Source organism: Spermophilus citellus (assembly GCF_964194105.1).
Source record: "Spermophilus citellus genome assembly, chromosome: 11".
Lineage (NCBI taxonomy): Eukaryota > Metazoa > Chordata > Mammalia > Rodentia > Sciuridae > Spermophilus > Spermophilus citellus.
The window spans coordinates 113314398-113602755 of NC_138192.1; the positions used below are offsets into that span (position 1 = coordinate 113314398).

The 288358-nt window shown below is 33.5% G+C and overlaps 1 protein-coding gene across 3 annotated transcripts; it reads left to right on the top strand.

Annotated features, from left to right (window-relative positions):
* The first annotated feature begins 34154 nt into the window (after positions 1-34154).
* SPAG16 (sperm associated antigen 16) lies at positions 34155-198397 on the top strand. Of its 3 annotated transcripts, none has more exons than XM_081261962.1 (10): positions 34155-34356; positions 46083-46129; positions 56255-56350; positions 65803-65921; positions 73051-73188; positions 85873-85980; positions 93772-93889; positions 99491-99560; positions 111246-111355; positions 197890-198397. In XM_081261962.1, the coding sequence occupies exons 1-10, from the start codon at positions 34230-34232 to the stop codon at positions 198019-198021; spliced, it is 1065 nt and encodes a 354-aa protein (XP_081118088.1). In that variant the 5' UTR covers positions 34155-34229; the 3' UTR covers positions 198022-198397. The 3 variants fall into 3 exon arrangements, with proteins under 3 accessions (XP_081118088.1, XP_081118087.1, XP_081118089.1); XM_081261961.1 differs by lacking the exon at positions 197890-198397 and adding an exon at positions 128975-131158; XM_081261963.1 differs by lacking the exons at positions 85873-85980; positions 93772-93889; positions 99491-99560; positions 111246-111355; positions 197890-198397 and adding an exon at positions 75036-75088.
* Positions 198398-288358: the final 89961 nt, after the last annotated feature.

Sequence of the window (288358 nt, forward strand, 5' to 3'; positions counted from 1 at the left end):
AACAATAGCCTTAGTAAGCCTGTGTGCTCCTTAGGTCAGATGGCATATTTTAAAAAGTATTCTTTGACTGAAGCCTATTTTCTTCTAGGTCTAATTAATTTTTGTCACTGTCTACGTCTAGGAGGCCTTCACCACTTATATAACAAATGCAATTAATCTGTGTTCCTCTTAATTAGAATGCCATGTGTGTGGTACTCAGGAACTTTAAACTTTCTCTCCTATAGGATAGTTATTATATAAAGTACATTAAGGGATTCACAATTATCATTTAAAGCTCATTATTAGCAATGCTTAGCAGCAATATGGTAAAGTTATAAAGACATCATGTGTTTCTTTTACTATCTTGCTTTGCACAGTTGCCTCCAAAAACAAATTCTCCAAATTTAACAAGAAAATTTTAATTGCTAATTAGATTTAGAAAACAGTCTGGAAGCTAATGAAAAAAATAAATTTAGGAAGAGGGGGCTATTAGTCCAAAATTATCCATGAAGTCTTTACTGCTACCATTTACGGTACATTTTCAATTTATTTTATTTTGGTTTTTGTAATGTTTGTAAAACTGCTTTAGGTAATATATAAGTGCATATAAAAGTAACTTGTGGGAAAAAGCACGGAATGAACTTTTCTGTGTGAAAAGAGTCTCTTCATCTTCTTAAATATTTTAAAGAAATATCAAATCATTATCCGATTTCAGTCAGTGTTGGACAGGAAACCTTCTTGTCAACCTGAAATGGTGTTACTGTGCTTGGGCAGTAGATGTCACTATTGTCATTTTCTAACAATGTGCTGAGTCAGAGCTGAGTGAGCTCACAAGATGCAAACATTTTTTTCAATTAAGGCAAAAAAAGATTGCCATCCAAGAATCAATCTGGAAAAGCATTATTAATTTGAAATGATGTCAAGCTTTCTTCTTTTCCTACCCTCTTGTTTAAAAGAAGCAAACATTCCTTCTGCCTTTACTATAAACTGTATCCTTTGAGTAGCCTAAAGTCCTTTTATGTCTAATGATTTTCTTTTAAATGATTTCAGTGCATTTGCTGGTGCAACAGAACAAAGTCTTACATAAATAATGCTATGGAAAAATCTCTCTCTTCATGATCTGGAGAATACTCTTCATTCATTGATAGTTTTCATACCTCTTCAGGAGCACTGCATGTGGCACAGGGCTGATCCTGATGGGGAAGAGCCAACTCAATTTCCATTGGGAAGATTTCTTCTATTTACATTTTCATACAAATTGTTGAAATTACCTCCCATCAGCTCTTTTGTCAAACCCAAATCCATTTAGTGCTAATTTTCATCCTAAAACAAACAAAACAACACTAGCAACAACAACCAAAACTTAGTTCACTGCTTTTCCCTGCAATGAATGTGTGGTTTCTATTGTCCAGCTTAATACTGAATCAGCCATTAGTCACTAATGGATTAGTAGCTTGAAAAGGTGAATACTATTGACAGGCACAAATGGGTTTGCAAGCATTTCTCTAAAACTTCTTGCTAATGTTCCTTTTACAGGAGCAGTGAAGCATGTCAATCCCTTCTCGTAATTTTTTATTTTGGTCCAATCAGAAAGATCGGGTTTACCATCTGTGATTTTCATTGGGGAGCAGGGGAGAGGATCTAGTTTGCCTTCTTAGCATTTTCATAGTTGATTGAGAGTGTGAATTAATGTATTGATAAAAGAGGGATTTGGAAGCAACTCAAGGGAGATTATCTGCTTTTGTTTTATTGGCCATTATGCTTCTCTCCATCTCAGAAATTGACAGATGTCTATTACATTCAGTCCTGGGTATATGTATGCAATTTTCTTCAATATTCATGGGATCTCTTTCATTTGCTTTTGTTTTCTTATATTTCTTATATATAAAACGAACGTAATGACTCCCCTTTTCATTTTATCTCATATACTACTAAAGTCAAGAAAAAGCTGAACTTTAAATATGTGATTTGGCAATTTCATATTTAAATAGAAATGGTATAAATAAATGTGAAACATGAGTTTTCTTTGGGGGCGGGGCAGGGGGCCAGGGATTGAACTCAGGGACACTCGCCCACTGAGTCATATCCTTAGCCCTGTTTTGTATTTTCTTTAGAGACAGGATCTCACTGACTTGCTTAGTACCTCACTTTGGCTGAGACTGGTTTTGAACACAGGATCCTCCTGTCTTAGCCTCCTGAGCCCTGGGATCACAGGTGTGTACCACCTCGCCTAGCAACGTGATGCACATTTTATAAGAAGATTCAAAAAGATCCAACATTGCATTTTATTTAGATGCCTAGCATCATTTGATTATACTACCCAACAAGTATTGCTGAATCAGGACCAAATTACTGCTATTCTTTGTATTTACAACTGGTATTAGAAGCCAAATAGCCTGCAGCGGCTCCTGAATGATTCAGCCTTATTGATAATTAAAGTTACTGAGACAAAATTATCTCTAATTTCTATTTCAAATTGGTCCAAGTCAATCAGGTTCAAGGCTTTGACCTCCCTATTTTCACAGGAATCTGTATAAGGCTTGGCCTTCGAACTCCGTAGATATTGTAGGTCCTCTACTGTCAAACCGGAAAAGTACACTCGTATTCTCTTGAGTCAAAGAATGTTCTTATCCCTCTTTTTGCTCCATGGTGTTTTATACAGGCTAGTATGTTGCTCAATAAAGTACTTGTTAAAACTTTAACTAGGACAGTCGGCTCTCTGCTAAGCCTGACAATTTGCTCTTCAAAGCTTAATCTGTCAGGAGATACCCACCATTCTATGTTTTAAGCAGGGTATTGATTCTTTCTTCTTTCCTCTCTAAGGAGCAAGAAGTTCCCTAAAAACATTAGCTTCTTCCACTCGGTTCATATGTCTTTCTTTTAAAAATACCTGGAGATTCCTGTTACTGGGTTAGATTTATTTTTGAATTTGAGACTTCATCAAGATAATGCAGAAATTAGTTAAGAAATATAGGAAAAATATATGTAAGTGTATGATTTACAGAAGTTATATATTGATGTGTGTAATCATGTAACTAAACTTACAAATTGTCATCTAATTATGAGTAGACAATTTTAGTATTTCTGAGGTTTCTTTTAGGCACTTGAGGTTTGAAGTGCTGTGGTTTAGACATGTTTAGAGTGTCTTCCCCAAGGGTTCATGTATTGAGGACTTAGTCCCCAGTGTGGTGATGTGGGAGGTGGTGAGACATTTAAGACATGGGGCCTAGTGCAAGGTAATTAAGTAGACTGGCCCCTACCCTCTCGCTTGCTTCCTGTCTCACCATGTGATACTATCAGCTGTGATACATGACCCATGCATAAGGGTAATGGGTGAGGCTCACTAGAGGCTAAATTAAAGTGGCTGCCTGATTTTGGACTTTCAGTCTCCATTTAGTATGAGCTAAATAAAGTTCTTTTCTTTACAAGGTATCCAGCTTCTTGGATTCCATTATAGTAACTGAAAACAAACTAACACAAACTCAGTTAAATTCAGGATTTCATCTTTCTTTCTTTCTGCCTAAATTTGACCTAAATCATCAGGCTATGGGAAGGTTGCTGGGGCTGCTTCAGATTGTCCAACCCTATCTTGCAGCTCATGCAACTGTCTCTACTGTCCTGCTCCATGGTGTCAGACACTGAAGGAAACTACTGCTTCTAGGAGTTCCACATTCATGGGCCATTTTTTCTTCTTGGATCACCAAGAAAAAGCTGGATTTTAAATATGTGATTTGGCAATTTCATATTTAAATAGAAATGGTATAAATAAATGTGAAACATGGATTTTCTTTGGGGGGGGCAGACCTCATTCAGAGGTCTTCTTGCTCTCTGCATTTCCTTGCTCTTTACTACCCACTTGATCTAAAAGAGAACCAGAATCAATATTTTTGAGACCAGGGAGCCATTTTCTCACTTTGACACATTTGGTTTCTTCCTTTACCCACCTTGGAAGCACTTATCTGTTCTGAAAAGCAAAGCAAAGCAAAGCAAAATAACTACCTTCCTCAGCAGGAATTCTTCTAAATACTTTATACCAAGGCTGACTTTTTGAAACTTAAAAGTTAAGAATTTTCTCTAGGTTTTTTTTTTTTTTTCCATTGACATCTCTCCTAGCAGTGTTGGCCTTTAGGGGTAAATGTGGTATGGGAGTCTCATACCAGGCCAGTTCTAACACAGTGTAATGAGTATAAGGAAGAGGCACTAGGCACTTTAAAAAATCTTTAAAATGCTGCAAAGAATATTTATCTCCTTTTTACAGGTGAGAAAGTTGAGACTTAGAAAGCAACAGCACGTTACACGGCATAGTGGCAGTGTGAATTCAATGCTACTTGTCAATCTTCTCTCCTAAGATATTAATGAAAATTGTAGGTGTGAATGTCAAGAAAATAGATTTCCTAATTCTTGCCTGATTGTCTCTTGACAGTTCTATACTATTAGTTGGTACAATCTGGAATGGTCGGCATCTCATTTTGGTTCGCAGGAATCCATATAAGAATGTCTATTTCCTTTTATTAACATTGATATAATTTCATCTTCTCTCTGGCATTCTGAGTATAGACAATTTTAGTATTTCTGAGGTTTCTTTTAGGCATTTGAGGTTTGAAGTGGCTGTGGTTTAGATATGGTTGGAATGTGTTCCCCAAGGGTTCACTTGGCACTATTGATGTTTTGGATCAGATAATTATTTGTCATGGAGGGCCGTCTTGTTTATTTGAGTGACATCCCTGACCTCTGCCACCTCGGTGCCAGGCATAGTCTCTACAGTCATGCCAACTAAATATGTCTCTAGACATTGCCAAATGTGTGCTGGGAGGCAAAATTGCCCACCCTACATTTTAAAGCTATTACATAGCCTTCTTGTCTGTAACTTTACTTCTCCAATATGATTTCTACTCTTACTTGAGAATTCAGTTTTGTTGATCTGGAAGTTTATATCATTTTGGGATCCTTATTTAAGGGAAATATAGAATTCTGAAGATAAAATTAAGCAAAATTTTATTTTGAACAATAAAAATAAATGCCAATGAAACACAATTTTGCAAAGCTGACAAACACAAATATCAGAAAAAAAATGGAAAAATGTCAATATTTTTATTAATTAGCTCTTCATAACGCTCATTTTGGCCTGTATTTCTGGCTGCCTATTCTTTGATAACCTCATTTCATGATGAGTTTTTCACATTTTTTTTATAAAGGAAATAATTAATTGAGGTTTTCTCTATCATGTTAAATTAACATTTGTTTTCTACTACTAATATTTCAGAAAAGTTTATTTCAGCCTCAAGACTTGTTACGCTGTGATTTAATGTGTTACAATGAATAAAATGTGATTTTACACACAGACATCATGGCTTTTAGGTTGATGTCCTTCACAGGAACTCCAATTAATCATATTTCATATGATTCTCATTAAAAAAGAGAGATAAAATGTGGAAGATGTTTATAATAGCAAATATTGCATTACCAAGTTTATTCTGACTGGAGAACACTTCAGGTTTGACTTGCCAATCTCAAGAATGAAATCCTTTGCTCATAATTTTATCGGTTTGGTTATTGGAAGAGACTTTCTGGATTTGCACAGTTCAAAATATTTTCTTCCTCCATTCCACACATTTTTTCAGTTCTCATTGTCAGGGGCTTATTCATATAGAAATACAACTTCTGCCATTTCACAGAGCTGTCACAATCCTAGGTAAGTCTGTAAAAAGATCCAGTGATCAAAGTACACCAAAAATACCTGTGATCACTTTAGTTTCCCTTTATTCAGGATGAAAATTCTATGGGAGAGCAAAAGAGTGGAAAGAGACAGATATCTTTGTTGATAGTAGTTAGAACATCTTATTTTTTGCAAAATTCACATTTACCCAAGTGTGAATACATTCCTAGGTTTTCCCCCAGGACCTTGGAATAAATATACAATCGAAGGGCCCTGGAACATTATTTTAAGATAAACACATTTAACCAGAGATGCTGCTACAGGAGAAGATGATGAAGGAGGAAGGAAGATCAAGGCAAAAGACTTACATAGGGTCACAATAAATATGGATTTATATTTTCCAAAAAAATGAAAGGGAAATTTCCTAGCAATTGTCAGTGTAGAAGTTGTACCTTACACCTTAAAAAAAAAGTATTTTGTAGGAGCTGGGGTTGTGGCTCAGTGGTAGAATGCTTGCCTAGCAAGTGTGAGGCACTGGGTTCAATCTCAGCACATAAAAATAAATAAATAAATAAAATATTGTGTTCACCTGCAATTAAAAAATATATATTAAAAAGGTATTTTGTAACACATATGGCACACAGGGTACATTCCAACTGGAATAAGAACACCCATGAATAATTTTCCTTGTTTTAGGATTTCATATAAATGAAATCATCTAGTATGTACAATTTTCTCTCTTTTTCTATTTTCTCAGAATTTTGCTCTTTCCTAAGTAGTATTCATAAAATGTTGAGCCATGAGTTGGTTATCTGTCAATAGACAATTGATTACTTTCAATTCTTAAGTGTTACAAATAAAACACCATGAACATTTATATGCAAGTCCTTTAAGTGGCTGAATCTTCTCATTTAACCTGAGTTAATACTTATTTAAATGGGTCATAGGGCAAGCATATGTTTAAGGGAATATCACAGATAAATTATTTAATTTTTCTATACCTCTATTTCCTAATCTATAATATGGAGATATTAGCACTTAGTTTATTGGATAAAATGAGTCTAGACAAAGCACAGGATTTAGTGTGATATCTGGTATAATAAGCGTTTAATAAATGAATAATGAGAAGAGTTATTAGATAAGGACATTATCTAGGACAGATGAAGACTGAGGCTTCAGTCCTGGTGGAATTGGTTAATTTCTGGATGCAAAAGAAGAAGCAAGTTGTTTGTGGCCAAAAGTCAAAGTTCTAATTCAAGCACAGTCCACAGCCAGCTATACCACCCCGAATGTGCCTAATCTGATCTAATCCCAGCACTGCCACTTTGGTACCGGGTGTCCTTAGAAGAGTGCTTAGCCTCACTGTGCAATTTCCTCATCTGTAAAGCTTGAGGAAACCCTTAATTTCAAGAGTTGCTATTATTAGCAGTCCCACTATGATTTCCATACCATATTCATCTTTTAAAGAATTTTTTTTTTATGTTGGTAAGGCATGTTGCTCAAATAGATTTTCTGTAGCCTGATATTAAAAAAAATAGGGTGAAGTGCATTTGGTAATTGACTTGCATAGTGAAACTATTTCATGACTGTGGGGGACTGTCTTCCTTTGTCTCTCTTTGCCTTTATGCTAGAGAATACTTTCCCTCAGAACAGATAATTTTCCTGGTCTCTCTCTCAAAGCATTCTTTCAAGAAAATTTTTTTTCATAACCTAGTTGGTGTTTATGGGAATAAATTGAGGGAGATCTTTTTAGCTTTAGCTGCTCTGTAAGATTTATATGTAATTTAGGAGTTTGTAGTGAGGTTCCTGACAGCTGGGGGAGGACATGGAATTGTAATGGCACACTCAGACATGAAATAGTTCAGAGCTATGATGCATCTAGGGTTTTTATAGCTGAATTGCTGTAGAACATAAAATACCAAAAGCTCCAATTCTGCCTCACCTGGTAATGACATTGCCTGAACATAGGTTGTTATGGTATTGGAAGGAATTGGATTGACAGGGAACCAAGAAGCTACTATGATACAAAAAAAAAAAAAAAAAAAAAAGATCTTGCTTATATAAGCTTCCATAGAAAATTGTTTCTTTCACCAAGAATAGAGATATTGCATAAACTAGGCCTTGGCGCAGTCTGGGCTGGGCACAGGATCAAGAGCCACTCACAGCTTTGTAGATTCAAACAGCAATTCTTTATTCCCGAACTCACACTGGCCTCTCCACACACGTTCTGGGGCAATCCCAGTTCTGGCGCACAATTCACGTCCCAAAATACTTTCCAATTCCACGAGAACTCAACAGGAACTTAAGGATCCGGTGTGCCTGAGGCAGCAGGATACGCCCTATTCCCCGGCAGGGTACACCTTAAACCTGGAACTTCCCTAAACCCAAGGAGTAGATACTCCCTAAAACCTGATCAGCTCTAAACCCGGATCTGCCCTGGTTCTTGAGCAAGGTCACCTTACTAAAGCATACAGCGAATGTCCTCTAAGCAACATGGGGTACGCTGGCAAGGAAATTTTGATGCGTCATTCCTACTTGGCAATGACCCTCAGCAAGGCCTGGGAGTTTTTTGGGGATTGTGAAGTCATTAAAAATATTCTTAGTTTCTGCAAATCAGAATGTCTCTATAGTCAATTATTACTTTAGGTACAAGAAGTAGATGTGGGCCTGATTATAGCAATAGCATATATCTGTCACTGAATATTTACATAAAGCAATTTCAAATATATTAAGTTCATAAAATGTTCTAGATGTAACTAAACATAGTTTCAATAATATGATTTAGAAATCTAGTTGCTGATGACATATCAAGTTACTTTGGAGGATATTTTCCCCCAAAGAGTAAATAACAATTATATACATTTAAGGTGTACAGCATGGTATATTTTATTTATATATATATATATATATATATATATATATATATATATATGTAAACACACATACATTGTGAAATAATTACCATAATCAATCTAATTAACATATCATCACCCCACATGGTTACTTTTTGTGTTAAAAAAAACTTAGAACTAATTTTCTTTGCAAATTTTAATGTATACTCTTATTAACTGTAATCACCATGCTGTATATCAGTTTTCCAGAATTTATCCACCTTATAACTGAAAGTTTGATCGACATCTTTTCATTTTTCTTACCTCTTGAATCCTGGTAACCACCCTACTGTATGTTTCTATGAGGTTGAGATTTTTAGGTTCAGCATTTAAGACAAATCATTCAGTATTTGTCTTTTTGTATCTGGCTTATTTTACTTAGCATAATTTTCTCTAAGTTTATCTGTAGTATGTCAAATGGCAGAATTTAATTCTTTTTAGTTTTAATTATATTCTATTATATATTGATATTATTACATATATTACTCACACATTGGTGGACATTATGAATAATGCTGCAATGAAGATGGAAATGTAAGATATCTCTTTGAGTTACTGATGTTATTTCCTTTGGATATGCACTTGGAAATGAGAATGCTGTGTCATGTGATAGCTCTACTTTTAATTTTCTGCAGTATGTCTGCACTACTGTACATTGTGGCTGCACCATTTTGCATTCCCACCAGTGGTGTGTGCATAACATTTCAATTTTCCACATCTGTGCCAAAAATAGCCATAGTAACAGGTATGAGGGGATGTATCATTATTAGTATTATTGAAAGTTTATAGAAATATTTTGTGATATTTTAAAAAATAACAGGTACTATAGAGTTAATATCAAGAGGGTAAAAACAGTCATGATATGCTATACATCTTTGTTTTTACATTTAATGTTAGTAATTTTTACAAGTGTATGGTAGAACACTCTGGAAGAGTGTAGAAATGTTAATTTTTTATAGAGCTATTAACTTCTGTCAAACTTTTTAGAATTAAAATTTAGCATCAAAATAGTTACTTTTCTAATATCAGATTGAGTCTCAGTGATATTGTTTATTCTTCCATGTATTCTTATCCTTTTATTCATCACACAGTGTTGGTAAATTACTGGCATTGTCATTCAAGTGAAAGAAACAGCTCTATCTAGGACTCATGAGTTGCGCTAGCTCTGTGTCTTACCTGCAGGTAAGACTGTGGACTTGATGATTTGACACTCTCACTCTTTCAGGGTTTACATTTGGCTGAATGACCAATACCATTTCAGGATTATCTCCTTGAAAAATCACAAACTATGGGCCAGGGTTGTGGCTCAGTGGTAGAGTGCTTGCCAAGCATTTGTGAGGCACTGGGTTCAATCCTGGCACCACAAAAAAATAAAAATAAACAAAATAAAGGTATTGTGTCCATCTATAACTAAAAAATATTAAAACCAATAACAAACTATAACTATGTATTGATAATTTGGCTTGAATTACTAATTTGTTTACTGTGGAATTTTAAACACTTATTTTGTATTTTATAATTCATCCTGTACTCATTAGTTTTGTTATGGTAGATATAAAAGGACATAGTGAATTCTCGTAGGAGCAAAAGAACATTGTAGTTTTGGAAATAGCAATTGAAAGCTTGGAAATAAATAAGGAAGAACATAACTTGAACAGTGATAGTTCTTTGGGGGATACTTGAATAAGTAAGGGGTATTGGAGCTGCTTTATCTCACGGTTATAAAATTTGTAAGATTCCTTTTGATTCATTATAAATTGATAGATTTATCAAGTGCATTTAATTGCTTTAACATAGAAGAAATCTCATGGGAAATCAGAATTTCAGTATTCTCTTTTTTCCTTGACTGGCCTAATGCCAACATTTTTATTAGATTCTAATGCTAACAGACCATCATCTGATCTGTGGAAATGATAGAATGAATGATGTGAGGAGAAACTAGCGCGGCTAGTCATATTTGAGTACTTTTCTCTGCCTGCAAAGAGGCTTTCTAATTTGGTAAACCATATTACACTGGACCATTTTCCCATATGTCTAAAGCTAGTTGAAGGCTAAATTTAAGAGGGTTTCTTTCAAAGGATTTAGTAGATCGGATTACTGGGCCCAATTCTTCTGTCTTTGACAGGGCCTCATGCCAAGGAGAGTTTTGTTTTCATTTTATACCTTCATTTTGGGTAGAATTTTGGACTTGATTTTAAAGTTTTACTTTGGTCAATGGAGCTTTTAGAAGACACAACATGTGAAAAGGCCTGAAATAAGCTTGAGTGGTTGATTCAGCCTCTCATCATTCTCTTGCATTTTGCCAAAGAAGAACATGCTTTGTGTAGCCTGTTTTCTAAGGAGGATGGATTTAGCCCAGAGTTCTAAGTCAAGGTCAGCTGAGCCAACTAGATCAGCTGACTTCAAATGTTTCACATTCCCATACATAAAAAATAAAATTTTATTGTTGTCTATCCTGAATTTTGGAAGGATCTGTATAGTCACATTTTTTTTTTATAAAATTGCTGACTGACAAAAGGTTCAAGATGTTGTGATTACTTAGAGATTCAGTTTTATTTTGCTTATGAAAAGTATGAGACACTAACTGATTAAGTGGTTTTCCTTAGGTCAAACCAAACCTCAGAAAATATCTGAGATTACCTCTGTCAACATTATCTTGATCCAGGACATTTTAAATCAGGATCCAAACCAATAAACATTTTGGCTGTTTGCTTCAAAAACGTTTTTGCAAAGCAATTTTTCTGGGTAAACTGTTTGTTCATCTGGGCAAATATCTATCTAGTCAGAACATCAATTTGCTTATCTGAACAAATAACTCACCCATTACTGCGTTAATTATTTTATCAAGACTTATTTTAAGGTTTTCGTCTTTCTAATGCTAAAGTATTAGGACATTCACTTTGCTAATTCTGACTAGTTCCCTATTGAAAGAACTGTCTAAAGCCGCTTGAGCACAGACTAATATTCTCTGAATATCCTCTAACATCTACCATGGATAAATTACTAAGATCATTAAGAAGAGATTCTATCTTGCTGAAGTAAATTTAATGCATTCAGCTTTGCTTGATTGACAGCTATTTTGGTGGTCTTGGTGTAAAGTTTGACAGTTGACATCTGTTATGGTTTAGTATGAGGTATTCCCCAAAAGCTCATGTGTAAGACAATGCAAGAAAGTTTGGAGGTGAAATGATTGAGTTATGAGAGTCCTAACCTAAATAGTGCATTAATCCATTTGAATGGATGAACTGGGTGATAACTATAGGCAGGTCGAATGTGACTGGAAGAGATAGTTCACTGGGGGCTTGCTCTGGTGAGCAGAGCTTTCTGTATCAGTTTCCTGATTGCCAGGGCCTGGGCTGCTTCTTTCCATGATGCTCTTCTGCCCTGGTGTTCTGCCTTACCCAGGGCCCCAGAGCAATGGAGTCAACCATCTATGAACTGAGACCCCAGAAATTGCAGGCACTGAATAAAGTTTTCCTCCTCTAAAACTGTTCTTGTCAGGTGTTTGGTCACAGCAGTGAAAAACCTGACTAAAACAGCATTCATTAGAATTATTCTTTTGAGCATTAAATTCATATATCAGTAGAAATAGTAAAAAAGAAAAAAAACTAACACAAATCTAGATAAGAGTTTATCGGCTTCCAGTTCTCTTTGTTGAGTCATGAACTTACACATTGATCTAGGAACCAGGCTGCCATGTACAAAGGAAAGGGGTCATGAAAATCATCTTCAAAGCTTCTAGGTCTAAAACTCTATGATTCTAAGATTCTGACACATTAATAACAGAATATTTTAAAATTTATTTTTGATCTCTCTTAATGAGAAATGCACAAATTATAATAATTTAAATATGATTATTTTAATATTACCTCTTTTTATTGATGATAATTGCCTTTAAAAACACTGGTATAATTTATTCTTTAAATTACCGGCTCTTTAGAGTATATAAATTGGTTTGCATTAAGAGTCTAATTCTAAATGTATTATTATTTTTTTTAATGTTAATTGTATTCTCTCCAGATGATAGCATTTCACTCATTTAGAATTTCCTGGCAAGCAAAACTGACTATTTTGAGGAAAAATCCTCCCTACTGTTAGGAGTTAAGCAAAAACTCTTTCTCCAAAGAAATACTACTTAGCTTACTGATACCTTATTTCATTTGGTCTTCTTTCAGAAGATATTCATCAATATTTTGCATACAATTTTAACATGTCCTTTGCAGATAAAAATAAATAAAATAAACTCTAGAATGATTCAGTTACACTGGTAAATGTAGATGTAAGCCAGAGCAGGTATGTACAACTGAAGAAGCCACGAAATTATTGAAAGCAGATATATGACCATAAAACATTAAACTCTAGAAATATCTAAATAGACCACATAGGCTTATATACCTTCAATTCATGGGTAGTGGAAAAGCAGACATTCAAATTAATGATGTTCTATAATCTGGACAAAGCCTTAGAATCTCAGCAGAATTCTTTATTTGTCAATTCAGAGAAATGTATAATACATTTTAGAAACTTTCACTTAGCAAAATTTTGCTTTTTATTATTTAGAGGTAAAACAATGTAAGCCTGTAAAATCTGATTATCCAAATTATTAAATTATTCAAGGAGTTATGGATAGCTTGGTTTCCACAATCTGTAGCTTTTTGAAGTTTCCTGATTTCCTTTATCAAATACAATCAGTTATTCAAGATTTTATTATATATATTTAATATTTTAAAAACAACCACTACTTACACAATAACATGAATTAAATTTTGCCTTTTATTTTCTGTCCCACCTTTCTTTTATTTCTACCTTCCTCTTTCCTTTCAAAATTTGTTATTTCAAATATATCAGATGATCTTATACTTGATTCACTGAGCAAAGGTCAATCTAAGTAGGAAAATGTTACAGTTTTGATTTAATCTATTTTTGGTGTGGAAGTAAATTCAATCAAAGGATTTTATTTCTCCTAAGTCAAAAAGTTTCATATCTTATAAATAACATATAGATTGATTACACCTTATGCTCCTATTGTAGCAATTTCAGATCCTTAGCAGAAAATCATCTGGTTTCTTTGGAGGGAGGTCACATTAGAAAGTCACTTTGAAGTCAGGTGTTGCTTTGTTTAAATACTTATAGCCACTTAACTGCAATATCTTCTGTATGTGAAATAACTGGTTGTTCAAACAACGTGAAAGAAGCTTTTAGATAGAAAGAGCTCAAACTTTATATGGCTTTATATTCTGCTTTAGATACTAGGTATCCTCCAAAAGCTCCTGTGTGAGACAATGCAGGAATATTCGGTGGTAATGTGATAGGTTATGAGAGCTGTAACCTAATCATTGGATTAATCCATTTGATGGATGGATAATTTCAAAGGGCTATTGTACTGGGTGGTGACTATAGGCAGGCAGGGTGTGACTGGAGGAAGTAGGTCACTGGGGGATGCACCTTTGGGGTTTAAATTTTGTTCCTGATGAGTGGAGCACTTTCTGCTTTCTGGCTGTTATGAACTGAGCAGCTTTCCTCCCCCACATTCTTCCACCATGATGTTCTGCTTCACCTCAGGCCCAGAGTGATGAAGTCCACCATCCATGGATGGATGCGATCTCCAAAACTGTAAGCTTGAAAAAATTTTTTTTAAAATTATATATATATATATATATATATATATATATATATATATATATATAGTTATAGATGAACACACAGTATCTTTACTTATTTTTATGTGGTGCTGAGGGTCGAGCCCAGTGTCTCACGCATGTGAGGCAAGCGCTTTACCACTGAGCAACTGCCCCAGCCCTTGAAATAAATTTTACACCTCCAAACTGTTCAGGTATTTTGGTCACAGAAATGACAAAATGAACTAAAATACTTCATTAGAACCAGGAGATGGATATAGAAATGGATGAAAAGAAAATGTAAAGAAAAAACACCCTCAAACAGATGATAGATGATATGAATGAGGCAGAAATAAGTTCAAACTTACAAATGGAAATTTCCCAGAACAATAATGATGGCTGTATCAACAAGAAAAAGTGTGGATATGTTTCTGACATAATGATAATTTATTTCTTGATTGGTTTATTTCAGTTAACAAAGATTTGGACAATTGGTTGATTATTTGGATTTACTGTGATTATTAAATATTTTCCAGCAGGCTGAATAATAACATTACTGCCTTATAAGCATCATTACAGTAGCCATATGGAATTTATAATATGTAATATATTAGTCTTAGAGCAAATAAATGAAACAACCTTATAACTTCTGTGAAACCAACCATTTTTTCCTATCATTGGGTGGTATCCTATTGTACCCTTTTCTTCACTTAAGTATATTTTGTTCTTTTTCTACCAAATATTATTTGTGCTTCCTCATTTATTTAAATATCAAATTGAAATGCAGGAGGTGTAATACTCTTTTTAGAAGCTGACTTTGAGAAAGAGAAATGGATACTTCCTGTGGTCTTAAATTCAAGACCAGTGAGTTAACTGCAACATTATAGCCCATATTTCTAAATTAATGATTAGATAATGAAGTGTTTACAAATATGAAGGTATGATGAAATCCAGGTTAAATTTGGTGAATTTGATAATTCTCTGTCAATTTCACTGAATTTGGAGATACTATTTGAGAGATTGTGGGATTCACCTCCCTGGATGATCTTCTGTTATTAGACAATTTCCTTACCAAGCTTCCAACTCTGTTGGTAAAGAAATATCTTTAAAATAGAAGAAATGTTTTCTATTTTTAAATGGATCCAAATAGAAATCTAGGAATGATTTTAGTAAAATTTATTTTGCAGACAACTAGAATGTATTTTGGAAGTTGCTGACTTTAGGCTTCCTGTTCTTGCTTACTTAATTTCTTAAAAAGGTAAGAGAAGCTCTAGGGCAACAGAAAACCAAGAGGAGTGTTTTGGGGGAAACTGCTCAGCTTTATCATTATGCAAGTTTCTGAAATACCGCAGCTCTGCTAAGCCCTCAGAAACTACTCAATTTTAGATGAGTCTATAAAAACAACTAATAATATGTGAAAATTTTGAGCTCTTACAACTTTCCAAAAACTTTGCTATAACACCATATGAATTATTTTATGATCCCATTTTATGAATGAGTAATTGAAGCCCACGACAGTGATGTACCTTACTAATGTCAACTTGCTGGTAAATGATTGCTCCAGAGCTTGCAGAACTTATGACTGTAGTCACCAATATTCTCTTCCTGTCCTTGGGTTTTCCCTCAATTTCATATGTGTTGTAACTTCAACAATCATCAGATGCCAGTTCACAAAGTTGTTTCTAGAGCTTCACCTGCCTTTGCTCCATTCGCTTGCTAGGTGATGATGACAATGATGAAGCATAGGTGTCTTTGAGAGGCAATATGTGTCTATGATACTTATATTTTAAAATCAGTGGTATTACTAGATAAACCCGATGTCTTAGACCATTTTCTTTTGCTGTTACAGAAGACACAGACTGGGTAAAATATGAATAATGGAAGTATTTTTGACACATGGTTCTGGAGTCTGGGGAGTCCAAGAACATGGAGCCAGCATCTCCTTCAATAACAGCATCGATCTATTCACGTGGGTACAGCCTTCAAGACCTCATCATCTTAAAGGTCCACCACTTAATACTGCCATGATGGCGATTCAATCTCAACATGAGTTTTGTCGGGTACACTCAATCAAGGTATCCTAATTATTTATATGTAAGGTTTTTTTCTTTTCTTTACTAACCTTAAGAGTTGTTATCATTTTACTTGAAGTGGTTGTAAATCTCACCTGTGTAAAATCCATTCAACTATTCCAAATACACTTGGGTGCATCATTTCAGTTTCTTTTGCTCAGGTTCCCGGTTATTTAGGAAATGTCATATCAAGCTGTTGAAATGCTTTCTGATTTTTGACTTTGGGGAGATGGAAGATTTGAGACTATAGAGACTCTCAGGGCAGTATAAATAGTAGCCATTTTGAAGGTGGAATTAATGTCATCGATCACTTTGGAACAATGCTGTTTGTTTCCTACTGGGTGGTAATTAATGTCACTGCATAATTATCTTCTGGGAAAACTTTTCCGATTAGGAAATGAAAAATGGACTGGAGTCAGGTATAGTGGAATATGCCTGTAATTCCAGCTATTCACGAGGTTGAGGTAGGAATAACCCAAGTTTGAGGCCAACTTGAGCAACTTAACAAGACCCTGTCTTAAAATAAAAAATAAATAGGGCTGGAGAAGTAGCTCCATGGTAAAGTACCCCTGGATTAATTGCCCAGTACCAAGGGGAAAATAGGACTGGATTATTTAGAGATCAAAGTTTGTTAACTAGTTATTATGCACCTATTAGTAAACCCTCAAACTATTAAATGACTGGCCAGAAACAATTACAATATTTATTAATCATTAGAAGAAAGCACTATGCCAAACATCTCTTTATAAATACTGTTTTTGCATCCTTTATACACACTCAAATCCTGAGAATACCTGCTGAAAATTCAGTAGGAAAAATATGGTAGACTAGTGATTCTCAAACTTTAGTGTCCTTCAGAATCATCTGGAAAATTTGTAAAAGCACAGATTATCGGGCCAAACTTGAGAGATTCTGGTTCAGTAAAATTCATGCTGGATCCCAGAATGTACATTTCTAACAATTTCCCAGTTGATATTGCAACTTGCCCAACTGCAAGTCTGAACACTACCCTTAGAGAGCGACTTGAAAGAAGGATGATTGTTTTTTCAAATGTGCTCTGTGTGCAGCCAGAGGAATGAGAAGTTGTGCTCCATGTGTCAAAATGCATTCTACTGTCCTGTATAACTAATCAGAACAAATTTAAAAAGATAAAAAAGTGTGCTCTGTGTAGGTGTATGCTATCATGTATTATAGAATCTGCTTTTCCTCTTTTAATAGTTTGAATCTTTTTCCTCCTCATTTGTCTTCATTTTATTCTTAATTCAAATTCAGCCTCTCCCTTTTATTTTGGTGATGTTTTTTTGATTTTATGACTGCTGTAAGCTAGTGGAAGAGTAATTCTTTCCTGAATAATGTTTCAAATTAGGACCATTTATTGAATTTTAAGCTTCCTTATGTACAAAATCATTGCTGTTCATCTTTGAATACCATTCCCCTCCTTTCACCTGTAAGTAGAACTGAACATTGTAGGTAGGAGAAATCAATAAATATGTATTGAATTAAATACTTCACATTTTGACACGATGTTTTTTTACTAAGGAGTGAAAAAGTTCCATAAAAAGTTTGAAATAGTCTGAAATTTAAACATAAGGAAGAGGGGAAGAAAAGGAGAAAGGGAAGAATAGAAGACTAATGGGGTCTCCAAGAAGAAAAGGTAGTATAAAAAGATCAAATTTGAATCACTTAGAATCTTAATTTATTAAAACCTTTATTTGTACCATGTTTCTTTGTTATTTATTTGGTGTTTTATGGTTTTATATCAAGCAGAAGCAATCAATGCAGAAATATCGATCAGACATGAGTTAGAACACAATAAAAAACTAAAGAGGACACTAGTTAAATCTAATCACTATTAAGTCAAATAAAATGAAATAGTAAAAAACGTTTCTCAGGACAAATTATGATTTTTCATAATAACTAGAAATTACACATGAAATATATTTTCAATTGAGAGAAACCTTGTATAACTTTTGTAAAGTGTATGCAGTAAATGATCATCATTATTGTTACATGTTTGAGATTGAAACACTTCATAATAGTAAAAATATAAAGTCTTTTTGAATGATATAAAACAAGATTGAACAACTTGAAAGTCTTACTATATTTTGGAATAGAAAGACAATATTGTTAGGAAATCAACTATAACAAACTAACATATATAATTGATGTTTCAAATTGGAACCATTTATTGAATTTTATTTGATTCTAAAGTGTATATTTGGGGGATGGGACATTTATAAAGCAATATGAATATTCATTACCTGCAATAAAGCTAAGAAAATGGAAAAAACGACCAAGAAAAGGAACTTAACATTTCACACATCAGAATATCAAAATTTGAAAACCACTAAACATAAATCAATACGGCATTGATATAGAGTATTTTGCCAAACACAATATTATATAAAAATCCTCTTCAGGCTGGGTGCAGTGATGCATCCCTGTAATCAAATGTGAAGTATTTAATTCAATACATTTTTATTGATTTATTCTACCTACAATGTTCATTTCTACTTACAGGTGGCTTGGGAGGCTGAGACAGGAGGATTGTGAGTTTAAACCCAGCCTCAGTGAAAAAGTGAGGTGCTAAGTTACTCAGTGAGACCCTGTGTTCAAGTAAAATACAAAATAGGGCTGGGGATGTGGCTCAGTGGTTGAGTGCCCCTAAGTTCAGTATCTGTTACAAAAAAAATCCTCTTCAATATAATTGCAAATTTCTTATTATTTTTATTTTTCACATTTAAGTTTTAACTCATCTGGAGCTCAGTTTTGTGTGAGATAAACAGAGTCCATTTTTTTTCATATAGCTAACCAATAATACTAGAATCTTTTAAAAAGTAATTTCTTCTTTCTTACTGAATATATCATAATTTTGTACAATAAATTTTAACTGAACATTTATATGCAAGTCCTTGTGTGGCTGAATCTTCTCATTTCACCTGAGTTACTACTTAAATTGGCTCATAGGACAAGCATGCATTTAAGGGAATATCATGGGTAAATTACTTAATTTTTCTATACCTCCATTTCCTAATCTGTAATATGGAAAATAAGCACCTTGCAATTATATTGAAGAGGGTGTTTATATAATCTTGTGTTTGGCAAAATACTCTTCTTTTTTTTTTTTTTTTTGGTAGTGAAGATTGAACTCAGGGATGTTTTACCACTAGGTCACAACCCAAGCCCTTTTAATTTTTTAATTTTGAGACAGGGTATCACTAAGTTACTTAGAGAGGCCTCAAACTTGTGATCCTCCTGTTTTGGCTTCCCAGGTTGCTGAGATTACAGGCATGAGCCATCAATCCCAGCTTTGGCAAATTATTCCTAATCAAGGTTGTAAAACTAGAAGTCACAAAAGATAATATAACATGATTGAGTATAGAAAATGGAAACTATTTCATTTCAAAATATGTTATAAATAAATAGCAATAAAATAAATAGCAATAGCAAGATGATAAATGTGAAAAAATATTTGTAAGATTATTGATATGGAAAATCCCAATATCAATATTTAAGAAATTGACCAAAATTGAAAATAGGAAAAGGACAAACAACCTTTTAAAATAATTCAAATTGAAATGCTTCTAAACATTAAAAATACAATATATAGTTCACTATGTACTGAGGAATAAAAATTGAAGTAATATTAAGATTTCATTTTGGGCTGGGGATGTGGCTCAAGCGGTAGCGCGCTCCCCTGGCATGCGTGCGGCCCGGGTTCAATCCTCAGCACCACATACCAACAAGGATGTTGTGTCCGCCGAGAACTAAAAAATAAAATATTAAAAAAAAATCAATCTCTCTCTCTCTCTCTCTCTCTCTCTCTCTCTCTCTAAAAAAAAAAGATTTCATTTTGCCTCTAGCAGTCAAAAATTATAGAGAAAGTGATACAACTATACATTGTGGATACATTGTAGACATTAATGGAAAGTTTTATAGTTTAAAAAATTCATTCTGGCAATAGCTACTGAAATTAAAAGTGAACATGTCCTTTGATCCAACTTTTTCACAATTCCACAGATTTTATACAATTGAAATCAAAGCACTGTTAATTAAAGTTATACATGCTTGAATTTTATTGCAGTAGTGCTTAGGGTGGCCTTATATGGGGAAGGTGAAATATTTTCTATTTTATGTACATCAAAGAATAAAATCCAGCTGCTAAAAATAAATTTATTAATACATATTGACTAGGATGATTTTCTATAAGGTATTTTTCGGTAAGAAATCGAGAGAAGATAAATGTGTCATTCATTTTGGTAAAACATAAATAACAATAAAAGCTATATGTATTTATAATTGTATTTAAATATGCATTTAGATGGAACTCTAGAACAAGGCAAGAGCCCAGCCATTTTTGAGCAAGCAGAACACATTGTAGTATGCAGCAAAGGAATCAGGCCTCCTCCCGCAGGGAGCAAGGAGTTATGCATGTGTGGTACAGTTGTGATCCCCTTGACATACTTTGTTATATTTGTGATGAGAAAACTTCCAAGTATCAAGAAACTGATAAGCCTTGTAGCCAGGCACACTCACTGAAAGAAAGAAATAACACTTAGGGGCCATGGTGAGCTGTAAATTAGCATCAGGAAAAATATAGAACATGTGTAATACTTTTGACATGAGTATCCACAGAAGGACGAAGTAGATGTAGGGGGAAGCATAAAAAGATGAGGAAAAATGAGCAAATGAAATGAGAAAGATTGCATTTAGTAGGCACAGAGATGACCACATACATGTGCATTTATGTATTTATTTATATTATAGTTTTAATTAAAAGTATAAGTTACAAGCAGTTTATATTTTAAATGTTAAGACCCCTAACATCAGGCCATTTAACCCCTGTTTAAATTTCTCTGTGGCTTCCTGATAATTTTAGGATGAGGTCCATATTCCTAAATATGGCAGCAATAATTTTCATGTGCAATTCCTGCTTGACTCCTCATTCTGACCTTTAGTGGCATCTGCAGTTTCATGCCAGACACACTGCTTATAGTGACTGTGCCAAAGATCAGGAAACCAAGAAAGTCACGTGATCCCTTCATTGATATGTTAATCTTCAGTGATATAAAAGTTGATTTAGAAATGTGACGTTGAGAAGAGATATATGTCTCTCCTTGTTAAAATTCTGGAGTTTATTATTGCTCCAACGAGTGGTACAAAAAGAGCTCTGCAGAATATGTAAATGATTTAGGCATTTGTGTCCAGAAAGTTGGTCAATCACAACTTAAGTATTACCTTTTTAAATGTGATGACTGTTACTTTGAAATACACCCATGAATAATAACAGTCAGAAAATAATAAGACCTGCTTTTCTAGAACTTCAGAATGCTCTCCAAACTGTTACTTGCTTTACATTTAATTTTTTAACATTTAAAAGCAATAATTATAAAATTTTAAATGTTCAACACCTTAATATATGTGAAGGACAAGATTCTATACAATTATCAACAAAGAATTGACATAAGGAATTCTAGAGACAGAAAATGGGAGAAAGGAACATTTCCCAGGAACTAAGTAGTGCATTCCTGACCCTTCCAATCTGGTTAGTTTGGGTTAGGAAGAAGGAAAGCTGATCCTTCTCATTGTTAGCTTTGGTGGGGTGCCATATTTTGAAGAAAAGCCAGAATAGGCTTCAAATATTTTTTAAAATAAAGTAAAACATATCCACACCAAGGAATACTGTATAGCTACTGAAAACAATGTGCCATTTCTCTCTATACTGACATGGATTAATGTCTAAAATAATGTTAAGGAAAAATAGACAAGCTTATGCAAGCACATTATTTTTCCATATACAGTTGGTAGCCTACTGTATGCATTTTGTAGCAGAGTGTCTTTGAAAAAGAAATACCAGAAATAGGAAACCATTTTCATTTATTTATTTATTTTCACATTGAAAAGAATATATTGGGAGGGAAGAAAACTGAATCACTACTCTCTAATCCTTATATTTGTTGGTTGATGTGATAGAACATCCTGACCCTGAATAAACAGGTTAACTACAAGGGATGGACTTTGACTAGTGTATGAGGGGACATACAGTAAGAGGCGGATCTATCTCAGGAGTATGTGAGAGGTGGGGAGACTGGACTTGCCACCAGACTGGATCAGAGACCACTTGAATGTCCCAACGTGAAGACTTCATGTGAGTCAGCACTGCTTGAATGAAGAGATTGTAAATGCTATCTATTCTCTCTGCACCTGAATTTCCTCATGTCTCCCTCAGTAATTGCTTCAAAGGGTTGTCGTGGGTTCAAATGAAATGTTGCTGATAAAGTACTCAGTAAGTGATAGCTACCATTTTCCTTATTCTCAGCATTAGAAAAACAACAAAAATCATGAAATCACTTTGAGTTAAGACTTTATCTTGTGCCCAGCTCACCCCTCCAAGGAACAGATGTCTTCATATAGGTGGTATCACCAAAGCCTAAGGGTACAGGAGTGTTTGGTGTACTGGTAGAAAGTTAGCTGGATGATTTTCACGGTTGCAAAGTCATGTGGAAAAACAGATTTTCAGAAAATTTTTTTCAGATTACTTTTCATTTTCAGTAACCCCAAACAGGAGTTTTTTCTACAACTGAATCTTTCTTAGAAGATAGAACATTGATTTCTCTCTAAATTCAAATTGACAATTCAGTAGTCATTGGACTTTCTGGGATGTGTATTAAATCTCTTGACCATGCAGCAATAATTTTCAACTTCTTTTGGCTCTGGGAACAATGGTGCCTTCTTAAATGTTATCTAGTTGCTAATATCAGTCTTCTGAATATTTTAAATTCTATTTCTTTTTTAATGTTTCAAATGTTTCTTTGTAAAAACAAACAAAAAAGGATTCCAAGACATTGACTATTAAATTGTGAAGGTGGAAAAAAAATGGTAATGAATGAGCAGATTTGCATAAGTAAACTTTGTCTGATATTGGAGTTATTAAAGAATTCAAAAATATATTCTGCTGGAAATGCAAGAGTATTGCTAGGGAATATTGATGTCCGTTTTCATGGTTTGCTGTTAATGTAGGCAAATCAGAGCCTTCATGATTGTCAGCATAGCTGTACCATCCTGGCCTGAGGAGCCCTTTCTCTTGTTTGTCTTGAGCAACTGTCATCTCTGAAGCCTCTGTGATGTTCTTGTATGTCTCTAGAAGAAGGATAATAAAAATCTTAGAAATGCATTCTTGTGTTCAATTAATTTATAAAATAATTGATGAGAATTTATCAAATACGCTAATGAACACATTATTATTAACTAAATTCTAGACTTTATTCAGGTGTCCTTCATTTTACTTACTGACGGTTGGAGAAGGGTATTGTTTAACCCAAGAGAAGTAATTTAGATTCAAAATAGGGTTTAAAGCAAGTACCCATACTGAAACAAATAATTGGATTATCATAAAAAGACAACATGCTCTCAGCATAATAATTATAATCTAAAATCTTTTGTTTTTCACATATGGAATGAGGATTTTTCCTTGTTACCAACTAGTTTATCCATTATTCTCATTTTCTCTGAGTTTGTGACTTTTGTGGCCCTGTGCCTGTGCCTGGACAAACTTATGGGCCACTGGTTTTGATAAATCCTTTGAGATACAACTCCCTATGCCAACAGTCCCAGGAACCTACTAACCTAGATACAACGTACTAACTGGCCTAACTACTACCAGACCTGCTTTCCCAACAAGGAAAAGGAATGGAACTAAAAATAATTATCTTTTAAAAATGGAAATATTCAAACTCTACTTCCGATCATTGCAAAAGGATTGAACACCGTATTATAAATCTTAGAGGAAAAGTTTTTCCCCCTTCCTCCCTCCTTTTCTCCCTCTTCCCTTTCCCCCTCCCACCCTCCCTCTTTCCCTCCAGACTTCTTCCTCCCTGCCTTCCTTCCTGTGTCCCCCAGCAATCTTTCTGTTTATGTTTTCTGGTGGTGTGGACAATTGTGGGCTTGCTAATCAATGTTATAGTCAATGTTGCTTAGGCATGAGGTGTGACAATTACCGATCAGGAGAATCTGCAATGCCTGGAAGAAGGCTTCATCTGACAAGGCTATCTTGGAAAGTGCTGAGCACACTCCAGCCTATTAAGCAGTGGAACGCCCCTAGACAGTCTTCACTGCTTGAAATGGTGACTGGATGTGTGTTCACTGCCAGAATTGTCAAGATGCTTTCCCAGAATTCCTTTTCTATCTACACCATTTCCCAACTCCTACCTCCAATCTGCCACTGCTCTCTGAAAAATTTCTCTCTCCTTCCCAACGCTGGCATTGTTGCTCTCTACTTTTTATCTCCCTCACCCAAATCTATAGATTTTGAAGTACCTAATTAGTGGACAATATAGAGGAGAGTTTCCCTGGATTCCTAAAAATACCCCACTCCATTCTCTCCTCTATGAAAGCAAACTAGATTTCTTCCTTATATGTGGGGTGAAAAGCACTTTCAGGTATAAATGCACAAGGGTACATCAAATCAGACTTTTTGTATGGTAATAATGCTGAACATGAGATCTACCCTCTCAACATATTTTAAGTGCTGTTGAGTGCCAAATACTGCTTGGCATCATTCTGACCAAAATACCTGACAAAAACAAGTTAGAGGAGGAAAAGTTTATTTTGGCTCATGGTTTTAGAGATTTTGTCCAGGGTAAGCTGATTTCACTGTTCAGGGCTCAAGGAGAGGAAGAGCTTGATAGTGGAAGGAGGGAAACTTCTTTGCTCATAGCAGCCAGGAATCAGAGAGTGAGGGGTCTGCAGAGAAAATCCAAGGCTCCCACCTCTTCTAGTCAGTTCCACCTCCCTACAGTTATCACCCAGTTAGTGTGGTGAGCCGTTTCTGCGGACTGTGGTCGCCATTACAAGATGGCGCTGGCTCCGCTGTGGTCTGTAACAAACAACTCCTTATTTGGGAGAGTTAGCGCATGGTTTTTTAACACCCTATGAGAAAGCTCCACGTGGCAGCTTCGCATTGGGGCTTGAGATGCTTTATTAAGGCTGGGAGAGGCACCCGAGAAGGAAGAAGAAGAAATATCAAGGACCTGAATAAACGGCTGAAAGAAGATTCCTGTTGTTGCGTCTTCCTTGCGGGCAAGGGGGTCGCGACAAGTTAGTGCATTCAAACTAGGGTAGACTGATTAGGTTATAGCTCTCACAATCCAGTCATTTCACTTCCAAACATTCTTATATAACACAGGAGCTTTTGATACTTTGTTTTCAAATCACAGCATAAAGAGTATATAAATATCTAGTTTTCCTTATTATTAATATCTTATTAATATGGTACATTTGCCTCACCTCATAAACAAATATGGACACATTATTATTAACTAAATTCTACACTTTATTCAGGTGTCCTTCATTTTTACTTACTGTCCATTTGTTTGGGTTCTGAGAATCCATATTACATTTTGTTGTTGTGCCTTTTTAAGTGCTTCTTTGCTCATAACATTTCTTACACTTTTCTTTGTTTTTAATTATGCTGTTATTTTTGAAGATTATTGATAAGCTGTGTTGGGGAGTGTCTCAATTGAGATTTATCTAATATTAGTTGTCTTCTTTTCTGCTATTTAGTCAACTAATATTTATTGAGTACCTCCTATTTTTCAGGTCCAAAACATGTCTGTCACCTGGTGGAATTCTCAAAGGCATCCTTTTAGATAGTAGTGTTTTTTTTTTTTTAATTTTATTTAACTATGTCAGGAAGCACACCATCCATTGTTCAAATTTGTGTTGTTACCACAAAGGTTTTGCTTTTATACTTATTTTTGTAAATTCATGTTATAGAAGCATTATATTTTATTTATATCACCATCACTTCTCTTTCTGAAGAGAACAGCTTTATCTATCTAAGGCCATCATCACATATCTATATTTTTGCTTATATATTTGAGTAAAATATACATAAGTGGGAATTGTAATAAAGGATCAATGTATTGGCTTATTACAATTGGAATTGTAATAAAGGGTCAATGTATTGTTTGGATTTAAAAAAAATGCTAAGTGCATACTTTAAAAGCTACACCTAATAAATAAATACAAACCATTGGTGAAGGCGATCCCCCACTCACTGTCTTGACAGGGTCACAGTGAGAAAAAGTGTTGGCAAAGCCGCTCTCCCACTGTCTTGACAGGGTCACAGTGAGGATGAATGCTGGCAAAGCCACACTGGTTGGTGGGTAACCGAAACCATGAGACCCTTTTTTATGTAATTGGGACTTTGCATTTTCATGCTTATGTTTCTCACAGGAGGCATGAGTATGTTAAATGCCAAACAATTAAATTTCAGATGGCTAGAACAGAACAGGTAGTTCATGCCTTGGAAGCTGTTTTGCTACCCACCCCTCAGCATATCAAGGACAAAATAAAAGGCTATTCTTCTATCTTAGTACATTGTGGACAAACCTAATAACAGACAACAATCATCCTCTGAAAAACAAACTCTTTGAGAACTAGTACACCTTGACTGAGAAACAAACTCTTTGAGAACTAGCGTACCTTGACTGAGAAACAAATTCTTTGAGAACTAGTGTACCTTGACTGAGAAACAAAAGAAACTCTCTGAGAAAGCAGCTCAACCAGTTTTATGAGAATAAACTTAGGAATTAATTAAAATAGCTTTATAAGACACAGTTTTAGAATAATGTTAAAAATATTATTTAGATTCTTAAGTTTAGAAATTATTAAGTCTTTAGTTATATAGGTTTCTGATATGCTTTAAGGATGATTCATAAACTTTAGGACATTTTAAATATAAGATTTAAAGGGACTTTTTTAGATGGGAATTTTAGATTAAAAATAAAGTGCAAGTGTACTTTAGGTTAATGATTAATTAGGAGACTTAGAGTCTGGTTACGTAGTTTGACATTAGTTAATAAGGAAATAACATCTTGGGAAAAATAGTAAATCTTGGGAAAATCTGAAGGATGTAAATTGGTGACATGTTTTATTGATGAATCTGTACTTTGATGATTGTATGGCTGGGGGTCATATCCTGGAAGAATGTAGATCGGTGTGCTCTCAATCATGGTTAAGGAAATGTCATGTCTTGGCAAAGTTTTAAGTTATATAATCAATGACGTATTGTGAATCTATAATGATGAAAAAAATTGTAATAAAAAGGGGACCCAGAGAAAAGCTGCTTTAGCTCTCTCTCTGAAGATTGCTCAAAGGGAACGACTCCTGTCTCATCATTTCGCCGACGCCACTCCTCCTTCGGGACTCCCTGGACCCCGCCGGGCTGGCCCCCGGCAAACCATTATTTCTAAAATATATATATTTAAAATTAACCTCATTAAATTTTTGCTTTATAACTTTAAAAATAGAAATGTAGGAAACTTAAATGACTATGTATTAAGATTGTCAGCTATAAATAAGGTACTGAAGTATATATTCTTTCGAGTTTAAAGTACCTCTCCTAAGAGCTGAGTTCAACTGAAATAAAATTATAATAGTAAGATTTCCTTTTTTTTTAAAGAGAGAGTGGGGGAGAGAGAGAGAGAGAGATAATTATAAATTTTTTTTTGTTTAAAGAGAGAGTGAGAGAGGAGAGAGAGAGAGAAGAGAATTTTTAATATTTATTTTTTAGTTCTCGGCGGACGGACACAACATCTTTGTTGGTATGTGGTGCTGAGGGTCGAACCCGGGCCGCACGCATGCCAGGCGAGCGCGCTACCGCTTGAGCCACATCCCCATCCCCATAATTATTTTTTTTTAATATTTATTTTTTAGTTCTCAGCGGACAAAACATCTTTGTATGTGGTGCTGAGGCTCAAACCCGGGCCGCACGCATGCCAGGCGAGCGCGCTACCGCTTGAGCCACATCCCCAGCCCGTAAGATTTCCTTTTATCTTACAGATACCAAACTATTTTCAAAATGTCAAAAAGAATTTAATAAATATCGATAATCTAATAGTTAACATCAAATTCTACATAATTTCTATTACATAAGTAGACATTATCTTATAGAAAATCTTTTCTAATGAAAGTATTTTAATAAATAGAAAGGGAAGAAACTACAAAGAAACAGACTATTAGAGACCTACTAAGGGCCTTATTTTACAGATTAGGGACTGAGCCTCAATCTTGATAAGTACCTTGGTGAAATTATATACCACTGGTAGAACCCATGCTGATATATTCTGAGATGTTTTGACCATATCATTGTTCTTTCATTTTATGATGGACTCTTATTATTTATTCACTGCATTTTAATTTTGGAGACTATTAGTAATATAACTATTTTCCTCTTCATTCCAGCAGCTCTCTAGTTTTTCTTATTAATGAACATTTAAAGAACAGGATGCAGTTCATAATATTAGAGCACTTGCATAGTTTCATTTAGATGAGAAGAGTAGGTAGAAAAGAGCAAACTTTACATGAAATTTGGTTTATCTGGAAAAATGATGTATAAAATTATGACTTTAAAACCTCTTTGCATCATTGTAAATTCATATATTGTGAAATAGTTTTTTAAAATCTTGACATTTTAGTCAGATAGCTAGTTTTCATGTTTTAACTGGATTATAAGGGTTTCTGAAGACAAATTATCTTTGAATATAGCTTAGAGATGTTTTGCCAAAGGTACTGTTTGTTTATGTCTTGTCTGGAGTTTGTAGAACTTCTGCTTCACTGTCTACATCCTTATATGAGGAATCTTTTTTTTTAATACCTTTATTTTTATGTGGTGCTGAGGATCGAACCCTGGGCCTCACACATGTTAGGCAAGCGCTCTACCGCTGAGCCACAATCCCAGTTCCTGTATGAGGAACCTTTAATGTCTGTCTTTCATTTCCATTGATTCTTTTGTGATAGGTAAAACAGATGTAACTACAGGTTTAGAATTCTCTGTGGGTACAAAGATGGTCATAAAAGATTCTTTATTTTGTATTTAAATCTTCAACTGTTTGATTAATTTTGCTGAATAAGAACGGATTTTCCTGGGCTGGATTAATTTCCATGGAATTGTTTCTAAAGTGTGGATTAGCAAGATGATTGGTAGTTATTTCAAGTATTTCTTGGGTTTTCAAAAACTGCTGAATCCCTTTTGAATTTGAAGTTGCCAAAGTAAAAGCTGTATAATTTTGATTCTCAAAAGATGCATGATATCCTACTACACTTAAACATTGGTTTTAATTGATATTTACAGAGTAGATTCTAATTTTTCCATGTTTTGCTCAACTAGATTAAGAGTTAATATTTTATTTTGTATGCTTCCTGGCTTTAGAACTGGTGGCTTCATCATGGCAGAAGAATCAAGCAATTTTGAATGTTCAGAAGCACAATTGTGGTTTCTTTGTCTCATTTGATGCTAGGGACTCTTCTAACATGGCTTTTCTCATCTTCTAATTTTTTTCTTCTGAGATTTTTTTTGAAGGGTCTTTACCCTGACAGTCTTCAGGCAAGAAAAATATTGTTGAAATTGGCTTTATTTTAGATGATGAATACCCCATCCCATGTCAGAAGAGTCAGGAGTAAATAGTTACTACACAGGAACTGGTATTTGCTAGGAACCCAATTATTCCCTTTCATATTCTTTAACCACTTTTCAAATCTTTCTTTGCTATGTAGAGGAAATCAGTTCAGCTTCCAGTCTTTGTTGTGGGTCTTATAGTAAACCATTGTGCAATAGCTAGGCATCTCCCAGATAAAGACCATGGATGATCTGACCTTCCAGGGATCCTGGTGGGCACTCCTGGCGAAAGTGGGGCAGTAAGCAAGTGCAGGCAGGAGCGGAGCCATCAGGTCTTCACTGGGATCTTCCAAGCTTAAAGCCCTTGTTTAATGTTTTTTTTTTTTTATGATTATCTGGAGTTATGTGTTCAGGGGAGTAAGACCGCAGAAGTGAAATACCATTTTCATCGTACCATATGAATGGTATGTACTGCGAACACAACTTATCACTGTTGACACTAGTCTTGATCAACAGGTTGAGGTAGTGGTTTTCAGCTTTCTCTTCTGTGACACTGGGATCCCCACCTACCAGACCAGTCCCACATTCCATACTATGCTTTTTGGAAGGGACTCATTATAAGTAGCCCACACCACAGGAATGGCCGTTATGCTCCACCTCCTGGAATAGCGTCGTCTATATAAATTATTTATAATTATTCTTCACAGAAATGTAGTCCATTCTTACCCATTTATTTGCCAATCATTTATATCAGTGTGGATTCATAGATATTTTGTATTGTGAACTATACTCCAATACTGTTGTATTAATTTTGTTGCTCAAATTGTCCTAGCTTTGTCCATTAGGAGCTCTTTCAGTTGGTTGTTCTGTCCATTTTATATATCCTCATCACTGTGAAATTTTTAGCAGGAGAGAATATTTTTACTTTTGCACTGTAAGACTCTCCAATGTCATCTTGTATATTTCTGGTTTAGTCCTATATTCAGATGTTTCTCTAAGAGGCCCTCATTCCTTTTATTGGAGAATATTAGAAACTAATGTTGGGATGTTAGGTGTGCTCATTTTTATAGGGATGTGTTGCTTCTGGGCTTTCCCAGATGGATGAGCAAGGGAATATAGGTGTGTGTATTAGGATTCAAATGATTTTCTCTTTCTTTTACCTAGTCCTTCCCTGTTGATGCAATTTTTAGAAACTTTCTTCATACTTGCAAGGTGGCTATAGCAAACTCTGAACTTAAACCAGAGGGAGACAATAGGAGTCTATTTTCCAGAATCCCCAACAAATTTCTACTAGATGGAATTTGACATATTTTTTAAAAAACAGGCCAACTCCAGAAAACTTCACTGAGAAATGAATTGGGAATTCCATTTTAGAAATAAGATGTACTTTTTAGGTAAGTCTGTATCATGAACTTTTCATCAGAGACACTGGATTGACACTCTTTGAACCAAATGGGCAAAGAATATGGGATAAAGGAGTTTTAAATGGATGGTAGTGTAAAAGGAAAAATATGTACTGTATGCTTCAAATTTTGATAATTTAATACCATAATTATTACTCCTTCTATGAATTCAGGAATTTTAAAAGTGGCTACCACTTACTGTGAACTTTTGGAAAAAAATAAGACAGCTTCTTTTATAAAAGATACATCAGTAAATGGTTTGGGCTCTATTATAGCAAATGAATGCCTATAACTTCTCAAAATTGAATACTACTTTAGTATATATTTGCATATGTGTATTCTTTGCTTTGAAAGTATAAATGCAGGTAGTACATCCATTGTCAGATTCTTTTCTGGTTTTGCTTTTAAAAATAATTTCACTTTTGCATAAATGGAGCATTTAGACTCGGAGGATGCCGCAGTCTGGCTGGGCACAAATCAAGTGGCTCGTGGCTCGTGGCTCGTGATTTGTGCCCAGCCAGACTGCAGCAAGAGGAGATAAAATTTGTCCTTTGTGATGCTTCATTTTTACTGTCTCCATTGGTTTCCTTATTTACCTCTTTCAAGAACAGACTTAAAAAGAAAGTAGACAGGTTGCTGTTCATTCATCAAAATGTTAAGGCACTTTATCCCCCCACCCCACCATTTAAGGAAGTTTGTAAAATATACTAAAAAGGAAAGACTATAGGATAAAAATGAATTATAATTCAAACCACTACCATGATCTACATTTTTCTATTGTCCATTAATAAGGCCTTTACATCCCTTTCTAAATAAAGCAGCAATTAGCAGAATGGGAATTCTAGCATAAAATCTTTTTGTTTAAAGTTCATTCCTTACAAGGACATACTACTTCTAAAATAATAGGGATTACTGATTCTGTTTTCATTTGTTAAGATTTACAAAATAAAATGTTAAAGTTTCTTTTAATTAAAATCTTTAAAAGCATTGATGGTTAGGTCTCTAAAGTGTGTTGCAGATTGTAGTTTTGCCACAGATACCACAGATATTTGCCACAGATATTATCACGATTTTGTAACCTTTAAATTTGCAATCCATTATATGGACATAAACAGATTGGTAACTCAATTAGTTATTTGGAATTTTTAGAGAAATAAACTCACAGGTTTACTTTTTTTGGAAGGTAGTTAGTGATACTTCTTAGAGTTACAAAACTTACTTAAGCCCTTTTGACAAGAATCTTTCCTACTTCTTCTCTGCCTTATGCAGTGGATACCAGTCATATTTTTTATGACTATATTAAACTATTTCCCTTTTAAAAATACTAAATATTTCTAAATTATTTATATTTTATCTCAAAACTGCTCATATAAATTCCTTACAAATATAATATCCAGTTTGGGCTTGGCATATTCACTCAATATTTTTAGCAGTTTTTTTCCCCAATTACTTATTAAATTTAACGTATACCAGATATGTTAAATGTTTTTCACTTATTTCAGGTACTCTATATTTAGTAAGCTAGTTATTTAAACCCACCGTTTTAGAGAATAGGAAACTAAGGCTTAGAGAGCTTAAGTTAATAAGGTAACACAGGAGGGCTAGTATACAAGTCTATCTGTAGAAGAAGACATACTACATTTAAGAATCAAGAAAAAGGAGCTGATATAACAGACAAAATAAGTAAAAGTAAACATTAATTGTTCTGAGAGACCCTTCTTTGTGGTTCTCAGGTTTCTACATGTATTGCTGGGTGTGCCAAAATCTCAAGGCCCAGACCACTCCTTACCCAGGTCATTTTTCAGGGCTGGATTTACAGGAAAAACCCTTGAGAGATGAGGTAATGCCTCACTTTGAAACAAAGAGCAGACTTTCTATAAAAGCAGTGAATTTCCCAGTTTCAAAAAACTTCTCCTACATTTTCAGCTCCCTGTAATTGTTCCTTGCATTTAATGAACACTCAGGATATGTTGATATGAGAACTCAATGACAAAGAGTAGGTTAGGTAAAGAATAAATACTTTGCAACTCTCTACCTATCATGTGCAGTTGTGACTCTTGTTTATTCTAAAAACAAAACAAAGCAAAAATCAATTAGATGTAATAGAAATAACTGCTATCTCTTAGTGTTACTATGTATAGTAAATTCTTAATGTTTTATGTTGTTTTTATCCTAACAACAACACATTGAGGTGGGTAATATTATCACCATTTTGTAAATGAGGAAACTGAAGCCTAGAAGCATTAAGTAGTGTATAGGACAGTATCCAAGGTTTCACCGGGACTAAGTGGTGGAACCAGGTTCTGATTGCAGCCTCTTTGGCTCCAACATCAAGGTTCTCAAATCACCTCCTTAGAAAGCTCCCACTACTTTTGGTAATAAATGAGAGCTTTATAGAGTCATTGTTTAACATTGATATTAAGAAATGTAGAATAAAAAAGAATCTGCAGAGGAAAAGGTCTTAAAAAAGCTTCTGATATATACACAGTAAAAATTAAGACTCTGTCAGTAATAGAACTGCACGTGATTGGGCAAAGAGCATCTATTATACTTTCTGTAGGGCCATGCATGTAGCTTTGTCTTATCAAAACCAATCAAATACTACCCTAAGTCCCATGGTTTGAAACCAAACTGAAAAATGGATGTCTAGATAAACGCATTAAAGAATGAAGAAAGGAATTGACTAAGGCCATCACCCTCATTCTTGATTGCTGAGCGTCTGAGTACCTTCTGGTAGTTCTCCTGGGTCAACTTCTCAATTATGATTTCTAAAACTTTATTTTTTCTTCCAGGCATTGAGTATATTGAACTCTACATACATCTAAAATTCGGACACTGATAATGGGCACATAAGAGCCAAGAGAAAGGCAATTTAGGGAAGAAAACGAAGTGAGAAGGAAATGATAGGGTCAAAGCGAAAGGAAACCCAGCTGTCTCAGTCAGAAGATGTAATCCAAGCCCACAGTTTCTAGCTTCTCATCCACTCCTGCAGCGGCTCGCCGAGTTCCCTGGTAACTAGGCAACGGCATTACCCTAGTAACTGGGGAAGCGCACCAGCGTGGTCAGCTTTCCAGTGCCCGGGACTGGCCCCGGGGAGTGCTGGGATCTCGCGAGAGCTGCGTGGGGCTGTCGGAAATCGTTCTCGCTCACAGTTGCCCTTAGGGACGACAGTGGGGCGGCCCGCCAGGGGCGGAGGCCGGGAGCAGGGCCGATGGCTGCTCAAGCAGGCGCGCCCGACTCCGCTCTGCGGGACCTGGAAGAAGCTTTGGGCCTGGGTTTGACGGCAGACGGGGATGTGGGGGATGCGGTGGCCGCCGAGGGCGCCTACTACTTGGAGCGTATCCTTCCCGTGTAGGCGTGGCCCTCAGCGCTCGGCTGTGGGGACGCGTGTTGAGGGTGAGGGGGGGTCTGTGGAGGCTGGGGTAACCCAGCAGGCCCAGAGGTTGTGGGACCTCAAGGTGGAGTCTTGGTACCGCGGTCCCCTAATAGCCCATTCACTGTATTTCTCCCTTTAGGAATGTTCCTCTTAGAAGAAGAGTTAGGAGACCTTCCAGGACCTCCAACTTAGCAACCACTCCATACATGTCGGATAGAGGGTTGCCTTTTATGTTAAAGTGTCTCAACCCACCTTTCACTTAATGGGTTTCCTGAGTAAATCCTCAAGCTTTTAGATAACTGTCACAATAAGTTAACTTGGGAAATGCCAAGAGAGTAGGGAAAGACTTCTGTCCTTGGGCTCTAATGAGCGGAAGCTCAGATTCTCTCACCCATGATCCTGTAGGTGGTCCGGTTGTCTGTGCTTAAATGATTTATCTCAGTAGCATCACCTTTCTGAATTCTTTAAATTTTGGCTAAATAATAACTACAACAACAACAACAACAATAGCTATTTTCCTGTGCGACCAAAATTGAATAACCATATATGGATAATTAGGTTCATTGTTTATTTTTAAGCCTTTAAGATTTCCCTTCCTCTAGGTGTATAGGTTAATGGAACTGGATAGATTTGGAGGGTTTGTGGGAAAAATATATCTAACGTCTTTCTTTGGGCAAATAAGAGAGAAATGGGTATATAGTTTACTCCTAAAGATATCAAACGCCAAAATCCCCTCCCCACTTTTTTGTCCAACTATCCCCCTGCTTTTAATTCAAGATGTTAGAGATCCAACAAATTTTTTTTTTTTTTTTTTTTTGTGGACTTTGGCAGGCCGATTAACCTGTCCTGACTCAGTCTCAGTACAAATCTATGCTTTTAAGAAGCCATAAAGAATTTAGTGGGACGATTACAGAAAATATGTCATATTTTATTGGATGTAAAAATGATATCTACAGGAATATAAGTTTAAATGTTTTGAAATCTGTTGGAATGAAAGATGTGTGATTTAATGTCACAAAAAATGTTTTCATAGCCCTAACAGTCTGTTTTTTTTCCAGTAATACTCCTTTCAAATTAAAAATGGTTCAGATTATTCTTTCTGAGCTTACCTATGTCAAGTATAGTTTTCCAATATCCTTAACTAGCAAACAACCACCAAGCATCTTGTCATATTTGTCTGCAGCAAAATAATTTTTATGAATATTTAGTTCTTAACATGAGAATACCACAATAAGATAAAATTTTTGCAGATACCTTTGTAAAATAGATGATAGGATTCCAATGTAATGAAATGATAGGATTCCAACAGTGAAAATCCGATTTACTTAATTTGCAGGGAGATCACTGAGTCACAGCTGCCAACATGTAGCAGTTTGCATACCTTGTCTTCTTCAAATAATCACATTAACACATAAATATAAGTAACTCAAACTTCAGAATTCTATTATCCAATTTGTGAATTGTCTGGCTCATTTGCTTTTCTTCCATCTCTCTGGTTGACTGATTACTATTTTGTGTTTGAATCAGAAGTCAGTCAGGGGATAGCAAAGTTAAACATTTAAGCAGTCAGTTTTGCTCTATTCAATGTTCGGGAAGAGGTTTAGTCATGGGAGAGGCTTTAACTTTTAGTTAAAATGAAATTTGAAGATTACTTGTGAATGCCAATTATCCTAGTATCCCTGGGCTCTCTTCACATGCATAATTAAGAGTTGACTGTGTAATGTTATTTGACATTGTTTCTTAAGGCAATTATGATAGTTACCGAAGTGAGACTTTCCTGGGTTTAAAGACTTTAGCTCTCAGGTAATTTAATTGAGCTACTTCAGTGGATAAATAAAATTATAATATATTCAGATGAGTCAGAAATATGATGTCCTCCACTTTGCACATATACTTAATTATTTAACCTACTGCATTTGGCCCTGGCCTTCCCTTATTTATGATTGAGCAGATGCTCCTAATATAGACAGTGAACAATCAATATTTAGTAAGGAAATTAATACAGCCCTTTTCTTTAATCTCCTAGCTTTATCAATGCCTCCTATTTCTTTTCTGAAGAGCTTCACAATATCATTGCTCTTATGTTTTAAATAAAACTTCAATAAGTTCATATACAAACATAAGCAACATAGTTCTCAGCTATCATTAAAGCTTTAAGAAATCCAGTTATGAAGTACACGAATCCTCTGTAGAACTCTGTAAATTGTGAAAATATCTGCAGCCCTATAAATAGGAATGTAGAGGACTGAGTAGGTGTCTCCAGAACTTGGAAAGAAGGTTGGTTGTCTTTTGTGAATGAGTACTCTATTACAAACCAACGTTAAGTTGCCTGAGTATTTTAAAAATTGTTTTTTTTTTAGTTGTAGATGGTCAAAATATCTGTATTTTATTTACTTATGTTTATGTGGTGCTGAGAATTGAATCCAGTGCCCCACACATGCTAGGTAAGTGCTATGCCACTGAGCTACAACTCCATCCCCTGGATTATAGGAGTGTCTAGGGGTTGGCTGCTTGTTAAGTTTTGACTGTGGCCATTTGGGAGTGCCCAATTCCAATTGGCAGAGGCAAGCTAGAATGAATTTTTACTAAGAAAGCTAAAGGTTAATTGGTTTTCTTGTTACTTGTCAAAGAAAGACCTTGTTAATTAAGGAAGAGTAATGGAATGCATAGATCTTAGAAATAGTGGAGCCCTCGAAGTATTTGTTACCTGTCTCCCTTTATGCATGCTCCTCCCCTAATTACCTTTTGCTTATTTCATCCTTCTATACCTACTAAGAATTTGTTTTCTTAGACTATGAATATAGTTTGCTGGCCACTGAAAAGGTTTCCTCCATTCCCATCAGCAATATCTCAAGTGAGGTTAAGCCAGTCTTTTGAGGCTAATCATCTATGGATGGAGTCCCAAAGTCACCTGTTTCTGAAATTGCAAAATTAAAGATTTCAGATCCTGAAGTAGGAGATAGCCCTAGACTGGGCTGTGTTATCTCCCATATAGGATGCATATTTGTCTTAAGTGAAATATTTAGTCTTTCACTGAAATAGTAATGTTCACTGATAACTTTAATTAGGCTTTTTGTCATTTTTGCTTTTTATTATTATTGTTTTTGGCATTTATTTTTGCAGAAACAAGCATAACTGTAATTAAGTAAAGGAAACTAGAAACCTGAATGTTTCCCTCCCTTCCTTTATTATACCCTTAGATGAATTGTTCCCTTCCTCATTTTCTTTTATTGTAAAATGAAACTTCTCCAAAATGTTTATATTACTAAGTTGAAAGACATTTGTAAATTAATCATTATGTACTCAGTGTATTTACTATTACCATTTGAAAACCTACTTTGTCCATGAGTGGTTAGATATTATAATATATGTACCCTACATATATTCAAATAAGAATAGACAATTGGAATGTAGAAATAGACCAAGAGCCGTGTTACTAAATCCAGGTTGTTTAATTTTACAAGTGTGAAAGTTGTATATCGGGAGCGGTGGCTCATTCCTGTAATCCCAGTGCTCTGGAGGCTGAGGCAGGAGGAGCACATGTTCAGAGCTAGCCTCAGCAATTTGGCAAGGCCCTGAGCAATTTAGTGAGATCCTGTTTCAAGATTAAAAAGCAAACAAACTGGGCTGGGTATGTGGCCCAGTGGTTAAGTGCTCCTGGGTTCAATTCCCCGCAAAAAACAAAACAAAACAAAACAAAAAACAAAAACAAAAACAAAACAAAAAAAAAACCAACAAAACAAAACCCCCAAAACCCAAAAATGTTTAGGCTATTCAGATGGAAGAAACTGTGTTTTGTTCTATGTCCTGTAATCTAGGGAAACTTAGTATGCACATGAATCAGCCATGGATCATTAAATGAAGATTCCAATATAGTAAAACCAGGTGAGGACTGAAATTCTGCAGTGCTAACAAGCTCCCAGGTGATGCTGGTGTTGCTTTTCTAAGGATTATAATTGCAGTAGCAAGCCTGTAGACAAATATCTTGATCTTTACCTTTTACATTTTCAGATACGAGTATAGTATGTAGAGCTTATTTATTTGGATATTTTTATTTAGAAGTTGGAAAGACATCATCACCCACTATGAGATGTATGAGTCTTCTATGTGGAAAAACATGAAAAACATATTTTCTGGCTTCTAAGGTGTGTGATAACTATCTAGGACAGGAATGGCCACTATGTTTTTACTCTTTTCAATCTATTCACTTGGTAGTGACTCCTTGATATGAGGCATTATAAGAATTCTTAGACCTCAGGAGGACTTGGTGGTAAGGACTACTAGGAGCAGAAAAACAATGGGGGAAGGTGATAGCACGGTTATTTGCCATCTTTGATCTGTATTATTCAGCTACCTTTATACTGGCATTGCTAAGAAAGGGAAGATGACTGTGATGTTTGCTATTTATAATACCTTTATAATTGAGCAAGTAAAATGTTGATTATGGACAGTCCAGGTTAGATTTCAGATTACTTCTGTGTACATTGGGTCTGAGGTGATGGCCAAGATTACAAAGCAATTTTTGTCTACAGTAGCTTTGGGAAATCATGTAAAATATAATTAACTATTTTTCACTGTATTTCTTTATAAAGATGCTGCTGCTGACCTTGGTCAGCTCCTGTAAATGAGGCAACAGAAGAGACTGGCATATGAGGAACTTTGTATGTTGCTCACATCTAAAAACTGTTAGTTTCTGATTCTGGTCCATTTGCAGAACTTTCTTTGTTATTCCTTCTAACCAACTCTGACCACAAGTTCTGCTCCATTGATCCAGCAGAAATGCTTCTTTGAGGTAGTCTCAAAGTTGTGCCTTCTATAGTACCATGGTTGGTGTTGGTTGACCTGGCAATTTCAGTGTAGGTGTTATGTGGGTCTATTTTCTGTAGGACCTTCAATGTCAGGATCTGTTGTAGATTCTGCTAGTGCAGAAACTTTTAGTTCATCTATAGTGACCGAATACTCTGGAACTGATTTGTATTAGACAAAATCACGAGTCCTCCTAAATTCCTTCCAGAACAAGTGGAGATGGGATGAAGTGGGAGCCTCAATTTATGTCTAGACTGTGACTTTAGGATATAGAAGTAGGTGGTGTTGTGGACTGTGGCTTCAGAGAAAATAGTCATAGGAAGTACCCTGAGCAAGACCAGTCAAGGTCAAACAGTCAGATCTGAGGACAATAAATAAGGTGGTAAAAATTGAATTTTGGAACTGGAGTTCAGCTGTGTTCTTTGAAGGAATACCAGGAAGAAGTGAGTTTTGTAAGGGTTCAGAGCCTGCTTGGCATTTTGAAACTGATCATGAGCCAGAATGCTAGCTTATTATTTCAGTGGAAAAATGACAGCATGAGAACTGTGATCAACTTAATTGTATGGATATTTTCTGGAGTTCAGGATCACCTACAAGATTAAATTACAGATGAGAAAGTTGCTCAGCAAAAGTAGGACCAGATTAAAGGGTTTTGTCTTTTAGACAATTCTTGATGAATTGCCCTTTTCCACTCTGGCAAGATTGCTGTTCAAAGAAGTGCTTTACAAACTTTTTTACACATGGTGCTCTAGCAGACCTTACTTCACTGTCTTTAAGGCTGTCCTAAGGCCCAAGGGGATCAATATCTGTACAATATAGCGTTTTCTTTATGAGAACTCAAGAGTGTAATTTCTCTGAGGCATTGATACCAGAAAGTGTTGTACATCTGCTGAGAAACTCATATGTTTTCATTGGGTGAATACTGTATTGATATCTGATTATAGTCCCATCTTTACCTTGACTGATGGGAGTCTTGGAGTCAAATCTGTGGCTTAGCATGAGACCCATGACATATGCTACATATTTTCTTTTTATCTTATTTCTACTGTTTCCTTTCTCTCTTAAGTTCCACATTCATTTTTTAAATATTTGTTATGACATGCAGATTTGTAAACTGCCACTTTATAATTAATTTGTGTTTGTCCCTATGTTGCTAGCTAGCCACATAGACAGATGCATACAAACATGCATGCCAAAGCACATTTATTTCTTCAATAACACTGCAATATGACATTTAAACTGAATTGCTTCTGAGATGATTTTCTGTACAAATCATATTGTGGGCACTTACAAATATCAATCAAAGAGGATACATGTTCCTGTTTTGGTAGTTTTGTCCTTTGCTTGACTTTTTTGTCTCATTAATCTTTTGGCCTTGATTAAATTAATCTTTGGGTCTTTGGGTCTTTTATTCTTCTCGCTCCTCTGGGGTCTTCAAATTGAGCTGTTTAAGTGAATTTGATTTAACTCTTGGTTACATGCTAGAGAGTTCGGAAAAAATATGTGATGTGTGCTCATTACCTGGGATATTGATAAAAAATTGCACATTGCTATTTTGTCATTGTAGAGACAATGTAGTATAGTAGAAAATCCATGATGTTTATGTTAAAAAAAAAACTTGTTTCTGTCATTCTTAGCTATGTGATCTTGGGCACATCTCTTGATTTCCCAGATTCAGTCTCTTAATTTTTAGTTTAGAGATGGCAATATCTGTTTCATTTTATCTCATAAGTTTATGTCAAAATTAATATGGTTATGGTCCATGTGAAAATAAATTGGGAGTTATGCTTCATAAAATGTTACTTATTTTCCTAATAATATTTTTTTGAGTGTGAGGAAACAATATATTATTAGTGATTTAAAGCCATTGTATAGAGTATTTGCTGGTTAGGAGTTACAGATGTCTGGAATTTCTGGTGCTGTAAAGATAAATCCCTTTTCTCCTCTCTATACAACTATGTTCAGCAACCTATGATGTGGCACCTCTTCCTCATAAAATCTAGTCTGTGGTTGACTTATTTACAATTTTAGTCTGTTCAGGTGATTTTGGAATATTTACTTTTTCAGTTTCGTATAGTATGAATATGAAGGATGGTATTGCTTTTCTGGAGACTGTTAAAAAGGAATGCTTTCAAAGTCACTTTCTAGTAGCTCTCAGAAGGGGACACACTTTTCCATAATAAAGCGACTAACTTCCTCTAGCTGAAGTTCAGAAAATTTTATCACTTTAAGTAAATTATATCAGAAAAAAAATGTAGAACTGGAGGGAAATTTAGGATATCTTTTATTTACCTATTCATCCTAAACTTAACCTATGGGAGAAGTGGAGCAGGGAGACTAATGAAATTTCTCCACAGATATTCATATCTTTCCAGAGTAAGGAAAATAGTAATAGCAAATAGTTGTATAGCATCTGCTATAAACTTGGCACCATTCTAAATGCTTTCCATATATTATCTCTTTTAAATCTCTTAAAACTCTGTAAGGCAATATGGTAGCTAGCCAGCCTCTAAAATGATGCTCAGTAATCTCTATCTCTTGGTATTCTTGCTTTCGTATAGTCCTCCCATAGTGAATAGGGTTGACCTGTGTAACTGATAGGATATTGAAAAAAATGATGAGGAGTGATTGTTGTAAAAGATATTGTGACTTCCACCTCTTGAACTGCTGGTTCTGAGGGTAGCTAGCCACTGATCTTGAAGATGTTCAAGAAGCCTGTTGAGAAATCCATATGGAGAAGAACTTAGGCCTTCAGCCAACAATTACTATAATTTCAGTGAGTAATTCTTGGGAATGGATACTGCTGAATTAGCTTAGCCTTCATATGACTGCCACCTGCTGTCATCTTGACTGTGAAAGACTCCTAAATCAAACTGTTCTAGCTAAGTGGCTCACAAATTATCGATGCACAGAAACTCTTGAGTTAATAAATGTTGTTGTTCCCTTTAAAAAGTTTTATTAAAATGTGATTGACAAAATTTATATATTCAAGGTGTACAGTGTAGTACTTTGATGCACATTATCTTATGCATTGTGAAGTGATTACCACAATCAAGGTAGTTAATGTTTTTATGTCATATAGTTATTTTTTTTAACTTTTTGGTGAAAATACTTAAAATCTATTTTCTTCACAAATTTCAAGTATACAACACATTTTCATTAACTATAGTCACCAGGCTGTACATTAGGTCTTCAGAACTTATTGTTTTTACAACTGTAAGTTTCTGCTCTTTGACCAACATTTCCCATTTCTTCTACTGCCAAAAGACAGTAGAAATACTGTTTATTTTTGTGAGTTGGATTTTTTTTAGATTCTGCACTTAGGAGATATTATATGCAGCTTATTTTTCTGTCTGATTTATTTCACATAAAATAATTCCCCCTAGGTTCATCTACATTGGGAGAAATGACAGCATTTACTTTTTGATTTTCCAAGTCTTATATTTGAGGCAGTTTGTTTGTTATGCAGTAACTAATAACAAAGAGATTTTGGTACCTTGAGTGGGGTGCTAACATAAGAAATATTTTAAAGTAACAGAATATCTTTGGAACTGGGGATTAGCAGATATTAGAATTCCTTTAATTATATGTTAGTGAAAGCTAAAATACATTGAATGGATTGCTACTGGAAGCCTAGTGTTTTCTGTGGAGGCTGTTGGCAACAGATTATAGGAGAATGATGCAAATGCTACTGGAATAGATAACTTATATAACTAGGTACTTCAGTTCTTGTAGTACTTAATATGGATGGATTTAAGTTACAGGATACATACTATTTTAACTAGTTTTTTTTTTGACTCTGATTATTTTTTACTATACCATTGGGAGAGGCATTCACGTTTGATTGTAAGATACTATTTTATTTTTCGTGACAAATTATCTAGTATCTGAGGATTGGTCCTATTAGAACTAGCTTAAGTGTCTCCTATAAGTGGTAGTGATAGGGATAGGGCAGAGAGTATAGTGTGATTACTTATGATAGAGCTGAGAAAGGAATGCATTGAGAGGTTTAGAACTTTCTTAAAGATAATTGGAAAACCGAATATGTATACAGCCCAGAAAACCTGTGAAGAGTATTACAACACTGTGAAGAGGCAGTACAACACTGTGAAGCCTGAACTTTTAAAAAAAATTGTTCTTTTTAGATATTCAAGATACTAGAGTGTAGTTCGACATAATATACATACACGAAGTATAACTTCCAATTCTTGTGGTTTTACATGATGTGGAGTTACACTGCTCTTGTATTCATATATGAACATAGGAAAAGTTAATGTTTGATTCATTCTACTGTCTTTCCTATTTCCATCCCTTCTCCCTTCCCTTCATTCCTCATTGTCTAATCTAATGAACTTCTATTCTTCCCTGTCCCACAACTTACTGTGTATTAGCATCTGCATATCAAAGAGAACACTTGGCCTTGGTTTTATAGGATTGGTTTATTTTACTTAGTATGATAGTTACTAGTTCAGTCCATTTTCTGGTAAATACCATAATTTCATTCTTCTTTATGGCTGAGTAATATTCCATCATGTATTTATACCACATTTTCTTTGTCCATTTATCTCTTGAAGGGCACCTAGGTTGATATCATAGCTATTGTGAATTAAGCTGCTAAAAACATTGATGTGGCTGCATCATTGTAATAGTCTGATTTTAAGTCCTTTGGGTATAAACTGAGGAGTGGGATAACTGGGTCAAATGGTGATTCCATTCCAGGTTTTCTGAGCAATCTCCATACTGCCTTCCAGAGTAGTTGCACTAATTTGCAGTCCCACCAGCAATGTATGAGTGTACCTTTTCCCCCACATCCTCGCCAACATTTATTGTTATTTGTATTCTTGATAATTGACATTCTGACTGGAGTGAGTTTTAATTTGCATTTGCTTAGAGATGTTCAACATTTTTTCATATATTTGTTGACTATTTGTATTTCTTCTGTGAAGTATCTGTTCCATTCCTTTGCCCAGTTATTGATTGGGTTATTCATTTTGTTTGGTGTTAAATTTTCTGAGTCCTTTATATGTCTTGAAGAATAATGCTCTGAGCTGCAGGTGGCAAAGATTTTTTCCCATTCTGTTGGCTCTCTCTTCACATTCTTGATTTTTTCCTTTCCTTTAGTTTGATACCATCCCATTTATTCTTTTTTAAAAATGTTTTTAGCTGAGGATGGACACATATCTTTATTTTTTAAATTTTTTTAAATTTTTATGTGGTGCTGAGGATCAAACCCAGTGTATCACACATGCGAGGCAAGCACTGTACCACTGAGCTACAACACCAGCCCCTGCTTATTGATTTTTGATTTTACTTTTTGTGGTTTAGGAGTCTTGTTGAGGAATTTGGTTCCTAATTCCACATGATGGAGAGTTGGGCCTACTTTTTCTTCTAGTAGGTACAGGGTCTCTGATCCTTGATCCACTTTGAGTTGAGTTTTGTGCAGGGTGAGTAATTAGGGGTTTAATTTCATTTTGCTACATATGGATTTCCAGTTTTCCTAGCACTGTTTGTTGAAGAGGCTATGCTTTCTCCTATGTAATTATGGCAACCTTTGTCTAGTATGAGATAACTGTATATATGTGATTTTATCTCTGTGTCTTCATGTCTTTTTTGGTGCCAATATCATGCTGTTTTTGTTATTACAGCTCTATAATATAATTTAAGGTTTGATATTGTGATGTCTCCCAGTAAAGCCTGAATTTCTGAAGCTGATTCCCAACCCACTTGTGTCCTAGCTTTGAAACCTGGTTCTTCTGATTCCTGATTTATAAGATGGAGATAATAATAGTTCTAGCCTCATAGACAGGGTGAGGATAAAATGATTTAATACATGGAAAACTAGTAGAGGAGTACATGGATTATATTAAATACTGTGTAAATGTTATCTCTTCTTGTTACAAATAACAGAGATGTCATTCAGTCAAGTCTAGTTTCTAATAGACAATTTTTTATAACCAGCAGGGAAATGAAAAATAGGCTAATCTCATCTTTGATTTTTATAACCATTACTTTGAACTAAAGTGTTTAATTTACACCTTTTAAGCTTGACATACTATGCCAGTATAATAATTTAAAAAATGTAAATATACCAACCAAAACTAAAATCAAAGAATCACGACTGTTATATTATTTATTTTAATGTAAAGTATTATCTTAATGTTTGTTATTATGTTTGCAATTTTTTAAAGTCCTGTGGCAGTGCTCTCAGAATTATTTTCATTAGAATCTTTTCCATTGCTATTTAATTGCTTAAGCATTAATAAAATATGAATTTTGATTACTTTATAGTTTATATTTGCTTAAAATTTAGGGAATCTTTCACATAAACTAAATTTAACTAAAAAGTTGAATTATAGAAGAAAATTAGAGATTTAGGTAAATTTTATTGAGGAAAACATAGAAATATGTTTTTCACCTTTACTTAAATATTGGTGTTTATTTTGTTTATTTCAATTACAATATTTTAATCAAAATAAAGTGCTACATTGTGAATAATTGATTCAGGAGCTGTGGAAAATTTAGTTTGGTTAAAGATAATTTTAAAAATTTACTATTTTTTAAATATCTCTTTCTAATTTATATTGTCTTATTATACCTGGATATTCTTGTAAAATTTTTGGATATAAGCAGGAAATCATGAGATAGTAGTTAGATATAAATTCAGTTTTTAATGTATTTGGATTGTGTAAAAAATAAAAATACTCATTAAAATATTTTATATCTAAATTTATAAGCTGTATGGAGAAATTTTTTTAAAAAATTACATTTATTTATAAACTTCCTGATGAGGTAATTAGACCCAATATTGAATTTTAACTGAAATCAATTTTCATATAATAATATTCTATATATTTTGAGATTTAAACTTGACAAGATATTCAGAGGTTACCATAACTGAGGCATCTGAAGATGATTATGAATATGAAGAGGTAATTTTTACACTTTTAAGTATTTATTCCATAAATTGATTGCAGTCATTCTCATGAACTATTTTATTTTCTGAAACATATAATCTTTTTCCCTTAAAAGACACTGATTTTCTGGTATAGTGATGCCATCTGCTTTACTCTTCTTTCCTCAGTCTATACCCAAAGGACTTAAAAACAGCATACTACAGGGACACAAGCCACATCAATATTTATAGGAGCACAATTCGCAATAGCTAAGCTGTGGAGTCAACCTAATGCCCTCCAATAGGTGAATGGATTAAAAAATGTGATATATACACCCAATGGAATATTACTCAGCATTAAAAAAGAATAAAATCATGGGATTTGCAGGTAGATGGGTGGAATTGGAGAATATAATGCTAAATGAAGTTAGCCAATCCTAAAAAACCAAATGCTGAATGTTTTCTCTGGTTCAAGGATGCTGATTCATAATGTGGTGGTGGGGGACATGGGAGGATTAGATGAACTCTAGATAGGGCAAAGGGGAAAAGGGGAGGAAGGGGAAAGAGGGGGTATGAGGGTAGGAGAAATGGTGGAATGAGATGGACATCATTACCCTGTGTACATGTAAGAAGACATGAATGGTGTGACTCTACTTTGTGTACCACCAGAAATATGAAAAATTGTGCTCTGTATGTGTAATATGAATTGGAATGCATTCTGCTGTCATATATAACAAGATTAAAAAAAGAAAAAAATTTAGTTGATGTCAAAAAAAGAAATTAGTTATTAAACTGAAGCTACCTATTATCAGTTGGTTAAGAATAAGATGGGAAAATTTTAGTTAGACATTTAGTTTGGATAATATATCTGGCTCTTTTATGTTTTCTATTAATTATTCTTCAAATTCAGCTCCTTATCATTTGCCTTGTGGATCTGTGCTATAGACGGTCATCTCTGTCTAGAAAGCATTTCCCATCGTCTATTCTGTTACTGGCAGGAATTCCCGTATTCCCATTACCCAGCTGGAGCTCAGGACTCATGCCACCTTCCAGCTTAACTGTACTTCTGTAAAATATATTTCCTGTCCCAAACCTTTCCTTTAATTAAGTGTTCCCATGAGACCTATCATTACTTCTGAGACTCAGAGAATAAAGTAACTTTTAGATGGCAGAAGCTGTGAATGAAACTATGTGAAAGCAAGCCTGGCAATATGCGACCTGGAAAATCAATAGACAGGTCAAACAAAGGAGGCAGACCTTTGTCAAAATGGACATAATATGTACCATATGAAGTTACTGAATGTATTTAATACAAAGGGCTGAAAATTGTTTTCAGCACATAAGAAGGATGTGATTAGTGTTAGGTATCCTTAAATAATTATTATCCATTGCATTCTTCTAAGATTTTAATATTCAGTGAAATTTTTAAAATGATAAACTAGAGATTTACTGTTTCTAGTTGTTATGAAAAATATTGGAGAAAACCTGGGATTGGAAGAGTTTTGTGGCATTAAGATAATCTAACATTTTTTTTTTTTCAGAAGAACTGTTAGACTGTATTTGTCTTTATAGATAAAGGCAGTTGTCTGTAGGTAATATTGAATTTATTAGAAGTGACATTGAATGACCTTTTATAAGGAATAAAAGCTGCCTGTTATCTATTTTTCATACATCTTTAGGATGATATGATGTCTTTTATATATTTATTTCTTTGATGCTTTAGTTTGTGAAGAAGAATTATTTATGGAATGAAATACTGTAGTCTCTCCTTATCTGTGGTTTCAATTTCTGTGGTATTACTCATCATCAGTTGTGGTCCAAAAATATTAAATAGAAAATTCCAGAAAAGAGAGAGGAGGGGACTTCCGGGCAAGATGGCGGCTTGAATGCAGCGGGCAGCGGTGGAAAGCTTAGATGAGCCTTTCCACAGCTCCTGTAGCAGCATCTGCCCCAATTTCAGCTGAAGACTGAGGGTCCCCAGGGACTGGAAGAAATCACAGTGCCGGCTTGGAAAGAAGAAGAGGAGCCACAGCCGCCGCCACCGGCGGCCATACCGCTGCGCTCCCCTGAGCGCTGGTCCCTCCCCACCGCCCGGTAACAGGCCGCCGCGCCTCCGCGCTCCCACCACCGCCGCCACAGGCCCACCGGAGCCGGAGCCGGAGGGAGTGGAACGGCCCCGCACCCCGACCGCCGCCGCCGGCGCCTCGGACCGGGCCGCGCCAAAGCCACGTCCCGCCTCGCACGAGGAGGAGGGCGCGTGGCCGTTGTGGGACCTGGACCTGCCGGGACGCGGCGCCGAGTCCGCAGCGCCCGAGCCGAGCGGCCCCTGCCGCTCGAGCGCCCCCGAGGTCCCTGGGCCGCTGAGTGTGGTTTCGCCGCCGCCAGGCCCGCACCGCCGGAGCCCCGCGGAGCCGCTGCCTGGGACGGAGCCCAGGCCTGTGATTGAAAACATCAAGTCATGAGCCAAGGTGGAGGAAATCCATCACGACTTCAGCGCGAACAGTAAGGCTGCAGCCCCAGGTACACGGCTCTATCGGCCCCATCTCCTTCTCCTCGCCGCCTCTCCGCCTTGCTTCTCTCCAGCTGTCTCTCCCCCCAAGCTCAGTCTCTAAATCTAGATTTCAATTTCTTTCCCCCATCCCGCCCGCTCTCCCGCGTGTCTGGTACCCGGCCCCCGCGCCCCGAGGCGCCGCCTCCCCTCCCCCAACCCGCACCCCCTCTCCGGGGGTCCCGAAGGCCGCTGCCGCCGCCTCCCACAGAGCACCATAGAGCAGACTCTTCACCACGCGAATGAGCTGCCGAATTAAATGAAACAGCTGATAAGATGAGAGACAATTTAAAATCCAAGTGAACCGAGAACACGCACTGAGCCCTGATCCGCTGAATTCAAACGCCCGGTCACCTGCTTCCCGCAGACAAGCTGCCCGGCTCCTTCCGCCCCTTCTCCTTCTCCTCTCCGCCTCTCCGCCTTGCTTCTTTCTCCCCAGCTGTCTCCCCTCCCAAGCTCAGTCTCTAAATTTAGATCTCAATTTCTTTCCCCCACCCCACCCGCTCTCCTGCGTGTCTGGTACCCAGACCACGCGGCCCTGAGGCGCCGCCTCCCCTCCCCCAACCCGCACCCCCTCCCCGGGGGTCCCGAAGGCCGCCGCCGCCGCCGCAGCCGCATCCCGAGGAACACCATAGAGCAGAATCTGCACCGCGCGAATGAGCTGCCGAATTATATGAAACAGCTGATAAGATGAGTGACAATTTAAAATCCAAGTGATCCGAGAACACACACTGAGCTCTGACCCGCTGAATTCAAACTCCCGGTCACCTGCTTCCCGCAGACAAACAGCTATGACACTGCATTAATTCATCCGGCTGAAACAACTGGTCAGCCCTTCTCATCATACGAATGTAAATGCCTACCGAGCCTTCATAAGCAATGGCCACTGGTTTGAAACGGGGCTTGGGAGAGGAGGGCCCACACGTTGAATTGGTCGCCCGGCAAAGGGAAACGACGTCATCAGACTGCTGCAGAGGAGATAACTTAGTTGAAACAGGTGTGTGATCCCATAGCCTTACCTCTCCACACATCGGGAAACCCTTAGGGCCCCTCCCAGCTCTCCCGTGAGTGCTACAGCCAGCCCGAGGAAGTCAGGGGTGGTGCGGGTCCCGCGGAGCGGAACCACCACCCCCACCAGGGCTGACAGCTGAGGTTCCTTGCACCAGCTACCGGGGGCGTGGCTACTGGAGGGCAAGTAAAATACGCTGAGGATTCTCAGCCCCAAACTCTACAAGCTTAGGGTCTGAGGGAATGGCAAACTGGAAGAGTGTGCCCAGTCGTTCATGAAAACAGGGGTCCCGGGAGCAGCAGACTTGGCGTGTAGCCAGTATTGTGAGAGGGGGCCTGGCTAGAGAAAAAGTGGGAAGTGACTAGACACAAGAGGAGGCCCTAGACACTCAGGATTGGAGACTCGCCCAGTCTGGGAGGAGCTACTGCACAGTGATTGGTTCCCGCGTATTGACAGGAGTAACTTGACCTGGTGGGCACAGCGCCATCTCCTGGAAGAGAAGTTAATCAAACTCTAAGACTGCATCTATTAGGGTTTTTTTTTTTTTTTTTGATCTGGGTTTTTCTTTCATTTTCATTTTTTCTTTCTTGTTGTTTTACTAATTTTTTTTTCTTTCTTAAAATTTTTTTTTTTAATTTTTTTTTTCTACTAATTTTAATTTAAATTTTTTTTAAATTATTATTATTACTTTATTTTATTATTTTTTTTAAAATCTTTTTCTTTTTTAGTTCCTATTCTTTTACTTCTTTAGTCTTTTCATTTTTCTTATCCTCCCTTTTTTCTTGAATTCTACCTGCCTATTCTCATTCTCTTTAGAGACTTCTTCCCTTCCCTTCAAATACCTTTCCTCCCAAGCATCAAATTAATTTATAGGGTAAACAGTAACTCAACAGTCAAACAGAACAAGAAGCAACATGAGCAGCTTCAAAAAACAAGGAAGAAAAGGAGTACAAACAATGCAGGACAGCCTAAATATTCAGGAGGACCTAGAGTCATCAGATAAATGGTCATATAAAGAACTCAAGGAACACCTTAGACAGATGGAATGGAACCTTAAAGAAGATACAAGACAGCAAATTCAAGCAGCGAAAGAACACATTGAGAATGCATTTCACAAACAGATAAAAGAAGAAGTTAAGCATCTTTATCAGGAGATAGAGGTTATAAAAAATAATCAAACAATAATTCTAGAAATGAAGGAAACGATAAACCAAATGAAAAACTCAATTGAGAGTATCACTAACAGAGTGGAGCAGGTAGAAGCCAGAACGTCAGATAATGAAGACAAAATATACCATCTTGAAAAGAGTCTAGCCAACTCAGAAAGGCTGGTAAAAAATCACGAGAAAAACCTCCAAGAATTATGGGATAACATAAAGAAACCAAACTTACGAGTCATCGGGATAGAGGAGGGCACAGAGATTCAAACCAAGGGAATGAGAAACTTGCTGAATGAGATAATTACAGAAAACTTTCCAGAAATAAAAAAGGAAACAGATATACAAATTGAAGATGCATACAGGACACCGAGCACACAAAATCACAGTAGACCAACGCCAAGACACATTGTTATGAAGATATCCAATATACAGAACAAAGAGAAAATATTAAAAGCTACAAGAGAAAGGAGACAGATTACATTTAGGGGTAAACCAATACGGTTAACCACGGATTTTTCATCACAGACACTGAAAGCAAGAAGGTCATGGAACAATGTATTTCAAACACTGAAAGACAATGGATGCCAACCAAGAATTCTGTATCCAGCAAAATTAAGCTTTAGGTATGACAACGAAATAAAAATCTTTCATGATAAACAAAAGTTAAAAGAATTTGCAGCCAGAAAACCAGCATTGCAAAGCATTTTGAACAAAACACTACAAGAAGAAGAAATGAAAAAGAATAACCAAAACCATCAGTGGGAAGTGCCTCAGTAAAGACAGAGGGCAAGGGGAAAGACAATCATGGAGAAACAAACTAAATTTTTTTTTTTTTTTTAAAAAGGATAAACAATCAAACATGGATGGAAGTTCAAACCACATATCAATAGTAACTCTGAATGTTAATGGCTTAAACTCTCCAATAAAGCGACATAGGCTGGTATCATGGATTAAAAAAACAAATCCAACAATATGCTGCCTCCAGGAGACACATCTGATTGGAAATGACATACACAGGCTGAAGGTGAAAGGATGGGAAAAAATATACCATGCACACGCTCCTCGCAAGCAAGCAGGGGTGGCCATCCTCATATCCAATAAAATTGACTTCAAGACTAAGTTAATCAAAAGGGATAAAGAAAGTCATTATATACTGTTAAAAGGAACCATTCACCAACAAGACATAACAATTATCAATATTTACGCACCAAATAATGGTGCTGCGACATACATAAAACAAATTCTCCTCAAATTCAAGAATCAAATAGACCACAACACAATAATTATGGGAGACTTCAACACACCTCTCTCACCATTGGACAGATCCTCCAAACAAAAGTTAAATAAAGAAACTATAGAACTCAATACCACAATCAATAACCTAGACTTAACTGACTTATATAGAATATATCAACCATCATCAAATGGATATACTTTCTTCTCAGCAGCACATGGATCCTTCTCAAAAATAGACCATATATTATGCCATAGGGCAACCCTCAGTAAATATAAAGGGGTGGAGATAATACCATGCATTCTATCTGATCATAATGGAATGAAACTGGAAATCAATAACAAAAGAAGGAAGGAAAAATCCTACATCACATGGAAAATGAACAATATACTACTGAATGATCAATGGGTTACAGAAGACATAAAGGAGGAAATCAAAAAATTCTTGGAGATAAACGAAAATACAGACACAACATATCGGAATCTATGGGACACAATGAAAGCAGTTTTAAGAGGAAAGTTCATCGCCTGGTGGTCACTCCTCAAAAAAAGAAGAAACCAACAAATAAATGAGCTCACACTCCAACTCAAAGCCCTAGAAAAGGAGGAGCAAAACAACAGCAAATATAGCAGAAGGCAAGAAATAATTAAAATCAGAGCGGAAATTAATGAAATTGAAACAAAAGAAACTATTGAAAAAATTAACAAAACTAAAAGTTGGTTCTTCGAAAAAATAAATAAGATCGACAGACCTCTAGCCATGCTAACAAAGAGAAGAAGAGAGAGAACTCAAATTACTAACATACGGGATGAAAAAGGCAATATCACAACAGATGCTACAGAAATACAGAAGACAATTAGAAATTATTTTGAAAACCTATATTCCAATAAAATAGAGGATAGTGAAGACATCGATAAATTTCTTAAGTCATATGATTTGCCCAGACTGAGTCAGGAGGATACACACAATCTGAACAGACCAATATCAATGGATGAAATTGAAGAAGCCATCAAAAGACTACCATCCAAGAAAAGCCCAGGACCGGATGGGTATACAGCAGAGTTTTACAAAACCTTTAAAGAAGAATTAATACCAATACTTTTCAAGTTATTTCAGGAAATAGAAAAAGAGGGAGCTCTTCCAAATTCATTCTATGAGGCCAACATCACCCTGATCCCGAAACCAGACAAAGACACCTCAAAGAAAGAAAACTACAGACCAATATCTCTAATGAACCTAGATGCAAAAATCCTCAATAAAATTCTGGCGAATCGAATACAAAAACACATCAAAAAAATTGTGCACCATGATCAAGTAGGATTCATCCCTGGGATGCAAGGATGGTTCAACATACGAAAATCAATAAATGTTATTCACCACATCAATAGACTTAAAGATAAGAACCATATGATCATCTCGATAGATGCAGAGAAAGCATTCGACAAAGTACAGCATGCCTTTATGTTCAAAACATTAGAAAAACTAGGGATAACAGGAACTTACCTTGACATTGTAAAAGCTATCTACGCTAAGCCTCAGGCTAGCATCATTCTCAATGGACAAAAGTTGAAGGCATTCCCTCTAAAATCCGGAACAAGATAGGGATGCCCTCTATCTCCACTTCTATTCAATATAGTTCTCGAAACACTGGCCAGAGCAATTAGACAGACGAAAGAAATTAAAGGCATAAAAATTGGAAAAGAAGAACTTAAATTATCACTATTTGCAGATGACATGATTCTATACCTAGAAGACCCAAAAGGGTCTACAAAAAAACTACTAGAACTAATAAATGAATTCAGCAAAGTGGCAGGATATAAAATCAACACGCATAAATCAAAGGCATTTCTGTATATCAGCGACAAAACTTCTGAAATGGAAATGAGGAAAAACACTCCATTCACAATATCCGCAAAAAAAATAAAATACTTGGGAATCAACCTAACAAAAGAGGTGAAAGACCTATACAATGAAAACTACAGAACCCTAAAGAGAGAAATAGAAGAGGATCTTAGAAGATGGAAAAATATACCTTGTTCATGGATAGGCAGAACTAACATCATCAAAATGGCAATATTACCAAAAGTTCTCTATATGTTTAATGCAATGCCAATCAAAATACCAACGGCATTTCTTGTAGAAATAGATAAAGCAATCATGAAATTCATATGGAAAAATAAAAGACCCAGAATAGCAAAAGCAATTCTAAGCAGAAAGTGTGAATCAGGCGGTATAGCGATACCAGATTTCAAACTATATTACAGAGCAATAGTGACAAAAACAGCATGGTACTGGTACCAAAACAGGCGGGTGGACCAATGGTATAAAATAGAGGACACAGAGACTAATCCACAAAGTTACAACTATCTTATATTTGATAAAGGGGCTATAAGCATGCAATGGAGGAAGGATAGCATCTTCAACAAATGGTGTTGGGAAAACTGGAAATCCATATGCAACAAAATGAAACTGAATCCCTTTCTCTCGCCATGCACAAAAGTTAACTCAAAATGGATCAAGGAGCTTGATATCAAATCAGAAACTCTGCGTCTGATAGAAGATAAAGTTGGCTCCGATCTACAGATTGTGGGGTCGGGCCCCAAATTCCTTAATAGGACACCCATAGCACAAGAGTTAACAACTAGAATCAACAAATGGGACTTAATTAAACTTAAAAGTTTTTTCTCAGCAAAAGAAACAATAAGAGAGGTAAATAGGGAGCCTACATCCTGGGAACAAATTTTTACGCCTCACACTTCAGATAGAGCCCTAATATCCAGAGTATACAAAGAACTCAAAAAATTAGACAATAAGATAACAAATAACCCAATCAACAAATGGGCCAAGGACCTGAACAGACACTTCTCAGAGGAGGATATACAATCAATCAACAAGTACATGAAAAAATGCTCTCCATCTCTAGCAGTCAGAGAAATGCAAATCAAAACCACCCTAAGATACCATCTCACTCCAGTAAGATTGGCAGCCACTATGAAGTCAAACAACAACAAGTGCTGGCGAGGATGTGGAGAAAAGGGTACACTTGTACATTGCTGGTGGGACTGCAAATTGGTGCGGCCAATTTGGAAAGCAGTTTGGAGATTCCTGGGAAAGCTGGGAATGGAACCACCATTTGACCCTGCTATTGCCCTTCTCGGACTATTCCCTGAAGACCTCAAAAAAGCATGCTACAGGGATACTGCCACATCAATGTTCATAGCAGCACAATTCACAATAGCTAGACTGTGGAACCAACCCAGATGCCCTTCAATAGATGAATGGATAAAAAAAATGTGGCATCTATACACAATGGAGTACTATGCAGCAATAAAAAATGACAAAATCATAGAATTTTCAGGGAAATGGTTGGTACTAGAGCAGATTATGCTTAGTGAAGCTAGCCAAACCCTAAAAAACAAATACCAAATGTCTTCTTTGATATAATGAGAGCAACTAAGAACAGAGCAGTGAGGAAGAGTAGGAAGAAAAAATTAACATTAAACAGAGACTTGAGATGGGAGGGAAAGGGTGAGAAAAGGGAAATTGCATGGAAATGAAGGGAGACCCTCATTGCTAAACAAAATTACACATAAGAGGTTGTGAGGGGAATGGGAAAATAAACAAAGAGAGAAATGAATTACAGTAGATGGGATAGAGAGAGAAGTTGGGAGGGGAGGGGAGGGGGGATAGTAGGGGATAGGAAAGGTAGCAGAATACAACAATTACTATTAGGGAATTATGTAAAATTGTGGATGTGTAACCGACGTGATTCTGCTATCTGCATTTGGGGTAAAATTGGGGGTTCATAACCCACTTCAATCTAATGTATGAAATATCATATGTCAAGAGCTTTGTAATGTTATGAACAACCAATAAAAAAAAAATAAAAAATTAAAAAAAAAAAAGAAAAAAAAAAAAAAAGAAAATTCCAGAAATAAATATTTCATAAGTTTTAAATAACTTTTATTGTAGTATATTATTATAATATTTATTATTAGGTTTTTAAATTGCTCACTGTGCCTAATTTATTAATTAAACTTTATTACATATGTGTATGTATGGAACAAATATAGCACATATAAGGTTTGGTACAATCTGTGGTTTTGGTTATCTGTAGAATGTCTTAGGACATATTCTCTGTCAATAAGAGGGAGCTATTTTATGTCACTTTATATTTCTGCTCTCTTCCTATTTTCTTCCTTGTGATCTAGATACCAGATGACAATTTCAGTATTCCAGAAGGTGAAGAAGATCTGGCAAAAGCAATTCAGATAGTCCAAGAGCAGGCTACAGATACTCAAATTTTGGTGAGTATCAATATTGAATACTATTGTATCCTATAGTTTAGCATTAATACTTTTTATATGAAGTTTTAAAAATCATTTAAACTTTAAGTACTTTGTTATATGATGCCTATCACCTATGTTTTCTTCTTCCATTTCATTTTGTCATTGATCCTTACTTAAAGTAAGCAGTCTTATTTATTCTCATTTGGATTGTCGTCCTCCACATCATGACCCCTCTTCCATGACTGCAACAAGAGATACTTTCCTTCAGAACTCTGATTAATCTCATGGATATTAAACCAAAAAATTTCAACACTCATGTTCAGAATTTGGTATTATATGCATATTAATCCAGCTGGCTTTATAAACATTTGCATCTATTTTTCATGGAAATATTCAGCCTTTAGGGAATGCTTAATATGTTATAAGATTTTCTTGTAAGGTGTGCAAACTAATTTCATTAAGGAATATGATATAGGATGCTTTTTGATTTTAATAACAAAACACATAAGACTGATGACATAGCTATAAAATTAAAAAAACATTTAAAATTTATAATAATTTAATGATGCTACCAAAAATATTTTAAGAGCTTTATATTTTCATACAAATATTAATTAATTAAAAGTGATATTTTTGTTTAGTTGAAACTTTGACTTCTTCAGGGTAAGAAAATATGTGAGACGTTATACCATATTATATCCTATTTCAAATTTTCCATATTTGATAGATTTGCTTAATCTAGAATTAACCTCCTTTACTAATTATCTACTTAGTCAGATTGGGAAAATAAAAACTCATGAGGAAGATTTCATGAAGTCACAATTGATTTATACTGTTAAAAATGAGGGCTCCATCTCATAGTAAACTGCATTTTCTAATCTATCCTTTAGAAAAGTTCTTTCCAGGTAGCCACAAGTGAGGTCTTCTACTACACAGACTTTTTAGTCTGTTTAATTTCTCAATGCATTAATTAATAGGAATAGTTTTATTATTTATTTATTTATTATCTGTGGTTCTGGGGATTGAATCTAGAGGCGTTCTACCACAGAGTTACTTTCCCTGGCCATTTTTTTTTTTTTTAAATTTTGAGAGGGCCTTGAACTGGTGATCTTCCTGTCTCAGCCTCCCAAGTAGGAATTAGAGGTATGTGCTACTGAGTTATAGGAATAGTTTGAAGATAGGGCATTTTTGAATGAATTACAACTTTTAATCAATCATCTTACCTCTTGCTTTGCATCATTTATATAAAGACGGATTCTTAAAAATATTTTATGTACCACTCATTTGTATTGGTATTTGGGAAAGTAGATATGTCTAGTACAGTGCTTTGAACATAGTTGGCACTAAATAGTTGAGTTAGTGAATGAGTAAATAAATCAAAGAAAGAAATAGAAATCAAACTGTAAATTTGCTTCTTTGCATCTGTTATCATGCTCAAATGTGTTTGTAAATGCAAAGATAATCAAAGGAGGATAGTTGGGGAAGAAATATTGTAAATTGTAGTATCTTTCATATCTATTGAGCCTAATATCTATAATTATTCTTCCATCTATTTTCAGAAGCTTTTAAAAATCATAACCTTGCAGGAATTAACTTCTATGGATTTATAGAATTTAGTTATATTTCAACATGGTTTTGAGTTCTTTGGTTCTTTAGAGAAACAGTGCTATGTGGAAAATTCACAGAAGTTTCCCTTATGCTATTAAAATTAAATATGGATTCATTTTATCATAAATATATTTGTGATATTTTATAATTTATTTTTTATTTTAATCTCCAAAAAGTAGCTTTGACTTGTGGCTTGGGCTTTCTGTTTTAAAGAATATTTATTTCTTACAAAATCATTTTTCTTTCATTATCTTATTACATTGGTCATAAACAAGATATATTTTCTTATATGTTAGAGGATGCAGTAGGAATGAGATCTTTAAACATTTACATTAAAGATAACAAGTAAAATGTCATGGTACTATTAGAAAAGTTAAGTAGAAATACAGTAAATATTCTTATTAAGAAATTAATAGACTTAAAAAGTTGATATTTAAATAAGTTGTTATAATTTTTTAAAAAATTGGTGTATAGACTACAAGTTAGAGAATTGATGGTGTGCTTTATTTTAGAAGCATATTTTTAAAAAATTAATTTTATTTTTAACTGACAAAAACATAAAAAATTATGTGTATTAGTGGAATAATATGGTGTTTTGGAATCTGTACGCATGTAATGTTTAAATCTGGGTAGTCATACCTATCTCCTCAACATTATTTATTCTTGGTAAAACCTTAAGTCTTTCTTCTAGCTTTTTGAAATGTACAGTATATTATTGTTACCTGTAGTCACTATGTTACACAGTACTACACTAGAACTTCTTCTTCCTGTCTAATCATAGTTTAGTTATCTATTGATCAGTTTTTCCCTAAATTGTGTATTTGAAACACTGCCTGTTTTTTTAGTAGGTACCGTGGTCTGAATTCTGAATAAAATGTATTTTCATTATATTTGAAGTGATTCTTGAAAAAAATAATAGGAGATGTTATTAATTTAACATTTGGGTAGTTAAGTTATGCTACTTATTGTTTCTTAAAACTGAAGTCTTTTCCAAGTCTTAATATAAGTAAAGATGGGAATATATACATATGTAAGCACACATGCACGCATACATTTCTTTCTCTAAGTGTGTGCACATTCTTGAGATATATGCATGTAATTGTATGAAAAGAAAGTACTACTTCCATTTTAGCTGGGTTTCCCCATCTAAATTGTGAGCTTTTTATAAGTATGCTATCATCATTTTTTGGATAATTTTTTAGCCTCTTTGGTTCTTGGTTGTTTTGTTAATTTTTGAGGTTCAGTCTCAAAGGTCCTTTATATTGCTGCCATTTGATATTAATTTCCAAGTTTTATAAAATCAGAGTTTTAATCTTTAAAGATAATAGTAGGGTACTCAACTCATATAAATGTGAGATTTCCTGACAGGTTCTCTTTCCTCTTCCTCCTTTTCTCCTTTCTATTTCTCTTCCTCCTCTTCTTGCACCTTCTTCTCCTCTAAGAATTTAGGTAGACATTAAGCATTTCTATAGAACATTCAAGTATTTTTGGAGAAGGCTAATTGACGACTAACCCAGGCTATATTGTTGGTTAGCATATTTTTCAGTAGTTTTCAAAGTATTGTAGGAAGTATGTTTGAGGTCCCCAGAACCCTCTCAGAGTTTTTATTTTGTTCTCTATTTTCTAACCATCTGTCTGAGATTGGATTTTCTTCATATAGCTCAACTAAGACAACATACCACAACAGGTTAAATACTGAGAAAATGCTTTAATTTATAACAGTGCCACTTTTCTTAGTAATTATTTTCTGTTTTGGAAAATGTAGTTATTTTTTATAAAAATATGTTAATCTATGTTAGCATGTAAATCTTTTATTATAAATTAAATAAATATTTTAAAATTTAATTTATGATATGATAAGTCTTGATTGATATAATCTCATGTAAAAATAGTCTCTGGAGTATTTGGCAATTTTTAAGAGTAGAAAAGTGTTCTGGAGATTATAAAATTTAATAAGTTTTAATGAATTATATCCTAAGATATTTTTAGTATCCTTGGTAAGAAATATATTGGCTAACAAGAAAAGTAGTCTAGGATTAGTAAATTTAGATTCATTTTATTTAGACCTTGATCTCATGTGAGATTAGTGCAATTATTTCAAATTTTGCATATCATAGTGTTAATGAATTAAATACACAAAATAATTTTAATTATTTATAGGCTCAGTTGCTAAGTCATAATAAAAAGAACTATTTGTCATTAGTAAGTTTCCATTTTCTTGAGGTACACATTTAATTTCAATTTAAATAACCAGGCTCCTTGTGCTCAAAGCCTTACCTATAGACTAGCCAACCTGTTATATTTGGCTTAAAGTGAATTGAGGAATGAATGTGATGGAATTCCCAAATAAAATGAGTTTTATGTTTTAAGACCACTTGGATTTTTTACCCCCTTTGGCACTGGGGATTGGAACCCAGGGGTGTTTAGCCAAATCACAGCCCTTCTTATTTTTAATTTGAGACAGAGTAAGAATACCTGTATTTTAATATTATTTTCTTTTTTCACTGGTCAACATCAGTTTTCAGAGGAAACCACTGACTTTAGAAATAGTTCAAAGTAAGATAATTTTGGTATGTGTGAGTCAGTACTTCTGTGTAATTCTATCTGTCTTCATCTCTCATATTCTTCTCCTCATCTTCATCCCTCACTTAGTCTCTTGGACCTGTGTTTTGTCTTCTCTCAGGTGAGCTACTGCATGCAACTGTGCTTCCTTCTCTCCTGCTTAAATGATGTTTCCAAATGCAGATTTGAATTTATCTCTTAAAACTTAAATCCTCACTGTCACCACCCTTCTACCTGCCTTTGACTTTTTGATATGCTTGCTGTCTTTCCAATGTATCTTTGGTCCTTCTGCTGTTAAGATCTTGAGTACAAATGAATTGAACTGTCACACCTTGTCTTTGCCGCAGTTCTTTTTCTTGCCTTGAATTTCCATGTCTCTTTCTTTGCCAGTTGAACTTCCTTGTTTTCTATAAAGTCAACCCGAGTCTTCTTAAAAGTCCTCATTTACCTATCCAAGATAATTGAAGTACTTTTCTCCTTTATATATTGATTTATCTAGCAAATCACTATATCAATAGTGACATAACATAGAAAACTCTACTTAAAAAATGTCAACTTTAGAACTGTCATTGTGAAATGAAGGTACTTGGCCAGAGCCACTTTTATTTATCTTCAGATTTCTGAGTCCATAAGAGTAGAATATTTTTAGTAATTCAGCAATCTGTAAAGTGATGCACATTTTTGCTAGTCTGTGTTCATTGCTTTTTTGTGTGCTTTTTCTGGGGAGTTTTATTAATATCACAATTTAGCTACAAAGTCATAATGAGAGTTGTAAATAATGTATAATTGAGATAAAAGTGCTACTTAAATTATGTAAATATGCATATTGGTTGTGTGTATGATGTCTGTGTAAATTTATGAACAGGCCTTTGTAATCTAATCTTATTATAAATAGAAGAGTTCTATATTGTAATGCTTAGTTTTTACTCAAGCAGTCTTTCAATTCCTGAGACAGGACTGTGTTTTGTTGAATTCCTCACAACTTTCACAGTGTTTAGCACATGGGGAATGTTCACCAAATATATGTTGAGTAAATATTTTGTGTAAAAATACAAGAGACATTTATTATCACATTATAGCTTGGAGTGTGTGTGTATATTGTGTAAATACAGAAGGACTGTGGGTTAAGGTATAGGTATATCAGGATTAGAGGTGTTAAATAAGAACCATACTTGATTCTCATTAAAAGCCCTCATTTATGTATCCAAGATATTCGAAGTACTTTTCTCCTTTATATATTGATTTATCTAGCAAATATATTTATATTGCTAGTTAAATCAATATGTAATTATCTTGGATAAGTAAATGAGGGTTTTTAAGGAGACTCAACTATGATTCTTACTTAACACCTCTAATCCTGATATACATTTATATGTATAAGTAAGAACCACAGCAGGTGAGGTGGTTGTATTTCTGTTCCATGTGAGTGTTTCAGGGTATGTGTTTCAGATATGTTCAGGAAGAGATAGAAACTACCCATTACTTGATTTGTTTTATTTATACAGTGGCTTATGTGATATACTTGATTTATCTGATTTTATATGTCACTTACTGAAATATCTCCATTTTTCTAGGCTAGCTATCAAAAGATGTTCTGTCAATATGGTAAATGAAAATAAGAGCCATCAGATGTCTCCAGCAAGGAGTCAGCTGTCTCATGTACTGTGAAAGAGCCATAGACAGTGTGTAAACAAATGGACATAGTTGTGTTCTCTTAAACTTTATTCATGAGAACAGTTAGCTGACTCCTGATAGAAGTACTTACTTTCATTATAGAATATAGCTTCTTCAATCACACATTTCTTCCATAGTTTTTCTAAAAATAAATATACCAAAATTGTTATATTCAAAAGGTTCCTACATTATTATCCACCCGCTCCTCCTTTTTAAGTATATTATGTGCTATTGGAAGGGAAAGCTCACCTCCTTAGTGAAAGAATCCAATTACACTGTTGCCTCAGGGTCTTTGCTCTACCTGATACACATCTGAAACACAAGTCATTCTTTTTTGTCTAGATTTGTGCTAATATAGCACTGTATCCAGTGATGATCATAATACTGATAGCATTTGCAAAACAGACATGTTTGTATTTTTTTAAAAATCAGCTATATGCCATTCATGCCTGTGTTGGATCTTAAACAAAGTGAAGCATTTTATAAATGCTTGTTTGGAGATATATGGTAGACTTTTCACAAAGAAACAGATCTTAATTGAATCACCACATCATAATGACATATTTGGAATCAGGTGCAATCAAAGATCTAAAAGTGCATTTCAAGGTATTCTCAAGTAAAAAAAAAATCCATTCAACCTAATATGTTTGGTAGAAAAGTTAGGCAGGTTTATTGGCTATACAATATAGCAAGGATGAAAACTTCAGTTTAAAAATTCATAATTTGTCTACACTGGCTTTTCTTCTAGCTGATGAAATTTCAGGAACTTTCACTGAATGAAAGTCACAAATGCCTGAGAAGCCAGTAAAGTTACTGATTGGCTTGGAAATATTTACGTGTGTCCTAGGATAAGAAGACACATTTACAGGGCAGCTATTATGAAGACAAACAACAACAAGTGTTGGTGAGGATGTAGGGAAATAGATACACTGATATACTGATGGTGGGACTGCAAATTGGTACAGCCAATATGGAAAGTAGTAGGGAGATTTCTTGGAAAATTGGGAATGGAATCACCATTTGACCCAGCTATCCCTCTCCTCAGTCTGTATCCAAAGGACGTAAAAACAGCATACTATAGGGACACAGCCACATCAATGTTTATAGCAGCACAATTCAAAATAGCTAAACTGTGGAACCAACCAAGATGTCCTTCAATAGATGAATGGATTAAAAAATGTGATATATATATATATATCACATTTTTTTATATATATATATATATATATATATATATATAATGGAATATTTGCAGTAAAAGAGAATAAAATCATGGCATTTACAGGTAAATGGATGGAGTTAGAGAAGATAATGCTAAGTAAAGTTAGCCAATCCCCAAAAAACAAATGCCGAATATTTTCTCTGATATAAGGAGGCTGATTCATAGTGGGGTAGGGAGAGGGAGCATGGGAGATATAGACGAACTCTAGGTAGGGCAGCAGGGTTGGAGGGGAAGAGAGGGGGCATGGGGTTAGAAATGATGGTGGAATGGGATGGACATTATTATTCAAAGTACATGTATGAAGACACAGATTGGTGTGAATATACTTTGTGTACAACCAGAGATACAAAAAATTGTGCTCTATATGTGTAATAAGAATTGTAATGCTGTCACATATAAATAAAAAAAAATTAAAAAAATAATAAAAAAAGAAGACACATTTACAATGATGTTGCTGTACTGTCACCAGTATAATTTCTGCCAAATTTGTGGTCTTTCTATGAATGCATGAAGAAGAGATTTCTGAGTATCCACAATAACATAAGACAGCATGGGAGGTGGGAAAATTTCATAGTGAGTGTTCATCTCAGTGATATCAAACATAGAAGAAATATATCAAATCATAGAAGAACTTCAGAAAAGAGCAGTGCCACATAGAAAATGAATGTGAACATATTCTCTGAGAGCTATACTTTAAAACAACAGTCTTCATCATGTGCAAGACTTCAAAATAGACTTAATGATTATGAAAGTCTTCTAAATCCTATGGACTACATATGTGCAGTTGCCCATAATCTATCTTTGTAGTGTGTATTTTCATGATGAATTTTTTTTCTTTTTTTCCATTCCACTATTTTAAGTTAACATCATTATTATATTTTTAGTATTCACTGTCCTTTGTATTTCATCTTCATATGATTTATAGTATTGGACGTCAAAATTTTGTGAAGATTTTTAGATAACTAATTCATTTTACACAGTTTTTTTTTTGCAAGTTTGGCTTTGCAAAAGTGCATTAAAACATTATTGACTTTGTATATAAGCATTGCAAGTTTGTAAAAACCTTGAAACTTCCTCAGTAAATGAATTGATGTCCTTTTTTTATACATGTGCATTTGTGAAAAATGTTTCTTGAGATTGTAGCTTTTGTGTGACTACATATGTGTTTGTGTGACCCATCCTGGTTTTTGATTGATTTCATCAAAGATTGAGATTGTTCATGATGGTACTTCATATGATTACAGTTATAAAACTGTGTGCACATAATTACTAACTATAGTGGTATATATATCTTTTGCTTTTTAAAAATATGGTTTTAGTTGTTGATGGACCTTTATTTTATTTATTTGTTCATATGTGGTGCTGAGAATCAAAAGTGCCTCACACATGCCATGCAAGTGCTCTGCCACTGAGCCACAACCCCAGCCTGCCTTTTTTTTTTTTTTTTTAAAGATAGAGTGAGAGGTGTGAGAGAGAGAGAGAGAGAGAGAGAGAGAGAGAGAGAGAGAGAGAGAGAGAGAGAGAGAGAGAGAGAGAATTTTTAATATTTATTTTTTAGTTCTCGGCGGACACAACATCTTTGTTGGTATGTGGTGCTGAGGATCGAACCCGGGCCGCACGCATGCCAGGCGAGCGCGCTACCGCTTGAGCCACATCCCCAGCCCTGCCTTTTGTTTTTAACCTATTTTTTATGAATAAGTTTGTCTGTTTACATCAGTTATACCTGTACAACTGTACTTAGTATACCTGAATGTTTATGCTGATAAAAATGTTTGTTATTGTTGCCTATATTATTGTGTGAAGTGGCATTTGATGTGTTCTGTCATGATATTGTTTCTTAAATCATTTAAATAAGTAATATCTTTTTAAAGAGTTAAAAATTTTTTAGAATTATATTTTTGGGATTTTGGTCCTTCAGGATCTTATACCTTAGGAATTTTGATCATTCTGGATTTCAGTACTTGAGGTTTTTTTTTTTTTTTTGAGATTATGACTCAAACCTCATATTTCAGTGCAGTCTTCCTCCACCAAATAGGGAGTTACCAAATGCATGGTAGCTCCCTATTTCCGTGCATGTTCTTGCCTTAAGCTTGCCTCTCCCTATCTTTAAGCCTCTGCTTTCTACCCCTACCCTTGCCCCCAGCACTTAGTACTCTCTGCCATGTTGTATATGTTTTATTTAGTCATCCATATTCTGTCTTCATTCATATGACTGTCACATATGAGGGCAGACACTTGTTTGTTTTCATCAGTGCTTTAAGCCTAGGGATTAAAATAGTCCCTGGCATTTAATATTTAAGAAAAATTGTTAAAAAATGAATGAATGAATGAATGAAAACCTATTTGTACCACTAATCAGAGCATTTATGTTTACAGAATTAATAATTTTATATTTATATTTCAGGAGCAGAAAACAGTTCTTCCTTCAAGGCATGCAGTTCCTGAAGTAATAGAAGACTTTCTCTGCAATTTTCTGATCAAAATGGGAATGACCAGAACTCTTGATTGCTTTCAATCTGAATGGTAAACAATTTTGTGGGTAAATAGTTCTCTAGAAATGGTAATAGCATTTACTGTGTGTATGTTCAACTGCCTTAAAAGACTGTGAAGTGATGCAATTTACACAGATAGAAACCTTTCCTATCTTCACCTTTGAAACTACAACACACACTCATATAAACACGTAAGTGCACAGATACACAATCATGTATAGTTGCCAAGAAATTTTATTAAACATCTTTCTAAAATATTCAAATTTAATTATCTTTAAAAAATATTAAGAAAATTGAATATCTCCTGGAGTTAAATAACAAAAATATTTTTATGAAATATTTTCCTACTGTTTTTGTGTAATTTCTAATGGTGTTGTTTCCTACACTGACATTCTGTTAACAGTACTACATTGCTTGCTTTATGAATTGTTAAACACCTGCCTTTCCCATCTTATGTACCTGATTATTTTTGAATGTATAGTCTTTCCTTTAGAAGTTAGGGTCATTGTATTTTCAAATATTATCTAAAAATAAGATTTTTCTGTTATAATTGAAAATTTAAGTAACTTACTGATTATGAAAATCAGCTGGCATGCGGTTTTATTCCTTTGCTATAACAATAAGGTCACCAGGCATATTTTTGAATTCCTGGCATTCTTTAAAATAATACTATTAAATGACTGGATTTGAAATATTTTTTATTTTTAATAATCATTGTATGTTGTAGAAAGAGAGAAATAAAATATGTATATATAAGATATATACAGATTAATCTATACTGTTTTGGATTAAATCCTGATTTTTAAATGTTGAGGTAATTTGCAATTTTTACTAATCTGGTTGTGATATAATTCTAATTTTATGTTTTTTTTCCCATCTCATATACTGAGAACATGCATATAAGAATAATTGGTTTCATTGTTTAATCATATTGAATGTGAATAAATTTAATAAATACCAATTTTTATTAATACAATCTAAGAAAAAAATTGAGTTTGGTGGTAGAAAAATAATACTGCTTATTTTAAAACTGCAAATTGTGTGAATGATTTAAAAAATGTTCTGAAGAAATAATGATAGATATATTAGAAAATACATTTTTATAAATGTATGTCAGTGATTAATTTGCAAGTGATGAAATGAGAAATTAATATGATTCAATTACTTTTTTGTCTTCTAAGAATGTGTGTTAGGAAGCATGGTACTTAACTTGTTAGGCCAGTGTGAAGTGTGAAATGATTCCCTTAGAGAAATATCCATCCAAATAGACTTTTAGTAATTAGATAATTGTTATCATCCTTTAAAATTGATCGCTCTGAATTGATGAGATGACATTTTAGGAAACTATGTGATTACTGGGATGCAGTGTGATGTTGCAGTTAGAAGGTAACAATTATGTACTGTGTCTTTTTATAATATAGGTTTAGTAATATTATAGTTAAGATAATTTTAACCTTATCTCTAGCTTCTAGTTTAAATCCCTAGCTGCTATATCTGCAATGTATTGGATAATTATTTCACATGAAACATTTTCATTTTGATCAGAAACCTTTTCCTGTATTATGGGATATTTATGTATTATTTTCATCACTTTTCTTACCGTAAAAACCACTAGTATATATCTTTGCTTTGAATTCACTTGATCTTGCAAAAGGAAACCAAACAATGTTTTCTTGTTGTTAATTTGTGAAAAGCAAAAGAAAACAAAAAACTGGGCAGTAAACTTTGACTTATGTCTTTCAATTCTCAAGTAGTAAATCCTTTAAGTCCTGAGTCAGAAAACTAAGCCCCTTTGGCCAAACCTGGCCTGCCCTCCTGATTTCGTAAATAAAATTTTATTGGAATATAGCCATGATCTATCTTTTAGGTATTTGTCTGTGACTGTTTTCATGCAACAAAAGAAAAGGTAACTAGTCACAGCAGGGACTATGTAGCCTGCAAAGCAGTTTTTGCGATTTCTAAAATATTAAATTTCTGGCCCTTTTCAAAAAGAGTTTTCAATCCCTGCCTTTTATAATATATATGTGAATGTATTAGGAATTTGCTCTATGAATCACCAAAACATTTTCATTCTGGGGTTAGTCAATGCTATTTTTATGTCTATTTTAGGAATACTCTATGGAGAATGGTAATTTACCTTGGAGGAGGGCAAAATCAAAGAGCAGCATATGTCAGCCACCTCCCTTCCTAACTGGACTGTTCTCCTGGCTGTTAATGTGTTCAGTATTCATTCACTTTTAATGTACATTCTTGGCTCTTCTTTGCCTTTCCCTTTTATTAGCACACTTTCTCTGACTCTTTCTCTCTTTCCAGCGAATGCTTTGAAAACAGAGTTTTTAATTTAGTCTTTCTTTATTTTTTGATTAATATTTTCATCCTTGGTTCTTTCTAATTTGGCCTCTTTTCCAACCATTTCAGTGAAGGTAGGGTGTTAGTAAAAATTCTATCAAAGGTAATAGGATGATTATTTATAATATTTAATTACTAATTTAATTTACTTATTATAGAAGAGACTGTAAATTAAGAATACTTTTTTTTTTAGTTTATAAAGATATATGTTGCAGCTTTCAGCCAATAAAAATTGGCATAATATATAATTATCCAATTGTGGGCAGTATAGTTACAATTTTCTAGGGATAGTGAGGTAACAAAGGCAGAGCCTAGAATTAAAACTTCTGTTGAAAAAGCCCTTACATTCCCAGTATTATAGGAAGTATATGTGGTGTTTTGTATAGATTACTGACTCAGTAAATACTACACAACTACTTGTTCCGTCATCATTTAAATCTATCAATGTTTCTTCAGTTGATGAGTTGGCTTTTGGTTATGTGTCACTTAAGAACTAAACACAGGAATGTTCTGACTCTTCTGTCATGTTAACTTGTAATTGTATTGTAATATGCTAAATTTGAGCCCTGTAAATATATTTTCATATATTTATGTACTATGATATCAAGAAGGTAGCCTTGTAGGTGAATATTAAGTTTAAAATCTAGAGTAAAAATACTAGAGCATTCATTAAATGTGAAGGGTTTAAAATACTAAAAGATAAAGCCTTAGGCTTATCACTCAAAAATTTACTTTGTATCATTTTATTGATATAGTGTGTTCTTATGCATTATTTCACATTTCTCCCAACAATTATATGTAGCAGATAGCTACTAACATATCATCAATTTTATGGATGAGGAAATGGTAAACTCATTCATCACTAGGACATCTGCCTTAGTAAATGTCAGCAAGTGGCAAAGTCAACTCAAGCTAGATGCATCTTAGAGACTATTCTTCTAACCACAATGCTATATTGTAGAATTGTACAAGGGAGTCTTGAAAAAAAATGAGAAATATGCTTTCCAGTTTGACAAGAGACAAAAAATTTAAGAGATGTCTTGATTTTAGAGTTCAGATTTGTGCCTATTTTCCATGTTGGCCTGAAGAATCATAGTACTTGCATTGAACTTTTCAAATGAACTATATATGTTTCCTGTGAAGGGCCATCTCTCATGGAGTTGGCAATTCCAATATACTTAGTTTTAGCAGTAATTAAGAGATTTTTGCCTTTGTTGGTAAAATACTTTCCTAACTCTGAAAACAAGAGAAAAAATTCTCATTTGATGCTTCTGTTTAAATGACCTTTTCCCTATTTTTTATAACTTATGTTGTATCATAGGTTATATATCCCGCCTAGTCTGACACTGTTTATATCTTTGCTGGTATTTTATCATGCTGTCTGTCTTTTGTGGTGGTGATCTAAAACTCTTTGGTATGTACACAAATATTACAAAAACTCTAATTTCTCATGAAAATGCATACCTATTCTCCATTTACATATAATTTCAAGTAGTTTATAGACTTATGGTAAATACAAAGCAGATTAATGTAATTTTATTGGCAGTTTTGTTGGGAATAAATTTTGTTTTCTAATAGTTATAACAATCTTTTTCTACATGAATATTTTTTTCAGTCTTATTCTAATGATGAGAGAATAAGGAAGAAATAAAAGAGCCAGGGTATTTCTTTTTTTATTTTGATTTTTTCTAATTAGTTATACATGACAGCAGAATGCATTTCAATTCATTGTACACAAATAGAGCAGCACCTTTCATTTCTGTGGTTGTACACTATATAGAGTAATACCACTCCTGCATGTCCATCTCATTCCATCATCTTTCCTATCCCCATGCCTCATTCCCTCCCCTTACTCCCCTCTGCTCAATCCAAAATTCCTCTATTCTTCCCATGTTCCCCCCGTGCCCCGCCGACCCCCCATAATGGATCAGCATCCACATTTCAGAGAAAACTTTTGGCCTTTGTTTTTTTGGGATTGGCTTATTTTGCTTAGCATGATATTCTTCAGCTCCATCCATTTTCTTGCAAATGTCATAATTTTATTCTCTTTTAATGCTGAGTAATATTCCATTGTGTATATATATATACCTCAGTTTCTTTATCCATTCATCTACTGAAGGGTGTCTAGGTTGGTTCCACAGTTTAGCTATTGTGAATTGAGCTGTTATAAACATCCATGTGGCTGCATATGTAGTATGCCAAGGTTATTTCTTAAAAATAAAACTGCAGATGGTCATCATTATACAAAATACATGTATGAAGATGTGAATTAGGTGTCAACATACTTTATATACAAACAGATATGATAAATAGTGGTATAAAGGTGTATCAAGAATTGTATGCCAAAAAAATAAGAGAGCTCATGTATAATGGCATAATTTGGTGTGAACATACTTTATATACATAGTTACAAAAATTGTGCTGTGAATGGATAAATATGAATGTAATGCACTGCACTATTGTCATGTATGTAAGAAATAAATAAAAAATTGAATTGTAAAAAATAAAATAAAATAAAACTGTACATACATGCAAAACCAAAACAAAGCTAAAAATCTTAGGAGAATGTAGGATTTTTTTAGAATTGTATTTCTGGAGTTTGAGATTAAATTTTCCAACTACTTATAGTGACTTTGAAGTCTTAATTCTTCTTCTTTCATGCATGGAAGAAATTTTGTATGATGAATGACTTCTGAATGCCCTATGATAAATGTCATATGTTTGATTTTTGCTTCTCTTACCACATTTATTTTATTTACATGATATTTAATTTAGAGGGCAACTGTTAAATAGATTTTTGTCCTCACAGATATAATTTCATTAGTGAATTTTTTTATTTCTGCACTACATAAAAGCAAGATGCTAAAAACCAATTTTATGATTAGAAAAACTTTGTGGTCTAGTACTTCAGTCAACCTCTATGTCTTCTCTTTTGAGGTAAGTATAAATCACATTTCAAAAACAGATAAAATATTGAATTTATGACTAAATGGTTACCTATTTTTTTAATAAATTGTGGTAGATAGTACAATATATTGATATAACTATTTTAACCTTCAGTGTATTGCATAGGAGTCTTTTTGCAGGTATTTTATTATATGGGATAAATATCATAAAAATAGAGAACTACTTATTAAAATTTAATGTGAATTTATGGTTTGTAATATGAAAATACTAATTTAAAATATTTTTGTTACTTAGCTTACCTATAATAACCTTTGTGTAGGTATTGCTTTGTTAATACCTTTATTATGTAAATATTTTTCTGTGTTGTTTGTTTTTTTATTTAGCTTTATCGATTGTTGCATATATTGATTATAATTCTTTACAATCTATCAATAATTCTCTGATGTTTATTTTTAGTGTATTGAGGAAAAAGGAGAAAGAGTAGCACCTCCCCCTTTAACCACCTGCTGCTGTGTCTTCAGGCCTTCTTTCTTCTTACTGATGAAGGTTGTTGTCCGTGTCCTGCCCTGTTCTTATTAACTGTATTCTAGCTCCTCTCATCTACTCAGGGACATTATCCCTCCTGTATTTGTCTCTCTCTTTCTTATTATTTTTGTGCTTCTCTTCTGGGTCATTCCCATAAGCTTGTTGATGTGTAATAATATCTCATACGTTCTTAAAAAAAGAAAAATGAAGCACCTGAACTTTATTACATCCTCTTTGAAGTTCATCTTAATTTCCTAGTCAATACTTTAATGGCTTGTTTCCTTGAAAAAATTTGTTGCCACTTTTTTATTTCCCAACCCCTTTTATCCCAAAGCTTAGCTGAGTAAACGTTTTTTTCAGTGACTTTCAGTTTGCCAATTCCAGGTATTTGATTCTCAGTACTCTTTCAAACTCCTAACAGCATTGTCACCAGTGCTTGTTTCTTCCTTATTCAAACATTTCTCCACCTGACCCTTGCCTGCAGCTTTCTCATAATCTCGTATTACTTCACTGACCTCTCTTTCTTTTGAATTCTTGTGGTAGTTTTCAACTTTGAAATGATGGAGTGTTTTATGGGTCAGTCCTGGGACTTCATCATTTTTCTTGTTACATTCACTGTCTATCTAGTCTTTTCTAGTCTCATGAGTTTAAGTAGCATTTATATACTGATGGTTCTCATAATTAAATTGCCTATTTTGACATTTTCCCTGAACTCTTGACATGTATATCTAACTTTTATCTTCACTTGATTGGCTAGACATGTTACCTTTACCACAAATGGAAACAGTTCCTTGATTCCTCCAATCACCCATCCTTACTGCGTTTGTCCCCACTTAGTAAATGGCTGTGTGTTGCATAGACCGAAACCTTGAAGTCATTCTTGACTTCTCTCCTTTTCTAATATCTGACAACATTCAACAGAGAATCCTGCTAGCTCTACCTGGACAGAACTTCTTATAACCTCAGCTGGTATCCACTTTGTTCAGCTCACTATTCTGTCTATCCTGGACTATTGCTGCAGCCCACTAATTAGTCTCTGATTCAATGCATTCTCTTCTCCAGTCTGTTTCATCCAACTTACTCATCTATCTATAAAATAAATCTGATCGGTGTTACTTGTTTCAAATCCTTCCCATGGCTTCAATCTGATTCAGAGTAAAATCTCTTTCCTTATTATATACCATGATGGTATTAGTACCTAGCAATTCATTAATACTTTATTTTAACAATATATAATGAATGTTAACATTTTAATTTATAAATGTAATATGGAAACTAATTACCATAAAATTCACTGAGACTTAATTTTTTTAATTGCATGTGAGTTAAGGTAATTTAGTGGAGAGAAATGACAAAATCGTTTGTTTGATTTTTTCTAGGTATGAGTTAATACAGAAGGGGATAACTGAACTTAGAACTGTTGGGAGTGTTCCAGATGTCTACACTCAGATTATGCTTTTAGATAATGAGAACAAAAATTTGAAGAAAGACTTAAAGCACATCAAACAGGCAGCTGAGTATGTTATTTTTAAATGACTATTTTTTTCCTTTTCATTTTAGACTAAATAAAAATGAGTTGAATAGAGTTGATGTGTAATATATGAGAACTTTTATTCTGGAGAGCTGAAGTATATTTAAATTGTAGTTCTAAAAAATGTGAAAAGCTTTACTAGCAAATTAATTAAACCAGATGACCAGAATTCTCACAATTGAAATTCACTGACAGAGTAGAATGCAGAGTGTTGTGTAGGAGATGTTTAAATTTGCTATAAGTCACTTCCCTTTGTACTTGACAATCTTTTTATAGCTTGTAAAGTTTTCTTCCATGAAGATAAGTTAATTTCTGAAATAATAATGAAATTCTAAAAAACAGAGTGGAAGAAAGGAGTTAGTTTGTTCTTAGTAGAAGAATTTAGATATTTGAAAAATCCCCCAAAGGAATAATGTAAGCCATGGACTTAGGGATGGTAGATTATCAGATGTAACAAATATACCATTTTGTTGGGTGATGTTGAAAATGGGGTAGGCTATGCATGTGTAGGGATAGGAGGCATATGAGACATCTTAGGATCTTCTGATTAATTTTTATGTGAACCTAAAACTGCTTCAGAAATATTATATTGACATGAGTGAAATTGAGTAAATTGTATTTATATGTATAAATATGCTCTAATGAAACTCACCATTCTGTATGATCAAGATTGTTGCGTGAAGAAAAATGAGAGAGAGAAAAATGAGCTATCTGTAATCTTACTCACCTGGCCAACTATTGTTTCCATTTTATTTATTTATTTTTTTGGGGTACTGGATATTGAACTCAGGGCACTTGACCACTGAGCCACATCCCCAGCCCTATTTCGTATTTTCTTTTAGGGGAGGTTCTCACTGAGTTGCTTAGCCACCTTGCTTTTGCTGATGCTGGCTTTGAACTCTTCATCTACTGCCTAAACCTCCCAAGACACGGCCACTGTTTCCATTTTCTTAAACAGCTCTTTGAACTTTTCTCAGTGAATGTACATATATATGTAAATACATTTATGTATGTATGAATATATATATGTATGTGTGGGTAACTTTTAGATAAAGTTGTAATAATGCCTTATATTTTATAACTTTTCATTCAATAAAAATGATAAACATATTTTTATGAACACAGATTTTATTCTAAAAACTTTTAAAATTTTTCTGAAAGGAAATCTTTTTTTTTTTTTTTGGTAATATCCTGACATAAATTTATGTACAGAGGAGAAACTTATCAGAAGCCAAATTTTTCCACATTTTTTTCCTCCTAAAGTTAATGGAAGACAAGTAGTTTTGGGGAACAATAATAGATAGATAGTACTATTCTGGCAAAGAAATATGTGAATATGTTGACAGGGGAGAATTTACTCATGTGAGCCAATGTTATATGAAAAAAATCATTGCTTACATATGGAAGAAAGCTCATTATTCATTCATTCATTTGATTAAACATTTAAGATGAGGCTTTCTCTGTTCAAGAATCACATTTACGCTAAAACTACCTTATCATGACATATATTATAATTATATATTTTTAAGATATATAAAAAATATTTAATGAAAAGAAACATGACTGAATTGCAAAATAAAGTAAGCATTTAAAGTAAGCTTCTACTTTTAAAAAGTATTAGTACATGAAAAATAATTTCTATGATTATGTATTCAATTATTAGGAATGTATAGAAATGTTTTTGCCAGGTTTGTTTTTGCCCAGTATATATATTTCATATTATTTGTGGATGTGCTATGTTCAATTTTATATTTTATATAGTTTTGTATGAATGATTCACCAAAATATGTTTCTAGAACTATTATTCCCTCTATTGTTGGTTCCATATTTCAGAAGTGGTCTACTCTTTGCTTAGACATTACAGCGATTTTGAATAGGTACCTTGTGAGTATACTAGAAATTTTACAGAACATTTTCAACAGTGATGCCTGGCATACTGTTTTAATTCCTCATTTCTTTTGAATTATGGCTTGAGTTTGCTAGTTTTCTTTTGGAGAGATACAGACTCTTCATGTAGTGCGTTTTACCACTGTAGTATTAAATAATCATTGATTGCTGGATGTTTATTGAATACTGCATTTGAAAATAACAATCAAAATTATGTAAACTATCACTCATGCAAATTATTACTTTAATGTTAAAAGAAGCCATAATTAGAACAGTTGCCATTCAATTGACATTTTGCTTGTTTGCTAAAATATAAAATTATAATTTTTATTTCAGTGGTTCATGTTTATTCCTTAATTTTTATCTCATTCAGTATATTTAAAATCTTAACAAATTAGAAAATGAAAATATGTATTTGCTTTAATCTACCTGACATGGTAGATTTGAAGGAAAGCGGCTTGACTCTTAAAGATGTTTTATTGTTAATTTGTTGAGTGAATATTAAGCATGATAAAGTACATCTCAATACTTTTAGTGAAGTAACCTGATACATTCTCAGAAAATGTAGAATGAAATTTTGTAAAAAGTTTCCCAAACTATGTCTTACCATGCTACAAGCTTGCTCCAAATTATAATGTTTCAACACCCAGGATTTTCGATTTGACATATGAGCATATTTTTTCCAATAGCAGTTAGTGATAAATATGATTCTCTTGATGGAATTTGATCAATGTTTGCCATTTTAGGATTGGGCTGTTTCTTAAGATAATTTTATAAGTACAATATTTTAGAAATATTTAATATTTAAAATGCAAAAAGAGTTAGTTTACAGATATGTCATATATTATCCTAGATTGTACTGGTAGCATTTAATGAACTATTGAGAAAACTGAATAGAAATTCATAGCTATAAATTTAGTATGCATCTGAGAGAGAGAGTAACCGTAGAAAGAGTAATGAACATAACTACCTAGCTTCTAATATTCTGCCACTTATTGACTCAGTTTTCTTATTGTTAAACTGGGAATAATTATGGGTAACATTATTAAGTCCTAGAGAATGATGTGATAATTTAATGAGACAATCTATGTTAAAGAGCTGTGTGAAATTGCAAAGTGCTTTGAAATGTCACTTATTACTATCAATATCTCTAAAGGTTGTCATCCTAGATTTTAAAAAAATTATCACATCATTAATATTTTTGAAGTTCAGCAATAATGGAGCATGGAAGAAGAAATAAAAGAGGAAATATTTCATGCTAAAATATCATTTGAATTTCTGTAATTGATTTGAGGGATTGTCCATGGTATAAGTATTCTCAATTCCTGAGCAATAGTGTTTCCCCTTATACTTGCTACAAATAAAAATTTTTACCTAAAATACTAAATTTGGGAAATAATTGTTGAGAAATGTTTTTTACAGTTTATTTAAGGAGAAAATTATTACTAGAAAAGATTTATTGTTATAGCAAAGGCAAAAGGATATTACATTTTGGATACTGGTAAGTTATAAGTGATATGTGATACCCTTTCTTGCAAAAGGAGAGTATAACTTCAGTTTCTAATGAAACATGGACTAATTGTTTTCTTAAATGCAGAAATCTAGGAGTAAAGTGATCAGCCTCACATATGCAGAGAAATAGTGATTGGATGAAAACTAGAAAATATAATTAGAATTCTAATATCTTTCACAATTAAGGCAATACTTCATAAACTTTATTTGAAAATTGACATACTAAAAGATTCAGATTAGTCTGAGGTCCATAAGTAACTACTTAGAATTTTAATTAGAAACCTGTTTGCTTGATCTTGTTGCCTAATTTCATTTACATTTTATGTCTTTTTCTTATAAGGTAGACAATGTGCATAAACTGAGTTTGATAACTTCTGAAAGAGCCCGTGTACTTGTTCTTTAACTTCCTGTAGTATGGCTTTCATATCACCTTTTCTCACATGGCTTTCTTGAACACTGAAGTACTCTTTGCTGATGAATATAGAAGTCTCTTTTCCTTTTCTGTGTTCTATTTTTTATCCCTGTCTTCTCTCATCTTCTGTGGCAGCATGCTGTTCTGCCCCTCTTTCTACCTTTCAGTAGGCCTCTTTTACTTTTCTTGCCTCCACATTGTTTATACTCTGTTAGTCCTATAAGATAACCACTGACCAACCACATGTAGATATCAACAAACTTAACAATTACCAATGGTAATTGCTAGGAAGAAAAGTAACATAGGCAAAAGAGACAGAGGTCAGTGGGGGTGCTTTTCCATGTAGGGTGGTGGAGGAAGTCCTCTTAGATATCTGAAGAGACTATGGAAGAAGGCCATGTGTAAATTGGGGAGATGGAGTTCTGGTCATGGTAAATAAAGGGAAGTGTAAAGAATATGTAGTTTGGGATTGGGGTTGTGGCTCAGCGGTGGAGCACATGCCTAGCACGCGAGGCTCTGGTTTGATCCTCAACACCACATAAAGATAAATAAATAAAATAAAGGTATTGTGTCCAACTACAATTAAAAAAATAAATATTTTTTTAAAAGAATATGTGGTGGGGACAACATACTTTGCTAGAAGAGAGTTAGCATGGAGGCCATATTGGTTTCACCAAGTGGGTTAGTAATAGGTCCCTTTGATAGAACTTTGCTTTTTTTTTTTTTCTTTCTTTGAGTGGAATATGAAGCTAAGGAACGATTTTGAGTAGAATCATAATGTGAGCAGACTTCTGCATGGAAAATAGACTAGGTAGAAGGACATTATGGAAACAGGGAGAACAGTATATTTGGCATAACCTTATGGATTGACTTAACTGGTTAACTGCATAGTAATAATTAAATCAGGCAAGCTTAATATGGGACAATTAGGTTCTTTCAAGGACAACACTTGCTGACATTAATCTCTGCATTATTGCCCTCATGTAAACTTTGGTTCAGAACAGATGACTAATCAGGTATTATGTCTAGAATAACAAAACTACTTGATGTTTTGCCATTTATTAAAGAGAAGAATTTAATTATTATTCAGTTTCCTCATGTGTAAGTGGGTAGTATTTTCTACCTTTTGTGTAGTACAGTGTCTGTCACATAATGAGTACTCAATAACAGTTAAATCAGCATTCTGTGTTAGGGCACTTTTTCCTTTCATAACAATATAGTTTATGATTACATAGATAGACATTTTATTTACTTGTTCATTTTTTCTAGAGTCTTGTAAACTTGAGCTCAAAGATGGTGCTTGTTTTATCCATTATACTGTAACAAACATAATGCTTGGTATACAATATATATTGAGTGGATAAAATAGCATTACCATCATCATTATCTGCATTATCCTTGTAATTAGCCTTGGCAGCATAACACTGAATAAATAGCCAAATGTGGCCTTTCTTATAGAAGTAAAGTCAAAATTTATTTACATATATTAAATTTTAAATTCTCAAAAATATACACCAATGAAATAGAATAGAGATCCTAGAAATAAATCCATGCTTATATGGTGAACTGATTTCTGCAAGGGTACCAAGAATACACAATGGTTAAAGGACAGTCTGTTCAACAAGTGGTATTGGAAGAAGTGGATGTCTACATGCAAAAGAATGTATTCAAACCCTTGTCTTACACTCTACACAAAACAATCAACTTAAATGGATTAAAAGCTTAATTATAAGAACTGAACCATAAAACTTCTAGAAGAAAATAGAAAAGGTTTATGACACTGGTAATTGGCAATGATTTTGGGTATGATACCAAAAGCACAGGCGAAAAAAAAAAAATAAACAAAAAACAAAAAAACTCAAAATAAACAAATGGGACAACATCAAACTGAAAACCTTCTATGCAGCAAAGAAATGACAAAATGAAAAGGCAAACTTTAGAATGGGAGGAAATATTTGCAAATCATATAGCTTATAAGGAGTTCATTTACAAAATATATGAGAACTCAAAAAGCCTAATAATCCAATTGAAAAATAAATTAAGAACTTGAATAGACATTTCTCCAAAGATTTTATGTAACAAAAACCTGCTTGTTGCAGCCACTGTGGTCTCTATGCTAATCTGTCTCTTAGCAAACCAAGCTGTCCCCACCATATGTTCTTTTAAATTTTTTTACTTGTTCTTTTTAGTTACACATGACAGAAGAATATGTTTTGACATATAATGCATACATGGAGTACAACTTCCCATTCTTGTGGTTGTACATGATGTGGAATACCATATGTTCTTTATACTTCTCTTTACCCTTTCCAGAGTTCCATCTCCCCAAGTTTACACATGGCCTTTTCCCTCAGTCTCTTCAATGACCAACAGGGCATATGGAAAAAAAATGTTCAGTGTCACTAATCATCAGAGAAATGGGAATTGAAACCAAATGAGAAATTACCTCATATTTCTTAGGATGGTTATTGTCATAAAACAAATTCCCCAAATAAAAGTATTGGTAAGGATACAGAAGAGTTGGAATCTTACTGTTGATGGGAATGCAAACTGTGTAGTTACCAATGGAAAATGGTGTGGAAAATCCTCAAAAATGTAAAAATAGAACTACCTACATATTATCCAGAAATACCACTTATAGGCATTCATTCAAGAGAATGAAAATCAGTATCCATAAAGAGATTTTCACCCCCCAGTATCACTCTTCACAACAGCATATATGTGAAAATGACCTAAATGTGCATTGATAGATAAATGGGTAAGTACACATGGTATAATCATGCAATGGAATATTATTTAGCCTTTAAAAAGAAGAAAATTCTGTAATATGTGATAGTATAAATGAACTTTGAAAATATTATACTAATTTATATGAGCTAATCACAGAAAAATCCTGCATGATTCTACTTATATGCGGTTCCTAAAATAGTCAAATTCATAGAATCATAAAACAGAATGGTGGTTGCTAGGGGCTAAGGGTAATAGAGAATGTGTTTCTAATTAATGGTCATAAAGTTTCAGTCAAGCAAAATGAAGTATTTTCCACTTAAAAATTTATTAAAAGGGTGGATCTCATGTTGTGATCTTATTACAAAACTTAAAGAAAGTAAGCAATATATAATAATGCCTTTTTAAAAAATATTTTTTGTCATTTATTTACTTTAAAATGTGGAAATATTAGCTTTATAATTTTGACAAACTCAATTCCCACACATTTAAATAGTCTAGAAATTACTTTTGTGTCCCTTCACCATCATTTCTGGCCTATAAATTACTGATGTTTTCTACGTTGGTTTGGATTTGCATGTTTGAGAACTTCAGCAATGGAATCATAGAATGTTCTTTTGTGTGTTTGGCATCTTGTATTCAGCATAAAGTTTGTGCAATTAACCTATAACTTTTTCATGTATCAGTAGTTTGTTTCTTTTTATTAATGAGTAGTATTCTGCTGTATAATATATGTCACAATTTCCATAGGGCTGTTTCTGTTACTATGAATAAACCTTATATGAACATTTATGTACAAATCTTTCATGGAGATGTGTTTTCATTTCTTTTGAATTAAAACTTAGAATAGAATTTCTGGATCAATTATGGATGTCGACCTTGATCAATTGTGGATGTCGACCTTTGTAAGAAATTGCTAGTCCCTTTTCCAACAAGTTAGACTATCTTTCTTAGTAGCAATATATGAGAATTTCAATTACTCTACACAGTCACCAACATGGAGTTTTGTTAGTATTTTAATTTTTAGCTATTTTAATGATTGTGTATTATCATCTTGTGAATTTTCTTTATAACAAGTGCTATTGAACAATTTTTTGTGATTATTGACCATATGTGTGCTTTGCTTTTGATGTATTTAAGACTTTTGCTTATTTTTTATAGGTTTGTTTTTCTCACCATTTAATTATAAGAATTCTTTGTATCTTCAATATACATGTCCTTTGTCAGAAAATTGTGAATATTATCTCTCAGGCCATGGCTTGCTTCTTTATTTTCTAAATGCCTCCTTTTGATGGACAGATGTTTTAAATTTAGATGAAATTTAATTGTATCTATTTTATTACGTTGCTGTTAATATCCAGTCTAATATATACCTGCTTACCCTTAGGTTACAGAAGTATTCTTGTATACTTTCTTCTAAAACCTTTAAAGATTTAGAATTTTATTTCAGGCGATAATTTTTGTATATAGTGTGAGGTAAAGAATTTCTTCTGGCACTTTTGTTGAAAATCAGTTGACCTTATAATGGCTGAGTCTGTTTCTAGAGTATATTTTTCATTTATATATTTGCTTATCCTTATACCAACACCATACTCTTAAATATTTTAGTTTTAATTGAGTCTTAAAGTCAGGTATTGATAGTCTTCCACCTTTGTTCTTTTTCAATATAGTTTGGCTCATCTAGGTTCTTTGTATTTTCATAGAAACTTTAGAATTGCAAAAATTGTGCCCTATATGTGTAATAAGAATTGTAATGCTTTCCACTACTGTCGTGTAGTTAAAAAATAAAAAAATAAATAAAAAAGAGAAACTTTAGAATTGCTTTACAAGTTTCCATAGAAAGACCTGGTGAGGTTAGAATTGAGATTGAGTTGAATATATAACTTAATTTGGGGAGAGTCTGTGTCTGCATGTGTATGTGTACACATATATTGACAGGAGGAGGATCAATAGATTCCCAAGGTTTAGTGTTCCCTTTACATGGCATATCCATCCATTTATTAAAGTTACCTTTAATGTTGTGTATTAATAAAATAATAAATTTATGACTTTAACATTTAATTATTATCTATTTTTTCCTGTTGGATTGTGAACTCTATATAACAAAGACTGGGTCTTGTGTTCATTATATCCCCAGGGCCTATCACTATGCCTAGCACATAGTAGGCACTTAAGTGACTATGTGTTGATAGTATTTAGCTCTGTAGTTAAGCTTTTAATAAATTTAGAATAGTTAATTGATGGTTTTTGCTGACTTCATAACATTTTTATGAAGTAGGCAACATTTTCTTTTCATGACAGAAATTTAAGCAACATTCCATCAAGTTAAGTCTTGACTCATTTAATGTACTATCTTTCTTTTTTGGGCTCTTACATTAAGAACACGTAATGTGGATCAGAAGGGTCTATTGAGAGCCCTGAAGATTTGGCAAGAAATAATACTGACTGAGATTATTAACTAAAAAATGGAAAAGTAAGACTTTAAAAATAATGAAATATTGTGATTACCTTCTACCAGAAAATATAGGCAAGAAAAAAATTGAAATTAAATAGCAATTAACATTGAGAAAAAAAATAGGTTCTTTACTAAAAGACCCTGCTTTCACTTACAAAATTGACTTCTATACAAGGTCAAAGAATGCACAGCTTTTATGAAGATCCATTTAATTTAATGACTTTCAGAAACAAACACTGTGAAAATAAAGATAATAATGTAGCCCATAAAATTTCATGCTTTAGTGTTTAGGTAATTGCTTGTTAAATTAAGGTATTTTTTTTCGGGACATGGGTATACCCCTTTCTTTTTTATTAAGATTATAATAAGAGGTTTCCTCTAATTTGGCTGAATTCTATTTGGCTGTTCAACAGTTATTCCAAATATTAATTTTAATGGGTTAAATTAATTCATTTAAGGCCCATTGAAGATAATGAAATATTGTGGTATTTGTATAATTATTGTTTTAAGAAATTACTTTGTTTCAAGATTGCACATAAGGAAAAAAGGTAGCAAAGATGAAATATGTTGGTGCAATAAGAAAATTTTTGATTTATTTAGCCAAATGATAACAGAATAAATTTATTTTTAATTGATCATTCCAAAAGAATTAAACTATTCAGTTAATACAATGATTTCTCCAGGAATATTCATTTAAAAATTTTTAAGAGTATGCTTCTGAATCATATTCATATTATGTTGAATAACGGAATTTTATAGTAAGATAACAATATGTAGATCTTAATATTATATCCTTGAATTTTAGACTTTGACATGCTGGTTTCCTGGAATAGGGAGGTTAGATAGTCATCATATCATCTCCTTAAGACAAAGCATAACTGAATTATATACTTTATGAAATATAAATTCAAGTAGAATGTTTCACTGAATGACTTCATTGTATTTGAAATAGAATCTCAATGTTTGCTTCTGTGTTAATGAAAGTTTTTTTTTTTTTTAACACAAAGATGTTTTCCCATCTACTAATGTGGTGAAGAAATCCTATGTAGTTAAAATATTAGTTGCTTATGTGAATATTTACAATTATCCTTTAGCACAACTTTTATTTTCCTTTTATTAAGTAGTTGGGTAGCAGGAAGGTCATAATAGGAGAAGCATCACCATGAAATGAATTTAAATTGTTTTAAGGAGTAGACTTCATTTGTGCAGACAGAAAGCAAGTCCCTGAAAACCAATTTAATGGTCAGAAAAACTTTAAGGTCTAATACTTCAATCAATTCCTATGCTTTCCTTCCTGGGATGAGCACAAATAGGTTTCTAAATGTTGTATTAAAAAAGGGAGTTGATGCAATGCACGTTGTGGTTCTGGTTAAGAGATATAGAGCATTATTTTTTACAAGTATTTTTTAACCTATTGTGGGTTTATATTTTGGATAAAATAAATGAAATGTGTATTTATATAATTCATCAATCTATTGAAAATATTTTAGTGGACTTAAAGTAGATGTTCATTAAAGTTTAATTTACTTTTTAAAAAGATAGTGTTACTAATAATCATTAATCCTGATATTTTTAGTTCATTGGAGTAGATTTAACTAATTATTGCTATACCTCCTATTATAGGAATAATTATATCATTCTACTATACTAAACACTAGTGGTAATATGATGATGATTATGTGATCATGATTATGATGGTAACATTTATTGAATATTTAGTATACACAAAGCCATAAGCCATTTTACTGAATCATTCAGTTGAATATACATACAAGTCCATTGTACAGCTATTTTGTAAACACTATACATAAGTTATATAGCTTCCCAAGGTCACATTGCTATGAAGAATTTTCAATATTGTGTATGGAATTATTATACTGTATTACTCTAATGAAGTAACTGGACCTGTGAGCTGATTATTTATGGAGACATAATATTTGATTTTTAACAACTGTTCTAAAACAAATGTAGTATCATTTTTGAGATAAACTCTCATTCAAGTTGACACTGTAGAGCTAAGTTGTTTTCATATACCTATAAGAATATTCTTTAGAACACTTAAAATATGGGCTTGAAATCCGTGTTCTAGGATCTCATACATCATTCTTAATGCAGAGGTTTAAAACAACAACAACAACAACAGATTCATTGTTCTATTTTGAAAACAATTTATCTATTCTCTAAACCTTTTCCCCAGGAAAGACCAACCATTTCTTTTTTCCATTCCCTCTTACAATCTCCTGCTCTTTATTTACTGCTCTCTAATTCATGGAGGTGTCAGAGAATTTCTTTCTGGTTTAGTTCATCTTCACTTTTAGGGAGGCTTTATGTGACCTGAGCCACTTCCTCAGCATTCTTGACTCTTCTGGTCTCCTCAGTATTGTAGCTAAAGTCTTCCTTGTATCTGTAGTTGCTCTTAGTGGTAGTTTTATACCCTGCTTTAGGAGTAGGAGACCTCTACTTAGTATGGGGGAATGTGTGGGGTTTTTTAATTATTATTTTTGTAGTTATAGACATGGATAGCTTGCCTTTATGTTTTTATTTTGTATTTATTTATGGTGCTGGGGATTGAACCCAGGGCCTTGTGCATATGAGGCAAGCACTTTACCAACTGAGCTATATCCCCAGTCCTTATTTGTTTATTTTTATGTCTTGCTAAAATCAAACCCAGTCCTCACACATACTAGGTAAGCGCTCTGCCACTGAGCTACAGCGCTGCAGCTTCAGCCCCAGAGATATGTGTTTTGCCCTTTCCTCAGGGGCCTATGTGTTTTGTGCCTTTTCCCCAGCATCCACTGGTTATTGCCTGCATGACATCACCACATAAAGAAGCTCTCTTTGGTCTCCCTGCCTGCCCCTAACACTCAATGGAGGCCTACAGGAAAGAGTTTATAAGTGAGTTCAAATTTCCTAGCTATTTCAAATTGCCCTAACCCTCAGATGATATACTTGATACTTTAAACTTTCATCTGATTTCTGGTATTCTTTCTCCCTGTTGGCTATAGTTCATATTCATATCTTTTATGGAATTGGCTCACCTATATTTGGGTTTCATGATACTTGGTTGTTTTGTCACTTCAGCTCTCTGATAGGTTCAGAAAAATATTTTAATAAGCTCACCAATTATTTCTAATAATGGATCAACTGGTATATATTTCTTATGAGAATTAACTACAAATTAACAGAAGAAATTTTTTGTTTTTCAGAATTTATATGTTTTCTTTTTAGAAATAAATATAGTATATTCTCCTAATCCTCTATGTAGGAAGTTTAGAATTAAATTCCATGGAGTTTTTATTTTATTCATAATAATTTTGAATTACTTTTTAAACTTTGTATTTCAAATATGTACACTGAACAAATTCTCTTTAAAAGTAGGTGGAATTTTATTTGAATGTATCTGGCAGCAAACTGTTAATTTTAATTTAGTTAAATGTGAGTGAGTCATATTTTTGAAACTATAAGTTTCATCCTTTCATCCTCTACCCCCTTTCACATTATTACTTCCAATCAAAATATGTTGCATGTGATCATTCAGTGAGAATTATAGTGGACTCTTTATGGTTCAATTATCTCTTGAATTGCCCAAGGCTGAATTTGAACTGAAGACTTAACAGTTTTGCAGAAAGGAAGTAGGAATGATTTTTTAAATTATTATTATTATTAATGTTTTTCAGCAAGGCTAGAGAAGATCTGCTAAAAACTCAGAAAGAACGTGATTTTCATCGAATGCATCACAAGAGAATAGTCCAAGAAAAAAATAAATTAATTAATGACCTCAAAGGGTAAGCTGACCATATTTGTTGGCATATATATTAAAGTTATTAGTGTTAAGTAATTTGAATATGACAGAACCTTTTTGATAAAGTTATTCACTCAATATGTACTGAGCATATAGTATGTACCAAATACTATGTTATATATTTAAAACTCAAGAATGAATAAATTTAGGCCTTTGCTGTCAAGGACTCAAGGCCCCTCTGCAGTGTATGATGGTTGTGATGGTTGATACAGTTGTTGCTGAATCAACCAGGAGGGTAGTCATCTCAATGATACTAAAGTGTGAGAGGGATCAGGATGTATTTTCAGAGAAACTAAATAGTGAAGTGTAAGTAAGAGTAAATACAATGAGGGAGTGGAGGCAGTAGAGTGCTCTTGGTATATTCTGTGCAAAGGCAACAAGTCATGTAAGAGCATGCCATGCTTACCAAATTGTAAGCATAAAGAGCAAACTGTAGATGTGGCTTTGCAGGATAGGAGGATATCCTAAATGACCTTGAATTTATGATGACACTTTCAGAAATTATTCTGAAGACATTATTTAGATTTACTTTTCCACACAACCTACTTTCCTTTCCATAAGAAACTAAAAATGGACTTTATAGTCTTAAACTTCTCTTTTGCTTGCTCTAGGGCCAGGCTATCTAATAGAACTTTATGTGATGATGTAAGTATCTGTACCCCGGAATACAATTGCCAGCTAAGTCTTTATATTTAAAATATATCATACTTGTTAAACATCCAACTATGTTTAAGGGAAACTCTATTATAATTAATTGCATAAAATTATCAATTTAGATTCTACCTTTGTTCATATTTTATTACTTCAGGTGAATAAAAAATCCATATTACCTTTTGATACATCCATACTTGCTCTATACTCAGATGGCCTTTATTTCTTCATTTAATCATTAGGAATAATGTTTCCATTTTACCATCTGTTGAATCACTAGTGTGCTTTTCCTAAGTGCCTAGAACAAAACTTCAGTTATGCCGTAAGAGTCACATAAAAATATGAGTCATCAAAGTTAGTCACTTGTGATACATGGCTAAATTAGAATTTGAATTCTTTGTGTCATATTTTACCCGAATATTTCAATTGTATATCCATATTTCCTTTCATTTTCAATCATTAAAAGTGGAACTTTTTTTGGTAAATTGTTCAGCTAATTTGATAATAACTTTTACAGTATTTCCCATTTAACATGAATTTTTAAAAAATTCTTTTAGTTATACATGGCAGTAGAGTCAATTTTGATGTATTTATAAAAACATGGAATATATCTTATTCTAATTAGGATCCTAGTCTTATGGATATACATAATGTGGAGATAACACTGTGGTGTATTCATATATATACATAGGAAAATTATGTCAGATTCATTCCACTGTGTTTTCTGTTCCTATTCCCCATCCCTTCCCTTCATCCTTCTTTGTGTAATCCACTGAATTTCTATTCTCCCCCAATTCCTTGTTTTGTGTTGGCATCCACGTATCAGAGAGAACATTGAATCTTTGGGTTTTGGGGATTGGCTTGTTTCATTTAGCATGATAGTCACTAAATTCATCCATTTACTGGCAGATGTCATAAAGTAATTTTACTTTATGGCTTTATATTATAGTAATATTCCACTATGTAGATATACCACATTTTCTTTATCCTGTCAACTGTGGAAGGGCACTGAAGTTGGTTCACTATTGTCAATTGAACTGTGATTAACATTGATATAGCCATGTCACTGTAGTATGCTAATTTTTAACTCTTTTTGGTATATACTGAGAAGTGGTACAACTGGGTCAAATGGTGGTTCCATTCCAGATTTTTTGAGGAATCTTCATATTGCTTTCCAGAGTGGTGGCTTAAATTTGCAGTGCTACCAGCAAAGTATGAGTGTACCTTTTCCCCCACATCCTTGCCAACATTTATTGTTGCTTATATACTTGATAACTGCCATTCTGACTGGAGTGAGGTAATACCAGACCTTAGATTATACTACAGAATCATAGTAACAAAAACAGCATTGTATTGGAACCAAAACAAGCATGAAGAGCAGTGTAACAGAATAGAAGACACAGAGATAATCCCACATAAATATAGTTATCTCATACTAGACAAAGGCACCAAAAACATATACTGGTGAAAACATATCCTTTTCAAAAATGGTGCTTGGAAAACTGGAAATCCATATGTAGCAGAATGAAATTTAACCCCTATCAAACTGCACAAAACACAAAATGGATCAAAGACCTAGGCATTATACCAGAAATGCTCCATCTACTATAAGACTCCTAAAGCTCAAGAAGTAAAATCAAAAATCAATAAATTGGATGGTATAAAACTAAAAAGCTTTTTCACAGCAAAGGAAAAAAGAGGGTGAGAAGAGATCCTATAGAATGGGAGAAAATCTTTGCCACCTGTACCTTAGATAAGGCATTTATTTCTAGGATATAAAAAGAACTCAAAGCCTAACACCAAAAACCAACTAACCAACCAGCCAACCAAACAGAAACCCCCAAGCTAATCGATATATGGCCAAAGGGCTAAACAGACACTTCTCAAAAGAAGAAATATACACGTTCAATAAATACATGAAAATGTTCAACATCTCTAGCAATTTGAGAAATTCAAAATTCAAAATGAAACTACACCGAGATTTTATATGAATGTCTTATGATGTATGTATTTTGAGAATTATCATTATCAAATACAGAAATTGTAAATTAATTATGAAGTTCTATGGAACTTATAGAACAGACATACTAATTGGGCAGTTTCTCTGAATGTTGTTTGCATGTTATATGACAGTAGTGTTTTGTGTTGCTAATTTCTGAACAAAGTTTAGTCAAGGTCACATTTCATAAATGAGTTAGATGCCTGTTTGAGTCAGCTTTGCATTGCTGTGACTAAAAGGCCTGATAAGAACAAGTTAGAGTAGGAAAAGTGATTTTGGCTCATGGTTTAAAGGTTTAGTCTGGTTGGCCAATCCTATAGCTCTGGCCCTGAGGAGAATCAGAATATCATGGCAGAAGGGTGAGGTAGAGAAAAGCAACTCAGAACATGGCAATCAGGAAACAGAGCTCTGCTCACCAGGCACTAATTATAAACCCCAAAAGCACACCCCAGTCACCTACTTCTTCTAGCCACACCCTACCTGCCAATAGTTATACCTGCCTAGTAAATCCATATAAGTGAATTAATCAATCCACTGATTAAGTTAAAACTGTCATAACGTAATCATTTCACCTCTGAATATTCTTGCATTGTCTCACTTGTGAGTTTTTAGGGGACATCTTATATATAGGCCAAAACAATGCCAGAGTTAAATAAGGGGAGAGTTTGTCTTCAATATTTCTCACAAAGTATTTCTTTAACTGTCCATAAATTATAGCACACCTTTTTTTTTGGTATACAATTTTGTACCTGAATATGTGTTTATAAATGTATACTGTTTTGGAGGTATATAATAAAGTACATATATGCTAAGCACATAAAAACAAATGGAAAATGGAATTGTACATACTACATAAATTTTTTATTTTTGTTTCTCTCTTTTATGAGTATGGTTGATTTAGCACACATTAAATGTGTAATAACTACTTCAATATTTAAGTTGTATTACTATCACAAATGAAGTATGATTTGGAAATCAATGAGTTTTATAAATAATTTAATGAAAATTGTATTGAATAAAATGAAGGCTACCATTTTAATATTTCAATAGAAAAAATAATGATACCCAATATGCTTTGGGTCATATCAGAATAATTACTATAGAACTAACCTTCCAAACGGTCCTAGAGTACAAAACTTGACAAAATATAGGAGTCAGTTGTTTTTAAGATATTAGAAAATCAGCAAAGCAGTACTTGTGATGTCTAAGAAAAGGGAAACATATGAACTGAGCAGTGTGATCATCCCAATTTCTTCCTGAATGCATTTTGTAGACCACAGTGTGAGAAGATAGAATACAAGCAGACAGACCACAGTGTGAGAAGATAGAATACAAGCAGACACAGTGATCATTGCTGAGCTGAGGAAGCAGAGATCATAGTTCTTGATGGCAGAGGGAGCTGAAATTTTCAGACAATTATACACAAAAGGAAGGGTGTACATGAAAAGGAACTCAGGAAATATCTGTTATGGTTCTCTTTAGTTTTTGGCCAAAACACTAACTTGTAGAAATACAAGTGAAGAAAATCTGAAACCTGGCACATCAGCTCTGGGGAAGCTGTGAACAAAGTAGAGATTTCAGAGGCTGGACAGTGCTGGAAGATGCAATAGATGCAAGAGTTCTGAACAGTTATAACAGATCCTTAATAAATATTGAGAATATTCAGTAAGACCTGTAATAAGCCATGCCATAGAAATAGTTTTAGACCAGTCCTAGAAATGCAGTATTTTAGACTTGCCCTAAGAAAATTTTAAAAGTAATGTGACAAGCTCTGAAAGGCTCAAGCTCAATCCTTAGAGAGATTTTCAGGCAGATAAAGTTAATTTGCTTGAATTTTGTCATCTTTTAGAGAGTTTTTCAGGAAGATAAAGTTAATTTGTCTAAAGATGACAAAATTCAAACAAGTATGTGTATGTGCAACATAGAGTGAATAAATAGATAAATATATACCAATGTATCTCTGTATAGAAAAATAGAAGCAGAAAATCATGTTCTCTCAACAGTAAGAATTAGTACCAGAACCAGAGAGTACAGAAACAATAAAATTATCAGATAAGGACTCTAAAACAGCTGTTATGATATGCTTAGAGTTTTAAAGAAAATGATTATAATGTGTAAAGAGATGGGAAATTTCAACAGTGACATAAAACTATAAATGAAGAGCCATGTGGAAATTCTAGAACTGAAGGGCATAATATTAGCTATGAACAATTCATAAATAGTTTGTATTGGCAGATTGGACATTGTCAACAAAATGATGAGTGAACATAAAAACAGGAAAATAGAAAATAATGAAGCTGAAGCATAAAGGAAAAAAAGCTATATAGTAATTATCAAAGCATCAAAAAGAAGAAACTGAAAAAAGAACCTATGGGTCATTATCAAGTGGTCCATGATGTTTGTATTTGGAATCCTAGAAGAGGAGTTGGACTTTCTGATTCTACTGCTAACTTACTTCAGTTGCCAAGAATGAGTTCAAATTATTCACTCAGGAATGTTTAAATTGACCACTTGATGGATATTTGGACTAAATAAGCTAACTGTGAGCCATCCTTTAGCCAGGACTCCACTTAGTATCTTGTTTCTGTTGACTTCCATTCTAATAGAGGGATCATAATGTTCACTTTGGGTTTCTGGATATCAACAGAAACTTCCAACAGGTATAATCACTGAAGTAAATGGCCATAGACAATTTTGCAGAAGAACTGAGGCTATTATAAGGTGGAAAATTTCTTGAATGCTATGGAGTCCTTCTATACTGGCTACCAAGGCAGCTCAGGCATTTTACTTTGATGAGTGTTGGCTCCCACTTCTTGAAATTCCTAAGGTGTGTCCTAGCAGTTAATTTATCCCATTCCCTGGAGTTCTTACTATGTGGTTAAGTCAGTTTTCTAAAGAAAATGTTTCACAGTAAATGAATTATTGTTTGTCCAATCTTACATTCTAACCCTTTTTTCAAGTATCTCAAACCAATGTGAGTGTTCTGGTTCCTGTCAGTGTATGCTGACTAATTCTTGTAGCATTTTAGATACAGAGTCTCTATCTTCCCTTGTCACAGTATCAGCTTGGCATTCAGGAGAGAAGGTAGGGGCACTTCCAGAGGGATATCTATTAACCATGGGGAAGAGAGAAGCCTCTGTAGCATCTTGTACCACAGGTGAAGCATTCAGTTCATCCAGGAAAGGGGTGGGGGATACCTCTGTGAACCTATAGTGGCTGGGGAAAGGGACTAGAGAGTTAACATACTCAGGGAATCAATCCTGAGAACTAGGGAAAAAATGGGGACATTTTATTTTAAATGGGTCCATTCATCAGGAAAACATATTAAATATTCATGAATCTAATACATGGAGCAAAATCTGATACAATTGTAAGAAAAAAGTTATTTCTACATTTATAATTGGAGATTTTTAAGAGTCTTTATAATTATTAGAAAATATAGACAAATTCTCTAAGTTTATAGAGTAGCACCATCAATCAATTAAACATAATTAATATTTCTAGAATTCTGTTTTGAACTTTTCAGGTGTACATAGAATATTTACCAAAATATATATTGAGCAATAAATGAAGTCTCTTTAAATTTCAAAGGATTGAATTGCACAAAGAATATTTTCTGACAAAAACCAAATTAAATTATAAATCAACAACAAAATGGTATCTAGTAGTTTCCAAAATATTTAGAAATTAATTAATGCACTTCAAGGAATCCATGAATCCAGGAAGGAAATTAGAAAATAATTTGAACTTCAAATAACCCATGAGTCAAAAAAGGAAATTGGAAAATATTGTGAACTGAGTGATCAAAAATGCAACAGATAAAAATCTGTGGAATGCAGCAAAAGCAGCTTAAACCTGAAAGCTTTAAATGCCTGTATTAAAAAGGAGAAGTTTTATAATCAGTTATATAATCTTTTTATGTCTTAAAAGCTTTTAAAAAAGAGCAAATTACATAGGAAAAAAAATGAAATAAAAAATGGCTAAAATCAATAAAGTAGAAAATGGAGAAACTAAGACAAAACTGTAAAGTAAAATATTGATTATTTGAAAGTATGTTGAAATTATAAACCACAGATAGGCTGATTATTACAAAACTGTTGGCAAAGATTAGCCAGGACCATCACATATTCCTGTTGGAAGTATAAATTACAACTCAGCAATTCAACTCCTAGGTATTTATCTAAAAGAAATGGAGATCTGTGATCAAAAGTGTCTTGCATGACTTGGATAAAAATGTTCAGAGCAGCATTAGTTATGATATCCTAACCTCAGATTTTCATCATCAGAATAATATATCAGAGAATGTAATACAAGGAAGTATACTCACAATAAAAAAGGAATGAAGTATAGGTACTGATATATAAGACAACAAGAAATCTAAAAGACATTATGCTGAGTGAAAGAAGCATTTCCAAAGAGAACATATTCTAAGATACCAAATATATAAAGTCCAGAATTTTCTGAGATATTATAAATGTGGACTACATGAGTACACATAGTTCTCAAAACTCTTTGAACACTGACGATTTGTAAATTTTACCTCATGTCCATTATACTTCAATTACAAATATTAATATTTTGTGGTCATTTTCAAATAAGATAGATTTTAATGATTTTGTGTCACATGTTCAGTAGTATTAACTTACATATCAAAATACTTTTATACTTAACATTGTCTTGTTTTCAAGACCATCCTTTGTTTTGGTATGAATGATACTTTCTGTTTATTCATCCATTGTTTGTGGCCCTAATTTTGTGAAAATTATTTCCGAATTGATTAAAGGAACTCTAGTTTCTTAAATCTCAAAGAATTGAAGCAATCTGCTGAGTATATACTTAAATACAACAAAAGGTGCTAATAGGAAATAGAAAATTAGTAAAGGCAAATGTGGTATTTTCCTCTCCTCCCTTATCTCACTCCTCACCCCCAGGTTTTTGCATTGAAATGGCATGCTAAATAATACTTACTGTGCTTCTTGGCTCTAGTGTGTTGACCTTTATATAGTTAGTCATTTTTATTCCTCCTTCAAAAAATAAAAGAAAATCAGTTCAGATGTTAGATGGGAGTCATTTATTTAATTCTTTTACCCTTTAAGATGCAACAGTCCTGTTATTTTTTTATAGGTTGAAGTTACATTATGCATCCTATGAACCAACTATAAGGGTATTACATGAGAAGCACCATGCTTTACTGAAGGAGAAAATGCTGACCTCCTTGGAAAGAGACAGAGCTGTTGGACAGGTAAACAGACAATCAAAGCTACTTTGAAACAAGTTTTAATCATTATTTTAATCATTTTTTAAGTACAAGTAGAAACACTGATTTTGATTCTGAGGTAAATTTTAAAATTTTTTCACAAATTTTTATGTAAAAAATTCATTTGGAAATATTAAAAAAGTATTCTATCCATTTTAAAACCCATAATAATTATTATTAAATTAAATATTATTTAATTGTAACAAATTTACAGTAGATTATTAAGTTAGAAGAAATTACTTAGCTATTGTGGCTAGACTAATGGGTTCAAAGGCCACCTTTGACAATTATAAACATTGATCTTAGGCAAGAGACTCCTAGAGTTTAGATTTCATATATATAATATAGAGCCACAAAGCCCCATATTTTAAGGTTGTTGTGAAACATGTAAGATAATGAATATAAACTCCCTGTAATTTCCCCCAAATGAATATTTGAAACTCCTAGATCCTGATTTGATTTGTTTTTATTTTTTGCTTGATGAATGACACCCTTTTTAATTTTTCCTGAAGAGTTTTTACACAGGCTTAGGCCTAGGGAAGAGGTGGGAAATCTGTGGCAGAGTAATCAAGGAAAAGAAAACAAAATATTTATAAACCACATATTTATTTTGTATATATGTATATATAAAGTTTACTACAGAATATAAAACTGCAATTGTACTTAACATTGATTTTTTATTATCTGGAATTTTTGATTTTGCCCAAACTCAGAAAATACAGAAGCTTGTGTGATGATAATACAATTCCTTTAATAATTTTATTGTAAAGGGATGTTTTATTCAAGTTTGTCTTTTGAGTGGAATCTTTAGCTACTAAAATGCAAAACCTCATTTGTTTTGGTGCCCTTTCTGCTTGAATTTTAATCTTCTGTCTTTGAATGTTTAGATTGCATGATAAATAATATTGAATGAAATGAGTTTTATAATTATTTAAATTTTATGGCATTATATTCAAACCCTTAGAATTTAATCTCCTTGCTCCTTTTCATCTAAGCTGTAGCAAGTACCTGCACTACCACCAAGTTGTTTATTTCTACTTCTGCAACCTGTTCAGCTTTGATTCTTCCATTCATCTGCTCTGTGCTTAGAGCTGTTATTTCTGTGGAAGCATTCTTGATTTTCCTGTCTCTGAAATGAGCATGATTCCTGAAGTTACATTAAAGGCCATTTTGAGAGCATATTTAGAGTATAAAACAATCCCTGGGTTTCAGATCACTCCTCACTGGGTTAGTAAAAAAAGTTAAGGATTAGGAGTAGTGAGTTTGAATCTCAGTTTTGGGGTAAAGTGTGACTCTTCAGGTCATTTACATATAGTTTGTTTTCTCACATATTAACCAAAGGTAAATTATTTGCCTTATGATTTATATATATCTAAAATGAAAACATGTTTAAAAAGTTAAAATCACTCTGTGAGTCAAGGTTGAATTTTATATACTTCTGTTTGGTTGTATATTTATTAGCTGCAACTGTTTTATTTTGTCCTTGAACTCCCGGATACTCCTGAAGGCAAAGGAAAAGATAACCTGCCTGCTGAAGACTGTCTAGATCTTTCTAGGTTAAAACAGCTTCTGTAAGTTTATCCCCTAGTATGTAAATATTATAGTAACTGGTTGGTTGGCTGAGAGATAATTATCAGTATTAATTTTCTTCCTTCCGATGGCGGCGTCTTCTCATTCTCCCTATTATAAAGGGTACTTATGAATCTTATAGCATGGACTCTACATGCTATTCTTTGTCTTTACTTTCCTATGTAGTGTGACTTATTTGATCATATTCCTGATATTGAGGTGCATGGTTTTCAGTGGGTTGAGTGTAAACCCTGTATACCTTGTTAAACACATGGTCTCTGTCACAACATCTATGAGCTTCTTAACATCTGTAGTCTCATTTTCCTGAGTCTAATACTTTTTTTCTGGTCCAGTGCTTCAGATGTTAACATTTCTGTTTACCTCACAGAAGTATGCAGACGCTTCTGATTTCCCTATAATGCAGATACAAGCCATAAGCAATTTAGAAAGCAGTTAAGGTCTGTCTACATTGACACATCATTTTCAGTTAATTTTTTATACTACCTAGAGAGCACTATTTTTCTAGCACCGTGAAAATCATGAAGGACTTTTTAAGTGACTGTCATCATTCCTACACCATTTCCTGAGAAACTAGGAGCAAGTATACTCCCTATTTGGAGTATCCCCAGACTATGTAGTTTTATTTGAACTTTGTTCTTAGTAGGCCCACTTGGGTTTTTAACTTGAGAGGGAAACCCACACTCTTATGTCTGACCTTTTGCTCAGGCATAGACTTCCCCTTTATATGTTTTGGTTCTATTGGATGGGATGACTTTTCTGTCTTCTTCTATATTACAAGCCACCCTATATCCTCATTTGTCTCAGACAGTCCTCACACCTGTTTCCACAGGATAATTTTTAATGGCTTCCACTTCATCCTAAAAAAAACAAAAAATAAAAATAAAATCCCTATTTAGAAAATACTTACTAATGGAAAAAATTCTAAAGAGCTTATTTCTTGATATCTAAAATGGAATAGTTTGGATTTAGAAATAGCATTCCTCTCAACCACATCTGCTGTTCAAGATAGTAGATTCTGTACAATTTGAGAAAGTCAAGATTTAAATAGGAAATCCTGTTGCTGCCACTGTAGATTTCAGTATGGACATTACTGAAAATGGACATTCAGTGCTCTTTTAGAATTGTCTTATACATGTCAATGGAAATTGACCACAGCAGTCACCATCCTCAAGTTAAGTTCTGCACTGTACATGATTCCTCACATCAGTACATGTTTTTCAAAATCCAAAATGACTACACAAGATTGATGGTGCCTAAGTGCTATCTCCTTGGCACTGGAGGGAGATTCATTATTATCTGTGTGCTAGTTAGGGATAGGCTGTATAAACGTCTGATATCTATGGCAACAAGTGGAAGACTTGTAGTTTTAAATTCAGGTTACTAACTGGTGAGATGACTGTCATATCTCTCTGTACAACATTCTAATTGATATAATAATATATAATAATAATATAATAATTCTACAATAATAATAATTTATCCTCGGATCAATTAGTTGATTCTCCAAATTAGGGCAGAGAATGTAGTTGTAGTATATCTCTCCATGTGTGTCTTTGGAGAACAAGCCAAGGTTACCATTTAAAGAACTGAACCTGGGGGCTGTGGCTGTGGCTTAGCAGTAGAGCGCTCACCTAGCACTCGAGGCCCTGGGTTCGGTCCACACAACATATGAAAATAAAAAAATGAAATAAACGTTTTAAAAAAAGAACTGAACCTGTCTGGATACCTCTCATACAAAGAACAATTTATTACCAACCAATTTTTTTTTTCTGTTGGAGCATACTTATCAGGTGTGGGTGTACAGCCATAGGAACCTACAGTGTGTCATGATGTCACAGAATGAATTTATTAAAAATATTTGTAAAATGAAAATAAAAAAGAACCTCAAGAAAACAATGGGATTTGGCAAGAGATAAAGGAACTATGGTAGACAGAGATAGGTGGATCTCCATTCAAATTTGGTTTGGATATTAGGGCTAATAGTACCATCCACACAGCAAGGGAGTGAAAAATTTTATTACTTTCATAATTGAGTTGTCTCAGAGAGCAGCATATGCCCCTAAGCATTTCTGAAATGTATGAGTAAGATCAGGGAAAGGAGACTGGCTTATATTTTATTATGATTGGGATTTAGGGCAGGGTGAGCATTTTTATGTGGAGGGAGGGGCTTGCATAATTTAAATTTCCTGCCAGTGCCAAGGAAATTGCAACTAGGGGTTCTTATCAGCTTGCCCTGATGTGGGACATGAGGGAAAGAAAATTGAGTGAGATTCTTCTTTTTTAGGATCCTAAAGTTGTCACAATTTAAGCAACAATATAAATTATGTAGTATTGGATTATTACTCAAAGCATAAAATAAATATCTCTAATTCTACAATGGTATGAATAAATCATTGAATAAACAAGCGGGAGGAGAATAGATAAATCTTCCATACAGGAGAATATTACATAATATATGTAGATAATCCTTCCCTGAAGGAGATGGATCTGGACAACTTATCTATGAAGTACTGGCTGTACTTCACTACTTGCTTTCAAAAGTACAATAGATATAAGGGGAAAAGTAACTTTAGAGTGGAGAAACCTGGTAAACTACCTTAGCTGGGTGATCAAGGTTAATATAATAAGTTTTAAGTCATGTTGGCAGCATATACCTGTGATATGTTGTGCTTATAATGGCATTTCACCTCTGTTGTCTTCTTTGCCAAATCCTATAAGTATAGCTTAACTATGGGGTAAACATCAGACTACCCAAATTTAAGGCCATTCTGTAAAATATTACTTGATTACTATTTATAAGTATTCAAGGCCCTGGGCTGATGTTGTGGCGCAGTGGTAGAGCGCTTGCCTAGCGTGTGTGAGGCACTGGGTTTGATTCCCAACACTGTATATAAATAAATATATTAAAATAAAGTTTCATCTACAACTAATATATATATGTATATTTTTTAAATAAAAAATATATTTAAGGCCATTAAAATCAGGGAAAGTCTAAAGAACCACCCTGATCCAGAGAAAGCTAGAGAGATGTAAAAAGTGAATGTAATGTAATGGGTAGGCCCCTAGAACATAAAAATTAACAAAATCCAACAGAAAGGGACTTCAGCAGACATTAATACTGGTTTATTGTTTGTGATAAATGTACCATCGTAATGCATATTAACAGGGGAAATAGGCTGTAGGCATACAGGAACTCTTGGCCGTATATTAGCAACTATTCTGGAAATCCTATGCTATTTAAATAAGAAATTTATTTTTAAAATTTATAATCCATCTGATCTGTAAGAATTGATATTAATCTGTTACTTTTTTTTAATCACAGGCATTTTGTTAACACTAATCTATTGATTATAAATTATCTGCAATTTTTATTAATAAAGAAATATTGCTATTCAGTGATAGTAGAAAAATGTATTTCTGTGTATAATTAAACAGATGGTATTTTGTGTTTGCATAATCATGTACAATGAGGGATGATATAGCTTTTTAAGGCTGATTTTAAATTTAAATCTATTGTTTAGGCAAATGATATGTCACCCAGCTAACAAATGTTCTTAATTATAAGACATATTTAATAAAATGGAATATCTGTGGGTGGAAATGAACTAAGAGGTTTAGGTGCATAAACAGTCTTTTCATATTTTACTTTTCCAAATAATACTTAACCTCACAGTTTATAGATAGAAAATAAGTTATCATGAAGAAATATAAACCGAAGACAAACCTCTCTCAAAGTAGAGAGCTGAATTATGATAAAACTGTGTTGTAAAATAAATGTTTCAGTTTCTTATCCATGATAATTAATAATTGCCTGCAGAATTCAATATTGACTAAAAATTATTTTCCTTTTGTTAAAGTTCATGTTTGACATTTAAAATTATAGGCTTTTATTCAAGAGAAATAATATTTTTGATATTTTTCAATCATTTTATTTTACTTAGCCATTTAAAGTCATTTAGTACATAACCCTATATATTTGACTTTTTTTCTTTTTAGATTTCTGGACTTCAAGCAACACTGAAGAACATAGACGTAGGACATAATTTTCATATTCCTGAAATTAAAGGTAAAAGTAAAATATAATTCTAGCTTAATATTGGGGAAGATTTCTTAATCTTATCAGAGGTCAACATTCTAGAGATATTTAAAAGTGAGTAAGTGGGTAGATAATTATTTCACAAAGCAAAATTTTAATTAATCAATTAAGGAAATGCAGACATGATAATATATAGATATATTTTTGAGAACTGTGTGAGGCAGCCATCTTGGAAGAACTTCTGTTCTGATCATGATGGAGTACCAGGTACCAGACTAGCTTTGTCTTCATAAATAACTCCAAAAGTAAGCTATAGATGAGGCAACTATTAGCATCTGAAAAACAGACATCTCAGATTGCAGAAGGAAATGATCTACCTTCAATCATGACTCCATGCTTGAGGAAATTTCCAAGCCAAGCTTCTTGGAAATGGATGCCAAAAAGAAAACTGAAAAGGCAGATAACATTGTTCATAACTTTAGAATCTGTAGGAAAGTGCTTTAGAGAAGAGGGAACTCAAAAGAGTGGTCTCAGTAACTATAAGTCTGTAGCTGATGGTTGGGCTGCATGTATATAACAAGAGTACTTGAGACTTAACAGAGGGATAAAAGTCTACAGGACTAACAGACTAGAAATTCTGTAGGCCAGGCAGTGATGATAAACATTTCCAATTCCAACTATGCCTAGTTGGGGAGAACTCTTTCACACATTATTATAATACATTAATATTCAGTATCCTATACTGATGCTATAAAAGCAGAAACAAAGCTTACACATGAGTTTTAGAAGAGACAGAGTTTAAGTTTTGCTAAGTAAGAAGACCCGGGTACCTTAGGACTTTACATAAAACTACCCAAATAAACGACAAAATTAAGCCAAGAATATCAGAATATCAAAACAAACAAAAACAGAACTGCCTTATTGAACAAAAACTGTTAGGAATTCAATTCCTAAATGACTAAAATTGTATAAAAGAATATACATGGTGTCTTGAAGATTGAAGAACTTTGCATATTGGGTTTATTGTTGTAATCATTGATCTCTAATGATTCATTCATTCTTTTTCTAATAGTTTATAATTATATATAGTTATCCTTGACATTTTCATCAAAATATAGTGGTGGTTTCAGATAGCTCCTAGATGATATTAGCTCCTTGTATTTAATTCAATGTATAAAAGAACATATTGCATGTTTTTCTAGACTGATAATTTACAAATTACTTTGAAGATCAAGTTTGCAATTGTGTTTTGATCTGTGCTAATTTGAAATGACTTAGTAGAAAGGAATGAATTCTTATGCAACATGAAGAAATAGTTTTTTTTTTAGTTGCATATCCCAATTATCTGAACAAAATAAATACTTTAAAATCTATATTGAATAAATTTTTGCACTTTATAAACATACTCTCTAGTTTTAGATACTATAGTTGCAGTACCTTTTCCTAAGGTTCTGATCTCAGCATTTGATTGTGTGATCTCAAGACTCTTTCGGTGCTCCAGTTGCCTGAACTTGGGATATTACTTACCAAGGGGATTTATTTTTTTAAAGAGTTGGATTAATGATGGCTCTTCATAAATCTTGCCATCTTCCACATTTTTTTTGAGATGATAGGGATTAAAACCAGGACCTCAACTAAAGAAATTTTCTACCACTAACTACACCTTCAGCCCCACAACTATTAAATATATTATTAACCTATTTATCATGATTTTCATATTTTATTCCTTCTCTCTTCACTTGTTCATTTAAATTTAATTTTTCTCCTCCCCCCTCCTCCTCCTGTCCTCTTCCTCTTCTTCTTCCCCTCCTCCTGCTCATCCTCCTCCCTCTGTAATCCACTCATTTATTCATTTATTCATCAATTTATTTATTTGGGGAATAAATTTGTATGGCAGTTGAGATTCTTCAAATCGTATGTGTACACTCTGAGGTTAGAGGACAACAAATTGTCTTTTTCTCTGAACTTTAGCAAGAAGAGAAATTATTGTTATTTAATTAAAATGTGGGAAATAAGATAAAAATTGGATTGATTTGGAGCAGAGTTATCAAAGAATTTTCAATGTACTTTGTTTTTGGTCCATAAAGTGCCATGTTGATTATAGAAATTTTAGACAATGTTATATTTTTGTAAAAGCCACACATAATTATTACCACACAGAATTTTGTTACTTTAATACCTACCCTTCACACATGAAAGCGTTTTTAGTTTTGCGTTTATCTCTTGTATGGTAGATAGATTAATAAAAAATTCCTAGGTGACATTATAAAGTAATAAATTATTATTGATTAGATACTTAAACTGACAATTACGGATTATGTTTACTTTTATTGTTAGGTAACATATATCAAATATTTCTCAGGAACTTCCCAGAAAACACTTATTATTACATAATATGAGATAAAACTGAAGTTTTGTGAATTATGTATTTTTTAAAAAGTTTATGCTGGTTTTGATTATTATGCTTGTTATTTATATTAATTTAGTTTGCTATAGGTTGGTATTTGAATGTAATAATGCTTATTTCCAAAGCAGAATATGATATGTATAATGATATCTTTTTTTAATATTTATTTTTTAGTTGTAGTTGGACACAATATCTTTATTTTACTTATTTATTTTTATGTGGTGCTGAGGCTCGAACCCAGGGCCTCACATGCACTAGGCAAGTGCTATACCACTAAGCCACAACCCCAGCCCTAATGGTATCTTAATATATCATAATTTTTCATAGAAAATTATGAATTAAGAATGAATGACTAACTCGAAATTAGACATTTTTGGTAAAGTGAAAAGTTGTGAACGTTGACATCAGAGTTTTACAAATGAAATAAATATTCTTTGTAGTTAAGCAACGTACCCTTAATATAGTACTCCTATACATTTATATTATTATTATTTTTTTATTAGTTGCTCAAGACAGTACAATGATCTTGACATATCATACATTTGAATCCAATAGGGTATGAATTCTCATTTTTTGACGTGTACAGATTGCAGGATCACATTGGTTATACATCCATGTGTATAAATACAGCAATCCTAGTGTCAGTTGTATTCTGCTACCCTCCCCATCCTTCCCTCCCCTTCCCTCCCGTCACCTCTTTCTACCCATTCTACTGTGACATTTATCTCTCTCTCTCTTTTATTTTCTTCCCTTCCCCCTCACACCATCATACATGTATTTTGTGAAACCATGAGTGTCTCCTTCCATCTTCCATGCAATTCCCCTTCTCCCTCCCATTCCCTCCCACCTCTTTTCCTTGTTTTGTTGTAATCTTCTTCTCATGCTCTTCCTCCTTACTCTGTTTTGAGTCACCTCCCTTATATCAGAGAAGACATTCGGCATTTGTTTTTTAGGGATTGGCTAACTTCACTTAGCATAATCTGCTCTAGTGCCACCCATTTCCCTGCAAATGCCATGATTTTGTTATATTTTAGTGCTGAGTAATATTCCATTGTGTATAAATGCCACATTTTTTTTTATCCATTCATCTGTTGAAGGGCACCTAGGTTGGTTCCACAATCTAGCTATTGTGAATTGTATAGTCTGAGAAGGGGAATAGCTGGGTCAAATGGTGGTTCCATTCCCAGCTTTCTAAGGAATCTCCATACTGCCCTCCAAATTGGCTGCACCAATTTGCAGTCCCACCAGCAATGTACAAGTGTACCTTTTTCCCCACATCCTCACCAGCACTTGTTATTGTTTGACTTCCTAATGGCTGCCATTCTTATGAAATGGTACTTTAGAGTGGTTTTAATTTGCATTTCTCTGATTGCTAGAGATGGTGAGCATTTTCTCATGTACTTGTTGATTGATTGTATATCCTCCTCTGTCTGTTTAGATCTTTGGCCCATTTGATGATTGGGTTATTTGTTTTTTTGTTGTTTAACTTTTTGAGTTCTTTGTATACTCTGGAGATTAGTGCTCTATCTGAAGTGTGAGGGGTAAAAATTTGTTCCCAGGATGTAGGCTCCCTATTTAACTCTCTTATTATTTCTCTTGCTGAGAAATTTTTTTTTAGTTTGAATATGTCCCATTTGTTGATTCTTGATTTCAACTCTTGTGCTATAGGTGTCCTATTAAGGAATTTGGAGACGGATCCCACGAGATGGAGATTAGGGCCAACTTTTCTTCTGTTAGATGCAGAGTCTCTGGTTTGATTCCTAGCTCCTTGATCCATTTTGAGTTAACTTTTGTGCATGGTGAGAGAAAGGGATTCAATTTCATTTTGTTGCATATGGATTTCCAGTTCTTCCAGCACCATTTGTTGAAGATGCTATCCTTTCTCCATTGCATGCTTTTAGCACCTTTGTCTAATATAAGGTAGTTGGAATTTTGTGGGTTGGCCTCTGTGTCCTCTATTCTATACCATTGGTCTACCCACCTGTTTTGGTACCAGTACCATGCTGTTTTTGTTACTATTGCTCTGTAGTATAGTTTAAAATCTGGTATCGCTATACCACCTGTTTCACTCTTCCTGCTTAGAATTGCTTTAGCTATTCTGAGTCTTTTATTTCTCCAAGTGAATTTCATGATTGCTTTTTCTATTTCTGCAAGGAATGCCGTTGGGATTTTGATTGGCATTGCATTAAACCTATAGAGTACTTTTGGTAATATGGCCATTTTAATGATATTAATTCTGCCTATCCATGAAAAAGGTATATCTTTCCGTCTTCTAAGGTCTTCTTCTATTTCTCTCTTTAGGGTTCTGTAGTTTTTGTTGTAAAGGTATTTCACCTCTTTTGTTAGGTTGATTCCCAAGTATTTTATTTTTTTTGAGGATATTGTGAATGGGGTGGTTGTCCTGATTTACCTTTCAGAGGGTTTGTCACTGATATACAGGAATACCTTAGACTTATGAGTGTTGATTTTATATCCCGCCACTTTGCTGAATTCATTTACTAGTTCTAGAAGTTTTTTGGTAGAACCTTTTGGGTCCATTAGGTATAGGATCATGTCATTCACAAATAGTGCTAATTTCAGTTCTTCTTTTCCTATTTTTATGCTTTTAATTTCTATCGTCTGTTTTGTTGCTCTGGCCAGTGTTTCGGGAACTATTTTGAATAGGAGTGGTGAGAGAAGGCATCCCTCCCTGTCTTGTTCCAGATTTTAGAGGGAATGCCTTCAGTTTTTCTCTATTTAGAATGATGCTAGCCTGAGCTTTAGCATGTGATCTGCCCAGATTGAGTCAAGAGGATATACACAACTTAAACAGACCAATATCAATTGAGGAAATAGAAGAAGCCATCAAAAGACTACCAACCAAGAAAAGCCCAGGACCGGATGAATCACGAGCCACCACACAGCTTTGTAGATTCAAACAGCAAATCTTTATTCCCGAACTCACACCGGCCTCCACACACGTTCTGGGGCAATCCCAGTTCTGCTGCCACCCAATTCACCTACTCCACGAGGCTTTCTTTCCCAAAATGCTCTCTGAATCTCACGAGAACTCAGTGGGAGCTCAGGCAGCAGGAACGCCCTAATTCCAGCAGCAATAATCCTCAACATCGAACTTCCCTAAAATCCAAGGTCTTAAACTGGGAACGCCCTTAACCCAAGGACCGGGATACTTCCTCAAACCTGATCAGCTCTAAACCAGGATCCGCCTTGGTCTTTGAGCAAGGTCACCTTACATGCAATGTCAACAGCGAAATCATTAACATGGGGTACGCTAGTAAGGAAATTTTGATGCGTCATTTCTACTTGGTAATGGCCCTCAGCAGGTATACAGCAGAGTTTTACAAAACCTTTAAAGAAAAACTAATATCAATACTTTTCAAGCTTTTTCACGAAATAGAAAAAGAGGGAGTACTTCCAAATTCATTCTACGAGGCCAATATCACCCTGATTCCTAAACCAGATAAAGACACTTGAAAGAAAGAAAACTATAGACCAATATCTCTAATGAAAATAGATGCAAAAATCCTCAATAAAATTCTGGCAAAGCGGATGCAAAAACATATTAAAAAGATCGTGCACCATGATCAAATAAGATTCATCCCTGGGATGCAAGGCTGGTTCAATATAAGGAAATCAATAAATGTAATCCACCACATCAATAGTACTGCTATATTAAGAGAACATAGTACTCCTTTTTATACTCCACATATAGTAAAGCACAGAACTCTTTTATTTCACAAAGTTAAATTAACTGCTGCTTTTTTTTTCTTCTCTTTGTGTCTTTGAGCGTGTCTTCCAGAATCAATCTAACTTCAGCCATTTCAGCTGCAAAATGAACACAATTATAATTAGCCCATAATGGTCCGTGAGAATTATGTGATTTAATGAGCGTACTTACTTAGTACAATACCTTGCTCAGAGTAAGTCCTTGAGAGACATTAATTATCATCATCACCATAGCAACAACAACCCCTTCCCAGGAAAGCAGAATCTTCAATAATATTGGTAAATACGATTGCTCTATTTGCTGGGGGAAAAAAATGAAGATAAAGAGCTTGATGTAAAGGCCACTTCGTGGACGTGAAAACAAATAACTTGTAACAAATTCATATACGTAATGGTTGTTGCCTGTTTCGGGACCTTCATCAGAATTATGTAGGTCATCTGTTGAATTTGATAATCCAGCTAGCCCTACAACTATGCAAAAGGAAACTGGAAAAGAATGTTTAATATCAAATATACTTTCCCTGTGCTATTTTTTATTTTTATTTATTTTTTATTGGTTGTTCACAACATTACAAAGCTCTTGACATATTATATTTCATACATTAGATTGAAGTGGGTTATGAACCCCCAATTTTACCCCAAATGCAGATTGCAGAATCACATCGGTTACACATCCACAATTTTACATAATGCCCTATTAGTAATTGTTGTATTCTGCTACCTTTCCTATCCCCTACTATCCCCCCTCCCCTCCCCTCCCATCTTCTCTCTCTACCCCATCTACTGTAATTTATTTCTCTCCTTGTTTATTTTCCCATTCCCCTCACAACCTCTTATATGTAATTTTGTATAGCAATGAGGGTCTCCCTTCATTTCCATGCAATTTCCCTTTTCTCTCCCTTTCCCTCCCATCTCATGTCTCTGTTTAATGTTAATCTTTTCTTCCTGCTCTTCCTCCCTGCTCTGTTCATAGTTGCTCTCATTATATCAAAGAAGACATTTAGTATTTGTTTTTTAGGGATTGGCTAGCTTCACTAAGCATAATGTGCTCTAGTGCCATCCATTTCCCTGCAAATTCTATGATTTTGTCATTTTTTATTGCTGCATAGTACTCCATTGTGTATAGATGTCACATTTTTTTTTATCCATTCATCTATTGAAGGGCATCTGGGTTGGTTCCACAGTCTAGCTATTGTGAATTGTGCTGCTATGAACATCGATGTGGCAGTATCCCTGTAGCATGCTCTTTTAAGGTCTTCAGGGAATAGTCCGAGAAGGGCAATAGCAGGGTCAAATGGTGGTTCCATTCCCAGCTTTCCCAGGAATCTCCAAACTGCTTTCCAAATTGGCCGCACCAATTTGCAGTCCCACCAGCAATGTACAAGTGTACCCTTTTCTCCATATCCTTGCCAGCACTTGTTGTTGTTTGACTTCATAGTGGCTGCCAATCTTACTGGAGTGAGATGGTATCTTAGGGTGGTTTTGATTTGCATTTCTCTGACTGCTAGAGATGGTGAGCATTTTTTCATGTACTTGTTGATTGATTGTATATCCTCCTCTGAGAAGTGTCTGTTCAGGTCCTTGGCCCGTTTGTTGATCGGGTTATTTGTTATCTTATTGTCTAATTTTTTGAGTTCTTTGTATACTCTGGATATTAGGGCTCTATCTGAAGTGTGAGTAGTAAAAATTTGTTCCCAGGATGTAGGCTCCCGATTTACCTCTCTTATTGTTTCTCTTGCTGAGAAAAAACTTTTTAGTTTAAGTTAAGTCCCAATTGTTGATTCTTGTTATTAACTTTTGTGCTATGGGTGCCCTATTAAGGAATTTGGAGCCCGACCCCACAATATGTAGATCGGGGCCAACTTTTTCTTCTATCAGAAGCAGAGTCTCTGATTTGATATCAAGCTCCTTGATCCATTTTGAGTTAACTTTTGTGCATGGCAAGAGAAAGGGATTCAGTTTCATTTTGTTGCATATGGATTTCCAGTTTTCCCAACACCATTTGTTGAAGATGCTATCCTTCCTCTATTGCATGCTTTTAGCCCCTTTATCAAATATAAGATAGTTGTAACTTTGTGGATTAGTCTCTGTGTCCTCTATTCTATACCATTGGTCCACCCGCCTGTTTACCAGTACCATGCTGTTTTTGTCACTATTGCTCTGTAATATAGTTTGAAATCTGGTATCGCTATACTGCCTGATTCACACTTCCTGCTTAGAATTGCTTTTGCTATTCTGGGTCTTTTATTTTTCCATATGAATTTCATGAATGCTTTATCTATTTCTACAAGAAATGCCGTTGGGATTTTGATTGGCATTGCATTAAACCTATAGAGAACTTTTGGTAATATCGCCATTTTGATGATGTTAGTTCTGCCTATCCATGAACAGGGTATATTTTTCCATCTTCTAAGATCTTCTTCTACTTCTCTCTTTAGGGTTCTATAGTTTTCATTGTATAAATCTTTCACCTCTTTTGTTAGGTTGATTCCCAAGTATTTTATTTTTTTTGAGGATATTGTGAATGGAGTGTTTTTCCTCATTTCCGTTTCAGAAGTTTTGTCGCTGATATACAGAAATGCCTTTGATTTATGCGTGTTGATTTTATATCCTGCCACTTTGCTGAATTCATTTATCAGTTCTAGTAGTTTCTTTTTAGACCCTTTTGGGTCTTCTAGGTATAGAATCATGTCATCTGCAAATAGTGATAATTTAAGTTCTTCTTTTCCTATTTTTATGCCTTTAATTTCTTTCGTCTGTCTAATTGCTCTGGGCAGTGTTTCGAGAACTATATTGAATAGAAGTGGTGATAGAGGGCATCCCTGTCTTGTTCCAGATTTTAGAGGGAATGCCTTTAACTTTTGTCCATTCAGAATGATGCTAGTCTGAGGCTTAGCATAGATAGCTTTTACAATGTCAAGGTAAGTTCCTGTTATCCCTAATATTGACACTAAAACTAGGGTTAACTGCTGCTTTTTAACTTTAATGTTTTGTTGCTCTTGGAATTGCACGTGGACTATGTGGTTTAATTTAGAGATCCTATCTTTTCAAATATTTTCCCCTTTAACTCTTGACTTTTTCTGAATTCTAATTAGGTATATGCTTGGTTTCTGCATTTCACTTTACACCAGTCCTAATCTCTTAGATATTTTCTATTTATTCTTCTGGGTTAAATTATGAGTTATTTCTTCAAAAGCTTTTTACAATTAAATATTTATCTTTATATTTGTGTTTGGTCTATAAAGGAGTCAGGGATTTACAAAGGTAGGTACTTCCTAAATATTTGTTAAGTGAATTTTTCCATAATTTTCTGATATTTATTCAGGGTCCTCAGCAGGTTCAAAGAACGTTGTTTCAGTGTGTACATAAATAAAGGAGTGATTGAATGGGTGAATTTTCATACTGGAGTACAATAAATAAAATTTCTGTGCTTATTTATTTGGAGTTTGTTTTTATCTCTAAGGAGTTATATATTTCTTAAAATGTTGATTATATCTGCATAAAAATTATTTTATCTACATAAAATTACTCCACACTAGTCAGTACATTTGGCCTTGTCATTAGGAATTATAAAATGATAGGAAAAAAGATGCTATGATGAAGACATGGACTTTGCTTGGATAGAACTAAACATTAAGAAGTATTGTGTGGCATTTGAGAATTATATGACTTAAACATGAATATGGCACAAACTTTAATGTCTGAGCCTCTCATTTGTTGTAAAAATGTTTATATAAATAAATAATATTTATTTGATGGGAAATAGAGATCATGTTCATTCTTTCTACAGTTGGAAATAATTGAGAACATTATCTCTCTTCTGGTATAGTGTACTTTCTGCAATGTTTGTTCTTAAGTTTTGTTTGAAGTGTTAAATATTTTTATGAAATTTTATTAGAATAAACATTTTTCTAATTCTGTTTTGCTTGTGGAATAACAACATACATTCATAGGCCAAGCCCTTTTGGATTTTATACTTTCATGTGTTATCCTGATCAAATTTGTCTTTTTCTTGTTTTTTAATTTTCTTTTATGAAGTGATTCTTAGTAATGTCTTGTATACTACATGAAATTTTCTCAGATTCATGCAAGTGTCTGTTTGAATCCTGAGTTTCTCTTTTACTACTTTCTCCTTTCTTCCTTGTGTTTATTACTATATGAATTTCCCTTCAGGTATATAAAGGGAACAAAAGACAGTGACCTGCAGAGGAATATTGACACAATATTGCATGACATAATGTTTAGAACAGTGGCTGTTTCATAGTAAAAGATCAATTAAGCATGAATGCTAATTAAATTTTTAAGTATTATCAGTTGAAAAATTGGTCTTTGAAGAGGCAACTATAATAAAAGAGAATTAGAAGTGAAATTTTTCTCTTTATCTCAGCAAGGTGTAATTGCAGTCTTTATCTGAGACTTTGACTTCCAAGATACTGTGGAAGTATAACTTGTAGTAACATTGCCAGAGGACAGACAGTCTGGATACTCAAGACTTTCTAATTCTGTTGTGTAATGCTGGTTCATGGAACATTGTTTTTCTGTTATTTTGGAGGTAATTTGGAGGATCTTCTGCTTTATCTAAAGCTGGTACTAATAGGAAAAGTTATAACCAGAAAAAAATAAATGCCAGTTTTGTGCTCCCTTGCTTTTATAACCTCAAGATCTGTTAAAAGGGCCTAGACATTGAAATCATCCATGCATTTTTGTGTATGCAATCTTTTCTGTATTATGTATCTAGCGTTGTGATTTTTTTTTGACACCAATGATATTGAACCCAGGTATGCTTAATCACTGAGCAACATACCTAGCCCATTTTATTTTTTATTTTAAAATGATCTCACTAAGTTGTTTAAGGACTTGCTAAATTGCCAACGCTGGCTTTGAACTTGTTATTCTCCTGCCTCAGCCTCCCAGGCTGCTGGGATTAGAGGCATGCATCAATGTGCCCAGCTAGTGTTGTGATTTATGACATTGAGTAATTTCTTTTATTTATGTGCTAATGAATAAAACCTTATTAGTTATTTGAAATCAAGTTTTTATTTATAAATATAGGTATAAATTATGTGTACCTATATATGAATAGGGAAAGATATGAAAGAAAAGACGTTTCCCATCACAATCCCCCCCCCCCACACACACACACACACTTGGTTCTATAAGATTGCTGAAGTCCTGGATAGTTAGGTAATCAGAGCTACAACTAGAGTGAATAGTACCTTGTGTTTTTTTCTTGTCTGTTTCTCTCAACATCAAGAATCATAGATAATAAAATTTTATTATTATCCTTTTAAAAGTCTTGTATTTATTATATAATTCCACTTGGAAAATTTTATTTCTTTTTCTTTGCCTTGGCCTTTTCTCACTTTATTTATAAATACACAAAACCTCTAATGCCACCCTGCATTTTTGGGACCTGAATTTTGAAGACCCCACTTAAAGTATTTTGGTTGGTGTGACTGTAATTTGTTTAATACTTAATAAATATATGTATTAATAAGACTATGATTAACATTTGAAAATGATCATATTTTTTAAAAAAATAATTATTGCAAAAATTAAGATTAAATTTTATTATTTTGTAGTTGGTCACAGTATTGAAAAAGAAAATATGCCAGAAGGTCCTACTCAGAAAGGTCTTCGTAAAGCCAGGGAACAAAACAAATGTAAAACAAAGATGAAAGACAATGCAAAGGTATGATATTTATTCATGTTTATACATTAATTTATACTTAATTCTCACATATTTAGATCCATGCACTCATATAGCATCATTTTTTTTTAACTAGAAAAGAAACTTAGTGGTTATATATAATAATCCTCTGAGTTTATGGAGGGAAAATTGAAGTCCACAATTATTACTAGTAACTAGTTAATTTGGAGACACATGCTTTATTAGTGTTTTAGACACCTCAAAGCATCTCTGTGCCACACTCAATTTTCTGCTTAAAATTAATCCTATATAAAAAAAATAACTCCCAAAACATCTCTTATAGTTTCTCTTTTTTTATAGTAGAATTTCTAACTTTTCTCAGTTTTCTTTTCCTTTAGAATAACATGCAACAGAATCATGCCTCATTTAAGAATTTGTATGTATCTGGAGTATTTTTGCTTTGCAATTACACCAATAATTTAAATCTTGCATAATAATGATATTAAAATTATCTGGTCAATGAAATGAAATTTAAGAAGAAAGAAAATTACATAAGAAGTACAAGGGGTTTAGTTTCTTGTTATGAAAATTCTAGCTGAGATAATGAATTTTCTTATAAAGATGATTGTTGCCAGAGAGTTCTACATCTGGCATTTGTTGTAAAATGGAAATATTTATAATTCTAATGTTAGTAGTAGTAATTCAAGAAGAGATTTTTATAAACTCAAATTATAGCATTTACTTAGATAATATCAATAACTTTCCCTTTAAGGTTTACACTAGAATCAATTATTGTATAAATATTCAAGTAAAATAAACAAACAGTTATAGGTTATACTAAGTTCTTGACAAAATAATCTTTGGATGATATTCAAATTACTGTTTTACTCTTTATCTATCTTCACTATTAATTCATGGATTGTGGTATTAGAGATAGAGGCAAATAAGAGTTAAGAATTTTTGATGATGTTGTGATTGTCATCAAGAATGTTTCATCTTCTCTTGGTATAAGTATTCTTTCAGGTAGTGCATCATGCTTAGAAATGATGTGTTGATTTATTCATTAACTGCTTATGGCTTATAAAACCATAATAGTAAACGCAAGGTTGATTTTTTTTCAAGGTTGATTTTTTAATGTGATGAAAACTATGATAATATAGTAGGCACATTATACATTTATGCATAGTATTTCCTTTTTTGTTATTGAATTAAAACATTTAATGTAATACCTACAATTCAATAAAAGAAAATGAGGCCTTAATTAAGAGCCTAGGAATAGGATAAAGTGAAACCTTCTCATCCTCACTGAATAATCATTTTTATTAATATTTTTCTTATAATTTTCTTGCAGCTGTTATTATAATGTACCTGAGTTCAGTTTCCAGTTTATGTTTTATTCACTTTAGATGCTATTTATTGACTACCTTGTGGAAATAAAGAGACAGGTCACTTTACTGATTTGAGTTATATTAGTATATATAGTACCATCATAATTCTATTTTCTATGCTTTATCTGTAAATTAGTAGTATAAATTAATTGCACAAAACAACATTTAAATGCATTTTCTTTAAGTAAATATAATTTACTGTAGAATTAACTATCATGATTAAAACCACAGAGAAGGAAATGGAATATCCAAATTACATGAGCACAGAGACTGCTTTTTTAAATATAGCCACTTCCCTAGCTTACATTCAGTGGTCCTTGTTACTTATTTCTCACTTTGTCCTCTCTCATTATTTCTTTTCTTATAGTATAACTTCTCACTTTTGTTAGTCTTTCAAAGAAATAACACTGAAAGTCCCTTTTCTGATGAACACTATCAGCCTCTTCATACTCCCATACCAGCTCCTTTAAGGAATTTTTTTCCTTTAGTAGTACTTCCTGGTGGGTCACCTCTGTTTATTCCCATTAGTGATATATCTTCCTATATATATATTTTTTCCTTACTTGTCTTTTGTTCCTGTCAGTCCACCCTTTGTGATATTTTAAAATGAACTTCTGACCAATATTTCTCCTGCTATTGTATTCTAGTATCTGCATTTATGGTTAGAAGGGAAGTAGTTTTCCATTTGAGTAAGCTTTTTCCCTTGATGTCATAGAATGCAAATTAGGCACTGATCGATACTGTGCTTTCCAGATACAAAGAACAAACATCAGTGGGATTTCTTATTAGAGGCTTACACTGGGTTTTGGACTATGGCTCTCATACCCAAGCCTTGGAGGAATATCACTCACATGAGAGAGTTCTCTTACACTCACCTCATAAGCAAAGACATCCACAGACTAAGGTGGAAGGATGGCAAGGAAACATCACTCTCATGGATCGCTTAAGCAAGAGAGGGGTGTGTATCCTTGTATCAGATAAAGTGGACTTCAAGCCAAAGTGAATCAAAAGGGACAAAGTAGTACATTTCATACTGCTTAAGGGAATTATAAAACAATAAGCCATAACAATTGTAAATATTGATGCCCTAAACAATGGGATATCTACATATATCAAAGAGACCCTACTCAATTTCAACAGATAGACCACAACATAATAATACTGAATGACTTTAACATTCCTCTCTTACTATGAATAGATTGTCCAAACAAAAACTAAACAAACTATAGAACTAAATAATACAATTGATAATTTATAATTAACAGACATACATAGAATATTTCATCCATCAGTGATTGAATACCCTTTCTTCTCAGCAGCACTTGGATCCTTCTCTAAAATAGACCATATTTTATGTCACAAAGCAACTCTTAGGAAATATGAAAAAAATAGTGATACCACCCTGCATTCTATCAGATCATAAGAGAATGAAATTAGAAATCAACGATAAAATAAAAAATAGAAGCTACTTTAACACCTGGAGACTAAATAATATGCTATTGAATGACAAATAGATAGCAGAGGAAGTCAAGGATGAAATAAAAAAAAATACTTAGAGGTAAATGAGTATAGTGATACAACATATAAAAATCTCTGGGACACTATGAATGCAGTGCTAAGAGGAAAGTTCATTGCACTGTTTGTTCACTCAAAGAATAGAAAGATAATGAATAAATGACCTAATGTTAAATCTCAAGTCCTAGAAAAAGAAGAGCAAATCAACACCACCAGCAGAAGACAGGAAATAATTAAAATCAGAGGTGAAATTGACACAAAAGAAACAACTCAGGGCTAGGGATGTGGCTCAAGCGGTAACGCACTTGCCTGGCATGCTCAGGGCACTGGGTTCGATCCTCAGCACCACATAAAATAAAATAAAGATGTTGTGTCCACTGAAAACTGAAAAATAAATATTAAAAGATTCTCTCTCTCTCTCTCTCTTTCTATCTCTTTTTTTTAAAAAAAGAAACAACTAAAAAAATTGACAAAATAAAGAGTTGGTTCTTTGAGAAAATAAAGTTGATAAACCCTTAGCCATGCTAATGAAGAGAGAGAGAAAAAACTAATTACTAAAATTAGTGACAAAAAGGAAATAACATGACAGACACAATTGAAATGCAGAAGATAATCAGAAACTATTTTGATAATTTATACTTCAATAAAATAGAAAATTTTGAAGCCATCCACAGATTTCTAGAAACATATGACCTACCTAAACTGAATCAGGAGGACATGCACAATTTAATCAGATCAATTTCAAACAATTAAATAGAATACACCATCAAAAACTACTAATTAAGAAAAGCCCAGGAGCTGGTGAATTCTTAGCTGAATTCTACAAGACCTTCAAAGAAGAATTAATACCAATACATCTTAAGTTATTCCACAAATAGAAAAAGAGAGAACCCTTGCAAACTCATTCTGTGAAGCTAGTATCACTCTGATGCCCCAAACAAAGACACATCAAGAAAACATAACTAAAGAGCAATATTCCTGATGAACATAGATGCAAAAATCTTTAATATAATACTGGCTAATTGCATGAAAAAACATATTAAAAAGTTAGTGCACCATGATCAAGTTGGGTTCTTCCCAGGGATGCAAAATTGGGTTAATATATACAAATCAATACACTTAATTCATCACATCAGTAGACTTAAAGACAAGAATCATATGATTATCTCAATAGATACATTAAAAAGTACTTAACAAAATACAGTGCCTCTTCATGTTCAAAACACTAGAAAAACTAGAGATAATAGTAACATACCTTAACATTGTAACCACAGCTATATATGTAAACCCAAAGCCAACATCATTCTAAATGGAAAAAAAAGTGAAAGCATTCCCTCTAAGAACTGGAATTAGATGAGGATGCCCTCTTTCATCACTTCTATACAAAATTGTCCTTGAAACTCTAGCCAGAACAATTAGACAGAAGAAGAAAATTAAAGGGATATGAATAGGAAAATAAGAACTCAAAACTATCACTATTTACCAATGATATCATTCTATTATATTTATAAGATTCAAACAATTCCACCACAAAACTTCTAGAATGAATAAATGAATTCGACAAAGTAGCAGGATATAAAAATTAATACCCATAAAACAAATGTGCTCCTATACATCAGTGATGAATCCACTGAAAGAGAAATTAGAAAATTAAAAATATATATATTTGGGAGTCCATCTAACAAAAGAGGCAAAAAACCTCTACAATAAAAACTACAGAACACTAAAGAAAGAAATAGAAAAAGACATTTGAAGATGGAAAGATCTCCCATGCTCTTGGATAGGCAGAATTAACATCGTCAAAAAGCCATGCTACCACAAACTTTATACAGATTTAATGCCATCCCTATTAAAATCCCAATGACATTCTTCATAGAAAAAGCAACCATGAAATTTATTTGGAAAAATAAGATACAGAGAATAGCCAAAGTAATCCTTAGTGAGAAAAGTGAAGGTGGCATCACTATACCAGGCCTTATACTACAGAGCCATAGTAACACAACACACATAGACCAATGGTACAGAATAGAAGACATAGAGACAAACCCACATAAATACAGTTATCTTATACTTGACAAAGGTGCCAAAAACATATATTGGAGAAAAGATAGCCTCTTCAACAAATGGTATCGTGAAAACTGGGAATCCATGTAGCAAAATGAAACTAAACCCCTATCTTTCACCCTGCACAAAACTCAAAGTGGATCAAGGACTTAGACACTAGAACAGAGCCCCTGTGCTTAATAGAAAAAGTAGGTCCAAATCTCTACCATATAAGCTTAGGAACTGACTTTCTTAACAAGATTCTTACAGCATTAGAAGTAAAATCAATAATCAATAAATAGGATGGAATCAAACTAAAAAGCTTCTTCATAGCAATGAAAACAATAATGTAAAGAGACAGCCTACAGAATGGGAGGAAAATCTTTACCACATGTACATTAGATGGAGCATTAAAATTCAGGATATATAAAGAACTCAAAAAACTTAACACCAGGGCTGGGTTGTAGCTCAGTTGTAGAGTGCTTGTCTAGCGCATGTTGAGGCACTGGGTTCAATCCTCAGCACCACATAAAAATAAATAAATAAAGTAAAGGTGTTGTTTCTACAATAACGACAACAACAACCCAGAAACTTAAGTAACCCAATCCATAAATGGGCAAAGAACTGAACAGGCACTTCACAAAAGAAGAAATACAAATGATCAACAAATATATTTAAAAAATGCTCAAAATCTCTAGCAATTAGAGAAATGCACTCAGAACTATCCTGAGATTCCATCTCACTCATTCAAGAGTAGCAATTATCAAGAATAAAAACAACAATAAGTGTTGGTGAGGATATGGGGGAAAAGGTACACTCCGACATTGCTGGTGGGGCTGCAAATTGGTGCAATTGGAAAGCAGTAAGGAGATTGCTCAGAAGAGTTGGAATAGAACCACCATTTTGATGCCAGTTATCCCACTCCTCAGTTTATACCCAAAGGACTTGAGGACTGACTGTAGGTTCTTTGTTAGTGTGTGGGAGATTCACATGTCAGAAAAACTGGAGCAGAGCAGATGGAGAGGTTAAGCTGAATGAAATACTAACCTTGGCTCAGTAAATGCAGCAATTATGGAACTTTGGATTTGAAACAGTGTATTTTACTTATGCTGACTTTCCTTTTCTCCCCTCCCCTCATATCCTCCTGTACCTTTCCACATGGTAAGATGCCAAATATTACTAGTGATGAGAGGAAGGCTCTACCATTACTCCAGACTTTGCTTTTCAGTTGAGTTCCACCATATACATGCTTATCACCTCAATAGTTTGTTTACTTTATTTAGGGAACAGTTTTAGTCTATATACAAAAGTCTATATGCAAAGGAGGATACTATATGTATCCTTTGGGTAAAAGGGAGAAAAAGTAGATAAGGGAAATTATTTCTCTGCTTTTAAATTCTAAAGCAGTTATTTGGTGAATTTCTCTGATGTTTGACATCTTTAGGTAAAGTTAGGAAAATGTTAAGAACTTCAGTAGGAAAACAGAACTGCTTTAGGTCTTTTGTTCACAATGACTTAAAGGAGATGATAACAGAGATGATAGAAGAGTTAAGGTGTCAGAAGACACAGAGACAGTCTAGAGCTAGATAATAGCAGGACATTGCTACCATCTTATATTGGAAGCACAATGGGAAAATAAGAGTCCAAAAGTTGGGGCCATCTGATAGGAGTTAGATTGTTGAGAAAAGAGCTATCTAGTAGATGGAGCCATGGAGGACATATGACTGTAAGGAAAGACCTTCTAACACATATTAGGGGAGGGACAAGAAAAAAATATATATTTAAAATATATATATATTTTTAAAATATTCATAGCTGAGCAGTCTGTTTTCTGTCATGTTGCATAGCTACTATGCTTCTTCCTTCTTTCTAGTTCTCATTCAGTGTTTGCCTTTGCATAGTTAGCACCATGGCTTATTGGAATTGTTTACCTCTTGATTTGAATCTTCAATCTTGGAGAGTCTGAATATGTAGTGAGACTGCCATCTTATACTGTAACTTTCCTTTGACATTTACTATTTAATGTGGAAGTAATGAGATATATATCCCCATTTTTTTTTTTTTTTGCTGGGATCCAGAATGTCCTCTCTAAGACCATCATTTAGCAGTAACCCAAATATCCACATAGTAATTGAGAGCTGAACTGTTGCAGAGATCCCTGAATCCTAAATGGTAGACTTAACTTTCAATTTGATGGTTCCTATCCTATATGCCAAGGTGGAAGCATTCTTCCCTTTCAAATTAAGCCATCTAACAGAGTCCCGGGTTGTTGAGGATAGGAAGAAAAACCTCTACAGGCTGACTTTAAGATATAATAATGAGAAGAGCTCTTTCTATCTCTGTGAACCCTTGATTTTTTTGACTATCTAAGAATAACATTGGAGGTTATTGTTTTTAAACTAAAATCATCACTGAACTTTTGAAAAATGACTGCATTTTTCTATATGGCTGTTGCTTGGTGACAGTCTACCACTAATTCCACAGGTGTTAGATCATAACCACCATTTTTTAATGCTCAGGAAAGGGTATCCATTTAGACTCAGTTTCTGATTATTTCTGAAAGGTCTGAGGTACAACAGTTGCTATAGTAAATTCTCATTGTCCTTTGAGGAAGGCTTGGAGGAAAATTTATAGTCATCTTTATGTTTTTGAATCTACAAAAAAATATATATTTTGTCCAGTTAAAACACATCCCTAGTACTCTAAATTGGAAGTGGTCCAATATAACGAAACTGCCCCTAGATGACAAAGGTTCCTGATTTGCTTCTGTTGGCAAACTCGACATTCAGCATTGGATGCTAGCCAGGTGAACTTTGCATAAGGAAAGTTCTTCTTATTAAGCCTTTGCATAACTTCCATCTTAAGAAAGTGCCTATATAAGCCATTGAACACACAAGCAAGGAGAAAGAACAACATTCACAGGAAAGGGCACATTATCTACCTGACAATTGAAGACATTATCTGCAAGGTATGTCTTTTGATTAGTATACCAATGGGACCCAGATGTTCTCATACTTTTGCCCATTTTAAGAGATCCTACCACTGTTTTCCTAGATTTTATCTCAAAATTACTAGTGTTATTTTTCTATAAACCCCTAACCAATCAGCCAAAATGAGAGCCCCTGCCAAGAAATAAATATAGATCCATCTTACATGGCAAAGTAGATGGCCATATATAGTGTCCAAATTTCTATTTTCATGAAGGCTTTCCATCTACCACTTAAACTTAAGAATTTACCTTGATAGAATTATAGTGCACTGAATTTACTTGTTCATCTGGAAACCATGATAGAATTTTTTCTATTCTCTTAAAGAATGTCATAGTGAGGGAGATATAGCATTGAGCTGGGAACAGAAGTTTGGAAGTCTGAACCATCTATACAATGGAGTTTATTTGTGCTTTGTTGATGTGCTCAGGCTCAATTTCAATTATAATTCTTGCTATTTAAGGTGAATTATTGTTTGCATGTCTAGATTCATGCCTTTATGCTTCTGATACATGTTGAGCAATCCAGACCATGAAGTCACTTTGTATTAAAAGTTCACAATTTTGGGTTGGGTTTGTGGCTCAGCAGTTAGAGTGCTCGCGTAGCACATGTGAAGCATTGGATTCGATCCTCAGTACCACATATAAATAAATAAAATAAAGGTATTGTATTCACCTACAACTAAAAGAAATAAAAAATTAAAAAAATGTTCACAATTTCTGCCAGAACTCATGACCATAGTAGGAGCTAATTCCTAAGAGGAAAACAGTTAATAATAGTTATTAATAAGGATGAAAGTGACTTTTCTCCAGAAGTCTAAAATAATCAGTACTGTGGTTCTCCTATTGGGGCTTGTTATAGACCTCTACAGCATCCACATTTTCCATAGGCAGTTTGAGTACCAGTAGATCTGCTAGGTTGTAAGGCCCAAGAGGCAGTGTATCTTCTATTGCAAAGTTTTACTTAGTTCAGACATTGTTTAAACCATTGTTGGCAAGATGGAGGATAAAACGTACATTGTCTTCCCTTTTTTTTAGAAGCAATATTGCACATTCTCTAGGCCTCAGCCTTTCTTTCATGTTTATTTATTCTCTGGCACACGTGTCTAAGACATATAGGACACTTATCACTTTCTGCTCATCAGACCCATTTAAGGTGATTTTTCTGATGTAGTAGAACATAAAGATGATCAAGATCACTATATTTTAAAAGAGTAGGGGAGTTTATATTGCCTTGGGCAAAATATGTTAGTTTTATTGCTGACTTTGCTATGTAAAAGCAACTTTAAAAATTTACCGTTACTCTGGGAATTGAGAAGAAAGCATTTATGAAATCAGTAGCCTCATAATAAGTATTAGGGAGTGTTTTGATCTGCTCCAGTAAAGATACCACATAAGGCACAAACCCTATATCCCAGAAAAAATGTACCTCCTCACATAATACTTAGATCACAGAGTGCTTAGCACCTTGTTGACCCACCTTGGCTTAATTTCATGCTTAACTTATTCTTAGCTTTTCATAATGCAGTGCAAAATGAATTTAAGGGTCTAATTGGTTGGCAGAGATGTCTAAATTACAACTTTGTTTACTTTATAGATCTTAATTGGTTTGCATAAAGATCATATGAATCATCTTAAATCATGGTATGCACTCATGAGTGGATATGAAGTCTGAATAGGTTACCATGGAAGTAGTAGAAGATTCTTTTTACAAGTTTATGGGACCTTAAGTTTTCCTGACATTCTAAAACTGTCCCTATCCTTAAGCATATCTATAGATAGTAAAAAAATATGAGCCATGAATTATTGTCCTTCTGTTTGCACCAACTACCTCTTTTGTATATTTATCACGAAATCCAAAGTTTAGTAAACCTCTGTAAACATCTTGTTTATCTGTTCTGATGAACATAATGATTAATGAGGTTCTATGATATTTTTTGACAGCACAGATCACTTCTGACTATTTTATGGCTGTGGGTAGGAATGTTAACCTGAGAAGGAACATAAACATATATAATTGTTTACTGAATTGAATGAACACTGCTTCAAATCTTATTTTCTGATAGGATGAAAAAGAACACATTTGCCAAATTAATGGCTGCACACCATTTACTTGAGTACCTTTAATCTGCTGTTGCAGAGATGCCACATGAAGCAGAACAACTGCAGTTTAGGCTGCTGCTTGGTTAAGTTTGCAGTAGTCTACTGTTATCTTCCAGGATCTTTGTTTGTATAGAGATCTGATTGGGGTATTATCTGAGAATATCATGGGAACTACAATATTTACATCCTTTGTTTAATCTCTGCCACTTTCTACAAACCTCTCCAGTAAGCATGTTACTTATTATTATCTTGATTAGGAAAGGGAGTTGTTTTAAATGCTGCCATTTAGCATTCCCTTCTATAAAAACCCTTATCCTACAAGCCAAGAATAAATGTGGGAGATCTGCCAACTATTAAGTGAATACTTTCAAATTGTTCATTTGGAGATTGGGAAATGACTAGTAGATGTGTTCATGGATCCTATCTCATTGTGAGTCAGACTTAAAAAGTTCCCTATTTATAATCTGTTCCCTTTAAGTTCTGACCTCAGCAATAATGTAAAATCAGGGACATTATAACCCCGTGAGTTCCAAAATGTTAATACCATGCTAGTCACTGTGTCAGTAGTCTCACAATGTTTGAGTATTCTTTCTTTTCTAAAGTATAGTTTCCTGAGTAGATGGCCATTGGTATTTTTGGGGGAAGAATGTAAAAATCATTGTGTATAGTTACTGTCTCTTTGCAGGATCTTTATTCCTGGAGATCTGACTTCTCCTATAGTCAGTATGTTCAGTGGATGAAAATGGTCCAGGCATGGAAAATAGACAATAATTTGTGACTTTTTAATGAGGTGCCTGCCCTCAGCATCTTGATGTTTCATTCTTATTTTTTTTATGGTTGTATAGACTGAACAACATTATGCCTGTTGGTTTCCCATTGTTTTGGCCCCTAAAGATGTTAAATTTTACTGTCTCCCTAATTTTTTATGGTTAACACCATCCTCACAGCTGTTCTGACTTAACTGCTTTTTTCTAATATTATACCCACTTTGCTTTGCCTGACCACTACATTCAGAGGATCTTTCCATTGCTTTCAGGAAGTCTAGTTCATCAATGTCATCTCTTATTATCATCCTAGAGTGGAATCACCACTGAGATTCTCAGTGATGTTACTGCCCCTCTCACCAGTGCAATTCTTATTGTTTTACTAACTGTTATATCTTCTGGTCATCTGTGTACAGGGTTATATCATGGAGTTTTTCACTTTGCATAGTGTGTTCTCTTGTACATGCTCACTTTGAGTTTTTTGAGCCTCCTTCCATCATTTGTTATGGTTGACTTGTGTTTACACTTTATTTAATCTGTCATTTCTTTCCAACTTTCTAAGAACCATCCTCACTCAGATCATATTAACCAGGGTCCTTGTCTAGGGCATTAAATCCTATATCATAGGATTTTACTCTCATACTGATAAATTCTCCTATATCTGACATTATTTTCTAGTTCCCTGACTCATCATAATCTAATCCTACATATATGTCCTGCACTACAAATAAATGTTGCCTCATTCCTAAAGTTCCTTTAGGAGTAGTTCTTATAATGCCTTAACAGAGTAATTACACTTTAGGCAAGGTTTTATCATGACTTAAGTGGATTTTGATCTATTGGCCAGAAGAGAGGATGAGGAATATTTTGTAAGGATGTGTGTTGTCTTTCAAGGCAGAAGAATTTGAATTGTCTTTGGTCAAGGGAAGCATGCTAGTTTTAACATGGAGAGCAAGGCCACTTCTATGGGTCCAGGGAGTTCAGGGAAATCTGAAGATTTAAGATTTTCAAATGTATTATCTCATACTTCTCCATAGCATCTCCCTCTATTTTAGAGAAATAGAGATTTCTCCAAAGAAGGTATAAAAATGGCTAATAAGCACATGAAAAAATGTTTAATAGTATGGTAGTTCCTCAAAAAGTTGAAAATAGAATTAGTATTTACCATATGATTCAGCAATTACACTTCTGATTACTATCCCATAGTATGGAAAGGAGGATTTTAAAGATGTATTTATATACCCATGTTCATAAGCATGTCATTTACAATAGACAAAAAAAATGGCAAGAACATGGATATGAAGTACATGCTGTAGTACATAGCATGGGCATTATGTTAAGTGAAACAGGCCATTAACAGACAAATGCTGTCTGATTCCATTTTATTGATTTGTCAAATTTATGCTTTATGTAGTAAAATTTCTGGATACAGAGAGTAGAATGATGGTTGTCAGAGCTGGGTAAAATGGAAAATGAGGAGTTATTATTTAGTGAGTATAGATTTTCGGTTTTACAAGATGAAAACTGTTTGGGATGTGGATGAGGGTAATTTCACAATGTTATAAATGCCATTATAACCCCTGAACTACTCTATCCTTAACTTTGTTAAAAGCATAAATCTTATGTGATTTTAGTATAATAAAAAATTTGGAAAAAATAACATGTTTTCTTTGGATGGATAGAAACAGAGGATATGCTGAAGAGGGCATATAATTAAGGCATCAACTGATTCATAAACATTATAGTGTGTATAAAAATTTTTATGATATTTTATATCTTAATAATTCAAATGTAGCCAGTTAAAAAAATACCTGTTTCATTTCTGGATAGTTTCACATCATCTTAGTATTTAAATAAAATTTAAATGTTTTTTAGAAGAGCAGTTAAAAAGCTTTTACTGAAATTTTTAGATTACATGCTCAGGCAACAATGATTGAATTAGCCACAATTATTATACCTTATTATATCTTATTATAAGACAAAACTTTTCCTAAACCTTTAGAAATGGATTTAAATTTTCATTAATAACTTATAATTAGTAATTTTAGATGCATTAATTTAATCATTTATTTTATCATTAATAATACATGTTATACAAAAATTACTTTTTAAAACTTAGTTAATACCATAAATATAGCTATTAAAACAACAATTTTCTCATAAGCTATGGGTGAGTTTTCATTTTTTTCCATTTATCTTAATTCACTTAGATATTTAGAAATGATATATTTTGTTAAAGGAATATATTTTTAGCCTTCATTGAGTTCTTTCATAGTTTAACCTTGCATAAGTTAACTATCATAATCTGTTTGCCTTCAGAATAGCATCTACCAACATACTATATAGCATATACTTCAGTAGATGCTATTTTAAGAGTATGCATTATTCTGAAGTCTAATCTATAATTGAAATCCATATCTACCACTTATTTCTTGTACAAACATAGCACGTTATTTCATATTTTCATTTCTAAACACTAAGAATAATATATTCATCAAAGAGTTTTTGTCAGGAAATGAAATAATATATGTAAGATCTCTAACACAGTTCTTATTAGAGAATTTATACTTAGGTAATGATAGTGTTTCTATAGAAAAGGTTACAGGTTAAGATAAATGATCTTCATTTTTTATAACTTTATTTATTTATTCCTTTTTATGAGGTGCTGAGGATTGAACCCAGGGCTTTGCATGTGCGAGGCAAGTGCTCTACCACTGAGCCATAACCCCAGCCCCCCCATCTTTAATTTTTAATACTATTTTTCTCTTTTGTTTAAAGTACTATATGAATCTACTGACTATAATTCTTTTAAAGACTTCTGTATTTATTACTTTTTAACCATTTAGTCATTTCATTATGTAATGGCATGAATAATTTAGCAAAAGATTTACCTAATTGTAGGTATAGTTTTCCTAATTTAGTTAATATACAAATAGCAGTATGGAACTTAGAAATCGATGGTGGCTAATTTTTCTGTACTCTAACGTTTGCACATCCTCTGATATATATTTGAAAGTGCTTAAATGCTCATTAAAGGTACACAACTCTCGACTTCTTTGGGTGCTGTTCTCTGTTTTGATTCCTTTAATGAAAAAAAGAAATAGATTTTTTTGTTTGTTTTTTAATGGGTGTCTCATTATGTTGCCTAGGCTCATTTTGAACTTGAGGGTTCAAGTGATTCTCCTACTTCAGCTTTCTGAGGATCTAGAAGTACATGTGTGCACTACTATGCTCAGCTAACAAATGGAATCTTGTTTAATATATTTATTATGACATCTGCCAGTAGTAATTATATAAAATAGATTATAGTTTAAATATAATTGTATGAAAATGTAGAGAGAGGATTCCCATCAATTCTCATGTGATGGCATGTGTCCTTGTATTATGCCTCTCATAATGGTGGTCTTCTAGAGTTTTCAGCTGATACCTTGCATTTATTACATTGAATTTAGTTGCGTTTACCCCCATATTCTGGAATATTTCTATGCAGCTATTTTTATTTTTGCCTAAAGAATTTTTGTGACTCTGGCATCAATCTAGGATCTGATTGATATTTTCCAGTAATTTACAATATTGCATCAGAATGTTAACCATTCTAATTTTCATATATGTAGTTGATAAGAAAATAGTTTTGCATTTTTTCAGGGTTTTATAATGTAGAAGGTGTGAAGAAACCTATCATTGTGTGCCAAGGGAATTTTAATAATAATTTGAAAACATTGGTGATGTCTTCAACAGTTGAAGTAATTTACTTAAAAATCCCTCAGGAAATATATTAACAATGTCTTTATTCAAAGTATTGTGCCATGCTAAATGGATAAAAATTAAATCAATGTGTTTACTTCTGTTTTGAGTAGAAAATTAAAAAATATACTTACATTATTACACTAAATAAAAAGAAGTAAATGTGAATCAGAACAAAAGAGATGCTGATTATTCTTAGGTCTTAAACTCTACCATTTATTTTGAATTATATGTAAAACCACAAATAATTTAGAAAATATGGAAATGAATTTGTAGTGAAAAAATATGCTCAGGATTTACAACATTTTGAAAACTTCAATCAATATAGTATCCATATTTTAAAATACAATTTATGATACCACAGTTTAAAATAAATATATTTAATTAATGATTAATTGAGATATGTGTATTTGAATATAATGTATAAATGAAATACATATATGACAAAATAGATGACATGAAATGCAGTGTATGTAGTTTTCCGCTACTTTCTTTTTGACTTAGTGTTTTGTTTTTAAGGTTCTTCCACATTGCTATATGTGGCTATAGTACAATTTATAGCATTTCTTTCTATGTTTTGTTGTTAAAGAATGTTCAGATTGCTTCCAAAGTCTTGGTTTTTTTTTTTTACAGTGATATCATGGATATTATTCTATACATCTCCCTGGGAATCTATGGAAGTTTTTCTGTAGGGCATTAAATCTAGGAATGGGGATTGAGATTTTACTATATCGTGTCATATTCTTTTCAAACCAATTGGTCATATTTACAGACCTTCCCCAGAATTCCTTATTACTGTGCAATCTTGCCAACAATTGATATTTACCAGGGTTCTTGATTTTTTGCCAATCTAATGATTAAAGCACTACCTTATTAGATCTTAATTTTCATTTTTCTGATTACTGAATGTGACATGTGATTTTTTTATTATAGGCAATTCATGTATTAGCTTCTGTGAAATAATACTTCATAACTTTTGCCCATTTTTCTGTTAGATTGTTGGTCTTTAAAAAATATTTGAAATATGTGTTTGACATACAAATATATATTTTTTCATTAATTTCAAGAGATACATTTTTGAAATGTATCATTTAAAATGTATCTTTCTGGGGGTTGGGCCGAGGCTGTGGCTCAGCGGTAGAGGGTTCACCTAGCATGTGCAAGGCACTGGGTTCCATCTTCAGCACTGCATAAAAATAAGTAAAATAAAGGTATTGTGTCCAACTACAACTAAAAAAATAAAAAATAATGTATCTTTCAAAAGATACATTTCTTGATAAAAATGTCTTAATCAATTTTATGAATGCAGATTATCTTGTTCCAGATAGCGACTTATATTTTCTATTTATCTATGAGTTTTTTAATGATCGTAAATTCTTAATTTTAATGTAATCAACTTTATCAGTGCATCTTTTTATGTTAACATTTTTTGTTACTTGCTTAAGGAATTTTTTCAATCTATAATTTCTAAAAACAGACTTTGCTTATAAAAGCACCACAATATAATTATTTAAATTAAGAAGTTAACATTGATAACATTGCTTTTATTTAATTTACAGATTTTATTTAAATTTTATATTCCACTGTGCCTATATTTTTTAGAAAACTTAACCTTTTTATCTGTATATAGTTTTAGATTTATATGCACTTGTAAAATATAAATCAGTGAGAGATCTTCTGTACCCTTTTTCTATATTTCACCAACAATAATGTCTTGCAAAATGTAGTACACTATTATAACCAGGATGTTGACATGGATAAAATGAAAATATAGAATCATAAGGATTCTGGTATTGCCCATTTATAGCCCTTATTACCTTCCTCAATCTCCTATCCCCCAATTCCTAACCCTAGGCCACCACTAATCTGTTCTCTGTCTATATTTTTTTTCATTTCAAGATTTATATTTAAATGTAATAATACACTTTTTGACTTTTTGGACTTGACTTTTACCCTCTGCATACTTCATTTGTGATTCATCTAAACTGTTTTGTGGGTTAAAAGTTTGTTCAACATATTTTAATATGTTGTATTTTGGTTTTCATTTAGTTTTACATAGTTTTCTTTTCATTCCTTTTTAGTCTTCCTCTTTTTACTCTCTGTGACCCTCATAGGTGATTTTAATAAAGTGTGTTCAGCTTCTAAGTATTTAGAGATTTTCCTGTTTGATTCCTAGTTTGATTTCCACCATGAACAGAAAACATTACCTTTTGTTGGTAGGTTGGGGATAAAGCCTGAATCACCTTTTTTGTCTGTTGGGTAGGAAATGGTAACATGTCTTGTCATTATACTATTTCTTCAGTCCTGTCATGCATCACCAGTTATCCTACCTGTTTCAACTTGTCAGAGTTCCCCTTACATTGTCTCTTACATCATTGCTAGGGTTCATAGTTATACTTAGTAGGGAAGAGCAGGTGGAGAGATGATTTTACACCATCTTTTCTGGACAGGTCATTTGCTTTTCTATTTTAAACATTTAATTACCTTGAAATTAATTTGTAAATGTGGAATATGGTAGGAATCCAGTTTTACTTTTTTTCATTCAGATAATTGCTTGTCCTAGCATAGTTTATTATATGGTTCTTCTCCCTAGTGAAGAACCAGCTCCGTCATTTATTTAGTTCCCATGTATACATGAATTTGCTTCTGGACTTATCATTGGTGAGTTTATTCACTCCTCCTGCGGTAGTACACTTTTTAATGATTACAGTTTTTAATAAGTTTGAATGTATTTTATTTAAGTCAATTCCCTCAACCTTATATTTATTTTTAGAAGCATTTTAGCTATTCTTTTATATCTTTTTCTTTATAAATTTTAAAATAGGCTTTCCAAATTCCTTAAATATTATTTTTCTTGTGATTTTTTTGGAATGTCTTTGACTATAAATTAATGTGAAGATTCCAGCATCTTTATGATGTTGCATCTTTCCATGAATGAATGAATGAGCATGGTTTATTGCCCTGTGTATCTTGACTCTCTGTAGATGTCTTTCATTAACATTTTTATAATTTTCTCTATACATAGTGTTCATATTAAATGTAATTCTAAGGTCTTATAACTTTGTTATTGTAAATGTTATCTTAAAATAAAATAACCTGTTCCTCTCTTGGCTTTGAGGCCTCCTTCAACAGAATTCAAGAGGGAGCTTTTGAGCTCAGTGCAAGATCAACCCTCTGTCTAACTCCAGTTCTCCATCAGAAGGAGTGGAGAGGGAATACTCAAACTTGGAATAAGACTACACCTCTGCAGAACATCATTGGCAAGAGACAACAGAGTGCACCAACATTCAGAATAAGACCACCCACCTACAGGACATCTTGCCTCTGTCAGCGGGAGCCAAGTGGGAAGTTCTGAGCAACAGTCTTCTTGGCTTGTCGTCCTCCAATGCATCTTTCATCAACATCTACACTTTTATCCATGTTCTTCTTAGTATTCATAAGAAGCTCAATATTCCCAGTTCATCCTTTATTTTCAGAACTCTCATCTTCCCTAAGACACCTTGTATCACTTTTTCTGACCCAATCTCTCTTTCCTCTTTTCTGACTTCCCAGACTCTTTCTCTATACTCATTGGAACTCAAGATTGGTGAGCAGTGAAATGTTCCCTTTCCTTTTGTGCTAATGGAAATTTAGCTTTCCCTAAATTAGGTAGTTTTTCCTGTAGCCAGTGGGGTTCTAGTAAATGTTTAATGATCAGCTCTTTGAAAAAAGAAGAAGAAAAAGCCTGGATTTGTAATGTCTTCCAGTTTCTGTGCTATAAATACTCACACTGCAGATGTTCAAGCTATAATTTTATTTGAATGAATGAGAATTGGGAATTAATATTCACAGTCAGAGTTCTTGGGTCAGTATGAGCCAGCTCTAGTACATGAAGTCTTACAACACCACCAGAGCAAATTGTTCTACTATATACTCAATCATGTTATTGGACCTAGACAGAGGTCAGATAAATGATCTCTGCTTCTCATTGCTGCTTTCATTCCCTCTCCCTCCTTCTATCATGAACATGTATTTTCTCTGTTTTATCACTATCAAGGTATGACATGACTTTTACTACCTATATGTTAATGACTCCTTCATTTCTATCATTTACTGAGATCTCTTCTCTGAATTACATTTTTATATAATGGGTTGCCTACTTGGCGCGTGCAACTAGATATCAATTTCCTACTATAATTATTTCTCCTGTGATTTTTTTCAGTCTTAAATAATAGAAATTCTATCCTTTCATTTTGTTTTTTGGCCAAAAAATCTCTACAGTCATCCTTGAGTCATTTCTCTCTTTCTCTCATACCTCCCCATTCAATATGAAAGAAATGATTTTGGTTATATCTTTGAAAAAAGTCTATACTTTCATCTTTTCTTACTTCTAGCATTGTTGTTGTTTCTTTGTTCTGTTCTCATATATATCTTGGATTATTCCAATCCTTCTAACTACTCTCTACTTCTGTCTTTGTTTTCCTTTCGTGTCTTTTAAACACAGCAGCCAGAATGATCTTAAAACATGTTATCCATGACACTGCTGAAAAATTTCCAGTGGCTTCCTATCTTACTTAAAGTTACAGGTGAAGTTGTTATAACTTCTGAGACTATGCGGGTCTGGCCCCATTTAACTCTCGGCCCTTATCTCTTGCTCCTCTCCACCTTCTATTCATTTGCAGCCCACTAGCTTCCCATGTGTTTGTAGAACAACCTAGACATGCCCTTGTTTTGAGGCTCTTGCACTTGAGGTTTCTTCTGTCTGGATTGTCCTCCACTCAGATATCTGAGTGGCTCATCTCCTTACTTTCTTTTAAGGTTTCCTCAAATGTCACCTTTCAGAAGAGACCTTCTATAGTTGCCCAATATACATTTTAATGATTCATTTTATTCCCTGATACGTCCTGGGCCTGTTTTCTACTTTTCTCCCTGCATAACTTTGTTTACTATATCATACTTTTAACTCATTCAGTGTATTTTTTTCCCATTAGAATGTAAGCTTCATAAGAGCAGGGGTATTTATCTTTTTTATTCAGTGCTGTTTTCCTAGTACCAAAATTATGTCCGGCAAATATAAAATGATATTTGTATTTGAATTAATGCATAAATGAAAAACTATTCTATTTGTTTCTGCTGTATAGACCTGAATTTTCTTAATGTGGGTTGATATGACTTACAGTGATTTTGCTGAACTCTCTATTTCTATAGTTTATGTATAGTTTTTTTTTAAGGATTTTCCTCTTAAGTAATGTTATCATTTGTGAAAAATGGTAGCTGTGATTTTTCCTTTTCTAGTCTTAGAAAAATTTATTTGTGTTTCTTCTCTTTGGCGGACACAACATCTTTGTTGGTATGTGGTGCTGAGGATCGAACCCGGGCCGCACGCATGCCAGGCGAGCGCGCTACCGCTTGAGCCACATCCCCAGCCCTGTGTTTCTTCTCATTGTATCTTGTCTAGAACCTCCAGAAAGCAGTTAAACAGAAGTGGTTAGAGTAGGCATTTATATCCTGTTTAAAAATTTTAAGGGGATGCTTTGGATGATTCAACATAAGGAATATTTGTTGTTCTGGGTAGGTATTCTTTATTAAGGTTCAAAACATACCCTTCCCACTACATTTGCTAAGTTTTTGTTTTATCATAAGTGTGTTAGTTCTTTTTATCATAAAATAATGATACATTTTTATCATGATTAAATATTAAGATTTTCTTTTTACCATGATTATTAATTTTTTTCTTAGATAATTTTCTCCATTTTTTAAAATTTTTAATTTTTTTAGTGTAGATGAACACAATACCTTTATTTTATTTGTTTTTATTTTTGTATGGTGTTGGGGATCGAGCCCAGCGTCTCACGCGTGCTAGGCAAGCCCTCTTCCACTGAGCCACAACTTTGACCCTGTTCTCCATTAATATTTTGATATGGTAAATGACATTATGTATTTTCTAATTTAAACATTACCTATAAGTCCTAGGATAAAACTAACTTATTTCTTGTGTGTTGTTTGATTTATATACCACTGAATCTAGTTGACTATTTTTTATTAAGATGTTTCTGTTTATGAATGGAATTGGTCTTTAGTTTCCCTATAGTCACTGTCTTTTTATAATTGCGGTAAATTGAATAAAGTGGGAATATTCCCTCTTTCTTTCTTTTGAAGTGTTATTATACTGTTGAAGATCTGTTCCTAACACATACAGTAGAAATCTTCTGTATAACTAATTGACATTATTATGTACTTGCAGTAATATTTTGCATTATGGATTCTGCTTTCTTTCTAATAGAACTATAGAGCTTATTTCTTCTCAAATCAATTTTTGTAATCTGTAAGGTAATATGAACAGTTTTGAGTATTCAAATTAAGAGCTTAAAGGTATATGTCAGATTTTTATCATCTTAGATTTCCAATAGACATATAATTGTATTGTTTTTATTTGTTGATTTTCTTTTTTTGTCTCCTCTTTCAACGGTTCTTCTTCCCTCCTCATTTCTCAATAGTCTTCTTGGAGAGTTATGAAATTTATTGGCATGTGGGAAGATCTGACATTTTGAGTTTTATGATTTGTTACTATACTTAGTTTTTTCTTTCTTTGTGTTTTCATTATTGTGATTTCCTTCTGTTTACATTGTTTGTGTTCTTTCTTCTTCCAGCTTTTTATGTTGACTGACTGCATAGTTAATTAATTTTTGGCCTTTCTAAATATTTAATAGAACAGTTTTTCTCCTAAATACTGTTTTAAATGTATCACACAGTTGTTTATATATAGCATTTACATTTTTGTTCATTTTTAAGTACTTTATTATGATTTGGTCTTCATTCCATGTTTTATTTAAAGATATTTTCAAATGTACATATGCATAGGCTTTGAATTTTCTTATTTTTTGTGTGGTTATTGTATATTTGTAGTTGGTATAAATCATGGTCAGAATACATAGTCTATATGAAACCAATCCTTGAAATTTCTTTGGAATTACTGTGGTAGAGATTGCTAATTTTTTACTAAGATATATTTCCTTTATTCCTATAGTTTTCATGATATAATTGGGCATAATTAGTTGCTTATATTTCTCATCTTTGTTTTTACGCATAGATATGAGTGTGAAGCTAAATTATGCCAAAAGAGCATGCACTTAATTGGTGTGTACCTGTGGAATTGTTTTAGAAGAACTTACTCTTTACTTTCAAAGAAGGATAGTACTTTACTTCTCTGTCATTGATGCAGAGCTTGGCTATGTCACTTATTTAAGGCCATTGATAATTTTAAAAACCAGACATAATGGAACCTTGATATATGCTTGCATATTTAGGTTTGCTTTCTTTTGCTTTTGCCATAGAAAACAGTGTGAGTCAGTTTGCCTCTATCCTGATGAAAGATAGTAGGATCAATGACTGAGTTCAGTCCCTATTAGCTGACCTCTACAAATGCTTAAGCTAGATGAATGCTTTTTGTTTTATACCAATTAGAATTAATTGAATGATAAAAAGTTCAAACATTTTAAACCAGATCAAAACTTTACTTATTTACATATTTTTTGTCTGAAAATTGGTTCTGTTTTTCAACATAACAAAATTATAAAGGTAATTTATGATTTATGTGAAATTTATTTTTCTGTTTCAATAGCTCATGTTTGTCTTTTTTATCTAGCAACTATATTAACATAAGTAATTTTTATCATTTACCCTATGAAATATGATTCCTGTTTAGGTAGCATGTCTTTTATTATTTCTCAAAACTCCTACTTATTATTGCAGAACATATTGCCTTCCTACATGTAAAAAATTCATTCATTTTTGGGTTGCAATTGGTGTATATTATTCTCTTTTATTCTTTTTTGCATTTCTTAGGCTCTTTCAATTTTTTTATATAATTGTGCTTCTTTTTAAAATATTTCTGTGTTTTTCTTATTCTCTCTATATGTTGACTCTTTTTGAATCCATCTTTTGTGTTTTTATATATGAATCTATATATCTTAATTTTTAAAGGCTGCATTTATTTTTTAAAATGTTGATACTTGTTGATAGCTCTTTCTTGCTTACACATCACTTTGTGTATGCATTTTATTTCTTTCAACATTTCTATCAGTATGCTTCCCTACATTATGGGTAACTTAAAGTTTACTCTCCAGATTACATTTCTGAGTTTTGTACTTATCATCATAACAACACAGTTTTTGCTTGTGTTTAATGTTTATAGTTCATGTTCAGCTGTTTTCCTTTGTTTCTGTTTTTTTTTTTCTGTTGAGTGTAACAATACAATAAAGTCAACCTGTTTTACTTATGTTCTAGTTGTTTTTTTAGTGGCAAAATCTTTCAGTGTATGTAGTCTTACAGATTACTGGAACCAGTTGTTCTACACTTAATTTTAGTAATTAAGATTTTCATTTTAGGTTTCTTTTAGAATATTTTAAGTAAATAGTTATCTATATTTAATCCACAGAAATAAATAATAATATTAAAGTGCTTTATTTGGGAATCAAAATATTTTATATTCAACTCATAATCCCAATTTTTATTAGTTTTATTTGTTCTAGGTAGGATGAGAGAAAATAAATATTTAGTTTTGTCAGTATAAGGGCTTATTAGAGTTGAACTGATACCAGAATGATGACTGGATTTAGATTGAATGACAAGAAAAGGCATAAGATAAATTAAAATTATAAATACTCACAAGAGAGGTTGCCTTAAGTTCAGCTTCTTTTAACTGATAAAAGTAAAGGAGTAGTGGATTCGTATACCTACCATTTTCTCATCCTTTTCAATAGTGTTCTTTTTTCCAAAAAAAAAATTTTACTTTTTTAAAAAAATATTTATTTTTAGGTGGACACAATATATTTATTTTATTTTTATGTGATATTGAGGATCGAACCCAGCGCCCCATGCATGCCTGGCAAGCATGCTACCGCTTGAGTCACATCCCCAGACCCCCAAAAATATTTCTACTTTTTAATACCATTCAGATATTGGAGGCTTGGTCATAGAAACAAAGGCATAAAATCTGTATGCAGTTTCTTTATTCTTTCCTCTCATCAGAAATTTTTTAAATACATACCATATGGGAGGCTGTGGGATGAATGGGAGATAACCAAGGGACATGGAAGAATCCTGGTTTTGAGAATTTCACCTGTTAGAGCAAATGGATGTTTTACTCAGTTCTTTAGTCAGCTTTTTTGTTCTTTGAACAAAAGACCTGACAAGAACAATTTAGAAGAAAAGTTTATTTGGCAATCATGGTTTCAGTGGTCTCAGCTCATAGATAACTGGCCCTTGTTCTCTGGGCCTGATGTGGGGCATATTGCCATGGTGGAAGGGTGTGGTGGAGGAAAGCAGCTTAGAACACGGTGATCAGGAAACAAAGAGCTCTTGCTTTGCAGGGACAAAATATATATCCCAAAGGCACACCCCAGTGGCCTATCTCCTCTAGTTACCTTACCTCCTTCAGTTACCACCAAGTTAATCCCTATCAGGGGATTAATTTGCTGATTGGATCAAGACTTTCATAACCCAGTCTTTTCACCCTAAATCTTATATTTTCTCATACACAAGCTTTTGGGAGACACCTAACACCTAAACCATAACACTCAGAAAGAAAAGTTATCTATTTACTTAATTCTAAACTGCTAACTTTGGTACATTAGTGCATATATACTAATTGAGAATAAGATAGTATTACAATATTTTATTTAACAATATTTTATTTACAATATTTTATTTAATGTTATTGTTTTTATTTAGTAATTTATGAGGTAATCTCCTTAACCAAAATCATTGAAAGCATTGGATTTCAATTAACAAAATGTAAACATGTAATTCTCTATATTATGATGAAGAACATTCCCATATTACAGAGGAAAAATACTTAAGTTTAGAAATAATAGAATACAAAGGAGAGATTAAAAAATGAAAATTATAAAGAAATAATGGGTTTCCATATCAAAATGGGTAAGGAAATCAATTTAAAATATCATTATGAAATGTATTTTTTAATATCTTTAACATTAAATTTATAATAGTGGGTAAATTAACTGCATATGTATTATATTTAGCTCTTTCAGTCTATAATATGATATTCATGAATTTTCTTTGATAATGCTATTAATTAGTATGGTAAAAGACAATAATAATGATTTTAGTAAAGTATGAATTAATAATTGTGTTACAAGATATCCTTATTGTATTTTCTGAACATGAATATCTAGAAAAAAACTCTACTATATCAATAATTTTATAAATGTCATAAACTAAAGCTTGGTATCTATAAATTAGATATTATTTAAGCATTATTTTGGAGTATCAGGTTTATGAAATAGTCTCAAGTGTAGACAAAAAAAATCAGGAATAAAAAGTTTTCATCCTAGAAAGATAATTTTTATGTATATTTGTCTATATGCATATTTATTTACATACTAAGTAAAATTTTGAGCACTGATGCTATGAGCCAGGAATTGAGTACACTTTATATTTTTCCCCTTTTAAAATTATCCTATGAAATTTAAAAACTTTCTGTGTTAAGAAAACTACATAAACTATTCAAAACTTAATAATCTTTTGTATTTTAAATATGTTTTTTAAAGATTAATTTTAAATTAAGGTGTTTAAAGCAGCAAATTGGTGTACAATTAAGGATTCTGAGAGATTAGGTGATTTAACAAAGAATGGTTAAGTTGATCAGTAAAATGATAGGGAAAATTAATAAAAATCAACCCATATGCTTCCACACCTCATCTCCGAGTATTAGGAACCTCACCATGTCATCATATTTAGCTTGGACAGCGCAAGCACAGTTTTACTTTTTCATCTGATAGTGTTGAGTATCTGCTGTAACCTTTTTATCAGTTCTTTGGAATAGTTTATAGTACAGATTTGTGGAAGATTGATCAGATGTTCTGGGTCTGGAGAAATAGAGTAATAGATATAACTGACCTGTTTCTTTTTTAAAAAATCAGATTATCATTATTCTTCAGATACTTACAATCAAGTTTAACTCAGAATATAAAGGAATAAGTAGCTGTGCTTTCTGATTTTATTTATTCTCCTCAAAGAACCATGGGAATCCTGTGTTTTATAATTTATTTTATTCACTTTCTTCCAGTGTATAAATTAGGAAACATTAAATGAAAAGTGTATGTAGAGTTAGTCTTCAAAGAAAGATTTCTTAAGTGAACCATGTGTTTTAGTCGCTTTTTTGCTGTTGTGACCAAAGAGACATGTCAATAAGAATTAGAGGAGGAAAAGTTTATTTTGGGGCTCATGTTTTCAGCAGTCTCAATCCATAGATGGCTTACTCCATTGCTTAGGGCCTAAGATGAGACAGAACATCATTGTGGAAGGGTGTGGCAGAGGAAAACATGGCACCAGGAAGCAAAGAGAGGGGGGGAGAGAGAGAGAGAGAGAGAAAGGAGAGCACATGCATGCTTCATCAGAAACAAAATATATTTTCCAAAGTTGTGCCCCCACTGACCCACCTCCTCCAGCCAAACCCTATCCGCCTACAGTCACCATACATTTAATTCCTTTGGGTTTTAATGCACTATTTAGGTTAAGACTCTCATAACCCAATCATTTCACCTCTAAACTTTCTTGCATTGTCTTGCACATGAGCTTTTGGGGGACCCAATCAAATACAGTTGAGTTGATGCTGCATGATCTCTCAGACTGGGTCATAAAAAAGGATTGTAATTTCGGAAGTCTTTTTGGTCTCTTGAACACTCCGTGGTATAAATCAACCACCATATAACTGTTTGATGCCCCTTATACCACCATGCAGTGGATTCTCAGGACATTAAGAAAGCCACCTAGAGGCCTGGCTAACTATTCAGTATCTAATTCTATCTTAGATACTGGGCATGATTAACTAAACCTTCTTAGACATTGAGCCAGTCAAAGCCCCAGATGACTTTAGCCCCAAACACTTTCTAGTTGTAACTGCATGATACATACCATATGTTAAGCATCTACTTGAGGTCCAGCCAATCCCTAGAACCATAAGCAATAATAGAAGGTAGGAAGTTTTACAAGGTTTTGTTAATCTGTGAATATGCAATTAGTAGATCATATGTAAAATATTTCATTAGTATTTGAGAGAGAATTATTTGTATTCATTTAATATTTTGTCCTAAGTTAGAATTCTTTTATATGATCATTTCCAAGGGCAAGGCATTTACTGTTCATAAGGCAGTCTTTTACATTTTATGGAAAAAGATATTTGATTTTTAAAAAAATTTATGATTCTGCTCTCCTCCCTCCCTTAGAATTCTCTCCAGAGATGCAAAGAATGTGCCTATTACTGCTTTGTACTAAAACTTTAAATAGTTAAATATACATACCATTATATGTGCATCTCTCTGATTCTGGCTTTATCTCTCAGCTTTTACATAGTTCCTTCAATAGTTTTTAATACTCTCTGGGGCCACACAAGGACACTCAGAGTAAAGTTATAAATTAGTTATCACAGAGTCCTTTGTTATAGGATCTTAGAGTACTTTTTTTCTGTGATTGAAACTACATCATTATTGAAATTTTATTGTATGTGGCAGACAGCCTACATTAATTTAAAACCATTTAGATTTGGAAATTCCTTTATCTTATATTTCTCTGCCTTTTAAAAAAATTTTTTAGTTGTAGATGGACACAATATTTATTTGTTTATTATTACATGGTGCTGAGGATCTAACCCAGTGCCTCACACTTGCCAGGTGTGTGCTCTGCCACTGAGATACAACCCTAGCCTCTCTCTGCCTTTTTTTTAAAAAGTAATATAATAAACTTATTTGTGCCCTTAGGTGTTATACATTTTGACTGTTTTTATATTAGATGCAAACATAGTTAGAATTTTGGAGTTCAAAAAAGGTACATCACAAAAAATAAGATCTCAAGAAAAATATTAGCTTGCTTTTTAATTTTTTTTTTAAAAATTGTTCTATTTAGATAATAGATGACAGTAGAGTATATTTTGACATACATACAGGCAGTATAAGTTAGGATTCCATTTTTGTCATTGTACATGAGGTGGAATTACACTGGTCATGTATTCATATGTGAACATAGAAAAGTTATATCCAGTTTATTCTAGTGTCTTTCCTATTCCTATCCCTACTCCCTTCCCTAATCCAGTGAACTTTTCTTCTTTTCTCCCCCGCTCTCCCCTTATTGTGAGTTAGCAGCCACATATCAGAGAAAATATTTAGCCTCTGGTGTTCTGAGATTGGCTTATTTCACTTAGCATGGTAATCTCCAGTTCCGTCCATCCATTTACTGGCAAATGCCATAATTTCATTCTTCTTTATGGCTGAGTAATATTACATCATATATATATATATATATATATATATATATATATATATATATATATATATATAATATTTTCTTTATCCATTCATTTGTTGAAGGTAACCTAAGTTTGTTTTATTTAGCTTAGATATTGTGAATTGAGCTTCTAAAAACATTGAAATGACCACCTGATTGTAGTATGCTGATTTTTAAGTCCTTTGGTCTATATGGAGGAGTGGGATAACTGGGTTAAATGGTGATTTCATTCCACGTTTTCTCAAGAATCTCCATACTGATTTCCAGAATGGTTGTTCCAATTTGTGGTCCCACTAGCAATGTATGAGTGTACATTCTTGCTAATAAAATATTAGCTTTCTTTTAGTATTAATTATTTGGAAATAATTTGCACCTTTTAATAAAAAACAGTTCAGATTATTATCTAAAACTTTCATCATCTGTTTAAGATTAGTCCTTGAATTAACATGGCTTTTAAAAAAATAAATCTCAAGTCTTTATATATAAAACAGTATTTAAATTTTTAATTTTAATTTATGTCATCCAAATTTTAATTTATATTATTCTTAATTTAGATTATGACTTTTAGGTTTTCAATGTCTTGTTTTAAAACAAATATAAAAATGAAGTTTTTAGATTCATCCCCCACTGAGAACTATCACATGATTAATACAAAAGTGACAGTGTATCACAAAAGTGATAAATTGCCTATTCTTTTAATATATATCTAGTATAAAAATGTAGACACTGTGACTTCAGTAGGAAGCCTTAATATTTTGAAGTTTAATGCAAAATAATTAATAACCACTAAAACCCAAATTTGACCAGAATCATTCTAAATGACAAAGATGGACTTTAAGTTCTAACTTAATTCTTAATAATATATATAATATTAATAATATATAATGTTCTTAATCATATATTTTATATATATATATATATATATATATATATATATATATATATATATATATTATACACACACATAAGTAATTGATGTCACAGTTCCAGTCTTGTTAGAGTGTACTGTTATTTTTGATATAGTAAAAAGTATACTTCACTAACATTTTGGTAATAATTTCTGACTTAAAAGTGTTTATACCTTTGAAAACTTATCACATTTTTTAGGACCCTGTGTCTTTACTTGTAAAAGAAAATGTTTTGTTCTGTGTCTTTTTCTCTTTTAAGTGATTCATTTTTCTTATAGTTAAGAATCTTTATAGAAATTAAATTAACAAATTGTTTCGTTTGTTTTTATTTTGGGGGGGTACTAGGGACTGAGTCCAGGAACACTTTACCACAGAGCTACATCTCCAGCCCTATTTATTTATTTATGGAGACAGTGTCTCCCTAAGTTGCTGAAAGCTCACTAAATTGCTAAGGCTGCCCTTAAACTTGCAGTCCTCCTGTCTTGGCCTCCTGAGTCATTGGGATTATAGGTGTGTGCTATTGAGCCTGGCTAACAAATTATCTCTTAGTGTATATATTCATTAACTAATTAAGTCACCACAATTAATATTTAGATAACATCTACTATTATAGGATAGAAAATTAAGTAAGAAATTAGCATGCTAGCTAAGAAAATGACATTTAATGACTTGAAGATAGTTTTGGACTATCTTTTTCATCAATATTTGAAAGTAACACCACTGTATAGGTGGTTTTCTAGCACTAAATATTTTATTACATTTTATTAACACATTGTAATTATACATAAAATAATTATACATAATATAATACCCAGAAGACATGGGAAAAAGGTAAAAGTTTTGGAGAAATGCTCATTAGTTGAATTATGCCATGATGAAATTTGAGAGTAAGCTGCCCAGTTGATCATTATACTCATGAGACTGTAGTTCAGGAGAAACTCACCTCACAATCTTTGTGGTAGGAGGAAAATGGAGGGCCTTCTGGTTTTATGAGGAAGGAGGAGCTAGGGTAGGAACCTGTTTTCAATTAAGGCAGGAAAGTGAAACAGTACTTTGCAAAGGTGTTGAGTACACAGGGGAGTTGATTAGCCAGGATTCAGCAATGATCTAAGCACACAGTGAGGAGTGCTCACACAGTTGGAATGGCATGAAGATGTGATGGTGGGAGAGCACAGAGGCCAGAGGAGGCACATGTATTGTGTGGTAACCTGACAGGCAGGACCTCATGGGTAGGGGTTTTCTGGCCCAAGTTTAGCAACAAGAATCTGTAACAGAAGCCCCTGACTATCTAAAGGGGTTGGGAGAAACTTTATGTCATCTTAGGTAGAACATGCTTACAAAGTTCTAGTTTGTGGTAGAGGGCGGGGACTTCAGATGCAGTCTAAATCAATCTCTCTCTCTTTCTCTTTCTCTTTCACACACACACACACACACACACACACACACACAAACACACTCAAATTGTCGGTGAGTTTACAGGTGGCTATTTACACAGATTCTCAGAATGTATTAAGGTTCAAGGTTAAAGGTCCCATAGTCATAAGCTTAAGAGCCCAAAGTAGGTCAATGTAGGATTCACTATAAATCTAGATCAACTTAACTATAAACACTATCCCAGGGTATGTGGCCCCCACTCTTTTTGTGAGCACAGCATACTGTACTATACCTAATTTTTTAGATAGTATTATTTATTAACATTTTTCCCCTCATACAGTGCTTGGATAAATATTTGTACTTCCTCCCATTGGGCTCTGGCAGGCCTAGGTCTGTCTTGACTATATGGAGGGCTAAATATGAATGTTTTATTTTTTATGAGATGTTAATAAAAAAAATTATTATACTCAGAGTTATAGAGTCAGGAGGTGGAACATACTATGCCACATAAGAAGGATACTAGGGTAGTCCAGAGGCAGAAGACAGGTACAGGGAAAGGCCAAAAACATTTATTAAGGTTTTCATAGGAAAGGAAAGGGCAAGGTGAACAATATAGGATAAGCTAGTTTGAGTGATTTTGGAGGGCTTTGAACTCTAGGGGTTTAAACTCTACAGTACTGAGCTCTGGGATGATTAAGGCAGAGGACTTTTGCTTTGTGGGGTATATGGGCTGGGTAAAACTCTGGACTGGCTAGCTAACGTATCAATGTCATGATCCTGGCTATCTTTAAGAATTTGCAAGTACCAAGAATTTAGATGTCAAAATATTATAATATTCAGAAAACATTTTTAAAAATCCAATATAAGGGACAGTATTTGGAGCAAAGCCATACCCATTTGTGCAAATCAACTGGGAAATACCGCTTTGTGGGGATACAAAAATGAATTGAACATGTATGTTCTCCAAATGCTTTGTCTTTTAGGGAAGAGAACACATGCATATAAGAGAATGGATTACCTAGGTGACATAGGTGATGAGTTCCAAACAGATATGTTAGTATGGTGCTGTGAATGTTGAGAAGAGGAATGTATTCCCAGTATTTCTGCAGTCCATGCAAGATAATCTTTTTACATACCACTTTTCTTAAGTTTGTGGAATGGTAAGTCACTTTTGGTCCATGATGTCATGTCCTCAGCATTTCTGACTTTGAGTCAGAGCTGTTATCAATGAAATAGAAAAGTACAAGCCAGGGATTCTGATATCTGCTTAGTGATTTTTTATATCTCCACAGTATCTCATTTACAGAAGATGACATCATATATTTGAGAAATTAGTTTGTGCAATATATATTACATAGTGAAATAGACCTGTTTCATCGTTTTTGAACTATAGAGTTCCCAGTGTCATATAGTCATATACAAATATGGAATGCTTATAAATTTCTTTATGAAAATTATTTTCCTACTGATTTAGGTGTTAATTAATTTTGGTATATCATAACAGAGTTTCTCTCAGTATCTTATATTTTCAGTAGTACATTCTCATTGAAAAACATTCAGAAAATTGCAATGAATTAGTTAGTAACCTAAAATCCTATTACTTTGAGGTATTATTATAGTTTGAATAAAGTTTTTTTAAATTTACCTAGCATTATGCATGTTATAAATCCACAATTGTAAACACATGGTTATGTATACAGTTGCTTGTTTTGGTTTTGAAAAAATGGGACAATATTATATATAATTTGAAAATTTACTTTTTGCTTATATATAAATTGTTTCCAAATGAATAAAATTTACTTAATTCATCACTTAAATAGAAGATCTCTTACTTCCACTTTTCTTCCTATTTCTTTCTTTTTCAGAATGCCAAACTTTGAAATTTATTGTCTTCCAACTCTTAAGTGGTTAGAAATAATGAAAGAGACATGATATAAATGCAGTAAAATTTGTTATTATGTAACAATTTTTGGATAGTATATCTTTTGTACTGATACTTAATGCTTGATTTACCTGTTTTGGAGTGATACATTAATAAATCAAATGTGATATCCATGTTCAAGTTAAAATTTTTGTAATTTAGAGTTCTTAAAGTGCTCTCCTCTATTTCAACTTATCAAAATATTTACAGTAAATAATTCATTTGAGTGGGAGTTTTGACTCTTTACAGAAATTGCTTTATTATGAAGTGTAGTTTATATTATGAAATGAACATTCTTACAACATTTTTGAGGCTTATTGAGGGAAATGGCACAGTAATCTGCAGATTGTGCATATGTTTTATTTTTCTAAAATTAGATTATTTGGCAAAGCATAGTGATTCCATAGACTATTACTGAGCATAGATAAGAAGGAAGTAACTAACATTTTATTGGTTTATACTACGTGCTAGGAACTGCATTGCCTGCTTAACTTTCATTATCTCTTTTTAATTTTGCAAACAAACAACAATTTCTCTCTGTATTAGTGAGAGGATCCTCCAGAGAGACAGATCCAATAGGATATTGGTATAAATAGATTTGAAAGAAATTTTGTTTTTTTAGTCTCCAAATATAGAGAATTAGGTGTCTGACAACAGACCATTTATAAATTAGAGACCCTGGGTGCTGTCTTAGGATGCTAGTAACATAGCTTAGTTAAGTTCAGAGGCCCTCAAACTCAGAAGATGCAAGGAGGGCTCTGGCGTCTAAGGGCCAGATTGTATAGTGTTGATGTTTGAGAGCAAAATAATGTATACCAGCTCCAGTAGAGAAGAGAGACCAGTTCACTTTTCCTCTGTTTTTGTTCTGCCTAGGCCTATAGCCTGTTGGATAGTGCTTGTTATCATTTGGGTATGAATTGTCTCCCAAAAGCTCATGTGAGACAGTATAGGAATATTTAAGGTGAAATAATTAGATGACGAGAAGTTAACATAATAGTGGATTAATCCATTTAATGGATTAATAATTGGATTGGAATACTGGGTGTTAATTGTAGGCAGGTGGGGTGTGGCAGGAGGCAGTCGGTACCGTTGGGGATTATATTGTGTCCCTTTGGCTTCTTTCTCACTCTCTTTGCTTTCTGGCTGCTATGAGCTGAGTGGCTTTCCTCTACCATGCCCTCTGCCTATGATATTTAACCTTACTTATGGCCAGAGGAATGGAGTCCTCAGATCATTGACTGAGACTTCTGAACTGATGAGCCAAAGTAAACTTTTTCATTTGTAAGTTGTTCTTGTCAGGTATTTTGATCACAGAAATGAAGAGCTCACTAAAACAGTACTTGTTCCCCATTAAGTGTCTCTATTTCCCCACTGTGTGCACTCACCCACTGTGTGCACTCACACACATTGTCAGTCCCTCTGGAACACTATCAAAGACACAATCAAGATGATGCTTTACTGGTTCTCTAGATATTCCTAATCCAAATTGACACCTAAAATTAACCAGCACAAGCTACTTTATAAAAGAATGTAAGACAGTTGGAAATACAGAGGTTTCCCCTCATCTGTGGGTGACATATTCCAAGATTCACAGTGGATGCTTGAAATTGCAGGTAATATCAAATCTTCTATATGTGTGTATGTGTGTGTGTGTGTCTATGTGTGTGTGTGTATATATATATATATATATATATATATATAATGTTTTTTCTTATACATAAATACATTCATATGGTAAAGTTTAATTGTTAAATTAGAAATAATAAGGGATTAGTAATAATAAGGAATAATAAAATAGAACCATCAGTAACAATGTACTGTAATAACAGATGAATGTGTTCTCTGTCAAAATATCTGAGAACACATTCATCTGTTATTTTTTTTTGAAGTAGTGTGAGACAATACAATGATTAGAAGAAGTGAAGAGCTTGATGTAAGTACTATGTCATAGCATTAGGTTGCTGACTAAGGGTTACTTGGATACAAGGACTACAACATTAGGAGAGTCAATCTGTTAACTAAGATTGCTACTAAATGCAGGTAGTGCATACAGGGTGGATATACAAGACAAAGGAAAGATTTTCATCCTGGGGAGGACCACGTGGGATGGCACAAGATTTTATCATGTAACTTAGAAAGGCACACAATCTAAAACTTAGAATTTTTTTCTGGAATTTTTCATTTAATACTTTCAGACTGAATTTGATTATAACAAATGAAACTAAGGAAAGCAATGAGATGGCATTAAGCTAAAAAGCTTCTTCACAGCAAAGGAAACAATCAAGTGTATTAAGAGAGAATCTAGAGAAGGGGATGAATCTCACCTCAGATAGTGTTAATTTCTAGGATATACAAAGAACTCAAAAAGTTTGCCACCAAAAAAACAAATAACTCAATCAATAAATGGGCAAATGAACTGAACAGACCCTTCTCAAAGAAGAATTATAAATGGTCAACATATATGAAAAAATGTTTAACATCTCTACCAGTCAAAGAAAAGCAAATTTTTAAAACTACATTGAGATTTCATCTCACTTCAGTGAGAATGGCAATTATCAAGAATTCAAGAACAAAAAATGTTGGTGAGGATGTGTGGAAAAGGAAATGCTCATACATTGTTGGGGCTACAAATGGGTGTAGCCATTCTGGAGATTCCTCAAAAAAAAAAAAAAAACCTAGGAAAGGAACCACCATTTGACCCAGTTATGCCATTCTTTGGCATATAACCAAAGGATTTAAAACCAGCATACCATAGTGATTCAGCCACAACAATGTTTATAGCAGCTCAATTCACAGTAGCTAAGCTATGGAACCAACCTAGATAGCCATCAAAAGATGAATGGATAAAGAAAATGTAGTATATATACACAATATAATATCACTCAACCATACAGAGTATGACTTTATGACATTTTCCAGTAAATTGATGGATCTGGAGCTCTCATGCTAAATGAAATAAGCCAATCTCAAAAAAAAAAAAAAAAAAAAAAAAGGTCAAATGTTTTCACTGACATATGGAAGCTAACTCAAATAAGGGAGGGATGGCAGGAAGGAGTTGAATAGGTCAGTGGATTAGACAAAGCAGAATGAAGGTAAAGGAAGGGGAATTGGAATAGGTAAGACAGTAGAATGAATCTGACATAACTTTCCTACGTACATGTATGAATACACTACAGTGAATCTCACCATCATGTATATCCATAAGAATTGGGTTCTAATTAGAATAAGAGATATTCTCTCCTTGTATAATTATATAAAAATTGATTTTACTGTAATTTATAACTAAGAAGAATAAATACAAATTAAGAAAAAAGAAAGTTAAATTTTACAGAAGGTAGTACAATTGTCCTACTATATATGTACTCTTAGCTACCTCAGATTTTCTTTTGTGAGGCATCTATGTTTAAACTTCTGTGTTTGTGTTGCTTTCTTGTAGTTAAATTATATTACTTAATAATATTCCCATATTTTATTTCTCAGCTTATAAACTTTGATCTTATTTATTGACTTTCTTCTGTTGGTTGAAGATTTAGGGTTACTGTAATTTCAACCTTCTTGTCCCATTCTTGGTATAATTGTGTAGCTGTATCACTGTCTTTAGTTGCTTTGCTGGAAAAAAAATAATACATTTTCTGTATTTTAGGTACAGTTTGTTTCATAAGCTGGCTAAATGTCTCTTGTATGTAGCTTTTGTCAGTTCTTTCCATTTCTTTGCCCCTCATTTGCCCTGCTATTTTCTGAAATATTGACACCTGTGCTTTTATTTTTTAAGGTCAATAAGAATTGCATTCTAATATATAACCAGTAATTTAAATTTTATATCTTTCATGCTGTTTTAGTTAGCTTTATATCACTAAAACAAAATATATGAGCTAATCAACTTATAAAAAGAGAAGGCGTATTTTGGCTTATAATTTCAGAAGTTCCAGTCTATTACCAGTTGGCCCCCTTACTTTGTGACTATGTTGAGACAGCATGTCACAGTGGGGGGGTATGACAGAACAAAACTATTTGCCTCATTATCGAGAAGCAAAAAGAGAGATAGGAACAGGTCAGAGTCCTACAATCCATCTGGGGATACCCCCACCCCTGCCAGTGACTTAGTCTCCATCCCTAGGCTCCAACTGTTAAAGGTTCTGTTTCCTCTCAATAGCTCTACCCTGGAGACCAAGCTTTAAGATATGAAACTTTAGGGGTACTCAAGATCCAAACTATAGCATTGTCCATAGATAGTTTACAAAAATTAAACACTAGTAAAATTTTAATTACTATAATTATTGAAATTATTATTTGCTACAAAACTAAGTAGTGTTCTGTGAATACGTTCTTCTTCTAGTGCTGATCATAATTTAGAATGATACAACCCTTCATGGCTTAATTATAAAGAAGGTTTTTTTTTTCTTTTCCTTTTTTGTAGTACTGAGGGTTGAACCAGGGCATGTGAGGCAAGCACTTACCACTTAGCCACATCCCTAGCCCCTGAATGCCATAATTCCACATGTTGAAATCCCAAAAGATCAAAATCCTTAAAGTCTTGGGATCACAAAACTCACAATCCCCAAATATTAAAATCCCAAACTTTGAAATCCTGAAAGCCCGTATCCGAAATATTCCAAATTCCATAAAAGAAGAGACTGAAATAAAAGGAGAGCCAAATTCTGGGGAAATGATTGGCCTTGAGATATGACAACAAAAACTTCAGTTTCAAAATGTGTTGTTTAACTCTGTTGGAATGCCTTGCAGCTGATGAAATTTCAGGAACTCTCCATGAATGAAAGCCGGACATGTCTGAAGAAGCCAATGAAACTACTGATTCAAAAATAATTACATGCAGAGTAATACATGCAGCAGTTTTGCTGTTCAGTCACCAGTATTGTTTCTGCCAAATTTGTGCTCTGTATAAAAATGCATGCAAAGCGTATTTCCACATGCACAAGGCCACATAGAGGCATGGTGCAGAAAGTGGGAAAATTTAATAGGGAATGCTTATGTCAGTGTCTATCCAATCACAGAATTACAAAAAGGCTGTGCTGAGTAGGAAATTAATGTGAACATGTATACCTAGGAGAGCCATGGAAAGAGCACAGGAAAAGGAAAAGAAGTTAATCATCTTCATGCAGTCTTCAAATGTAATTAATGCTCATGAAAGTTAGCCAGCTGTTATGGACTATCTCAATGTGATTGTTCATACTCTTTCCCTAGAATATTCTTTTTCATATGTTATATTTTTTTTGTTTTTTTATTTTCTTTTGTTATTTTGCTTTTTAAGAAACAAGACAAAATTGAAAGTGTCACATTAGCTTTTACAAATCATAAATTCTAATACTGAAAGTATAAATTGTATACTTACACAATTCTCATTTGTTTTATTTATTTGTTATTGTTTCAACTCCATGAAAGTGCATTATCACAATGTTGACTTTGTATATGATCCTTGTGTGTTTGTGTATGAAAACATTAAAACTTCATCAATAAATGAAAAGTTGCTCCCTATGTACACTTGCATTTGTGAAAGATAAAATTATTAAAATCTCAGTTCTTTGGCTGACTGCATGTGTAGTGGTGACCCATTCCAATTTTCTTAATCAAAAGACGGATTGTCCTTCATGGTATTTCAGATGATTGCAGTTATAAAAGCTGGGGCACATAGTTACCCAGTATAGTGGTGTGTGTTTTTATACTTTGTTTTTGACTTATTTCTTCATGAATACAGAATGTCCAAGGATAATATTTTGTTTTTGCATCTCATGAATACTCAAAATCAAGCCAGATTTTAGTTTTTTGCATATTGTCACATGCTTTATTTTGGTACAGATTTTCCACTCAAATGTGTAATTACCTTTCTTATTTTCTGTAAGAAGTTAACTTTTTTCTCCTGTACTTCTGATACTTAAACATCTATCACCTGGAGTCTATTTTATTCTTTTGAAGTTTGTTATTTCCAGTGCTAGTGAGTTAGTTGCTTTGTATTTGGACGCTGACTTTCCTTTGTAGTTATTTATTTTTCTTTGCCTTTATATTTCTGTGTGTTCTCTTCCTTTACTCTGTACTCAAGTTTTCCCAGATTCTCAGTCATAACATATTATCTATTTAATGAAGTATACTCCTCTCTACTTCCACATTTCCTTGAAGGTCTTCCTTGGATACCTTCTGTCTTCATTGCTGTCGGGGAGTGGTCTCTGGGCCTGCTGCCAAACAGCATCATGACATTTCCACTTGCTGTTTTCCTGGATGTATATTTGTATATTTTGTTTCCCTTTATATTTTGTTAAATCCTGCTAATGTACTTTATTAAGTAGCTTCCTAAGATAATGTGCAATCCATACTCACCTGTATTTTGGCCAAGAATGAAATTCTAGAAAATGTTTTCTTGGGCTGGGGACATAGGGCAGTGATAGATTGCCTAGCATGCACAAAGCTCTGTGTTTGATCCCTAGCATTGCCCACCCCCCAAAATAAGTTTTCTCTAAGGACTTTGAATAAGTTACTTTGTTATGTTCTAGCTTCCAGGGATGCTACCAATTTGAAGCCAACTTAATTCTCTTTCCTTTTAGGATATTCTCTCTCTCTTTCTTATACCGGGGATTGAGTCCAGGACTGCTTAATGACTGAGTCACATCCTCAAAATGACAATGTTTTTTATTTATATTGATACAGGGTCTTACTAAGTTTCTTAGTTCCTCATTAAGTTGCTGAATCTGGCCTCAAACTTGTAATACTCATGCCTCAGCCTTTGAGTATCTGGGTTTATAAGTATGTTCTACCAAGCCTGGCAGATTCTTGTTTTTTTTTTTTTTTTTTTTGAGCTTGCTATGATAAATTTAATACTCTACAATTTGGTTTTGTAGAATCATGTGTCTCAGAAAAATATTGTATGTTTTTAACTAGTGTTCTTTCTGGAATCTTAGTTGTGTATGGATCCTCTGAATTAATCTGTGTTACACTTATACATTCTCCCATATTTCCCATTTTCATTTCTATTATAAATTTTGTTTTGAGAATTATACATTTGATTTCAAAGAGCTGTTTCTTGTTTTGTGATATTTTTCATGAACTCCTGTTCTTGTTTAATAGATCTTAGTGAGTACAATACATTCTTTCAGGATAACAATTAAGTTTTTTTTTTTTTTTTTTTTTGTATTTGGATCTTGGCACTGAACTTTTATCTGGAAATTTCTTTTATTTAAAAAAAAAGTTCTCTCCTATAATGCTACAAGAATACCACAAATGACTTCTGAATATTGATTTTATGTTTACTATAAAGAGAGGTTCAGGGGCTGGAGTTGTGGCTCAACGGTAGAGCACTTGCCTATCATGTGTGAGGCCCTGGGTTCGATCCTCAGCATCACATATAAATAAATAAAATAAAAGTATTTAAAAAAGAATGGTTCAATATTAAATATGAGTGGGATTTCTGCATAGATTAGTTGGTATGTCCTTTGGCAACCTTGGCATATAGTGGTTGGGTGGGTAGCAAATCACTGCTCTGGGGCATTTAAATGCCAGAATTTAGGGACTTTGCTAAGGGGCACTATTTTAATTGCTAACACTGATATTAAATGTTATTTGATTTATTTGTTACTTTTTCTCTGCATTTTGGTAAATTTCTTGAGAAATGAATATCCCCCTGCCCCAGGTTTAAATTCCTAGCTCCTAATTCCTGCTACTGCAGGAATAGTGTGTTGTAGGTGTAAGGGTACTGGCAAGGAGTGGGAGTAAAAATGTCACCTGCCTGTGTGGACCAGTGAACCCTCTGTTTCTAATCCTCCTCCTTTCTGCTGTCGTAAAACTTCCCTGCTTTTTCCTAGTTGTAGTCTTTGTGTGAATATGATGATCAAGTTAGTTGTCTTTGAGCTTTAACTTTCATGAAAATTCTGGCTGTGGTTCTCCCTCCTGTTTCCTCAGTCAATATTGTCCAGTCACTCTCTCTTATCTCTTGGCATCCTGTTTTGTTTTCTTTATCTTGCTAAGATTAAAGCTTTATGTTTTCTTTTATACTAAATATGTAAGCCATTTACCTTTTTATTTTCATTCTACTACCTCTTTCATCCTCAGTATTGAGCTTATACAGGAGGTTATCTTAGTAGCATTCGTTGGAGCCAAACGAAAATAAGGGATGAAGAGGAAATTACTTATAGGAAAGGATAATATTCTGAAATTTATAATATTTGTATTACAATTATGAACTGGTAAACACTCAAGAAATAATAAGATAAAATAATGATTAAAAGGGTTATGGCTTGGATGTGAGGTGTCCCCAAAAAGCACATGTGTGAGACAATGAAAGAAGATACACAGAAGAAATAATTAGGTTACAAGAACTTGAACCTAATCAGTGAATTAATCACCTGATGGGGGTTAATTGAGTGGTAACTGAAGGCAGGTGGGTTGTGGCTGGAGAAAGTGGAACATTGGGGATGTGGCTTTGGGGTATATATTTCGTATCTGGAAAGTGGAGAGTGTCTCTCGGCTTCCTGATCATCTTGTGAGCTCCTTCCCTCTGCTACACTTTTCTGCCATGATGTTCTGCCTCATCTTAAGCCCCAAGGAACAGAGCCTGCTGTCTGTGGATTGAGACCTCTGAAACTGTGAGACCCCAAAGGAATGGAAGGATTGTTCAGGTTAGATCATTTAGTCACAAGCAAAATAACTGACTAAAACAAATGGTGCGTGTTTTTGTGTTGGAGGCCGGCTGTGTATGAATTATGAATTTGTTTGAGCCATCACAAGGCAGGGGGTTGCTTTTCTGGGAATTCTTGGTGTGAATCCACTGGTTGCAGACTGTTTGGATTAAAGCTGATGCCCTGCCTGATGCCCTACCTATGCTCACAGCTTAGTTATAGCTCCTGGAGGAGGGTGTTACCTCCCTAGCCTCAAGCAATCTGTTTTTCCCATCTTTATCCTGTTTTTCTCAAGAAGACTGCCACACTGAAACTTTTTGATATATTTCCCCTTAAATAAAGGATGTGGGCCTTTCCCCCTTGTTCAGTCCGAGTTCCTTTCAGGGCTGGAAGACCCACCAGCCCCCTGCTTTTAAAACTATCTGCTGTCTATTGTCTTTTAATCTATTCCTTATTGATTATTTTCACACTTTTTATTTTCCCAGTTGATTCACACCTCCAAGCAAGAATTAGCACTTGAAGTGCTGCTAACCCTGACGTTTTTGAAAAGAAATATTATTTTTCTCTTAAAATAATTGTGCATTAAAAGCATGTGTTATTTTTTTTCTTTCATTCCCAAGCTAGGTCACATATCTTCTTTGCAAAGGACAATTCACATTATATGCAAGTTGCTTGCTTATTATTACATGGTCTATATTGTGGCTTGGCATATTAGATGATAGGTTTTGAATTGAAAGGGTGATTTACAATGAAATGTTAAATATAAAATATGAGGGCAATTTAATTAAATTGTTATGGGTTGGATAAAAGCTGATATGTAAGACAATGCAAGAATTGTCAGAGGTGAAATGATTAGATTAGGAGAGTCTTAACCTCAGTAGATTACACCAGTAATATGGATTAACTGGGTTGTAAATATAGGCCTTTAATGCACTACTGGAGGAAATAAGTCACAGTGGTTATGTCTCTGGGTCTTATATTTTGTCCTTGGTGAGCAGAACTTTCTCTTTTCTTCCTGTTGCTGTGTCCTGAGCTGCTTTTCTCTACCATACCTTCTGCCACATTGTTCTGCCTCATCTTGGACTAGTTAGTTATGGAGTTGGTTGACCATGGACTGAATCTCTGGAACCTTGAACTAAAACAAACTTTTCCTCCTGTAAATTGTTCTTGTTGGGTCTTTTGGTCACTGCAATGAAAGCCTTCCTAAAACAATAATGTAAGAGATCACTGTGAATAAGTCATGCTAAGAATACTTCCCCTTACAACTACTGCAGCAGCTTGGACTCTGTAGAACTCTCATGAGCTAAAAACATGCATTAAGGAAATCATTTCTGTGTAGTTTTCTCCCTGCTCATAAAGCAGATGAACAAATGACAGGTTGCATTTATGAGCCTCTATAGATAGGATTTGCTGAATTAACAATATCCAATTTTAACATGTTAAAATGAAGTAATATATTTTATCAGATATCAAAAATAATAAAATCAATATATATTGGTTTACATTTTTCATTTCATTTATGCTGTATCTCAGTTGCATTGTTGTGTAGCATGTAGCATGTCTTCCCCTGACATTTTAAATGCATGTCAAAGAAGAAGTGGTATATATTGCTTTCTTTTGCAGCTTAACTCTTAATGGGGAATAAACTCTGGATAAATGATGCATTTAATATGATGATGAAAGATAAGAGCAGTGATATGTGATGTTTGGAATAATCTATCACAAGACATTGTCAGAGCATCCCTTGAGAGTGTGTCCATACTTTTTATGTTGCATTTTTTTTCAGAGACTGATATTATCCATTTCTGAGATGATAAAAAGAAATCAGAAGAAAATAGGTTGTTGTGTGAAGCCAAAATGAATGCATTACCACTCAAAAATAGATTCTGGGTTCTATAGTAATTTGTTAGCCTTTTATTTTATTTTATTTTATTTTTTGAAAATTAACCATTCTTTTGTATTTATAAAAAAGGAAGCAATACCACTATTTATTTATAGTCCAAGGCAGAAATTCCAGTTTGCTTGATATATTGATAGAATAAATAGAAATGGTACCTACCAGATATCACAGAGTTGCTTCCTCTAATGTCCCCTGCCTCCATATATATAAGCATATCATTTTCTAGTTTGATCCCAAGATGGGAAATCCTGTTAAGCTGTGCATTTTATTCCTTGGTGTATGTTGACTTAATGGTTTCTTCATATCAAAACTTAGCTTTATAAGGACAATTTTTTTCTATTTTGGTTCAAGTCTGAGAGCTAACGTTTGCTTTTAGAGCCTCAGCTTCCTGAGTTGGATAGAACACCTCCAACAGCTGCCTCAGTCTTTAGTGACAACTCAGGTTTTCTCAGTACTTCCATCCCTGCTGCCACCCTCTTGTCTTCTATTTCAAGGCTATCTTCATCCTAGGCCTGCTCTCTGCAGGCTATTCCCTCACACACTAGAAGCTTGTCTCTCATGGACATATTTTCTGATAAGACTGGAAGCAGGTAGTGGTTTGGCTACGCAAGGTTGACTTTTATCTCATTTGGGGAGACAGAGCATTCTCTGGATTTGTGTTAAATGGAAGAAAATTATCTCATTTCATAATACATTTTGAGCTAGTACATTCTTATTACCTAAAATTTCAATGTTCCTCTAATGTGTGTATGTGTGTGTGTGTGTGTGTGTGTGTGTGTTGTTGTTGTTTTTGTTGTTAAGGGTAGAATCAAATATGCAGAAGAAAATTCCCTTTCACATGTCAGAATTTGGTTTAATTCTTTTGTATTGAACTCCAAATATTAGACATATAAATAGATGTTTTAGAAATATTTCAGTGCAGATTTGAGTTACATTAAAATTAATGATGCAGAATAGCAGGGTGGCAAAGATTAAAGGCTCTGCACAGATCAAGGGTGTCTGTACTCTCAGATGGTAGCATGGTCACATACTAGCTGTGTACTTTTTTGGCTCAGTTAGATTCTCTGTGCCTTAGTGGCTTCATCTGTAAAAGGGACTAAAAATATTGTGAATCTTAGTGATTTAAAACAGTTTCATCCCAATCATTAGCCATTATTAATCATATTATGATAATCATAACACTATTAAATATAGACACTTTGTATATGGTTTTTCATTTTGCTCCTTTTGACAATCCTGAAAGAGGAAATGTTATTCTCATGTTGTAGGTAAAGATACTACTCAAGAAGTTTATTAACTTGCACCAGATAAATCAATCAGTATGAGTCAAAACTAAGCTCAAATCTAAGACTTTTTCCAAAACTTTTGCTTCTCTCCTTTAAGACACAGTCTCCTTTATTTGCTGACTTTTGTTGTAATGAGGAGACTTAGTGATAACTAATATTATCAAAGATGTCTTATTTTTACAGAGCATTTTAACAGAGTACATTTCCTATATTTACAGCTGGGACTTACAAGTTATTCAATTTTATGATATGATGTGGTAATTGAATATTTTCTTGAAAAATTTAGTTTTCCTCTATACCTAGTATAGAGCTAGAGGGAAAGCAGGATGGGACAAAGGATTATTTTAGGAGAAAATTAGTTCAGTCAGGATAGTACAGGAGATTCCTTGAACCTTGAAGTCACAGTGTGAAAAAGGAAATTGGGAAAAAGAAACAGTTAGTGGGCAAGAAATATGAGAAGGGAAGTTCTCAAACACACTCATCTTCATAATCTAATTTAGGCCAAATCATTATCAGTAGAAACAGGAGACTAAATAACTTTCAATAATGAAGTAATTTATGTGCAAGAATATTTCATTTTATAAAAATTTGAATTTATATTTAATCATATTAATTTTTAACAACTGACTTTACAACCTAATATGACAAGATGCACACAATTGTACTTGGCATTAGCAGAGTTATATTAAAAATATATAATTAAAACATTCTTAATGAGTCATCTTCTCTTTATAGCTAATTTATTGGAAGAATTATCTTTTTAATTAATTGATTTTTTTTTTTTTGGTGATATGGTCTTGCTGTATATTTCCCAGGCTCACCTGGAACTTCTGGTCTCCAGTGATCCTCCTGCTTCAGCCTCCTTAGTAATGGGACTTCAGGCACATACCTCAGTGCCTATCAAGGTCATTTTAAAGAGAACTTCTTTGTTTTTCATTTCATATCCAATCCTTATCCTTGAAAATGTTAATTTCCTAATGTCTATATGACTTTAATGACGTGAAAAATTTATTTGCCATTAGTGCTGAATGATATTCTGTTTAATTAGTACTGGGACTCACTCTTGAGATGCTATATTCCTCAGACTATTTAAAAGATATATCTACTATTTGAGCTTTGAGAATATGAGATTTTAAGGGTCTTCTGTAGGGTTTTTTCTCAGGCACGTTATTCTCTGAGGCTCTGGGCTTGCAAATGAAAGCTCTGCTTGGTTCAGCATTGAACTCCCAAGTTGTATTCATTTCTTTGCTGAGGTCTTTGGGGAGATTTTATAGTTTGGAAGCCTTTAAAAAGAAGCAAAATTTGAAGCCTGTGAGGGGTATGTCTAGTATTTTGTCAAGAATAAAGAATATGCTTAAGGCAAGAACAGACATGAATGTGTAGCCATAAAATACTTATGCATATAAATATTGATGTGTAAAATTGTCACAGCAAAAGTTCTGTATCTCCATTTCTACTGTACTGTTAATATTCTAACACATTCTATTAACATTTTATACACTGTTATATTAACATTTTATAAATTTCCCAGTACATTAATTAATTCATGTTAAAAACTCAAAAACTTATTTCACATATTGATGTGGTATTTTAATGTTAAAAATGGTGGTATCTATTCTCTAATGAAAGGAAACAGGGCTCCTTGAGAAATGACTGATGATAAGAAGCCAGAGAACATATATGATTAGCCTGGAACATGTCATAGAGTCAGGAAGCATTTTCCCATACTCTTTCCAAAATATGTTATCATATCTGCCAATATGATAGGTGAAACAAATTCATATTCTTATTTTAATTAACATTTATTTGATTAGTGGTGAATTAAAAATTGTTATTTGTTAGCCATTTGCAGTTCTCAATGAAATTTTAATACATATTCTGTATTTGTTTTTTAACTATATGATTTATAAAAGTTTTTTATTGAATAAGGACACTAACTTCCATTCCTTCATGTACTTTGAAAATATTTTTGTCAGTTTTCTATTACGTTTTGAATCTGTTTACAGTAACTTTCATCAAAGAAGTTTTTAATTTTCTTTTAGTAAATTCATCACTTTATTTTATTGTCTGTTTTTTTATATTTTCACAACTTTTTTCCTACTAAAAGACTATTGAAATGATCACCAAAATTTTCTTCTAGAACTTTTATGGCTTTATGTCTTATATTTTGTATATATATATCTTTAATTTATCAGAAATTTATTTTAGTGTATTTGGTATGAAGTTACAATATAATTCTTTTTTTCTTATGGCTAACAAATGGTTCATTTTTTCCAATTTATATAGGTTTTATAAAATACACAATTTATAGAAACCAAAAATATTCTCAAAATTTGCATAATGTATTAGCACTAGTTAAAATAACAATATTTTTCTTCTTATTTTTGCTTCGATGCCTAAAAGATATATAGTATAAACTTTCTTATACTACCACCATCTCTATAAACCTTCTTCATCAACTACTCTTTAGGAGGTTAAATCTGGTGTGCATATTCTATTTAAAAGGCTACAATCCATTGGATCTTTTTTTTTGATACTTACTCCTTGTATGAATATCAAAACTTTTTTTATTCCTAAGTGAAGTTAAATACTGAGTTTCAGATGATTTTTACTGCATTTATAAATGCAAGGACAATGTTGCTAGTCCCTGGGATAATTACTATATTAAATTATAAGAGTATTTTCCATGGTATCTTAACTTTAGTTGTCAAAACTGAGTATCTTGTCGGTTTTATAATAATTGTTTAGAGTAGCTTGTTGCCACAAATGGATGTCATTAAAATGTCTATTTTAGGTTTAATCTCTTTTGCTGGATATAAAATTCTTCTAAGAAATAGTGCATCTTATGTTCTAGTGATTTTGAGGGAGTTAATACTGAATGTAGAATTAAAGTCTTGTTTCTCTTATGTATGTAATTAAATAAATCATCAAAAGCTGCTACTAAAAAACAGAAGGATAAGAAGAATTTAATGTTAATGGTTATTTCCTTCTATTATTTGGGACTTTTTTGTTTATATGGTATGGAATCTATTTTTTTTAATATTTATTGAGTCTAAAAGAATTATAGAATTGTATCTCATTATAGCAATTTTTGAGAACAGAAAATAAATCTTAATTCATTTGACTATACCAAATTATGTATTTTAATGTGCTTCATCAAATAAAAGACAAAATATGTATGTAGAGTCAAGGTTAGCAATCTTTAAGATGTGTTAAAGCTCTCATTATAATCTTAATGCTACTTCATAGCTATATAATTTTAGCTAACTTAACTCTTGTCTTTGGAATCATCTTACTCTTTACTTAGTTACATTCTCATTTCTAGATAAACATTTTATTCTTTAAATTCTCTGTCTTTTAATTTCCATTAACTTAGATGGGTGAGAACTAACGTAAGTCATTTTCAAATTTGCAGTCAGATGTAACTGAAAGTACATTCGGCCTGAGTGTCCATCTAAGGTCTGTTGTTTATATCTGTTTATATCAGTTATAGCTACTTGTTAAGTGAATCCTTCAATCACATTTTTCTACAGATGTTTCATTAGTGATGTTTAGTATGTGAATAGAAATAAATTATGCAACTGAAAGAAGTTCTATGTGATTTTCAAACAAGCAAGTTAGGAGAAATGTCATTGGCTAGTGCAGGCATTGGGTAGAGAGTGGTATGGCACAAAAGATCAGTTTACTTTCTTCTGAAAGCAGTTAAATTTTATTTTATTTATTTTTTATGGCAAGCAATGGAAATATTGGCCTTTATAAAAATATGTAATACTATAGATTTATATAAATCTATATAATTTAACACAAATAAAATTGCTTTTAATACATTTTATTGTTATATTGTTTTTCTCTTATCATGCCATTAAATTTGTTTTATCTTGTCAAGTAGCTTATGAATTAGTTAAGGATTAAAAAGTACTGGTTTTATTTTGTTACGTTTTGTATTTCATTTACTCACAACCTATAATGGTATATATTTAATAAATCTTGAAAATTGAATCTCATGACTCATTTTCATGATATTTAAAAGTATTTAGTTTATTTATTTATTTATTTTTGTTTGTTTTTTTGTTTTTTTGGTTTTTTTTATCAGTAATCCTATTCTTTTTTTATTGTTGTTCACAACATTACAAAGCTCTTGACATATCATATTTCATACATTAGAATCAAGTGGGTTATGAACTCCCATTTTTACCCCAAATACAGATTGCAGAATCACATCAGTTACACATCACATTTTTACATACTGCCATATTAGTGACTGTTGTATTCTGCTACCTTTCCTATCCTCTACTATCCCCCCTACCCTCCCCTCCCATCTTCTCTCTACCCCATCTACTGTAATTCATTTCCCTCCATGTTTGTTATCCCATTCCCCTCACAACCTCTTATATGTAATTTTGTATAACAATGAGAGTCTCCCTCCATTTCCATGCAATTTCCCTTTTTTTCTCCCTTTCCCTCCCACCTCATGTCTCTGTTTAATGTTAATCTTTTCTTCCTGCTCTTCCTCCCTGTTCTGTTCTTAGTTGCTCTCATTATATCAAAGAAGACATTTGGTATTTGTTTTTTAGGGATTGGCTAGCTTCACTAAGCATAATCTGCTCTAGTGCCATCCATTTCCCTGCACATTCCGTGATTTTGTCATTTTTTAGTGCTGCGTAATACTCCATGGTGTATAAATGCCACATTTTTTTTTATCCATTCATCTATTGAAGGGCATCTGGGTTGATTCCACAGTCTGGCAATTGTGAATTGTGCTGCTATGAACATCAATGTGGCAGTATCCCTGTAGTGTGCTCTTTTAAGGTCTTCAGGAAATAGTCCGAGAAGGGCAATAGCTGGGTCAAATGGTGGTTCCATTCCCAGCTTTCCCAGGAATCTCCGTACTGCTTACCAAATTGGCCGCACCCGTTTGCAGTCCCACCAGCAGTGTACAAGAGTACCCTTTTCCCCACAACCTCGCCAGCACTCATTGTTGTTTGACTTCATCATGGCTGCCAATCTTACTGGGGTGAGGTGGTATCTTAGGGTGGTTTTGATTTGCATTTCCTTGACTGCTAGAGATGGTGAGCATTTTTTCATGTACTTGTTGATTGATTGTATGTCCTCCTCTGTGAAGTGTTTGTTCATGTCCTTGGCCCATTTGTTGATTGGGTTATTTGTTTTCTTATTGTCTAATTTTTTGAGTTCTTTGTATACTCTGGATATTAGAGCTCTATCTGAAGTGTGAGGGGTAAAAATTTGTTCCCAGGATGTAGGCTCCCTATTTACCTCTCTTATTGTTTCTCTTGCTGAGAAAAAACTTTTCAGTTTAAGAAAGTCCCATTTGTTGATTCTTGTTATTAACTCTTGTGCTATGGGTGTCCTATTAAGGAATTTGGAGCCCGACCCCACAATATGTAGATCGGAGCCAACTTTTTCTTCTATCAGACGGAGAGTCTCTGATTTGATATCTAGCTCCTTGATCCACTTTGATTTGACTTTTGTGCATGGCGAGAGGAGGGGATTCAGTTTCATTTTGTTGCATATGGATATCCAGTTTTCCCAACACCATTTGTTGAAGATGTTATCATTTCTCCATTGCATGTTTTTAGCTCCTTTATCAAATATAAGATAGTTGTAGCTTTGTGGATTAGTCTCTGTGTTCTCTATTCTGTACCATTGGTCCACCTGCCTGTTTTGGTACCAGTACCATGCTGTTTTTGTCACTATTGCTCTGTAATATAGTTTGAAATCTGGTATCGCTATACTGCCTGATTCACACTTCCTGATTAGAATTGTTTTTGCTATTCTGGGTCTTTTATTTTTCCATATGAATTTCACAATTGCTTTATCTATTTCTACAAGAAATGCCATTGGGATTTTGATTGGCATTGCATTAAACCTATACAGAACTTTTGGTAATATCGCCATTTTGATGATGTTAGTTCTGCCTATCCATGAACAAGGTATATTTTTCCATCTTCTAAGATCCTCTTCTATTTCTCTCTTTAGGGTTCTGTAGTTTTCATTGTATAGGTCTTTCACCTCTTTTGTTAGGTTGATTCCCAAGTATTTTATTTTTTGGGGGGATATTGTGAATGGAGTGTTTTTCCTCATTTCCGTTTCAGAAGTTTTGTCGCTGATATACAGAAATGCCTTTGATTTATGTGTGTTGATTTTATATCCTGCCACTTTGCTGAATTCATTTATTAGTTCTAGTAGTTTTTTTGTAGACCCTTTTGGGTCTTCTAGGTATAGAATCATGTCATCTGCAAATAGTGATAATTTAAGTTCTTCTTTTCCTATTTTTATGCCTTTAATTTCTTTCGTATGTCTAATTGCCCTGGCCAGTGTTTCGAGCACTATATTGAATAGAAGTGGTGATAGCGGGCATCCCTGTCTTGTTCCAGATTTTAGAAGGAATGCCTTCAAATTTTCTCCATTCAGAATGATGCTAGCCTGAGACTTAGCATAGATAGCTTTTACAATGTCGAGGTAAGTTCCTGTTATCCCTAGTTTTTCTAATGTTTTGAACATAAGGGGGTGCTGTACTTTGTCAAATGCTTTTTCTACGTCTATCGAGATGATCATATGGTTCTTATCTTTAAGTCTATTGATGTGGTGAATAACATTTATTGATTTCCGTATATTGAACCATCCTTGCATCCCAGGGATGAATCCTACTTGATTATGGTGCACAATTTTTTTGATGTGCCTTTGTATCCGATTCGCCAGAATTTTATTGAGGATCTTTGCATCTAGGTTCATCAGAGATATTGGTCTGTAGTTTTTTTTTTCTTTGAGGTATCTTTGTCTGGTTTCAGAATCAGGGTGATGTTGGCCTCATAAAATGAATTTGGCAGAGCTCCCTCTTTTTCTATTTCCTGAAATAACTTAAAAAGTATTGGTATTAATTCTTCTTTAAAGGTTTTGTAAAACTCCGCTGTATACCCATCCGGTCCTAGGCTTTTCTTGGTTGGAAGTCTTTTGATTGCTTCTTCTATTTCATCTATTGATATTGGTCTGTTTAAGTTGTGTGTATCCTCCTGACTCAGTCTGGGCAAATCATATGACTTAAGGAATTTATCGATGTCTTCACTATCTTCTATTTTATTGGAATATAGGTTTTCAAAATAATTTCTCATTGTCTTCTGTATTTCTGAAGCATCTGTTGTAATATTGCCTTTTTCATCCCGTATGTTAGTAATTTGAGTTCTCTCTCTTCTTCTCTTCGTTAGCATGGCTAAAGGTCTGTCGATCTTATTTATTTTTTCGAAGAACCAACTTTTAGTTTTGTTAATTTTTTCAATAGTTTCTTTTGTTTCAATTTCACTGATTTCCGCTCTGATTTTAATTATTTCTTGCCTCTACTACATTTGCTGTTGTTTTGTTCTTCCTTTTCTAGGGCTTTGAGATGAAGTGTAAGCTCATTTATTTGTTGGTTTTTCCTTTTTTTGAGGAATGACCTCCAGGCGATGAATTTCCCTCTTAAAACTGCTTTCATTGTGTCCCATAGATTCCGATATGTTGTGTCTGTATTTTCATTTATCTCTAAGAATTTTTTGATTGCCTCCTTTATGTCTTCTGTAACCCATTGATCATTCAGTAACGTATTGTTCATTTTCCATGTGATGTAGGATTTTTCCTTCCTTCTTTTATCATTGATTTCCAGTTTCATTCCATTATGATCTGATAAAGTGCATGGTATTGTCTCCACCCCTTTATATTTACTGAGGGTTGCCCTATGGCATAATATATGGTCTATTTTTGAGAAGGATCCATGTGCTGCTGAGAAAAAAGTATATCCACTTGATGATGGTTGATATATTCTATATATGTTAGTTAAGTCTAGGTTATTGATTGTGATATTGAGGACAATAGTTTCTTTCTTCAACTTTTGTTTGGAGGATCTGTCCAATGGTAAGAGAGGTGTATTGAAGTCACCCATGATTATTGTGTTGTGGTCTATTTGATTCTTGAACTTGAGGAGAGTTTGTTTTATGAATGTTGCAGTGCCATTATTTGGTGCATAAATATTGATAATTGTTATGTCTTGTTGGTGAATGGTTCCTTTTAACAGTATATAATGTCCTTCCTTATCCCTTTTGATTAACTTAGTCTTGAAGTCGATTTTATTTGATATGAGAATGGCCACCCCTGCTTGCTTACGAGGACCGTGTGCGTGGTATATTTTTTCCCAACCTTTTACCTTGAGCCTGTGTATGTCTTTTCCAATCAGATGTGTCTCCTGGAGGCAGCATATTGTTGGATTTATTTTTTTAATCCATGTTACCAGCCTATGTCGCTTTATTGGAGAGTTTAAGCCATTAACCTTTAGAGTTACTATTGATATATGGTTGTACTTCCTGCCATGTTTGATTATTTATCTTTTTTTTTTCTAATTTAGTTTGTTTCTCCATGATTAGCTTTCTCCCCGTCCTCTGTCTTTACCGAGGCACTTCCCGCTGATGGTTTTGGTTATTGTTTTTCATTTCTTCCTTTTGTAGAGTTTTGCTCAAGACGCTTTGCAATGCTGGTTTTCTGGCTACAAATTCTTTTAGCTTTTGTTTATCATGAAAGATTTTTATTTTGTTGTCGTATCTGAAGCTTAGTTTTGCTGGATACAGAATTCTTGGTTGGCATCCATTGTCTTTCATTGTTTGAAATACGTTGTCTAGGATCTTCTTGCTTTGAGCCTCTGTGATGAAAAATCCGTTGTTAACCTTATTGGTTTACCCCTAAATGTAAGCTGCCTCTTTTCTCTTGTAGCTTTTAATATTTTCTCTTTGTTGTGTATATTGGATATCTTCATAACAATGTGTCTTGGCGTTGGTCTACTGTGATTTTGTGTGCTCGGTGTCCTGTATGCATCTAGAATTTGTATATCTGTTTCCTTTTTTATTTCTGGGAAGTTTTCTGTAATTATTTCATTCAGCAAGTTACTCATTCCCTTGGCATGAATCTCTGCGCCTTCCTCTATCCCGATGACTCGTAAGTTTGTTTTTTTTAAGTTATCCCAAATCTCTTGGATGTTTTTCTCGTGATTTTTTACCAGCCTCTCTTAGTTGGCTAGACTCTTTTCAAGATGATATATTTTGTTTTCATTATCTGACGTTCTGGCTTCTACTTGCTCCACTCTGTTAGTGATACTCTCGATTGAGTTTTTAATTTGGTTTATCGTTTCCTTCATTTCTAGAATTATTGTTTGATTTTTTTTCATAATCTCTATCTCCTGATAAAGATGCTTAACTTCTTCTTTTATCTGTTTATGTAATTCATTTTCAATGTGATCTTTAAGGTTCTTTTCCATCTGTCTAAGGTGTTCCTTGAGTTCTTTATATGGCCATTTTTCTGATGACTCCAGGTCCTCCTGAATATTTAGGCTGTCCTTCATTGTTTGTACTCCTTTTCTTCCTTGCTTTTTTATGCTCATGATACTTCTTGTTCTGTTTGACTGCTGAATTACTGTTTACTCTTATAAGTTTATTTGATGCTTGGGAGGTGAGGTATTAGAAGGGAAGGGAAGAAGTCACTAAAAGAGTGAGTGTAGGCAGGGAGAATTCAAGCAAGGGGGAATAAGAAAATTGAAAAGAAATGAAAAGACAAAAGAAAAGAAAGTGAAAAGAAAGAAAGAAAAAACGAAAAAATAAAAATTTAAAACCAGAAAAAACATTATAATGATAATAAACAAATGGAAATTAAAGTTTAAAAAATAATAGTAATAATAATAGAATAAAAAGAATTAAAAAAATTGAAACCATTAATAAGAAAGTTGAAGAACAACAACATCAACAACAAAAAGTGAAAATAAAATTTTAAAAAATACCAATAATAATCATTAAAAAATAATAATATTAATAATAAATGCAGTCATAGAGCTCAATTAACTTCTCTTCCAGTAGGTGGGAACTGGGCCAGGCTTCTCTTCTTGATGGGTGGGAACCAATCACTGTGCCTCAGCTCTTCTTCCCAGAGTGTGCGGGTCTCCAATCCTGAGTGCCTAGGGCCTTCTCTTGTGGTTCCTCAAGCCAGGCCCCGCTCACCTGTGACGCTCACCACAATACTGGCTACATGCCGGGTCTGCTGCTCCTGGGAGCCCTATTTCCATGGATGCCTGGGCACACCCTTTCTGTTTGCCTCCCTCAGACCCTAAGTTTGTAGGGCTTGGGGCTGAGGACCCCCAGCGAGTTTGTTTGCCCTCAGGTAGCAACTCCCCTGGTAGCTGGTGCAAGGGACCTCTGTTGTCAGCAGAGGGATACCCTGGGTCTGACTATCGTGCTCAGTTGGCTTTTACCTCTGTGAGTTCAGGTGGGCCAACTAGTTATTTCAGCGGGATCATTAGTGCTGAGTCACGAGAAGCAGGTGAACCAGAACTAGAATGCAGCCCAATCTGGGCTCGGTGTGTTCTGAGAGGGGCAGACTGTTCGCCCGGGATCCCCTTCAGCTCAACAGTGCCTAGTGGTCCTGAGCGAGCAATATTTTGACAGTTTACTTCTCCCTATGCTCGTGTAGCTGAAGGGGTTAGAGACTAGATCTCTCCGTGTCCGCCGCCATGTTGGATCACTTAGATTTTAAATTGTCACTCATCTTATCAGCTGTTCCATTTAACTCGGCAGCTCACTCGCATGGTGAAGAATCTGCTGTATGGTGCTCTGCGGGAAGCGGCGGCAGCGGCGGTGGCGGCCCAGCTGTGGCCGTCGGGACCCCCGGGGAGGGGATGCGGGCTGGGGGAGGGGAGGCAGCGCCTCGGGGCCCGCGCGGGCCGGGTACTGGACACGCGGGAGAGCGGGCGGGGTGGGGGAAAGAAATTGAGATCTAGATTTAGGGACTGAGCGTGGGAGGAGAGACGGCGGGTAGAAGCAAAGCGGAAAGGCGGAGAGGAGAAGGAGAAGGGGCCGAGGGAGCCGGGCAGCTCGGGCTGCAGCCTTACTGCTCGTGCTGAAGTCGTGATGGACTCACTCCACCTTGGCTGGAGTCGTGGTGGATTCACTCCACCTAGGCCCCTTTCTTGACACGGTGCTGAGTCTTTGTCGACAGATCTCCTTTAATGATCTTTACTTCATCTTTTAAGACGCGGCAACATACGCTGCGGGCGCGGTGGCGCGGAGCGGCTTACTCACTTCCCGCCGCCATCTTATCAATGTTTGTTTAATCAGTATTTAGTTTATTAAAAGCAAATTTTTATCTGAAATGATATTTATTTCCAATTACTGTATAATTCTTTTCCAAATATCAGGAAATTTCTTTATAGGAACCTTTGTATTAATTATCACTAGTAGTACCTCTGGACTAAATCTTTTTATGTTTCTTGATTTCCAATGTTTTTTCTTAGTGTTGTATATAATATAATGGAAAGAAATTACTATGAGAGCCCACTTAGTCATTAAATGTTGTGGTGAAAAGTATGACATTTAAAATCACATTGCCCATGCCTTGTCTCTTACTAACTTTGGGAACTTGGGAAATTAATTTCTCTGACCTTCAATGTTCTCATCTATAAAATCAGAATTATACTATCCCATTTAAAAATAACTTTTATGAGAGTTAAATAATAAAATGTTTGCAAAGCACTTGGTCCAGTACTCAGTATAAGGCAAGCCATTATGTTGTTATTACTAATGAAAACAATTCTACATTTAACTTGTTTCTTAAAAATGTTTTTGTTTATTAATTTTGTAAGATATACATTCTTACTTAAATTCAATTTATACTATTACACATCCTGTCAGTAGAAAGGTGACTTCAGTGCCCCCATATATGATCCCTTGATATTTCTGCCTCAGTGAACTTTACTTTGTATCCCAATCCCAACATCACGCCCTATTATTTAACATGCCCAGAGAAACTTAGGTACTTGAGTGAGCAACACACATAGTAAATCTTATCTGACTTCACCCTTGATATCAAACTGCTCTCCTATTTACATTATTCTTCCCACTGTTCCTCTTTATAGGAAGCAAAATGTATAGATAGTTTTCATTAGTTAAAACAATACATATTATGGGCCCCTCTGTCACTATTATATCAGGTTCTTTTGGTTTCTAGTGACATAAATCCATTTGAAACTAACAAGTCAAAACTCATATCAAAATAGCTTAGTTTTAGCTAAAAGATGGGAAATTATTAATTAATGTAACCGATAAGCCAAGTGCCAGTTATGGTTGAAGGATGGTTGAATCTGAGAGGATCAACCAATATTTTTTTCTTTGTTTCTAGTTATTTCTCTTTTTCTGTGTCTGTATCACTCTCTGCCTTTCAGATTACCTCTGTCTTTTGACTTTTTGCTGCTATTAAGTTTTATTTTTAGATCTGATGATTCTGCTTACATCACATACCTATCTTTGACATAGTCATAATGACCAGTAGTGGGGAGTGCTCTGATAGGCCACACTTGTTTCATGTGTCCAATCCAAGACCTGAGTATGTGAGGTTTATTTAAATCTGTGCTTGTCCAAATTTGGCCTATTACTTATTTTTGTAATGTTTTATTAGAATATAGATATACTTATTCATTTATGTATTGTCTTTTGATAACTTTTATACTAAAATGGCATAGTGGAGTAGTTATAACAGAGACTATATGGTTCATAAAAAAATATTTCCCCTTTGGTCTTTAAAGAAAATATTTGCTAACTTTTCTAGGTAGAATTCAAAAGATGATCCTCAAGGACTCAGATTTTTATGTAATCCCTTTTCCTTGATTATAGGCAAGTCCTGTGAATATGATGAGGTAATATTCCTTGGATTTTGTTTCTCTCTGTGGTAAAAGGATATTTGCAAGTACAATCAAAGTCCCTAATTAATTGCATTAATCAAAAGATGGACTATCCAGGGCATGCCTGTCTGAAATTAGATGAGTTCTTAAGAAAGAGTGTAAATTGGATGCAAAGGAAGTCAGAAGCACTTTCTCTTGTTAAGCTTGAAAGAAATAAAGTTGTTAACTTTCTTTGTAGGCCATGTGACAAAGGCCTGTGAGTTATCATAAGAAGCTAAGAATAATCCCCACCTTCACTGACTAGAAAATGACCTCAGTCATAATAATTGAGTATTCTGAGTTTCTTATTTTTGAAATAAATTTTATGATTGCCTTTTGTATTTCTATGAAGAACATCATTGGAATTTTAGTAGGATTATCTCAGGGAGATCCTTTAAATAAAATACAACAAAGGGCTGGGGATGTGGCTCAGTAGTTAAGTGTCCCTGGGTTATATCCCTGGGACAAAAAATAAAAGAACAAACAAAACTAGAAATATTTAATTAATACCTAGTAAATATATCTGGAAAGTAATATTCCCTATATTGTTGAACTATGTTGGTGGGACCATGCCCTATAAAGAGCTTATTATAGTTTACTTAACTTTAAAGGGAATTAATTTAAACTTGAGGCAAAATTGATCCAACAGATAATTATGTATATATATATATGTGTGTGTATATATATATATATATATATATATATATATATATATATATATACATATATATATATATATTTAAATATTTATTTTTTAGTTGTAATTGAACACAATATCTCGATTTTATTTATTTTTGTGGTGCTGAGGATTGAACCCAGGGCCTCTCACGTTCGAGGCGAGCGCTCTACCACTGAACCACAACCCCAGCCCCAATTATGTATATTTTTACTATTGTGTTTTGGTAATTCATAGTTAGTACACATTTCATTAAGTTTTCTTTTATTGCTTTTAGGCAACACATCCAATCATTTCTTTGGTCAAAGGGGAGAGAACCATAGGTAGATAATTTTCTACATCGTGGCATACTTTCATGAACATTGTGATATTATGTATGTAAGTTATGATATTTATCCCATTCCATGATAGAAATGATGCATTAATTATTTTTAATGAAAAGGAGCTTTAGTTTTAATAGAAATGGACATCAGTACTTCACCTTCTCTTCCCAGGTGATTTCTCCCATCCTCTCAGTTTCCATTCTCTTCTCTATAATTAATTCCCAATTTTACATCTTAAGTTTATGTATTTTCTTAGAAATACATATGTGTTTAGCCAACTGCTTAATCAAAACATTATTTTGTATATCTCAAGTGTGTCAACCTCAGCACATCCACATGGGAACCCATGTTATCTATCACATCTGCTTTGGAACCTCTTCGAATAGCTGTCATCACCATTCCCATGAAGTAAGCAGAAAATTCAAAACCATCTTGGTACTCCTCTATGTCTTTCCTTGTATATCCAATTCATCACAAATTTATAATTTTTTTCTTCTCTTTTTTCAAATCACCAGTATATCCTGTTTTCCATCTCTATTGCTATACACCTAGTCAAATCATCCTCATTGTGTTTCTGAGGGTATTACAATATTCTCCTGCTACATTTACTCAGTCAGGAAACACTGATCTTATAAAAATTCGGTTCTTTTTATATCACATATCCCAGTAACTTTCCATTGTTATTAAGATAAGGACAAAACTATTAGCATAGGAAAAACTAACAGTGGGAAACTCTAGCCACTGCCACTGCTTAATAAATTTTGCATTAAATTCCCTTGACTTTCAGGGTCCTTCTTTCAGGTGCCCTGGGATACCATGCCCTCTCCTGTAATGGAGCTTTTGCACATGCTCTATCAGAACTTAAATCCTGCTTTTAAAAGACAGGGTATTGTATCAACTAGACTAATAAAATTTGTTTTCCATATAAATATGTTGTTATTTTTAATTAATAGAACATGAATAAAATACAACATACAAAATATTAGGCTTTGAATTTTCTTCTGAATGGATCTTTTTGAATTAAAGATTTTGAAGGCTCACCAATTCCTATATATCTTTTAGATAAAAGCTAAAGTCTCATTAAATTTTCCCTGTTCATTCTAGTTCGTCTTCTTTTGTTATCCCATATTCCATAGAACCTAAACTTTATTTTTTTTTCTTCTTAGAACATGGCTTTCATCATTCTTGATTAATGTCTCTTTTCCCCATTGCCAGCTCGGAGAGAGCAGGAACTCTTGTTTTGCTTATTGCTATATCTTCACTTTCTCACATTGAATGGCTCATAGTAAGAAGTGATTTTTGAGTGGATGAATATAAAGAGTTACTAAGTAAGAGAGATGGTATTTGAAATCAGAGCTGATTCCAAAACTACTATTTTTCAGTGACCATATATTTTTAGCATATTATAAAAATAAATTACCATACTGACTGTGCAACACTTGTCTTGGATATATTCAAAAGCAAAATGAGAATCAGTTTAATGTTAATCAGTTTAATGTTTTCATGATTTATAATAGTAATGAAATGGGAAATTGTGGTGAAGGAGATGATGGAGATCATATGAAAGATTTTGGAGGATGGTGTGCTTGTAGAAGGCCATTGGGCATCTGTTTGTTGGGAGTATCTTTGAAAGGCCAGAAGTCAGAACAAAGCTCCTGATTACTGTGCCTGAAGACATCAGGCACCCAGCAGTGATTGTGGCACATAGAGGCCTCTTCTCTTCTTTCTTGGCCTACCTGCACAGTATCATGGCAAAGAAAGGCAGTGAAATGAACTTGCTCTGTGGAACAAGTAGAAACATGTTAGGGGAAACTTCAGTGGAATCTTACATTTAGATTTGGTGGTGTTTGCAGTTGTGTTCAAAAACATTTGAGAGGGAAGCAGGTAGAGTTCTATATTAAAAAGTGAGTTCGCTGATGATAGAGTTTAATTTTACCCTTCTCATTCTCCTTACATCTATTCTTTTTTCTCTTTCTCCTTTGTTCCTCTATTCCTTGAATTTTCTGTGTGTCCCTATCCCTGACTCTACTATTTTCCTTAATACTTTAATATTAAAGTACTGTACATAAGCAGGAATCCTAGGTATATTTTTAAACCATGGCAGATGGAGAGTATGTAACCACAACTCTCCATTTAAATTGAGATCAGGACCATGTTATCTGTACCTTTTTCTGTCTTTTGCATGAAGACTTTATGATGTTCATATAATAGAAAATGCATGAGATTTCTGTATTTATTCTGATGTAATTTTTTTTTACATCTCAAAAATGTTTAATGTATTTTTTTAAGCAGTGTACATTTTATTTCCAAATCCTACCACTGAAACATTCAATATGTTACTTATTTATAAGAATATGGAGAATATCTTATTCTAATTGGGATCCCAGTCTTGTGGTTGTACAGATTGTGGAGATTCTTGTGTATTCACATATGTGCATAGGTAATTTCTGTCAGATTCATTCTATTATCTTTCCTATTCCTATCCCTACTTCCTTGTCTTTGTCTCCTTTGTCTAATCCACTGAACTTCTATTTTGCCCTCCTCACCTTGTTATTTGTGAGCAGAGAAAACATTTGACATTTGGTTTCCTGGGATTAGCTTATTTCACTTAGCATGATAATCTCTAGATACATCTGTTTACTGGAAAGTGCCATAAAGTCATTAATTTTTATAGCTAAGTAATATTCCATTTGTGTATGTATACCACATTTTCTTTATTCATTCATCTGTTGAAGGGTAACTAGGTTGGTTCCATAGCTTAACTATTTAAATTGAGCTGCTATAAACATTGATGTGGCTGTGTCACTGTAGTATGCTGTTTTTAAGTCCTTTGTTTATAGACCAAGGAGTGGGATAGCTGGGTCAAATGGTGGTTCCATTCCAAGTTTTCAGAGGAATCTCCATACTGCTTTCCAGAGTGATTACACCAAGTTGCAGTCCCACCAGCAATGTATGAGTGTGCCTTTTCCCCCACATCCTCACCAACATTTATTATTTCTTGTTTTCTTGATTGTTGCCATTCTGACTGGAGTGAGATGAAATCTCATTTAGTTTTAATTTGCATTTCTCTAACTGCTAGAGATGCTGAACATTTTTTCATGTATTTGTTGACCATTCATATTTCTTCTTTTGTAAAGTGTTCAGTTCCCTTGCCCATTTATTGAGCGAGTTATTTATTTTTTGGTGTTAATACTTTTGATTTCTTTATATATCCTTGAGAATAATGCTTTATCTGAGGTAAAGATATCAAGAATTTTCTCCCATATTGTAGGCTCCCTCTTCACGCTCTTGATTGTTTTCTTCACTTTGTAAAAGCTTTTAATTTGATACTATCCCATTTATTGATAATTGATTTTACTTCTGGTGCTTTCAGAGTCTTATTATTGAGGAATTTTATTCCTAATTTGACATGTTGAAGTGTTGGGCTACTTTTTCTTCTATTAAGTGCAGGGTCTCTGTTCTATAAGTCCTTGATCCAGTTTGAGTTGAGTTTTGTGCAGGGTGAGAGATAGGGTTTCAATATCATTCTTCTACATACAGATTTGCAGTTTTTCTAGCACATTTGTTGATGAAGCTATCTTTTTCCATGGTATGTTTATGGTGTCTTTGTCTAGTGCACCATGATCAAGTGGGTTTCATCCCAGGGATTCAAGGTTGATTCAACATGGGGAAATCAATAAATGTAATTCATCACATCATTAAACTTAAAGAGAAGAATTACATGATTATCTCAATAGATGCAGAAAAATCATTTGACAAAATGCATCATCCATTTGCGTTTCAAAATACTAGAAAAACTAGGGATAATAGGAATATACTTCAACATTATAAAAGCTATATAGATAAAGCCATAGTCCCACATCATTCTAAATGCAGAAAAACCAAAAGCATTTCCTGTAAAAACTGGAGCAAAACAGGATTGCTCACTTTTACCACTTATATTCAACAAAATCCTTGAAACTCTACCAGAGGAATTAGGCAAAAAAAAAAAAAGAAAGAAAGAAAAATTAAAGGGATACAAATATACAATCAACAAAGAAGAACTCAAACTATTGCTATTTGCTGATGACATGATCCTATATTTAATGTTCATATTTGTATTTTAGTCTATAGAGAAATTCATCGTCAGAGTTTATCTATATTTGTCTTGCTACTTATAATTTCATAAATTTTATATATTTAAAAGGTATTTAATCAAATTAAAATTGACACCATCTTTACAATATCCTTGGAAATATGATCCCCAAATAATATCATAGGTTAATTTTTGTTTTTCATTTCTATACTAAATCAAAAATTTCCAAGAAGTAAAAATATTTAACACCAGGTAGATAGACAGGTTTGATGCTTAGTAGAGTCTTTCTGAGAAGCCTGAGGTTATTATTAAGCAGAGATTCTGGCTGGGATTGAAGATCTATTTCTAACATGATGGGCCATTTTTCTCATAAGCTTAACTACAGGCCTGAGCTCTTTTTTAGTCATTTTTCAATACATATCCAAAACTAAAAATGTAGTAGGCAGGTTCTACATGCCCCAGGGTTTAAATTCATCTCTGATTATCTTATATCTTGTGGCTTGATTACAGTGCATGAAATGTTGTAACTCAAACACAAATGTATTTTTCCTTCTTGTTAGGTACACGGTTCTTTCAGAAGTTTAAAATTTATCTGATCATATTCTGTCTATCTCCTATGGTTTTGTTGGATTCTGTTATAAACTTCTAGAGTTACTCTGAGCACCTTGAGAACATCTTATTTTAATTCTAATTTGGTGGGAAAAAGTTATTTTATTATCTATTTTGAAATATAAATTTTGCAACTACCTAGTTGTCCAATGCCATATAATTAAAATTTTTTTTTTGAAATTTGACTTTTAACCTATTTTATATGCTATTAACTAGAGATCTACAGCCCCAAAGTTCTCTCATTATTAATGGAATTTCTTAAAAATGAGATAATATTTAATTACTGTAATCTGACATTTCACCTAAGGACAAAGAAAAACTTGAATATGCTTTTTTTTTTTTTGCATAACATACTTCAAAATGTTCTATATTGTGCTATTGTTTGTAATATTATTATAAAATTAAGATTTTTTAGGTCTCCCATTGCCACCCATGCTTTTAAAAGAGATTTTATTCTGTACTCATAGAAGTTGTTGAAATTAGGCTCTTCTAGCATATTCAAGTACCAAGCTTTATCTTGCTCTCTTTTCAGTCTACAGCCTGAGGAGCTGAAATCACTAATTTTATTCACTTTGACCCTAACTCTACTGTAGTGTGTGATTTGGAAAAAGTATTGATGGTGAGGAAGTGACTTAGAGCAAGACACCTATTGTCCAAATAGCAAATACAACAGAATTTTTGATATAATAAAAATATAATTGCCTTGGTTGTTTCTTTACCTTTATTCAATACTCCTTAATAATTTTTCATTTGAATCTATTTTTTCTTAAGTAATATGCAGTTTATTTTTATTCCTGAAATACTTTAATCTTTTTCTTCAATTTCTTTCCTGAGTTCAGTTAGTCTTTATCTTTGATGCCCTTTTATTTCTTTATTGTTTGAATTTCCAATTCAAGATGCTTTTTCCTGAAGAGCTTCTTTGAGTGTATCTAATTCAGTTTTGAATTGTATCTAGAGTTTCTTCTGCCTCAGGATTAATTTTTGTGGGGGATTTTTCACTAATTCCAATGTAAAGAATATTTTTCCTTATTTTTATAACAACTCTGTACAGATTAAGTTTTTTTCTAACCAGTTTTGTTCATTTTGTATTGCTTTGAAGATTTCTAATGTGTTAATACCGTCATCTATCTATATAGCAAAGCTGATTTCTTAAGTTTTTTTCTTCTTGTTGGCAGAGTGATTTATCTTTCAATATTTTAGTTTTCTTTTGTGTTGTGCATTTTTTGCCTTGCATTTTTGTCTTTTGCTTTTTCGAGTTTTTCAAATGCCCTTCCCTGTAGTTTCTGCCCTCTACCAGGAAACAATTTTACTGTTTCAGGTATTTATTTCTGTTGGTAGTTATTCCTCTCTGGCTTTCCTCTTTTCCATGCAGTTTTTTTCCTTAGCCTGCTCTACCTGTATGAGGCCTTGAAGTGGAGACATGATGGTCTTCTTGCTGAAATTTGACATTTTTCTGTATATACTGTAGTTATTTTTATATTTGGATAAATTATGCTAAAAGTTTGATCTTTGTGTTTTCTTGTACTTTGCACTTTTATTGATTATTTTTGGAGGAAATATACTGGGATGCTTCCAAGGGCACCATTGTTTTTAAATATTTGAGGTTTATATTTTGAGGCTACATGCAGAAACTTTACAATATTATATCTACTCAATGATTTAAATTTTTAACATCACAAATCTTTCTTTTATCTTGTTTTAAAAAGTTTTGTATTAAAGTCTTACATTATTATAATGTAATTTAAGCTGAATTTAATTTTGGTAACTTCATGTTTTATAGTTCTTATGGTTCTATTTCGATCAGTTTATATGTCTATACATTTTAGTTTTGTATATTGAACAGCATATACTTGAATATTGCTTTTCTGTTCTGTTTGACAACCTTTTTATTTTCTTTTTTTTTTTTAAAGAGAGAGTGAGAGAGGGGGGAGAGAGAGAGAGAGAGAGAGAGAGAGAGAGAGAGAGAGAGAGAGAGAGAGAGAAATTTTTTTTTAATATTTATTTTTTAGTTCTCGGCGGACACAACATCTTTGTTGGTATGTGGTGCTGAGGATTGAACCCGGGCTGCACGCATGCCAGGCGAGCGCGCTACCGCTTGAGCCACATCCCCAGCCCCTGACAACCTTTTTATGTTGAGTGGAGCATTTATTTATATTTAATATAATAAGATGATGTACTGGGTTAAATTTTATTATTTTTATTTTTCTCTTCTATTTTTTATTGGTTTATTATTTTCAATCATTTTTCCCTTTAGCCTGATAATGCTTAGTAGACATACTAGAGATTACTACTGGCATCCTTTGCTCATCACACTAATATAAGTTGATACTTCTACATCTTCCCAGGATTTTCAAACTTCATTTACATCTCTTGTTTTTATTATTTCACAGTTATCACATATTTTTATTTGTATATATGTTAAACTCCATAAGACTTCATTACTATATTAAACACAAGTGATTTTCTTTTAGATATATCCATAAATTTATCTGTCATTTCTCAGAATAACTTCATATATCCCTGAGTTTTCAACTATGATAATTTTCCTTCCAAATTATGAAAACTATTTTTAATAGATCCTTTAATTTCCTGATTTATAACACATTCTCCAGTTTATTTTGTCTGAATTTTTAAAAATCTTGTTTTGAAATCTATTTTCAGAGTATCAGAGTATACAGTCTTTGGGTGGTAAATATTTTCTCTCAGGACTTTGAAAATACTGTTCTGTCATCTTCCGGCTTCCCTTGTTCTGTTGAGAAGTTGATTATCATTTTGCTTTTCTTCATTTGAAAACAATGTGTCCAGTTTTCCTTAGCTGCTTATAAGTTTTTATCTTTGATTTTGATCAGGTACATTATGATATACATGATATTGTTTTCTTGTTATTTATACTATGTGTGGTGTTTCTTGCTTTTTAATTAATATCTTGATGTCATTAATATTTGTAAAATTCTCAGCCATTCTCTTCTCACATATTGTTTCTTCCTCAATTTCTGTCTATTCCCATTTGGGACTCCTACTTACATTTTTATAGACACCTTTATTTCCTTTGAATCTTATATTCTTTTCTTTTTATTTTAACTTCTTTCTGAGTCAGCCAGATTTTTTCCTTTAGTTTAGTCTTCCAGTTCACAAAGTCTGTGATTGTTTTTTTCATTGTCTGCATTATCTGTGTTTCCAACAAATTCTCTTGACTTTTAGTTACATTGTATTACACTTCATATTCCAGTTTTTGCTTGTTTTGATTTTGATTAAAATTTTAGAGTATCAAAATCCAGATTTAAGAGTATCAGACATTACTTCTTTCAGAATTTAAGACTAGTTTGAATCCCAAGAGTGATATTATCTTCTTCTGAAGAAGGTTTATATGGACATCTTGCAGAAAACCGTGCTGAAAGCACTATCAGTTTCATATCATCTTAATCAAATTAGAGGTAGAGATGACTAGAAGTGTTCTTTCAGTCTCTGAAAAGTCATGTATATTTCTAGGTCACTCTCATTCCTGGAATGTATGCCTCAGACTCTCAATTCAAAGCCTGGAGTGTTTATCAGAACAGATCATTTGTTTGGCCTCCAGCTCAAATTTTAGTCCTTATTTCAGTGTCTCTACAAGAATGGCCTGACAGCATTTTAAGCCTCAGGAGAAGATAAATTCCAAATAATAATCTCACTTCCAATCATTTTTTCTGCTTTAAGCAGAAATACTTTACAAGTTTAAATTTTTATATATGATTTACCTTCTATAGACTAATTTTAAATTGAATACATTTTCATTTTTTTAAATGTAATGTTTGCTAGAACCATATTCTTTCCCAGAAATATCAGTGTCTTCAGTGTTATAAAAGCCCATTTGTTTGTCTGGTATTCTTCCTTCTTGGTCTTCTGCCACTCACCTCTCAAAAGTTTTCAGCCTTACCTACTTCTGCTCTGTTTTTGTTATCACATTTGCTTTTCATATTTTCACCTCTGTCTTTAAAAAAAACATACTTGCAGTACTAAATTTTTATTTTCCCAGAGTCCAAATTCTGTTACTGTCTTCTTCAAATACCATTTTCTGTCTACGTTGTTGTGATGCCATTGAACTTGCAATTAATTTTTTGATATCTGTACAATAAGTCTAGTGTCACTATATCAGGATAGATCCACATCAGGGACCCCTCTCATTCCCAGTTTTCTCACTATGCTGAAATTACATGGTTGTAGATAAATGTGCTTTACTTTGTTGTGTATGCCTACTAATGTTGCAGGGAGCCTCAAAAAGGAATGAAGTGATGTTTTGGCAAAGTGATTAGCTAATTTTGACCATAAGACAAATGTTTGCAACCATTTAAATGCAGATATTCTTGAATTATTGCTCTTAAGCTTTAATTTTGTTATGAAAGCATAGTAAATTTAGTATATAGGTGAATGGCTAGAAGCCAAAATATAGAACTTGAATCAGAATCTATGAAATGTATTACTAAAATATAAATGTGTAAAGGCTTAAAACCCATATTTATATAATACTACAGTTGGTCAAAATAAATCAGCTAATGCATTTTTAGAGCCACTAAATCATTATACAGTGAAAAAATGAATAATGTCTCAAGCCAGTGTCTTAGAGAATTTACCACCTAGTGAATGAATTAGGGAAATAAAATTTCTGCATAAGTCCATGCACAAAAATATAAATCATAATGTTATTTTGTGACATGTCTGCTTCAGAGAGATATGTTGACTGTGTTCTATGAATGAAATATAAACAACACCTTCACTTGTGGGAGGGCCATTTGTTCACTAAATAGGCATTTATGGAGTGACTCTTATATGTAAGATACTATGCTGGAGAAATGGAAATGAATAATATGATATCCTGTCTTTCTGGAAGCTCATAGTTGAGTGGAAGGAGTATGTAATGGCACAATTGCAATTTTTTTTTGTTAAGAGCTATTGTTCCACATTAATAAGAGGGATAGCAAAAAGAAAGAGGTCATGTGTCATGGCTTAGGATAGGGCAGATATTTTGGGAAACAGTGGAAGGTGATGTTAGAGAGAGAGAGAGGTATGCATAATCCCCTGTGGATAGCCTTATAGACTGTTCTTAGAAGTTTAAACTTGACCCCATGGACAGTAGAGTCATTTAATGGTAATACATAAAGCAATGATGTTGATTACGATTTATTTTAGTAATATCCTTTTGTTTGAGGATTCATCAAGCAGGGAGATTGTTAGAAGCAACAATGGAAACCTCTGTAAGAAAGGAGCAATTGAAAGGAGACAAAAAGATGGATTTTAAAATGTCATTTAGATAGATTAGAATGACGGCTGGCATGTTCCATTAATCCTAATCATGAATGAAAAACGTGAAACTGATTTGGGTGGAAGTTTAAAAAAAGAATTTAATCAACCTGTCTGTGGTCCTTTGAATCTGTCTCTTGCTTCAATATTTTTTGGTCAGAACAGACCTGGGGAGATTCTCTCTCTTCCAGTGTCAGACTGCTCCAATCTCCTCTTCATTGGCAATCTCCAGGATCATCTTATTAGCCATTTCCTATTACCAAGATTAGCCTATACTTTTGTTGTTGTTATATCCTCATTGCTGATCAGCCTTGAGCTCCCAGGCAGATCAAAAGTATCCCACTGAAGTGGAGGCTGCCATCAATTTGGCTGGTCAATTTGCATCTGCAGGCTTCCTACAATGTACCTCTCACTGGTGTCTGTTTCAGTTGTGAGCATGTGGATCTAGAGAGTATGGGCCACTTCCATGAACTGGAAAATGGGAAGCACAAGACATGCTGAGCCTTTAATAAAGATGCCAAAATAGCACAGCAGCCATACCTTCTTCCAGGATGTGAAAAATCTATCTCAAGATGAGTGGAGCAAACACTGGATGCCATGGAAGATGCTATGGTTCTGAAAACCCTAAACCCAGCCTTTTGGGATCTTTACCAACTGGCTCCTGCCTGCACAGACCACCATCTCTCTGACTTCCTCTGTATCCACCTCCTAGATAAGGAATTGAAATTCATCAGGGCCGGTGGCTGACACCTGACTAACTTCTGCAGGCTTGGCAGCCTTAGGCTCCTGCTGAGCAAATATCTCTTGGAAGGGCTCATCCTCAAGCACAGCTAGGAGTCTACAGTGCCCGCTGGACTCTGAAAGCACCCTCTGCATCTGTTTGTGTCTGATTTTCTTTTTTCCTATGACCAAAATACCTGAGGAGAGCAACTTAGAAGAGAAAAAGTTTAATATGGATCCATGGTTTCAGAGGTCTCAGTCTTCGTTCAGTTGACTCTATTGCTTTGGGCCCACGGTGACACAGAACACCATGGCAGAAAGGAGGCAGTGGGCAGAAACCCACTGACTTCATGGTGGCTGGGAAACAGTGAGAAAGGGGAATGGGTCACAGGGAAGATGAGCTCTTCTAGGGCTGCACCCCATGACTTACCTCCTGCAGCCACTCCCCACCTACCTACAGTTATCACCCAGTTAGTCTTTTGATAGACTGATTAGGTTACAGCTCTTACAATTCAATCAACATAGGAGCTTTTAGTGGTTACCTACATCCAAAGCACAACAGGGCTTCTGCCTTAGCCTCTTCCTCCAGGCACCAGTCACCTTTTTAACCACCCTGGATTGCTCTTCCAAGACTTAGGCTACATGGAAATAAAGCTCTTTCCAAGGAAAAAAAATAATGTTAGATAATGAGGTATCTATTCAACATCTAGGTAGAGTTAGATGAAAGCAATAAACATATTTTGGTTACCCCAAAATATTATATTATAACTTATAATAAAATATTATAACTAATTGTTAAAGGCATGGATAAAAATGCTACAGGAGTAGATGTGGATGAAGAATAGAGAAGGACAGGTTTGGAGAAGTTAGTGTTTAAGGGACATGTTTATTTAGACTTCTAATAAGTAAAATTAAACACAGGTATACCAACAGAGCAATATAGTAAAAGGGCATTATAAATTCTACAACATTATTAATGTAAGTACTACTTTTACAAATGAAAAGCATATAGCAATGTGACTTATTCTTGGTGTCTATGAACATGAAGGTATCTTGTATTTATGAAAAAGGCTCCCTCATATTTACTCCTAAAGATAATTCACTGGCAAGAGTTTCTCTGTAGGTAACTGATAACCCTTGAACCATGAAATACCTTCAATATCTTTGATTCTCCAGGTATCTAGCATACCACTTGTACATTAGTACATTTCTAAAATGATTTTTTATTCATATTAGTTATGCATGACTGTAGAGTGTATCCTCACATAAGGAGTATAACTTATCATTTTTTTCTGGTTGTATAGGATCTAGAAGTACATTGGTCATGTAATCATATATGCACATAGGAAAGTAATGTCTTATTCATTCTACTATCTTTCCTATTTCCATTTCTCCTCCCTTTCCTTCATTCCCCTTTGTCTAGTCCATCAAATTTTTATTCTTCCCTTGCCCCCATCCCCTTATTGTGAGTTAGCATCAGCATATCAGAGAGAACCTTTGGCCTTTGCTTTTTTTGGGGTTGACTTATTTCATTTACCATGATAATCTCCAGTTCCATCCATTTACCGGCAAATGTCATAATTTCATTCTTCTTTATGGCTGAGTAGTATTCTACTATGTCTATATATCATATTTTCATTATATATTCATCTGTTGAAGGGCACCTGGGCTTGTTCCATAGCTTAACTATTTGAATTGAGTTGCTATAACATTGATGTTGCTGTGTCATTGTAATATGCTGATTTTCAGTCCTTTGGATATCAATCAAGAAATGGGATAACTGGATCAAATGGTGGTTCCATTCCAACTTTTCTGAGGAACCTCCATACTGCTTTCCAAAGTAGTTGCATTAATTTGCAGTCCCACCAGCAATGTTAAGAATGTACCTTTCGCCCCCATATACTTGCCAACATTTATTATTATTTGTATTCTTGGTAATTGCTATTCTGACTAGAGTGAAATGAAATCTTAGTATAGTTTTAATTCATTTCTCTAACTACAAATGTTGAACATTTTTAAATATATTTGTTTACTAGTCATATTTCTTCTTCTGTGAAATGCCTGTTTAATTCCATTGCCCATTTATCTATTGATTGGGTTATTTATTTTTTTGGTGTTAAGATTTTTTTGAGTTCTTTATGTATCCTGGAGATTAATGGTCCATCTGAGGTGCAGGTGGCAAAGATTTTCTCCCATTCTGTAGCCTCTCTGTTCATGTTCTTGATTGTTTCCTTTCCTGTGAAGGAGCATTTTAGTTTCATACCATCCTGTTTATTGATTATTGATTTTACTACTTGTGCTTTAGGTGTCTTGTTGAGGAATTTGACCCCTCGGCCAACATGATAGAGAATTTGGCCTACTTTTTCTTTTAATAGGAGCAGGGTCTCTGGTCTAATGCCTAGGTCCTTGATCTACTTTGAGTTTTGTGCAGGGTGAGAGCTAGGGGTTTAATTTTATTTTGCTGCATATGGATTTCTAGTTTTCCCAGCACCATTTGTTGAAGACTCTGTCTTTTCTCCAATGTGTATTTTTGGTACCTTTACAGAACATTAAAGGAAGAAATTGAAGAAGACATTAGAAGATGGAAAGATCTCCCATGTTCTTGGATAGGCCAAATTAATATTGCCAAAATGGCTGTACTACCAAAAGGGCTATACAGAGTTAATGAAATTCCTATTAAAATCCCAATTACATTCTTCTTAGAAATATAAAAAGCAGTCATGAAATTCATTTGGAAAAGTAAGACACCAAGAATAGCCAAACTAATTCCTAGCAAGAAAAGTGAAGCAGGAGGCATCACAATACCAGACCTTAAATTATACTACAGAGCTATAGTAACAAATATGGCATGGTATAGGCATTAAAAGACCCACAGACCAATGGTACAGAATAGATGACCGACATAAATACAATTATCTCATTTTTTAAATGAATTAATAGAAACCATTTGACCATTCTGGAAGTTTTTCTGCTTTATAAGTGGGAAGAAGTGGAAGCGAAGATTAAGAAGGATTTCTTTATTGTTATCCATTTATTGTCTGAATACCCTTAGAAGTTTCAGTTTTTTAAGACCAAAAGTCATATAATTTCTAGTAAATTTAATGATTTGTAAATCAGCAATAGGGATAGAAAATTTAAAGTTGATACATGTATTTTGTTTGGTCTTCCCAATGTTGACATTTCTCAGGGTTAAATTCTTGTAATTGAAAATAATTACGGTTAACATTTCAAATTCCTTTGAATTCCCTTGAAAATGTATTCCCTTCTCCAGCCACATTGCCTCTTTTTGCTTGAAAGGTACCACACTCTGCGCTCTTCAGGTCTTTGAACGGGCTCTTCCCTTTGCCTGAAATGCTCTTCCCCTGAATTTTGTCATGGCCTTCTCCACCACTGCCTTCAAGTCTCTGCTTAAATGTAACCTTTTCTATGAGGACTCTGCAGAGTGCCCTCAGGGAAGTTTCCCCTGCCCAGTGCATTCTTAGTCTCTCTTATCCTTCTTGCTTTCCTGTCTTTCTCCAACAGTATTTGCATTCTAATATTTTATGTGATTTATTTGTATATGGTTATTATTTATTTTCTCTTTCCCCAACATATTATAAGCTCTATGATAACTGGAATGTTTGTTTTTCTCTTGGTTTGCAGTATATTTTAGGTGGTTAGAATAGCATTTGGTAAGTTAGGACTCTCAATAAACACTTGTTGAATAGCTCAATGAAAACCCCAAGTATCTGACTCTTTTGGGGAAAAACAACAACAACAAAACACTAGCCACTATTTGACATTGGGTTTATATTCCCACATTCCATCCTTGGTTGTAACTCTGTGGCAACCATCGCTTTGGGCAAGACATTCATGCACTCCTCAGTCCTTACAGTTATCAGTCACTGTCCCAATCGGCTTTTAGTTCTGAGGTTTTTATATATTGGTGTTAACCTTTATGTTTCTTATTTTCTTTTATTTAGAGTAAAGAGGAAAATTAACTGATTTATACTCATTTCCTTATCATAAAAAGGTATAAGAAAGAGCAGGAAAGTTATATGTTTTCTGAAAAAAGGGAGAGATTAGATTTCTAGGTAGAAGTGGAAAAATTGATCTGTGTTAAATAGATAAAATGTTTGTCATATGTCCACCAGTTAATTTATTTGAATTATCTTATTAATGTGTAGCTTTTGACTGCTTGACCTCTGCTGTAAATAATCATAACCACAACCTTCTTTGAAATCCTGAGAAAAGAAGGAGCATTAAAGTATGCACTAACAAAATAAGATATATATTGCAGAAGATTTATAATACCAAGTACCTTGAATACTAACAGTGGAAGTTGGTTATTTTATTGTGAAGCTTCATAACATTGTAAGTTACCAATTTACCCAGCAGATAATCCTTGAGGACATCCAAAGAGCATGAAAACATCAGTTGGCCAAGATATTATCACATTAGACATAGACATGCATTTGTATGTGGGCATGTAAAGAAAACAGATGTCAACCTGTTAGAGCAGGAGTATTAAGCTTGTCCCCTTAGACATTGACACAAATAATTTAACCTTGTTACAGGAAAGTTTTGAATTGTTTGAGGAATGAAAGCATATGAATCCCATAAGTAGAGATGTCAGTAATTTTCTATACTTTCTATTCATAAAACTAATCAGAAAATATTTGACATTTACTCAAGGAAATTCCATACTTTGAATAGGTAGAGGTGTAAATTATAGTTTGTTCATAAATGTATTGAAAAAAGGGTCATCATTTTCATTACTTTCCATATTTTTATTGACTTTCTCATAAAGCATTATCTAGCACTGCTTCAGTGCCCAGTACTAACAGATATGGTCACTTGTGTGGTGATTATGGCATACTCTTCTCTGAAATTTTATGTGCTTTTTTTCCTTGTCTTTCTTTCATTTTTTTAAACCCTCCCTTTGAATATTTTTATATTTGTAACACTTTTATGTGATTATAATATGTTAAACAAAAGTTATAATTTATTGTCTAGGGTTATTTTACATCTACATACATGTATTTACATTTAAAGTTGACATTTCTTAGATATTTGCACCATTTTATAACATTTATCAAAATGAAATATGGAACAAATTAAAGCAATTTTTATTAAATTACAACTATTAAGTTAATAGCATTAAAGTCAGAATAAGATAACTACTCTGTATTACAGTTTCAATTGTAAAAATGCATGCTTATTCTACATTTTGGAAGCTCGCCAACTGGAGAATATATTAGGTACTCAATGCAACTAGACAAGTCATCCAATTCAGCAGTTTCTAGCTGGTCAGATATATTTTCAAGCAAATTTAACCTTTATAAGGCTTATTTTTGGTCGATGCTTCATAAAGATTATGAACAAACAACTGTTTGTTTTATAGGAAGATTTTAATGAGTGGGATATAATCTAAAAGTCATTGAAATTTCCACTTCTATCAATTTTAGTTTACATGCTGCGAGGTGAGGATAATTAATAAAGGCTTAGAACATCTTCATTTATTCTCAGAGTAAACTGCTAATGAAGAATTACCTTACTTTACTGTTAAATATCTCCTTTATGGATTTTTGTCATTTTTCAATTAATTGTTTGCATTTTTGTTCTCAAAGTTTAAAAAGTTGCTGTAACCTTTTTTTTTTTTTCCACAGTACTGGACTAACCTGATTTAAAACTCTTGACAAAATAAATGCCTATAAATTTTATAGTTACCCATAAGCAATAACTAGATGCTGTCTGAATGACCCCTGACCTCCTTGAGTCCTGCTTCATTTTGCTTAGCATCTGTTTAGGCCCTTGGGGATTATGGGAGCCATCAGGATGGCTTCCAAAGAAATAAAAAGATAAGTAACCCAGCTGTGTGCTCTTTGTGCCAGGAACAGGAACTGTGCCAGCTGACTGCCCTCTGGAAATATACATAGTGAACAGAAAGCCACTGGGTATTTCTTGCATTCCCAGAAGGGAAGTTTTAGCTAAGGGAACACAAATAAATCTGATAATTATTCCCATTTCTCAGAAAATTCTATTCAAGAGAAGGACATAGACTTGTTTCTTTGCTTTATAATATAAGTGTATTGTGGCTGCCATTTTGGTGATTTTTCTAAAAACCTATTTTTCCTAAAATATTAAATATATATCAGCCATGTGATCCAGCCATTCTACATTTACTCAAGAGAAATACCTGTTCATATAAAGATTTGTGCATGGATATTCATAGCAGTTTTATTTGTAATAGCCAGAAACTGGAAAAAACTCAAAGGTCCAGCAACAGGTGAATGAATAAATAAACTGTGGTATGTAATAGAATGCTATTCAGAAAAAAGAAACAAACTTTTGATAAATGCAACAACATGGATGAGTCTTATTATATTGAGTGAAAGCAGCCATACAAAAAAGAGCTCATTGCTTGATTATACTTGTATAAAATACCTAGAAATTTTAAACTAATCTATAGGTACCAAAAGAAGATTAGTGGTTACTTGGAGATACTGGGAGGAGAGGGACGGGGAAGAATGGGCAGAAAGTATTACCAAGGGGCTCAGAATGGTTTTTAAGTGCTTTTTTAAAAATGAAAAGATAATACTTTGCAATATATGAAAATTATATAAAATTCAAATTTCAGTGTCTATGAATAAAGTTTTATTAGGACATTCAAAAAAACCTACTTTTAGTTGCAGATGGGTAAAATACCTTTATTTTGTTTATTTATTTTTGTGTGGTGCTGAAGATCGAACCCAGTGCCTTACATGTGCTAGGCAAGTGCTCTACCACTGAGCCACAACCCCAGCCCATTGGGGTGACTTTTGGAAATGAAGGAAATGAGAACATTACTGAAATGCTTACTTTGCCTTGGGGATTATATACAGTAATAAGATATCTTGACTTGTAATGAGAACAGAACATGAAACCTGACCAAATTTCTTAGTATGTATGGTCTTATCTACATAAGTTTCAAATACTAGTGTTTGCATAAAAATTGAACTCAGATATCTCAGTGGCTGAAGACAACAGCATATCTTTTGTACTGCATGGCCATGTGGGTCAGCAAAGGGGCTCTGCTCCTAGTAATCGTTCAGGAACACAGGCTGATGGAGGAGTGCTTAACGCATGTTTTTGTATCATTAAAGGAAGGGACCAAAGAGTGGCAAAACATGCAGGAACTTCCAGTTTTCTCCTAGAAGTACCTCATGTTGTTTTTGTTCAGATTTCATTAATTAGATAAATCACATGGCCACATGACATGGCTTCAAGAAGGCAGAGCGCTGACATTTGCAAATAACCCTAATACCACTGAACTTTTCAATGCTGAATTGGTCTCAATTTAAGGAAATGTCAGGAACTACCATGAGTACCACTTACTGGGTTTTGGCAGTTGTCGGATTACAAGCATATTCTTATTTAAAAGGAAGAAGATTTATAAAAATGAATGGTACCATGATTCTTTTAATTCATATGTGTATTTTGTTAAACAATAAAATGAATTCATATATAATTATGTTCTTCATAGATAATTATGAACCATCAGTGGAACCTGCAATCTGAAATATTTGATTACGGCCCCACTTAGATTTTATAATAAACTGAGAAAAAGGCTGGTTATGATTAGAGTGCAGAATTGTGTGGCCAAGAGCTAGGTTGTTAATAAAGTGGTTAAACCCCAATTATATTAAAAGGAAACTAATGTTAAATGGATAAATGATTAAATTAGATAATATGCTTATATTCTTTAAAGTGTTTCTATATCATGCACATAACTTAATACCACACTTTTAAAATATTAAAAATAATCTTAATTCCTTGTAGAAAAACTTGAAAATCTATATATATATATATATATATATATATATATATATACACAAAATAATCTAAAAAGCACACCAAATTAGTTTCTAATAACCTTCTGGCATGCAGTTATATATTATTTAAGGACAGGGGCACATTTTTATAGACATAGCCTCAAGCAATTTTCTCCTTGTGAAAACATTATGGAGTGTACTTACACAAACCAAGGGTATAAGCCGATCACTTGATGTGACCTCTTGGTGCAGTCAAGACATTTGGTGAACATTAATTATATGAGGCTATTGCCAGTCTATTTTAGAGTAAACATTTTTATAAGTAGAGGAATATATTCTAACAACAAAATCTATAGTATAGTAAATACAGAAACAAAGTCATTTTTATTGTTATCAAGGATTATTTATTATTCATAATTGTATGTTCCATATTTTTCAACTAGTGTGACACAGTAGGTTTGTTTAGCATCACCATAAATACATGAGTAATGTGTTGCCCTACAAATAATTTTTCAGTTCATAATCTCAGAGGACCACCATTGTATCTGCAGTCCATCATTGGCTAAATTGTTGTTACGTGGTGAATGATTATACTTTATTTAGTTGTACATATACATGTAAATATACATATGTCCTCTCTATTATGTGAACACTTTTGTATGTCTGTAAATATTTCTTCATGAATGTAATATGAAGAATATGTAAATATGTCTTATCATGTGGATACATGGTATTTTGTAATTCAGTGAACTAGCTTCCTTTTAGTAGAATTTGGATGTTTCTAATCTTTTGCTACAATAAATATATTTATCTTAGTACATTGGTCTGAAATTTTTTTTAATATTTTTTATTTTTTTTTAAGTTTTCGGCGGACACAACATCCTTCTTTGTATGTGGTGCTGAGGATTGAACCCAGGCCGCAGGCATGCCAGGCGAGCGCGCTACTGCTTGAGCCACATACCCAGCCCCAGTCTGAAAATTTTTTAGAATACATTTTTAGAAAGAATTACTGGTTAAAGAATTTGATCATTTTTAATTATGTTTGATACATATTGTCAAATTTCTTTCTAGAAAGTTTATATCTAAGCAATATATTTCATCATTTTTCGTATTTAAAATATAGTTCATCAGTTTGTGAATGGATAACATATCATTTTATTTATTTATTTATTCATTCATTCTGGATATTAGACCCAGGTCCTCCTGCAGGCTAGGCAAGTGCTATGCCACTGAGCCACAACTCCAGCCTCATTTGTTATTTTATTGTATTTATTTTATTTATTAGTAAGACTTCAGTTTTCAAAAATATAGTCTTACACTCCAAAGGAAGTGAAGAGTGTGAGGATCTCACTAGAGACAAGGCCCTGAGTGAAAATCACTGTGCACCTATGTAGCAGGTCCTAACACAGAATCTTATTGGCATAGTTTATAAGTCTGGTTGTGTTATTTTGTGGCCTATAGAATATTAGAAACAGCAGGAAAGAGGAAGACCTAAGAAGTAGGCAGATGTTTTATTGGTAGTGTTCATAAAGATTACCAAGTTATTTACAAAAAGACTTCATCATCTTTACTTATTCATTTATTTATATTTAAGAAGACTGTAAAGGTTTAAAACAGTAGGCCTTGATGAAAAAGCTGTGAAAATATGGATTAACGAAAAAATACTGGAGTCAAGAAAACTTGGATTTTAATTTGAGTTTCTTAACCTAATAAATACATAACATAATTTAAGCTAAATTATTTTAACCTAAATGTGCCCATCAATACAATGGGAGTGATAGCGTTGTAACGACAGGGACTCACAGTTTCACTGTGTTTATACCCCCTTTACTCCTTCCCAAATGGACAAGGCATTCTCCTCAGCAATACCAAGAACTCTTTTTGTATTTGTTTGTACTGTCAGGCATGCTAAGTCATTCTGGAAGAAAAAGCACATCCTAAGAATTACTTGAATTTCATTATTGGAGCTTAGTTAACAGGATCCGGTTGGGGACACAAGAATACTGATATGGTTTCTGGAGCTGTTGGGCAAAGAGAAAACTCAGGCTCTGTGACTAGGAAGGTGGAATCTGAAACCTGTTAACACTGATTGACAAGGTTTTCTGCCTTGTGAATGTCGTTATTCTACTGAGCTCCATTTTTCTGCATCCTTATATAATACACAGAACTGTTACAAAATTTGAGATGGTATATATATATATATATATATATATATATATGTATATATATATATACATATATATATATATGTTATTAAATAAATGGTAGAAATTATTTTGAATAATAATTATAAGTATACTAACTTCTACTGGTTCTTATCTTTTCTCCCAAGTTTAGTTGTAAGCTGACAATTTTAAATGAGTATAGTTATATGAATAAAAATTATTATATATAATAAATGAAAGGTGTGAGTCTTTATTTGCCTAAAATATACCAAGATATTTACAGCTGATTTCTGACTCACTAGGATTTTGTTACATTCTTTTGATGCTACTTCAGTGAGTTAAATAATAAGAGGGTGTAATGGGTCACATAAATATATGTGTATTACATTTTATTGATATAACTAATCATTTTAGTATTATAGAGATTATTTAAGATGTTGAATGCCAAAAAATTATTTTTACCTTCTCATAATAGCATTATAATAGGATATATACACACACATACATATATATATATTTGTATATATTCTCTATGTAGTATATATTTTTATATATGATATATAGGATACATCATATGAGGATATATACGGGTATATATATATATATATATTTTATATGTAAGGATCTATAAAGAGGAAATATATATATATATATATATATATAGTATCATATGTATCCATACACACATACATATATAGTGTGTATGTGTGTGTGTGTGTGTGTATAAAATCTTATTATTGAACAAGAATAGTTAATGTTCAGCAGTCAGAATTGATGGACCCCAATTGAGGTCTTTTTCAAATGCCAAAACTACACTTGGAGGCTAACAGGTAGAAATTTTAATGAGCACCAGACAAGATATGGTGGCACATGCCTTCAATCCCAGTGGCTCAGGCGGCTGAAGCAAGAGGAACACATGTTCCAATCCTGCCTCAGCAACTCAGTGAGGACTTAAGAAACATTGAGACACCCTTTTGAAAATAAAAAGTGAAAGAGCTGGGGATGTGGCAGTTGTTCAGCCCCTCTGTGTTCACTGCCTCCTATAAAAAAAAAAATTAATGAGCACCGTCAAGTCCAATTTCATGAGACCACTTCCTTTGTCTCCTCCTTTGTCCCATAGGGGGAAAACAAAAGATGGGAAAATGGAAGGTGGGAGTGAACCCAGTTGGGAATTAGGAAAACTTAGGCCAAAGGACATAGCCAATACTTTTTCAATCCCTGTTTTAGATAGAGTTTTAAAAATTTGTTGTTTTTAGATATACATGACAGTAGGGTCTATTTTCACATATTATACATAAATGGAGTGCAACCCATTCCAGTATTGATCCCATTCTGTGGTTGTACATGATGTGGAGTTACACTGGTTGTTTATTAATATAGAAGCACAGGACAGTTATGTACAATTCATTATACTTTCTTTCCTATTCCATTCCTGCTCCCTTCCCTTCATTCCCTTTTGTCTAGTTCAATGAACTTCCATTCTTCCCCAACCCCTGCGCCCCTTATTGTGTGGAAACATCCACATATCAAAAGAACATTCAGCCTTTGTTTTTTTGGGACTGGCTTATTTCACTTAGCATGATAGTCTCCAGTTCCATCAATTTACTGGCAAATGCCATAAATTTATTCTTCTTTATGGCTGAGTAATAGTCCATTGTGTATATTTACCACATTTTCTTTATCCATTCATTTGTTGAATGGAACCTTGGCTGGTTCCATAGCTTAGTTATTATGAACTGATTTGAACTGCAATAAATATTGATGTGACGGTGTCACTACAGTGTGGTGCTTTTAAGTCTTTTGGGTATATGACATGGAATGGAATAACTGGGTCAAATGGTGGTTTCATTCCAAGTTTTCTGGGTAATCTCAAGACTGCCTTCCAAAGTGGTTGCACCAATTTGCAGTCCTACCAGCTGTGTATGAGTGAACCTTTTTCTCCACATCCTTGCTAATATCTGATTGGAGTGAGATGGAATTTCAGTATAGTTTTAATTTGTATGTGTGTGTGTGTATATATAGTTTGATTCCATCCCATTTATTGATTCTTGATTTTAATTCTTTAATTCTGAGGAAGTCCATTCCTGAGCTGACATGATGGAGAGTTGGGCCTACTTTTTCTTCTAGTAGGTGCAAGGTCTCTGGTCTAAAGTGCTATACAGATTTAATACAATTCCTATTCAAATTTCAGTAGTGTTATCTATAGAAATAGAAAAGAAGTAATGAAAATTATTTGGAAAAAAATAGCCAAAACAACCCTTAGGGAGAAAAGTAATGCATGGGGCATCATGATACCAGACCTCAAATTATACTACAGAGCTGTAGTAACAAAAACAGCATGGTATTGCACAAAATCTTTGAAGATCAATGGAACAGAATAGAAGACACAGAGACATACCCACATAAATACAGTTATCTTTTACTAGACAAAGTCTCCATAAACATACATTAGAGAAAAGATAGCCTCTTCAACAAATGGTGCTGGGAAAACTGGAAATCCATGTGTTGTAATTGAAATTAAAACCCTGTATTTCACCTTACATAGATATTGACCAGTGATATTGGTGCTGCTTTCCAGGCCTGTTTTACCTAGATTTTGACCAATGATGATGTGGTGTTCTCAATGCCTGTTTCATATAGATTTGGCTCCACGCTCTACCCATACCTACATAAGCTCCTAAGCTAGCATACCAAAAGGGTTTTTTGTTCCCCCTGCTCTCTGGCCTCCTCCCACATGTTGAGAGTGTACTCTCTCTTCTCATGCTTATATAAATCCTACTGCACGTAGACTTCCCTCCTGTTATTGTCAACAGATTTTATTCAAATTTGTGAGCCAAGAACCCCGAAGGAAATTGGCAAAGCAGGAAATATAGTCTCATCTCAAAAATGAGGATCATAAAGATATGTGTATATACATGTGTGTGTATGTCCATACACACATATATATGGATATACAAATAGGAAATATATATAGTAGTATATATATCCTACTATATATATATATATATATATATATATATATATAATCCTATTATAATGTTATATATATATATATATATATATATATGCTCTATAAATATTTTCAGCTAAGTTTGCCATTTGTTAAATTTTGAAAGATGTGTTTTTATTCAGATGGAGTCTCAAACTTAGCAAGCATCAGAATCACCTGGAGAGCTGGTTAAAAACAGATTATTGGGCCCTATTCCCAAAGTTTCTGCTTTTTTAAGTTCAAGGTGGAGCTTGAGAATTTGTATTTCACCAAAGTTTCCAGCTGATGGTGATGTTAACTGCTAAAGTTGACTAATGGAGGTTAAATTTTTAAAAATAATATTCATTATTATTTAACATCATAAAAATACAATTATTTAAATTTGAAAGATAATTATTTTCTAAGCATGTCAATTTTTTTTGTTTTAGCCTTTAATCAAAGTATTTCTTAACACTTCCTTTCATGAAAAATATTGCACATTCTAAGTCTAAATCTAACATCATTCCCTATGCTTTTAAATCAGGCACACCTTGGACCTCTGTTCTATTAGTTTATGGCATGAATAAACTGTTAAGTCTAGAAATACACTTTAAAAATGTGGTGACATTGTGGAGTTTTCAAGTGATAGTTCAATGTCTGTATATTTTATTTTTGTGAGTCTTTTTGTTTCAGCTTAATTTGATATGGGTCAAAGTACAGAATGTCTCAGTGATAGAAAGACTAAAGAATAATTAGATATTTAGGAGTCCTAAATTAAAAAAAATACTTAAGTACATTTAGGAAAACAGTATTTTTCAAGTGTAATACTTCAAGAGTTGAAGAAACTTATAAGTAAAGCTTTCCCTGGCTCACTGTAATTTTCTTACTGACTGGGAGTGTCAATTAGCTCAATCAGAGCTTGCTGATAATGTCAGCTGTCACTCATTCATAGTGATGTGTGAAGTCCACAGGTACCGTGGACTGCTTGAGTGATGTATGAAATAATGAGGGCATGGAAGCCTGAACAAAATCCTCCATTTCTATAAATTCTTGTTCACATGGAGAGTTAAGATAAAGAAAGAAAACCCTGATTAAAATCTATTTTAATGTGGTTTATTTTTAAAAGTTTGACCTTAAAACATTAAAGTTTTAACCTTATCTTTTAAAAAATTAATGTAAATGGCCAATGATTAATTATCACCATTTCCTAACATGTTTTGTCAGTGAGAGCAAGACTAACTATTCTAAGATAAGCCCCCAAATTCATGTTGAATTCAATCTTAAATCAAACTTAAAACTTTTGTCAACAGACTTGCTGAGTCCCTGAAATATCTAAACTAATCAGGCCTTGTTTTGTGTATCTCTGAAAAAAGTAGTTTTCTGTCTTTCTTATTAATGTTTTATTGTATATTTTATATCATTGTTACTAGAGTTAATGGAATATTTTTATTTTATAACTTTATGTCATTCATTGCATATGTGAAGTTCACTCATTATTATTAATCATCTGTAGTAAAATGGTCTATTTACAGATCCTTTCTCCTTTTGACTTCATACACACTATCTAGCCATCTATCTATATTATCTACAATTAATGACAATTAGATGCCCCCATTCCAATAGTTTTATCAATTACTTATTTACCATAATAGCTTCTTCATATTTCTACTTAAGTGTTTATCAGTGATATGGTTTTTCATTTATGTTGTTTTCTTATAGAAATTGGAGTCTTTGGAGTGGAACAAATGAATTCTACTTATATTTGTGACCTGGCAATTAAGATAGTGCCTGACACAGAGTAGAGAAGTGTTGAGTGTAGGCCTGAGTGAATAATTTTGAACTTGTTCAGAAATTGCTTGGGATAATTCTCATGAATGTTGGTTCAATGGAAGGCTAAGAACAAGACATAAAAGCAGTCTCCTGTCAAGTGGCATGGGTACAGGGCCTGGATACCCAATAGACTCATGTGGAAAGAGTCTCAGTACATAGCTGGGTTTATTCATAGGGAGAGATTCATGCAATCCCTAGATGATATATTACTGAAACAGAGAAATTGATACCCATCAGGTCCTCCATCCTTTGCATATAAAGAGCAAGACAAGATTTAATTCCAATTGGCTCATGAAGCAAGAAATTCTATTATCACTGATGCTGAGACACATCAAGATAGCCAATTGTTAAGCAGATATAGGACTGGGATTCTGACAAGTAGGAACACACTGAAATCAAGTTTGCTTCAGTCAGTATCCTAGGAGAATATTAAATGTATAATTTTGTTAATATAGAATTATTTTACAATAAATAGGTATGAAATTATTCAAAATGAATTTACTAAGTAGTTGGAATTAACATGTGTCATTGACTACAAAAAAATAAAAATAGAAACAGTAATAGCTAATGTTTATTAAAGATTTACCAGGCTCCAGTCATAATGATGAGTGCTTTACAGAGGTTATCTTACTCAATTCTTATAGTAGCCTATGGAACAGGTATAATTTTGTTTATAAAATGTGTAAGGGCTTAGCTTTATTTTATAGTATTAAAAATTACTGTGTAGCTCTTTCTATTTTTTAGAAGGTAACTCCAAAGGAAAGGTATTTCTATGTCTTTAGGTATTAAACTAGAAAATAAAACCTTGATTCCATTTTTTTGGTTATAATTTACAGACAGGAAAATATAACTATGAAAATTTGTTAAATAGCTTGACCAATTTCATTAAAACTAAATTGCTTAAAAAAGCCATGATTTTCGACTCTGACTTTTATTTCATATAGGAGGCTTTAAAATAATGCTTCTCTCAGAGCCTCACTCTCAGAAATTATTACATTCAATTGGTTTGGGGTGGGACCAGTGATTGTGGAATTTTTTGAAAAGTTTCCCAGAGATTTCAAATATGTAGTCAGAGTTGAGAACTACTAACTTTCAAAGCATACTACTGAGAGCTGAGTGTGCCTTCCCATTGTACTTTGTCAATACAAAGAAATGGTCGTGGTTATGTAGCTTGAAAGAATGGTTTTATGACTCATTTTTCTTCCTGTCTTTTATGCATTGTCCTTATTTATGTATTCTACATTTACCTCACTGATGCTGCTTACCTTTCAATGACTGATATCTCTTGGAGTATTGCAGCATATTGGCTGGGTAACATGAGTTTTATGTTTTGATTTTGCAAATGCATCTATATAGGATTATATAGGATTAATATTACCAGGAAACTGCAGCTCTTATTGGAAACCCATTTTAAATAGTTATTCAGTTATTATTATATTTTCTTATCTTCTTCTGAGCTAGAAACATGGGCAATAGCACCTAGCTGGTTGGGTTTAATTAAATACCTGGATTTATTTGTTTATACAATAATTTTCTTAGCAATGCTGATAAAATTGATGTAGTAATAAGTTTATGATTGGAGATATTTATGTACAGTCAAAAATTATATAAGTCTGGACTTTGATCTACTTTGCTGTATTTTTTTACATAGTCTTTTTACCCTCCCTCCATTTCCAACCCCAGTGGCATCATTAAAATGAAATATTACCACAACAATAAAACAAAGGGTCAAAAGACATAAAAATGCAGTTCAGAAAAAATTAAATACAGGAACAAAAAGAGAAATACATAAGAAGTATAACCTAAACAATTAATTTAAAAATGTAAATGAAATAGTTTTATATGTGAATTAATTTTTTTCCATGGACTTTTCACCTCATACAGTTTATTTTATCATTTTTGATAAATATCAGCTATCATTCATATAGTTATTGTATTTTGTATTCTTCTCCTAGAATGCAAACTCCACATGGAAGTTAATTTTATCTATTTTGTTTTGTTCTGTAGTATAAGAACTGAAACTTGTTCCTATCACAAAATAGAGACTTAATAATAAATTTTAGCCAAAAGAAATAATTGTTGAACAAATGTAAATATATATATATATTGTGTGTGTGTGTGTGTGTACTATTAACAAAAATGTGGTAGTGAATTGCAGGCAGTGCTATGTGACTAGCAGAAGTATAATTTAAACAGCATTTGTGCAAAGCAGTCTATGAAGAGGTATTATGTTTTTGTCAAATATTTATTTTACTTGAATTATTTATTTGCACTTCTAGAACACTGCTTTAAGGAAATAATCAGTGAAGTAGAGATTTATAGAACGAAAGCTGTTTATAATGTTGATAACCATAAAAGAGACAAAAGTAGTTGAATATTACATAAAATAAGGCACTTAGCATTCTTTCAAAACAGGCTCAATGATGTGAAAATGCAGTTATACAGTGGTAGATGAAAACTAGATGATGAATAATTGAGCATCAACCCAACTTTGTAAAAAGTGAGAGAAAGAAAGGGAACAAATTAAGTAATTAAACCAAAATGTTAATAGTAATTATATCTCAGTGGTGAGACTAAGATTGCATTAATTTGCTTCTTTGTAGTATCATGAAATGCACAAAATTTCTATATGAATATGTATTACTTTGTTAATCAGAAAAATGTTATCTCACTTTTGAAAATCAACTTTATCATTTTTCCAGCTCTGAGAGTATGTTAAAGAATTCATTAGAATGTAACCTCTGTGAGGGCAAGACTTGTTCATCCGCTTTGCTCATTCATGCATGTCTCATACCTAGAATATTGTTTGGGATAAAGTGGTACTTCTAAATGGTTTTTGAATAAATGAATGATGGAAATTGAATATATGCCTCTATCTGTAAAGTCAGTTTTAAAGAGTTAAGTGAGATAGAAGAGAATTGATTACTTCCTTTTGTGTATATGTGGACTTGAGCAATTCATCCATCCATCATTAGTATTGAGTACCTGTGCATAGCATGTCTTCTTTCCACATGTGAGGGACTCCTTTCTCATAGACTGTTACCCCTGGAGTTTGCTTGGTGGGGAAAGAGGGTACCCACAAATGGCAGACATGAATTTTAATGTATGTGATTTAAAAGGATTTTGACAGAGGTCTTTTACCTTCAGCATGTGCCATTATATTAATTCTGTTTCCTGGGGTTTTAAGAGGAAAACCACAGTTAATATGTAAACAAGCACTGTTTTGTTGCCCTGTGCAAGTCCTTTTGGAAATTTCTTTTGGGATGGAAAGCTTGTTGAAAAATGACAATTAACAATAATATAATATTGTGTATTTCATTGGAATTCACCAAGGATGTGTTTTAAAGTACTTTTTAACTTGTAACATGCAGTGTAGAATTAAAATTGCTTATGTGCATGTCATGTGTCTTTCTTTCATTTTTTTTTTCAAAATGAAAGTAGAAAACAAAGGACTGAAGAGTCAGAGGAGAATAAAATATTTATGTTTTAATTTAATATTAAATAAGAAAGATTATCAATATGTATAGTGATTTGGAAATTTGAAAAAAGCTCTTCATTTTTTTCTAGGATTCAGAGTTTCCTATCAATATACAACCAAATCCAAACTTGAATTTATGTAAAGAAAATCTTCCTCCAGCAAAATTTGACTACAAGCTGAGTAACATTTTCAGACTTCATGAACTTCCAGTGAGCTGGTAGGATTCTTGATGTTTTATTAATAATGCTTTTGAGATTTTGTTGTTATGTCTGAATTGTGGGACTCTGGTTTACTCTTAGCCTGTTTCCAAATTTCTAGTCACAGCACTAAAAGAATCTGCTTATAACTGCTACAATAATCTTAAAATTAATTGGTTTAGGCACTTGGTGGCAGTATAGACTAAGTACACTATTATGAATTATTATTGTAGAGGTTAGAGTTCTGGCTTAAAATAATGCACAAATCATTTTTAGAGAAGTTTCTAGGATTATTTTAGAGATGGGATCTCAGCAACTATTATGATTGTACTTCTTCCCTGTCAATATATCCTTTTCAGTTTTTTTTTTGAGGACCATAATTACATGAGCTAAAATAATACTGGCTTAGAAACAAAACTTATTACTTGACATTTATTAAAATATATTGTTTTATGAATATATGTATATATATAAATTGAAACTAATATATAAAATGAAACTTATAAAAGTCATAGTTGTATTATTCAGATTTTTTGAGAAAAATATTTCTGTGGAGATTCTGCATGTTTTATACATCCTATGATACATTAAAATTTTTGATAATCATGGTTGTATCATTTTGATTATGACTTAGGTAAAAACATTATTTTCTTATATTTGGTCTTATAATTAAAAGTACATACAATTATTCTTCAAATAAATCTATAATTTATACAAAAGTACTCAGAAAAATTTTCATAGTTTCCTCCACTTTGATCTTCTGTTATGTGTAATGTACTTCCTAAACCCTAATTGTTTGACTAGTTCCTAGTAGCAAGAATATTGTCTTTGATTTATTATTTTCTCCTTATTAATAATGCATTCTTCAATATCTTCAGTTTGGTCAAATATATTTTCAAGGTATACATGCATTTGATCTCAGTTATATTTCATGGAGTAAGCTATACAGATATTCCTCTTTTACCTTCTAAAATTTGAAATACTCTTTCTTAGTTATATACCTTCTTCCATTCATGATATTTTGATCTTTCCTCATTTTTCATATTTTTAAGGAGCATAACAGGATCTTAGTTGCCATGACCAAAATCAGTAGATTAATGAATACATAAAGGGAAACATAAAATAATAAACACATGTTGATGTTCTGCTTTAACTTCAGACAGGTGTATATGGATACACATGCCAGTGTTTTGATATAAGGTCATGACTTTTTCTTAAATTGTCTGTTCATTGGTATTCTGCACTGTATTTCTTACATAAGTTATGCCAACAATGTTTCATCTATATTTTTAATTTGTTATTTCTTCAATCTAAAATAAGAACTTCAGGCACTTGGAAGATGCTCTTACCACCTTTTTATAACATTAATTATTGACAGTGATTGTATCATACTTGTATTTCATCACCTTAATTAATATTTAATTACATTACAGTGGAAAACACAACAGGTTTATAACAGGTTTAATAACAAACTGCTTTGAATGTTGCAGTCAGGGACTTTGGCTGATGGGAGCAGGTGCTTATTTACTTGAATATGATTGGAGAGCTCTGAGTGGTTGGAGTGTAGCTTATAAGCACAACTTGTGTGTTTCACAGCAAGAATAGGAAAACTTGGTCAGTCTGGCAATTTAGTGGAGGGTAAAGGAAAAACTTTTGTCAAATAAAAATGTGGAGAAGAGGAAGAAGGAAACATTTAGTTCTTAGTCAAAGATAAAATCTGGACTTCCAGCCTCTGGAAATATAGCTGCCCTGATGACAGCTACTGCAATACAGGGAATAATTTCTGTCATAATCTTTACTAGCTGGCTTATCAGTAGAGGAGGATCTAGCTTTATGAGTTAGGAAGCAGAAAAATGAAACATCAGTGGAAAGGATATATGCTATCTAATCTCTTAGGATAACATACCTGCAAAGAAAAGTATGGAAAAGTTGTCACTTTGGAACAAATCATTTACCTGTTTTTTTTTTTTTTTTGTTGTTGTTGTTTGTTTGTTTTTGCCTGTCTGCTTCATTTTCAACATGTCTCTGCATCTGTGCACCACCATGTCTTCTTTGCCATGTGTTTATGTGTCTCCTACCTATTTTGTTCTACCACTTCCTTCTCTTCATTCTCATTCTATACTATCAAACCTTAGTAGTAATAATATAAAATTCAATTTAAAACTCTTAATATTTCTCAAAAGTTTTCAAAGTCTCTTTTCTTAATTTTTTTTAAAGAAAGAGGGAGAGAGAGGGAGAGAGAGAGAGAATTTTAATGTTTATTTGGCGGACACAACATCTTTGTCTGTATGTGGTGCTGAGGATCGAACCCGGGCCGCACGCATGCCAGGCGAGCGCGCTACCGCCTGAGCCACATCCCCAGCCCCTCTTTTCTTAATTTTAAAATCAAATTATGTCCCTGCCATACACAGAAAAACAGTCTCTATACTAAGTAGATCTTCAATGAAGTGTTTATTGACTAAGTTATATGCTTCTTGAGGGAAGAAAAAAGCTTTGTTAAAAAATGACCATCTATTTATTTATTTATTTATTTTGTATTGGCAATTACCTTCAGTGAAAAGAAAGTTCTTCAACTATGGTATATAGCTTTCTTAATTTGTAAAATATAGTAATAGTAATGACAATAGTAGTGAATGGAATATCAATAATAAGAATGTTTACTAAGCACCTATAAATGCCAAGATTCATCTGCTTTAGACACACTATCTCTGACCTTCATGTCACTAAGGCAGTTATTGTTCCTTTATCTCTCGGTCACACTACACACTCACACATACACACACAGCTCAGACACCTTGAGAATCACAGAAAAAAAATTTGTATCAGATCTGGTTAACTCAAAAAACTCAAATGCAACAAGTGAACCACACATTATTTTAAAGAAAAATTCTAAGGACATAATCTCTATTTTTGTAGTTCAACATATAATTTACCAGTAATTTACAACTATATGAATCATGATTTAGGCCAAAATCCTTTTCCTTATGATATATAAATAAGCATGGCCTAGGATAACTGCTTTAAATTAGATTGTGTTTAAGTATATAATTTGCTAATTATGTATTCTTCCTCTGGAAAAACAGATTTATCAAAATGTATGTTTTACTATGTTTTTCAAACAAGGTCATCATAAAATAAATGCATATTAAAATCCAGATAATTTAAAAATTCTTAATGTCTTACTAATTTGCATTTTTATAGAGTGCAATTTCATAGGTCAAAGAACCAGAAGGATTTTAAATTAAATTAGTTAAGAGAATTTTAAAGTTCTAATTTAGGTAGGTGTCTATTACTCTTATAGAATGGTTCCCTTCAGCCTAGAAAATGTGCTTCAGCAACTTCCATTAGTTAAAAAACAATTTCCTTTCTTGTCCAGAGACCTCCCCACCGTGTCTGTGTCTGTGCTCTTTCCTTTTTTTTCTTTTTTTTTATTGGTTGTTCAAAACATTACAAAGCTCTTGACATATCATATTTCATACATAAGCTTCGAGTGAGTTATGAACTCCCATTTTTACCCCAAACACAGATTGCAAAATCATATCAGTTACACATCCACATTTTTACATAATGCCCTATTAGTAACTGTTGTATTCTGCTACCTTTCCTATCCTATACTATCCCCCCTCCCATCCCCTCCCATCTTCTCTCTCTACCCCATCTACTGTAATTTATTTCTCTCCTTGTTTATTTTCCCATTCCCCTCACAGCCTCTTATATGTAATTTTGTATAACAATGAGGATCTCCCTCCATTTCCATGCAATTCCCCTTTTCTCTCCCTTTCCCTCCCCCTTCATGTCTCTGTTTAATGTTAGTCTTTTCTTTCTGCTCTTCCTCCCTGCTCTATTCTTAGTTGCTCTCATTATATCAAAGAAGACATTTGGTATTTGTTTTTTAGGGATTGGCTAGCTTCACTAAGCATAATCTTCTCTAGTGCCATCCATTTCCCTGCGAATTCCATTAAAAGCAATACTAAGCAGGAAGAGTGAATCAGGCAGTATTGCGATACCAGACTTCAAACTATATTACAGAGCAATAGTAACAAAAGCAGCATGGTACTGGTACCAAAACCGGCGGGTGGACCAATGGTACAGAATAGAGGACACAGAGACTAATCCACAAAGTTACAACTATCTTATATTTGATAAAGGGGCTAAAAGCATGCAATGGAGGAAGGATAGCATCTTCAACAAATGGTGTTAGGAAAACTGGAAATCCATATGCAACAAAATGAAACTAAATCCTCTCCTCTCACCATGCACAAAAGTTAACTCAAAATGGATCAAAGACCTTGATATCAAATCAGAGACTCTGCATCTGATAGAAGAAAAAGTTGGCCCCGATCTACATATTGTAGGGTCGGGCTCCAAATTCCTTAATAGGGCACCCATAGCACAAGAGTTAATAACAAGACTCAACAATTGGGACTTACTTAAACTAAAAAGTTTTTTCACAGCAAGAGAAACAATAAGAGAGGTAAATAGGGAGCCTACATCATGGGAACAAATTTTTACTCCTCACACTTCAGATAGACCCCTAATATCCAGAGTATACAAAGAACTCAAAAAATTAGACAACAAGATAACAAATAACCCAATCAACAAATGGGCCAAGGACCTGAACAGACACTTCTCAGAGGAGGATATACAATCAATCAACAAGTACATGAAAAAATGCTCACCATCTCTAGCAGTCAGAGAAATGCAAATCAAAACCACCCTAAGATACCATCTCACTCCAGTAAGATTGGCAGCCATTATGAAGTCAAACAACAACAAATGCTGGAGAGGATGTGGGGGAAAGGCTACTCTTATACATTGCTGGTGGGACTGCAAATTGGTGCGGCCACTTTGGAAAGCAGTATGGAGATTCCTGGGAAAGCTGGGAATGGAACCACCATTTGACCCAGCTATTGCCCTTCTCGGACTATTCCCTGAAGACCTTAAAAGAGTGTACTACAGGGATACTGCCATATCAATGTTCATAGCAGCACAATTCACAATAGCTAGACTGTGGAAACAACCCAGATGCCCTTCAATGGATGAATGGATTAAAAAATGTGGCATCTGTACACCATGGAGTATTACGCAGCACTAAAAAATGTGCTCTTTCCTTATGCCCCACTGTTATTCACTGAAAATTTTGGCAAAGAGCTGGCCAGACTCACAGGTACTTGCTCTTCCCATTCTTCCCAGCAATGGAGTTCCTTCCTCCCTTCCCTCTCCTTTGAAAGGAGACTGGCCTTCTTTGAGTTATCAGCCACTTCCCATGTCCACCACCAGAAACATTTATAGATTCTGCTTTTCTTCACTCCTCAGCTTCTGTTTGCTCTTCTGACTCCTTGTTTTCGTGCTGACTCCCACACTCATCCCTCTCAGCATCTTCAGTTACTATTCCTCTTGGGTTAGATTTCTGGATAATAGACAGCTCCTGGACTCTAGCTCTCACACCTACACTTTCTCTCTTGGCCTCATTCTTTCTCCAATTTTAAGTACTCTCCATGTGGTGATAACTTTACCCTTGGCATTTCCCCTGAGCTTGAATATCTAATAGGCTTCTCCAAGTTGTGATGTCTAAAAAAGAACTTTTATTCTCCAGAAAACTTGGTCTTCTCTGAATACTCCCCATTTTTTCAAAAGCACCACCCTGTACAAACTATGTCAAGGAGACCGTAGAACTCTTTTTGATTTCCAAAGTCCTTGCCCTCCATTTTCATCATTAGATCTCTCAGTGAGCGAGCCTTAATTTATGTGGGGAAGACTAATAGAGGGGCAAGTTTGGACTGGGACTGGACTTGTTAAGTTTAGATGACTGTTAAACTTCCAAATGTACTGAGATGTGGATGGGATACCTGACTGTGTAGCAAGCAAACTGCACGACCATTGATCATGGGCAAGTAGCCAGGTTCCTGTCCCTACTATTCCAGGCACTTCCACAGAAACAGACACTAGAAATAAAGTGCCAAAGTAGCTTTTAGTGTGAAAGAATGGGCATTGTAGAAATGTAATTTTTAAACATTGGTCAGTCTAAAGTTTATTTGTTGTTTTCCTTGTAAATTATATGTTTTCATGTGATTAAAAGTCATATTTAAATTGTGAATTTTGAAATTAAGTATTATCTTTACATGTATTTGTACTCCAAAATTTATATTTATAATAAAATGATATTATGTATAATTTTTAGAATATTTATATCTCCTTAAAACAAGCAGGCAACGTAGAACAAAGTAGGCATTTAAATTTTGAATTGTCAAAGGGAAGGAGCTTACTACTGTTCCTTGAAGCTTCAAGAACATTTTCTGTAGAAGGATAATAGTCACTTGCAGTTTTAAATAATTATAATCATTTTTAAGTAGTGTACAGAATAACTTAAAACATTTTCTATAACATAAATATATATTCTACCCATTTTATAATTTACTATCAAAGTACTAAGGTATTCTGTTAGCTTCCATTATATAAAGATACAGTAATATTTATGCCATTAACTTTTAAGAAGTGGGATGTGCATGAATTTACAGTAAAGGTAAACATTCATTTTAATGAGCTATTTATTTTGGGGGGTGTGTTTCATGAATAAACACATCATCTAATTAGTAGATTAGATTTTCCATTTTTTTCAGATTGTCTTTAGTGTCCTTGAGTGTATCTTTCTTCAACTTTAAATTTGTTTAGATACTTTAGCTTTGTTGAGCAGCTGTCATCTTCCAGAAGGTGTTCTGATTTGTTTTTAGTCAACTTACAGCTAAAATTATGGAAGGGCTTTTACATTGGTCACAGATGATGCGTAAAGCATTTTCAATTCCCGTGTTTCATTGACTCAGTGAGAGACCGACAGTTGCCCTTCTGGGGCTATAACCATTTTTCATTCTCTTTTAATTATCTAGATCCATAGTAATAACCACAGTGACCTACAAGAAGGTATTGTTCGACATATTATAATTATATATAGCAATTATGTGTAGTGCCAACAATGCATAAAAATCCCACCTATTAACTAAGGTTGTTAAAAAATGAAACTATGCTTGTCTCCCTTAGGACATAGTTTTATTTTTTGCCAAATTAAGACATTTAGTTTTTCTATAAAACTTTTTCTGGGGTCTATTATTATGATAAGGCAGGTCTATTTCCATGGAATGGCAGTGCATTAATAATATTCCAGTAAATATAGAAAACATATCTAATTTCATCTTCCTTCATTAATACTGGTATTTTTTTTAAAGAAAGAGAGAGAAAAAAAATTTTTAATATTTATTTTTTAGTTCTCGGCGGACACAACATCTTTGTTTGTATGTGGTGCTGAGGATGGAACCCAGGCCGCACGCATGCCAGGTGAGCGTGCTATTGCTTGAGCCACATCCCCAGCCCCAAATACTGGTATTTTTTATTATCTACTATGTAAAAGAAAGAGAAATGGAAATTCAAAGCAAAGGTTAATTTTGTAATGTAGAATGTCAGGGAAGGTTGTTTAGGACAAATACTGATATACCTCTTGTTTTTTTTAACAACTTATTTAGTATTTGAATTTATATTATATTCACACATTTAATTTTGTTTAAATAATTAGAAGTGGCAAGACTGGGTGAAGTATGAATAATTGGTAGTTCTAGTGATTTCTGCCATTGCTTAATGAAGTTCCTCCCTAAACTTGCTAAAATTTTGTCTTTTGTCCATCTTAAAGTATGGAATGGCATACCATAATTGTTTTTTCTTGATATTCACAATTATATGATGAATGAATTGTAAACATCAGTGCTTATGCAGATAGGTCTAAATATCCAATTTTAGAAACTTTTTATGAGGCCATAATTAGGATGATATTGTCACTTTGGCTTAATATCATTAATTTTTTCATATTAATAGTGCTTTTATAATCCAATAGAAAGCAATAAAACTTCTTATTAGACTTACGCACTCAATGTACATAACAATATTTATGCTCTGAATTCAACTTTAATTTAAAACTACTGACATTATCCCAAGGCAATAACCATTAATTCAGAGTACCTCATAAAATAGGACATTTTAACTTGCATATCTGTGAACACCTCAAATTTAGCAGTTCTAAAAGCCAATTCTCTTTTGCTGCCACTCTTTTCTCTCCCATTTAAGTTAGTGTCATATCATTTATATAGTAATCTAAGGTGACCTTTGAGTCTTTTTTAAGGTCTTCCTTACCACTAATTTATCACCATTGATCACGTAAGCCTGTGTATACTACATCCACCATTAGTTGTTCAGTCATTCACTTCTATTAAAGTCCATCACCTGTTATTTAGGCTCCCCCAGGACTCTCTGCCTGTAGTCACTCTTTCAACTGGAATTTATTTTTTATACTATCATCATTCCAGTCTTTCTAAAATGAAGATCTGGTATCTTATTTTTTGCTTTAAATCTTTGATTATTTTCCAAGTCCTGAAGGTACATTTGTTTTTTCTAGTTCTGTTGTGCCTTTTGCCACCTATACCCATTCTTCACTGAATTCATAGGGTTTGCTTAAGGATTTCATGTATTGGCTAATGTTTCTCTGACTGGAATGCATTTTATTTCCTTTTCTCTTTTGCAAATACTCAAGCTACCTAACGTGTATTGTCATCCCTAAACCAAATTTTCTTTCTGGTCTCTTGACAGTAATTACATAATATAGAGGATTCTTAATATAATGATACACAGAACATATCAGGTTTATTCCAGTGGTTTATTTATGAGTCTGTGTTTCCAAATTCCCCAAGGACTCTGGAGAGCACAACGATATAAATACTTTGTGCCCTTATAGTCTATATCCTCCTTTTTAAAAAATATAGTACCCACTTATAACTTATGTATCATGTAGTGTTATGCTGCCTTTAAAATTAATTTAGCTTGAATATTCAAATGTTTCTACAAATGCTATAGTCAGAATCACAATTGGCATACTCATTCCTCTCACAATAACTATAGTAACTCCTTCATGCACTCTCAATCAAGGTCCAGTTCTCTCACTTACATCGGGGAATGTAAAAGAGGCCGCACTACCACAGCCTGCTTTATTTGCCTGACTTTCTAAGTTTCTTAGTCTTGTTTGTTAGTATCAATCATCATTCCCCCTTTCTTCTATGTTGTACTATCTTCTTTCAGTTTCCAGACATTTCTTTTTTAAGTATCCCTAGGACTACTACTGGATACCTGACTCTCTGCTTTGCTGCTTTCTTCTTGAATATTTAACTTTCTTGACTTGATTCTGAATTTTTACAGCCAACTAACATTTGTCCTCAACATGCTAACCTGAAATCTAGGTGATTGTTCCATCATCTCCTGTTCTATTTCCTATCAGTCCAACTGGATTTTCTTGGCAACTCTACTCCACGTTATTCTCCATTTGGGAAGTGAGAATATATCTGACAAGCCTGAAGAATGTTTTTATGGGAAAGCTCATCAACAAATATAAACATAGAATATTCTAGAATGAATCCATGGGTTTATGATGACTGTATAATACATGTACAATAATAATAATATATAAAAAGGAAAAATTCCATTCTAAGTAATATTGATACACAAATGTTATACATATGAAAAAATGCTGTATCCTTACACCTGGCTAAATTAGGCACCTATAAGGAAGGAAGAAGCAGTGAATAGATGCCAGTCTGTTACTACATACATTTAAAATCCTACCATGTGACTTAAACATTGGGAATAAGGTGGAGGGAAGGAAGGCAGAGGGGTTTATTTCTGTGTATCATCTTATTATTTTATTAGGATGATCCACTTATTGATTGTAAGCCTAGGAGTGGGCTTGGAGGAAACTTGGAAATAGGACCCCAGATGTCATATCCTAGAATGGAGATTAAATAGTTTACATTACCCCAGAGTGTTCTTTTTGCATATTTTACTCAGAAGAAGGCAAGAGATGCCTGAAAAAGCATTTTGGCCTCCTACTTTCCAAATAACTCTAGATCCTAGTGGCATTGGAGGAGTATCAGGTTGGGGGAGTATGTTTAAACAGGTTGTATGTCAAAGGTACTGAGACACAGGTCTTGTGATAGAGGATTGTAGGCTTTCCTATATAAAATGTTGGTAACTCTGGTGGAAAGGGAGAAAAAAGGTAACTACATTTCTGATCTCAATATGATGTGTAGACCAAACATTTCCAAAGTAAACTGTATCCATCAGTTCTTGCAGATACCAGTGACAAGCTTTACAATTTTCATGTTGTTTTTTGGAAACTGGGCTATTATCAATGATTTTTTAAAAATATTTTTTTAGTTGTAGTTGGACACAATATCTTTATTTTATTTATTTATTTTTATGTGGTACTGAGGATTGAACCCAGCGCCTCTGCCTCGGCATGTGCTAGGTGAGCACTCTACTGCTGAGCCCCAGCCCCAACCCCCTTATCAATGATTTTTTAAGAAGACTAACACGCTTTTCCTTGGTAATAAGTTAGATATTACTTACCTTACTTTACCAATAATATGGAACATTTTTTTGTTTTTACTTTTGTAAAATATCTTTATTTTGTTTATTTATATGTGGTGCTGAGGATTGAACCCAGTGCCTCACTGTATGTGCAAGGCAAGTGCTCTGCCACTGAGCCACAGCTCCAGCCCTAATATGGAACATTTCTTAAACTGGTAAAACTGACTACCTGAGAAATTATGATCTAGGAATAGAAAGAATTTACTTGGATTTGTTTTACATTTGTGCTTTGGGGAAACCAAAACAATTAATATGACACTTGGTGAAAAAAATACTTCCATTTCTAAAATTTCTCAGTTTTTCTTTGTACATTTTCTTATATAAAACATTGACATTATTTTAACATAATAATTAAAATCTGAAATTCTCTTCAGATGAAGATGGATTTAGTAGTCTTTCTTAAGGCCTACTCTGTGTGTTTAAACAGAATAATTTAGAAATGACTATCACAATTTCTTTGTGATAATTTTGAGACTTAAATATAGTTGTTGAGTACATCTCATTGAGTATACTTTTCATTTTTGTGCTAAAGAATGTGTATTTATTTGTAATGTTTTCCTAGATACTGAAAATAGATATTTGGCTATATACAGAGTCTTAGTTATTCATAGAATTTTATTAATCTAAATCTTTATTGTTTCTTATCTTGCTTTTTGCCCACTTTTCTTTTTAAAGAAGAAACAAACAAAAGAGAAATCCTAAAATTTGTTAATGGAATAAATTTAAGTATTAAATCAAATGAGGTCTTAGGCTATTCAACAAAGTGATTTAAGAATCATGTGTGTATGTGTGTGTGTGTGTGTGTAATTGCTCAGCTATTTCCACAGTGATTTTTTATTTAAAAGGTGGCATTTACCCTTGCATAATATGTAGTAAATATTATTTTTAATTTCAAAAGTTATTCCTTTTATGGCAAGATCTACCCTTAAAAATATATATTTTTTCATTTGTTTCTCTTAACCACAAAATCATTGTTAGAGTTTGAATCTGGAATGTTACCCAAAGGCTTATGTGTTAAAAGATTGACCCTAATGCAGCAATGTTCAAAGTGGAACTTTGGGGAAGTGATTGGTTCATGAGGGCTCTGATCTCATCAATGGATTAATCCATTATGGGTTCATAATTTAATGGACTCTTTGTAGGTGGTTGAAACTATAGAAGGTGGGGTCTTGTTGGAAAAAGTATTCACTGGGGTCAGTCTCTGGAAGGCTTTATCTTATCCCTGACCACTTCCTTCTATCCTCTCTCTTTCTTTCTCTGTCTCTGTTTCCTGGCTGCCATGAGGTGAACCAGCTTTGTTCTAGTATGCCCTTAGGCTGTGATCTCCTGCCCAAAGGCCCAGAAACAATGGAGTCAGCCAATCATAGACTGAAACTTCTGAGAGGCTGAGTTAAAAATAAGTCTTTGCTCCTTTAAGTTGATTATCTTAGGAATTGTGTCATAGTGATGAAAAATTAACACAGTCATTTAGTTAAAAGTAGAAAATATGATATAGTGAGTGGAATGAAAATATGTAAACTAACTTTATCAGTTTCTTTGTATTTTAGAGATCAGCTGGCCATTTGTCCTTAAGTCTTAGATGATGCTACCATGAAGATCACAATGAACATTTACTGAGAACTTGAACAAATATCAATGTTAAAGCCTTCTTGTATATAGTCTCATGAAAAACTCATAAACAATATATGAATATGATACTAATATATTTACCCATTTTACTAATGAAGAGCTTGAGATTTTTGAATGTTTGGTGCTTTATTCTTTATTGATTTTATTTGCTTCATCTGTATTTCCGATTAATATGATTTTTAAAAAACATAATGGTATGACTTTAGGGAAACCAGATAGGTAAGCAGTTAAGATTAAAAACTGCCTGGTACCAAAACCAACCAACCAAACAAACAAACAAACTGATGGTAAGATCTGGCCTGTGTTTAAGTCTTGGGCTCCACACTAAACACTGTGATTTTTGGCTGGTTGACCTATGTATTTCTTTATGTTAGCCTGTATATAATCTCTATTTCTTTCTTTTTATTTTATTTATTTATTTTATGCAATACTTTTATTTATTTATTTATTTTTATGTGGTACTGAGGATCAAACCCAGGGCCTTGCATGTGCTAGGCTAGTGTTCTACTGCTGAGTCACAACCCCAGCCCTTTATTTCTTCATCTATAAAACCTACCCAAAGGAGCTGTTATGATGCCTAAATAAATTAACATCTAACTTAACAATTGTAAGTACTATATAAAATGTTTGATAGTAAGTACCTTGACATTCTAAGTAGTATAGTTCAATAATATTACTTTGATGGGGAATTGCTACCGATAAAAAAGAAATTCCAATTTTTGGTAAGGAATATTTTGTATTTAAGGTTGACAGAATCTTCTATTTAGTTTTTTGGGGTTTGCCTAGGAATTTAGTCTTATGAAGTTTAAAAGTTAAAAAGAACTTTTTTAGATTATTTAACTCAATAAGTTTAAATTGCTGAATGCAGTGGTACACATCTGTAATCCCAGCTATTTGGGATACTGAGGCAGGAGTATCACAAGTTCCAGGCCAATTAGGGCAATTTAATGAGACCTCCCATCTCAAAATAAAAAGTTAAAAGGGATGGGGTTGTAGCTCAGTGGTAGAGTGCCCCTGAGTGCAATCTCCACTACTACAAAATATTAGTTTAAGAATAAATGTATTGATCTTATTTTAACCTAGAGAAATAAAAGTTTCCATTTGTATTCTACATTACCAAAATATATTTAAGGGAGTAAAATATACATTTACTAAAGTAAGGTAGAATAAAATGATTCAAAATAATTATCTGAGAAAAAAATGGATCCACACTTGCAATGATAATTTATTATTCATAAAGTGATAACTATCCATTTGCTGGAGAAAGATCATAATTTTGATGCTTTTATCAGTTACCACTTTTAAAAAATCACATTTAGAAAAAGTTTTCCACCTTAACATTCTCATCTTTAGAATTTGGGAAAGAAGACACTGGGTGGGAAATTTAGCCTTCCTCCTTAAATGATAGCTTAGCTTAGCCTTTGGTATGCATCTACTTTCCTTAGAAGCACCTTGTCTTAGAGCTGATGAACTTGGTTCCTAGATCCCACCTGTTCTAATTTGAAGCAGACTATATTACTCTGTTCTCAAGGACCTCCAAGTGTGCCTGTTATTAACAGAGATTCTAAAATCTTGAACAAGGCTCATAGACCTTTTCTAATATGGTTTTTGCTGTCCTCTCCAACTCTATGTCCCTTCCTTCTGTATTCAGATATTTCTGCAATGAGACCTCTTCAAACCTTAGTGGCTTAACCCAAAAGATTTAGATGTCAGTAGATTTCAGTGTTCCAAATTTTGAGATTTAATGTCACCAAAATATTTTAGAGGAAACTGACTTTTTCCTTTGTGGAGAAATATTCATGAAAAGGCTGAGTACCCATATGTGGAAGTCATAGGGAATTATTCAGGGGAAACTGGGAAACAAAGACTTCTACCTTCCCTTGTTTGGGGAAATTTTTCCCTTAGTTCTCAGCTCCCCTTAAAAAGTAATAATTCAATAAGAACAGAAGGAGTAGAGGGACATTGGTGAATGCCAGTGAAATAGAAAAGATAACAACTTAAGAATTTAAAATTAAATAAACAATTTACTAACAGAATTAAAAACATTTAAATTTTAATCAAGGTAAATATTTAGTTAATAAATGTGAAATGTATTAAAATAATAAAAATCAACAGCTTAAAAATCTGAAGATAAAAGCCAGCAAATAAGAAAGTTAAACAAGAAGATTAAGAAAGATGGTTTTCACTGTCCATATAAAGGCAGGAATGTTTTCTTTATATGATTAATAGACATGTCATATATTAGGAAAAGTCCAAAGAAGATCAGGTAAATGTAGACTAAAGATAATAGATGTAGTTAGTGAATTGAAGTTAGAAAAAATTAAACAACCAGCAAAATGAAAGTATCTAGAAATACTGAAATAATGCCAAGCCACTGGGTATAAAATTGTACATTTTATGAAATCTAAGAAACAATCAAAGATCTAAGAAACAATCTACGTTTGATGGGAAAAGACCAGTGAGTATGTAAAAACATCAAGCTATAGGCCAGTGGGGTTGAAGTCTGGCTAACTGACCCTTTGGAAATGAACATTCAAGATACACAAGTGTGTAGCAACCTCTAAACAAATATCCTATTGATTTTCACCCTGACTTTATGCTTCACCTGTCAGTGTAACAGACTTGCTGGTGCTGAAAGAAAATTTGTACCCTTTATAATGGTCTTTGCTGGCATTGTGCTCTCTGCTTATGGTCTTTTCCTCTCAGGCTTGCTTCAGAATCTAGAAGAACACTTATTTCTGTTCAAAGAACATATAAACACTGGCACGTACTCAAAATATAATTTGTATTATTGACATTTCAGTATTAGTTATCATTTAAAGCAGCAAATGTTTTGTGTAAACATAGTTACATCTTTCTATTTGACAACAGTGACCTTTAATTTTACCTGCATTGTACAGATTATATATAATGGTGATTTACGATTGTTGTAATAGAAATGGATAGGTGGTATCAATTTCAAATGGACAATGTCAAAACTAAGAGCTGCAGTTGAGATGAGATTTATGTATGAACAACTATTTTCTTTATTATATGATTGTTTTTGATTGATTTATTTTTATTTTTTGAATTATTTGAGATTTTGAGTAAGCTTCAACAATACAATGGACTCTCTCTGAATCCAAGATCTAACTAACCACAAATATTCATTTAGAATGATGATGCTCTCAGCTCTACTGAACTATTTGTTATTATTCCTAAAATCGTAAGAGTGTAACAACTGTTTTCATCACATTTACATTGTATTAGGTATTATAAGTAATCTAGAAATTATATTCAAATGCTGTACTATCTTATATAAGGGGTTTGAGTATCCATGTATTTTGTATTCATGGGGAAGTGTCCTGAAATCAATCCCTTGTGCATACTAAGGGATTACTGTAATATATCCTTGTGGTATTACTGTGCAAAACTGTCATATGAACATATCATACTGTCGTATCTTGTATTCAAAGATTGTATATATTTTAGTATTTATAATATTGGTTTATCAACAATATTATAGGGGTTGGGGATGTGGCTCAAGTGGTAGCGCGCTCGCCTCGAATGCGTGCGGCCCGGGTTAGATCCTCAGCACCACATACCAACAAAGATGTTGTGTCCGCCGAGAACTAAAAAAATAAATATTAAAAATTCTCTCTCTCTCTCTCTCTCTCACTCTCTCTCCTCTCTCACTCTCTCTTTAAAAAAAAATAAAAAAAACAATATTATAAAAGAGGGAATATTGTTTATTTGGTTAGAGTAAGGAATTGATAATGACAACTTTAATTGCAAGAGAAATTGATAAATATTACTTACAACTTTTGGCAACTTTGTAAGTTTAGAGAAAATGATGCTTAAGTATGTGTATTATTTTTATCAAAACTGAAAATAGTATTATTCTTTTTTTCTTATTAAAATAATACATACTTCCTCTTGTTCCGCCCTCCAAATATCAAATCAGATAATGCTATTAGCACATGTGATTACTATTATCCTTTCAAAAGTCTTTTACAAACCTTTTCCCTCGTCCCACTTTCCTGGTCCAGCTTATAAAATCTGTTCTGAAACTTGCTTCATGCAGTTAAAGCATTATAGATATCCTTCTATGTTAATTATCCCATCCTTGTTTGATATCTGATGATATTAATACATCAATATAAAAATACAGTTACTAGTTTTTATTTTTTTATAAAAAGACAACTGTGGTTACATTTTACATAGGTCTTTGTTTAAATGTCTTTATTATTTATGATATTTTGCATTTTTTCTATTTATATGTTTATAAGTATAATATATTTCTAGGGTTAAATTAGCTTATAGAATAGAACTATAACCTATTTCTATGAATTTTCCTGTACTACTTCTGCTTAATTTAAATAAATGAGACACTAGACAAAACATTGGTTAATTCTTGATACAGTGATTAATATTTTGTTTTTATGTATCATGTAGAAACACCTTAATTATTTTTAGCCATTTACTTGTAGGGATTTTTTTTTACTAGAATGTATGTTTTAGTAATATTAAAACATTCAGTTTTAAAGATATGTATATCATATTAATTTGATAGTTCTTTAATATTATATATGATCTATACATGTTCTTCCATTTAGTTTATTTGATGATATATTTTTATGGTCTTAAAGTATAATTATATTGCTGCCTACCAAATTCCCTTCCAAGTCCTTTTGACACATTGTGTTGTCCTCCCTGAAAGTCATTCCAGCTTTCAAGCTCCGGATGATTAGAAGTCCTTGCTTTCTTTTACGCCCATCCTCATCTCAGCTCTTCAAGCAGGGACCGTATTAATTACCTTTCCTGATAACCATTTTGTATCCTATTTATTGCTTGAGTCCAGATGAAATTCCATTTACCATCAGTATAAATTGGTATGTTTTACATTGAAGGTGCTACAACAAAAACTGATTAAAAGATAAAATGAAATTACTAGATTCATTAATTGTAAAGATCAGGGGTAACTTCAGGTCAAGCTTCATTTGCTGTTTTAAAGATATCACAAAGTACCCTATTCCTCTGTTTTTTTTCTGTATTCAGTATTGACTTCACGCTCCCTTGTCTCCTTTCATGGAAGAGAAATGGCTGAAACAGTTCAAGTCTTCATATTCTTTCCCAATGTTATCAAGGGAAAGAGAGTCTCTTTCCACAGCTCTTGCAGTAAGAGAGGGAGAGGTTCCATTACTGCAGGTTTAAGCAAATGTATCCCTGTTTAATAGACTGATCATGTTAAATGCCACTGCAGAGTTGAAAACTGTGACTAGGAAGAATAACCACTGTATTGACAGAATATTATTAAGACCTATCCTCCAGGTGGTGATGGTATCAGATCATCTGCATGACTGATAATAGAAGGTGGTGTTGCTAGGAGAGGTTTACAGCAAACAAACAGCCTGGGTGTTGTTACCAGAAAGAAAGACAAAGATGCCACACAAGTGTCAGTTGCACTGTAACTTCTCTTCTGGCTTACCTGATAATCAGATAGTCCTAGTTGATCTCTTCTTCCCTAAGTTGGAGTATATCCCCTGTATCCCAAATGGTATCTCTGAGAGTTTGTACTGTTACTGATTTTGAAGGCCCTGCTGTTGTCATAGGTAGCATTCTGCTGCAGAAAGAAAATTATTGCTGGTGTGAGGCATTTAGACATTTATTTGACAACATTTATCAAACATACTCAGGACATTGTGCTGTGTTCTAGACAGACCAAACAAAGGAAAACATTTCTCAGGATGGTTTATGGATTAAATTAAATTGTCTACATAATAATGTATGGCATGGTTCTTGGAGCATGGTATATACTCAGCAGATATTATTTATTTTTATTTATCCAAAATAGTCCTCCTTCTCAGTGATAGTCCCTTGAGACATAACTTTATTACTATGACTGTATCTTTAAGATATTCTATTAACACGGTCCTCTAAGTGTTACTACATCTCTTGAAACTCGTCTTCAGTTTCTGGTGCTTGACTAGAGATTGTGTTAATTTGTGGACAGAATGACTTGTTCTTGCCTCTGGATCTCTGCTGCCAGCTGTTTTCCATCCTCTTAGCCTCTAACCTGTGTTACTCTAGAAGATGTGTATATTTCAGCTTTGACCCTTCTTTATCCCTTATTATTATTATTATTTATTTATTGGTGAGTAAACAACCATGGATCAACAGTGCCTTTCAAGAGATAATAGTTTTAGAAAAGTAAATTACTTCTTTGGCTAGAGCAAGATCTTCAGGTAAAATACATGATTTATACTTTAGTCATGCTAAATGGAAACAGTATCCATCACATTGTGTGCTTTGCTTTGACAGTTTAAATGATAAGTAAGACTAATAATTAAAGTCCCATAGCCTTTGATTGACTGATGTTGATATTTTCTATAAATATTTCCAGAGTAAACTGAAATAACTTATGATACCATAAACATGTTTCCTAAATGTTTCTGAGTGATTCACAATGACTTATTAAACCTTTGCATGAATTTTTAGTGCATTATTAGGACAAGTTAAGGTCAGAAAAAGAAGAAAAAGAAATAGGCAGTTTTATGTTTCTGTCCATGGATCCTTCTGTCCATCCATATATTCATACATTCATCCATTCATTTATCTTTATCTATTGATGAACTATAAATACCAAAGTCAAGGGCTTTCTTGATGATAGAACATGTGTTTACCATTTGTGTATCAATTTTATAATCAGAAGCCAATAAAATGCACATCTTTGTTTTATTTAATTTTGTGTTCTTTGAACAAAAAGCCAAAAGTCAGGATATTTTTTAACTGTAAAAAATACATCATGAATATGAAAATGATTTTCACTAGATTCTAGACAATTTAGACATCTCTCTGGTGGCACTTTATGAAACTTAAATCCTAATTATTTTCACCATCACTTCAAATACATTCTGAAGATTTTGTTCCACCTATAAAAGCAAAAGTTTTCTGGTATAACCTGTGAATTTTCATGCTCAATCACAGCTAAAGGACATACCTTATGTTTAGCTTGATTTTTACCAGAAATGTTTTGCCAGATTAAAATGAACTTTGTAAATTTGGTGAGATAGCTAAGCATATTCTTTACTATTTTATTTTATTTACAGATAATGGTTACATATGTTACTGAACCATACTGTCACCACTTAAGCATACGATGAACTTTAAATTGAATCATGAATATTTAAGGCTCTTGAAAAAATATATATATAATTTATATTAAATTTCAACTTGATTGCCATGGAATATGTTTGACTCTGAATACGTGAATATGTAAACATTTTAACTGAGATATTTGTTAGATCTCAGGATTCAGCAATGTGTTCTGGAGTTAGGCTGCCTGGGGTTAATTACTTGTTTGCCTTGCAAATGTTTGTGGTGATAAGTGACTCTCACTCAGGCATGATTTTCTCACCTGATGAATGCACTTAACTATGAAGCAACTACTTTATAGAACTGTGAATAAATGAAAAAATATGTCTTATAATAAGCACTTTATATAATATGCCCATGTGAATTAATAGGCATTTAGTAAGAACTATGATTAAGTGAGGAGTATATATATTATGGTAAGCACTTAAGAGCATGTCTATTTCTAAAATTGTAATATGTGATGTTACTTATATTCCTAGCAATTGAATATATTTTAAATTTTGAAAGTTTTGTATAACTCATTTTATGGAAGCCAAAGATTGAAATATTTCCTTTCAATTTAATGATGTTTAAAAGTGCCATGTAAGTGCGTGAAGAATAACTCAGTCATGATAATAATAGCATTCCAATTTTGAAAATCGTTTGGAAACCTGATTTTCAACAAAAATCTAAACAATACTAAATAGTTTATGGATTTATGAATATTTGAGTGTAAAGATGAATATTAAGAGCTCAATTTTTTAAATAATTTGTCTCTTTTTTCCAAAGCTATGCTGTTTGTATTAAAATGTTTACACATTGACTCACACTCAGATTGACCAGATGGAATATTTTTATATGATGTTATTAACTTTTATGTTAACTGAACAAGGGTAGACAGCTCAGGTAGGGAAATGGAGTTTTTGAGCTGGAACGAATTTCAAATGCTTCTACTTTTGAAATATCAAAGAAAAAAACTAACATGATTTAAAGGCTCGTTTGAAATAAAATACCTCTGTTTTCATATTTGGATATGTATAATTAAATAAATCACTTAGTGTCTTTTTGAGCCAGAATTCAATATTTTTAGTAGTGGTGATTTGAAATGAAGTGATTTTAAAAGGTAACTTTGATTTAAGAAAATAAATATTGTATGGTTCAATATTATTATTGAACCATATATTATTATTTCTGTTATTTTAAAAAATTTTCACTTAACTTTCAAAAAAAAGGGTTTGCTTCTCAGAAAATACTTTTATATCATGTCAAGTTTTTCTCTGGTATCTACAAAATAACAATATATGTTGGCATTATATTTTAAACGTCACTTTTTCTATTGGCAACCATTAATTATTTGGGTGATATTTCTTACTCTTCAAAATTGTATTTTCCTGTTCATTTTATTCTTATTCTTGAAGTAGCTATGTAACAATGGAAATAAATCTATAAATAATATAATTATAAAACAATGATTTTTAAACTCCTATTTTAGTATATAGCATTTGTATTTAGAATACATAGGTTGTAAGCTTAATTTTCTTCATGATGCCCAGAAAAATATATGTGTAATTTTCCCATTTTAGAGAATAATTAAATAATCCATTCTTGTTATAGAGGATTGCCAATTATATTTTTAGCTTGATTAACTAAAATTGTAACAGTCATGGTTATTAATATATAAAAGTCATACTTAGAATTTGTTACTCAATGTTGAAACAAATTTTCAGCATCACTGAAAAACTAGTGAAAGGTAGAAATGCATGCAAATGGGAAAGAAAATAACTTTATAACACATAAGCTAGAACTTTTGGATAGGGGATATAAATTTGCCATTCTACTCAAAATAAATAGTATAATAAATAAACTGGAGAGAGGGGGAAAGGAAGAGGACTCTAGGCAAACATCACTTGTCAAATCATATTGCATTAGCAAATTGTTCTGTTAAACTGTACTCTGTGCTAACCCTATCAGGCCATGTGAGTGACCTGCTCTGAAATGAATAATGAAAAAATGATACAGGATCAGAAGCTGTTGATTAACATTATCTTGTGCTACATTGTGAATGTGTCCCACAAAGGCCCATGTGTTAAAGACTTGTTTCCTAAGCCCATGGCTCACTTGGGAAATAGTGGAACCTTTAAGAATGGGTCCTGGTGGATAGAAGGAAGGTAGGTCATTGAGATCATTGGGGGGCAGTACTCTTAAAGAGCACGTTGGGGTCCCTGGTCCCTTCCTGTCTCTGTCTTTGTTTTCCCACTGCCATATGGTGAATAGCAGCTTTCAATATGTACTCCCACCACTATGTACTGTGCTACCTGAGGCCAATGGCAATGAGACCGAGAGACCATGGACTGAACCTTTGAAACCTTGAGCTAAAATAAATCTTTCCTCTTTCTAAGTTGTTTATCTCAGGTATTTTTTCATAGTGATAGAAACTGACTACCGCACCTGGCATAAAATTTGTGTGAATTGGCATTTTAATTTATAGTTCTGGGGGAAGGAGTCTTGAGCTTTCATTAGGTCATTGTACAGGAGGGATGGAGTGTAGTTGTATAAACCAAGGGGATGCAGCCCACTATTATGTAGGCCAGGTTGGCTTTTGCTTTCTGTCCCTAAAAGTTCTACCAGACACCACCAGAAGTTTCCAAAAGTATGTATCCCCCACATATATCATTGTCTGTTGATGGAAAGAATATGAGTCAACCATTCAAGGGACTTTTTGTGTTTGGTGGAACCTGAGTGTTTTGAACCCCAATTTTCTTTAAAATCTTCTAATACTAAAAACTAGCTGTAAAGAATATTCTTGTAAAGAAACCTGTAAAGAAGGGAACTAAAGAGAAATACACACATACAATGCAGAGGCAAGAAGTGACTGCTCCTCCCAGCAGCCACATTTATTATCTCAAAAGTTACATAGCTCGCCCTCTCCATTACCATGACTACATTCTAACTTAGTATTCCTTTAACCCCAAGTGCTAGCTAACTGAGATAAGGTTCAGTTTAATACAAACACAGAGCTCCTTTTCTCCAAGGACATCACCAGAGAAATTAGATAGTGCACCTGCCTACTTGTCTTAATAGCTTCAAGGGGAAACTTCTGGGCATTCCAGGTGTGGGAAACATGGCACCAGTCACCCTTCCCCACATCCCGGGGAGTTTGTTTACCTTCACCTGGGGACTGCTTCCCTGTACGTTTCCATGGTCAGAATACCTATGACTAGTTTTTATAGCTACCTCTGCACCTCTGACTTTAAAAAGCTCTAAACTGCTGCTGATAATTCCCAATGTCCTCAGCTTTCTTTTCCTCCACAGGTATTAATTTTATCAGCAACATTAGTTCTTTAGTGATGTCAGAGTGCTCCTGGAACCTGCTGAGGTTATTAATGAAGTCAAGATGTACCACTGTCAGCTAACTCTTTTTAAAGCTATGCTTGGTTTAATGCTACCTATTCTATGACACTTTTCTACACTATCATATATGTGTTTGGTTTTGTGTTTCCTTGGTAAACTTTAGTACCTAATTGTTTGTCTTTCTGTCCTTGACAAACAATTTTTAAAGAACTATTGTTTTGTAAAAACCTTAGGATACACATCCTCTAAACTTTTCTATGCTCTGTATTTGCATTGGTTCATTCCAAAGGTGACAATGTCATGTATTGTGGCTGATTCATTCTCTGCATTCAATGAGGATAGGTATCTTCAGGCCTATATTACATCCAATATTTCATTCCTATACATATTCTTAAGTGATATGAGTTTCAGGGACTCCTACAATGAAAATTTATTTATCATTCAGACCTAATAAATGCAGATTTTCCCAGTTGGTTAGCTTTTTTGAGATCTCTTTTCCAAAGAGTAACCCAAAGAATCTGAGGGAGGTAGAATATTTCTATTTTTGTAAGACTAGCATCTTTTACACAACTTTCAAGGTTCTGAGAAGGGCAAATGGAGAGTGAGTTTTCTCTCTGAGAGTTGTATGGCCAGACCTGGAAGTGTTATACAATATCTGAATATAAACACATGGCATCAAAGAATAGCTACGCAGAACACGGGCATTTTGTGCTATGGTTAGCATCACTCACATTGTCTTCCTGGTTTAAACATAGTCTAATTACCTCCATGTGTATGAAATAGCTGTAGCAGCAAAGGTTCTGTACACTGGGAGAGAAGAACAAAACCATTCTCTCAATCACATACTGTAAGTGTTTTCTTACATATTTAGTCACAAAGAAAAATGCTGTAAGGAACACCTGGCAAAATTAGGGATCCTGAAAGGAAAAAAGAAGCAGTAAATAGATGCTATTCAGTTAATATGCTATCAATATGACAGTTAAGGGAGAATGGTGTAAAAAAACTCATAAGAAGTTTCAAAAAGATAGACCAACCTATGAGGATTACAAAGATACTGATTTTGGAAACAAGATGGTCCTTAATCCATTCACTATATACCATTTAAAATGAATTATGAAATTATTTCTCACATTTTAGTTTATTAAGGAAAAAGTGGGAACTAAGGAAATGAATTTATTTATTTATCATGCTGTGCTCTGTGAATTAACTGTATTTCCTAGATAAAGGTTTCATTTGTAATGAAAATTTAGGCTAAATATAATAAGCACTGAACTGTAAAGATAATGTTAAATATCTTAATTATAGTTTTTTCATTATAATATAGTTTACTTTTTAAAAATTTACTATTAGAAATTTAGCATAATGTCAGTATATTATTATAATTTTAACTTTTCCAGTTCTCACAGACCTAAAATAAAATATAATTTATAACATTAAATTATTTATGATTGTGAAGATATGAATCTATACTAATTTCTCTAAACCCTAGATAATTAATTATTATGCATTTTTAACATGGAATTCTATTATTTTACTCTAATGGATATAATCATTTTGATTATATAAGTAATCTACACATTTTTCTAGATTAATTTCAGATGCTGTTTTAAAGATATTTTAATGTGATGAATTATTATAGTTCAACTGTCAGCACCAAGGGTCTTTAACTCTTAATAATAATTCAAATTTTACTGCTTATAGTAAGTTGATTTTTAATTCAAAATAATCAAGATTGTCACAGGTGACTTGTTTTTTTTTGTAAAATAGATATTTTTTATCCAGTTATGAAATAAAGTACATAAATATTTGAGGTATTAAGTAGTTTATATTTAATGTGTATTTGTAGAAAATATTTAATTGTATTTTTAAAAGAAATACCATGATTCAATATAAAAGTTACTTAGTTTATATCCTCCTGATATCTGTCTTTTTAAAAATTTATTCTAATTTGTTATATATTATAGCAGAATGCATTTCAATTTATAGTACACATATAGAGCACAATTTTTCATATCTCTGGTTGTACACAATGTAGAGTCACACCATTCTTGTCTTCATACATGTACTTAGGGTTCCTCCTGATATCTTACTTGGCTTCAGTAACTCTTGGTGATACCTCTTAACTCCAGTTTACTCCTAAAGTGACTTAGTTTTTCTTTTACATCATTAAAACCCAATAGCTAACATCCATTTTTAAAGCTTACATTGATGAATTTCTGTAATGTAAGAAGAAAAAACAAATTCTTCTCCATTTTGGTCCCTACCTCCCTCGCTAGCCTTTTGTCCTGCTCTGAATTGGTGTGTTTGTTGAGCTATACTGATGTATTTGCTATGTTTCCTGACACAAGGGAAAGGTATGTCAGTTGTTTTAGTTAGCTTTGCATTGCTGTGAGCAAAATAACTGACAAGAACAACTTAGAAAAGGAAAAGTTTATTTTGGATCACAGTTTTAGAAGCTCAATTCACAGTTAATAGACTCCATAGCTCTGGTCCTAGGTGAGGCAGAACATCATGGTGGAAGGGTGTGTGAAAGCAGCTCAGTTTATGACAACCAGAAAGCAGAAAGAAAGAGCTCTGCTCATTGGGGCAAAATATAAACCCCAAAGGCACATGCCGCAGTCTGGCTGGGCACAAATCACTAGCCACTGAAGCAGGAACAAACTTTATTTCTGAACTCCACCAGCACACTCCACACATGCTGCCTGGGAACTCCCCGGAACGCCACCCACGCGGCTCCTCCAGGAACCACCAACTGGAAATCCCTCCTCCGGTACTTCCCCAACCAATGGGAACTCTCCAGGAATCCCTGTGATGACCCCAAAGTAGCAGGCCTAGGTGGACAGCAGGGGTCTAATATACACAGCTTAACATAACCATTATCATCTCAATGGCTTTCTGGGGTCACCTCTCAACCACTCCATTCTGAAAAAAATGCCATGCCATGCGTCATTCTGATTGGGCTATGGCTCTCAGCAGGCACACCCTTAGTAGCCCACCTTTTGTAATCAATCCCATCCTCCTATAATTCTCACAAAATTAATCCATTCAAGTGGATTAATTCATCATTCGTGTTACGATTCTTATAATCTAATCATTTCACTCTAAATATTCTTGCATTTTCTCACACATGAACATTTTGGGGGATACCTCATTCTAGTAAATGTATTGTAGAGAGTAGGGGGAGGGAGGTTATTTTTCTTACTTCATGTTTTAAAAGTCCTTAAGGGAGCAGAACATGCTCCTTCGATATCTATATCATATCAGAACAAATAAAACAAGTTAAGAACTTTACCCCTTTACCTTCATATAATTTTGAAGTATCCAAATAACACATGACACCTGTCTCTTACTCCCTAAGTATAACCATATACATATGGCAATACCCCCTGCCCCATGCTGCCAAGTGAAATTATTGCATTGTGGGCCTGGGAAGATAGCATTACAGAGTTTCAGCAATCTGACATGGAGTAGGAATTGAGAAATTTTTCTGTGTTACCAAAAATAGAACAAAAATAGCAGAAACTTCTGAGCAAATACAGGACAGAAAGAAAAGAACTAAAGATCTCCAGTGAGACTTTGTGCATATTTAATGAATTGTTTCAGTGATGTCTATTAAGCCAAAAGTTATTGGGCTGTGATGGTCCTATCCCCATATATGAAATCAAATGGATAACTCTAAGAAATTATGCTCTAAGGAGAAATTTAGTTAATGCAAGGAAAGATAAAAATTATATTTCTTTCATATATGAACTTTACTCAAAAATTTACTTCTGCTATGAAAAATTTTTACCCAGTTCTTTTTGTGTATTTAAGTATTTATAATGGTTTAATAAAATTAACCAATTCACCACTGAGGACCAATCATTTTTTCCTTATATTTGTTAATGTGATAGCACATGTAACCATGTATTTCCTAATGTGATAACAAAATGAAGTTTTTTTTTGCAGCATTTTACTTTTTTTCTTGAATAATGAACTAATTTTAGAGACTTTTTGTAATTAAAGAATGATCTATTATTCTTTCTTTGTAAGAAATGACTCTTGGTTAAAGGTTGAGTTATAATCAGTCATAGTTCTTTTTTTAAGTTTGTATTAGACATAATACCTTTATTTTATTTATTTATATTTATGTATTGCTAAGGATTGAACCTAGTGCCTTGCATGTGCTAGGCAAGTGCTCTACCACCAAGCGATGACCCCAACCCAAGTTATAGTTCTTTTAATCATGGACTGTACATTCATTTTTCCATTCATTCTAGAATAATGATTTGGCTTTAAATATGTGTCAGGCATTATTATAGCTTTTGGAATCATAGACATAAAGACTGTCCCTGTCTACAAGAATTCAAAAATCTAGTTGGTGACATACTTATGAAAACAACATAACAGCCACCAGTGAGGTAGAGTGGGATATCTAGAAAGCTTCCTGTTATTGGTTTTCTTTGAGTTAATGTTGCAAAATTTATCTATTAGGTGAAAAGGGAATTTTTTAAAAGATTTTTTTAAAAAACATTTTTGGTTGTAATTGGACACAATACCTTTGTATGTCTGTCTGTCTGTCTGTCTGTCTGTCTCTCTCTCTCTCTCTCTCTCTCTCTCTCTCTCTCTATTTATTTATGTGGTACTGAGGATCGAACTAAGGATCTCACACATGCAAGGCAAGTGCTCTACCATGGAGCCACAACCCCAGACCCAGAGAAGGGAATTTTTATCAAAAATAATTTGATTGTTTTTCCCATGAAAGGGAAAATTTTTAAAAGTTTCAATATAATTAATTTTTAATGATCATGAATTTATTTAGTGTCTCTTGATCTGTTATCACTTTTTCATTAGAAAAGCTTGAATATAAAGCTTGTAATTTTCTGACAAATTACATTTTCTTATTGATTTAACTTTTTCTCCTTGAGCTATAATTAAAACTGTGCCTAAGAATTTTAACATTTATTTTTAGGAACAGTCCCACTTTACCAATGTAGAATGTCTTTGTATTTAATTCTCCTATAGCATCTATACAAGAAAATATGATGATAAAATGTGTTTTCATAGTATGGTGTTTGTTTAGAGTTGAATTATGTCCCTAGAAAGATATGTTGAACTCACCCACAGTATCCATGAATGTGATCATATTAGAAAATAAGGTCTTTCTAGATATAATCAAGTTAAGGTTATACTGTATTATTGTTGCCTCCAATTAAAAATGACAGGTGTCCTTATACAAAGAGAGGAGACACAGACACAAATACACACATACAAAGAGAAATTTTATCAAAAGCCAAGGAATAACTAGTAGTGTCAACAACCACCAGAAGTTAGGAGAAAGTCATGGATGGTTTCTTCACAGCCTTCATAAGAAACTGATCCTCCACAACTTGTGTTCAGATTTCTGACCTACAGAACTGTGAGTCACAAACCTTTGATATTTTAAGCCACCCACTTTGTGGTACTTTGTTGCAGAAGCCATAGGAAATTGTATGTTCCTTATTGCTTGGTTTGGAGACTTCTTGGAAATTAAATCTTTTGAAAAAATACAAAACATTTCACAATTTTCATTTTATTATTCACAAGTGAATTAGTGTTTTTTTCTCTGGAAACAGTCTCTCAGATAGGGTTTCAGTTGTATTTATTAAGGATCAATAGCCAGTATCACCCTTAAACTCAGGCTGCTTTTGCCCTGATTCTCAAAGGTCCTACATATCAAATGACTTTCATTTTGCCTTTTGCATCTGGGAATGTCTGAGGAGGGCAGTTTCATCTTTTAGGTGGTTGGTAGGGTGCCCAATCCCCTTTTATTCTTCCTGGGATCCTCTCTGTCCTATGTGTGCAAATGCACTGAGGAGCTCCTAGACTTGTGCCTGTGGGTTCTTTTCAGAACTCCAGTGTCTGGACTGTGGTTCCAGGAAGGTGGTCTGATCAGTGGATTGCTCCTGCTTATTCGTATGATACTTCTTCCACAGTATCCAACAGGATTGGGCTGTTGGAACAGTTTTGATTTGCTAATGTTTAGTGACTTCTCATTTCCATTGAACACTGGATAATTCAGGAATCTGTATGTGGGCTCTTTCCCATCTATTTGTAAGCTTTCAACTGCTCACATTCTGATCTGCAGAGCTGGTTCCAGTCTGTAATATCCATGGATGGTCATCCTACCTTATCCTCAGGCTTGGTAGCATATTTCCAGGACTTTTCCAAGATTGCAGGTCTTATATCCTTTAAGGACTTTTAAGACTCCTGCTCTAAAATGACATAAATAGCTTCCACTTGATAGCCTTTCTTGTGTTCAGTCCATAACTTAGGAACTTCCAGGCCAGTCTTAAGCCATGTCTTATAAGATACAGACATTCCTTGCATGAATATCGTTTATGGAACTTTTTCAACTATCCTCCGAGCTGGTGTTGGTGAGTAGAAGGCCCAGGTTAACATTAAAAGGGATAATATTCTACAAAACTTCCAATTATGGCTTACAGAGTTCAATAGTAGTCAGGTTTGAAAATGTGTTCTTTCAAATAATTGCTTTTTAATGTAGGGACTGTTTCAAAGAAACTTGGTTTCCAAGTTCTCAATTAATTTCATGAAATTATTATATTAAATATCAGTTAATTGGATAATGCTTACATTCTAATATCTAATTTTATATATCACTTTCCCCATGATTGGGCTCCAAATTGTTTCTCTCTTTGGGGGGGGGGGATTAAACATTTTATCTGTATATTATAGTTATGCATAATAGTAAAGTTTCTTTGACATATTCATATGTGCAGGAAACATAGTTTGTTCCATTTCAATCCCCATTACTTCCATTTTCCTCCCTTTACTCCCTCTGCCTGCTCCCCTTCTTCCATTCTACTGATCTTCCTATTTATTTTTTGTTAGTGGATGCATTATATATATACACATAAATGTGGAATTCATTGTAATACTTCATACATATGCACAGCACAATTTGATTTCTTTTATTTATTTATTTATTTTTTATTTTTTTTTATTGGTTGTTCAAAACATTACAAAGCTCTTGACATATCATATTTCATACATTAGATTCAAGTGGGTTATGAACTCCCATTTTTACCCCAAATACAGATTGCAGAATCACATTGGTTACACATCCGCATTTTTACATAATGCCCTATTAGTAACTGTTGTATTCTGCTACCTTTCCTATCCCCTACTATCCCCCCTCCCCTCCCCTCCCCTCATCTCTCTCTACCCCATCTACTGTAATTCATTTCTCTCCTTGTTTATTATCCCATTCCCCTCACAACCTCTTATATGTAATTTTGTATAACACTGAGGGTCTCCCTCCATTTCCATGCAATTTCCCTTTTCTCTCCCTTTCCCTCCCACCTCATGTCTCTGTTTAATGTTAATCTTTTCTTCCTGCACTTCCTCCCTGCTCTGTTCTTAGTTGCTCTCATTATATCAAAGAAGACATTTGGTATTTGTTTTTTAGGGATTGGCTAGCTTCACTAAGCATAATCTGCTCTAGTGCCATCCATTTCCCTGCAAATTCCATGATTTTGTCATTTTTTAGTGCTGCGTAATACTCCATGGTGTATAAATGCCACATTTTTTTTTATCCATTCATCTATTGAAGGGCATCTGGGTTGGTTCCACAGTCTAGCAATTGTGAATTGTGCTGCTATGAACATCGATGTGGCAGTATCCCTGTAGTACGCTCTTTTAAGGTCTTCAGGGAATAGACCAAGAAGGGCAATAGCTGGGTCAAATGGTGGTTCCATTCCCAGCTTTCCCAGGAATCTCCATACTTCTTTCCAAATTGGCCGCACCAGTTTGCAGTCCCACCAGCAATGTACAAGAGTACCTTTTTCCCCACATCCTCGCCAGCACTTGTTGTTGTTTGACTTCATAATGGCTGCCAATCTTACTGGAGTGAGATGGTATCTTAGGGTGGTTTTGATTTGCATTTCACTGACTGCTAGAGATGGTGAGCATTTTTTCATGTACTTGTTGATTGATTGTATATCCTCCTCTGAGAAGTGTCTGTTCAGGTCCTTGGCCCATTTGTTGATTGGGTTATTTGTTATCTTATTGTCTAATTTTTTGAGTTCTTTGTATAGTCTGGATATTAGGGCTCTATCTGAAGTGTGAGGAGTAAAAATTTGTTCCCATGATGTAGGCTCCCTATTTACCTCTCTTATTGTTTCTCTTGCTGAGAAAAAACTTTTCAGTTTAAGAAAGTCCCATTTGTTGATTCTTGTTATTAACTCTTATGCTATGGGTGTCCTATTAAGGAATTTGGAGCCCGACCCCACAATATGTAGATCGGAGGCAACTTTTTCTTCTATCAGATGCAGAGTCTCTGATTTGATATCTAGCTCCTTGATCCACTTTGAGTTGACTTTTGTGCATGGCGAGAGGAGGGGATTCAGTTTCATTTTGTTGCATATGGATTTCCAGTTTTCCCAACACCATTTGTTGAAGATGCTATCCTTCCTCCATTGCATGCTTTTAGCTCCTTTATCAAATATAAGATAGTTGTAGCTTTGTGAATTAGTCTCTGTGTCCTCTATTCTGTACCATTGGTCCACCTGCATGTTTTGGTACCAGTACCATGCTGTTTTTGTCACTATTGCTCTGTAATATAGTTTGAAATCTGGTATCGCTATACTGCCTGATTCACACTTCCTGATTAGAATTGCTTTTGCTATTCTGGGTCTTTTATTTTTCCATATGAATTTCATGATTGCTTTATCTATTTCTACAAGAAATGCCATTGGGATTTTGATTGGCATTGTATTAAACCTATAGAGAGCTTTTGGTAATATCGCCATTTTGATGATGTTAGTTCTGCCTATCCATGAACAGGGTATATTTTTCCATCTTCTAAGATCTTCTTCTATTTCTCTCTTTAGGGTTCTGTAGTTTTCATTGTATAAGTCTTTCACCTCTTTTTTTAGGTTGATTCCCAAGTATTTTATTTTTTGGGGGGATATTGTGATTGGAGTGTTTTTCCTCATTTCGGTTTCAGAAGTTTTGTCGCTGATATACAGAAATGCCTTTGATTTATGTGTGTTGATTTTATATCCTGCCACTTTGCTGAATTCATTTATTAGTTCTATTAGTTTTTTTGTAGACCCTTTTGGGTCTTCTAGGTATAGAATCATGTCAACCGCAAATAGTGATAATTTAAGTTCTTCTTTTTCTATTTTTATGCCTTTAATTTCTTTCGTCTGTCTAATTGCTCTGGCCAGTGTTTCGAGAACTATATTGAATAGAAGTGGTGATAGAGGGCATCCCTGTCTTGTTCCATATTTTAGAGTGAATGCCTTCAATTTTTCTCCATTCAGAATGATGCTAGCCTGAGACTTAGCATAGATAGCTTTTACAATGTCAAGGTAAGTTCCTGTTATCCCTAGTTTTTCTAACATTTTGAACATAAGGGGATGCTGTACTTTGTCGAATGAAAAAAAAAAGATAAATAATCAAACATGGCTGACAGTACAAACCATATATCAATAGTAACTCTAAACGTTAATGGCTTAAACTCTCCAATAAAGTGACATAGGCTGGTAACATGGATTAAAAAAACAAATCCAACAATATGTTGTCTCCAGGAGACACATCTGATTGGAAAAGACATACACAGGCTGAAGGTGAAAGGTTGGGAAAATAATATACCACGCACACGGTCCTCGTAAGCAAGCAGGTGTGGCCATCCTCATATCGAATAAAATCGACTTCAAGACTAAGTTAATCAAAAGGGATAAGGAAAGACATTATGTACTGTTAAAAGGAACCATTCACCAACAAGACATAACAATTATCAATATTTATGCACCAAATAATGGTGCTGCGACATTCATAAAACAAACTCTCCTCAAGTTCATGAATCAAATAGACCACAACACAATAATTATGGGTGACTTCAACACATCTCTCTCACCATTGGACAGATCCTCCAAACAAAAGTTGAATAAAGAAACTATAGAACTCAATATCACAATCAATAACCTAGACTTAACTGACATATATAGAGTATATCAACCATCATCAAGTGGATATACTTTTTTCTCAGTAGCACATGGATCCTTCTCAAAAATAGACCATATATTATGCCATAGGGCAACCCTCAGTAAATATAAAGGGGTGGAGATAATACCATGCATTTTATCTGATCATAATGGAATGAAACTGGAAATCAATGATAAAAGAAGGAAGGAAAAATCCTACATCACATGGAAAATGAACAATATGTTACTGAATGATCAATGGGTTACAGAAGACATAAAGGAGGCAATCAAAAAATTCTTAGAGATAAATGAAAATACAGACACAACATATCGGAATCTATGGGATACAATGAAAGCAGTTTTAAGAGGGAAATTCATCGCCTGGAGGTCATTCCTCAAAAAAAGGAAAAACCAACAAATAAATGAGCTCACACTTCATCTCAACACCCTAGAAAAGGAAGAGCAAAACAACAGCAAATGTAGCAGAAGGCAAGAAATAATTAAAATTAGAGCGGAAATCAATGAAATTGAAACAAAAGAAACTATTGAAAAAATTAACAAAACTAAAAGTTGGTTCTTTGAAAAAATAAATAAGATTGACAGACCTTTAGCCATGCTAACGAAGAGAAGAAGAGCGAGAACTCAAATTACTAACATACGGGATGAAAAAGGCAATATCACAACAGATGCTACAGAAATACAGAAGACAATTAGAAATTATTTTGAAAACCTATATTCCAATAAAATAGAAGATACTGAAGACATCGATACATTTCTTAGGTCATATGATTTGCCCAGACTGAGTCAGGAGGATACACACAATTTAAACAGACCAATATCAATGGATGAAATAGAAGAAGCAATCAAAAGACTACCAACCGAGAAAAGCCCAGGACCGGATGGGTATACAGCGGAGTTTTACAAAACCTTTAAAGAAGAATTAATACCAATACTTTTCAAGCTATTTCAGGAAATAGAAAAAGAGGGAGCTCTGCCAAATTCATTCTATGAGGCCAACATCACCCTGATTCCGAAACCAAAGACACCTCATAGAAAGAAAACTATAGACCAATATCTCTGATGAACCTAGATGCAAAAATCCTCAATAAAATTCTGGCAAATCGGATACAAAGGCACATCAAAAAAATTGTGCACCATGATCAAGTAGGATTCATCCCTGGGATGCAAGGATGGTTCAATATATGAAAATCAATAAATGTTATTCACCACATCAATAGACTTAAAAATAAGAACCATATGATCATCTCGATAGACGCAGAAAAAGCATTCGACAATTTGATTTCATTTCACTGTTTCCTCCCCTTCTTCATCTCTCCTTCCTCCCACTTTGTCCCATTCCTTTGTTCCACTGTTTTTCTTTCTATTTTCATAATATCCTCCCTTTTTAATTTTCTTATTTCTCCCTAACTTCTGCTATGAGAGAAAAATTTGAACTTTGACTTTTTTCACTTAGCATAATGTTCTATCCATTAAACAGCAAATTACATAATTTCCTTCCTTATGGCTGAGTAATACTGCCTTGTGTATATATGGCATTTTTTCTTTATTCATTTGTTGACTATACCTGGGTTGGATCTATAACTTGGCTATTGTGAATTGTGGTGCTGTAAACATCAGGATAGCTTGGTCTTATGATGGTTCCATTTTATTTCATCTTCAATTCTGAAGGACAGCTGTGTTGGGTATGGCATCTTAGTTGGCACCTATTATCTTACAAAGCTTGGAATACCTATTTCATCCCTTTCTAGATATTAGAATCCAGGCTGAGAGATAACACAAAGTGTAAATTGCTTACCTCTAAATGAGACCTGTTATTTTTCTCCTGTGGTTTTACAATATCTATCCTTGTTCTGTATATTAGGTATTTTATTTATAATGTGTCTTGGAGAGAGGTCTTATGTGATCATATCTATTTGGGGTTCTAAATGCCTCTTGCATCTTTATTAAAATGTTCTTCCAATTCTTATATTTTCTCTTTTAGTTCATTCATTTGGTTTTCTTTTCCTTCATTAGACATTTTAGCTATAAGCTTTCTAAGTTGCTTATTTAGCATTTCTTACACTATGGTGTCAATGGGTTGAATTGTTGTCACGTGGTGAGCTATTTGGGTTGACTTGTTCCCTTTATTTTTCATATTGTTTATATTTCTGCCCATATAATGGTAAGATTATCTTTTCTATTCAATATCTATTAATTTGATAATGTTATTATGTTCAAATTTATAATTTTCTTCATAATTTTTCCCATGAGTAGGCTCTAAAATATTTATAATTACACCTATTTGTATCTATGTCTTTATGCGTTTATACATATTTTCAATTTTTTACTTTCTATACATTTGTAATTAGCCAGGTCACACATGTATTATTTTTATAAATAAAACTACAAGTATAAAATGAGATAAGTATCATTATCCACTATTGTCTTCCTACCTTGGGTCTCTGAAATTAAACATTTTAACCCATTTTCTTCATATTTACCTAAATTACGTTATTAAATTGATTTTTCTATTTTCATCTTATAATTTAATTTCTCACTATGAATTTCTTAATACAAAAATATTGTTCTCAAATAATCACACACTTCTTTTTCCTCTACCAACCCACATACACACACTTTCTCTTTAAATGCACATTTATTGTTTCTTCAGTATTATATGACTGCGGAGATTATTTTCAGGAGAATCAGTTTTTACAAGCTTCTATCTGAAGGTAAATAACTGATTTACTTTCACACTTAGTAATTCTGTACACCTACTACAAATATATTCTGAATATTTTGATAAACACGTAAAACTCCTTTTGGTCAGATTGGCTTTCGTTTTCTTTGCTTTTGGAGTCAGAGATCTCTCTTGCAACCCATTGTCCAGCTCCTCTGTTCTGGACCATGTGCTCTCCAGGTTGACTGCACAATTATCATTGCATAGCATCATTTTACAGCATCCTGGGAAACTGCTTGGCCTGTCTCTATTGAATTCCACTTTTGGGACAGCATGTTTTGTTCTCTTTTGGTTTTTTCTCTCATTTTGATCAAATACATTCTCAATTGGCTTTCTGAGAAAGAAGGCAAATGAGATGAAAGTTTTGAGAATTTGCATTTTGTAATTGTATTTGTTTATATTCGATTGAACAAGTTGCTAGGTCAAAAATAATTTTTCTTCAGAATGTCAAAGTTTTGATAAAGTACCTTCTATTGTAAGGATGCCTATTAGGCTTATCAAGAATACATTATAAGGGTGGGGAGCCTCAAAAGTTTAGTATCTGTAGGGGTTTTCTCTAGCCTCTTTTGTATTTTCTAGAGAAGAAGCATTCAGTTCCTTTCTTTGGCTGAAGGACAGAAGATGAATGAAAAATCTCATGATTCAGAATTTAATTTCAGTTAATCCTAACTCTGGAGTTATATTCTCATCCTTCCTTTCAGCTGTGACGAGTATCTTTGTGGCTATATCTACAATTTCTTACTCCCATTTCTATACAAGCCTTCCAAACTTTTGTACAGGTCCTACAGATTCAAGCCCAATGCTTCTGTAGAGTTTTGAGAGAGGGGCATCTTTCTCTGGTGCAGATAATATCCATGCATTCTAAATTATAATTTCCTTTTTCTATTTCATATAATGAAGATTACAGTCTGCCTTTATATCCCCAGAAGTTTTTGAAATCTCTCATCCATTAAGGTTCTTCTATTGACCTCATTTTCCTATAGTTTTATTTCACTTTTTCTTGCAAATAATATGAATAATTGGAATTTGTATTGGAAACATCATGATTATTGAACCTATGGTAGTAAATATATTTGGAATTCCATGAACGGTGAACCATCCCAGTACCCTTGTTTGGGCCTATCAGGTATTTCTATGGAGTTTTTAAAAATCACTTTGTTAGTGCATTATAGTTATATATAGTAAGGGTATTTGACTAATCATATATGCATGAAATTTAATTTGCTCCATTTCAGTGCTTCCTCTTTCCCTCTTCTCTTCCCTCCCTCTATTCCCCTTTATTTATTTATTTATTTTTAATTTCTGCTTTCTGAATACTCATACAGGTAGAATTCACCATGGTATATTTAACATGGAAATATTTTGATCTTGTCAATTTGTCTTCTTTTCCCTATCCCTCCTACCTCACCATCAATTTTCTTCCTCTAATACACTGATCTTCCCTCTTATTTTTGTGAGATTTGACACTACCTGCCCTTTTCCTCTTACTTTGCTCTAGCTTCCACATGAGTAAGATCATTTGAACCTTTACTTTCTGAGTTTCGTTTATTTCACTTAGCACTTCTTTGTCAGAATTTAATTCTTCTTTATGACTAGTAAAACTCCATTTATATACATATCACATCCATTTTCTTAATCCATTCATCTGTTGACAGACACCTAGGCTGTTTTCACAACATAACTATTATGAATTGTACTGCTATCAACCTTGATGTACCTGTATGACTATAGTATAATAATTTTAGTTCTTTTGTATAAATACCTAGGAATAGGATAATTGGGTCATATGGTAGTACTATACCTATTCCTCCGAACATCTCCATACTGCTTTCCAAAGTCATTGTACTAATTTGCAGTCCCACCAACATTGTATTAGTGTAACATTTCCTCCATATCTTTGCCAACATGTATTATTCTTTAGATTCTTAACGACTGCCATTATAACTGGAGTGAGATGAAATCTCAATGTTGTTTTGCTTTGCATTTCCCTGATTGCCAGGAATGTTGAACATTTTAAAAAAATATATTTGTGAGCCATTTGTATTTCTTAATTTAAGAAATATTTCATATTTTTTTGGTAATTTTTCCTAACTAATCTTTTCTCTATCTAATCTTGGGTGCAAACTGAATTACCCTTCTACCTATCCTAAGCTTAGTTATCTGTCCTTGAGCACATGCCCTATCATAGGAATGAAGTAATTCAGATATCTGGGAAGGTGCCAGAATATCTAGGAAATCTCCCAAATTTACAAGTGAATTATTACCCAATCAGGGCATCTGGAATGTAGCTGTTGAACCAACTTTTTAAAAACCTTCTGTTTCCCCTTTTTTCTTCTTTTTCCTTCTTCTGAAAAAAAAAAAAAAACTTAAAAAGGGGGAGAAATAGGAAAAAAATTCATAATGAGAAATACAGGTCTTGTTTCCAGTGAGGTGGTCAAAATTGTTCATTGCTTATGCTGTTTTACCATTTTTGCATTTCTGTAACCCTTGGGCCAAGGGCTGGGGTTTGTAAAATCCCACTTCTTTGTATTTCTTACCAAACTGCCAGCCATTGTGGCCTGGAGTCTAAACTGGTTTGTAGAAGCTTTCAGCTTACTGTCATACAATTTAGGATAGAATAGACTGGGGAGTACTGACAAATGATGTTTTCCCAGAGCAGAAGTGATGCACAGTTCTAAATTGGAAGTTCCAGCATCTGGGGTTTAATTTTGGCTGTCCTTTGGAATTCTCTCAGAGGGTATTTGAAATCAGATCCATATTCCCTCTTGCTGGTCAGATGATGATCTTTTTTTGGATGCTTGGCTCTCACACACTTAACAAAAATTCCACTATTAAGGTGGGGATGGAATCCCCCACTAGTCTCACCTATTCCCTTGCTGTGTATGTGAATTACCCAGAATCAGATTTGCAATGCAGTTGTGCCTGTTTGGCTGATTTCTTAACTCTTCCTAGTTGCTCCTATGGGCCACCAGCAACAAAAGCAGATCTCACCCCTCAGTATCTCCCACCTGGATCACCTACACAATCCTTTGCACCTATTAAAGTCATGCTGGTCCACGCACACTCTGAACCTCATGACAGGCAACTGCTGGGTCAGACTGGCAAGGTTCATTTATGGGCTCCTGATTTCCCACCTTTGCTCCCCATCACAAGGATACTTGTGTTGGGTTTCCACCAGGACTCTATGCCCATCAGTCCAATGATTGTGATCACTTTTCACTAATCAACTTCTACCACCATCTCTGGGTCAGTTAAGTTAGCCTCCTTCTCTCCCCTAACCCAATTTTATTCACCTCACTTTCCTTTCTTTCTGCCTATACTCCCTCTTCCCTCTGCAGCGGACTATGAGTGCTGCCTCTGCTGTCACCACCCAAGCCGGTCCATCTAGAACATATTATTTCTTATTTTATGCTCAAAGCTTTTGACTTTCTCTCTCTCTTTGAGTGTTTTACTGTCTAATATTGAATTTCAATGTATTCCCTTAGCTACCACCTTGCTGAGGCACAGTCTTCCTCCTGTTTCAGTCTGGAGCTAAGGAGCAGTTGGAGATTACACCCTGTACTCCTCCATTCTCCCCTCTCTATATAGTTTTTTTTCTGTATTTTGATATGAGTACTTTAGCTAAATACTAATTACCATCAGGATTTTTTTTTGCTTGCTTTTAGGAAGTATCACTATCAGGAATTTTTATCTTTTAATTTTTTTTTTTGTCTGTTGGTGATCCCTGATGTATTTCCTGTCACTAAAACTTTGTCACTTTAAGATTATTTGCTGCAGTTTAAACTGTGGCTTTCAACAATTATTATATTAAATATTATTATATAAAAATAATTTAGTATGTAATCTTTTGAAATGCAATGCAAACACATATAATGGTTTCTGTATTTCTAGATCTAGCTATCATTTGTGTGTGGTGGGGGGAGAAAATTGTTTATATGAACGTCTCCAAATCAGTTCATTGGCATTGTCTATACTAATATATTTGAAAAGTATTGTTACATTATTACTAATGTAATTACTACTTACTCTTATATAATCATATAGGAAGTGAATATTTTTGTCTTCTTATGTTCTGGTTGTTGTCGATTAATTGTTTTGTTGGTTTGGGGAGGAGAATGTTGGAGCTTTACTAAGTATTTTATTGATATTAAAATAATGTTTTCTCTTTTCATTTTCTATTTTAAGCCATATGCTACAACTTTTTATTTTGCTATCTTCAAATTATCTTCCAATTAGAGTTTTCTAATTTGTTAGTCATTTAAAGATTAACTCTGTATTTAAAAAATACTAAATAATTTATATAAGAACAAGTGTTCATTTTTTTTCTAGTGATACAACCATATACAAATACTTTTCCTGATTAATATTTATTTATACTGCTATGAATGCAACTATGGTAATTATTTTTAGAATTTAATTTCTTTGCATTGTAGAATGGATATATATTTATTTACAAAGTTTTTACATATATATCTATAATGTTAGCTGTGAACATAAACATGTACATGCACATACATCATATGCTATCATATTTCATTTTTATGTAAAAATTTCACATATGGCTGTATATAATGTATACATACTACATTTTAATTTATGTATATGTATTTCAACACCAGATTAAGCAGAATTTTCAAAGTCCTGGGCCTTCCTCCTTTGATTTAGCATTCTGCATCACATATCACTTTTATTGAGTGGTTAGTGGTAAGCTGACACTTTTCAGACTGAAAGGCAGAAACATTTATCTTCACTGACAAACAATTTGTGCGTATTCTTCTTGGGTTGCAAAACACTAGCTCTAATAGAATCCTCATTCTATTCTTTATTCTATTATGAAACTCCTGCAATAGGTGCCATCCTCTTTCTGAATTTGTATTTAATTAACTAAATGGCACAAGAAGTTCATCATAATATACATTTTAAAAGTTCATGAAGAATTCTTTGAAATTAAAAAGTAATGAGGAGTTATTTTGCATATTCTTTTAAGTAAAGAACCTTTGCCTTCAAATAGAAACACAATCTATTTCTATTCAAAAACTATGAATATACAAGAAAATAAAAATAAGAAATAAAAATATTTATAACACTTCTATTAAAGATAATTGCTATTGGCATTTTTATATTATCCTTTAATCATATTTGTGCATATATATATATATATATATATATATATATATATATATACATACACACATATACACACATATAATGTTGGAATCATGCAGCTTTTATATTTTCAGCTTTAATTTAAAATGTTTATTTCAGCATATTCTCTATGAAAAACTGGTTGGCAGTTTCTCAAAAAGTTAAACACACATATTCTTTATTATGCAGGAACTTTGTTTATGGGTGTTTACCCCAAATGATTGAAAATATATGCCCACAAAAGACTTGTACAAAATGTTCATTGTCACATTTTCACAATAACATACTATTGAAGTAACACACATTTACATAAACAATAAATAAAATATGTGGTATATTAATAAAGTGAAACACTACTCAGCATTACAAATAATGAACTATGAGTTAACACAGCAATGAAGATGAATCTCAAAAACATGCTCTTGGAAAGATCAGTGGAGTAGAGGAATGGAATTGAAGTGAAGGGAAGACTCAGAAAAGGATAAGGGAAGAACAGTGGAATGAATCTGACCAAACTTTCCTATGTACATATATGAATATACCACAGTGAATCTCACCATTATGTATTACACTAATAATGTAAAGCATTATTAAATTAAATTATTAAACTATAAATGAACACCTGAAAGATCAGTAATAGAGGGGAAGAAATGGGGAGGGAGGATAGGAGGGAAAGGGGAAGTACTGGGGATTGATTTAGAGCAAATTATATTCTATGCTTTTATAATTATGTCAAAATGAATCCTAATGATGTATAACTAAAAAGAACTAATAAGAAAATAAATGGTTTCAGGAATGTAGAGCATTCAGCACAGCACCTAGCACTATATATGTTAATCAGTATCTAAGAAGAACATGACACACAACAAATTATTTGCAATAGTAGTTTTGCAAACAAATAAAAAGGTATTACAGGATAAAATAAAAACTGATTTTTGCCTTTGGATAAAAACAAACAAAAAGAAAAAAACAATGCTTTTTGAAAGAAGAAAGACACAAATATAATATTTACTATATGACTGTTCCTATGAAGTTCAACAATAGGGGTAAATGATCTATAGGATTAGAAATCTAGAGAGTGTTTCCTTCATGAAAGAGATAGGAGAAAGAATAGAATGGACAAATGGAAGTTCTAGAGGTTTTGGTAATGTCTGCTCATGCAGGGCATAGAGATCATTGATTTGTGTTTGTCACACTCAACACACTGAACTGTTATTAGCTAAACTGGGTTGATTGCAAATTCATGTTGAAGTCCTCGTTCCCAGTACTTTAGAAGGTGACCTCATTTACAAATAGGAATTTAAATAGATAATTAAGGTAAAATAAATTTGAATAGGTGACTGAAGTTATTAAAAGGAGAGATGAGAACACAAACAGGAAAACTATGTGAAGACACAGTAAGAAGACAGCTATTTATGAGCCAAGGAAAGAGGCCTCAGAATAAATGAACCACCCTAAAACTTTATCTTGGACCTCTGGAATTAAAGGACATAAGTTTATGTAATTTAAACCATTTAGTGTATTGTATTTGTTTGAACAAGAATCAAGAATATATAAATAAATTTAAAACCCAGCAAAGTAAAATCACAGTATTAGGCATCCAAACAAAAATTATCAGACATGCCAAGATATAAAACAAAAACAAACAAAAAACAAAAAAACACATGACCCCAAATGACTATGTAACCGTCAATCAATTCAAAGGGACCTGGAAATGACATGTAGAGCATACACTACAAGGATAATAAAATCTTTATATGTTTAATAACTTAAAAGAAAGCATAAACATGTTAAGTAGAGTCATAGAAAATATAAAACACAAGTGTAACTTCTAGAGATGAAAATTATAATGTCTAATATGAAAAATGTCCATTATGTCTGTCTATACTTTTATCTGCATTTGTAATAAGCTCATGCACCATTTTAAGATAAAATAGTCACACGATCTTTCTTGTAATTTCTTGGCATTTTGTTTTGTTTTATTTAATTTTTTGTGTGTCATGCTGGGGATCAAACCTAGTGCCTCATACATGCTAGACAAACACTCCACTATTGAGCCATAACCCCAGCCCAATTTCTTGGCAAGTTTTTTTTTAATCTTTGTTTTATTATTATTTTATTTTTATGTGGTTCTGAGGATTGAACCCAGTGACTCACACATGCTAGGCGAGCATTCTACCACTGCGCCACAGCCCCAGCACCAATTTCTTGGCAGTTTTAATTCCATATTGAAATAGAGCCTTAAATGTATAGTGTTAAACATGATGTGATTTTTTTTCTATATTATGTAAAGATGTTTAAAACACTAATTATTTTGTAACCAATCATTTTCTCATTGATTTTTAAAAGTTCTATTTTTAACTGTTATAAGTTTATGGAATGTGTATATTTATTATGACATATGAAGAGAAGACATACATGTTTGATAGCAGTTAGGAGTACAGGCTAACACAAAGTACCATATTCTCATTAAAATGTTGAATGAGTTTTTTCATTGGATATTGATAGCAATCAATTACATATAATATAATGTGGATAACTGATCACACCTTGTAAGGTTGCTGTGAAGATTTAGTAAGGTAAAACAACTAAAGTCTCGCTAGAAATTATAATAAGGAAACTTATATGTAACAAACTTAAGTTGTGTGTATGTTTAAAATTTGTGTATTAGCTTTTATTCAAAATGTTTTATTTTTCCTCTGCAATTTTGATATTTCTTTTATAGTTCATATTATTTTCAAAGAGATTTTGATGTTTTTCTTCTTGTCTTTACTCAAATTTGTAGAGGAAATCACAATTTGGATTAAGCACTGGGTTAAACTATTTACAGTTGTCATTTATGACCTTGTAAAAAGTGCCATATAATGGCAATATCATGTGGGTCGGCTTTAAAACTGCTTAAAAATCACTGAAGGTGGATTCATGAAAAATTTCCCAGACATTATGGTGGAATTTTGCTGGCAATAAGTTCAGTGATATTGCACTCAGAAAGTAATGGAGAGCAGTGAGGGTTAGCCCAGAGGAGCATATAAATCTCTCTTCACAGTCAGGACTTTTTTGGTCTTTGTGATGTTTCTATAACAGAGCTACCTTTGTATCAATGTATTTCTGTATTTTGCCTTCAGTTTGGCTTAGTTTACAATCTAGATATTTATTTTGCTTTTGCTTGTTCTGCTTCTTGGTTTTATAGTCTATTCCATCAAGGAAAAGAAGCTGATGATATCATAATGTCCAGTTGCCTGCTGCCCTGAATTGTGGGCTGGTTATATTTGCTTGATATCTCAGGACAGCTGCTTCCTGGTGTATTTCACCTACTTGTCAGCAGACCTTCCTTAGGTCACCCTTGTTTATACCAGTACTCTTTAATTTAGAAAATATCAGGAGAGGCAATGTTATGGTTTCAATATTAGGTGTTCCCTCAAAACACTCAAGTGTGAAACAATGCCAGAAAGTTTAGAAGTAAAATAATTGGATTAAGAGAGCCTTATCCTAATGAGTACATTAATCCTGATAGGTTGGTAACTGTCAGCTCATAAGGTGTGGCTGGAGGAGGTGGATCACTGGGGTGTGGCTTTGGTTATAAATTTTCTCAGCCACACCCTTCCACCATGATGTTCTGCCTTGCCTCCAGTTCTGAGGAATAGAGCTGGCTTTCTATGGACTGAGACCTCTGAAACTTTGAGCCCCCAAATAAACATTTCCTCCTCTAAAATTGTTCTTCTGAAGTCTTTTGGTTACAACAGCAAAACAGCTGACAAAAACAGGCTGGATCATGTACTTTTTATGCTTTGATTCATCCATTTTTCAATATTGGAGTATATTCTGGTGTTATCAGAAAGCTTCTCTCAAGTTTTAAGGAGGTTTTGTCTGTCAAACTAGTTAATAATCACAAAATAAATAAAAACAAGATGTAAATCCAATTTATGGTAAGTTGTTGAAGGCTATGTATGAATTATAGATTTGTTTGAGCCATCTCAAGGCATGGGGGTTGCTTCTCTGAGAACTCCTGGTGTGAATCCACCAGTTGCAAATTGCTTGGATTAAAGCTGACCCCTACTTTAGCTCACAGCCCTAAATTCAAATGCAGCCCCCAGAGGTTGGTATAACCTCTGTCACCCCAAACAACGTGTTTTTCCCATCTTAATCTTGTTTTCCTCAAGAAACCTACCACACTGAAACATTTTGATGTATTTTTCCTTTTAATAAAGAATTTGGGCCTTTCTCTTTGTTCAGTTACAGTTCCTATCAGGGCTGTAAGACCCACCAGGCTTCTGCCTTGAAAACTATTTCCTACCTATTGTCTTTTGTTCCTTATTGATTATTTTCAGACTTTTAAAAAATTTTCCCAGCCAGTTCACACCTCAGAGCAGGAAGGAGCTCCTAACCCCTATAGTAAGTGAACATCTTCTTATACTGTCTTTCTCAGGATTGGATATTTGACAATGACTCTAATTATCTTTCTTTAATATGGTCCCAACTTCCCTACATATAGCATAAAATTTCTTTAATGTGGATGTGGATTGATACATTTTCCTAGATACCACTGTGACTCAGAGTCTTCCTTATTTCAAATTCCTTTGGTCACTTCAATTAAGATTAGGTAAAATGTGATGTTATAGACTTGCGTTTAAATTGGCATCTTATATCAAATTTATTATATGTATTCATAAGAAAATTAGGATACATCTTAATTGAAATCTTCCTAAGCATGTATAATGAGTATATTTTGTAACTTCCTATGGGGGAACTTCCTTCATATTTTAAAAGAAAACTAAAATATTTATTTATGACAACCCTTTTCTTAATAAAATAAAACTCACAAATGCATAGTTAATATTAAGGAAGTCAGTTATTGCACATGGTTACAGAGGGGATATATTTATAATCACATTTTTTTTAAATGAAGAAAACAGTTGGATCAAAGCATTCTACAATCACTATTAAGTTTCTCCTCCCTACTTTATATTGCCCTCATTGATTGATAAATTTATCATTGATTTATTTAATATAAGACATTTTAACATTTTTAAATTAAACTAAAAAAATAATTTCTTATAACAGACTATCAAATCATTTATCTTCCACACAAAAACAAATAGAATTATCATTAATAGGACATATCATTTCCTTTTTTGCAGCCTTGCTGGATTAAATACATTCTCTGAACATTTAATCAGCTGAAATATACTCTGAAAATGTAATAGCAATCTCCAAAAATGCATTTTATTTCATTCAAACTTAAAAGTAGAAATATATGCTGGTTATCATCTCAGACGATAGTGCTTCCTTAGATTAGGATCTGTCTTCTGGTAATTTCAGACAGCATTTGAGCAGTCATTTCACTTGCTCTTAAAAGCTATAAATTCCATACATATATGTAGTTCAAGCTACTCTTTGATGGTGGTAAAATTATCTTTTTAGAATTGCTGTTTTTAATATTCCAGGGAATGTTAAATCTGAAGTAATTGATCTTGTGGTAGCTGGATACTGCCCCTTCAGGCCACTTGCCAAATCTCCAATATGCATTTTATCTAAATTATAATAAGAAAACACAATATTTAATGTGCTTATTAACTATATTGACTGAGTATAACTAAGCTCAACATAAAAAAACCTAGCTGGCATAAAATATTGAAAATGTTTGAGTCTTATAACTTTCAATTTGTACAATTATCACTAGATATTCATGAAAAAGTCCAAACAAGTTTTTACTACAAAATGTTTGTTTCTTTGTACTTAGCACAGCTAGTTTGGTTTGTGGCAAAATCAGCAGGCAATTGTAAATTTTCGACTACAAAAAAACCCGAAAAGCATCATTTAGCGACTTCTTGTTACAAGAATAATTTAATGCTTCACTGAGTTGTAACCTAACAGAAAGTAAGTGCTAAAATTGTTCTTGTTAATAAATCATACAATTAAGTATGCTAATTTTGCTGAAAGCTTACTTTAACAAATAAGGTATAGTATTAATGAAAGTTATTTTCAGATTGCTACTGATGTTCAAAAATCAACAGTGTTGTAATTTTAAACAATTTGCCTAAGGACAGAAGTTAAAATACTATGTTTGGCATTATGAGTCTTTTGATTTTATTTTTTATATCATATTTTAATGTTCTGACATACATAGTTTTTATGTCCTAATCACCTTAACACAATTCAGATAAATGAACTAAAACAGTTTTTATTTGCATAATGATATTTTAATCTTGAAGACTGAAATGTCATTAATGGAGTTAAATTGACAAGCCCATAAGCAACTTAAGACTTGCTTATTGTTTTTAGTGTTTACTTTTTTTTAAGCTACATTAGAACATCACAGTATACTAACTCTACATTGCACAAAGTCTCAGGTGATCTAAATATTATTATTCTGTCTTATATATATATTATATACTTATTATATATTTATATAAATAATATATATGATTGTCATCTATTTTCATAAATGTAACCACTACCCTAAAATGGTTGATATAAGTTACCTTGATATAAATTAATAAAAATTTCATATTTTCTTATATTTCATTTTTTTAAAGAGATAGATAGATAGAGAGAGAGAGAGTTTTTTATATTTATTTTTCAGTTTTCGGTGGACACAACATCTTTACTTTATTTGTATGTGGTGTTGAGGATCGAACCCAGCGCCCCTCGAATGCCAGGCAAGTGGGTTACCGCTTGAGCCACATCCCCAGCCATTATATTTCATTTTTTATTTTTATTTTCTTTCATCATTAATTAACAATGTGTCTCACCCTTGAGGTAATTGCTTTGTTAATTATTTTTCAGTCAAACAGAGAAATTAGAAGACCTTAACAGTTAAAGGAATATTTTCCTATTGTGGAAAATAATACTGTATATTTTATAAATGTTTCATTTAGAGTTGTTCATTATTTTTAAAGTTGGAGAATGTTCAATGAACTGGCATTTAATTATATACTTTAATTAGAGTAGCCAATGCTGTGATTTAAAAATGGAATATTATATCTTAGCTGTTAATTTTCACAACCAACAAATTGCCAGACCTGAGAATAGGAAAATTATGGCACCTATAGTATTCAATGAGCAAAAAGAGGGAATATTAAAAAAATATGGAGAAATTTTGAAGTTTCTTTTGTGTTCATAATTACAAGTAGAGCCTGGAGGTGATTTACTTCTGCATAGTTAATATAATTATTTGTTTGTTCCTATTGATATTGGCTTTCTCAATGCTATAGATGCCATAATTTTCTGGTTTATATATCTGGTACTTTTGTGATTGTTTTGTTTACAGTGAAAATTAAAGGTTAAGAAAGGGGCCATGAAAAGAACAGAGGTCTAAGAAAGAAGGAAGTGCTAGACCATGTGAAGGTGATTTTGGAAGACAGTCTTTATTTTGAGTTGATTATTAAAGTTAATAATTAACATAAGTGGTTAGTTATATAATGTACCATAATTTCAGAGAAATAAACATATACCAAATAAAGAACATAAGGGAGTGCTGTATTTTGTTATTGTTCAAATAAACTGAGGAGTGGGATAACTGGGTCAAATGGTGATTGCATTCTAAGTTTTCTGAGAAATCTCCATACTGCTTACCAAGTGGTTGTACCAATTTGCAGTCCCACCAACAATGTATGAATGTACCTTAACCCCACATCCTTGCCAACATTTATTGTTACTTATATTCTTTCTATTTGGTGTTTTTTCAGAACTTGTATCTCCTCCTTGAAGTAATCTTTTGCTTCCTATTTGCTTATGTAGCTCTTTATCAACATGATCTTTTCTGCCTGTATTTGCTCTCTTATATTTAATTCACATACATTTTAATTATGTACATCCTGAACGCCTTCTCCATCATTTCTTCTGCTGTGCTGGCCATGGATTCTAATAATGTAGAATTTTGGTTTGTTTGGGGCACTTTCTTCCCTTGTTTTTTCATGTTGTTCCTATGTCTTCCCTTCTAGCACTGCAGATCTGAGGTATTACATTTTTTACCTTATAGGCTCAAAGTGTCCCTTCAGGCTTCTAAAACTTGTACTTTAAGGGGGAGAACAATATTAACAGATCCCAATTCCAAACAATATACAGCCTTAAAACAAAGAGCTCCTATTAAGATATTTACAGTTTGATCACAATAAACAGAAATGGTGAGTTCAATTATTATCTACAATATAAACAGTAGGTTTGCAAAAGGGTGTACATTTTCTGATGGTGGACAAATAGAGAACCAGGGGAAAAGTGAAGATGAGATGTTAAGGAGGTAGGAGGTGACAATATAGAATTATTAGATCTTGGGAAGTATGAAAGAGGAATCTAAAGAAGTTGGCTAGTAGCAGGAGAAAAGAGAGAAAGTGATTTGGGGGAAGACAAGTAAGTGGGAAGGTAATAGAGTACAAAAAACAAAAATTAAGAAAAGTAAAAAATGTAAAAATAGCAGATAAGAATATATAACACAACTGTAATATACTATTCAGACATCCCAGTCCTGAGTAGCCTAATTCATGTGTTTCACAAATGTTGGGGATGTGAGGACAGGAGAGAGGGAGAGGGAAAGGGAGAGGGAGAAGGAGAGAGAGAGAGAGAGAGAGAGGGAGGGAGAGGGAGAGGGAGAGGGAGGAAGGGAGGGGGAGGGAGGGGGAGGTGGGGGGTGAGAGAGAAAAGAAAAAAATACAAGGATTGTTTTTGTTAGAGTTCAGTATCTTTCCTTTGAATCCAATAGGTGGGGTTGTCTATTTTTTTCTCCACCATCAGCATGGTGAAGGTTATTAGGGTGGGAGGGTTGGTCTTGAGGGTAGAGCTCCTGGAAGTGGGATATAGCACATTCTGGTCCTCAGTGGGAGACTGCACCCCAAGGCCCTTTGGGGCCCGCTCATGTGATGTGGGTGCCTGGTCTTATATCCTTATATTGCCTGTAGACCTCACAATTCCTGGTCTCTAATTCAGTCTCTAAACTGTATTTCACCCCTTCCCTCTCTACTTTCCCATCAGGAACTTCTCTCTCCTGAGGTCTTGTGGGCTTCACTGGGGGCTGTGTTCCTGTCTCGGAGAGCTGTTTTGTAGTGGGCACTTCAGGGACAGATTTTGTGAGCTATGGACCCGCAGCTTAGTCTCATGCACTTTGCTGAGTTAGTGGCTGTCGGGGGGTGGGGGGGTGAGGGGGGGAAGGGAGGAGTTGGGGACTAAAGGTACTTTGATATTGCTTCTAAGCCTCACCTTGTGTTCCCAGCTGGGAGTTGCCCCGACTAAAGATGGTGACAAAGGTGTCCCAAGATGGAGGCGGCTACTTTCAGAAATGGGGTTCTGTGTTGGGATGGATGGTGGCATTGGGCAGAATGCTCAGAGATACAGCTCTGTGGCATGCAGTGTTATGCCTGGCACCTGTCTCCAGACCCTGTCCAGTGTCCCCAGGTGAAGGCCACCACATGTAGGGGGCTGTGGTAGTGGTTGCAGTGTCCCAAGATGGAGGCAATTGGGGAAGCCCCACGTTGGTAGATGGGAGTCCACACGGGAGTGGCAGCTGGAGGTCCTGTGCTTGGGCAGTGGCCAGGGGTCCTATGTGGGAGTGGTGGCTGGGATTCCTGTGCAGGTGGGTGGCTGGGGGTCCTGTGCGGCTGCTGATGCCTGGAGACCTGCACAGGCGGCAGTTAGGATTCCTACATTATTGGCTCAACATTCATGTTTCCATTCATGTTTAAGAATGAGGCACTTCATGTGATGGAGGAGTTTGTGTGATTGAGTAGTCCAAAAAGATCTTTTTAATCGGGACATCCCGCATGTTAACATTCATAGAACTTTTCTCCACGTAGAGGGTGGGCTTCCTTATATGAATTTCCAGGGATATGAGGCTGATTTCTGGTGTCTCAGAACTGATTGGAAGAGGGCTAGCTTACCATAGAGGGATTACTATTCATTTTATGGAATGCCACTTTCTCTTCTTATCTGTGGTCTAGCCCCTTACCTTTGTCTTCTACTGAAATGGGATCCCTAAATGCAGAACTTTTGTGGTTGAATTTCTTTAGATAATAAATCTTTCTACTTTTTTGTGAATGAGGAGGTGAGACAAGAAATCTCAGTCATGCTACTTCTTAGGAAGACCTAGTTCCTCTACCTTTACTTGATTTTGTGCTTGAATCTTTCTCTTTTGTATCAACAGTTAGGTTTACCTTCTTCATCTTCTCTGCTAAGTCATTATCATCTCTCCATTTGTTTCCAGTTTCTTATATTGCAGATTAAAATAAGAGGTGTCTTCTGCTTTCAACAGATGTGTGTGTGTTATTGTTCTCCCTGTTTTTTGATAAATCTATACCATGCTGTGTTAAAGCCTGAAGTCAGAGGTATTTTTTCCCTATGCATTTATACATCATGCTCAGGTTAGTCTCTTCAATAGGAAGAATTCTATGAAAGTTTCATTATATGACAACATTCGAGAACATGTAGTAATAATAATTTAACTGAAGGAACATGTTACTAAATATAATCATTATTGTAGGCAATGTGAATTCCATTCTTGTAGGTAAGAGACAATATCTAAAAAATATATAATGATTGAAGTTGGTGGTTAAGTGCTATGATGAAAAATAAGGCAGAAAAAGAGAAACGGAGTGGGAAAATATTTTAAATATGTTGTTCAAGTATGGTCTTCCTTACTGCTTAAATTTTTTTTTTTATGTTCTCTGAACAAGGAGCAAATGAATTACTGAAAAATTTACTTTGAAATAAGAATGAGACTTGTAATGGTTAGTGGGGGTTATAATTACCTTACCAGAATTATCTCTCTACTCCATGTTTCCCTAACTTTAGAGAATTGGAAAAATAAAGTTGGTTAATGAATGTATGGTTTAAATACCCTTTGGAAATTTAAATTGTTATTGAAAAAAGATGTATAATGCAGTTATATTCCTTTGTTTATGGAGCAGGAGGAAAGAAGGAAAGCGACCTGAGGCTAATAGAAATAGATTACATCTCACTTATGGAACATATATTAAAATAATGTATTTTATTGTGGATCTCCCTTCAGAATTCAAACTAAGTTTCATTTACTTTTTCTATTTAAGTAATAACCTCAGGGCTCTTTAAAAAATCATTATCAGAAGATAACCTAATATATCATTGATATAGTTTCTTCCTGTGACAGTATCATTGACAAAATATCATGTTAGCAATATCACCTTTTTATCGTTTGAAATGATAAAACAGAGGCCTCCCAAAATGCAATTTTCTCAGTAAAAATAGCCCAAGATATAGTCTTTATTTTCTTGCTTTTTTATTGAAAGAGAAACAATATCAAATACTTTCCTGTGCACTTCTTTGAAAGTGAACATTTATTTGTTCTACTCAAATTCATAATTTATTTTCTTTTAAATATCTTGCAGATATTTATATGATTGTGGTTTCATTTAAAAGAGCTCTTATCTGCTAAAATCATTAAATATAAATATTTAAATGATATTAACATCAGTTAAAATCTATTTTAGAAGATTTTTGTGTGTGGGAGGGGAGAAACTGGGGATTGAACTCAAGGGCACTTGACCACATTCCCATCCCTAATTTGTATTTTATTCAGAGACAGGGTCTCACAGAGTTGCTTAGGGCCTCGATTTTGCTGAGGCTGGCTTTGAACTCACGATCCTCCTGCCTCAACCACCCGAGCCGTTGGGATTACAAGTGTGTACCATAGCACCCAGCATAGAAGATTTTTAAATCATGGTGTTTGACATATAGGAGTATGATTATGATTTGAAAGTAAGGAATATTTTTATTTGGGGGAATAAACTGGATATTATGTGGTCTAAGATGGTATATGTAAAATTAGATACATGGAAAATTTTTCTTGCCCACAATCATCCTGACTCTACCCAAATTTATCATACTCCACCTTAAAGTAAGGATTTAATGTATGTTGTATAGCCTTCAAAAGTTTTATTCATATATAAACAACATTAAATATATATTCTTGCTTGCTCTTATGTACCAAAACTTAGCATATTTTAAATTTGTTCTGTACATTGCTTTGTATTACTTAATGTCATAGAGATCTTTCTATATTGGGTATATAAAGCTTCCTCATTAAGTTATCTATATATTTATGCTGTGCCATGTATTTTAGTCAGCTTTTATGCGGCTATGTCCAAAATACCTGACACTGATAAGAACAACTTAGAGGAGGAAAAGCTCATTTTGTCTATGATTCCGGAGTTTCAATGCATGGTTGGCCATGCGTCAGAGCTCTGGGCCTGAGGTGAGGCAGAAGAAAGTGATGGAAAGACATGGAGAGGAAAGCAGCCCAAAAAACGGTAGCCAGGAAGCAGCAAGAGAGTTCAGTTCACCAGGGACAAAATATAAATCTCAGTGGCATGCCCCCAGTGACTTACCTTCTCCAGCTACACCGCATCTGCCAGAGTTACTGCTCAGTTAATCCCTATCAGTGGATTAATCCACTCATTAAATGACACCCGTCTAAACCTAGTAATTTCACCTTTGAAAATTCTTATGTCGGCTCACGAATGAGCTTTTGGGGGCTTTCCTCTCCAAGCCCTTCCATCACTTTCTTCTGCCTCACCTCAGGCCCCTCACCTCATATCTAAACTATAATACCATGATTCATTTAATGTGTCTCTGATTTATGCATATAAAGCTTTTGCCCAATAATATGCTGTTATAATCAATCATACATACCTATATTGTTTTATACATGTAAATTTGTGGGGAAAAGACCCAGAAGTATAATTATTAAATGTAAAGATCCAGGGATTTTTAATTTTGAAGAATATTAATATTGTCAAACTTCCCTTATTATATCAGCTTGTATTACCTTGTATTGTCCCCATAAGTTCAGAGCATTCATTTTTCTAAAGTATTTGAGAGTTTGGATTTGTACCAAGCTGATAGTGCCAATAGAATATTTAGGACAGTTTTAATTTGTATTTTTCATATTATAAATGATAATCATTTTAAAATTCATTATTGTGCCTTCTTTCTTGTGGATTCTCTAATGATATTTTTTGCATTTTTCTTTTAAACTGAGTTATCAGTTTCCAGGATTTCTATATGTATGAGAGTTTTTTTTTTCTGTGCTATATGTTGCAAATATTCACAGCTTGACAATGTTTGCTTATGGTCTTTAATTTTTAAGTTTTTAATTAAACTTTACAAAAGCTTTCTTCACTGAAAGTTTTGTGGGTTTTCTCCAAGTTCTTCTGATGTTTTATGATTGTATACTTGATATTTTAATGCAGCATATGCTTAGGACTTATCCTGGTTTATCATATAAAGTGTGGATGATACTTTCTTCCCAGATGTAACTGAGTTGTTGCAACACTATTTAAATAATCTTTTTCTTGATATATTTTATGATGTTAACTTTATCATGTGCTATATTCTTGAACATTTTGGGATTCTATCTGGGGTCTCAGAAAATAAAATAGAATTCAATTTTAATGTGCTTAGTTTTATTTCTATCCATCCATCTATATTTTTCTTTCCTTTTTAAAATTTTATTTTATTTTTTTTTTTATTGGATGTTCACAACATTACAAAGCTCATGACAAATCATATTTCATAGATTAGAATCAATTGGGTTATGAACTCCCATTTTTACCCCAAATACAGATTGCAGAAAGACCTAAAATATAATATCCGGATAGGAGAGTTATTATATTATAGACTTCAAGCAATTTTCATACAACCTATTTACAATTTTTTTATATACCTTTCCCTAAAATATTAAATTACATAGTTTATTTGATACATTTTTAGGAAAATCTCAAATTGATAGTTTCTTTTAAGATTTTTTTAAATACTTTTTTAAAGTTACTTTTCAAAATTGAAACTGCTCTTACAAACACAGTAAAGCAATTGAAAATGAGTGTCTCTGTCATACAGATGACTTCTGAGAAACTCTCTGCATTTTTATGGCCACCCAAAAATCCTGCTTCATAGAAGAAGACTACAGGAAATAGATTTTTTTCAATTATTAATTACTTAAAAATCTAAATATAAACCTGCATATTCTTTGACAGAACTATGAAATGACAGACATGTAGCAAGTTTATTTAATTTGGCCAAAAAATTCCACATACTAAAACCTGACAATAATAGTGAAAATAAACCTTGAAAAATCATTTGATAATCTAATTTACATCATAATTTGCAAAATTTTAAATAAAACTTAGCAAGTAAAGAACACTTATTCTTGGAATGAAAACCTATGAAATTTTGTGCCATGGCAACATTTTTCTTGGAAAATGCTTCTCAAACCTAACACAAATCTACATTGTTGCTGTAGGATCAACAATATTATGCACCTTTATCCTGGTTAAGACTGCTTTGTCCCATGCATGGGAGAAAAGCCTTCTAAATATTCTAGACTAGGAACCAGAAAAATTCAGGTGTCTCTTTCAAAGAAATAATACTTAAAGCAACTTTATTCTTGGCAACATAAGAAAATTGTAAGCAGTAGGAAAAAATAAGGGACAGAATGATCAAAGAAAGACAAAATTATGAGTTAGAAGGCAAGTCTAGATATCTTTAAATCTCTAGCTACTGGGGCTAAAAAAAAATTTGAATTTTTATTGATTTCACGATTTATTCCTTCTACCCAGTTAATTATCCCTTATCCTTTTGTTTTTATGCTTATTTCAATTTTGTTACTGATACTTATGACCTATACTCATAAACAATGAAGTGTGAAGGCCAAATCAGATTATTCTGAGAATTAAGAATAACACAATATTAGAATATGTGTCAATGCAATCAATTATGTTAATGGATGAAAAAGTGCTAATTATAAGTATCCAGAATTTTAAAAGTAACCAATCTGAACTTTTCAAAATAATCATAATAAAGGAGGTATAAAAGCATAAACATAATAAAATGCATAAACATAATTTAAAATGTCCGCTCCACATTCACATTCACATGTACTATTTTAACTATAGAAATCAGCAATAAATTACAAGTGCTTACTTTTAGCTCCATTATTTTTACAAAGACATTTTTAATGGAAATTTTAGCCAAGAAATTTAGACAGGTAAGTGAAATAAGAAGTATAAACATGGGAACATGATATCCAAATAAAGAACATAATATTGAACAAGTAAATAAAATTTAACAGGAATCTTGTAGATCTGATATGATGAAATGGCAAAGAATAATGGGAGTGACATGACATATTGTTCAATGGGATTGCTCAGTACTGAGAAGATATAAATTATCTTAATAAACTATAAATAAAATATACTCCAAGTAAAATCTCAGAAGCATGTTTTGCTAAAGAACTGAGTGAACTGCTGAACATTTTCTGGAAGATGAAAATCCTAAGATAAAGATAAATAAATATTTAAATATACATTAAAAGTTATCACATAATTTGAATAGTGTTAAAATAGTATCAGAATGTTAGACCATAACAAAAAGAAAACTAGAATTTAGAATATCATAATCATAGAATTTATAAGTGTGTTGAAAAGTAGCATTGTTCAAAGAATTATGTGGTCATCAGTTTTTGAAAAGGCATGTCATATTCCTAATTCAAATCTTATATAAAAATAAATTCTGGATAGAATTTTAAGAGTAAGTAAGGAAATTACATAGACATGGTATAAAAATAAAATAGGGGAACATTTACCTCTGTATGTGTGTGTGTTGTATATATGTATGTGTGAATATAGATACACACACACACACACACACACACACACACACACACATATATATATATAGGGCAGAGGGGTTGGAAGGGAAGGGTGGGGACATGGGGTAATTAATGATGGTGGAATGTGATGATCATTACTATTCAAAGTACATGTATGAAGACACAAATTGGTATGACTATACTATGTATACAACCAGAGATGTGAAAAATTATATTCTTTATATGTAATAAGAATTGTAATGCATTCTGCTGTCATATAAATTTTAAAAGTACATAAAAAAGAAATACATTAAAGATCATTTTAAAACCTTAAAAAAAGACTGAATATGCTTCTTCTCAACAGCACACAGATTCTTCTCTAAAATAGATCATATCTTAGACCATAAGGCAACTCTACATGATCATAATGGAATGAAATTAGAAATCAATGATAAAATTAAAAAATAGAAGCTACTCTAACACCTGAAGACTAAGTAATATGTTATGGAATGACCAATGGATAATAGAAGAAATTAGGGATGAAATACAAAAATACTTAGAGGTAAATGAGAATAGTGACACAACTTATCAAAATCTCTGGGACTCTATGAAAGCCATTCTAAGAGAAATGTTCATTGCACTGAGTGCATCCTTTAAAAGAATAGACAGTGTGCAAATAAATAACCTAACATTACAGCTCAAGGCCCTGGAAAAAGAACAAAGTAAACACCAAAAGCAGTAGGAGATGGGAAATATTAAAATCAGAGCTAAATCAAAAAAATTGAAATTGAAACAGAAAGTTTGTTCTGGAAACAATAAATGCAATTGATAAATCCTGTTATGCTTTGGTGTCCTCCAAAAGGTCATATGTGAGACAATGCAGGAAAGTTCAGAGGAGAAATGATTGGATTGTGAGAGTCTTAACACAGTCAGTGAATTAATCCCCTGATAGGGATTAACTGAGTGTTAACTGAAGTGGTAGGGTGTGTCTGGAGGAGGTGGAATTAAAGGCATGGCTTTAGGGTATATATTTGTATCTGGCAAATGGGGACCTCTCTTTCTGCTTTCTATCATCATGTGAGCTATATTGCTATCTTCCATACTCTTCTACCATGATGTTCACACTCAAATTGAGCCCTGAAGAATGGAGCCTGCCATCCATGAACTGAGACCTCTGAAACCGTGAGCCCCCAAATAAACTTTTCCTCCCCTAAAATTGTTCTGGTCAGATCTTTTCATCACAGCAGCAAAAAGGCTGAAAAGAACAAACCCTTAGTCATGCTAATACGGAAAAGGAGAGGAAAAAATGAAAACCACAAAAATTCTTGATGAAAAAGGGAAATATCACCCCTGACACTATTGAAATACAGATGTTAGTCAGAAACTACTTTGAAAATCTATTCTCCAAGAAAATAGAAAATCATGAAGACATCAATGAATTTCTAAAGACATATGACCTACCCAAGTTGAATCCAGAGAATGTAGAAACTTTAAATATATCAATTTCAAGCAATGAACTTGAAGATGCTATCAAAAGCCTACTGACTACAAAGTCTAGGACCACATGAATTATCAGCCAAGTCCTACCAGACCCTCAAAGAAGATCTTACAGCAGTACTCCTCAAATTATTCCATGAAATAGAAAAGGAGGGAACCCTTCCAAACATATTATATGAATCGAGTATCATACTAATAGCAAAACCAGACAAAGACACATCAAGGAAATAAAACTAAAGACCAATATCCCTGATGAACATAGATGCAAATATTCTCAATAAAACTGACAAATGAGTACAAAACATATTAAAATGAGAGTGCATCATGATCAAGTGGGTTTCATTCCAGAAATGTAAGATTGTTTCAACATATGGAAATCAATAAATATGTTCCATCACATCCAAAGACTTAAGGACAAGAACCAAATGATTACCTCAATAGATGCAGAAAAAGCATTTGTCAAATTCAGCATCCATTCATGCTCAAAACATTAGAAAAACTAGGGACAATAGGAACATATTTCAACATTGTAAAACTATGTATGTTAAATCCAAGACCAACATCATTCTAAAAGGAAAATAATGTAAAGTATTCCTGGTAAAAACTGGAACAAGACAGGGATGTCCTCTTTCACCACTCCTATTCAACATAGTCCTTAAAACCCTAGCCAGAGCAATTAGACAAAGGAAAGAAATTAAAGGGACAGGAATAGGAAAAGAAGAGCTCAAGATATCCCCCTATTTACCAATTACATGATTCTCTATTTAGGACATCTAGAAAACTCCATCAGAAAGCTTCTTGAACTCATAAATGAATTAAGCAAATTAGCATGATAAAAATTTAACACTCCAAAATCTATTTCATTCCTATACCTTAGTAATAAATCAGATGAAAGAGAAATCAGGAGAACTATCCCATTCAGCCTCAAAAAATAAAACAAAATAGTTGGGAATCAATTTAACAAAAAAGGTGAAAGACTTCTACAATGAAACTACAGAACTCTAAAGAAAGAAATTGAAGAAGACCTTAGAAAATGGAAAGATCTCCCATGTTCTTGGATAGGTAGCATTAATATTGTCTAAATTGCCATACTATTAAAAGTGCTATACAGATTTAATGCAATTCACATTAAAATTCCAATGACATCCTTCATATAAATAGTAAATAAAATCAGTCATGAAATTCATTTGGAAAAATAAGAGGCCCAAAATAATCCTTAGAAAAGTGATACAGGAGGCATCACAATACCAGAACTTAAATTATACTATAGAGCTTTTCTAACAAAATGACATGGTATTGGCACCAAAATAGACATGTAGACCAATGGTACAGAATAGAAGACACAGAGACAAACCCACATAAATACAATTATCTCAACCTAGACAAAGGCACACAAAACATGCACAAAAAAAGACAGCCTCTTCAAGAAATGGTACTGAGAAAATTGGAAATCCCTATGTAGCAAAATGAAATTAAACCCCTATCTCTCATCCTGCACAAAACTCAACTCAAAGTAGGGTCCTAGGCATTAGAGCAGATACCTGTGACTACTAAAAGCAAAAGTAGGCCCAGCTCTCCATCATGTTTTCTTAGGAACCAAGTTCTTCAATAAGATTCATAAATTGCAAGGAATAAAATCAAGAATAAATAAATGGGATATTATCAAACTAAAAATCTTCATAGTAAGCAATCAAGAACACAAAGACAGAGCTGACAGAAAGGGAGAAAATCTTTTCCACCTGCACCTCAATAGAGCATTAATATTCAGGATATACAAAGAACTCAAAAAATATAACTCAATCAATGGCCAAAGAAACTGAACAGGCACTTCATGAAAGGAGAAATACATATGGACAGACACATGAAAAAAATGTTCAACATCTCTACAAGTTAGAGAAATGCAAATTAAAACTACACCGAGATTGCATTTCCCTTTAATTAGAATGACAATTATTAGGATTAAGTAACAAAAAATGTTACAAGGATGTTGGGAAAAAGGTTCACTCATACATTGCAAGTGGGACTGCAAATTGGTGCAACCACTCTGCAAAGCTGTAGGGAGTTTCCTCAGAAAATTTGGAATGGAAGCACCATTTGCTAGTTATCCTACTCCTTGGTCTATACTCAAAGGACTTAAAATCAGCATACTATAGTGACACTGCCACATCAATGTTTATAGCAGCTGAATTCACAATAGCTAAACTGTGGAACTAACCTAAATGCCCTTCAACAGATGAATTGGTAAAGAAAATGCACACACACACACACACACACACACACACACACACACACACGAATATTAGCCATAAAGAAGAATGAAATTATGGCATTTACCAGTAAATGGATGGAAGTGGAGAATATCATGCTAAGTGAAAAAAGCCAATTCCAGAAAGCAAAGGCTAAATTTTCTGTCTGATATGTGGATGCAAACTCACAATAAAGTAGGGTAGCAAGGGAAAAATAAAAATTCACTGGATTAGACAAAGGGGTATGAAGGGTAGAGAGTGGAGAAGGTAATTGGAAAGACAGTAGAATTTATCAGACATAACTTTCCTATGTTCATATATGAATACATGACCAGTGTAACTGCACATCATATGCAACCACAAGAATGGGATCCTATTTGGAATGGGTCATACTCCATGTATGTGTAATATGTCAAAATACACTCTACTATCATGTATATCTAAAAACAACAAAAATATTTTTAAAAAAGGATTATTCACCACATTTCTTTGGAATGTATCTCTGGAATACAAGGATGGTTCAGTACAGGTAAGTCAAATATATGATACAACACATTAACAGAATGATAATGCAATCATAGCAAAAGATGCATAAATGGATATTTTTTCAAAATTCAAAATTCTTTCATATTAAAAGCTCTCAACCAATTAGGTATGGAAGGAATGTACTTCAAGATAGCTATATTCAACCAGTTAACAGCTGACATCATGCTCATTAGTGAAAAAATAATAGCATTCTATGATTAGGTACCAGACAAAGATTCCCACTCTTGTCACATCTATGCAACATAGTACTTACGAAAGTAGTAGGAAAAGCTCACAAACAAGAAAAAGAAGTAAAGGCATCAAGTCAAAATGAAAAGAGCAAATTTATGCCTGTTTGTGGATGATTTTATCTTATATGTAGAAAAATCAAAATACTTCATTGAAAAATAGTTAGAACTTTTAATTCAGTGAAGCTGCAGGATACAAAATCAGCATACAAAATTACATAGCATTTCTGCACACTAATACATTGCTATATAAAAATAAATTAAGAGAACAATTCTATTTATAATAGCTTTAAAAATAAAATACTTAGGAATAAATTTACCTAAGGAGGTGAAAATTGCTACAATGAAAATTAAAAAATGCCAAAGAAAGATACTGATGAACACACAAATAAATGGGAAGGTATCTCATGCTTTAGATTGAAACAAATAATATTATTATATACCCATACTACTCAAAGTAATGTACAGATTCAATGCAATACCTATGAGTATTCTGTTAACAGATTTCACATAAATAGAAAAAAATCATAATATCTGTGTGAAACCACAAAACATCTCAAGTAGGCAAACAAACTTGAGCAAAAAACAAAGAGGAGGCATCATACTATATTACTTGAAAATCTATTACAAAGCTATATTAACCAAAATAGCATGATGCTCACCTATAGACCAATGGAACAGAATAGAGGTCCAGAAATAAATATACATTTGTGATCAATTGATTTTCAGCAAAGTTGCCAAGAAAACACAATAGGGGAAGGAAAGTCTCTTCAATCAATGGTCCTGGGAAAACTCATTAACAATGTGCAGGAGAATTAAGATTTGCCCTCATCCATACCATGTATAGAAAAGTAAATTATTAATGGATTAATAACTCAAACATAAGACCTGAATATGTGAAACCACTAGAAGAAAATGAAGGAGAAAAGGTCTATGACATGGGTCTGGGCAAATATTTTTTGGATATGACTCTAAAAACATAAGCATCAAACACAAAGTAGTCAAATGGGATTACAGCAAGCTAACAGCTTCTGTGCAACAAAGGAAACAAACAACAGAGTGAAAAGACTACTTACAGAATGAGAGAATTTATTTGCAAACCACACAGCTGATAAAGGGTTAATATTCAAAATATAGGAACTCACACATTTCAATAATGTGAGAAAATAAATAACCTTATTAAAATTATAGAAAGGATCTGAATAGAGATTTGTTGAAAGACAAATTATAAATGGACAACAGTTATATGGAAAAATGATGAGCATCACTAATATCAGGTAAATGCAGATTTAAACAGCAATGAGATATCACCTCCCACCTGTTAGAATGCTTATTATGAAAAAAGATGAAAAATAACAAGTGTTGGCAAGAATGTAAAGAAAAGGAAACCCTTGGATTTTGTTAATAGAAGTTTAAATTAGCATTTTTATCATGAAAAAACAGTATGAAAGTACCTTAAAATATTTAATAGGACTACCATGTGCCACTACAAGGTATACATTTAAAACAAATGAAGTCAGTGTGTTTAAGTGTTATGTGAAATCCCGTTCATTGCAGCATTATTTGCAATAGCCAAGATACAGAGTCAACTCAAGTGTTCATGAATGGATCAATGGAAAAATAAAATGTGATATACAGGTACACATTGGAATTCTGTTCAGCCATAAAAATATGCAAGTTCTATCATTTGGGAGTGTCGCGACCCCCTTGCCCGCAAGGAAGACGCAACAACAGGAATCTTCTTTCAGCCGTTTATTCAGGTCCTTGATATTTCTTCTTCTTCCTTCCGGATGCCTCTCCCAGCCTTAATAAAGCATCTCAAGCCCCAATGCGAAGCTGCCACGTGGAGCTTTCTCATAGGGTGTTAAAAAACCATGCGCCAACTCTCCCAAATAAGGAGTTGTTTGTTACAGACCACAGCGGAGCCAGCGCCATCTTGTAATGGCGACCACAGTCCGCAGAAACGGCTCACCACATGGGAGAACATGGATGAACATTGTGTGGAAGATATTATCCTAAGTAAAATAAGCTGTGCACAAAACATAAATACCGGATGATCTCACTGATGTGTGGAGTGTAAAAAAATGTCTAACTCATAGAAGGTTGGGGGTTGGGGAGACTGGGGAGATGTTAGTCCAAGGCCTAAAATTTCTGCTAAAAGGAGTAAGTGCAAGAGATTCCCATATACCATGGTGAACACAGTTAATAACAATATATTATATATTTGAAAAATACCGAACATATTACGTGTTCTCATCACAAAAAAGAGAAATATGTGAAGTGATACATGTGTAAAAGAGCTTGATTTAGCCACTATACAAAGTATACATTCCAGAGCATTTTGTTTTAAACCATATATATATATATATATATATATATATATATATATATATATATATATATATATATAATTTTGCCTATCAATTACAAAAATATTAAATTTTAATTTCAGTTTACATAACAAAAAATATGTATTTTATTTGGAATTTTGAAGATATTTAAATGTAAGCAAGACATGGCATTTTAAAGCAAATTGATGTATTCAAATTGACATTTTAATTCTTAGAACTTTTTTTTTCTTTTTTTTTTATTGGTTGTTCACAACATTACAAAGCTCTTGACATATCATATTTCATACATTAGATTGAAGTGGGTTATGAACCCCCAATTTTGCCCCAAATGCAGATTGCAGAATCACGTCGGTTACACATCCAAAATTTTACATAATGCCCTATTAGTAATTGTTGTATTCTGCTACCTTTCCTATCCCCTACTATCCCCCCTCCCCTCCCCTCCCATCTTCTCTCTCTACCCCATCTACTGTAATTCATTTCTCTCCTTGTTCATTTTCCCATTCCCCTCACAACCTCTTATATGCAATTTTGTATAGCAATGAGGGTCTCCCTTCATTTCCATGCAATTTCCCTTTTCTCTCTCTTTCCCTCCCATCTCATGTCTCTGTTTAATGTTAATCTTTTCTTCCTGCTCTTCCTCCCTGCTCTGTTCTTAGTTGCTCCCATTATATCAAAGAAGACATTTGGTATTTGTTTTATAGGGATTGGCTAGCTTCACTAAGCATAATCTGCTCTAGTGCCATCCATTTCCCTGCAAATTCTATGATGTTGTCATTTTTTATTGCTGCATAGTACTCCATTGTGTATAGATGCCACATTTTTTTTATCCATTCATCCATTGAAGGGCATCTGGGTTGGTTCCACACTCTAGCTATTGTGAATTGTGCTGCTATGAACATCGATGTGGCAGTATCCCTGTAGCATGCTCTTTTAAGGTCTTCAGGGAATAGTCCGAGAAGGGCAATAGCAGGGTCAAATGGTGGTTCCATTCCCAGCTTTCCCAGGAATCTCCAAACTGCTTTCCAAATTGGCCGCACCAATTTGCAGTCCCACCAGCAATGTACAAGTGTACCCTTTTCTCCATATCCTCGCCAGCACTTGTTGTTGTTTGACTTCATAGTGGCTGCCAATCTTACTGGAGTGAGATGGTATCTTAGGGTGGTTTTGATTTGCATTTCTCTGACTGCTAGAGATGGTGAGCATTTTTTCATGTACTTGTTGATTGATTGTATATCCTCCTCTGAGAAGTGTCTGTTCAGGTCCTTGGCCCATTTGTTGATTGGGTTATTTGTTATCTTATTGTCTAATTTTTTGAGTTCTTTGTATAGTCTGGATATTAGGGCTCTATCTGAAGTGTGAGGAGTAAAAATTTGTTCCCAGGATGTAGGCTCCCTATTTACCTCTCTTATTGTTTCTCTTGCTGAGAAAAAACTTTTCAGTTTAAAGAAGTCCCATTTGTTGATTCTTGTTATTAACTCTTGTGCTATGGGTGTCCTATTAAGGAATTTGGAGCCCGACCCCACAATATGTAGATCGGAGCCAACTTTTTCTTCTATCAGATGCAGAGTCTCTGATTTGATATCTAGCTCCTTGATCCACTTTGAGTTAACTTTTGTGCATGGTGAGAGGAGGGGATTCAGTTTCATTTTGTTGCATATGGATTTCCAGTTGTCCCAACACCATTTGTTGAAGATGCTATCCTTCCTCCATTGCATGCTTTTAGCTCCTTTATCAAATATAAGATAGTTGTAGCTTTGTGGATTAGTCTCTGTGTCCTCTATTCTATACCATTGGTACACCCGCCTGTTTTGGAACCAGTACCATGCTGTTTTTGTCACTATTGCTCTGTAATATAGTTTGAAATCTGGTATCGCTATACCGCCTGATTCACACTTCCTGTTTAGAATTGCTTTTGCTATTCTGGGTTTTTTATTTTTCCATATGAATTTCATGATTGCTTTATCTATTTCTACAAGAAATGCCGTTGGGATTTTGATTGGCATTGTATTAAACCTATAGAGAACTTTTGGTAGTATCGCCATTTTGATGATGTTAGTTCTGCCTATCCATGAACAGGGTATATTTTTCCATCTTCTAAGATCTTCTTCTACTTCTCTCTTTAGGGTTCTGTAGTTTTCATTGTATAAATCTTTCACCTCTTTTGTTAGGTTGATTCCCAAGTATTTTTTTTTTTTTTTTGAGGATATTGTGAATGGAGTGTTTTTCCTCATTTCCGTTTCAGAAGTTTTGTCGCTGATATACAGAAATGCCTTTGATTTATGCGTGTTGATTTTATATCCTGCCACTTTGCTGAATTCATTTATTAGTTCTAGTAGTTTTTTTGTAGACCCTTTTGGGTCTTCTAGGTATAGAATCATGTCATCTGCAAATAGTGATAATTTAAGTTCTTCTTTTCCTATTTTTATGCCTTTAATTTCTTTCATCTGCCTAATTGCTCTGGCCAGTGTTTCGAGAACTATATTGAATAGAAGTGGTGATAGAGGGCATCCCTGTCTTGTTCCAGATTTTAGAGGGAATGCCTTCAACTTTTGTCCATTCAGAATGATGCTAGCCTGAGGCTTAGCATAGATAGCTTTTACAATGTCAAGGTAAGTTCCTGTTATCCCTAGTTTTTCTAACATTTTTGAACATAAGGGGATGCTGTACTTTGTCGAATGCTTTCTCTGCGTCTATGGAGATGATCATATGGTTCTTATCTTTAAGTCTATTGATGTGGTGAATAACATTTATTGATTTCCTTATATTGAACCATCCTTGCATCCCAGGAATGAATCCTACTTGATCATGGTGCACAATTTTTTTGATGTGTTTTTGTATTTGATTCGCCAGAATTTTATTGAGGATTTTTGCATCTAGGTTCATTAGAGATATTGGTCTGTAGTTTTCTTTCTTTGAGGTGTCTTTGTCTGGTTTCGGAATCAGGGTGATGTTGGCCTCATAGAATGAATTTGGAAGAGCTCCCTCTTTTTCTATTTCCTGAAATAACTTGAAAAGTATTGGTATTAATTCTTCTTTAAAGGTTTTGTAAAACTCCGCTGTATACCCATCCGGTCCTGGGCTTTTCTTGGTTGGTAGTCTTTTGATGGCTTCTTCAATTTCATCCATTGATATTGGTCTGTTCAAATTGTGTGTATCCTCCTGACTCAGTCTGGGCAAATCATATGACTTAAGAAATTTATCGATGTCTTCACTATCTTCTATTTTATTGGAATATAGGTTTTCAAAATAATTTCTAATTGTCTTCTGTATTTCTGTAGCATCTGTTGTGATATTGCCTTTTTCATCCCGTATGTTAGTAATTTGAGTTCTCTCTCTTCTTCTCTTCGTTAGCATGGCTAAAGGTCTGTCGATCTTATTTATTTTTTCGAAGAACCAACTTTTAGTTTTGTTAATTTTTTCAATAGTTTCTTTTGTTTCAATTTCATTGATTTCCGCTCTAATTTTAATTATTTCTTGCCTTCTGCTACATTTGCTGTTGTTTTGCTCTTCCTTTTCTAGGGTGTTGAGATGAAGTGTGAGCTCATTTATTAGTTGTTTTTTTCTTTTTTTGAGGAATGACAACCAGGCGATGAATTTCCCTCTTAAAACTGCTTTCATTGTGTCCCATAGATTCCGGTATGTTGTGTCTGTATTTTCATTTATCTCTAAGAATGTTTTTATTTCCTCCTTTATGTCTTCTGTAACCCATTGATCATTCAGTAACATATTGTTCATTTTCCATGTGATGTAGGATTTTTCCTTCCTTCTTTTATCATTGATTTCCAGTTTCATTCCATTATGATCAGATAAAATGCAAGGTATTATCTCCACCCCTTTATATTTACTGAGGGTTGCCCTATGGCATAATATATGGTCTATTTTTGAGAAGGATCCATGTGCTGCTGAGAAAAAAGTATATCCACTTGATGATGGTTGATATATTCTATATATGTCAGTTAAGTCTAGGTTATTGATTGTGATATTGAGTTCTATAGTTTCTTTATTCATCTTTTGTTTGGAGGATCTGTCCAATGGTGAGAGAGGTGTGTTGAAGTCACCCATAATTATTGTGTTGTGGTCTATTTGATTCTTGAACTTGAGGAGAATTTGTTTTTATGAATGTCGCAGCACCATTATTTGGTGCATAAATATTGATAATTGTTATGTCTTGTTGGTGAATGGTTCCTTTTAACAGTATATAATGTCCTTCTTTATCCCTTTTGATTAACTTAATCTTGAAGTCGATTTTATTCGATATGAGGATGGTCACCCCTGCTTGCTTACGAGGACCGTGTGCATGGTATATTTTTTCCCATCCTTTCACCTTCAGCCTGTGTATGTCTTTTCCAATCAGATGTGTCTCCTGGAGGCAGCATATTGTTGGATTTGTTTTTTTAATCCATGATAACAGCCTATGTCGCTTTATTGGAGAGTTTAAGCCATTAACATTCAGAGTTACTATTGATATATGGTTTGTACTTCCAGCCATGTTTGATTATTTATCCTTTTTTTAAAAAATTTAGTTTGTTTCTCCATGATTATCTTTCCCCTTGCCCTCTGTCTTTACTGAGACACTTCCCACTGATGGTTTTGGTTATTGTTTTTCATTTCTTCCTCGTGTAGTGTTTTGCTCAAAATGCTTTGCAATGCTGGTTTTCTGGCTGCAAATTCTTTTAACTTTTGTTTATCATGAAAGATTTTTAGTTCATTGTCATACCTGAAGCTTAATTTTGCTGGATACAGAATTCTTGGTTGGCATCCATTGTCTTTCAGTGTTTGGAATTCATTGTTCCATGACCTTCTTGCTTTCAGCGTCTGTAATGAAAAATCCGTTGTTAACCTTATTGGTTTACCCCTGAATGTAATCTGTCTCCTTTCTCTTGTAGCTTTTAATATTTTCTCTTTGTTCTGTATATTGGATATCTTCATAACAATGTGTCTTGGCGTTGGTGTACTGTGATTTTGTGTGCTCAGTGTCCTGTATGCATCTTCAATTTGTATATCCGTTTCCTTTTTTATTTCTGGAAAGTTTTCTGTCATTATTTCATTCAGCAGGTTACTCATTCCCTTGGTTTGAATCTCTGTACCTTCTTCTATCCCGATGACTTGTAAGTTTGGTTTTTTTTATGTTATCCCATAACTCTTGGATGTTTTTCTCGTGATTTTTTACCAGCCTTTCTGAGTTGGCTAGACTCTTTTCAAGATGATATATTTTGTCTTCATTGTCTGACGTTCTGGCTTCTACTTGCTCCACTCTGTTAGTGATACTCTCAATTGAGTTTTTAATTTGGTTTATCGTTTCCTTCATTTCTAGAATTATTGTTTGATTATTTTTTATAATCTCTATCTCCTGATAGAGATACTTAACTTCTTCTTTTGTCTGTTTATGTAATTCATTCTCAATGTGTTCTTTCGCTGCTTCTTAGAACTTTTTAATTCTTAAAATATTCTGATTTTATATGCTGTTTTCAAAAGTATACAGAAATATTGAAGGTATGATTTTATGATATAATAGTTTAATGTAGTTATTAACTGTTTGAATTAAATCCTTTTTCTTATCTCTGTCTTGTTTAGTATTTAAATGAATTTTGTTTTATGAGCCAAATCTCTATTTTTTCATATTTTCCAATATCTCTTTTTCATAAGTAATATCTTTATGTTACATTTAAGGAAGGAATATGAATGTTTCTTTTGAGTGTTTTGATCATTTACTTTCTATATCAAATGGGTCATCAGCTGTTTTTCATAGGAAGTCAGATCCTCCTTTTAACTGAGTGACTGTACACCTTTGGTTCTAGTTTGGCTATGTTTGGAATTTTATTTTTAGTTTGTATTCTTAAAGAAAACTTCAAAGACCCACAAAAGTAGCATGGTAAAATTACTCAGCTTTGGAAATGGTCAGCTTTATATTTTATTTCATGTTTTCCCATTCTCTCTTCTTTCCTGAGATATTTTAAAGCAAAACCTGATTTCATAAAATTTCACTCATAAATAGTTTAATGTTTATCTCTGTAAAGACCTGACAAGAACAACAATTTTAGAGAAGGAAAAGTTTATTTGTGGGCTCACCATTTCAGAGGTCTCAGTTCAGAGATAGCTGGCTTCATTTCTTGGGGCTCCAGGTGAGGCAGAACCTCATGATATAGGAATATGGCAGAAGGAAGAGGCTCAGGACATGATCAGAAAAGGGTGAGGAGAGAGAGACAGGCAGACAGACAGGCAACTCTGACTTACTCACTTGACAGATACAAAATATATACCCAAAGGCAACCCCCAGGGACCCAGCTCCTCCAGCCACACCCTACCCACCTTTAGTTACCACTCAGTTAATCCCTAATATAATTTCATTTCTTTCAGTTGTATAGAATTCATTTTAGGCTTACAAAATATAAATGAAATAATCAAGAAATAAGACTATTAATTTTATCTCTTCAATAAAATAAAAAGACAAATATGAGTATTGTTTTTCTAGCCTGACTCTTTTAAAACAAAATAACAACTGTGGTCCTAAAGCATAGTTTTTATATTTGATTTTTTTTTTGGAAAAAAAAAGGGATTGAACTTGGGGCACTTGACCACTGGAGCCACATCCCCAGCCCTATTTTATATTTTGAAATATAAAATATATAACTCACTGATTTGCTTAGTGCCTCCCATTGCTGAGGCTGGCATTGGACTGGAAATCCTCCTCTCTCAGCCTTCCAAGCTACTGAGATTACAGGTGTTCACCAATGCTCAGGACTTTTATTTGTGGGGAGGGGGCAGGGGGTTAGCAAAGATGGTGGAATGTGATAGACATCATTATCCAAAGTACATGCATGAAGACATGAATTGGTGTCAACATACTTTATATACAACCAGAGATATGAAAAATTGTGCTGTATATGTGTAATAAGAATTGTAATGCATTCCGCTGTCCTTTATTTTAAAAAAATAAATTAAAAATTAAAAATACATAAAAATAAAAAAATTACAACCGTTTTCTTGAATCACCTGTGAAGTGCCTACAATTTTCATATGGAAAGGCACGGTTTAATCTCATTTCAATTTAGAAGGCCAGTAAATTTATAAACTTAAAACTTTTGATGACAATGTAATACATGTAAGTTTTTAGAGAAATAATGTAATTAGTGTCAGTTGCATCAAATCACTGCTGGTAATTATAGTCATGTTTTAAGGAGAAACAAGAGGAAAGAAATGTCACTGAGAAGTTGTTGACGGGTATATGCCAGTTTACATAAATTACATAAATTTATGTTTGCTGGTCTGGCTCTTTACAGATTTAATCTAAATTACAAATTGCATATTAGACTTTGAATGTTGGTTGTATTTTAAAATACTTCCTAATTATATTTGTAAAATTACAGTGTATATATTCTTATTTTAATTACTGGCCCAATGAATGATGTATAACATGCTAAAAATATTCAAAATTTTGTAAAATTTTTTAAATTTTACTGGGATTCTTTGTAAAATTTGTGTTGACTTTTTAAAAATCTACAGATGTAAATTTCCAGTAGGGTCTTAGATTAAGGATTTATACAGATGATATTTTTCTAATTACAAATATATAAACATACAGCTTATGCTTCAAAGACCAAAAAATTGACTCCTTTTCAATAAGGCAACACTTAATAGGATTAGTCTTACATTAGTTTTGTTAATGGTAATCAGTATTTTAAACACAGTATTCTGCTATCCTGTTTATGATTCATATAAGTATTATCTTTCATTTTGTGCTATTAGATCATAATTTCTACATATATAAAATAAAAGCAATTATAAAAGTCAAAGGTAAGAGTGCTACTTTCTCCCTACCACACCAGTCTGTAAGTGAACATGTATTGCTTGTTATATTGTTTATGTAATATTAACATAAAACTGTGTTCACTCAGGATATCCAAAATATGAGATCATATTACATATGTTCTAATTACCCTCTTATTTGCAATTTTTCTTTTAAGAAATTGTAGAATGTGGATTCTGTAAAAATGTCTATAATATGATGATATGTTTTGAATATGGAAGGTTATAAAAATTGTGAGATATTTCTTATTTGGGGAAATAGAAATGGTGATTAGAAAGTTCTGATAGAACTCCTTGATGTAACAACCCTAAGTATGTCACTTTTCCTTCATAGAAAAATAATATACATACATTTTTAGCAACTCTACTGTGATGAAGAGAATCCATTTAGAAAGTAATATTAATGAAGCAAGTTTCAGCTAAACCTCAAAAATACAATTTTAGAATTTTTATATGTGACTATGGGAATAAAAATTCAAACAGCATGGAAGAGGAAAAGTATAAAAAATGTACTAAACCATATCCTCAGTTCCCTTTATTAGACATACTCCTTTTTTGTTGTTGTTTAACAATCTGTTTGTAGTTCTTCTGGTGGTAGAAGTTGTATGTTTTATATATTACTTGATATATTATCTCTAAGAAAAAAATGTAGTTTTTCCTAAATGGAAGGTAAGAACTACTTCTTAAGATTTATTTTTCATTTCCTACTTCTTAAGATTTCATTTCCGACTTCTTAAGATTTATTTTTAATTTTGCTTTATCAATTTAATATCTTTATAAATTTAAATAATAAAGATTAAACTTCATATCAGTGTCCATCTATTTTAATTAACTTCAAATTTCACATAATGAAGGATTGCATCCATTAAGTTTTCTCCAATCTCCTGCCACATCCCATGTTCTGTCTGGTATGCTAGTACTCTTAATAATTGCAGATGTTCAGATATATATTAGCTATAGTTGTTCTTAAATTCCTACTGTAAATTTATTCTGAAAATTAATTTCATTTGCTATAATTTATAATGTTAAGGTTACTTAATTAATCCTTTTGACTAGGTATTGTGGTTGGGTTTCTGCATAAAAAACACAGATTTTTACTTGTAGTAAAATTTTGATAGCTGAAGGAATATTGTGCATGGATGAATAATAGTGTTCTCTTATCTTAAATGTCTACTCTTTTTTAGAATTTTGCTTTATTTCAACAGCTTTTTAAACAATATTTAATTTTTCCAAGAATTTTCAAGTGTCTTCTTTTTAATATTTTCAGAATAAATATGTGCCTCCTAACACATTACTGGTGTATTCTGTTTTGCCACCTAATGTCTTGAATGTGTTGATATGTAATGATTTCTTACTGGGTCTCTTGGCTGGTTGTCATTCTAAGATTCTGTTTATGTTGTGTTTCTGTCTTATATACAGTATTTCTTTAATTCCAATTTATGTCCATCAATTCTTCTTTCTTGAACCTCTCATTTATTTTGCTTAAGTAAAAATGTCCTCCAGTAATTTAAAAGTATGGAAAGTAAATTTTTCTGAATTCTTACATGTCTGAAATATCCTTATTTTCCATTTATATTTGATCGATATCATTAGTCTGCAAATTCCATATTCAAAATCATCTTCCACAGAATGTTGAAGACATGTTTCACTGTCTCAGAGTTCAGAGTTGCTAATAAGGAATCAAATGCTAACTGACTTTTTCCTGCAGGTAGTGGAGGAGAAGGTCCTATAAGTTTTTAGGATCCTTTTCTGATCCCTTTTCTGAAATTTAACCCACTAAGTCTAAGTGTGTGAGATTTCTTTTGCCTTTTGTGACAAACTTCATTCAAAACATTCCTATCTTTAATAGTTCATGCTATTTATTTAATTATTCCCTCTCCTCTCATTTTTCTTTTTTTTGGAGGTGGGGGAGGGTATGCATATTGATATGATCTAGTCAATTTAGGCTATAAACCATACCATCACCTGGGTACCTTGTAAATAACAGAAATTTATTTCTCCCAGTTTTGGAGGTTGGAAAGTTAAAGATAAGACACTGGCAGATTTGGTGCCTAGGGAGGTCCTATTTATTATTCATAGATGGGGGATTCTCTATGTGTTTTCACTTGATGGAGGGGGCTAGCTAGCTCCCTGACATCTCTTTTATAAGGACACCATTCCCAGTCTTGAGTCACCACTTCCTAATACTATCACATTAGTGGTTAGGACTTCAACAGAGGAATTTTTGGGTTATGCAAATATTATTCCCATATCAGTGATTTTCTTAAGTTAATCTTCTTTTTCTTTTTTTCCTTATATATTCCTTCTTTTTAAGTCTTCTCTGTATTGAGGGAGAAATCTTTTTTTTTTTCTCTTAATACCTACATCAATTTAATTATTATTTTCACAGTGTTAGTTTTAATTTCTATGAATCCTTCTGCTCCTTTTAAGGAGTAGAATTTTTCATATGTAGTATGTCATTTTGAATCTCTCTGAAAAAATGCCAATTATAATTTGTTTCTGAACATTGAGGTTTTTTTTTTTTTCCTGTTATCAGTGTGCTTTTTTAGTTTGGGCTGCCATAACAAAATTCTACAGATTTGGTGGCTTAAGAAAAAGAAATTTATTTTCTCACAGTTCTCTGGAGGCTGAAAGCCTTATGTCCCGGCATGGCCAGGTTCTGGTGAGGGTCCTATTCATAACCTTGCAGAAAGCTCCCTCTGGCTGTGCCTTCACATGTCAGAGAGAAAAATAACTCTTCTTCTTTCCTCTTCCTCTAAGGAAACCAATTTTAATGGAACAGGACTCCCTCCTATGACTTTTTAAAACCTTAGTTACCTCCTAAAAAGCCCTTTGTCCAGGTGTCAACATAATGAATTTTAGAGCTCATAATTCAGTTCATATGAGTATGTAATCTTTGTATTTTGGTTCACTCTTGCTTTTGTTCTATTCATTCTCTTTAGTGTTTTACTGTTTGCAAATATTTCTTAATGAGGGATAAATGGATTTGTGTAAGTGGTTTGCTCTTGTTCCTTTGTCATTACATTACCATACTCTGAATGATCATGGTTACTGCAAGTGACATATATGTGGGAAGACATGTAGATTCACAAACCATCAGATTCTCCCATTCTCCCAATTTACTAGTTAGGGAGGAGTAGAAGGAAAGGGATTTTTTATCACTAAAATAATAATAATAATAATGACCTACACCTACTTTAGGCCTTCTCTTGTGCTTAGTGAATTACAACTTCCTCAGCTTTGGATTTCTGCCTTTCCTGTTCTGTTTACCTTCTTTGTATTGTTATGAATGTAAGTATTTTGTTCTTGTTGTCATTTCAGTGGTTTACTAAAAGATAGGAGGAGGGAGCCAAACGCAATATGTGCATCTAGTCTGCCATTACAAACCAGGAATGAAGGGAAGGAAAACTTGAGACTATCAGCAACCTTTCAAGTCATAAATATTTGTGAAGTAACTTAATATAGAGGTATAATATTTTAAATGAAATTGGTTATAAATTACTGTGACAAGTTATAGTATATGCCCTGAAGCACATGGACAATTTAAGAAGTAGTTCTTGACATTACAAGGAATACCACCTACTAACATTTATTGAACACATCTCCTGTGTTAGGCACTGTTTTTAGTACTTAAACATTTATTAACTTCATTAATATGCACAAGAATCCTGTAAGTTTTATGCCACAATTAGCTCTATTAACACATGTTACAGATTAAGAAACTGAACCTAGGACAATTAAGAGACTCGCCCCAGGTGAAACAAATACTGAATGATGGAACCAAGATTCAATCTTGTTGTCTAGCCCTGAGCCTTCAAGTTTAATTATATCACTACTGTGATGAATGTGTTATGATAGCAAAAATAAGAATATGTAAAATTCAAAAACTTACTGGTTATTTTATGGTCACTTTATAATGACATATTTATTCTTAGTGTGTGTGTATGGTGCTGGGGATTGAACCCAGGGCCTTGTGCATGCAAGGCAAGCACTCTACCAACTGAGCTAAATGAGATGTGTTGGTATTACTTTATGTGGCAAAAATACTAGAACTAGATTACCTCAGTACCACCACATACTAATTCCAGGGCTACTGAGTTGTTTACCAGCATGGCCAGGTTCCGGTGAGAGTCCTTTTCCTAGCTTGCAGAAAGCTCCCTCTGGCTGTGCCTTCACATGACAGAGAGAAAAATAACTCTTCTTCTTTACATTTCTGATCTTAGTTTTTTGTTTTTCTGTTCTAATTCATTTCATTCATTATTTGCTACTGTATATGTACATTCTGTACTCAATTCTAAGTGTGTGGGAGACAGCAATGGCCAGAAGACAAAGATATTTTCTTTAGGAAACATACATTCAAGGAGGAGACACAGACCATGTGTAAATATAACAAGACTTGGATCCCAATTAGATGTAGATATACACCATGTTTGTATAAATATGTCAAAATATACTCTACTGTCATATATATATATATATATATATATATATATATATATATATATGTATATATATAACAAATAAAGAACAAATAAAAATATATATAATGTATAAATATGCATATTTATATTATACACACACACACACACACACACACACACACACAATATAGATCTCTGAGTCCAGCAACTAGTTTTTTTTTCTAAAGTAATTCTTTCATTAAGATCTAGAAACCTGGGAAAAATATAAAATATCTGAACTCAAGTAGTGGGATTCAAAAAAGTCAAAATCCATGGGTAAAGGAAAACTAAATAGGTGAATCTATCAGTTGAAACTACTAGTCCTCTGGTTCTCAATTTCAAAGCTGCTATTGAAAGGCTGGATAGTTGAGGAGGAAGCTGAGATAAAGAAACACACTAGGATTTTCAGCAATCAAAAAAAGGGAAAAAAAGGCCTACAAAGAAACAAACTCCCTGGCTTTTGGCTTGAGATCCTGTATGGATATAATTAAGAGAAAGACTCAACCAGTAATAATCCAGGTCTCCAAAGGACTGTAATATCAGTTTTGAATCAGGCAAGAACATTTAAGATAATTTGTCCCTAGCCCATTAGATGAATACCAAAAGCAAAAGAGAACATTTGATGCTTTGATGCAAGGATAGGGATTGTTGGAGACATTTGGTAGAAATAGAGAGCTGAAGAGGAAAATGTTGGTCCTGTTGAGATTATGTTGAATTAAATGATTATGGGGTCCATACAGTATTGGGAGTGAAAGCCAGAGAGGATGATATTTAGCTTTGAAGAACAGGAATGTCTTCAAAACTAGAGGTCATGGTGACTGGATGAAGGAAAATGTGAGTGAAAAGACAGTTTTTCCATTAAACAGTGCAGAAAATGAATAATGGCAAATTTCCGAATATGGCAAAGTAAATGATTTGCTGTAGTAAAGCGGAAAATAATTGTATGATCTAATTAAAAACAGCATTGGTTCATTGAAATAATGATAAAAAATAATAATAATTGAACAACAAGAAACTATATGGATAAGTAGTTGAAGGAATTACCAGAATTTAAAGGTGAAATTGGAAAGAATGCTGGTAGGAACTAAAATTGAGAAGTTAAGTCCTCTCTGAAACATTGGAAACATTGGAAAAGTCATACAATTAGTGTTTTCATTTAAAAGGCTTTAACTTTAACAGGGGAATCATTTAGAAGAAAAAGAATATCCTTTTGCTGTTAATTTTTCTCTCCCTCATTCAATTATTTTATTCTTTAATCCTTTAAGGATTCCTATTATTTGAGGAAAAGTGATTTTTACTACTTCAAAAATTCAGACAACTGTTGAGAGGAGAAAGCCTTCAATTTTATAGTTATTAGTTTACTACAATTATAAGTAAATTGATATTCTTCACAGTAATTTTTGACAATGGAATAATGACCTCAGCTCACTATGTAACATCTGGTATACCCTCTGTCAACTAAAAATCAATTAGAATTTTTAATTATTTTTGTGCAACATCTGCATAGCAATCTGATTCCAGCCAAATTAAATGGTCTTTCTGATGATGGTATGGTTAAGAAATTGTGCTTTCTCAGAGTATCTGATTTGAAAATGTTTGGCTTGGATCTCTTGATATGGTTACCAGATATGAGATATATATATATATATATATATATATATATATATATATATATATATATAATAGTATATATTGTTCTTTCTTAACAGATTGTGAGACCCACTATCAGAATCATTTCTTAAATGTTCTTAATTATTCTTTTAACTCTGACACTTAATTTTCTTATAAAACTGTTTTAGTATTTGGCAAACAGTTTCAAATAATCCCCACATAATTAATAGCTGATGATATGATTTTCATCCTTCTGGCTTGTCTTGAGACTTTGCCAGTGCTGTTGAAATCTTCTGATTAGAAAAGTCAGATGTAAACAGAACTGTAATAGAGTGACCCCAAACTCTGGAGGCAAAGTTGAATGTTCTTTTTTCTTTCTTTTATTTTTTTTAATCAACATAGATTCTAATCACTTCAGATTTTAGTTTTTAACCCTTGATTAATTATAATTATATGTAGCAATCCATATTTATTTCTCTGTGACAGATTTTGATATCTCTGTTCTTCCACAGGATACTATGATTTAAAAAGAAAATGAAAACTTACACTAAAATTTACATTAATCTGTCGGCACTTGATATGTTATTGACTTTTTTGTTTGCAGTCCAAATATAATTGCATTTTGGTAAACTGTAGCCATTCCTTAGTGCAAAAAGATAGGCAGTTAACTTGTGTTTATGTAAAATTCACTTGAAATATTGCACCATCTTTACCTTGCTGCTGCTTTAATTGTTTTAGGAGAGTCTTTTTCAGGTATATTTTGCAGGTAATGTGTTTGTGGTCTCTGGTTTCTTATTTCAATTTCTGAATTCTTTTAATTTTGTCATAAATTTCTGTGAAGATATATTTTGCTAATACAAAAATTTCTGATGATTTCCTGAATGTTTCCACAGACTTTGACTAAATTTTTAATTTTGGTAATTATATGAAAACATTTATAAAAGATATAAAAGTCTAAAGTGTAAGATAATCCAAACCGGTGTGCATCAAACTTAAGATCTTGTTACAAAGTAAGGTTCAAGTTCGTAGGAAGGATTACCCGGGGATGTGAGATTAGCATCTCTAACAAACTGTCAGGTGATATCTATGCTGCTGGCTCTTAGACCATAATTTGAGAAATAAAGACATAGATAACTTTATATTCTGATATTTTTGTTTTTTTGTCAAGCAAAACTGAGTGTTAGTAAGTTTATTATTTTCACTTATGGATTATATACTATCAGTATATCCTTCCTAAAACTTTTTAGAAAAAATTAATCTTATTCAGTTTTTCATTAAACTTGATAGGACCATTTACAATAAAATTTATGATCACATTACTTTCCATGATTGTTCCCTTGATTTTGTGTATTAACTAATTCACCTCCAAACTATGGTTATCTATACTTTTCATGTATAGAAAATTAGGGGGAAGAGGACAAAGCCAAACCTTCAGGGAAACAAGTAACATTCTACATTGGAGTAACTGTGTTAAGAAACACTGGTACTGGAAATCTTTTATAGGGAGCTAATTATGGTGTTTGGAATGGAAGGAAATCACATGTGCCAAGACAAATATCATAGGATAAACATGTATTACACATAAATATGGACTTATATTGCTGGATAATGTTAAATCCCACTAGTTGCAGTAATGTTAATTCCACATCTTTACTTTTTGTAGCCTTCTTAGAACCCACAATCATGTATATATCATGGAATTATGAACTGTATATAACAGCTTTATTTTTCTCTTGGCTAGTTGTGAGTTAGGGTACTAGTTATGATGTGCACCATAGGACATTATCTAATCAGTTTCTCTTTTTATACACAGACACACACACACATAAACAAAATTTGTGGGTATTTGTGTATATATAATGCACACATAATAATGGTTCACACCACTTTCTGTAGATTGCTTTTCTGTTTTATCACTGAAGTCAATGTATGTATAATTTCCAAGCACATTACCAATTATTGCCCCTTCGCCTTCCTTCTTCTTAGTCCTAAGATCCTTTTGCATTGACAAATGGTCTAAATTTTCTTGCTTCTTCCAAAAACTAAACCCCATGAATTGTTACCATTCATCAGCACAATGCTATTAGACCCTCTAAAATTCTTGTTTTTCTGTGAAATGATTGAGGATAAGAGACTGGCTCAATATCTGGTAAGAGTATTTATTCCCCAGGAAACCAAATAATAATCATATTCCAAATTGAATCATTAGTTTAAATATCAAGATATTACCTTTGAATCTTAGTCTGTCAAAACAGCCCACAATGACACTTGATAATTTTATAGGGTTTTGTTTTATTTGGGCATTATTATCTTGACTCCTTAAAAAAACAAAATAATAGTATTTTTAAATTAAATGGTATTCACTGATTTCCTTTGTTTTCCTTGTTATCCACTAGAGATCTGTTGTCATAATTTTTTCTTAAGCCTTACATTGGAAGTTATCAACTGTATCCTCCAAGGAAAGTTTTATTATAATAGCTTCATGAAGTAAAACTATCTAGTAAGTTTCACTGTCAACTCAGGTTGTTCAGTAAAGCATTGATGTATTATTGGTCTATGTACTGTCTTGCAGATTTCTAATTGCTAGAAATTATGTAATGCAGTATTACTCCTTATTATACTTTCATTTGTTCAATTGCTTATTGAAAGAATTGTTTAACAACTCATATCAACATTATAGTTCATTTCCATTAGTAAATGCACTGACAGATATAGCTTAATTTTCTTGGGGTGCTCCCTTATGTGTTATAGGGCTTATGCAGTATTGTTTTCATATATAGTACTTGTACCTGGCCATTCATCAGTTATTAATCTCGGTTCCCCTCCCCCCAAAATAGTTATTTCATCATAAAATGCAATTTCTGGTAATAGGTCCATAAAACTACTCTATTTTCATTTCCTTTACCTTTTATTTGGAAATTCATTTTTTCCTAAAGTTAAAAATCCCACAAGACTCAGTTTTTCTCTTCATATTATTTAGTTGTCAACATGTAATTTATACATACTCTAAAAGTACCTTCTCACTCTTTTCCTGGGGGCAGCAGCTCTCTGTTGCATTCTCTTTTATTTCTGTTCCCCTCACCTCTCAGAAGAAGGTTCTGCTTACACTCGATATTTACTCTGAAATAACTAAAACTCTTATGGACTTTCATTATCATAACACATCTCTGTATGGTCAAATATCTATCCTGGCTCCAGGCAGCTGTGATGACAGAAGAAAGATGAAAGTCATAGAGTCAAACAGCCAAAGAACCATTGATGAAAAGAAGTTGATTGCAGAGACATGCCCCAGATATAACAATTGTAATCTACCACTTCCATCTGCCTTAACAATATCATAGTTATTCACAAGTTATATTTTTTCCTATCTGAAAGAGCATAAGATTTTAAGGATGTTCACTAATTTCAACACTGATGATTTGAGTTTCGGATATGACAGCTGTGCAAGGAACCTTGTTCAAAGTGTGAGAAAACTATAAATTAATATAAAATGCAAAAATAATGTGGAAAGCTCTCTATATTTAAACATTATATATAAATATTATATATATATATAAAATATCAGAGGTATAAAAAATTTGTATTAATATCTTTGCTGTATTACTCTTATATTAAAAAAAATTTTGTGGTTGTAGATGTACCGCATGCCTTTATTTTATTTATTTATTTTTATGTGGTGCTGAGTGAGGATCGAACCCAGTCCTCACATGTGCTAGGCAAGTGCTCTACCACTGAAGTATAGCCCCAGCCCCTCTCTTACATTTTTTATATCACTTTAAAAATAAAACATTTCAAAGTTCAAAGTGAGAAGGTCTTCTGATGAACAATATATATAAAATGCCTATTTTATGGAACTACAAGTAAAAACTAGGAATTAAGACACTATTTTAATAGAAAATGTCACTTTAATGAAATTAGAGTGACTCAGAGGTAAAGAGAATCAAGAAGTGATGGGAGGGAAGGGGAGGAGAAGGAGGGATAGGAAGGACACCAGAATAAATTAGACACTAGTATTGCTGTATGTATATACATGACTGTATGACCAATGTGATTCTGCAACCTGTATACTCAGAAAAATGAGAAATTATACCCCATTTGATTCAAATGTAAAAACAAAAAAGAGAATCAAGATTTTGTGAGTTTTATCTCATTAGGTATTTGGTCAGATGAAAAAAAAATTTTTCTACTGGTATTAATATAAAGATTTTAGTTTTTTAAAATTAAGGTGATAAATATCATCTTTGTTTCTTTGTTTTTCTTGAAAATCTGGGATTTTACTTACATGACTAGAGTTCATCCCATTCTTTTAATATATGCTATTAATGTAATTCATAGAAACTCATAACAATAGCCCAAGTAAGATTAGAAATAAAGTAATCAGTTATACTTCTCCCCTTGCTCTCTGCATCAACCACTTTTTATTTGTCAATTAATTTGGAAAAGATAACATTGTAATCATCTATGATACCAAAATAAAAAGCATAGTGGTAATCTTGATGTTGACTATACATATATATATATATATGGAGATTATTGACCCTTGTCTGAATACTGAAGGTGTGCAGAACATACTACCTACAGAATATGGCCCTGAGAAACAAGAAAGTTACTTTCACCTTATTCTAGCCTCTATCCCCTTGAAGCAAGCCTTAAACCTAGCTGATTTTCCCCTAAAGTATGTCATAAGACCCTCATTCAGAAATGCCCACTCATAACCAAAGAAAAAGATTGTTGTTATCACTTAAAATACAGGAACACAGAGAAGAATCTGAACAAACAGGTCTTGTTAGGTTACCAAACATTCTGTAACTGGAAGGTGCCTGAGTACACAGCATTGGCTATGGAACATGAACCCATGAGGTCATGAACTGTGTTGTATCAGAAGCTATAGCATTCAGAGATTGAGACAATTACCAAGAAGTGGAAATAGGAAACTTTAAAAAGAAGAGTTTTTGATATTAAGTTTATCAATATTCAAGTATATTGATATTTTGATATATTTGAAGCTGTATTCTGTTCTAGAGAGATGTATTTAGAAAGGGCACTGTGTTTGTAGGATGGCCTGTGTTCAGTGCACTGAGGCAAATTTAGTAACTGAAGGTCATAGGGAATTCCTAAGACTAGTTGAAAATTAATTTTTTCTAGTAAGTTAAGGGACTTAGGTTACTTTCTTGTTTAAACTGCTTACATTTTGGTAGGAGGGTGAAGTATTATGCAATAAATAGTTTGTTTTTGTGTATTTATTTGTTTTATTTGTTGGCCTCCCCATATCAGAAATATGTTAGGGATTGAACCCAGGATCTTACATATGCTAAGTACATCTTCTACCACTGAGCTACACCCTTAATCCTTGAGAACACGAAATTTTAAAATTATTTATTTATTTGTTTTTATTTTTATTTTTATTGATTCTTTTTACTTATACATAACAGTAGAATCCATTTTGATATAATTATACAAGTATGGATTATATCTTATGGATTATATCTTATTCCAATTAGGACCCCAGACTTGTTGATGTACATGAAAATGAGATTCATTTTTATGTATTCATACATGTATATGAATATATCACATTTTTAGGAAAATTATGTCAAACTTATTCCACTATCTTTCCCATTGCTGTCTCCCTCACTTTCCTTCATTCTCCTTTGTCAAATCTATTGACCTTCTATTCCCATCCCCCTACACACTTATTGTGGGTTGGCTTCCTGAAACCAGAGAAAATATTTGACCTTTTTGATTTTTTTGCGATTGGATTTTCTCACTTAGCCTGATATTCTCCAGATTCAACCATGTACTGGCAAATGCCATAAAGTCATTCTTAATTTCTGAGTAATACTCCATTGTGTATATATACCACATTTTCTTTTTATCTATTTGCCTGTTGAAGGTCACCTAGGTGGGCTCCATAGCTTAACTATTGTTAATTGAGCTGCTATAAACATTGATGTGGCTGCATCACTGTAGTATGCTGATTTTAAATCCTTTGGATTTATACCAAGTAGTGAGATAAGTGGGTGAAATGGGAGTTTCATTCCTAGTTTTCTGAGGAATCACCATCCTGCTTTCCAGAGGGGTTGCACCAGTTTACAGTCCCACCAGCAATACATGAGTGTACCCTTTCCCCATATCTTCACCAACATTAATTTTTACTTGTATTCTTGATAATTGCCATTCTGATTGGAGTCAGATGAAATCTCAGTGTAGTTTTAATTTGCATTTCTCTAATTGCTAGAGATGTTGAACATTTTTTTCATGTGTTTGTTGACCATTCATATTTCTTCTTTTAGGAAGTGTGTGTTCAGTTCCTTTGCCCATTTATTGATTTTTTTTTTTTTTGGTGTTAAGTTTTTTGAGTCTTTTGCATATCCTGGAAATTACAGCTTTATCTGAGGTGCAGGTGGCAAAGATTTTCTTTCATTCTATATGTTATTCTCTATTCACATTCTTGATTTTTTTTTTTTTGGTGGGAAGAAGATTTTTAGTTTGATGCCATCCCATTTATTGACTTCATTTTAAATTTATTCTAATTAGTTATACATGATAGCCGAATGCATTTTGATTCTTTGTATACAAATGGAGCACACCTTTTAATTTCTCTGGTTGTACATGATGTAGAGTTGCACCACATGTGCAGTCATATGTGTACCTAGAGTAATGATGTTCATCGCTTTCCACCATTTTTCCTACTCCCATGTCCCTCCTCTTCCTTCCCTCCCCTTGGCTCAAAGTTCTTTCATTCTCTCCAAGCTCCCACCCCATTATGGGTCAGCATCTACTTATCAGAACACTGGGCCTGTGGATTTTTTTGTATTGGCTTACTTTGCTTAGCATGATATTCTCCAAGTCTATCCATATATCTGCAAATGCCATAATTTTATTCTATTTTAATACTATTTAATACTATTACATAGTAATAGTCCATTATGTATATGTACCACAGTTTCTTTTCCATTCATCTGTTGAAGGGCATCTAGGTTGGCTCCACAGTTTAGCTCTTGTGAATTGAGCTGCTATAATCATTGATGTGGCTGTGCCACTATGATATATTGATTTTAATATCTTTGGGTATAGACCAAGGAGTAGGATAGCTGGGTCATATGGTGGTTTCATTCCAAGTCTTCTAAGGAATATCCATACTGCTTTCCAGAGTGGTTTCACCAGCTGGCATTGCCACTAGCAATGTATGTATGCACCTTTTTCTCCACATCCTCATCCACACTTATTATTGCTTGTATTCTTGATAATTGCCCTTTGACTAGAGTGAGATGAAATGTAGTTTTGATTTGCATTTCTCTAATTACTAGAGATGTTGAACATTTTTCTTATTTGTTGATTAATTGTATATCTTCTTCTGAGAAGTGTCTGTTCATTTTATTAGCCCATTTTTTGATTGGGTCTATTTATTGATTTCAGATTTTATTTCTTATACTTTAGGAGTCTTGTTAGGGAAGTCAGTTCCTGAGCTGATGTATTGGAGTGTTGGGCACACATTTTCTCGTAGTCAAAATGGCCATGTTACCATGTTATACAGATTCAGTGCAGTTCCCATAAAAATTCCAATGAGGTCCTTCATAGAAATAGAAAAAGCAGTCATTAAATTCATTTGAAAAAATAAGAGGCCCAGAATAGCCAAAGCAATCTTTAGTGAGAAAAGTGAAGCACAAGGCATTATGATATCAGACCGCAAATGATACTATTGAGCCATAGTAACAAAATCAGCATGGTATTGGCACCAAAATAGACATTTTGAATACCAACTGAACAAAGAAAAGACAAAGAGACAAATATATATAAATGCAGTTATCTCATACTAGACAAAGTAATGAAAAACATACATTGGAGAAAAGATAGCCCCTTCAAGAAATGGTACTGGCAAAACTGAAAATACATATTTCATAGACTGGAATTGAATCCCTATCTCTGATCCTGCACAAAACTCAACTCAAAGTGGATCATTTTTATTTAGAATTTTTTTTTTTGTTTAGGCACAAGTGACTAATTATATGAATTACTATCAGGAAGCAGTAGTGTACATGTTATATCTGCTTAAATATTTAAAAAGATGAAAATTAAAAATGAAATATGAACACTAACATTTATTTAATATTATTTCTTATTTTGCTTAATGGCAAGTTAATAGCTATATCATTTAAGCAAATTAGGCTATGTTATATGTATTTTTCTTTTAAGTGTGAGTACAATATACACAATATAGAGTGTATTTAAAAAGAAAAACCCAACGAGCTATATTGATATATAAGTTAAAGTGAGGACCTATTTTAGATATTTTTGCCAATAATATATATTCCCTGAAAAATGGACTCTTTTCCATATAGAATGAAACACATGACAATGTGCAATCATTTTCAAATCAGACAAGTTATGTTTGATTTTGAAAGAACTTAGTGAGTCTCAAATAAATGTTTGAGATATTATGTTTATTTTTTTCTATTTTTGATGATGATTGACAATTTTTCTTCAATTCTTCATTGTAACTGCTCTTGGAGACACATTATTTGTGGCATATCAAATATATTTGATATGCATAAAGAATTTGACTTTCTTTAGAAATAATAGAAGGTAGAAACCCAAGTTGCACTTTCTCCTTCCCCAGCACTGGAGGCATTGTGTCAGACATAAATAGAAATGAGATGTTGGCATTTATAAAAAAAGAAGAGAGAAGTTTTTTTTCCACAAGTGTTTCTCCCTGACTTTGAGTAGTTGTTAAAATAATTCAATTACACAATGTAAGGGAAATATTTTTGAAAATTCTGTATATCTGTTATTTTTTAAAAAACAGCTTGGTATATTTTGTATTAAATGAAAGATAATTTGAGATTTCAAAATGTGGCAGTAGATTACAAAGAAAATGAGTACAGAATTTTAGCCACTATAAGGCTAATTAAATACATACAGAATAAGGAAAGAATTTTAAAAGCCACAAGAATAAGGAATCAGATTACATATAAGGGAAAACCAATTAGGATAACTGCAGATTTTTCAACACAGACCCTGAAAGCTAGAAGATCCTGGAACAACATATATCAATCTCTGAAAGAAAATGGATGTCAACCGAGAATCTTGTATCCAGCAAAATTAAGCTTTAGATTTGATGATGAAATAAAAACCTTCTATGATAAACAAAAGTTAAAAGAATTTATAGCTAGAAAACTGGCACTACAAAACATCCTTGGAAAAATGTTCCATGAAGAGGAAATGAAAAACAACAATGAAAATCAGCACAGGGAGGTAGTACCCTAAAGTAAAAACTAATCAAAGAAGAAAATCAAGTCAAGTTAAATAACAAAATAAACAAATATGACTGGGAATACAAACCATGTCTCAATAATAACCCTGAATGTTAGTGGCTTAAACTCACCCATCAAAAGACATAGGCTAGCAGATTGGATTAAAAATAGACCCAACAATATGCTGCCTCCAGAAGACTCATCTGATAGGAAAAGACATACACAGACTGAAGGTGAAAGGTCGGGAAAAATTATACCACTCACATGGACTGAGGAAGCAAGCAGGGATTTCCATCCTTGTATCAAATAAAAGAGACTTCAAGCCAAAGTTAATCAAATGAGATAAAGATGGACATTACATACTGCTCAAGGGAACCATACACCAACAAGATATAACAATCATAAATATATATGCCCCAAACAATGGAGCAGGTATGTTCATCAAACAAATACTTCTCAAGTTCAAGAGTCAAATTGACCACAATACAGTAAACTTGGGTGACTTTAACACACATGTCTCACCACTGGATAGATCTTTCAAACAAAAGTTGAAAAAAGAAAGTATAGATATCAATAATACAATTAATAACTTTGACTTAACTGATGTATATAGAATATTTCATCCTTCAACAAGCTAGTACATTTTATTCTTAGCAGCACATGGATCCTTCTCTAAAATAGATCATATAATATGCTACAAAGCAACTCTTAGCAAATACAAAAAGGTAGAGATACTACCATGCATTTTATCAGATCATAATGGAATGAAATTGGAAATCAATGACAAAATAAAACATAAAAAATTACTCCAACACATGAAGACTAAAAACTTGCTACTGAATGAGAAATGGGTTGCAGAAGATGTCAAAGAGGAGATTAAAAATTCTTGGAGGCAAATGAGAACGTAGACACAACATATTAAATTCTATGGGACACTATGAAAGAGGAAAGTTTATTGCATGGAGTTCATTCTTTAAAATAAGAAAAATTCAACAAATGAATGACCTCATGCTACATCTCAAAACACTAGAAAAAGAACAAATCAGCAGAAAAAGAAGTAGAAGGCAAGAAATAAATAATTAAAATTAGAGCTGAAATCAATGAAATAGACACAAAAGAAATAATTGAAAAAATATACAGAACAATAAGTTGGTTCTTTGAAAAAATAAATAAAATTGATAGGCCCTTAGCTATGCTAACAAAGAGAAAGAGAGAAAAATCAAATTACCATTATAAGTGATGAAAAAGGTAATATCATAGAAATACAGAGGATAATTAGAAATTATTTTGAAAACTTATAATCCAATAAAGCAGAAGATATTGAAGGCATTGACAAATTTCTTAAGTCATACAATTTGCCCAGATTGAAACAGATGATATACACAATTTAAACAGACCAATATCAAGTAATGAAATAGAAGATGCCATCAGAAGCCTACCAATCAAGAAAAGCCCAGGACTGATGGATACACAGCCAAGTTCTACAAGACCTTTAAAGAAGAACTAATATTCTTTAATTTATTTCAGGAAATAGAAAAAGTTGCAGCACTTCCAAATTCATTTGGAGGCCAATATCACCCTGATTCCAAAACAAGGAAAAGACACATCAAATAAAGGAAACTTCAGACCAATACCTCTAATGAGAATAGATATACAAATTCTCAATAAAATTATGGCAAATTGAATATAAAAACATATCAAGGGCTGGGGGTGTGGCTCAAGCGGTAGCGCGCTCGCCTGGCGTGCGTGCGACCCGGGTTCGATCCTCAGCACCACATACAAACAAAGATGTTGTGTCCGCCGAGAACTAAAAAAATAAATATTAAAAATTCTCTCTCTCTCTCTCTCTCTCTCTCTCTCTCTCTCTCTCCCCTCTCTCTCTCTCTCTTTAAAAAAAAAAAAAAAAACATATCAAAAAGATAGTGCACCATGATCAAGTACAATTCATCCCAGGGATGCAAGGTTGGTTCAACATACAGAAATCAATAAATATATAATACATCATACCAATAGATTGAAAGATAAGAATCATATGATCATTTCAATAGACACAGAAAAAGCATTTCACAAAATATAGCACCCCTTCATGTTCAAAACACTAGAAAAATTTGGGATAACAGGAACATATCTCAACATCATAAAGACTATCTATGCTAAGCCCCAGGCCAACATCATTCTAAATGGAGAAATATTGAAGGCATTCCCTCTAAAATCTGCAACAAGACAGGGATGCCCTCTTTCACCACTTTTATTTAACATCGTTCTTGAAACACTGGCCAGAGCAATTAGACAGATGAAAGAAATTAAAGGAATACACATAGGAAAAAAGAACTTAAATTAGCACTATTTGCTGATGATATGATTCTATACCTACAAGACTCAAAAAGTCCCCACCAGAAAACTTCTAGAACTAGTAAATGAATTCAGCAAAGTAGCAGGATATAAAATCAACACCCATAAATCAAAGGCATTTCTGTACATCAGTGACAAATCCTCAGAAAGGGAGATAAGGAAAACTACCCCATTTACAATAGCCTCAAAAAAATATTGGGGTCTCCTACCATTTCCATATGCTTTCCCTTCTCTCTCCCTTTCTCTCCCGCCATTCATCTTTGTTTACTGTAGTCTTTTCCTCATGCTCTTCCTTCCTGTTCTGTTCTTAGTTGCTCTCTTGGTTGGAGGTGGAGATTGAGAAAGCTCTGTGTTGGCTGAATTAACCTCCAGTACAGCAAGATAAACAGCCCCCGTCATTTACCATCTAAGTCCATTGTAACTCTTTCACTTTCAATTTTTATATTTTTTATTTTACAAATAATTTATAGAAGTAAGTATTCAGGAATAACAAAAACTACTTTGTTAGAAATTTTTAATAATTTAAATATAGCAAACATAATTTTTATTCTGTTTTTCTCTGGTTTTGAAGGCAAATACATAATTCAAAAATGGGAAAATCCATTGACTATAACTAACTGCCCATCAATGGCCCTGCACAAGCCTGATATCCTACAAAAACTGATATCCAAATTTAAAATATATCTAATAGGTTCTCATTTATCCTAACAAACACTGATTTTCAGACTTAAAATATATTTCTAATAGGTTCTCATTTTATCAGTACTTCTGGTTCTTAAATTTTTATTGTCAAAAGGCAATGCTTTTGAAAACTTTGATGCCTAGTTATTTTGTTGAAGAATGAATGATTGCTATGAAAAATGTTTTTGTGTTTTAGATTTATAAACTATTATAATGATAAATTTTATTTTTACATCATCTGTTTTGTTCTATATGCCTTTGTACAGATAATCTTCCCTTAGAATTTTCCACATATGAACTTTATCAAGTGAATTTTGCTGTACAGACATCATAACAAGATTTGTAACTAAATGAATTGGTCTAGGTTCTCAAAACAAAAAAATATATATATATATTGGGAATCAACTTAATGAAAGAGGTGAAAGATCTATACAACAAAAACTACAGAACCCTAAAGAAAGAAATCACAGATGACCTTGGAAGATGGGAAGATCTACCTTGGTCTTGAATAGGCAGAATTAAAATTATGAAAATGACCATACTACCAAAAGCACTATACAGATTTAATGCAATTCTGATCAAAACACCAATGGCATTTCTCATAGAAATAGAAAAAGCAAACATGAAATTCATCTGGAAAAATAAGAGACTCAGAATAGCTAAAGCAATCCTTAGCAGGAATAGTGAAGTAGGTGGCATCACTACTATCAGACTTTAAACTATACTACAGAGCAATAGTAACAAAAACAGCATGGTATTGGCACCAAAACAGACTGGTAAACCAATGCTGCAGAATAGAGGACAAAGAGCCTAAACCACAAAATTACAATTATCTTATATTAGGTAATGAGCCAAAAACATGCATTGGATAAAAGATAGCCACTTCAACAAATGGTACTGGGAAAACTGGAAATCCATATGCCACAAAATGAAATTAACCTCCTATCTCTCACCATGCACAAAACTCAACTCAAAGTGGATCAAGGACCTAGGAATTAAACCAGAGACTCTGTGTCTAATGGAAGAAAAAGTAGGCCCTAATCTTCATCATGTGGGATTAGGCCCCAACTTCCTTAATAAGACTCCTATAATACAAGAATTAAAACCAGGAATCAATAAGTGGGATGGAATCAAACTAAAAAGTTTCTTAGTGGCTGGGATTGTGGCTTAGTGGTGGAGCTCTCGCCTAGCATGTTCGAGGCCCTGGGTTTGACCCTAAGCACCACATAAAAATAAATAAATAAAGGTATTGTGTCCAACTACAATCAAAAAAAATAATTTTTTTAAAAAAAGTTTCTTCTCAGCAAAAGAAA

Excerpts from the sequence above, each read along its gene's own strand:
- SPAG16 (XM_081261961.1), top strand. The coding sequence starts at position 34,230 with ATGGCTGCTCAAGCAGGCGCGCCCGACTCCGCTCTGCGGGACCTGGAA. Across the intron at positions 46,130-56,254 it reads ATGATTATGAATATGAAGAG|ATACCAGATGACAATTTCAG; the intron begins GTAATTTTTACA and ends CTTGTGATCTAG. Across the intron at positions 73,189-85,872 it reads CACATCAAACAGGCAGCTGA|CAAGGCTAGAGAAGATCTGC; the intron begins GTATGTTATTTT and ends AATGTTTTTCAG.